General features: G+C 38.7%; 2 protein-coding genes and 2 long non-coding RNA genes across 7 annotated transcripts; 3 read left to right on the top strand and 1 right to left on the bottom strand.

Moving 5' to 3' along the window:
* Positions 1-12,515: 12,515 nt before the first annotated feature.
* Positions 12,516-140,899, bottom strand: RAB3C (RAB3C, member RAS oncogene family). 2 transcript variants are annotated; one of them, XM_066181182.1, is made up of 5 exons: positions 140,743-140,899; positions 130,614-130,841; positions 80,653-80,771; positions 31,834-31,958; positions 12,516-20,664 (listed from the first exon to the last, which is right to left on the bottom strand). In XM_066181182.1, the coding sequence occupies exons 1-5, from the start codon at positions 140,764-140,766 to the stop codon at positions 20,477-20,479; spliced, it is 684 nt and encodes a 227-aa protein (XP_066037279.1). In that variant the 5' UTR covers positions 140,767-140,899; the 3' UTR covers positions 12,516-20,476. The 2 variants fall into 2 exon arrangements, with proteins under 2 accessions (XP_066037279.1, XP_066037280.1); XM_066181183.1 differs by having other exon boundaries at positions 140,623-140,751.
* On the top strand, positions 22,842-25,638 carry LOC136288856 (uncharacterized). 2 transcript variants are annotated; one of them, XR_010720608.1, is made up of 3 exons: positions 22,842-22,924; positions 23,737-23,938; positions 24,998-25,638. It is a non-coding gene; the product is annotated as an uncharacterized lncRNA (long non-coding RNA). The 2 variants fall into 2 exon arrangements; XR_010720607.1 differs by lacking the exon at positions 22,842-22,924 and adding an exon at positions 23,238-23,412.
* Positions 140,900-193,922: 53,023 nt separating the features above from the next.
* PLK2 (polo like kinase 2) lies at positions 193,923-199,825 on the top strand. Its single transcript, XM_066181176.1, has 14 exons — positions 193,923-194,211; positions 194,630-194,737; positions 194,915-195,031; positions 195,222-195,351; positions 195,632-195,719; positions 195,993-196,088; positions 196,314-196,512; positions 196,604-196,751; positions 197,171-197,268; positions 197,899-198,022; positions 198,266-198,506; positions 198,609-198,738; positions 198,826-198,936; positions 199,059-199,825. Exons 1-14 carry the CDS (start codon positions 193,987-193,989, stop codon positions 199,248-199,250), a joined length of 2,007 nt encoding a protein of 668 aa, XP_066037273.1. The 5' UTR covers positions 193,923-193,986; the 3' UTR covers positions 199,251-199,825.
* Positions 199,826-206,343: 6,518 nt separating this feature from the next.
* On the top strand, positions 206,344-214,591 carry LOC136288855 (uncharacterized). Of its 2 annotated transcripts, XR_010720605.1 has the most exons (6): positions 206,344-206,423; positions 206,799-206,873; positions 210,011-210,109; positions 212,291-212,350; positions 213,129-213,180; positions 214,165-214,591. It is a non-coding gene; the product is annotated as an uncharacterized lncRNA (long non-coding RNA). The 2 variants fall into 2 exon arrangements; XR_010720606.1 differs by lacking the exon at positions 212,291-212,350.
* The last annotated feature ends 34,998 nt before the right edge of the window (positions 214,592-249,589 follow it).

Raw genomic sequence — 249,589 nt, 5'->3', positions numbered from 1 at the left:
CTGAATGTGGAGACATAAATTCTTTGTGGTTTGGTGTCATTAAGATAAGAAGAATCAAAATTCCCTGCTCCCCCCTCATTTACTTACATGTAGTTACTCAAAGCAATTTGACTAAGAATAGAAAATCTTCCAGTATTATATTCAAGTAGTTGGATACTTTCCTTTTAAGCTCTTATTCCAAACTGCTTTATATTTCTTTTGGAGAAGCTGCCTCTTCTGAAGGGAAATATTTCTCAAGAGGGCAATTTTCGTCAGAGCTGGACTGACAGGCTTCCCAGCTGCAATGTAATTCATTCTTTTACTAATCATAATCTTCAAAAGTGAAACTCACTTATATGCAGGAGCTCTGTCTGAGCTGGTAAGACAGGAAAGCCCCTGGGTGTCTGAGCAAGGGCACAAGGGTACTACTGAGGACAAGGAAGCCCCACCTCAAGTCTCTACATTAGATGTTGCCCAGGTTTCCACGCTGACTGAAGAATTAGTGCAGCTGTCACAGTGCCACTTAGCAGCCCATCAGAGCTGGATTTATTTGTATAAAGAGTATATAAGAATGGTCAACACCCCCCCCAAATCTGACAGAGCATTTCTGTGTGGGAAAGAGAGGGATCTTTGAGGACCTTAAACTAAGTAACTGCGCAGTGACTGTGGGCTCTTAGAAAGCCTTGTTGGAGTGCAGGAGGGTCACAACTAAGCATATACAGGTAATGCTTTGGTGTAAATGGTATTGGGGAAAGAAGTGGATGGTGTAGGTACCTGATCCTATGTTCTATGACATAGAGGAGAGCTGACACAGCAAACAAACCTTTGAAAAGTAATGCCAATGTGGTTGCTTATGGTTGACCAGAGATATGAGACCACCAATAGATAAATCTTTTTCTGAAATCATCATACGTGGACATCAGTCTCAGAAGCTGCTGACTTGACGCCACTGTCTTAGGCAACACAAGAGTAACTGAAGACTGAATAGCTACAGGAGTACAAAGTACACAAATTACTTCTTGCAGTCATTCCTTGCTATTATTGAAATCCTCCTCCTCTAAACCAAACTAAAGTGAACCTGGCTACATCAAATCCACCTGCAATTGTCTCTCTCTCTGTGGCCCTTTGGTTTTGCACTGCCTTGGCAGCACTTCTTCAGAGCTCAGCTTTTGATCTCCTCTCCTCTCCTCTCCTCTCCTCTCCTCTCCTCTCCTCTCCTCTCCTCTCCTCTCCTCTCCTCTCCTCTCCTCTGCTCTCCTCTCCTCTCCTCTCCTCTCCTCTCCTCTCCTCTCCTCTCCTCTCCTCTCCTCTCCTCTCCTCTCCTCTCCTCTCCTCTCCTCTCCTCTCCTCTCCTCTCCTCTCCTCTCCTCTCCTCTCCTCTCCTCTCCTCTCCTCTCCTCTCCTCTCCTCTCCTCTCCTCTCCTCTCCTCTCCTCTCCTCTCCTCTCCTCTCCTCTCCTCTCCTCTCCTCTCCTCTCCTCTCCTCTCCTCTCCTCTCCTCTCCTCTCCTCCTCTCTCTCCTCTCCTCCTCATAAATGAGTGAGAATTTAAATGAGTAAGGGTTTTGTGAGCCATTGTATCACTACCGTGTTCTGAAGCAAGTAACACACCTGCTGGCCTGCACACATTGGATTCATTCTACATGCAGCATCACTAAAATGCCCTTTTTGAAAATAACACATTGTGAACTGGTAACATTGCAGTAGATAATTCTGAAGTTTTATTGAGATACTCATATTTAACATTGTTTAAAAGGTGAATCAGGCTTCACACATTTACTAAGCACTCCTATGTGTGCTGTACTGTGTTAATTGTTGAACACATCTATTTATACACACTGATGCATTTCTCTCCTTTTTGTGTAAATTCTGACCTTTTTGCCGGAGCAAGGTAACTTTTGATAGCATGTTGTAACAGCAGACTTTAATTTCTGTTGCTCTGCTGATCCAAAACTATTTTAAAACCCAAAAATCAGCTGGAGAAAAAAAAATCATGTAGGAATGTGAAAAATTGGGAAGTGCTTGGTATTCAAAAAATATTTAATTAAATCATGTTAAATTATTAGATTATATTATAAATTGCTCTTTTGTTTTCAATGTGGCCCCATGAAAAGCTTTGATGGGCCAGATGAGCATAGCATAATAGAAGCTGACTCTTCTGGAAGGCTCTTCTGCATTTCTGAAGTGTGAAAATGTGGCACACTGTGAACTTGCTTCAGAGAGAGTCATCACAGTAACTTGACAGTGAAAACATGTTTTCACTGTAGAGTTACTCCTGTTTCAAAACTGAAAACAGTGACATTTTTGAGCCACTAAGTGGCCGTAATACAGGTAAAACTTTAATCTCCAAAAGCCTAAAATACAAATTGGAAAAGAGGCTTCAGCCTGGGTATTGAAGAATTAAAGAGACTGTAGGATATTTATAAGATTGCAAGCAGATACTTCAAATTCTTTTTATTTGGAGAGTCACAACCTTGTTTTCATTAGACAATTGTCACTTGGAATTCTATCTGCTGGAAGCGGGGTGGGGAAGGGGCAGGATGGAGGGGGAGGGTGGTCTTCCTGTGCATTTAGAAGGAGCTAGGAGGATCCAGCACAAGAATCAGCATTAGCTCTTCTATCTATGGAAATATTCATGGCCAGATTGGTGGGGTTTTGAGCACCCTGGTCTAGTGGAATGTGTCTCTGCCCTTGATGGGGCGGGGTTGACACCAGGTGATCTTTGAGGTCCCTTACAACTCAAACCATTCTGATTCTGCAATTCTATGTTCCCCATGGAAAGTCCAAGACATTTCTTTTTTCTCCATACATCAATGTCAGTGTGTGATTTAGTGTTAAGAGAATTTGGGAGAGCTAACAATAAAACCCACGAGTCCGGGGAAGAGATTTTCCACTAATATGACAAGAAATGTCTCTCATTCTTTAAGGCTCCTCTCCATTCAGGATTTTGCTGGGGGAGGACTGCTGACTGGAGGCTTTCTATGACTGTGTCAGTGCCCTCTGGCCATCATCAAATGCATTCCTGCAGAAGCAGATTATGCTCCCATTGCAGATGTGGTTACCAAATCCAGCATATTTTTATGGCTCTCCAAATTCTTCGGCTCACTGGACCATGTTGCAGTATTCTGTGCAGCCCCTAATGGGCCTCTACATTTCTGGCTTTGCACCAAAAGTAGTGTTCACCCAGCATTAGGGCAGGCAGCAGGGGAGCAACTGACCCCATAAGAGCACTGTTGCTGTCCCTGGGGCTGGTCTGCTGTAGGGACTACCAACAGGCTCACAGAGTCCCTCATCAAATACAGGTGCAGAAGGTGGATGTGAATGACTACAGATCACACAATGATTAGCTCTGATCATCCTGTCCTATCCATGCTACAAAGCTCTGCTTCCCCTTGAGAAGACCAGCAGGGCAGTATCTTATCTTGCTCATAAAGAAGCAACAGCAGAACTTCCTGGCAGGAAAGATAAGATGCTTTCATGGTCTGAAATTGCATCTGTGTTCTCCTTTTCAGTTTTTCTTACTGTTTTCACTTTTCACTCAGTATCTGCAAATTTTCACAATCTCTTCTGAAGCTGACACGTCCTAATTCTTTAATGTCATTTCCTCCATGGCTTTATTCCCTTCCAGATGTCTCAGTAAGGTCTAAATTTGGAACCTCTGCTATGCTGCCTTATAGAGTTGCACCTGTCGCTGTCTGACACTTGGGACCCTGCTCTGCTGTGGGACCTCCCCAGTCAGTTTAAACTGAGAAAGTGAGAGAGGGTGGAAACTGTCAGAGATGCAAGAACCAGTGGCTGTTGGGAGCAGGGATGAGTTCTCCCAGGCTGCTCTTGACCTGCTACAAAGTCATGATTTTTATAATACCACTCTCCCTCTCAGACACACTATTCAGAGACAAAGCCTTGTAGAGCAAGCAAATGACAGCCAAGACAAAGCAGGGGCATAAGAGACAGAATGTGGGCATGGCAAGTCCCTTGGCAGGTCACAGCAGCCCTCCACATGAAAAGCCAATGCAGAACCAACTCATGCCTCAAATGAGTTGCTCTGCCTCCATTTCTAGGTTTTTATTTTCCTTTTTTTAATCCTTCATGCTCTTGTGAGCAATGATTACTGCCATTGCTATATAAATTAGAGATGAAGTATTTCTCCTAATTGCTTTCTGCAGGCGTATTAAGGCAGAATACTGTGATCTGAGAACACAGACCCTGCACAGCAGAGCTCTCTGAGGGCTGTATGCTGCGCCAGGATGTCTCTCTTGGGACAAAAGGGATTATAGAAGAAGTTGTGTCTTTAAATGAGAAGTGATGGGAGATTGGGAGGGAGAAACCCATAGCTTTAGCAGGTTTTTCATGGAACATAAATTCTGCCCTCCACACCTGCTCCATAAGCAAATTTTTGGGTAGCAGTATTGGCAGTGGCCTTTCACTCAGCCATTGAGAGAGAGCAGCCAGCTCTGCTCTCTCTCAAAGCTGTAAACCTCTATTTAATGTACATGTCTGCCCAGGGCCTCCAAACCTGGTGTCCCCCATGTCTGGGGTTAATAAAAGGATGAGGTAGCCTGAGCTTTTTACAGTCTGTGCTCGATGAAGAATTGGGCCAGCCTGTTCCTAATTCCCATGCAGTGTACTGCCCAGGTGGAGGGGCACACATCAGGAGCAGGCCCTCTTCTCCTGGGCAATGAGTTAATTAGAAACAATTTTGGTGTTCCTGGTCTTTCACTAGTGGGTCTGTGTAGTAGCCTTTAAAATTGAGGTTTGGGAACTTACATGCATCATAAATGCTTGGAAAAATGTCAACATTCTTTTGAGCATTCTGAGTGGCTAGTGTTAGAGTCAGGGTTTTATAAGAAACTTCAGTAAGTATGAACTGGAATAACATCATGTGAACTAGCAGTTAAATACATCATTTTAATAGACTGTAGCCTCACGTGCCTCATGCCTACCATATGGCGAAGTGAAGGTAGTTCATAGTGTGCTAAACCTATACACTGAGTAGAATATCCTTGCTTTGCTATCTTTCTGAATCCTCTTCCCATGTAATGTCAGGATACTTTTTCCACTGAAAATGAGGTGCATTAAGTTGCAAGGAAGGGACAAAAGGTGTTTCCTGTTTCACCACTGAAACCAGCTCTGCCTTGTTCCTATCCTGGGATCAGAAGGTGGGGACAAAAAATGTTAGGGAGTGACGTGAAACCTTTACTCACACAAGCAGTGCAACGTGCATTATGGGACCCACATTGAAGCTGTGTGTTTCACCCTCTCTGCAGCTGCTGTGGGTGAGAAACTCTTTCTGCCTTCTAGCCCCCTGCCCAGGCCACAACAGTCTGTGTGTCCTGTGCAACAGCAGCTCCTGCTGCTGGCTGAATTGCAGGACTTAAACAGGAAAGCCTGTTAGGCTGGCCTTATGAACCCATCTGGAAGTGCTGGCAAACACACAATTAACCTTTGGCCTGAAAAAAAGAAAAAAGCAGAGTTTTGAGTAAGCCTCCAAGTTTGTCAATGCCAAGTTTTTTCTGGCAATGGAACTATAATTTCTTGCCTTAGAGCTGGTAAGAACCAACTAAAGAGTCTCCTGGCACTAATTCTCCAGGGAGTTTCTAGCCCTTGGTGCTTGCAGAAAGGCTGACAATGTGGGAGGTGTCATAAGCAGATACAGCACTGTGATGCTGAGCTGAAATGGGAAGATGCAGACCAGAGTGCCCACAAAGGATAGAAAGAGACCATCTTTGATCATTTTTCTGTAGAGGTTTTTTTTCGTTTGTTTGTTTGGGGTTTTTTTGTTGTTTTTTTTTTTTCCCTTTCACTTGAGAGGTAACAGCACGAAGTTTTTCTCCTTCTTGCTCTTTCTATACTTCACCTAAGCAACAACTAGTAACACACTGAACACACATCTCAGAGGCACTTGGAGTACAGACAAGAAACCCTGTGTACCAGACAATAGGAGGGATGAAGCCAATATATTATATGGTTTTTTAGGCGCCTATTTCACAGCTTTCCCGGAGTCAGACTCATGGTTTGGGAAATTACAAGAATGAAGTCTTAAATTAAATGCAGAATTGAAAAGTGTTAGCAGCTGCCACCAAAATGTGTGCTGCGGGGGTAGCAGGATGGGGTATGCGTGGGAAAAAATAAAATAAAACGAGAGGGCTGGAGTGGAGCAGAAAACTTTCCCATGCTTGGATCCGCGAAGGTTAATAGTAGCAGATTCGGATACATGCCAGGGATCCATCAGACGGCAACAAGCTAGGAAAAAGGCCTTGTCGCCACATCGTGGCCAAGCGAGGCCACTCATTTCTGGCGTCGGTAGCACAGCCCTCCTACCTCTCTTTCCGAGCAGGAAAAGGGGGAAAGCTAAGCACACATGTAAAGGCAGGCTGCAGGGAGCGACCCAAGGAGACCCTTGCAAAGTCCAGAAGGGGCACGGCAGCCCGAGCTCGGCGCCGCCAGGCCCGCGGGACCCAGGATGCGCAGCGCGGCTCCGGCGCTCCCTCTGCCGCCGCGCCCGCCGCCCGCGCAGCCCCGGCAGCTCCAGGCGGGAATTACCCATTCCGTCCTGCCGCGCTCGGAACGGGAGCCGGCGGGGCACGGTTTGGGCAAATGAGCATTGAGCAGTTATGACCCCTTTTGTTTGCAGAGCTGCGCTGTCCCTAGTGATGCTCGTCTGTGCAGCCTGTCCTCCGGCACACGGCTGTGGTGAAGTGTGGCACAGGAATCATTTGGAACAGTCGTAGCATCACTTAGGCTGGGAGAGATGCTTAAGATCAAGTACAATCCTTAACGCAGCACGGCCATGTCCACCACTAAACCATGTCCTCAAGTGCCATGTCTACACGTCTTTTGCTGACTTTTAGGGTTGGTGCTCCCACCGTTTCCCTGAGCAGCCTGTTCCAATGCCTAAGCACCCTTTTCAGAGAAGAAATCCTTCCTACTGCCCAATCCAAACCTTCCCAGCACAACCTGAGGCTACTTCTCCTTGTCTGGTTGCGTGTTACTTGTGAAAAGAGATTGATCCCCACCTTGCTAAAACCTCCTTTCGTGTACTTATAAAGAGCAATGGGGTCACCTCCTTTTCTCCAGGACAAACACCCCCAGCTCCCTCAGCTGCTCCTCACAGGACTGGTGTGCCAGACTCTTCCCCAGCTCCATTTCCCTTCTCTGGACTCACTCCAGCACCTCAGTGTCTTTCTTGCCGTGAGGGCCCAGAACTGGACACAGCACTCGAGGTGTGGCCTGACCAGTGCCCAACACTGGGGGACAATCCCTGCCCTGCTCCTGCTGGCCACACCATTGCTGATCCAGGCCAGGATGCCATTGGCCTTCTTGGCCCCCTGGGCACACCCTGGCTCATGTTCAGCTGCTGTCAACCAGGGGTCAGGAAGACAGTGAAAGTGACTGAACACAGTCACTTGTGCAGCAGTTTGCATTGCAAGCTCTCTGAGCCCTCACTTTACCTCCTGTCCTGATTTGGAGAGCGGCTTTTGCGGGATCAACCCCTCTTGTAGAATACTGTGTAGCATGTCTGCTTGCCTTGTGCTTAGCAGGGAATAAAGGGGGTAATGCAGAGCCAGAAAATGCAGCCAGCCTAAGTTCTTAAGCCTGACATTCAGCTACAGAGATAAAGGTAATGTTAAAAGTGGATTCATGAGATGGGGTAGCTCAATCTGTTTACCAGGTTGGCAGCAGCCTGAGGTTGAGTGAGTGGCTTAAAAACTGAAACTACTTCCCATGAAAGCTGAAGTTACAAAAGACTGCTCCCAAGGCCAAATGCTCTGCTGTGTGGCAGGTGACAGGTGACAGGACAGGCCAGGAGCACCTGCACTGCACAGCACGGTGTGGTTGCAGCACACACACATTAGAGAGGGCTATCAAATTCATGAGCTACACAGAGAGGCACCCAGCACTCCTTCCCAAGGGGCAGAGGCAAAAGGGACTGGAAGGCAGCTGTGGGGGAGATTTTAGCCTGTAGCATCTGTATGGGATGTTGGAATAACACAAAGGAAGGTTCTTGTTGTGAGGCCAGAAAAGATGGTGAGTTAAAAGATATCTCTGGCATTTGATTTTCATTTCAATGCAAAGACAAGGAAAAAGAAGAAAAGCAAGGTTTTTAGATGAGTCTGCCATTATCAGGCAGTTCAAAGTTATGCTGAAATAACACAGCTAGTTTGAAAACTGGCTATGGATCACAGTAGTGAGGCTCCATCATCAAGTTTTATTGACCACCCGCTGGGTTATTGGTACCTGGGTATGCAGATCTGTAGCACCCACAGAAAGATTTACAAAGTGCTTGTGATCTCTGATTAGCCAAAAACCCTTGGACTGCTAAAATGGACAAAAGGATTAGGTCACTGTTGATTCACTAACTTTATTCCTATTCTTGAAGAGTACTGTCTTACACCAAGACTTTGTGCAACTCCTGTAGACACATCCTCCTTTTTCCATTTGTCCATACCTTCTTTTAACACTGTAAGACCATTAGCTGTTGATTCCCCACTGTCGTACTGAAGCATCTTTGAGAAAATGCAGTACTCAGAACCTCATGCCTGTGTCATGAAGGGTGTCTGAAGGCAAACAGACAGCCAGAAGTGTGGCTGTTCACAAAATCATAGTTTCCACTCCTCATACTTGGAAGTAGCTTTGGGTGGTATCTGTGGTCTCCAAAACCATCCAGACCCAGATCCTTTTCCCTGTGGCTTGTCTGTAATGATCATCATGCATGTTTGCTGTGGCATATTATTTGAGTTTAACATGTAGCCTCAGCTCTCCTGGTACAATGAATTGTTTATGGGTCATTTGACCTCATTTAAAAAAAAAAATACTCACTTCCCAGAATCCCAGCACAAAAAGGTCAGTTTCTCTTTGGAATATAACTGGTGAATGGAGGAGAAAGAGTCTGTTTGCTTAGCACAGAGTCACTGAGGCTTCCTACTCAACCCACCCAATCTACCAATAAGCCCAGAGCAGGAGGGATGTCTGTTGCCAACACATCTCCAAAATGTAGTTCTGTGATTTCTTCCTTTTTCTTTGTTAGCGGTTGCCAGGCACCTGTCACTTCAAGTTAGTGATTTGTGCATTATGGGACTATGCAGACATGGATTATCTTTAGCCAAGATTGGTAAGGCAAGAGAGAAGGCTTAGCAGACTAATAAACTGTCTTTCTGGCTTCCTCTGAAATGTAATTACGATAATATAATCTGCTAAGGAAATAGGAAGAAATTCCTCTTCTTATGGTTTGGGAATCTCTATTATCACATTTCAGGAAAACAATTAGTAGAAGAAACCTAGGAGTCACATATAGAAGAGGAATTAGACAAGTTCCAGATAGGAATGCCCATCCCAGGAGCAGATACTTATGTCCCTTAATGGTACAGAAAGCACTCACATAATAAAAGCAGATAGGAACCAGACTATTGACCAAAGGCACAGGTCTCCTGAAATGAATGAATGGCTGTATCTGAAATCCTGTGTGTGCTCAAGGCTAAATGACCTCCTGTAGACTTGACATGGACACCAAGTACCTTCATCCTGGTAGATGGTCCCCATTCCCTGCAAGATACAAGGAAGCTATTTAACCAGCTTCTCAGTATTGTTAGTGAAGATATTTTTAACCTGCGAAGACACAAAGCAACATTTGTTCCATGTTGAGGGTTATCAAATAAAACCTTGGTGTTTTTCTGCTATGCCAGGTGGCATGTGGATGATTATGTTTCCTCATGCAGAAAAGACACCAGAAAACTCATCTCCCTATTGTTAATTACTGAAGAGAGAAACTTCAACTTGAAGTGGGCTTTATCTTCCACACAATTTATGGTGTTGTTCCCCAACAGAAATAAAAGAGATGGCCCAAAGGCAGGTTCCACCTGAGACACTGAGCAGATGCTGCCTGAGCTGATGGCTGCAGGGCACAGCTGGCTGGGCTGTGTGCATTGTGCTGCTGGCCTTCACCAGAGCTGGTGCTGCTGGGATCAGGGGCTGAGCCTTCTCCTGCTTGGATAAGTATTGAAGAAAACAGTAAAAAATGAAGCTATATCTCTTAGGGCAAATCTTCTTGAAAGAAAAGCAGGGCAGAGATTTCATTCCTAGAACCCTATCTAAACTTCAAAATCTCTAGGATCTGGTTAGAGGCAGATATTCTGTGTGACACCCCCAGATGTTCTACAGCTATTCATAAGTTTGTTTTCTAACCACAGGCATTGGTTTGAAACAAGACAGTGTGCACTTCCTGGGGCCTCAGAACACCCTGTAGGGGCCCCAGCGTGAGGATCTGCTGTAAGCATGCTGATTGTCTGCACCTGGCCAAGTTGTTTGGGGTTAGCTGCACTCCCTCAAGAGGGGTGATAATGTGGCAATCCAAGGTCACTCTTCACATGAGCTTATACATGAGGAAAGGGCTATATCGCCTCAGGAAACCAGGATGCTGCTTGTGGAGACTCAGCATAGCCTCCCCAGGGGCAGCTGTTGGGAAGAGTGTAATACCAGAGTCTCTAACTCCCCAAGATAATGTTTTTTGCCTTCCGAACAACTGGGAGTTTGGCTGTGCTGTGCACATTCCACACCATTTTTCCACAGGTAGAATGGTCTCTGGTCTCATTTTCCATCACTCTGCAGTGGGTTGCAGGACTGCCTGGATTCACTTTTGGGCTTAACCAGGGCTGGAGTATGTTTTCATCCTGCCGCTCCTTCAGAACCTCCAGTTTCTCCAACCCCAGTGGAGCATTAGGACCAGATCCAATGGAAGATCCTCTGGCCAGGATATAATGGAGAACAGGACCTCATACCAGCTTCCTACTGCCTGTGCCTGCCACTGATGACCTGTGTTCACCATGGTTTAGCGCACATCCCTTTCTTACGTGAGACAGTTAAGCTGTAAATCTTCTGTCTTAGAGTTAATTCTTGCATTAGTGCTAACAGACACACAGACGTGGAAAGACACTTCAGATTTTTGAAGGCACCTCTGTTTTTCACTTTGCAACTCAAGGGTTGCACAGATCTATAAAAAAAAAACCAACTAACCCTCAGTTTTCCACTACCTTGCTGAGTCCCCTCAGTCGGGGGACTAGAGTTTGTCTTTCTCCATTTTGGTGGATCACATTGCTAAGTCACCCACTCCTCACTGGGATATTTTGCCTGTTTGACCTTTTTATGCAAAGCTGGGAATCTTTTCTGTGTCATTTTACATTTAACCTTTCCAGCATCCTTTCCTATGTCTTTTTTTTTTTTTTTTTTTTTTTTTTTTTTTTTTTTTTTTTTTTGTCTTCAGTCTTCTGACTGTATATAAGATAAAAAATTGACTGGAGATAGGATAAAAATTGTTTTCCTTAAGCAAGAAATACTTACTGCTGAGAGACATTTTATCCTGATAGATCACTGTTCTCATCTACACATCTGTGATTTTCCCCAGTCTAGTTCTTTAAAAGTTTCAGCATGTACAAAATAAAATAAATTCAAAAAATCTCCCATTCTGAGGTATCCATCAGAAATTATCTGCTTTCCCTCTGCTATCCTTCCCCTCTTACACCTCATTTTCTTGTCTTCCACTCTCTCTAATACACAGAAAAAGTACATTAGGGCCAATCTCAGAGAACAGTGGAATGAGGGAAGTAGATAAAAAAGACACACTTGCCAATATGTGGAGGGAATGAAGGATTTTCATTCTCTGACATGATTTGATGACAAGCGTCCATGCGACAAAGAGATGCTCTATGAGTGAGGGCAGTGAGCTGCACAAGCAGACCCTTCAGCAAAAACCTATCTAGAGATATAGGATCACAAACAGTAAGCAAGGAAACACTCAGTGTTGAGAGAAAGTTAAGCAATTATCATGAGATGTTTTGCAGATGAGATGTAAATATACTAGAAAAAATAGGGGGGCTTGGTTGGAACAGAGTAGAACAGTGAGAAGGGGCACGTGCTACAGGAGTTTGTAGGTAGATACCCACTGGCAGGAGTTGGGGGGGACAGGGAATGGTGCAACCCGGTCAACAGATTGATTGAAGATTAGAATTTATGTGGAGGGAAAATAAATTCAGGAGTCACAGCAGGGTTCAAACTAGCACAAGTGTGTGTGTAAGTGTTGGAAAAAGCTGGACAGTCATATTAAAAATACATCATAATTTGTGTTAAATAACCACCCACCACAACTGAGACTGTGCATTTGAATTAAGATTACACAATCTACTAAAAACAGCATCCAAAAAGCATATATACTGTTTAGCAGTTTAGATAGTGAAAAATCAAAAGAAAAAAACTTTGCCCTATTTAAAAGGGTCAGCATAGAGGCAGCATGCTTTTGCTAGGGAAATGTCTAAAAAATCTTTCTCCTTCAGATTGTTAGGGCAAAGTCTCCAGTAAATTCTGTGGAATTCATACAGAGCTACAGTCACCAGTGCTACTGAGAGGATATTAGTGAAATGAAGTTTTGCAGATGTGGTATTTTTGTTGATCATTTAGTCAAAAATGAAGTTATTCTTTTCCAGTTTTGGTAAGTAAAAGGAAATAAATGAGAGGAGAGGAGTGGGGTATAAGACCATGTCACCACAACTGAGATATTCATGAATATAGTCTCTTGAATATTTATTGTAATTGCAAAAGGAAGAAAAGATAACTTTCAGCAAAAAAAATTAAACAAACAAAGTCCACTTGGTATACAGAAGTCACATACAAACAGAATATCCAATGGAATACACATGGTCGCTATGTCTGCACAGAATTAAAACTCTCCATGTGGATAGAACTTGTACTGAACATTCAGACAAGAGCTTCCATGGATTTATGGAGAAGATTCACAAATTTTATCACCCAGCAGCATTTTAGCTAACATATTTTTCAAAACCACAGTAGCTATATTGCAGTAAGAGTCGGGGGAGAAGGCACAGATTGAGTCTCACCCCCTCACAAAGGTATCCTAAACATGTACTTCAATTTTTCGTCACTAACAGTTCAGCAAACAAGTTGGTTTGAGAGAACCAGAACAGCTACATGTTATCAAGGTAAGCATTTATTTTTGTGCATGTAATCACATGCCTATGAGGAATTATAAAAAAGCTAGGTAGAATTATCTGCCAGCCCTTGAACTGTCAGGTCACTTAACAATAAAAAGTTTAGGGAGTCCTGTAACAGGCTGTGTATTTCCATTTTAGTGGTATCTCATATTCTGATTCTTACTTTGTTGCTCAGGAACGATGACAAAAATTTCCTTTTCGTATTAAGCAATCCAAAATTTCTATCTACATACATTTTTATTTCATTCTGGTCTATATAATTTTGCAGAGGTTTTAATGGCATTTGGTACAAAAAGAGTTCTTAAGGACTTTTCAGGTCATTGCAAGTACTGTCATGTGCTACTTAATGCAATTTGGCTACTTTGCTTTCTCAGAGAATGTGTTTGATGACATCAGAAAGGAAACCCATGATATCAGTTTCCAGTAGGCCTTAGAATTTCACACTTTTCCAGATCAAGAAAATTAAAAGAACCCAAAACAACACAACAAACAACCATAACTTATTCAGCTTCACACATTGTCACAAAAATTCATCAGATCAAACTAAAAATCTACTTATGTACCTTTTGGTGTGGTACTAACGAATATAGTTTTCTAGGAAAATTGTCTGGCAAAACCAATTCCCAAATTCCTCCCTACAGCCCAGACTCAGTGGCCTGTCTCTATTTAGTAAATTCTCCATGTGGATGACACATGCCTTTGAACCAGAGATTTAGCAAAAATTAACAGAATGAGCTTTTCTGCAGGCTCTGTGGGCAAGCTGGAAACCAATGGCAGATCAGTGATTCAGGGTTTAAGGTCACAAATGTACCCAAGGGTGCTGCTGAGTACTGACGGCCTTGCTCATGTTCTTAGAGAACCTTTAGGATTATGCAAGGAAGCAGGAATAAATAAATTATTGGATGTCTCCTTTTAATTTCATGGTTAGATTCTGGCCTGCATTTTGTTTCCATCTGTACCTCATCTTTACACCTAATCCTGGAATTGTTGAACTTTGAAGGCCAGGTAAAAATGGAGTGAAGAATGTGGGTCAGTATCTTTAAGGAGGTACCTTCCATCTTTAGTATCCGGAGAAGTTAAGAGACTTAATAGTCAAAAGTGACCAGTTAAGGTCACCTTCCACTCTGCTGTGCTTCTGACTGTGACATTGAAGCTGTTTGAAAACATGTTAAACCAGGGCACCAACAAGTCATGTGCAAGAATATTGGGTACCCTTATTTATTATTTCAGGTAAGCATGATGAGTTACCTGTATCAGGTTAAAGAAAACATGGCCACATGATATTATGCAATACAGGCAGAGCACGTAACTGACCCTTTAAGAATAAATAATTAACTCGCCATAAATTCTGAGCTCTAAGAGGTTCTTTTAATGCTTCTAGAGAACATGCTTTAAAAAATGTGGGCAGAGAGTTCATAAATGGTTTTAAGCATTTTCTGACAGAAGGCCTGTCTCACTGGTGTTGGTGTGACATGAAAATTCTCAAAAAAAGGACATTCAGAACCCTAAAAGTAAAATTGACATGCACTTGCATTAAACATACAAATATCTTTAACCATAGTCTTATATATGAAAAATAGTTCAAGTTACTTAAGAATATTCTTACACCACACTGGTAAAGTGTTTACTATAGAATATTTCTACAAGACGTGTACATTTACTAGAAATCTTAAGCCACACAGGCATCATCAACAGCTTATCACACACACATGATACTTCTCCCTTTCACACAAATTTATATACACTGAGTAAATAATTAAATATTGCACTTATTGGCCCATGATTCCTCAGTCTTGAGGTATTCAAAAATAGAAAAAATATCTATTTTTTAACAGTTTTTTCATGCAACATGTAAGACATTTGAAATACACAAACACTAGTATATAGGTTACACATTGTGACGGTCCAACTTAGTCACAGCACATCTGACATTACTGACAAAATACCAAACAGGAGTTACAGCACAAACATTTCATACATCACTAGTTGCAGGTACATGTCAGAATTACTCGAAGAAATTTATCATCAAAAGTGGTAAACAATCTCCATTTTACTTTCATTTTTGTGTGTTATTGGTGAATGTGAAGTTATGGGAAAATCAGGGGGTTTTCTTATCCCCCAGATCAGATACTAAGTACCCTATTGTACAAATGACAAGCCTTCCACCTCTGCTGGAACCACAGTTAATACACCCATGGTCTTCAAATGTAACACATTTGATTTCCAGCAGTAATGACAATTAAAGGATAAATTTGGGAAAGGTGGCACTGAATATAAGTAACAGTGGGAAATGAATGAGTAGCAAAGATGTACTATTGTATACATGTGCATATAATATGTGTGTAGTCACAAATTCTGCTTCACTGAAATCCCACAGATAAACAAAAAGAAACAAAAAAGAAAGCCTAATTTGCAAAGGTGCATTTACCCCTAAATGAAACTGGCAGAGTTCATTCAAATAATTGAAATGTGTTGGCTTTTAAAATGAGACTGGAAAAGTGACCAACCTTGGAGAATCTGGAATCAGAAAGTATGGATCAATGGTGTAAATTAACACAATTTATACCCCTGTTGGCACAGATGAAGTTATGCTCCTAAACCCCCTGAGGATGCATCTATGAGGCTTTAAACTCATGGTCTCACATTGCTAAATCTGTCATGATCAAGAAGAACTAGGCTCATACATTGTGAGTCTAGGCCAGACCTAGAAACAGGGCAAGGAGGAATGGGTCTGTCATCAGCACTGAAATTTAATTGATGCCTGTAAAAATGTGAATAATAAAACTTAGTTCTCAAAAAACAAATATAGAAAAGAGTAGCTTGGGAGAGGTGGAGTTTGTAAGGGGGTTTCTCTTAGAATGCAATTGCAACATTTGTCTGCTCCAAAGAAACAAATGCATAACTGCCAAATGTAGAATTTTTGGTTTTTTTCTTCCTAAAAATGGCAAATTTAAAGCATTCTCAAAGTTAGAATCAAACTCCAGGAAATTTTGTGCATCCTGAAATAGCATTTCATTTCTGAAATGAGGAAGATGCAGGTGTTACAGCTGAATATACAGAGCTGAGCAGACTGGGAAGAAAATTTAATCTTTCAGACTGGTGCTCTGGAAAAGGCCACATAGATATAGTTGCTCAGATAATTTCTCTAGGCATTGCATTAAGTATAAGCACAAAGGAACAAACAATTCCAGGTAACAGTTACTTACACAGCTGTTCAGAGAGAAAGAGTATTTTTTGACAGAAAATTAGGCTAGTTCATACTTATTTAAAACACCAAATGAACAAGTCTAAATAAACTAACCATCACCACTAAAAATAACAGACACATTATTAAGTCAGTTGCACTTGCAACTTGTGAACATAAACTCTCAAAAGAATCAAAAACATGCATCTAAATGTTCAACCCAGCAGGGCTGGCTAGCTGTTTGGCAGGAACTGGTCAATCCCCATGCTCCTGGGTGCTCCCAGGTATTTTCTGACCAGTAGCTTGAAGGTGCAGCAAGCAACACATTGTCAGAGCATGATAAGGCTGGTGCATTTCCCATGCACAGTATTAGCCTGCTGCTATAAGCTTTAGTCTAGATCATAACTCGGAAAAATGATTGTGTAGTATTAGTTCAGCTTCAGCTGGCACTATGGAGCTCAGGACTCTCTGCCCAAAGGCATATCATCTCTCAGAAATTTAACATACTCTGTGTATCAACTGTTGAATCTTACCAAGTGGGTAAATCTCAGCTGAAGGGTGTATCTATGGCTGCACCGATGACTTGCTGTGACATTCAGCCTTATTTCTATGTTGAAAGTGACAATCAATTAATGTAAGGTGTGCAAGAATTTTTTCACTAATAGTTGTGATGACACTGAAAGTAGGTTTTTTTCTGCTATCACAGTTTTCATCTGAGCCCTCACATCTTCCATCACAAAATATGGTCCTTTGTACCCTGGTACTTAAAGGAATTGTGCCACACTACTGGATAGGTCAGGGGTATAACCAGAACCTGCTTGTCTCCTCCAGGAACTCAAAATCAGTGACTACTGGATATTTGTGAAGAACAAGGCATTGATTGTTTAAATTTAGGCCCTTAATCAAGTTGTGACAAGTTCTTCAAAAATGATCAGTTACCTGAATTTAAGAAAACTGCAGTTGTACCATGTAAGTCAAGAGGAGCTGAACCAGATTGACACAGGCTGCTATTGGATATTCTATCCCATAGGAGGCCAAGGCATTACTTTAGTAGAATGAAAATTCTAACACTTTAGTCCCCTCAGAATTCTTGGAATATTTGGGGAAGGCATACTAAGTTAATTCTCAAAAACTTTTCGGTCTTTACTGTTCCCCCAAAAAAAAGCAAGTTCTAGTTGAGAGAGGTACTGAGATCACGATCTTCATGATCTAAATGTGGCCAACTTTTTAGCAGAAACTTCAATATTGCTGTGAAGCATGTGGCTGCAAAAGCCAACCTGTGATGGAAAATCAAGGCCTACTTTTCCAACAGTAGGTAACCCAGATTGAAAACAAAAAGCCTTCTTGAACTTCCACACATTTTCAATTTCAGAGAAAGTCATGACAGGATAATTTGGTTTGATGGGACCACAGCAGGTCATCCTTTCCAACCTTCTCTCAAAACAGTGTCAACTGAAAGGGCTGAGTGGTTTTCCCAAGGTTTTAGACAGTCTCAAAAAACTCCAAGTATTTCATTTGAACATTTTAAAAATTAATCTAACTCTGAACTCCATGACAATGTCTGAGAGTTAGTACAAAGTTTCAGGGAGATTTTAAATACTGACTCATTCTGCTGCTCTAATTCAGATGAGCTTTTTCCTTTTAACACATTTTTTAGCACTCTAAGGAAAAACACTGTTTCAACAGCTGCTTCCTCCAGCCACCCCATCTAATGCAGAAGGCTAAATATGTGTGGGCACCTAGCAGGTTTGTTGTCTCAGGAACCTGACGGAGGGGTTGTCCTTAGATTTTGCTGTTACTCTTCTGCCCAGACTCCTGATGCAAAATGAAAAGCAATTAATTAATCCCATTTATGTATAGAACTATTTATCTAGCACTCAATTTGTTTAAAAAGATATATGTATTTCTACCACTGGTTAGAGTCTAAATGGTCATTACCAGGTAGGGGGGGATCTTAAATTCATTGCAATGGAATACAAGCAAAGTGTGGCTGCAGCAAGGGACACCTTGAAGTTTTTCCTTATTGTACTGAGCACAGAAGATGACCATTTCAAATCAAACATCTCAGAGCAAAGCTGGAAGAATACTTGCACTTGCACAGCCAAGCTGCAGGATTCAGGACATGCCCCACACCCTTGACAACATGATAATGTCTCCCTCCTCCTTGCCTGAGATGGTTCAGACTAATAATACAACTAAGATTTGACTAAAGAACTTGTGAGCTGAAGCTGAATTCTGTGTCAAGGCTTTCCTGCTCCTTCTTTTCAAGCAGGAATCACTGTCACAATAAGAAAAGCATGAAAAACTGCCCAGCAGCCATCTCAAATGAAGCTTGCTCAACTTTGTATGCTTCTGTTTTTCCCAATCAGCTGGCACCTAGTGGATGAAAATGTACTAGTGAAAGTGTCTCAGCACACATAGCAACATGCTGTCTTAAATGAGGAAGGGAAAAAAAAAGCGCCCTGGAGAGAGGCAGGATCATGGTTTGGACAGCACATACCTCTTCCACCTGGGTGGTCCTCTGCTCTAAAAACGAGAGTGCTTTCTCTTCATGGAGGTAGATCAGTCTCCATGTGTACTAGGGGAAAAAGTGCTTAAATAGACTAGCTGACAGGACAGATGTTGTTTAAAAACCCAGACTGAAGACAGAACTCATTCAATTAAGTTAGGCAGCCCAGGTAGAACCCTCCAGGTATATCCATTTTACAGGTGTCTATATGCCTTGTTTGGAAGTAACTTTTACTTTGTCAAAGTCTATTTAGATTATTTTATCATTTTTTTAAAAGTTGTCATTTTCTCTTAGTGTATATCAAGATTTATATAAATTACCTTCAAAAAACATAAATTATAAAGGATTTCTTTGCAGTTGTGAGTCAGTCAGTGTACTAAATGTTACTGCTTTTTAATTTTTTTTTAGATTTTTCCCATTTCTGACAGTTTAAAAAATGTCATCCTTGTCTTAAATTTTGTCTAATTGGAAAAATAAAATAATCAGTGCTTCTTATGCTGTTTAGTTTAAAAAAGGTCATTGTGGTGCAAGTAAAGCAGTTGTTCAAAGTACTTCAGGACACAAATGTTAGAAACCTCCACCAATTACTAGAGGAGAAAAACTGTGAAATATAACTATTTTAACACTTTATCATAAATGAATTTGTGTACTTTATTCTGCTATCTTCACAGTCTTTTGCTAATCTTTTCAGTGGATTCAGCCTAAGATTAGAAATGGTGACAATTCCTAAAGTTTTAAAAATCCCAGTTCTCTTGCCAAAATAAATGGAAAAAATGGGGTCAAGCTTCAGTTCAATTACACCATCAGCATTTCTTCAATAGGTCTGAGTAAAATATAGACATTTGAAGCCACTGTGGTGGTAACTGTCTCAGTGACTGAATGGGAGATGAAGTTCCTGAAAACTGAAACATGCAGGTTTGACAGCAATGTGACAAGGCAGCTTTTGGCTACGAACAACCAAACACAATGGATTTGGCTCTGTCAGACATAATACAGGACTGTGTGGTTAATTTCTCATGCAGGCAGAAATAGAAAGAGCTAACTAGCCTTCTACTATGGGGTAGGTAGCACTGGGATCTTTATAATGGGGTGAGAAATAAAGCCCAGTTTCAGAAAATTATTAGATAGACATGCAACTCCTATGTAAAAGTAAATACACTAGCTATCCAAACAAGATGAAGTACCTAATATCTCTGAGAGTCTGGACTGAACATCCACATCCAGTTGGAAATTCACAGGGAATTTTTATGGCTTTGGACCCAAGATCAAACTTCCTTCTAATTTTTGCAGTTTTCAGTCAGCCAGGACATGTAACATAATGAGAGTAGATTTGCCAAGGCAAAAAGGAAGTGTCCCTCGTACAAGTGATCTGGACAGAATGAGGGATTGGCTCACTACAGGAATACTTCTAAATTCATTTTCAGTCAGGAAAATACATAAGTGGCATCAGGAAGCTAACTCAAAACTACCCTAATGATTCAACTATATAACTAGAAACTGATGAAGTGAGAGATAATGATGGGCAAACATGGTCTGAGGACATGGCACCAGCTGAAGTGTGACATAAAACAGTAAAAAGAGAAATTAATATACACCCTGCATGCAAAAGCCAGGTGCTAAAACATGGATCATCCTTTCAAATTAAAAACTGCTCCATCCCCATATACATATCCAAACAGCTGATGATGTAAAACAAGACTGTTCTCCCAAATAAATTAATTAAACAATATAAATAAAGGCATATAGACCATTATTAAATACTCTGTTGGCAACAGAACACACTGGGGCTGCCTTTACTGATGGTTGCATTAGCAGCTGCAGTTAGGCTGCTGTGGAGGAGGGGTGTCCTTTAGCTGTGTGTTCTGGTTGCTGGCAGCAATGGTGGGATTCGTCTCCAGACTTTCTGACATTTTGTCACAGATGATATCCACGAGTCGTTCAAACGTCTGCTTGACATTAATGTTTTCCTTGGCACTTGTTTCAAAAAATTCAAATCCTAAGAAAATAAACAACATGTTTATGTTCTAGGCATATTTCAGTATCTCCAATAAATATACAAACTTCTCTTGAGCTAGAGACACTCAGAAAAGAAACATGTGAGAGCACACATATGAAAGAAGATCAGTTAAAATTGTAACACAAGCAGAGTAAGTACACTAGTGCTATTGACTGGCTTTATACAATGCTGGATAAAGTCAGGATCACTCCAGATATAATCCCTTAGAAGAATTCTACTTTGACACAGTTTTATCTAAAAATTGATACCTGTTTCAGAGTACTATTTTAGGAATGCCCTATATGTACACAGCCATTGGGAACGAGTAATCTGCTGCTCCATCGCTAACTGTTACGTTCCTCTCAGCATTACTGTCGGAAACAGCCATTTCCATTGTGTATTTCAGGTGGTGCCAAAATCCAAAATAATGCATGGAAAAGTACAGGTAAAAAAAGCAAGCAGGACAAGAAAAGATTTCTGCAATTTGGTATTTATGAAAGTTAGATATGAATCCATGGGACCAAAGGGAGTCCCAACTTCTCAAATTGAACCAATAATAATAATAAAAAAATTAAAAACAAACAAACAAAAAACCCCAACCAAAAAAAAAAAAAAAAAAAAAAACCAACCAAAAAAACCAAAAAACCCAAAAAAAAACCAAAAAAAAAAACTGACCAGAAATGCACACAGGGATGATAACATCTTAACTAATTTATACAGAAGAACTTTTTATCTATTCATTTCCAGTGATTACCCCAAAAGCAAAAACTAGATCTATCCTTAGCTCTTAAGGGACACTGGAAGTTTTTATGGAGCAGAGACAGCTGTTCTAAGCTCTCCAGAGACAGTTTCCTTCAGTTCTCTTCTCTGCCCCCTTTTGTACCACATCTCACCTCCCACATGTGTCTCATTCACCTAGGCCAAGTTTGCAGCTTGGCAGCCAGCCTGCAACCTAGAGGGCTTCTGCCAGTGCTGGATATTCCCAAGTGCTTGTTTCCTTTGCAAAGCATTTGTGCCCTTTAATTTATTGTGTTCTAGGACTTTTCCTACATTTTTCCCTGGTTTTGACATTGCTCACCCATTTCCTGATAATTCACAATTTTCTTTAATTCCTGTCTTTCCACTACCTATGGGTTCAGTATTGAAACCGCTTACCAAACATCTGATTCACTGGTAGTTTTACAGAAGCCTTTGCAGTCTGGCTTAGCCTTTGCATAACTATTTTGATTCCTTCTGATTAAATCTGAATATTAATGTGCAATTACCACTGTCTTTAATTATGAGAAAACTCCCTGTCAGAAAATTTCAATTACTTGAAACTCCTGGCAGAAGAAAGAAAACAGATCTTTCTGGGTCTGGTAGTTTGGTTTGGGTTTTTTAATGTTTTGTTTTTTCTGTTTTGAAAGGCCACATAAAATTTAAATGCAAATACTTTGGTTACATTGGTATTATGTATTCAATATGCCATCTAAACAGAATGTAATCTACACATTCAGTCCTATTACAGTTTTCCAGGCAGCTTTTGCAATTTGAGTTCTACCCTAGAATTACTGCAGGTAATTACATTTAGCTTGGCATGATAACCCAGCAAGAAGTAATAAGCAAATTACAAATTCAACTGTGCTCTGATTTTTTTTCATATTCTTTATTTATTCAAGGTGCTGGACTGAAGTGTCACAAAGTACTAAAATGTTTAAATGTGTAGCAGCTAAGCACCGGGGAAAGCAATTGTTCATAGGGAGTTTAGATAACAAGATCTACAAATATTGTACAAGGATTTGTTTGGTCATACTGCTTCTGTTACTATCAGCAAGAAGTGTTAAGGGTAAACTCACCAGTAGGAGAATACACTGCCATAAAAAGCTTTTCATTCCACATTTCTATGCAAAGCAGGAAAACTGGGATGGATGTTTTGCATAAGAACATAATGAAAAACTTAAAAGGCATCCATTCTCTGGGTCAAACGGAGGGTTAGAGAGTCTCAAGCACAAAATAATTGAGTCAAATAAAATTCAGATGTGGTGATTTCTATCAATTATCTGTGGATATCTATATAAAAAGGAAATTGCAGTCATAGCAGTGGTGTATTTGGATATCAGCTATGATGGTATTTTATCACCTTAGACATTAATTGTCTGGACCTTCTAGGCTAGGCTTTGCTGCACAGATGAGACAAGGGACAGATCTGAGAGAAAATGTCCGCGCACTCAATTGCCTTCACAACAAAATGAAGATTTTATTCTTTACTGGAACTGTGCAGGTGGGAATTTGGGACAGTCTTGGAAATTAGCCCAGACAGCTCTTGCTGTGTACAGGCCTATGACAGGTGCTATTTATATGCTTGAATGTGCAAATAAACATCCATCTTCCCAAGAAGAGAGTGGGGCATACATATGAGTTCCTTCCAGGCAGTTCTTGCCATAAAACAGATGCAGCTGCACATAGGTAAGACACTTGTAGATGGTCTGTGAAAACTGTTCTCACAGCTGCAGAAATGGCAATGCAGAAGAGTCTCTTGAAGCCAATTAAAATAGTTAAGAAAAGCTTTGTGCAGTTTCTGGCGATCAGTGTCAAAGCATCGTGGTATGTTCTGAGCAAGTAGGACCACTGGATTACAAATATTCAACAGGAGTTCAGAATGTCATCTGATGTAACCAAAGACACCATTACCAGGACCCTGGCAAAAGAGGCTCCTGTTGCCACCCAAACAGCAACTGACTGTCCTGGGCAAGGAATTCAATTTCTCATGTGAGTGTTACCTTGTGCAAGATATCCCAAAAAATTAGATTGGTTCTTTTGGCTGGTTTATTTGTTTAACCAAAACCCTGCCTGTGGAACAGTTTCAAGGAACTATACAGATTTTTTCCTAGCAGAGTGTGCCTGGAATCAGCACTTGAATTCTGTTGTTTTCATTCTGTTATGGAATATTTTGAGGATCTTTTTTCCCCATGACACCTCCTTCTCTCCTGACTCATCTTGCAATTATTTTACTAATGGCTCTTAGACACCCTAAGTTTCATTAATCCCTGTGTATGACAACCTGAGTTATATGACTTTTAATACTTTCTTCAGGGTTTTTTTCCACTGCTCATTATTAATGGAGAGAAACTGTTTTCCATGAGGGTATAAGAGTGAAGTGAGGCAGCTATCTGGTGATGCCCAGGAAGCAGAGCTCAAGGAACACCATGTTCCCACCACCTGTGATGATCTGTACTGCTGGTGTGGATGAGGCCACGCAGAGGAGAATATTGCAAAGACAAGAGAAGCCCAAGAGGTGAGTGGGTAGGTAAAGCACAAGAGAGCAGAAACTCAGAACATCCAAAACATCAGAGTGTAGCCTGAACACATGTACAAAGTGTTTTGAACATGCAATACCATATTTTGAATGCTTATTTTGTGTTTAATTCTGTTTTCCTTTGCTGATTCTTTCCCTCTTTCACTACTACTGATTCAAAGAAAGCTGCCAAGCTTTTGTCAGCCCCTACAGAGCACTACAGCAGCAGAACTAGACAGGGCACCAGCACAGCGCTGTTGTCCACCTGGTGATTTACAATGCACACAGAGCAGTTAGATGGCTTATCTGAATCATCCAATCAGACAGAATTAGTGACTTTGTACCCTCTCTGCCACACATGTGTGCTGGCTCTGCAGAGGCTCCTTCCTAACTGCTCATTAACACTTGTTTATGTCTGCTTTCAAAACACTGGGAAGAAAAAAGCCCAGAAAGCAGAGTCATTTGCAAAGAGAACATTCTGCACCCTCTCATCTTCCTGAGAAAATGTGATATCAAGAGCACAGACTAGACAGCAAATTTTAAGTACATTTCCACAGCCAATACAGACAAGACCTATGGTGATGTTTCACCAGTTGATCAGGAAGGCATTTTTGGTTTCAGAGTGTTTGTCTACAACAAAGACAATTTAATTTATCACCCCTGATGTTATGTTTCACAGATGTCCACAAGGGTATGTTCCCTCAATAACTATCCTTCTAAACTTTGATGAAGACAAGCTTGAATTGTGGTTCTTAGTGCTGCTTTTGCCAGTGCTTTGTTCAATCCAGGCTTGTGAGGAGCACAGGGAGACAGCAGCATCAGAGCAAGAAATGGCTGCAGGAAGCTGCTCTCTTTTTAATAGTGGGATATAAAGGCAAGCTCCAGGAAGTCATGGGAATTAATAATTTAACAATATCGTTGTGTATAAAGGAGAGGAGTTAATAAGGCCTTATTTTCTTGGAATTGCATCCTGTGGGCAGTTCTGAGGGGGCACTGGCAGGCACTTGCCTTCTTGCCTGCTATGAATAGTATCTAATAAATTTTGCATTCACATTACAGGCTGTCAGTCAAGGCAACTGCTAGACCTTTCTCCGCTCCTCAGATGTCCACTTCCTCAGAACTGTCAATATATTTTAGTCAAAGAGAGAAAGGACACACATGGCATGATTGCAAAGGTCATCTCTCCTAGGAAAAATGGGCTGAAAGTAGCTGGAGACCACTACTGTTTTTCCAAGTATCTCCTACACCAGCAACTATCTGGTTATGGCAGCAGTTCTGTTTTGCTGGGCTTTGCTCTCTAGATCCTACTGTCCCAACAAGGCCAACTGCTGGACTATGATAAGAAAATTATTAAAACATCATTGAGCCTCAGAATAGGACTGTGCTATGATTATCTCAGAGAAGAGCTGTGTTTTATCCCCATTCAAAATAGAGAATTAAAAGGAAGATAAAGAATATTAACAAAAATGCTAATGTATTTATCTAGTCTTTAGGATGCCTGAGTTTATTTACAAAAACAAGCTAAAGGGGGACTCTCAGCTTTGGCAGAATGGACGGACCCAAGGGGCAGTTACTGGTCATGCTTCAGCTAACATCTCATTATCCATTCTTTCATAACAGAAGGGTTTATATAAATTCCATTTGTATTGATTCTGACTGTGGTTTTCAGATACCTTTTAAATGAGTTCATTTAGGCAATAAACTAGATTTCTGGCAAAGATATTTTTGTGTGTTTACAGGAGACATGGGTTGAGCAAACCCTTGCTCCTCATTGTTATTAAATAACTTCGCTGTAATGCAGCTCCCAGTATGTAAAAGCAATGGCAGGTTGGCTTTCTCCCCAGTAGAAGAACAACCTGGGGACAGGAGGCTGTAATTGCTCTGCCAATACCCTGTCTGTGTTGTAACTAAACAGAAGACTGGTATTTATCAGTGCTGTCAGTCTATCTCTGGAACTAACATTTGCCCATTAAAAAGAGATAGAAAACAGTGAAGGATGGAAGTTTGAACAGGAATATTGTGACACAACCCAATTATTTTCATTTTTAATGCAAAGTTAGATGCAGTCATATGTCTGTGCTCTCTAAGCTGTGGGTGACCCTGCCTTGTGCATCACAGCCTCCTGTCAGAGGCGAAACAGAACTTGCTGTTCTAGCAAACTGTGTGTTGATGTGTCAGTTCCCACTTGGTTCCTGATTTAAATGCCAAAATAACAGCACTAAAAACGCCTCTTCAGTTCATTACCTAAACTCACAGCTACCTAGTAGCCCCAGCATGCCCACAGATGCCTAATATATGCATTAGCCTCCAGGCCTCACCGCCAAAGTCAAGTGGAGGTGCACCGCAGCCCTGATGCTGGGGACCAGCCCTGGAAGGATTCAGAAATCAGTTGTGCTCCTCCTCCATCTCAGCAACAGGTCTGCTCTTGCAGGCTGGGTCAGACCACACACAACTGCACCCTCTGTAAGCCCTGACAACAACACTGACAAATGCCCCACTTTCAGGTATGCTAAATGGTTTAATTTGAAGAAATGCAAGCACGGCTCAGTCATGGCTCTGTTGTCTCCCTGGCAAAACCATTACCTACACAAATATACGAGCCAAGAACAAAATGAAGACCAAATAGCCAAGAAAGGATGGTTCTATTTGAAGCAAGATATTTTTTTCCTTCTTCTTATTGTTTTTGGTAGAAATTATTTACAAAGCAATGGTAGTCAAGAGAAAGAGAGAGAAAGAAAAACGGAAAAGGAAAAGGAAAAGGAAAAGGAAAAGGAAAAGGAAAAGGAAAAGGAAAAGGGGAATAGACAGAGAAAGAGAAAAAGAAAAAGAAAGAGAGAAAGAAAGAGAGAAATAGAAATAGAGAAAGAGAGAGCGAAAGAGAGAGAAAGAGAGAGTGAAAGAGAGAGCGAAAGAGAGAGAGAAAGAGAGCGAGAGAGAGAGCGAAAGAGAAAGAGAAAAAAGAGAAAGAGAGAAAGAGAGAGAAAGAAAGAGAGAGAGAAAGAGAGAAAGAGAGAAAGAAAGAGAGAAGGAAAGAGAGAAGGAAAGAGAGAAGGAAAGAGGGAAAGAGGGAAAGAAGGAAAGAAGGAAGGAAGGAAAGAAGGAAAGAAGGAAAGAAGGAAAGAAGGAAGGAAAGAAGGAAAGAAGGAAAGAAGGAAAGAAGGAAAGAAAGAAGGAAAGAAGGAAAGAAGGAAAGAAGGAAAGAAGGAAAGAAAGAAGGAAAGAAGGAAAGAAGGAAAGAAGGAAAGAAAGAAAGAAGGAAGGAAGGAAGGAAGGAAAGAAAGAAAGAAAGAAAGAAAGAAAGAAAGAAAGAAAGAAAGAAAGAAAGAAAGAAAGAAAGAAAGAAAGAAAGAAAGAAAGAAAGAAAGAAAGAAAGAAAGAAAGAAAGAAAGAAAGAAAGAAAGAAAGAAAGAAAGAAAGAAAGAAAGAAAGAAAGAAAGAAAGAAAGAAAGAAAGAAAGAAAGAAAGAAAGAAAGAAAGAAAGAAAGAAAGAAAGAGAAAGGGATAAGTGAAAGTAAAGACTTGAAGTTGTCTGGTCACTCAAATGAGAAGAGAAAATATGGAGATAAGGTACGTAATTACATCTGAGGGGTAAAATGCCTATCTCTCTGAGAGACAAGCTGTGGAGGTGTACTGAAGTCAGAGGCACTGCTGACTGTGACACACATAATATTCAGAGGCCTTTGCAGGTTCCCTGAATACAGCATGAGGGCTGTTTTCTGCTGCCTCTTGCAGAAGAGAGCGTGAGAGCTCATCCAGAAGGGGCCTGTTTCATTTTGTTTTCTGACATTGGGTGACGGCCTCCAGGAGAAATAGAATGCCAGTTTAAGTTTAGAAAACAGGCAAGTGCAACCTAGGACATGCTTAGACATGATGAATGCCCCCAGCCGTGGTTGATCCTAGATGGCAAAGCATAAGAAGAACCTGAGAAACCAAAGATCACATAAAAATTGATGTATCTAATTAGCAGGCATAGCAGAATGTCCCAAATAAGTGGGAAAACTATATGCCAAACTGCATATGCAAGTACCCATTTTCCTGTGCAGTTATTCACTCCATTCACAGGTCTGTGCACGCCTCTAGCTTAGCTGGAATATAGATAAAAATATCAATATGTCCTGCAGACTATGAATAAAAAACCAAGACATCAAGCTACCTGTGAGTCAGTCCTTTTATTTCTCTTCTGACAATTGACACCAAACTTTTATGAATGTGTGAGTTTTGCTGACAGGCACAAGAGCAATATCTCAGAAAACTGTGTGAGTAATACAGCTGGCAGGAGTGCATGCATTTTCTTGGCAAGAAGTCCCAACTGTATTTTACTAAAATGCTTTAAAGTATATAAGTGCTGACTATATTTCTATTCTCTCCATAGCCAGTCCAGGTAGTGCTCAGAACAAATATCCATGAAGACAAAAAATATCATAAGAATTATATTCCATACCCTTTTTTTGGGAATGATTAGTGAACAAACTTCTTTAAATGTGTTGGCTATGATTACTAAACAATACTAACCTTGCCTTAATTATTTCTCTCTATTGGCTGGTTTGTCGTATTTCCATGCGTTCTTGGAATTATATTTATATGAGGAAAGGTTATGTGACTTTATTTGATCATATCTATTTCCATTTCATTCTAACTTAGTCTTTTAATGATGCTATTGTGTTAAACAACCATGAACTGATTTCTTAAAAATACAGTCTAAAAAAGTACTGAATAGGATGATAAGGAATGACTAATGTATGTCTTTGTGTCTTTATGCCTGGAACAATTAAATATTCTTGGAATTGCCATATGGAGAAAAAAGAAATATGACAGGGCTCTCTGAAACCCAGAGAGGTACAGAGAGTAGGTGACAGCAAACAATTGTACACTGTAAGAATACAACAGTGCAGAAAAATAATTAAAAAAACCTATCAGAGGGCCAATTCAAAGAAGTAGATAACAGATAAACGACATATCTAAAGGGTGTTGTGGGTGGTATGATTCTATATGGCTTCAAAGACATCATTGTACAAATCCACAGAAAGAATTACGAAAGGCCTATTGAATATAAATGTATTGGATTTGGTTCATGAGACCCCAAGTATAATTTGCTATGGTCAGAAAAAGTATTTCTACATGTTTGCCATTTCACATCTTTCACAAAACACCTACTGCACTGCTTGCAGCTACGATCCATGGTGGTATTGTTAGTGTCATGTTATTGACAATAAATTTTAAAAAAATCTTCAAAGCAAACAAGACAGATTCTGACCTCATAAACATTCTGTAATTTTCCTTCAAGGTCAGGTCTGGATTCCTAACTATTCCTTCATTCTTTTGTGAATTTTGAGTAGTGCCATGAGAAAGGTATGCAGAGGTACCACAGCATACTTGACTAGTTCAGCAGATCTTCTCCAACAATAATAAGACCTATTGCTGGTTCATTTAAACTCCTTGAGAAACAAGCCAGCACCGAGATTTAAAGAAATGAATGTTTACACCTTGTTAATAAACTTTAAGGCCACACTTTTCAGAGAGGTCAGGACCCAAAAGGAGGTCCCTTTTCCCAATAATACTGTTCTCAACAGAACACCATGTTTCCCAGAGGGTTAAATGCTCAGTTCTCATTTTGACCTTTCGAATATTTACCCCAGAAGGTGCATGTGTTCATTTTCTCGGTAACTTCAAATAAGCAAACCAAGAAAATAAAATCACACTTAAGAACAGAGGTTGTCACAGTGCGGTTTTTGTACAGCATTCATGATTGTATTTGCTTGTGTCTGTCTGATCAACACTGAGTTCAAAGGGCCCACAGTTTTAAAATGTCTGGCTGGACAGAAAAATCTATATTGTTATTTTTAAAACTCCTCTGTAAGAGATGTTACCAACTTGCTGCCAGAGAAACAAAAGACAGTCCCAAGAGTATAACACAATGGGTGCCCTCCAAACCAGCCAGCAAGGCCAGTGCACTTACTGCAGTTAAGGGAAAGTCTTTCTTTCCCTTGGAGGTTTCTGAAACCATCTCACCCAGTCACTGGGCAGATTTAAGAAATTATTTGCAGCTGTACAGGAAACATGTAAATATTTGTGTGACAGTCTGACTACAGTAAATTACTGGATCAGAGACACAAGTTATCTAATTCAATAATCTGCCCTTGAGATAGCCACAGGATATATATCTGAGAAAAGAAACCCCCTGAGTAGATAAATAGAGGATAATCTTCTTCCATAAAGATTGAATTTTAAACCCCAGGAGTTAGAATTTGCTTCAAAGTCTGAAACATGAGTTTTGATATCTATCTCATTACCTTTTTTTTCTTTTTATCAAGCACTGGTTATTACATCTGAGGATTCTTGACTGTACAACGTTCAAGGATCCTTCTTGTCTTGATAAATTCATGACTTTGGGCATGCCTTGTCAATTCACTGCATTATTATTATTTTTTTAATAGGAATATGGCTCAAAGAATAAAAATTCTGATTTTTTATATGGCTGTAAAGAAATCTTCAAACTCTCTAGTGAAAATTTATGATTGCTGCTAAATGTCTCAGCACCTTGTCAAAATTTTTGGTAAAAGTATACAGTTAGATTTTTGGGATTTATTTTTCCAATGAATACACTTTCCTGTCTCGAGTACAATGAATAAATATTGGAAATGGGAAGAACAGAAATAGAAAAATATATATAAAAAAATACAACAGGTATTTGCAAAGATAAATATCCTCTGTTAACGATTTTGTTGCAAGCAGTTTGAGAAACTCAATTCTTCACAAATATTGGAAGGTTTTCTGGATACAACATCATGCTAAATACTTCCTGTAATCTTTCAAGGGCTAACTTATAGTAATCTTTAATGTATTCTTTCAAGGAGCTCTTTTATACATACGCAACACTTATTAAGACAGGTGCAGTAGGAAGGTATGTTTTTCTGATGAAACTGTTTACCAGAAAAAGAAATTGTACAAGCAGAAAAAAAAAGTATTTTTAAAAAATAAGATCATTGACCTATGAATATACATGACTTAAGAACCACCAGCATGAGATTAGATCCCCTCTTAAAACATCCTTTCATCTACCTATATAGGACTAGTGACAAGAAGATCTTGGTTATGTGTATTTTGACCAGACTGAGCTTTTACCACACATAATTTTAAAAATAATAACAAATTCATGGCCATAATTTATGATTGCCTATACATAAATTGACCTCTAACAATGCCAGAGTTTGATTTACACAACTGCTAGGCTTAGTCTCCAGAGATCAAGAAATTTGAAGGAAAAAAGGGGCTGGATAGTAGTATTACAATGATGCTCTGGAGATTTTCCATTAAAGCTTGGCCCGTGTCACTCTGAAAACATTTCATGGTATGAAAGGATAACACTGTTATCTAGAAGCAGAAACAACAAAGGTGCTCACAGCTTGGCAATTTTCTGTATCTACAGAATTTGCTTCCCAGAGGGAGACTTTACGAGACAAGTTCATACCTACAGTTCTGTGAATGTACAGTAGATCAGTGGAAGAAGTGTTAGCAGTGGGAGTTGAATTGGACAGCAGCGTATTTCTGGTTCGGATTTTTGATATTGCTAATCATAATCCAAATCTGCTCAAGGTGCAAAAAGGTCTAGTAAGCTTTTTTCTTTTTTCTGCAATTTCTAATTTCTCTTTTCCTTTTTCTTTTTTTTTTTTCTTTTTTTTTTTTTTTTTTGAGGGTACAGTGCTTGGGGTTTTTTTGATTTACCTGTTTCCTTCCTCCATATCAAAAAGGCTGTAGAAATAAAAATCAATGCAAGTGACTATTCCTTTGCAATGATTGTGTCATGAACATGTATTAGCAAGTATTGTAGCAATTAATGAAATTAGTTTGTGCATTCTCACAAGCAATCACAAAGCTTTTGTTGGGTCTTTTCTTACCAAGTTGCTCCGCTAGATGCTTTCCCCTCTCAGTGAAGATTACTCGTTCATCCTCCATGTCACATTTGTTGCCAACCAAAATAACCTGAGCATTGTCCCAAGAGTACGTTTTGATTTGAGTTGACCTTAGAAGAGAAAGGGAGAGAGAGGAGTCAAAGCAAAGCAAATTTCCCTCAAGTCAATTTCAAAACAGAGTTGCAAAAAGACAAAAGAGACAATACTGATTTTGACAACTAGGGTAACATGATTCTGTTTAATTACAGATTTCAAATGAACTAAGGATTTTCTGTCAGGCATTACTATTATGGAGATACTATCAGCACAGGTTTACTTTTGCTTGCTAAAAATAGTATTTTCTCCTGCTTTTAAAATCCTTCCTATATTTATAGAAAAAAGAGATGATACTTTCTTTCATTTTCACATTTTAAGACAAACCATAAAACCTAAAAAGAGAGCTCTGAAAGAAAATCAGCAATGTATTAATTTCTTATCTTTTACTTTTAAGATCAGGATGTAAATTTAGCAGCAAAACCTAAAAAATTTCAGAGTTTTTCTTCCTTCTGTTGTTTCTCTCTCGCACATTCTTCCGCAGGCCTCTGATCTACCAGAAGGTCAGCAACACTTTGCGCATTAAGCCATGGGGAGGGGCTGGGCTTGAACTCTGATTTATCTTCCATTTAAATTATACAAGCCTTAACCACAACTTCAGCTGAGTGGAAGAATCTGAGGCCTTGAAATACCCATAGGGACCATGAGTGCTGGTGGTGAAACATCTTACAGTGCTCTCTTTGAACATGAGCAGATAAAGGGTGACTTGGAACCATACTCATGGTACCACTCAGTTGTTTCCTGCCACCATTCAGCTGGTACCCAGATCTGCTCTGTAGAAGGAAAGCTCCAGAGCTGGCTCCAGGTTCAGCCAAGAGTGATGCTGCTGCTTACCATCTTCTGTCTGGGAGCAATACCTGCCCTTGAAGGTAACACAGGATGCAGGAAACTTACTCCAAGCACTTACACTTTGTCTTGGACTTGTGACTACGTCTGGCTCTAGGCTCTAAGTTTTTCATGGGATATGGATATCTCTTCTGCCTCCATAAATTCAATGGAGAGAGAAAAGACAGAGAGCATCCCTCTTTATGCCAGCCTGTCTTACACCATTTCCTCCCTCCCTCCTTCCTTGTGCAATAAATACAGGGTGCTCAGGAAAATGGCAATAGAATAAAAACTAACTTCTACAATTACACATTTATGTGAGGACACCCTGGAAAGGGATCCTGCGGCATATCATGGACCATGTCTCTCAAAGTCTCTTTGACAAAAGATGAAATAGCTTGAAAAATCTGTCACCTAAACGTCTTGGAAACTGGTCTGTATGGGTACTGCATGGGTACTTTCACCAGTGACCCCTTCTCATAACAGCCATCATATCTACATATTGAGACCCATCTGCACACTCGTAAATTCAGAAACAAGATCAAGATCTAGTCTGACAACTGATTCTAGTGAAAGACAGAAAATGGATCAAATCTCCCCAGCTGGCTTTGCTTACTGCAAAACCAGAGGGATGGCCAGGGGCAAAAGCTGCTATAGCTGTCATTGTGACCCTGGGTCCAATGCCATTGCCTACAGGTTCCCTGCATGAGTCAATGAACCTCTAGGCCATGTCTGATGGGTTTGCAGTGCCAGGCAGAGAAATGCAAAGGGAAGGATCACTGCCTCTAGGAATGTTTTACTTTATCACAATGATCAAAAAGAAGCTGAAGCAAGTCTCAGACATTTTGTGCTAGAAGATTGTTGCCTTGGGCCTGACCCGATCTTTTCATCAAGAAGTGGACACTGTGCTACTTAAATCTGCTTCAATAGTAATTTGAGTAGGTGTAAGGTACTGTGATCAAAGAGAAGTCAGACTTCCCCATACAATTATATTTTACTAAAGATACTATTTCTCAGAATAAAAGGACAACATGCATTCACTTTGGCAGAAATGTCCTTTTGGAATCATGCTGAGTGGTTAAGCAAAGTAGAATTATTATTGTGTTTTTTAACCAGAACTACATTTGTCACCACAGCAACTTTGCAAATACTAGTACTTCAAATGTCAGAGTATGTTAGTCCATTAAGTACTCTAAAAGAGCTTAGCTCTGAACAATTATTAGTTGTGAGCCAATTTATTCACTTTATGTCAGCAGGAAATCAAATACATTTCAAAAGCAAAATATACATTTAAGATATCAAGCTTTACAGAAAGAATTACTTACATAATCTGTAACATTGAAATAGAATAAACTGATGAAGAAATATAGCCTGAAGAAATATCATTACACAACTCTATAGAGTATTCATTCAGCCATGTTTTACAAACTGCCTGCAGAGCTTTACATGAGTTTCTTTCATTAAGAATGTAAGGTCCCTTCATTTTACTGCAATCAGATGTGATTTTTTTTATTCTACAACTACAAATCTTCAAATTCTTCTCATTACCAAAGCAACTTATTTTATTCATAGACATTTTTTAATCTGTCTTGCTTTTATCTCATCTTCTAGTTATATTTTTTTAAGTAATAAAAATAGATCTTGTCCTCGGAAACAAATCCAAAGGCTTACATTTTGAAAAAAGACTGTAGTGCAAAAAATACAACTGACTGTAAAAATTAGCCAAATGTATTCACACCCAACACCACACCCACAGAAGCTTGATTCAAAGGATACAATAGGCTTATCACTGTTATGTTTTCTTTTAGACATACAGTTCCACTATTGGCTTCTGTAGGTTTTGATTCCCACGACTGTCCACCAAAGCCAACACATAGGACACTTGAATAAAAAGAGGTTTTCCTGTTCCTTGCATATATAACCTTTCAAATGACCAAGACTTCTGATTAATCCAAAACATAAACAGCTGTCTTTGTAAAGAACTTTAGGCTCAGGAAGATTGAAGACATGAAAAGGCAAAGATGATGTTTCCAGTAAGCTGAAAAAGTTCTTGTTCACGCTCACCAGTGACCTGGTGTATGCCAATAGTAATTTACCCTGTAAAGCTTTCCCTTTCTAGTTTTATGGTAGAAAGGAAATCTGCATCGTGCTTGAATTTTTATAATGTATAGACTCCAGCGGGCCAGATTAATGGAGGAGTGCAATGACCCATTACTTTCCATGATCAGCTCAAAGTTTGTTCTCCCTATACTGCACTTCTACCAGCTCCTTGTCAAAAAAGAGCACTTGCTGAATGCGAATAAAACCAATGCTGTTGGCTTATCTTAAAACAGTGAGATCTTCAAATAACTGCATAGGTAACAATAGCAGGGAGCCTGTGTGTGCTCTTGGTCAGCTTGAAAGAAATGCTGCACAGTGTGGCAGAGTAGGGTTCAGGAACACGCTGCACCAGCTGGCTGAGGCAGCTGAGAGGCTGGAAGCCATGGTATATAGTACAGGGCAATACGGGGGAGCTGCTCTGATGGTACTGCTGTGGAAACCAGACTGTTCACGTTAGATTAGGTGATAAAAGCTTATCTGTAGATCCAAAAGAAGCACAGAGAGATTATGGCAGGAGAGAGAGCCCAAACAGTATCCTGGACCTAGCCGCTCTCAGGCCTATTGCAGGAAACATCAGGTTATCCAAAGTCTGTGTCCACTGGCCTGGTGGATCAGGGGTGTACTAAGGCAGGTTACCAAATTAAGACTCAGAAATAGACCTGGAAGCCACATTAGGTCCCTTCCAGGGTTGTTCCACGAAAGTCCCAGCCCCACTGTCCAGCATGAAACCCATCACTGCAAGTCAACACTGGAGGCTTATGCCCAGGTGCCAGAAACTGAGGACAGTGGGATCCAGGGGCAGCTACTGGGAAGATTGAGGTTATGAGCCCAGCTGATGGGGGAAGCCACAGTGTGTGTGTCTGCACAGATACACATTCCCAGGAGTGGACCTCGATGCTGCGCTGTTTCAGAAGGCAGCAGCGAGAGGATGATGATGTTCTTGGTGTTCATGGGAGCCCTCTGAGTGGTCCTGGGTGTTTTGGTCTGCAATGTGTGTGCATATGGTCATTTTTATATGCATATATATGTGTTGTACATTTGTTAGCTATGTACACATGATCTGCTAGGAATAGATCTTCAGCCTCACTACTGGTTGGACCCGGGGTTGGAGCTGCAGCAGCCTCTCCCTTGTTAGTCAGATCCAGCAAGATGTATTTTTCCCTGAGTTCAGGCTTAACTTGGCTGTGTCTGGGTAACACTGCATTTTGTCCTGGAGAAACTGCTACAGAAGGCAAATCTGCTGTTTGCTGTACTCAATATATTTCAGGTTGCACCCACTGCTGGCATACTTTGAGTTTACTCTGAATATTTCTTCAGATGATCACTTTTTACTAACTCATATGTGTCCAGGACAACTATTCATATAACCTGGAATAGTCTCTCATATTTTCACCCACAGACTGCATGGAAGGCAAGCAAATATATCCATTAAAACATAGAGTAAATATACCAGGAATATGAACTTTTAGACATAGTCTCAATCTATTCACCAAGTCCTCCAAGGATGCTTGCCTACCACAGAGAGGCTGGCTTCTACAGGCTTTTTAGATTAATTGTGTAGTAAATCACATGAACAAACAGCAAGAGAAACACTTTAACAAGAATGCTCCAGAGAGGGCTATGTATAATTTTTATTCCAGCAAATTCAGGAAACATGTTGTACTTCTAAAGTTTTGATTTATGAAAGGAGTACTCAATGAACTGGGGTGCATCATCTTGCCAGGAAAAAGAAATTCTAAGAAAACCCTCAGACCTAAGCAAAAAACTTTAAACCAAAACCAAATTAAAGAAACCACTACCAAACTGTTTTTTTTGTTGTTATTTGTTTTTGTTTTTTTTTCTTTAAGTGGTGCTTATGTGAAGTCCAGTGATTAATCCTTAAAATTCTCCCATCTTTGCCTACAGCATGGTGACTGCAAAGTTCATTAGTTGAATTATTAAATAGCACAGTGTAGTGGTGGGATCTGAGGTCGAGCCCAGGTTATCTATTCTATCTCAATTTATTTATTTGGTGGGAGGAAGTATCAGAGAAGCAACTATGAGTTTGGAGGCATTTCCAAAAGTGTTCAGTGTCCCCAGTTGAACCTCCTGCCTTTATTTGCTAAGAGTGTGCCAAGTGCCCATGCCTCTCTGAGCATGAAGGGTTGCCCTCCAGCTTTTTCAGGAGACATAATTTTCCTTCTGTAATTGAAGCAAGGATGGATCTCTTTTCCCCTTCCCCGAGTCTCTATCCTGTGATGTGGGAAGACACACACAGTGTAAGCCCTCTCCAGCCCCTTACACAGACAGGGATGGTAAGGGGAAACTCTGTCATTTATCTTTTCAGAAGATGGGATCATGCCACAAATCCTTTCCCACCTTCCTTGTCTGTGAGGAGCACTGACACACTTCCCACTCAAGCCAGCTTTTTCACAGAGTGAGTCTGAGGTCTCCTTCACACAACCAAGTGTTTTCTACACTTGTACACCATAGGCTTCATTCTTTATCCCCTGTCCTCTATGTCTCCTAAACTCTTATTATTCCCAGGAATGTTGGTAGGTTATGTACCTTAAGAATGCCCCAGCATCTTGGAGTTTAGCTATCTCTTCTCTCTCTCACAGTTATCTTTTGGATATGATGAAAATGAGGCATATGTAGGATTATTCTGTACAGGACATTAAATTACTGCAATGCTCAGTCTTTATGGCCATTTGGAATCTGCCTCTGTACCAGCTGCTCTGCACTGGGTGCTTAGACCTTCCTGCAGGCAGGGCAGGGAGACAGGTGGCCTCAGGCTTTTCATCTGTTCCTCCAGTAAATAATCTAGTATTAGTGGGAGACAAGCCATTCAAAATATATAAACCAACCAAACAAAACCCCAACTCAGTTCCCTAATTGGGATTTTGAAGAGAGTACTAAGGTAAAAAAATGGAAGCAGTCTTAACAAAAACAAGACAAAGAGTCCCGGTATTACTTGAACACTAGAGTTTTTTTTGCCAGTTATTGATATAGCATGAATATACTAGAAATTATTAATAAGAATGTCAGTAATAATAAAAAGAATATGCTAACATTTGTCAGATTTTAATTGAACTGATGAATCTAGATACCTGCAACTTTTGACATTTTTCTGCTTGTTTCATCTTTCTGGTGTGCTCTACCAGCAGGCCATAAGATCTCCATGATTGTGACTAATACAAATAGTTTTATCTTTTTCAATTACGAACCCCTTAATAATCATTGAATCCATTGCTGAAAACCATGGAAAGCAATGGATAAAGGAAATAATTATCAAAATAAAAAGCTGATGTAGATAAACATGTGACCAGAATGGGGAAATTGCACCTCAGTCATTCTCAAGGAGGGTTTAAAATCTAGTGGACATTCTAGAATCTTCACTTCTCTCCAGAATGATATATTGAATTTGTGATATTTATTTTCATTGATGGCACTGGCACCCACTGACTGCAAGTGCTTACAAATATATGATAGAGAATAGGCATAGACATCCCAGCAACACAGAAGTACCGAAATTAGATGGAGAAGAGCAATGAAAGGGGGACAAAAATGAGAAAAAATAAATTTACTCCATCTCTAGTGCCACAAAACAGCAGGAGGAAAAGGATCTGGGGAGAACAGATGTGCTAAGGATACATTTAGTGTGGGTAGCTCGGTAAGCAGGGCAGTTTGAGTTGCAGATCGTACTCTGGGTGGCAGAAGCTCCAGGAAAAGTAAACCTGAGCTACTCTTTGAACAACAAAAGGTCTGGGAACCTGTGGTGTCAGGCAGGTGACTGGACAATCAGACACAGTAGATGATCCCAGACTTTTGAGAGCTTAGACTCTTAGGGTGTAAAAGCCTAGCATGTCTTTATTAGAGGTCTCTCCTCGAAGGCTGCTCAAGCTGGTTATTTCTTACAGCACTGTGATTAAAGTATTTGAATGATACAGATGTCTGAGACTCTGCTGTGGATGTCTGAGGCTCTGTCATGGGAAGGGTAGGAGAGCCAAGGAGGAAACCTGGTCTGACTGTGAGGGAGTGGGGTTTGTAGGGAATCAAAGGGGGCACCTGCAGGGTCACTGGAGCCACCAGTGCAGAGTCTTTGGTCCCAGCCCAGGTGGCGCAGGTGTGGCTCCTGGATGGTTTGACAGGAAAGTTTCCTCTACACAAATAATAGCAAAAATGGGATACATCAACCCTCCCGTGCTTGCCACAGAGCAGGATATATGAATATTGCTCAAAACTGACTGTATTTGATATGTGAGTTGTTTATACAATACTGAGTTTTCTGTCTGGATTGAAGGTCAAATGAAGAAAAATGGCTTATGACTGTGAAAAAAACCGCTGATACTGGAGAAACCAGAACAACGCCAATTACTCACCACTTCTTCTGACAGGCTTTATCTTCCTTGTGCAGAGCCAAAGAGTGCACACTGTGCAAAGAAAGGCTACACATTTAACCTTTCCTTGGAGGAAGATACACTGATGATGCAGAAGATGCATGACAGGTGCGACTCTAAAAAAATTCTGGTTCATTATCAGCCAGAAAGCTAGTCAAAATGCACATTACGCAGAGCATCACATGTTGTTCCGGTAAGAATTGCCTCTACTTTAATGAAAACACCCTTCACTACAAGCTTCTGAGGCCATAACTTTATTTTAGAAAAGCAGTTACCTTTCAGTTTTGACAGGCTGTAAAGATATTCCAAATTAATCCAGTTCTTTAGAAGATAAAACTGAGCTGATCTTTAATATGTGCATTTTTATAACCTTAGGCAAGGAAATATGACATTTTGCAAAAAGTTTAGTTACCTAAAACCAAAAAAAGAACATAGAAAGCAGGGATAACAGCTAAAGACTGAAGAGCTGACATTCTTTGTGCATTTATTCCATTTATTCTTACTTATTCTCAGTGATATTCTCTTAACATAATTGTGATGAGGAAGTATATGCTTACCCAGTGATTCCCACTCAGGGTCTGCCTTTAGTAGAATGCAATAATAACTGACATAACATTAATAATTACACAATTCTGTGCGGTAATTTTGATGAGAGGTAAGGCATTATAGATGTTCACCAATCACAATTCTTTTTCTAGTCAAGCATTTCTAGCTGTCCCTACTCTGCCCATGGAAGTTCCTTCCCATACAGAAGTCTCTGTTGAGTAGTTTATTGAGCTACATTTCACCTTTCATGTATTATGCAAATAGGTTTTGGAAGAGTCCATGTATTAGCATTGATGCCTTTTCTGTACAGTGTTGTTTCAAATAAGAGCACCAAGTGTCTGTTATTGTCCGAAAATTATTTTCTGACATTAAAATGCAAATTCATTGGATAATGGTCTATGGTATCAAATTAATATCTTGTTGGCAAAAGACATTAAGTTTAAATTCTAATTTTTACATACACCTCCTTATTTGGAGTTTCAATGAAGGACCAGAAGCCTACAGGGCATACTCCGTTTGTGTTAGTCAGATCGTAGATGTCCTTAGTATCTGCATCTTTGGCACAGTCTTTGCAAAATGTGTTTTTGCACAGCTGTCAAATACAGCTTGAACTTGCTTTCCGATGCCAGTGTAACAAGAGCCCAGTATGAAATTACTGCATTAATAAAAATAAAAAAGACTGTGCTTTGAGTTAGTACTCTACTCTCTATCCCTCCTCCCCAGTACCTCCTGTGCTTGAGTTCTGATGGGCCTTTTTTAGAGAAAAAGCCCTCCAGGTGGGGTGTTTTCCAGCCAGCACATTTCAGCCCTAGGCAGAGTAAGGTCACCACACCCAGTACACCTGATATTGCACACACTGGAGACTGTTTTTCATGGAGACAGATAACAGAGAACTTGTGGATGAGTTCATGACCTAATCCAAGGCACAGTGGGCTTTGGCTGAATGTGTGCAGAATTCATAAAAGAGAATAAATTCCTTGTGAGTCAATAGCATTTCTTCCTTTACTGTGTAGTATATACTGGTTTTCCAGGCTTTATTGTTTAGAAAAGTAGAATGGATATTAACAAAAACAATGAAAATAGATAAAAATAGTGTGTTAGACACTAAGGGCAAAGAGATCTTCCAAGCAACTTCCTTGTATTTTCTGCTAAGATAAAACAAAATATATCTCAATATTTGATTCTTATTCACAGGAGTTCAAAATCCTCTCTTACAACAAGGTTTACTTATGGGCAGACCAACTAATATAGCACATTTTTCACAGTAGGACACATGTTAATGAAGAGTTTTTATGTCATCTATAGTACCACAAGCTGTGTCATATTGTGGGAAGTGATTTAACAACTCACCACACAGACAAAAGGCTGTACATTTTAATTTTCTCCCCACTGAGAAATCCACCATTAAATTATCATCCTTCAAAGCTGCTACCACACATGCACAGTGAAAACAATCCAAAAAAAACCACCAGGAGTTTGAAAAGAGATGGAAAAAAGTCTTTATAAGAAAATAACATTCATGGAAACAATAAAAGGCAAAATACAGACTGCACTTGCACATCTTTTGATTATCCCCTTGTTTTCAAGTTCCAGATGCTTCCACATAAATGATTCTGTTTATCACCAATTTATGCTGATTGCCCAGGCTGTCGCTGGAATTCCAAGTAATGACCCTAATCAATCCAGCTGATCCGAACTCTCATATTTGAAAAACAGAGCTATAAAACAAGGGAGTTATGAAGAAATTCACTAAAACAACTACAGGGTCTGCTTGAGTATATTGCACTTTCAAGTAAATGAGCAATTTTCAGTAACTTAAGTTTTTTTTGCGTGCCATTTTGTATTCTCATATAAAAGAATATACATAAGGAAACAGAGACAGACAGATATGTATGTGTCCTCATTTTCTGTTTTTCTTTCTTACAGTGATGGGCTTTTGATAATTTAAAAAATATATAGTTAAGCAAGAAATACTGATGCTGAATAAATTCTTTTGGTCCTAGGTTCTCATATGTTATATTTTCCTCCTCACAGCACCTACAACTGTTCCCTAAGCCTGGACTGCAGTGCCTACCAAAGAGGCTCTTGTACTGGGATTATGGACTAGCCTCTCATCTCCAGCCCCAAAGAGAATCTACCCAACAGTGGCATTTTGGGACTAGTAAAGTTCCTAAAGACATGGTCACATTCTTTTATTTTGTATTAATATTAGGCATTCTATAGCAATCATTGAGCTGAATCGCACAGGGTTTTGGGTTTTTTTCATCCTTTCTTTTAAATATCAAATCTAGATTCATAATTACAATATATATCACAAGTATCTACCAACAGGACATCCCTATTTTAAGGAACTTCTGAATAAAAAACTCTCAGGAACTCTGGGTTGACCCTGACTTTTTACTGTCAAATCTCTTTATAAAATGCATTGTACATTTGTTGCCCTTAATCCCTTTCTACCTATTTCATGAGGAATGACTTCCAAATTTCTCTCACTTATCAAATTCACTTCCTTGGATTTCATTTCCTCTATTGCTTTTGCTTTCAATTTTTTTTCAAGTTTAAACGAACTCTGCTATTACTTCTTTTGTGTCCAGTTGTCTTAGATTATTATGAGTTATATTTCTCATTTGGTATTTTGCATGATTTCTTTCATAAACAACTCTGTCTTATACACACATAAATTGATTCCTGAAATGCCTGTGTTTAAGTATTAGAGATGGAGTTGAAACAAATCATAGCCAATTGTAATCACTGAAAAGTTTTACCAGGTTATTGAAGCCACCTGTGATAAATTATCATGACATATCCTTGTTAAGGACTCATGAAGCCTGCAAGTATCAGAGCAATCATGTGAATTATTTTACTTCTTCTTGATGAGAGAGACAGCAATGATTTACTGAAACATCAAGGAAATGTTTCCTCTGTTAATATTATTTCACACAAAATTGATATAAATCCTAGCAGTATTTTGTCTTTAAGGTTGTTAAGCCTGTTATACTCTGGAAGGAGAGCAATGGAAATACTCAGAACTATATTGAGGCATTAAATTTTGATTCCCCCAATTCTGATTCTTTTGATTTTGTGTTCATGCAACCATACCTCTTTGGAAGTAATTTCCCTGTGTGGCAATACACTTGCAAACACACGGGATTTGAGATCCAAAATTTTGAAATGTGTCCTAGTTTCCAGTTGAACATGTGAGCTTCTGACTTTTGTCACAGATATCTGTAACTGGATTGGCAAAATATCAACTATTTAATCTCACTATTAACTGATGCTAACAAGTTAACTAGTCGAGTATGAGTTACACAATTGTACTGGTGTTTTGGGGGTGTTGGTAAGGTTTGGGGTTTTTTTTCCCTTCAAGGTCATCAGTGTTAATTTTTAATTTGTCTGACCACATTTTGCTTTTGGGGGACAGCCGATCAAAATTCATTCTGTGAGGGTTGCCACTGGCTAAAGACAACAGTAAAAACCATTTCCCTGCTACATCCTGTCTGGCACAGGGTGGCAGGATTGGCTTGCTGACTCACACTGCCAGCAAATAAATTGCAGGTTTATTCCTGCTGACTCACAGAAGATGCATTAGACTTCAGATTTTATTTCCAGGATTAAAAATAAAGTATGATTTTTTTTAAAGGGGGGGAAAAGGATTGTGTATTCATTCAGAATGTCAGTAGTGCTGCTAAGTGATTCACAAATTAAAAGACTGTATTCATAGATACATATGGGTATATATATATGTATCTCTTTGCCTCTCAAGCCCTAGCTAGTATATATTAGAATCTTCTTCTCCATCACAGTTCTGCAAAAAAAATTGTTGTGTTTTTCCCTGACCCCAGAAGTCAGATTTAAAAGCAAATCCTTAGTAATGCAGAAGTTAACAGCAACACACGCAGGCATAAATACAACATTCTAGTGAAACACAGAGATTAGATGTAAAACTTTTTAATACTCTTGAAAATTGAACACAATAGCATTTCAACAAGCTAGAGCCCTCTCCTAGGGCTCATGTTGAACTTTCAAAAATTAAAGTTTATCTTGTCTTGCCTGTGATGTCTTTAAAACATACTGTTTGAACCATGTTCATTAACATATTTCAAAGGTTACAGCCTCTTTCTGGTAAAAAAAAAAACCAAAACCAAAACCAAACCAAACCAAAACCAAAACCAAACCAAAAAAAAAAAAAAAAAAAAAAAAAAAAAAAAAAAAAAAAATTTAAAAAAAAAATCCCCCAACAGTTCAATGTTGTTTCATTGGGATTTTGTCACTGACTTCAGTGAGTAAACATCCCTCTCAGAGGACACAGCCATATTCATTAAACAGGTGTTTGGGTAGACAGTAAAGTTTCTTTGGGAAAATTATGAAGAAAGCATCAGAAAATCAAAATTTCATCCATAGAATTGCTCTGTATTGAGGAGCAGAGTGAAATAATGTACTGAAAGATCAAAATAATAAAATATTTTCTTTGCATGGTCAGAAATGGAAGTCTGCAATTTCAAACAAGTAACTGTGAATGAATGAGTTGGTCAGCAGGTTTTTATAAGGTGCGGAGAAGAAGAAAAATGAAAAATTGAGGGCTTGGTTTGTAGCAGATTCTGAGATCAGTTGAGTACACCTCTGTGTGCATGGCGGAACTGTGGAAGGCTTAGCACCTCCTGCCATCCAGCCTCCTTCCATCACTTGATCCCTTTGCCCAAAATGGTGCCTCAATCACAGTGAGTGTGTCTGGGGGAATAACCCTGTGTTTTTCTAAACTGACCAGCAGAGTTAAGAAAGATTGAAAGGGAAGAGCAACAAATCTAAAAAGCCTGATGGTATTAACCCCCAGGTCCCACAACAAAGAGAGGCTTTGGCTGACTTATTCTAGAAAAAACTCCTGTATTTCAATGAAGCTAAAATCTGCATAGCAACATTTGAAGGTGAGGTCTCTGTTATTCACAGATGAATGGGAGTTTACAGCAAACCTGGCTTCATTTATACATGCTTTTGTATGTATAAACTGCATCTGCTGGGACTAGAGTAAGAAATCATTTGGTATAAAATATTTATACCTCAGAAACTTTACCTAGCCTTCGCTGTCTTCTTAGCAATGTGTGCCACTCTGAGCTCATTTAACCCTGTAAACTTGGGGGGGTCACAGATCACAGACACTGATTGAAGTGGTTACTTCCTGGTCCTGCAAAATTTTACTGAGGTCTGAGGGTAGATTTCAAGATTTAATCAAGGCAGCTAAAAAGTCACCTCCAGATTGTCCCCTAAAATAAGGACTTAGTTCGTGGTTCTGCTCACAGACACAAGGTACCCTCCAAGAGTAGGCTTTTGTACAATGGATTGTGATTTACAGACTGGGGAATTGCCAGTGGGACACACCAAGGTGTGAAGAGAAGATCAGTGATGCACTTTTAACACACACACACACACAAAAAAAAAAAAAAAAAAAAATCAAGCAGGATGTATGGTCTCATCAAGGCTTGTGTTCAAAGACACAAATGATGACTATGTGTCCCAGACAGACTGTCCATATAAGTTAATTGATGCAATTCAAGGCCGACCTGAAGCACAGATGTGGGAGGTTTGGGAGGGGAAGCACAATGCAGCTGAATTACTACTTCAATTGCAATGCAATTGAGCTACTCTCTTTTCTTGAGAGCCACAGAGCCCCTGGGGGGACATGCAGAGTACATTCAGAGAGATAGAGCTGGTCTCATGGACCTAGTGCTTCTCATGGCAGCCCGCTGACCTCCAGGTGAGCCTTGATGGCTTCAGTCTCACAATTGGAAAAAGAGAAGATAATCTGAACAACAAGGTTTAAATTTGTATCCTCCTTTCCCATTTGTCACAGCAGTGCTGAATAGATCAGTTATTCCATAAACAAATTTTAACCTCTTCCTCTGGTCATCTGGCAGGGCAAGGACTTAGAAGGGGAGAGAGGATGTGACTGAGTTATCTGAAAGCCATTCAGTTGAGCAATAAAAAGGGGTATGCATGAAGAGATACTAAGTGATAATAAAGTACCTCTTCTAGCATTTGTGGTAGATAATCTCCGATGGCTCTGAAGCACCTCACTGCACTTAAACAATTTTGAATATGAAGGTAAACCACATTAAAAAAAAAAAATAAAGAGTACCGAAAGTGACACAAAAGGTCCTATTATTTTTTTAATTACACGTTACATATTTATGTATCGTGAATGAGTTTGAGAGAAAAAAAAAAATAGCCTTAATCTTACTACATCACAGAGCAAATATGCTGTATTTTTTCATAATATAATATGATTGCTATACTAGAAAATCTTTCCTCCCTCTCCTCAGTTTTTCTTAGAAGGTTTTTCTAAAATTTTTGCATAGCATTCAAAAATCCTCATTGCACTCTAAACAATGGCTGCTTAAAGGGAAATCTGATGAATTACCAGTATTATTACCAGTACAAAACATTACCAGTACAAAATGAAATATCTAAAGGTAGAAGACACCTAAAAATTACATAAATTCTTAATATAACCAAAACTCAGTTTGCTGATTCACTTCCCACTTAGTCACACAGTGCTAAGATAAATATTTAAAAGCAATATAAATTAAGAACATGCTCTCAGTCAGTGTGAAAAAAGAAGAAAAAAAGAAGCAACCTTGAATATTAACAACTCACCTGAAAAGAAGAGATATACAAGAAGGAGGTAGCTGCTACATTGCACACCAAAACGAATTGGGCCTATAGCATATATGTAAGCAATATGCACAAAGCCATCTTTGGCTGCTTGCAGAAGAGAGGCAGGGGTGCTGCAGGAAGATACCACAGAATCCTTATATGGAAAGAAGACAGTGTGGCACAGCATGCAAAACAGGATGAATTAAATGTGCTGATTAAATGAACAGCTTGCTTCTTTTACTTCACTGAAGTTCAAAGCTTTCTAGCCAACCACTTTAAGCATACCTAGCAATCAAATAAATGACTTATGTTAAAAAAACCTCATGCAGAGAAACAATAGGTAATGCACAATTGATCCCTACAGGCCTCTATTCCTCACCTTTGTTCAGGGTTTTAAAAAGAATATGTAATACTTTTTAATGCAGGTATAAAGGCGAAAAGGCTGAGAGAAGAGAGACTATCCACAACACCAGTGTAAAGTGAAACTGAGGACAATGCTCTGTCTCCTGATCCTGAAAATTGTACAAACGTCTTTTCTCCAAAATTATAACCTCATTTATGCTGCACACTCATTCCTTGTTGCAGACCTTTAGCTAAAATATTAATCGTAAAACAGTCAGTGTTGTTATGTTAAGTGTCAGTCTGCAAGCATCAGGATACCTGGGCTCTAATCCTGTACGTAACAGGGATTACTGCTTCCTTCAAATTCATGGCAGGGAGTACGGTGGCACAGGTAGTCCCTAGGCCGCTTTGTGAGGAGCAGAAGGTCTAACACCTTTGATCAGAGAAGTCAAAGAAAAAGCAGACACAACATAACTCTTGATTCTCAGACTTAGGATAAGAGGAAGAGAAATATTTTTGTTCTTCAAGTGTCTCAATATGGATTTACTGATCTATCTTTGGACTATCAATTAGAATATCATATAATGGTTAGAGCCATGCTCTGCTTGACCGCTCACAGATATATTAAATGGATTCAAACAGTAAATCATCCCTCCATTTACTCTTGTCCACAAGCCATGAGAAGAACTGCAAGCCTCTCATTTTCACGGCTTCCTGAGAGTCTTCGCATAGTGTGTAATATTTGGACACCAAACATCCACATGCTTGACTTTGAGGTGATCTTTATGTGATCTGGCTCAATCTTTATGTACAAAGAGAAAACAGATGGAAGAAAGATTTTGTTCTTTCTCTGAAATCCCAGATAACTGCTACTGGTTGGAATATTTCTGTGCAGAACACCTCACATTTCTCCACCAAACCTCACCTCTGACATGAGTCAGAAGCCTGGATTGGCAGCATGTTTCATTATTCTAATAGTAACCTCCACGCATTCTCCCAATCTGTCTTTTGTACAAAAGCAGCATTATATTATCCTCTATTAAACCTCTGCTGATAAATAACCTGCGTAGTCATGTCCCTCTTCATTGAATAGCCAATTGGCACGCTAAGACTGAATTTATAACACTAATTCTTACTGTTTCACTGGCATTCTGTGTTTTACTGTATGCTTGTGCTCATGCTTCACCCAGACTCTTTTAGGCAGGATTTTTTTTCAATTTTTTTTATACTAATGTGCAGTGATTAACATAATGGTGTGTCACATACTCCATCAGACTTGTCAATAACAAAGAGAGCTGCAAACACTGAAGAAAAGGCCAAGGACTAAGCCAGACTGCAGGTTAGAGCAAAGCACATGGGAATATAATATAGTATTGGTTTGTACCTGTTTCATTCTTAGGGGCAAATAGGAACAGGAGAGGTAACAGAACCAGATATAGATGCAGGAGGATGATGGGAGAATTTCATACACTGACGCACATGAAGAACTCTAGCTCTTGTTTGCTTCTATTGTGCTCATGGAAACAGGACACTTCATGAGTATTTATAAATACACCTGAATAGGGAACAAATCTCTGCATCATAGAGAAACAGCTGTGCTAAAGGCTGCATATAAGCTAAGAAGGGTGCTTACGCAGGCATCATACAATACACATACACATACACATACCAAACTCATAGCATTCTAAAGTACTGGTAATAAAAGAATGTAAATTCTTGATATTTATTGTAGTTTCATGGATGCTATGTCTGATTCTATAGGGTCAAATAGAATGAGATTTCTTTTGCACAAAAACCATGATGGAAAATTTATATGCAGTTTAAGAACTCTAAAGGAATTCATGAAGTTCAGTAATTGCTTTCTGATTAGTTGAGAACTACTTGGTTGACCCAATTTTGCTAAAATTTTGAAACTTTTAACAGAAGTTCAAGGATATGGACACCTGAAACCCCAACCATTTAGCTACTTTTACTGCTGGAGATTTAGTGTGAGAGACTAAACATAATATATTATTTTCTCAGATTTTTTTCACCCACAGCAATATATAAACTTAACTGAGGATGAACTATGGATCTGGGCTATGAGCTGGTTGAGTTGCTATGTTGTCCTGCTGAATTGTATAAATCAACAATATAAAGGAAGAGCAGCTAAAGATAGATGAGGCAGGAAAGGAACATCTCAGATATTTGTGCAGCAAACTCAAGTAAATCAGTACAGTGCAATTCCTAAAATGCCATTATTGAATAAGTCCTGGATAGGAAACACAAGATAAACAGAAAATCAACATATAATTTGGTGAAAAAAAAGAGCAGAAATGTCTCCTATTTTACTGTGAAAGAGTAAAATTAACATTGTGAAAAACTACATAAAATAAGAACACATGGAAAATCCCTGTTAGATAGTCAGAATGAAGAATGACTGAGACATTTCTGCATGAGTGAAGGAATCAAAATGAATGGACAGAGTCAGGGTTACTAAATGTAGTGTCTATAAATTTAAAACATGCAGATTAGAAGGGATAATCTGTACTCCTAATCTTCTCTAATGAAGTCTAAATGAACTAGAATAATTTAGGAAAAACCTAACGTGTCATTGCAAAGTTCTTAACAAAAAGCCAATATGCAGCAATAGTTAAATAACCAAACAAGATGCCGGCTGCATGCATCATACAGTTGAGAATACTAAAAAAATTCTATTGCCCAAGGTCATTAGTCAATTTCATGGTTTTTTTGGCAGTGTTCTTTTGGGTGTTTCTGTTGCTTTATTTATTTTATCATTTTTGTAGAAGAGTACCTCATGTGTCTTTAATGCAATTTCTTTACATATAAAACGTGTGCTCAAAACTGAAGCCACAATAGAAATTAAATAGGAATTTCTTTTTTTTAACAGTGCCCAAATGTCATAAATCCAACCTATTCCCAAAATAAATCCTTACACAAAGGACTCCTTGCATTTTCTTGGAGGTCAAATCTTCATATCTGCAGGTGGGGGAGTGTTTGTTTGGGCTGTTTCTCTGTCTTCTGTCTTTAAATACATAGAATAGGCTCCATCTTGCCTAAATTGAGATATTTACATTGTAAAAGTCCAGTAATTCCAATACATACACATTTCTGAAGAAGCTTACTCAGAACAAGATGCTCAGTTCCAGTCTCTCTGGCACAGAAAATTATAAATAAAATCACCCTTGAGATACAAACAAGACTTGGAAAAAAAGCACACTGTATGACATGGAAATTGGAATTTTTGTGTCCTGTGAACTCTTAATGTCCTACACCTATAACAAATGATAGCTACATCGGCATTTACTTTTGGTTAAAAGAAATGGTTTTATCAGTTTCACTGACAGAAGCATGCCATATTCATCCTGAAAAGTGTTCAGTTATGTTTCAAGTTTTCAAAATGTACCAAAAATTATTCTGTTGCTTTACAATGTAATGAATAACTGAGTAGAATGCAGCTGCCTGATACTTGGATGAAAGTACTGCTCTGGGGTTTCAGGTGTCCTAGCTGAAAGCCAGATTTATGTCCAGTTTAGAGCACATGAGCACAAGCCAAAAGCCTTAAATAAGCTTATTGTAACTGATGGATGGAAATAAAAAAAAAAAAATTAAATGTAGCAGATGGAAGCTAAAAAACAATAATTTTATCCAAGAAAAGCATATAAGATTTACAAATTTGTAGGCCTCAAAAAAAAAAGATTAAAATTTTTTTCCAGACTTCAGCATTTTACATGAAATTAATACTTTTATTTATGCTCAACATGTAATTTTCCCATTAAATCTGATACCAATTGCCATACAAAAAGTGGAGAAGTCTACTTGGGTACCTAATTAAGTGAATCAAGGTTTTCTGACAAATATAAATAATAGGAGTATTTTCAACCCTCCTATAGCCAAGTAGTTTTTACAAAAACCCAAAACACAGAAGGTACAATTTTGCAAATAACTGCAGATTAATAAAAAAGGATATTTAATAGTCTTTGATTCCATGCATGGCAGAGACATGATGCTCTCTGAAGATGTTAGGAAGGAGAGCTTGAACAACTCCTCAAGTTAGTCAGTGCCCTCTTTAGCCATTTCACCTAGGTAACTACAGGGTCAGAGAAACATAGCAAAATATATCCTGCAGGGGCTTGTTCAGTCCCAGAACACTATTAAGGTGCTTTACAGCAAAAACAAATATATAGTGGGAGGAGGTCCTTCTGATCTAATTGCTGTGTAAGCCGAAAAAGTATGTTTGGGGTCTTTCCAGCTCAACAAACCCTCCCTGTATAAATATTCATAACAATATCATGCATTTTAAACATACAAGTTTGTACCATACCTTACTGTCATTTGATTTCAGACTATTCAAGGCAATCCAAAGTATTCTTTTTTTTTTTTTTTTAAATACACTGACTCAATAAAATTAACACCTCAGCATATTGATGTCTCTCTACTTATGTCTTTAGGTCATCACAATTACAATACCACTTGTACCATCCCTTGTGCATGTTGGCAAGTCTGCTATTTGATTTTTGTACAAAAATGAAAGATTTGGTCAGATCTCAGCGTTTTTCAGTTTGGATAATACAAATTATTCCACTTACATAAAGAACTATGGTATCATAGACTCATTTGGGTTGGAAGGGGCCTTAAAAATATTTTAAAACAGTTCCAACTGCTCTGCCATGGGCAGGGACACTTTTCAGGTTGCTCAAAACGTGATCCAGCACTTCCAGGAATGGGACATCCACAATGTCCCTGAACAACCTGTTCCAATGTCTCACCATGTTCATGGTAAAGTATTTCCACCTAATATCTGAATCTTCCTTCTTTTATTCTAGATTCATATCCCTTGTCTAGTCACTATATGCCCATGTAAAAAGTTGCTCTCCTGTTTTTTTGTAAGCCCTCTTTATGGACTGGAAAGTTGCTGAAAGGTCTCGCTGGAGTCTTCTCTTCTTGAGGATCAACAAGCCCAGCTCTCAGCTATCCTCAGAGATGCTTCAGCCCCTGAACATCTTTGTGGTCCTCTCCTGGGCTGTTCCAACAGATCCATGGTTTTCTTATGTTGAGGGCTCCAGAGGTGGATTCAGCATTCAAAGTGGGGTCTGATCAGAGCAGAGCAGAGGGGCAGAATCCCCCCGCCTTGCCCTCATGGCCACACTGCTCCAGATGCAGCCCAGGATACAATTAGCTTCCCTGGCCACAGACAGATATTTCTGAGTCATGTTCAGCTTTTCAGCCACAAGAATCCCAACGTCTTTCTCAGGGCTGCTCTCAATCAGTTCTTCTCCACTATCCACTCATGTCTGGGATTGCACTCTGACCTGGGTGCAGGAACTTACACTTGGCCTTGTTGAATTTCATGAGGTCCTTGCGGGTCCACTTCTCCGGATGGCAACCTGTCCTTCTGTGTCATCTGCACTGTTCAGCATCTGTAACCTGCAAACTTGCTGAGGGTGCACTTGATCTCGCTGTCTGTGTCCTTGATAAAGACATAAAAGGGTCCTGGTCCCAAGACAGCCCTGAGGGATACCACTGTCCTGGGTTGAAGTATATTCAATCAGCATCTTCATGAACTGTTGAAACCAGGTGAGGCAGTGCTCCCTGCCTCCTCCACTCTAGCTTATCTTCTGTTAATGGGCCATCAGCACCTTTGCCACATGACTCACAGATAACCCCCTCCTGGACTATCTCCTGTTAATGGGCCCATCAGGCCTTATCACGTGACTCACCATCCCATCGTGAGATGCTCTGCCCAGAGGGAAGAACCAAGCATTCCAGCCTGGATATAAGCTGAGACTCTGAACACCAGAGCAGCGCTTACCTACTGGACTCCCAGAGGACAAGAGCTACTGCTGGATCTTCAGACCCATTATTTCTACAGAATCACTGCTTCAACAGAACCACTCTGCTTGAACTGCTACCACCATAGGGTGTCAGGTTGTATTCTGTCTTTGTCAGTGATCTTGTACTACTGCATTTATTTATTTCTTTTATTTTTTTTCCCTATAAAATTATAATTCTGACTTACGATCTCCCACTGATTTGATTTCAAACTAGTACACCACCCATCACTGGCCACCACCCAGACACAGAGCCAAAGACTGCAACTCTCTGGGTCTGTGAAATAAGTCACCCTTCAGATCCATATCTCTCCAGATGGAGATCAGGATGTTGTATGTGACTGTGTCAAAGGACTTATGGAAGGCTAGGTAGATGACATCTGTCAGCCTTCACTTGCTGATCATGCAGTCACTCCATCGTAGAAGGCCCCCAAATATGCCAGGCACAAATTTCCTTTACTGAAGTGGTATTGGCTGTCTCAGATCTCTGCATTGTTCTGTATGTTCCTTAACATTGCTTCCATGAGGATCTGCTTTATGATTTTCTCTGGCAGAGAGCTGAGGCTCACTGCTCTGTAATTCCCTGGATTTTCCATTCTTCATTTTCTATAAACTTTTTTCTCTCTTTTTCCAGTCCCCAGCAACATCCCTTGTGTGCTGTGACTTTTCAAGTATGAAGGAGAGTGGCTCTGCAACAGCAACAAGATCATCAGAGTTGCCTCAGAACTCTGGGATGTGGGGCCTGTGTCCTTGTAGTCATTCAGTTTTATCAACTGGAACCGAAGCAGTCTTTCGCTTAGAGTGAGAGGGACTTCACTCCCCCAGCTCAGGGACTTGAGAGACTGACTGCTTGTGAAGACTGAGGTGAAAAACTCACTGACTGTCTCAGCCTCTTCCATATGTATAACCAGTTCTCTTCTTGTTTATCAGCAGGAGTACAATCTCCTTGGCCTTTCTCTTCTGACTTATGTACTCATAAAATCCCTTCTTGTTATTCTCACATCCTTTGCCACGTTCTGTTCCAGTTGCAGCCCAGCTTTCCTTGTCCCCTCCCAAAACATCTAAACCATATCCCTGTACTCTGCCCTTGTCACCTGTCCCTGCTTCCACTGGCAGGTTCTTTCTTTCCTGTTCCTCAGTCTGAGGAGCAGGTTCTTGCTCAGCCATGACTGCTTCCTGCCTTCCCCACTTGATTAAGGGAACAGGCAAATGCATAAATAAAAGAGATAATCTGTAGGAGGACTAAGATAGCTTGAAATTAATATTTTGATATAACATTTGTAGACTTCTTCCAAAATTATTTTTAGGGTACTTCTGCTTTGGTTATAACATTGATAGACAGAGAAACTTGTGAAGACAAAACTGATAGTAGGATGATGAGAGATGCAGCACCAATTTCAAGTCTGTCATAACTGGTCAAATTATCTTTGTGAAATCATGAAGTTTTGCAGACACAAAGAGTATTGCTCAGAAAAGTGAGCAATATACACCAGTCCAGGCATTGTTGTCCTGCCCATACCCATCACATATCATTGTTTTACAATACCCCATAGCAAGACCTTTGAAATCAGTCATCTCAAAGGTTTAACATTGTGCCAAGAATTCATGTACAAAGTATGACCATTTTGTCCAGTGTCAGTCAAAATTCATTTTTATCAATACATTTAACCCATTCATATTTTTCTGTGAAGAGTATCTGCTAATAAAAAATACGTCTCTATAAATTGCATGGATTTGGGGAGCAGACTCTTACATGGATAAAAAATTGGCTGGATGATCTCATCCAGAGGGTCATGGTCAATGGACTTCAGTGACAAGTGGTGCCCTCAGGGGTCTGTATTGGGATCACAGTTACTGAATATCTTCATCAGTGGCATAGACAAAGGGATTGAGTGCACCCTCAAGCTGAGAGGTGCTGTTGACACACCTGAAGGATGGGATGCCATCCAAAGGGACCTGGACAAGCTGGAGAAGTGGGCCCATGTCTCGTTAAAACAAGACCAAACACAAAGTACTGCACCTGGATTGAGGCAAGCCCCACTATCAACACAGGCTGGGGATTGACAGACCCAGAGCAGCCCTGCCCAGAAGGACCTGGGGGTGCTGGTGGGTGAGAGGCTGGACATGACCCAGCCATGGGCACTGACAGCCCAGAGAGCCAAACGTGTCCCGGGCTGCATCCAGAGCAGTGTGGGCAGCAGGGCCAGGGAGAGGATTCTGACCCTCTGCTCTGCTCTGCTGAGACCCCACCTGCAGTGCTGCATCACCTCTGGGGTCCCAGCACAAGAAGGACATGGAAATACTGGAGCAAATCCAGGGGAGACCACTAAATTGATGTAGAGGGATGGATGACCTCTCTTTTGAGGAAGGACTGAGAGACATGATTTTGTACAGTTTGGAAAAGAGACAGGTTCAGGATGTCCAACAGCAGAAAGGAGCTTACAAGGAAGATGGAGAGGGACTTTTTATAAGAGCATGTAGTGACAGGACACAGGAGAATGCTTTCAAACTAAAAGAAAGAGGGTTTAGATAAGATATTAAGAAGAAATTCCTTACTGGAAGGGTGGTGAGGCACCCAGCGAAGTTGTGGATGTCCCATCCCTGGAAATGGACGGCTAGGGTGGACGGAGGTCTAAACAACTCTAGAATGCCTGATCTAGTGAAGGCATTCCTATCCACAGACAAAAGTGTGAACTAGATGATCTTGAAGGTTCCTTTCAACCCAAACAATCCTATGAGTCTCAGATTTAGTGTATAGGATCTTTTTACAGTAAAAATTGAATATTGTTTCACAAAACAGCAGATGAGACAATTCTCAGTCTCTCAGGAAAACAGTTGTTAGTTGGGAAATTAAATACAGCACAGAGTTGCCGTTTGTGTCTCTAAAGATATAAAATTATTCCTAATTTAGATAGTGCATCATGGGGATTCTGGTGTACCTATATAAAAGTGCCTAGCTCCACAATTTGTGTTCCAGAATAGCCAAAAAATAGGATATAACCACACAATAACTACTTTCAAGTGATTGGTGATAAGCAGATAAGCATGGTCTTTTCCATGGAATAAAGCTATGAGTAGCTTTGGGTGGGAAGGGGGGAAGTATTAAATATATATATATATATATATATATATATATATATGTATTAGAAATAAGCAGAAACTCATCTGTACTGATAGCCTGATGAAGTCCAAGTGTTCCATACTTGGTACTTGAGTAACAAGTACTCAAACTATTGAATATCAAAGTATCAAGCACTTGATACTTTATTTATTCTTTAAAATACAGACTAATTTTCATGCATAATACAAGATTAAATACAGACATATTTAAATCAACAGAGCATGATTCTTTTTAAGGCATTAAGGAACTTGTTGATGTGACCTCTAAATTACTAACTATTACATTTGAACACTCCTAGAGTAGACACCCAAGAATTTAAAAACAGGAATGCAGAGAAATCATGTTTAAAAAAAAAAATTAAAAGCAGAAGCTGAGGAATTACAGACAAATAATTCAATTTAATGCCCGGAAATATGAAACACCCGAAGAGTGCTACTGACATCGCTGTATCAATAACAAAGACTGTCCAAGCCAATTTTGTTGCCTTCACTGATAGCCTAAATAACCTGGCAGGTACAGAGGAGGAAATGACTGAGATTCCTCTCAATTTTAGTGAGATTAATATGTAAAATGATTTTTCTGCATAGGAGCAAAGTAAACACGCAGAGAAGATTCTGAAAAAAATTCTAAAATTTAAAAATTTGAATTAAATTTAAAATTTAAAACTTGCTCTCAGGTTAGCTAGAAATGATTCACTGAAGCTAGAAAGGCTCTCTGAACATGGAGCATCAATTCCATTTTTGTTGTATTAATGATCTGGATGACAAAATAGGAAATGCACTGATTAATTCTGTGGAGGCCATGCTGGAGGGAAGTACCTGCAAGAATTTCAGTGGACAGGATCAGAATTCTAAGGGACTTTGTTAGACTGTTGGAACAATCTGAAATCAATGAGATGGAGTTTAATACAAGTGAGTGCAAGGTGCTACCTTCTGGAAAAAGAGAGAAAATGCATCAATATAAGCTTTGAGAAAACTGACTAAATGGTGTTTCTAAAGAAAAGGAGACTGGGGTTGCAGTGACCAAAAACTAAGTGTGGGTTACGAAGTGACAAAATAAATCTGATGCCTGACAGAATTAAAGGTATTATAAAGAACAAAGATCAGTTGTTCTACTTAGCATTTTTTAGACTTCTGCTACATTTTAATGTCAAAGTTTGGAGACAAGTTAGGAGATTATAGAGGACAGAAACAAGATAGAATAAAGGATTAGAATCTTGGGAAAAATAATAAAGAATCATAATCTTAGATTATAATCTGAATTTAGAAATTATTGTAGATGAAGTAACAGTAGAGAATATTCTAAGACATTAAAAAAATGCCAATCAGATTTAAAAAAAAAATTAGTAGCCTCAGATGGATATTTTCATCCTGAATGTCTACAGTTTTCTAACATGGATCTGTAAGCAATCCTAAATCCTAAACAAAATATGGCAATGCCAGAATTCAGTACTTTTAACTTCAACATCTGAAAGCCTGGACATCCAATGTAATCCAGATGCTTTGAGTCCTTCCTCAGTCAAAGCAAAGACAGCAGTTAAATCCACTGTCTAATCACCATAAACACTCCCAGGTTCTTTTTCCTCTTATCTGATTATCCTAGAGACTTGGTGACAGGCTTGGACTAAAACCTAAATTAAGAGAGATTCAAAGTTAGGAGAGATTGATTCTATTATTAAAAAAACCAGCACATTATATTGCTTAATCATCTAAATTTACATAGATCTGAAGGGTCAAAGACAAATGAATGCTGACTAATACGCAACACTTACAGAAAGTAAATAGACTTTTAAGAGTTTGAAGATGCTAGATATGAGCAAAGAAAAAATTAACTTTGGACTAGAAATGTAAATAAAGATCAAAAGTGAGAAAAAAACCCAACCCATCCAGTAGTGACCTGAGTACTTACCAACAGAAATGCTTACTGGTAAGCAGCAAAACTTCTCTAAAAGAGAAATTTTCTGAACATAAAAAATGCATTTTTCTGTCTGACCAAGATAATAAGCAGTTTTTAAAATAACAAAATGTGTACTGTGGCCAAAATGTGTAAGGCTATTATATAAGACAGAAAGAGGCCTTGGCTATATGGGAATAACATCTTTAATTAAGTAATATTGCAAAATAAATAATTTTAAATAAATATACTAATTAAAAGTGGCGTATTTTTCATTCCAAATAATATAGGCAGTTGTGTTTCATGCTGATTGGTAAAAGACATTTTGGAGAAGAGGTAGAAAAATGTGATTTTTTATAAAATGAACATGAATTAACTTCACTGCTTCTCCATGAACTGCACACTTTGCAGTGAAACTGTGCTCTTCCATTACAGAGGTAAATGCTTCTGAAGGTCACCTTCATCAGAGTCACCCAGAGCAATATCAGGTCTTGATGTTTACTTATGACAGTGGCTTTCTGTTCCTAATTCTGTCAATAGAAAAGTAATCATAACTTCCTCCCTGCTGTGGTTTAGGTTCAGTGCCCTCAATGAGACTCTCCAAAACTACACACCCCTGTCTCCTGCACTCCTTCGCCTCCTGCTTTGTGTTGTGGTGGGATGGAGTCGGGAACTGGAGACACAAAAGGCAAAGGTTAAGGGGTGAGATAGGAGCAATTTACTGGAAATAGAAATGAGAAAATGAACAGGAACAACAATACTGATGGCAGAGGGTATAAGAAAAGAAACAAATTCCCTGGAAAAAAACCCAACCAATAATAAACAATACTGACTGGCTACCTCCACTGTTGACCAGAGGGAATCCCTTCTCCCCTGTAGAGACTCCCCCAGCAATGACCTGAGCTGGTACAGAATAAACTCCATGTCTCAGGTATGCCTCTCCTGGCTACTGCAAAAAAAAAGAAAAAGAAAATTACCCTTGTCCTGGCTGGAACCAGGACACTCAAACTGAAGCTTAAGATCATCCTTGGTGTTATAAAATAAATTCAAGGTGTGGAAGAACAGTGTATTCCCTCATGTAATTGTAGAATTGAATTCAGTGAATTGCCTGTTTCCTTCATTTGAGACACTCTGTCACAGGAAGTCTAGGCTTATTTATCTAGGTGATACAATTGGTCACATTTCAGATAACAAATTAAATTTCCAAAAGTTAACCAAAAGTGTGCATCACACTTCAGGGAAGTGTATTAGCAATAACTGAGGACAGATTTTCTGATTAATACTAGTATATGTTCTGATTAATAGATTAGTAGACCAACAATGTTCTACATCATTATTAAGTCCTTCATTAAAAATCAACTGTAGAGTTGATACATCTATTGATGACAGCAGAAGCAGTTTTCATCTTGCAGAAATTTGTTTTACTTTACTCTGTCATTAATTTAGAAAAGTCTAAACTGCCTGTGTGGTCAATATGTAAATAAATATGGCAAAAGAAAAATAAAGTTGAATATGCTTCTTTTAAGATAGTGGGAATGTTCTCAGTCAGGTATCATGTTCACAGTTTTTTCCAGATAAAAGAAGATATTTTTGCAGGAAGTTTTTCTGATGCCTGACACTTCCTTTCCTCTGTACTCTTCTATGTTCTACTGCCACGTATTTTGTGTGTCCAACCCTCTCAAAGACTTACTGTCTCAAAAGAAAACATAACTTTAAGACAAAAACATGATCTTTCTGAACTTTCACAGAAAATGTTTTCATGTGTGTAGATGCACTTGGAATGTGCAAAGAAAACTTGCTAAAATAAGTGTTCTGTCTTTACACGCAGATGTGTGGAGCAACTACCTAACACATGGCAGTTTATGCATTAAATGATATTACTGAATATAATTTGCCTCTTTTGACACATCCTCATTACTCTCCAAAGAATAGAGTATCCTTCCTAGCCTGTGTAGAGAGCAGAGAACAAAGGAGACAATAATGATCTGATGCCCAGGTACCCAGAAATTCATCCAAAATTAATCTGCCATTCCTGTAAAAGCTGTTTGCTCAAGGGCTGCTTGGCACCACTTAAAAAAGCTCTATGAATGTGCTATTGAGACACCTGCATTAACAGTTTAAATATCAACCAACTTCTGTTTACTTTTTTTGTCTCCTTCATCAGAGAGGAAACAAAGCAGCATGTGGTGTGGGCATACATGTGTGTGTTCAAGTTCAAGCTATACCTCCAGAAATGAAAAAGGCATTCAGCTTCATAAAACAGGTAGAAGCACAGCAGAGATTTGCAGAGGATGAGATTGGTTACCTTGGAAACAGGTTTGAATTCTTCCGTCAAAAAACAAGATGCTCACTGTTGACCTATTTCCAGCTGCTATTTAAGGTGGAACTATATATGCAAAATTTATAGAAAAAAATCTTCCTATCAACACTGAATCTTTATTTACTGATTAATACATTATTTGGTTTCCTCTATATCACTAAGCCTTTGAAATTAAAAAACAGTTGAGAACAGAAAAACAAAAGTGAATCATCATCTCCTTAACAGGAATTTGTTTCTAATGTATATATCAGTAAAAACATTGTGGTCAATATATTATCTTCTTTCAAATAACTACCTAATTAATACAGGTAAAAAATGTTTATGGAAATAGTCACTCCCCATCCCATTACGAAACTTTAAATTACAGAGAGATCCTGAGATAAGTGCAGATGTTTAGCTTTATTTTTTCTTCCACCATCTCAACTCCAATAGTTTGTTTTCTTTTTGTGAGAACTGACATTTTACAGGGCATTTTTTCATGAAGCCTAATACAGCAGGCAGTCATATCTGTGAAGACCTTGAATGCAGTGCATTAACAGCAGAAGGGTAACAGTAACTAAATCAATCTACCTTTCTCATCATATTCTATTAAATTTCATGATTTGGGAAAACGGATAAAGGATCATTAATTTAGGGTTGATAAACACACAAATACAGATGGAGAGCATTTGAACAGCATCATGTGTTACTAATTTAGGGAACCTCCTAGATAGTCTGGGTGTCTAAACAATACAATGCAATGCAGCATCACACAGGGACATGACACTGAATCCCAGAAGCAGACAGATTGCTTGCCTGGTGCGTACATAAATTGTCTGGTCCAAACTATTTTGGGTGTATTTATTCTATATTCCTTGGTATCACGGAAAGCCCAAGCTTTCCAAGCAAGGCAAGAAGGCAAAGCAAAAGAAATTGCCAATTTAAATTTAACTGGACCTGTTGAGTAATGGAAATAATTGCAAACTGCACAAAGTTACTTCATATCATCATATCTAATGACAACATAATCTTAAGAGTCATTGTTAAGGTCATTGTTTATATCATATTTTCTGAAGCCATACATCTTTTAGTGTCTTCGAGGGAGAAGAGATGGATTAGTTTATGATAGGGTATATTTCTTGCTAGGAAATAAGTTAAAGGTTATATTTTTGCACATTCTCTTTAAAAATATCATAAGCCTCAGCATTTCCTTCAAAATATTTGCTCTTGACATTGCAACATTTCATGCATTTTTTTAAAAAAGGGGATAATTTTGGCTGTAAAGGTAAGGGTCTGAAAATATTTAAAATGCAAAAAAAGGTATTTCTGAACTTCAGCCTATGGAAACAAAACAAAATGGAGTCCTTTGGAAGCCACACAATCCCTTTCACCAAAAAGTGTTTCCAGGTTTAATAGAGAACATGAATATTTAATTCATTCTGACATGTCACACCAACCCCTCTTCTCTCTTCCCTTCAGATCTTACTTAGGTAACAATATTCTTTTGGATGTATAAAAATTCTCAGACAGACTAATTTATTATTTTTCTCCAGTTTGACCACAGAATTATGATTTCCCCAGCCCAGTGATGTATCCAGCTGCTGGTCTAATAGGATATGTTTCCTATCTGTGTACAGGTCTTTAAAACACTGAGCACATATCTGGCAGAGCACAGCTTAAGGTTATTATCAAAGCATTTACTTCTTTGTCCTTCTTCAGTGTGAACTGGGTTCAGACCAGATAATTATTGACACTCTTACAAAAAGGTTTGAAAATCCATCATAAAAATCATTCATATGGAAAAAACTATCAACATTTAGGCTATAATCTCTTTGCAGTTCATAATGTCCCAAAGTTCAATTGTTTGCTTTTCCTTTTATATATTGACATATAAGCATTAAGTACTATATTTTAGAGCCCTCATTCTCATGTGCTTCTATTAGTCTAATTAAATCTGTCTCACTGAAGATTAATGCTTTCTTTCCTAGAACATCTGTCAATGGTGTATGCATTTTATGTAAAAAAGAATTTTTTTAATGTTTCTGAATCCATTCTTCTGTAGACTCTTTTCTTTTTTTTTTTTTCCCTCATAGCTCAGTACAGATCAGCACCATCAAAAATTATGTTGAAGGGAAAAGTGATACTGCACAGGCTGCACATCAAAAGCAGAGCTACTTAAGCTGAAGAGATGAAAACACATTATTTCTTCAGTTCTAGATAGTGAAAAATGGTGTTCCACTGCTAATTTTCCAAGTACGCCTTTAATAATCATACATATTTCAAAATAACAGTGAAGCACTCTGGATGCATTTCTTGTATCATTCACAACACACTCATTCACAACAGTGAGGTACAGCCAAAAAAATTGAACAGTACTGACGCTGATCTACAAACGACCTAAGTCTTAAACTTGTGGAAGGAATGTGGCCACGTCCTTTTGATTACCATGAACAGTAACATCCTGGCTGTAGTTTCTCTAGAAGCTTTAAAACCCAATGCCTCTCTCTTTAATGTGTGTAAGACATCAAACGTTTGGCTGTGTTTTGCACAACGCACTCTCTAGTGTGCTCCTAGCTTATACTTGCTAGCTGTTCACCAAGTTACAGACATCGAATTACAAATTGCAGCCAAAAAAATGAATATTCACTGCTGCTGCAATGAATTAATACATGAAACAAAGGAATAAATGTCTGGACAAAGAAACAGGCTCAGCTCCACTGTATTTTATCTTTCCTTTTCATCTCCACAGTTTTGTATCTGACTTTTTTTTTCTCTGAACATTACACACTACATTTTCCTTTATAATTTTTCTGGAATTCATTTACATCTTGATTTATTATTAAGCCTCATTTCATGTAGGTCTAAATTTCTAGTGGTGGCATCCAGGACACTGTCAGTCCAGGAGGCTTGGCCAGTCCTGACATTGCTCTGGCTGAGCAGAAAAACTCTTGTGGCATCTAAATACAACAGTTTGGTCTGGCGTAAAGTTGCCCCTGGCCTGCAGGCTGAGCAGCACTGTCCTTTTGCATCACGGTGAGAAAAAAGGTGCATAAATGGACAAAATGTGCACTGTTTGTCTGACATCCATGGGGACATGGGGGTTTCCCAAAGTGGGGAGTGTCTGGAAAGAGAACAGGCAGTGCTGCTGCCCTGATGAAAACACACTGGAACAACTTTATTTCTTAATTTTCTTTCTTCAAAAGAGTGATTCTTACTATGTTTTTCCTATCCTTCTCACTATTCTCACTCTTAATGCACATGCCACCTCCCACCCTCATTCTTTAGACATTTAATTTGGGCCTCTTATTTTGCAGTCAGGCTTTTTTCTTCTTTATTACATAGCCATCTTCCCAAAAGCCAGAGCCCAACCAAACAATCTCCATCCATCAAATATCCTGGTTTACACCCTTATGTGAATAGAAATTAGTCAGAGGAAAACCACAAGAAAATAGTCACCTGATACAACAGCAAAGATTCCATCTCAATTTTTTCATGTCTTTTGCTTCTCCTTACCCCACCCCCATTTCCCCCCTGCTTTACATGCTAAACAAAACTAGAGGACATTCCCAGTAGACTTCATTGCTTGGGCTCAGAAGCAGATGACATACTTCATGGTAAGGTATGTACACATTCTTTACAGAAATTCTCTCCTTTCATTTCCTTGGTTTCCTGAGGTTTTTTCATAAATTTGGAATTAAATTAAAAATAATAAATCATGAAATAGCAATCAAAGGAAATGGTAAAAATTCTGATTAATTATTAAATAAGTAATATTCCAAGCATTCATATTTTTCAGTTACTCAGTTAAGAAGGATTGGTTGATTCCATCATTGATGACCTTAGTTAGAGCTGAAAAAGTAAAAGCAAAAAATAATTAAGACCTGATTTTTAAGTGTGGAGGACTTCAGCCCTCTCTGCACCAGGTTTTTATGTGTATGGAACTGGCCATAACTGTGAAAAAGAAAAAATAATCAAAGCAGAGCAACCAATGTAATGAATCAATAGTTTTCAATTAAGTCAACCTCAGAATGGGCAACAATGCCTTCAGCATAAACAAAAGACTCCAAAAACCAATACATTAAAAAACGAAGGTTATGAAATCTGTATTTAATGATAAACTTAATAATGCTGAAAAGTGAATCTGAACATTTTTTTATTAAGTTCTTTCATTCCCAGAATTCTCATGCAGAATGTATTGAATTTTTTCTTCTGTTGAAATATTACCACATAGAAAAGCAGTGCCACTTTTCTGTGATTTTTTAGTTAATAATAATATGAGTAATCCATACTAAAAAAAACTTAGATATATTTAAATATCAAAATAGTTACGTTATCATGCCATTTCTTATGGCTTTTACTGCTAGCAAATTATTTGTTTTTTTGCAAAATTGAAATCAAGATTTTAGTCCAAGTCAGTCCAAGTCCAGAAGAGAACAGTGTTGACTCTGTTGGACTATTAAAAAGGTGAATAAGCATAGAAAATATAGAAGCATACTATACATGTGTATACATCACAGAATAAGGTAATCATCTGAGTATTCTACTAAACAAGAATCAGTCTATGTTTTAGTTCACCTTGACAGGTCTTGCAGCTTGCAAAGCTGAATTTTTATTAATTTTCACCAACACATTTATTAAATAAATCCATAAACTGGTTTCAATATACTGTGTATTGTTGAGAATGCTGCACACCAGAAGATTTTTTGCCTTTATAAAGGCAAAAATCACTTGTAGGAACTAAAGTTGTGACAGGGATCTGTGCAATCCATGGGGTGCTACAATAGCATCTTAATCCAACACGTGCATACAGTGCAACTTTACACTTCAAAACACTACCTCAGTTCTTTCTGTCTGACTGAGCTGCAAGAGAAGCTAGCAATCTCTGTCTGTGCCTATGGAATAAGGCAGCTCCAGAGAGGAAGCTTCAGTCTGAAAGCCATAAAAGCAAATTTAAACGTTTCCTCTATAAAGGACAATGGGCTAGAGAAGAGAGTGTCCAGCCATCCTCACTTTGCACACCACATGGAAATATAAACTGCACTAAGCTACACACCATTCAACACAAGCCTTTGTGTTCATCACCCTTTAGTAACTCATGGGATGAACACTAGTACTTGAAACTGTTCCTTCAGAGCAGAGTGGGTTATTATTGTCCAGGGAGAAGGGCTGCCCATACAAATGGGGATAGCAGGAATGTCTTTCCAAGCCACTCCTGCACTTCTAGGATAACACAGTTCTCTTTTGTTTGGAACTGACAGTGCCTTGAAAGTACCTACTAGCAGTCAGTGCTCAGGAAACAATTTTGTGGAGAAAGGACTGTCATCAGCTTTTGCTTTGTGGTATGAACATACCAGATCAATATTGAAATACTCTAGTTTGGTCTTTTGTTGCATTGTTTTCAAGAAAATCTTTGCAGTTAGAAAAGTAAACTTCAGCAATTTATTATTAAGAAAAAGCCCAGACTGAAATGCTAAAAAATCTGTGTCAGACACTTTCCAGCAATACATGTGTTCACGAGTGGGCTTTGGCAGACACTAAGTGAAACCAGAACTATTTCAAGACTTGTTTAAATATATTTTACAAATCTACTTCTACTTTATGGAGTAAGTGTTCAGAGTCTTCAGCATCCTTCTTCCCAGTAAAAGCCTTTTTCCTTCCTCCTTTGCCCCTTCCCACAAAGTCTTTCACCAGTTAAGTGAGGAATGGATAAACCCCATTTTTGGAAGATGCTTCTCAAGAAGATGTTGGTGTTCCAGACTCAGGTGAAAAACTAACAACAACAAAAACAGAGGATCTGGAAGATAGCCAGAAAACAGTGAAAAAATATTTTTAAATTGATGCAGTAGACACTAAGCAAGGAAATCTGCATGAGGGGATGTATTAATTAAATAAAGATCAATAACTGAAATACCAAGAAATTATATGCTTTCAGTAACTATTCCTCAGTGATTTTAGTGTGTGAGCCCACGTGCTCCATCCTAGTCACAGTGGGTGCTCAAACTGCCTCATTCCACAGCTCTCACTCAACTCTTTCTGATTAGTGGTAATTTCTGCTTCCCACAGGTCCCTGCAATATCTCCCACAGATCTGTGATCCCCATTCCACTGCAAGTACTGTGGCCCTCAGCAAGAGTTTCTGCCCTTTATCTGCTGCAGAACCTGACTTGAGGAAAGCTCAGAAGGATGTCTGATTGCATTCCAGTTCTTCTCTACAAAAAAACCTAAAAAACCAAAACCAAACCAACCAACCAACCAAACAAACAAAAGACACCAAAAAACTCACCAAAAAACCAAACAAAAAACCAAACCAAAACCCCAAACAAGCAAACACAAAACAAAACTAAACAAAAACAAATAACAAAAAACCAACCACACCCAAACCCCACACCTACTCTTTAACATAACTACTGCTCTAGACAAACATCCTTACTTCTCCTTGGTTGACTTAGAGGACCTATTTCTTTTTTCAGATCCCTTCTTTAAAAACTTCCTTTTGTTAATTTGAGATTTTTCCATCATTTCCAAAAAGGAGACAGGGCCTCAGACCATTCACTTTCTCTATGTGCACTCCCTGTTTGCTGAGTAGGTCAGCATCACTTTTTGGAATCTTAAAGAGAATCCCAGTTTTGTCACTCTTTTCCACAGTTCTCTTTTTCCTCCTGGGATACTTCAAATAAAGCTGACAGAACAGCTCTTGCAAGCTCTGAATAGATTTCCCTGTATGACTTTATTCAGAAAGAGAGAATAGAACTGGAATTAAACACAACTTTAGCTCAAAGCTTGCAGTTTAGATAGTCTCATAAAAAAGCTTGCAACATAACCCAAACTTCTTGAAAATATGAGTCCTGAGAGTTCTCTCTTTTGGGAAGGCAAATTGAAGAAACCTAATTAACTACTTAAAGTTTAAAACCTTAACTTAAATGTCAGAAAAAGATTAGGTTTTGGATTTTTAATAGCTCACTGGATTGGAAGACTGGTTTACTATGGTAGACAGCATGAAAAGCCCTTTAACAACCTCACATAAATGCAGACTTTCCCCCTAGACATCACACTTGCTTTTGTTTATATACCTAAACTGTGACTGCAGTAACTAACTTAGTAGAGTTTCCATGGAGACTGGAAAGTCATTTTAAACACCAGTGACTTTCAGAATATCTCTCTTAACAGATATTGTATGAGTTGCTAGAGGCAACAATTCCTAATAATTCTTAGTTACTTCTCTATATTTTGAAATCTACTCACTCAAATTTGCATAGACTACAAGACTCTAAGAAGATTATAAAAACTGAATCAGCATTTGTATTTTAGATGAACTACCAATACTGATTTTCCTTCATCTGTGAAGGAAATGTCTTTAAATCTACTTGGAATTATAACTTAAACTTCTATGGAAAAAACTGAGCATTTGTAGTTTAAAAGCTCAGAAAATATGTAGAATAAAAAGGATGTACTAAATAAGAAGAGAGTTTAAAATGGCTAATTTCAATTTATACATCTAAAAATACAATACAAAAGTTATATATTATATATATATATATAATAAGTTAAATATTTATTATTTCTCTCAACTTTACCACAGCTTACATAAACAATTTAATATATGTATTTCTTTTTTTTTTTTTTTCTTAATTGCAGGAGCAGGTTTCTTGTAATTGAGTTTTAATGGTGTGTTTGCTGATTCTCTCCAAGCAAAACCAAATGGACTGATACTAAATATTACATCAAAGGAAGGTTTGCACTGCTGTCCATTCTGGCTGGTTCATATTTTGTTCTCTCCCTTTCTCCCAGAGGCTGTAACACTCAGCTCTTTATACTGAAAGGACTAATGCTAAATATTACATCAATGGAAGGTTTGCATTCCCATCCATTCTGCCTGGCTCATATTTTGCTCCCTCCCTTTCTCCCAGAGGCTGTAACAGTCAGTTCTGCTACTTGCTTATAACAAGTGAGCCGTAATGCACAGGCTCCTCTCACTGACCAGCAAAAAAATTGCTAGAGTCTTGCTCTTTCTTGAGAATTGTTTTGAAGCAGAATTTACTTCATGCTTTTCCTTTATTTTTGCTTTCTTTAGTACACTTTGCCTCTTCTAATGTACACACATATCTAAGTAAGAATTCAATGTGTTCAATTAACATGGATTTGTCACAGAGTTTTTCTCCTCCAGGAACAACAGGAAAAAAAAACCCACTCATGACAGATGAGGTGGTGACAGATGCTCATTTTCTTGTTTAGTGTACATCTTCATACCTTAAGATTTTAGATTTTGTATTTTTCAAATGTACTGCATTAGTGTAGAACTCTGAATTCCATACAGAGTGTTAGTAATATCTCTTTGCATTTTGGACAGACAAAACAATACCTGTAAGCCTGAGAACAAAGGACACCCTCTGCCTTAGGCCCCAAAACTACAAACAAAAATGAATTGTGGAGGGGGAGGATGCAAACTGGGGATATATGACTTCATTACCTGAAGATATAATTGCAGAATTAATCCCTGGTATGCAAATAGACCAAACTTACATCTGTCTGAAAAACTCATAAACATTGTCCGTCTTGTAGCCCCTTGGGGAGGCTTTGTCTGCCCTTAATGTACCTGAAGGCCCTGCATTAAATATATCTGCTTTTATCTTTTTAACTTGTTTGGCCTCTGTCTCTAGGTAAGCCCAGTTCCAGGCACCATCTAAATGGCCCATTTTAAAAAACAAAACTGGGGATTTCATGCAGATACAGAAAAACTGAAGATGTCATGCAGATTTGTCTGCCAAACCGGGCCTGAAATCAGTTTTGTCAGTATTATGGTTTTCCAAGGGAGCTGTTCCATATGAATTGTTTTTTCATTGATAAAACATTTTCTTTTCACTTGCTGAGTACTAAGCACTGTAAATAGAGATGTATCATATAAGTGGGAAAGGCAAATGAAGATAAAACCCATTGATTCATTCTTCTCCTTGGAGTTCTTCATAATGTGAACTTATGGCAGAGCATGTTTGCTATAAGCAGAGGGAAGTGAAGAGCTTAGGAAACCCTTCCCTGCTCTGAGCATTGGACAGATACAACTTCTCTCATTTTCATATGGGAATCAACTTTTAGTTTGGGGGGTTTTTTTGGTGTTTTTTTTTCGTTGTTGTTGTTGTTGTTTGGTTTTTTGGTTTTTTTTTTTTTTTTGGTTTTTAAATCATAATGGTATCAAGAAAGAAGAAAGGATAAAGTCACTGCTCTCATTGGTAGAGTTAAAATTAATTTTCTGTGCAGCAGTATCTCCTTTTCCACATTTCCTTGCTGTCTCCCGGAGCTGTGCACAGACCATTGCCTTCTACTTCCCACTCCCCAATTTAAATAAAACCATATCCCCAACTCCAATAAAACTATAGCTGTCAATCTCCTGCTGAAGCAGTGCTGTAGAGATTAAATACTTCAAAAAAATTATCACTGAGCTGTCACTGCCTGACCCCTTGCAATGGTCAGTCCTAAATTGCTGAAGCAACACATGCTGGGTCTAATCTCAGGGGCAACTGCATAACTTCGCAAGAATAGTTTGTATGCAGAACTGAGCACTGCACCATGATATGCAAGTATGGGTGAGGAAATTTAATTTATGTATTGGAAACTGCTATCCCAGGCTCTCCCTGGGACATCTCAGCTTGGTCTCAGGTTTCTGCAGTGCTGCATTATTTGCTGAAGGCAACTGCAACATTTTCAGTGGTCCTCAGTTGCTTGGTGACAAGCAACATAGAAAAATTAAAGCAGAAAGACAGACCTTCCTCTGGTCCCTGTGGGGTGTTTTAACACCAGTTTGTGACCTCGAAGGTGAAGTTTTTACTGCCATTCTTCAAATATATCTCACAATATCTGGATAAATTCAGTGTTTTTAAAGTATGTTTTCTGCTAAAGCATATTTAATAAACATCCAAAACCTTGGCCCAAATAGCAGGCAGGTTTTTTTGTTCTACTTAAAGAGACTGTAATGTCTCTTGTATTGTGGAAAATACAAGCAAGGACCAGGTAGAGGTAGAAATTTAAATTTGGAATGAAAAGATTTTTTTCTTTCGTTTTCTTATTTTATAATGACTTTATAATTATAAATCTACCAAATCAGAACTGTTTATTTGTCTTTAACATGCTGTCACCTCACACTAAGAGGACAAGCAAGTTCTTTTAGGGATCCTTGATAGAATGATGATGGTACTAAACTGTAGTTTCAATTAAAGTTGCAAATTATAAAGATGTAAAATTGTAACTGTAGTTACAATTAAAAATTATTACAATAAATACAATTTATTTTCTTAATATTTTCTTAATTAAGAATTTTATGATTAGCATAACACAGCACAACAAATGAGATTAGGAAAAAAAATGCTTAAAAAGAAGGCTGAAAATCTTCGTTATTAGGTATTCACTACAAATGCCTTAGCTTACTGGTCAATGCCTTGCAATCTTCTGATGAAAGACAACCTAAATCACCTAACTAGCATTTGTATATGCTTTGAAAATAACCACTACCAGCAGGTTACATTGCTGTGTCACTTTGCAGTTTACATTTCAATAGAAGAACATTAATGGCACTTCTTGACCAGAGAGATCAATTTCAATAAAACTTGTTGTACTCCCCCACACATAGACTGTAACTCACATAGCTAATATACTTGCACAACTGCCAAGGCTTGACACTCGAAACAGGGCATCTTGAAATCACGTGCAGAGGAAAGGAGGGGAGTGGGGAGCAGAGGTGAGTGACTTCATGAGGGAGAAGGATTCAGTTAAACTTCATACTGCCCACAAAGTTGTACACTGTTTTACTACTGACTCACACAGTGTGGGTTTTTAGGGTTTGTTTTTGTGTTTTGTTTTTTTTTTTTTGGGGGGGGGGTTTGGGGTTTGTTTGTTTTTTAGATTTTGAACAAAAATCATCCACGTTGCATGAATTAGACTGCAGTCTTAATGCTACTGAGATATCTCAACCCACAGAAGAGATCTGCAAAATTGAAACATGAAAGGAACAGCTCCATCAGCAAATCTCAAGCTTTGGCTGTGGTACAAGGATCACAATATTCCTCTGAGGAGTAACAGACTCAGAGTATTAGAGTACTGAGAAAAGTGAATAATCTGCAGCTCCAGATGAGAGTGGAAACTGTTCAGGGACATTACAAAGTCACTGATTGGACTCGTGCTGTTGGCTGGCAGCAGAGTTTTCATTTGGGAATGCTGAGCAACTGTGTAACTCTGTCAACATACTCAACAACTCAACAAGAAGATAAGAGTGTATTAGCCACTGCTTAGCCAATAAAAACTATTATTGCCACAAGACTGTACGACTTTTATTACTAACAAAAATAAATATTTTCTGTTGATTAGAATATACAAAGGTTTGTTTCTTTTACTATTGGCAATGTGTAACTATAAAATGGACAGACTTGCTAAATATTAGACTCAGAAAATCATATACCTTCTTTAGCATACTGCTCTATTTTACCATCCCTAAGTTTGTTTACCTTTCTGATAAACTCAGCAGCTCACAACTAGCCTGTCAGAGGTATTTTTCACTTCAACTTTTTGAAAAATAAAAGCATTATCATAGGAAAACTGACAAAACTGAAAATCTCATTAAGAGTACCTTAGTATAATCTAATTAATGGATGGAAGTTCAGCAAAGTAGCATTCAGACACTTATCTGATCATCTGGTTTGCTTTTATCCACCTCAGTATAACCCTCAGTGATCATATCTGAAGAAGAACAGGATGTGGTATGGATTGGAAGACACCTCCTGTATTGAACAACAGTTCTCTGAATGGCTGAGTACTTACATTACCTCATGAACTGCACAATACATCTCCACTGTGAAATTTCCAGTCCAACCAAGCAAGTTTATGGGGACAGTTAAGCCAGAGCTCTCCTCTTGCCAGATGTAGGTAGGAGTGAGGCATAATGTGCTAGTTTGTCACATTTTCCCAGATAAAGGATTCTGGTCATTTCATATCAGACCGACTGCCACCTTTCTCTTACTGAGGAAAAGGGTTTTAGGAAAGGAGTGATGCAGCCATCCTTACCACAGCCCAGGTATAACAAGAGAAGAAATCAGAACTTCAGCCCTTATCTGCAGGGGTGGCAGCTGTAATGAAGGTGCAGCCACGCTTATGATGTAGCTGCCAGTCTGCAGCTGGTGCTAACAAGAAGGCTGCAATGTGGTGGTGATAGCTCATTTCTAGTTATGGCCAACAGCTGCCCTAATCAACTAGCAGGTCAGGTGATACATATAGATATATAAAAAGTTTTTTTAAGACAGTTAGGTCCAATGGAAGTCAAGAGTGACTTAATCCTGAAGCATGTAGCTGAGACAAGCTCCACTGAGGAGCTGCACTCACCAGCTGGTGACTGAGTAGGATCTGGGTGTTTGATTGCTGTTAGTGACTTACTGCCTTTACTGACTGAGTTAACATTAGTGGGAAAAGAAGGACATAGTACACCCTGAGTTAAGTCTGTCAGTATTTATTCCACTTTCTTATCAGACTTCCCACTGGCAGCTTTAGTAGGGTTTGATGCAGTTGAAGACAGCTGTATGGACATCCTGATACAGGGTGGCTACGTAGAATCTAAGAAAATGTCACATCTAGAGCGAAGGAGGTTCAAGGGAGCGGTGTAAAACCTTCTACAGCAGCTCTTAGTCCCACAACGAAAAGAATGAAAGGAGCAAGTGCAACTAAGAGCCAATAGGACCAAGGACTACATACAAAAAATTCCCATTCCACAAACATGTTTCGTTCTATGGTTTAAGGGCATAAAGATAGGAAAGAATGAAAAATGCCATGATATGTTAACATCTGTCTTTCTTGATTGACTGTTGGAATTCACGAATTAGTTTTTTTGACAGTAAACCTACAAAAAACGTTTTCTCATGCGGTTTGCACATTTAAGTCAAAGGTTTACTATTTTCAAGACACAAACCACTTTGATAAGGATTTGCAGAAATTCCAATTTGTAACATGCACATTTAAATTCAGTGTTTAGTAGAAAGAAAAATATAAGTATCTTCATCAAAGCGAGTAGTTCAGGCTAGAGTGATGCTTAATCCTAACATGAAATGTTATCAAGAAAAGCCTTTAGAAAAACAAGTATATGTTTGTCCTTTTACATGGAGATTTTTCCTACAGCCATGCATTGGCAGTGTCAGTGGTGAGAGGGTAATGTTTTATGGCATGTACAAAACTTTGAGCCAGCAGTGCCCTGGCAGCCAGGAAGGCAAAGCATGCCCCTGGGGGCATCAGGGACAGCATGGCCAGCCAGGCAAGGAAGGGGATTGTCCCCTCTGCTCTGGGCTGGGGTGGCCTCACCTCCAGTTCTGGGAGTCACAATATAAGACAGATATCAAGCTATTATTTGGAGAACATCCAAAGGTGGGACAAGAGGATGGTGTAAGTCTGGAAGTGAAGCTATATGAGGAGCAGCTGAGGTCACTTGGTCTGTTCAGCCTGGAGGAAAATGGGGGGTGACCTCGTTTTGGTCTTCAACATCTTCATGAGGGGATGCAGAGGGGCAGACACTGATCTGTTCACCACTGTCACCAGTAATAGGACCCGAGGAAACATCATGAAACTTAGTCAGGAGAAGTGTAGTTTATCAGGAACAGATTCTTCATGCAGACGGAAACTAGGCTTCGGAATGGGATCCCTGGGGAAGTGGTCACAACACCAAGTCTGACAGAATTTAGGTGTTTGTACAATGCTGACAGGCACAGGGTTTTATTCTTGGGGTGTCCTGCACAGGGCCAGGAGTTGGACTTGATGATTCCAAGGGGTCTCTACAAGCTCAACACAGTCTTTGATTCTATGACTTTATGACATACTTTGGATGACACAATGTTTTTTTGTTGGTCTATCATGAGTGATCTTCTGAAAATTATAGAATTATAAAAAACCCCCAAATTTGCAGGATTTTCTCTCCTTTCCACACTAAATATATGCTTCTTTTCTCTTTTAGGAAAATTCAGTTGCAGTATATGTTACCCCTCAAATATCCAGGGCTATGCCGTGTCCTTCAGTTTGAAATGTGAGGATATGATTTTTTGGACGTGTTGGGAGAAACATTGTGGAAGACATTGGAGTGGGTCTTAAAACTGGAAAGTATGTAGGCAGTTTGAGCTAGCATCAATTAAGCATTTGTGAAACAAAGTTTGATGACAGACTCTTGAGGGAAAAGATAAGATGTCACCTCAGAGAACTGTTTCATGTACACAATTTCCTACAACAGGAGTTCTGTAGCAAACAATGAATAAAAAATGGCTAAGCAAACTGATCTGGAAAACAGAGTCTTAAAACATATTTGTTCCACCAGGAATAGCTTTTTCACATTTTTTTAAAATAATATTTTTAAATTAGAAAATTTCTTTTTTAGAAAAAACTTCCAGTTTGCCACTGGTCTTTGTCCTTCTTATAGTACAAATGAAGATAAAAAGTGAAAAGAATTTTAGAGTTATTTTGTGCATAACAAAAGTAAATTTTTAATAGTAAACATGAAAAAAAGAAAATTGTAAATATCATGTAATTGTAATTGCCAGACTTCAAATTGCAAACTGCAAAATTTTTGTTTCTTATATTTAAGTCCACAAATAACACCATTTCATTTTCCCCTTACCCACTATGCAGATGAAAGACTTAGAAAGAAATGAAAGAATAATATCCAACCATGATAAATTTCACTCTTTTTTTTTTTCCACAGCACATAATTTGCGTGTCTTTTGTTTTAAGAATGACATGAAATTATCCACCAGCATGCAACTCCTTGCTCTTCAGTGGCTGAAAACCACTAATACGTCAAAAGAAAATGAAGGGGAATCTGCCTAAATATATGTTGATATCAAGCACAAGTTATTATATATATTTCTATATATATGTGTGTGTGCGTGTGTGTGCGCGTGTGTGTAAACACAATATAAGTAGTATATGCACTCAACACCAGTCTGCTCCATCCGAGTATTTTTCCAGCTGTGCCTCAGCTATGTGGCTGTGCTGAGGTCACTGCCAGCCCCATGGCAGACAATCAGCCTGTGTGTGGGTCACCAGTGGGCGCAGTGTCCGGGCGGTGTCCCCAGGGACAGGGCTCCCGAGGATACGTGTGACACGCACGTCATCTGTCTGCCCTCTGCGCCCCAGGATCCTATCAGCTGCTGCGTGGCAGGCCATGTGCTTTGGCAAAGAGAGGTGGAGGGTAAATTCGCCTGGAGGCACTTTCCAAATTTGTTCCCTGGTATACAGCAGATAAGGATTTTTCTTAAATGATGGAATCTGTATCAAGATGTAAAAGAAAAGGACCCATCTGTGTGTCAACCTTGTGCTAAGTATGAACATTAGACTAAAATTTTAGATGTGGAAGCAAGAAGGAATGAACATATACCTTTTAGAAATGTGTGCAGCACTGCTGACATTAACTTAATGGCTTAGTTTGCTTTGAGGACTTCTTACATTTGCCCATAACACGCTAACGTCCTTTCCAATTTCTTTTTTTCTTTTCCCTCAATGACTATTAAAAAAATGCCATCATATCTCTCATTACAAGACAGAATAAATAAACGCCCAGTTCCTAGTGCACTGTAGCTGTAGCTGGCAGCTTTTAGATCATTGAACTGTTGAATGGACAGAAAAAGTTCAAAGAAATGGAACAATTTTTTCCACTCTGTTGTTGCACAATGACAACTACTACTGACATATCTAGTAAATGCAGTAGCCAAATGCCATGAGAAAGTGAAAACTTTTGAATATTTCATCCCTTAATTCTCAGTGTTATCTTGAATTGATAGTAGCATAGACTCTTTTTAAGGTTCTACTATAAAACCATCTGAAATGATATCCTGAATAATTTAATCAGGATATGTATATCACAAGAACACCCAGCCCCCACGCCCCCCATATATTTCTAGTAATGGCTAATGTAATATTGCACAGCTTAGGATGTGCTCTGGTGTTACCTTATGGCATTCCTACAGCCTTTGCCTTGACCCACTTTCCAATAACTACCTCCCAAGTGTTATGGGCACAGATGAAGAACACTAAATCAGTATTTAATTCGGTTTATAATTTGAAATTAAATTTGTTTTCATGCTGTTCTGAGTATATTGGTTGGTACTAAATTCTGCAAATAATTTCTGTCTAAATATAGAAGTAAACAGTGTGATAAAGTTCTCAATATCACAAAATGTCTGCCGGAACTGAGGCCCTGTCACCTCATGAATAGTATCTTCTGACAGCTGATTTCTTCTCAAAGATCATGAGCTCGAGCAGTCTGCAGCAGAGGAGAAGGGGACAGTTAAAAGGACACCTTAGAAAAAGCAAAGAAGAAAAGTAAAGAGAAGCATCTTTCATGGAAGACCCTCTGAATTCTTTAAGATGTGTAACCATAATCTTTCCAACAGGAACATTAAAAAACATCCTCCATACAATTTTTCACAAATGCTATATTTTTTAAAGGGTGAGGGTAATCAAAGTGTTTCCTAGCATACTTTGCTCCCTGCCCCCCTAGACCTCAGCCAAAAATGCAGGAAAAACTCATTTTGTATGCCTTGACAAGTTTACAAAACACAGATCATCAATAGCTCAAAGCCCCTTAGACTCCCTCAGCCTTATGTGTTTCCTAAGGAAGCAACCCTGAATCTGAGATTCAGCAATGTGAAATTCTCAAATTTTGAATTAATGCACAAGGGAGCCCTCCACAGCAGTGTCTTCAGCAGTCACCAGATTGTGATAAAGATATTACTGGACAAACATTTGTAGTAGAGACAACATTTTCAGGTGTAGAGGAGCAACTTAGAGTGAGTGTAAAAAACCATATACCATGTGCTGTATCCCGATACCTCCTTCAGACCTAGAGAAGTTTCACATCTAGGATTACAACCTGGAACAGAAAACTTCAGCCTTTTAGATCATGTTTTAGACACCAGTAATTTCTGAGCTAGGTAAGATATTGCATTAGAAACATGATGAGTACAAGGATATTTCGATTTCTTCCAATTCAGTCATTAGATGTCTAGAAAAGTGTTTGTACAAACAGGTTTAACTGCAACTCAGAGACATTTATTTCCCTGGAACTTTTATAGAACTCAGCATATTGTGTTGGTACCAGCACAAAGCCTTCACTCTCTCCTTTCTACCAAAATGGACCACTTCCAAAAAGGCCACAACTTATATGGACTTAAACACAAAATGAAAAGGGTGATAATACCTCCTAGTGAAATTTATAGAGGGAAAAAGGCTAACAGATGTAGATGATACAGGTGGTAGCATAAAACAGTAAACAATGCAAGCACTGTGACATTACAGCTGAACTAAAAAATACTCACTGAGGTGGCATAGAGCAACTCTCAACATTCACCTATTTCCCTTTCAAATTAATTAGAAGGAATTTCTAAAGAAAATAGATCCCATTAGGCCACCTTCTTGAAACATGTGGATGCTGTCCTAAGAATTCAGCTAAAGGGGAAGTTTTGGTTAATTGGCTATATCCCTTTTCTACTTTAGAACTCAGGCAAGCAGAAAATGATGCCCCTTTAAACTCTCATTTAAAAGAAATACATCTATTCCCAAAATCCTCATCTTTTTAGGATGACATGACTAAAGCACATCAAGCTATTTCAAGGTGCACACCTTGCAGCATTAGCTGCGTTGCTGAAAGAAAAAGCCTCTTAGTAAAGGCAGCTTCAGATCCTGGTGAGAATTCCATAGGAGACCTGATGAGTCAAAGCATGTTTGATTTGCTATTTTTGCTATCAGACAAACTCTCAGCACAAATCCAATCTCCCTGAAACCTTGGCTACATATTACAAATATAGATGCTAATAGAGTTAAATAAAATTATAGATACTGATTTTTTTATTGTAAAATGTTAATAGTAACATTGGCTATAGAATTTTTCACAGCTGAATGCTGACTTAGATATGGCATCTAGAGGTACATCTATTTCTGTAGTTAAATAGGAGAAATGTCAGTCATATTTCAGGCTGCAAAAATTATCTTTTAATATAAAAAATCATCCCAACACACATTTTAAACCAAAGTCCTTTATCCAAACCTAAAAGGTACCTGTAGATTCATTTTCCTGACTGCAGTGCAATTTCTAGATCAAGTCTTGAAGCTGATGTGATGTGATTTGAACTTGGATTTGACCTGTCATGCATGTATATGAAAAGGCACTACTGCTTAGAGAGGCAAAATTATCACAGAGAAAAGCACTTTCAGCCCCAAAAGGACTTAAAAGCTCCTGCTCTCTCCTCCCATAACTTTCAGAAAGACACAGATACCTGCACATAGCCATTCTTGCTTTTCTGCAGCATTGGTAATTGCCAGTTTTCTCTAACTTTTCTCACATTCAGAAGCAATCTGTCCAATTACTATCAAAATTGAAGCCAGGGCTGATCAAAATTAATTATGAGCTGTGAGATGGGAGTAATGAAAAAAAAAGGAAGAACAGCAGAACAGCAACTGGGCTTATGACATTAAAAATACAAATAACAGGCAAATCTTCGTCTCATCCTGACAAGTGAGGCACTCAGCATATCTGTCGTTCCTTTCATCATGCAGATGACTTCTCAGTAGCTCTCAACACACAATACTGCAATCCCTAATTTCCACTAAACTTCTATAAGAGCTGTCAACTTTTTGTAAAACTCCTAGATAAAAATGATTGAAAAATCCTGTTTCATAATGAATCTATAAGAACTCCATAGCTTTTAAATATTTTCTTACTTAATTTTAAGTAATTTTTTCCTTTTTAATTAGCATGGAGCCTGGTTATTTTTTACCAGGAGAGAGAGTGCCAAACATAACAGGTCTAGGAGACTGGAAAACAAACAGGTGGGAAAATTAATAATAAGTACTCATATTTACACTTGCTATAAAAGAAGACTTTGTGTTAGAGGAAGAGAGATAATACATGGCATGCCATCTGGTTTGCCTGGAGATGAGACAATGAAATTTTCAGATCACAGCTGGTCCTAAACAAGACATTATCAACCCAGCGTTAGAATAAAATCAGCCCATGGACAATGAAAACCAGGCCAAAGCAAGAAAGTGCTTCATGTGGCAGGGCCAGGAAGTAGTGCCATTGGCAATCACATCTGCAGGTTCACCCGGGAGATTTGTGGATTCCTTTATTCCCTGGTTTTGTTAACCTTTTTCAGCAGCATCTATGAATTAATACTTTCAGCTACATCCTGTTAGGTAGGAGATTCTATCTCATGGTGTTGAACGGAGCAGTACTCACAAATGTGTAACAGCAAGTACTAACACGATGTTTCCAGCTTGTACAACAAGGGCAAAACATCCCTTTCATAACAACTCACAGGGAGCTAGGGCTCCCTCCTCTTGGAGTGTGAAACAGAGACTATACTCAGATATATTCAATTGTCCAAAGATAGTTATTCAATCTATACTACCCATGCAAACTTATAGATTCTCTCAAAAATGGAAGGAGTGACTCATTAGAGCAATTTGGTGTAGAGGCATATAGATAATTTGATGGAGAAAAGATGGGATACAGTCTGGAGTTGCCCCTTTCCCCAGGAGTACTGAGAATTGACTGCATCCCTGGTGCTTATGCTTGAAATGTTAAGCAACCCAAGATCCCATTTCACTGCAGCCGAGCCAAACTAATGTTTTCAATTATTTTCAGAGTGATAAATGGCCAATCTCAGACATATCGAGCAAAGTTCCAGGTGTTGAGAGGAAAAGTGCTCAATGGGTCCTGTGACACCTTCTACCACAGCAATAAGTAGAAGAGAAAAAATTTTTTCTTGGATGGTTTAATGCCTTGTAACAATTTCTGTTAGAAACAGGCATCACAACATCACTACTTTTTAAGTTTGAAGAATGCTTCTGACCTTGTCTGTCCTGAAATAACTACACAATGGAACATATCTTGAAATTAATTTTAAAAAGCAGAGAAATGTACGAAACAAATCACACAAACTCCGAACAAGTCCTCTTTCAAAGACAGTTGTCCCCTAGGAACTACATGCAAGAGAGCATGTGGAGCACATATGACAAATGTTATTCCTCTCACTCAGAAAACTGCTGGAGGCCACTTGGATATTAAAATAACTCTTAAAGGGGAAAAATAAAATCTCTGAGGGAAACTCTGGCTTTCCTTTTATATTAGCTTTACTTAAAAAAGCTTTAGATGACCTGGATGCTGACTGACCCATGTGTGATTAAAATATCTCTGCTTTTATGGAGACATCTGGCCTGACACATAACACCAGGTAATACAAATTCCAGCCATTCTAGGGGTTCTGCAATTCTGATAAAGTTTGCTCATTTTAACACTTGATTCATAGGACTGACAGAACAATTTATATCCAGCTATAGATAAAAAATTGAAATTAAAAAATAACCCTCAAACATGGTATCTCATTTTTTTCCATAAAGTATGGGAACACTTTCTGGTATCTTAGCTGTTGGTCTCCACATTAGCACATTTCTGGTTTTAGTAGTATGAATTACTTACATGGACCAAAATTACAGAAAACACAATGGTTACAATTAATTATATGTAAAACATTTTAAAATATTCATTGTCTTTCTGACTAAAACAAAACCACCACCATATATTCAAGTATAGGAATGCTTGAGCATGTTATTTGGATTTCATTTTAAGTTTTCCAAAACAATTTACACTGTCACAGGAGATAAGTGATATCACACATACTCTCTGATTATTTATTTAATATAAATTCCAATTTTTACTTACCAATCCTGCACGGCATTGAAAGAGTCTTCATTTGTGATGTCATACATTAAAATGAAGCCCATTGCACCCCGGTAGTAAGCTGTGGTAATTGTTCTGTACCTCTCCTGGCCTGCTGTGTCCTGAAGCAATAACAAACAAAATTTTTACATTGCACATAAATTGACAACTTTTTTTTCTTTTCTCTTTTATAGAAAAAAAATCTCTGAAAAGAGTTATTGTATATTGTACAGCTTTGCAATCCTGAGAACAAGTAGAAATAGGAGAACTCTGCACTGGATCATAATAGAAGGGACATATCAATTCTGTGAAGAGGGGAGAATGCAGAAGGACAGAAAGGCATGGCCCCCCTGTCAGCCCATGTATTCTGGGTCATTAGTGATTCATTTTTTCACTCTGAGAGTTGGGTAAGAGCTTTCTCTTCTGCTCCTGCCTTGTACTTTCCCAGTGTGACAGAAGTAAAACCTGGGTAAAACGCTGGAACAATATCCTCATTAGGCCCTTCATTACAAGAACAAGATGGTTCCTGAAGCCAGGAAACATCTTGATCAAAAAGGCAATGCCTAATTGTTCTGTTCTTGTCATTTCAATCCACCAACAGAGTTTTTTTGCTGACAAAAAAAACCCCCAAAAAAACAACCAACCAACCAAAAAAACCCCAAAAAATCCCTGTATGGCAGTGCTCTTAAAACAAGGATATCTGGCAAAAAAAGAAGAAATTTGCTATCAGTCCCTTACCTCAACCCAGTTTTCTTCCTCATCTTAATCAACTGTATTTAAAGCAAGATACGTAGAAGACTTATCTCCTACTTATCTCCTACTCCTTGCTTTCCTTATTTCCATAAAAAACTTTTTAGGGCAGCAACTAACTTTTAATATATTTAATGCAATTTATAGCATAGTGCTTAGTATAGAGAAAAAAAAGGCTGGCAGCAGATCTCATTAATGCTTTTGTAAAAATAAATACTTCATGGCAGGTGCCAAGAGGATGGTACCAGACTCTTTTTGGTGGTGCTCAGTGACAGGACAATGAACAATGGCCATAAACTAAAACACAAAAAGTTCCACCCCAGCTTGAGGAAGAACTTCTTTACATTGAGGGTGGTACTAAAGCAGGTCTCCCTATCTGGACACCCTCGACACCCACCAGGAAGCGTTCCTGTGTCACCTGCTCTGGGTGAACCCGCACTGGCAGGCATTTGGATGACATGATTTCCAGGGGTCATTTCCAACACTAAGGATTCTCTGATTCTGTGCTACAATCACCTATGTCTGCATTAAAATTTTGACACAACAGCAATAACTGAAATACAGGAAATGCATAACTATTTCATGTTCCAGCACACCTGCTTAATATTTTTAAGCCATTAATATTAAAAGCATTACAGGAGACATATGTCAGTACAATCCTGTAGTTAACAGATCATCTGTGCATATTTAATTTTAAAAAACTCTGAAAATTAATATAATTATTTCCAATTTTTTTAATAGCTAGGAAATAGATTACTTTACTAAACAGATAAATCTATATCATTTACCTTCCTACAAAGACTAACCAGTAACAAATATATTTAGTATGTTTTCTGAAAAAAATTCTAGGCTAGAAGTACTCCCTTGTAAACAAAATAAAAATAGATTAGGTGGGCCTCCATTTCTGCATACATCTCATTCATTTAATAAACTAATAAAATAAGAAAACAAGATTCTACATGCAACAGAAAACACTTTTAGATTAAAAAAAAACCCAAGGTCATCACTGAAACTAACAACCTCAGATAGAATATATGATTCCTATTCATCCTGAATTACAGTATCTTCTGCTTTGATATCATTTCAGTGATTCAAGATGGAAAGTAATAAAGTAATAGAGTAATAGTTAGACTTTAGCAGGTTTCACATGAAGTTAGGTTACATCTCTGTGGGAAAGGCCAGACTGAGCTAAACTTTTTCTGCTTATGCTGTCAGCTGGCTGAGCCACCAGCAGCTGTGGTCTGGAGCTTGGATAGCTGCTCCCAGATTTTCTGGTGTTTCTGAATATTAAGGTAAAAAGATGTACACTAAGCCTGTGCATATTTCATTTATGAAAAAAGCTTTACTTTCACTTTTTTTGTTTGTCAGTTTGGTATTTGGGTTTGTGCGGGTTTTTGTTGGTGGTGGTTTCATATTTTTGATTTGTTATTAGACAAAGACATCTGGGAGGGACAGAAGCAAAATATGGCCCTCAGCAAGCATTCAACCTGTACAGAAGAGAGAGGATTTTCAAAAAAAATTTATCAGTGTCTATCTGCTGTTTTTTAGTTAGAGATATGTCTGATTAGCATATATGATAGCATGATAAGCAGGAGGCCACTCTTACTGAAGACAATCTTATTTTGCTCTGGGTGGTTTCCACTGAAGCCCACCTGCAGATAAGAATGAAAAGCCCTAGAAATAAAGCCATTAGTCAATGATGCTTTCTGTCCAAGACACCAACTGTTTTCTGTGTAGTGTTAAGCCAGGTAGGGTGGGCTTCGGAAATTTTGATTATAAAAATAAATAATGAAAATAAAATGAGCTTAAAGGACAAAAAATCAAGCTGAAAGTTCTTAAATGATTTTACACAAAGGGGCAAGAAGCCGCAGATATAGATCAAAACACTGACTGACTTTGGGACAGAAGATGTTTGTCTAGACCCAAGAAATGGACTTGTGTCAGTCTGGGAAGGAACCAGATATTTGGAGTTGTTCTTAAATTCTGATTCATGATTCTAAACTCACAACTACTGCTATGTTAATAGGATGACAAAAAAGATTTTCTAAAGTGATACTTCAGTATACATAACATAGATGGATAACCATTAATAAAGGGGAGTACATTATTTCCAAATATAGATAATCACATTCCTCTTGATATTATTTTATATTCACTTGCTATGAGGAAGCAATTAAATTTTTAATAGGCTGAATGCATAACTTATGCAGTAAAGTGTTTATGATCATGTAAGAAATGAACCCAAATATAAATAATCAATGTGTCAAAACTTTTGTGTTCCACACATTCATAAGCATGTTGCTTGTATTCAGACAAGAATATCTTCAGAAGTGCCCTAAGGATAGGTCCTTTCATATGATCATTAAGGAACTTAAATACCATTTGACAGGGGAGAAAACCTACTAGAAAAATCATATACTTTAATATTATATTTTATTACACTCATTTTTTTTATTTGAAGCAGATAATACAACTATGTACATGGTCTTTCTGTTTATTAGCTTCTATTCTTATAGAAAAACTATGCAAAAAAGAACTGATTTACATATTTCATCATATTTATAGTTATACATCACTATGACTGTATCTTCAGATACTGTTATATACCTGTACTTGAAGAAAACTTTCTCCAGTTCAGGTAGGGCTACTGTCTGCGTCTATGTTATCTTAGTATATTTGGCAAGACCACAGAATTAATCTGATGACTGTCTTCTTAGATTTAAATCCTAAAATATAATATCTGTATTTGCACTGACTGAGGTTTATTCTAAGCAAACTAAATAAAATAAGCCTGAGGAAGAATAAAAATTGGGCTATTATTTACTGGCATTTTAAGCAAGGCAGTTCATTTCTATCTTTGATGAGCAGAAAACAAGACACATAGATCATGTTGGGGATTTAGTCATTCATGTAGTTAATGTCTGGTAAGAACAGATGATTGTTCATTAAATGAGTGGAAAGGCAGAGGGGAATGAATGAGGGTGAGGGAAAACTTTATGAAAACTACCACACACAAAAGACAAAAAGAGGTATTTTACAAATCTTAGAAAAAAACCACACACACACAAACACACACAAATCTCTGCAGCTACCAGAAGTATTTTCAAATAGTGCATTCACTTTCATAAATTCAATTTTTATTATAGCTGCACTATTCTATTAGCTTCTGGTTAGCTGATCCTATCTTTGTGAATGTTGTTTAGTAAGCACCAGATTTTAATTGTTAAATCACATTATTATAAGGTTTAGTGGTCACAGTACTTTAGAAATTGTCCATTTCCTGAGCACCGTTTTTGCACACAAGCTAATAGTCCAGAGTCTTGAGTATTTGGAAGACTAATACTTGCACAGATTTCTTTTCCATGTTTTGATGCCTCTAGTATGCTTTGTTGGCCTTCTTTTCTTAACTGATTTTTTCCTATATAATAGAAATGAGTCATCTGCAAATATTTTCATGCTCCAGATCCTGATATGTATTATTTCATATTTGAAAAACTCATCGCTTTGCAAGTGCTCCAATAGCTAAAAGGACCAATAAAGCTTTTCTATCAGTAAAGGTCTTGAAGAGGGCATATACATCTGTAGACAGGGAAAGGGCAGAGGTATAGATTGAATGCAGAATATCTGGTTCTACCTCTTGACGAAGATAGCAATCTGGTATGCTTTTGGCCAACTCTCATTCTTCCTGATCATACATGTACCAAATAGTAGGTACACAAATAATTCTATATTACCTTGGTTCTTCATTTCAGTTACACTTGTAACTGTGAAATTTGACATACAATAATTAATAAGCAAAGGTATGTTAGTTGTTTGTATAGTAACTGCATGAATCAGTGTTTGTCCTGTGTTCCTCTCTTTAATAATGTTATGGAAAACTTCCTACAGATTCTAATTGTTACTGTGGAACTTCTATATCATTGGAGGCTTTAGTGTATGGGGAATGCACCAGCTGCTGACAACGATGTTCCCAGAGGAATGGAGAAATATCATGTAATAGCCATCTGTGAAAGCAGAAACACTTGAGGACAGGAAGCCAGCTGACTCAAGAGGAATCGTGTGTTTCACATGAAGTTAAGAGTTTAGTGGGCTGGAAAGTCTCAAAATACAAATCAAGGTTCTGATATATTAATCCTGGAGATACTATTTAGTATCTTACCTGTAAAGTACAGTTATCTAACTCAAGAGAAGTAAACCCCTCCTACTGTCGAGTCCTGCTAAGCTAGACTTAATCAAGAACTTGCCATACCAGCTTAAACTACACCAGTGTTTTTGCAATGGGTTAAATCAGACACTTGAATTCATTTGCTGTGTGCCCTCCCTCTCACCCTTGCCTAGCACTGCACCACTGACAGGAACAATACTTTATAGAAATAACTTGCAAGTGGAGTTGCTCATTGTTAACAGACTGTTCTGAAGGTGAAAACAAACAGCATTTGGCAGCAAGAACTTTTAATGAGCCTGTCATGAGAGTTCAGCCCGCAAAACGTAAATTTATATTTTAGCACGCTTGAGAGACTCTGGGCCTCTGCATTTCTGTTCTGTATGCCAAACATACAAATATCTTTTTTAGATCCACCTCCTCACTACAAGTTTTACTCATATTATAATACAGCTTGTTCTATGTACCATAAACCTGGCAAGAGTAGAGGAGGATTTCTGGGATGGTGTTTGTACCTCTGCTTCATATCCACACCATTTGGAGGCAAGGCAAATAGAAAGATAAAATTAGAAATGTGAGTTGGGTAAATCCTCACTTTGCAGGCCAAAATTTCTGTTAAGGTAAACAAAACTGGCAAAGCAATCAAGACCCTCAGCTCCCTAATGAGTTTCATTTTTCTTTCTTGCTGTTGCTACCCAAAGCACGCACACACACACACACAAAAAAAACAAAAAAAAAACAAAAAAAAAAAAACACCACAAAACCCAAAAAATCCCCACCAAAAACCCCAAAACCAACCAAACAAAAAAAAAGACAAAAACACACCCAAAAAACCCCAAAGCAAAACAAAACCCAAAAAACCCACACACAAAAAAACTCCCCAAAATACCACCAATACAAACAAACAAACAAACAAAACCCCAACAATAACAACAACCAAAAAAAACCCCAAAAAAGTTATTGGGGGGGGAGGGGAAGAGATGACCTTTGCAAAAATCCTCTTGAGGTGAGGAGAAAACCTTCCTGAAGCCTACTGCTAATCAGCCAGGAAGAGCAGCTGTGGATTTAAATCAGAAGCAACTGGGCAGGGCACAGAGAAGGAGGACGGGGAAAAGCTGTTGGAGCAGGAGGAGCTGATTATCCAAGGAGCACTGTTTCTCAACAAACAGCACTTTCAACAGAAAGTGTTAGGTACATAGAAGCACTGACATATGAGCACTAACAACAAGGAAAGGAAAACCAGTTCAAAACACTTATTTTAGCTAATGTATGCACAAAAGATGTAACACTGTATTTCAAATTCAGTCTTTGCTTATGTACCTATTTCCTGTCAGCAGATCTTTTCAAATTTCCCTGGAAGGGTCTTTTATATTAATTCACATATATAAATAAATGTATGTATATTTTATGTGTATAAATATATGAGTGTATCTGTGAATGCACACATGTGTTTGTATAAATAAAAATATATAAAATATATGTTCATATACATATATATATATATATAGGCATTTGGAGCTTGAAAAGCCAGCTACTGAGCTTGCCAATGCATACCTGCTAATGTTATGTGCTAGTCTTTAGAACTCACCTCAAAATCAGAGTGAATGATTCCATCCTCAAACAGGAGGAATGCAGGAACATGGTAGGGCTAGCTGGAAATATCTGGGGTCAGAGCACTGGGGAGAGGCATTATTCCAAAAGTGGCCAGCAAAAAGGGGCCTGTGGGGGGCTGTCCTCGCAGTACAAAGGTACACCCAAGCCTGCACTGCGAGACTGGCTCCTAGAAAGTTCCACGCTGGCCCTGGAAAAGTGTATTATTGCCAGATTAACTTTCTCTCACTCCATCTATGGAGCTGCTCATTGTACCTGAAATCAATATAATTTTAAATTTTCTGCTTTTCTCCAGTCCTGTTTTTTCTTCTCTCTCGTTTATTTTTAAGACTCACATAATATATCCATTCTCTGCAGTTCAACTATCATGCCTTCCTAAAGCACAAAATTTAGGAAAGCAGTGTAGCACTGTCTCCTTTCTAGTCCAGTGGAACTTGACCTCAGTTGCCATCAGTTCTGGCCTCAATTTTTGAGCCCTGCTGCTATTTCAGTGCATGCCTCCCTCGTTTCCCTCCACAAGCTGTAGCTTTCTCCTGGTGCTATCTTCATTTTAACTGTCATCTGTCCTGATTTTCTAGATGTGAGGGTCAATTCCTTTTGTCCTCCTTCCCCACCTTTGGACTTGCGTTGGATCAGTAGAACTTGGCATTATCCTCAAAAGCAAAATAAATTAAAGTACTCCTTTATATTTTAACCAAACTTCATGTAAAGTCTTAAGAAGAATTTCTTTCTGGAAAGGCCCAGGTTTTGATTTCAAGATTTTTTTTTCCTATTTTATGAAACGTGTTACAAAATCAAGGGTTAAATGCTGTTACTAAAACCTCAAAGTGGAAATAATGAATTTATAATATTTAATTTTCACTTTGTGTAGTATTGCAAGTATATTTTAGGAGTCACATTAAAAAATAAATAAATATTGGAGTTCAGCTTGTCACTACATCTACAGAATAAATGAGATAATAACTTTCTATTTGTATTACTTTGAAATACTTGTAAATAAGACTGTAAAAATTTCCTCACATTTTTCAGAAAAATAGTGAAGCAACAGAGACCCATTCTGAAAAAAACAGTTCTATACAATAAAAACCAGCAAAGCTGTGACAAGTATCTTTATTTTACAGGCAGTTATTACTATATGGGAAGCAGCGCATGGGAAAAAAAGTGGTATTCTTAGTTTTGTTATTTGTTGTTTGTCAAAGCTCCTGCTCCCAGTCCTGAGACAAAAAGAGCAATGGGCTTTTTCTTCTTTTTAATTTTTATATTCAGAGACCACAATGTGTCTTGTGGCACAATAGGATAAAAAACAAAACAAAACAAAAACCCCCCACCTTTTAACATAAACTGAAATTAATGTATTATCAATACATTTTTAACTAAACCCAAAATCATTTCAGAATGCTAAAATTGGGCACTGAATTCTTGAAAATCTTCAGAGGATCAGAACAACCTGCATTTCAATGAAAACAGGAAGAAATATAAGATCTATGATAACATTACAAGGAATAGTAATCTCAGAAACCTCAAACTCACTACAGACAACCCTCAGACTTGAGTGACAGTCACCTTAAGCTCCAGGAGTGCACTTGGTAATTTGGACACTGAACTGTGGCCATCACACTTCCAATGGGATAGGTACAGTTTTGAAAGGTCATTCCCAATGCCATGAGATCTATGCCTATTCCTGTTAGGAAAAGAAGTAGAGCTGTTTCATCCACAGATGAAACATACAGAGGCAGAGATGCCTTTCATTTAGCAGAGAGTGAAGAAAAAACACTGATCTTATTAGAAGTTAACAGAGAGTCAAGCTGACTACTATCATATAAAGAAAGCACAATGCTGAGGGATATTGGAATTCCAGAGTACACTCCTCCTTCCCATTTCTGTACTTTGATTATATACCTCTAAATCTTTTTGATTAAATGCTTCTGTCTAGAATGTTTTACTCACAAAATAATAACCTTTTATCTTTCTCTTCCCCTTTTTATTCAGTCCTATTCTGCATCTCTAACAGCTTTCTCTATTAATATTCATTACTCATATTTAATTAACTTACCCTTATTATTCAGGATGAATTGAGATCCATGGGTAGAAAAAAGTTTGACCAGACATTTTGATAAAAGTTCTATGCTAGTGGCTCATTGCACTGAAAAAAATTGCATAATAGTGTCATCATATTACAATATTATGCAAATCTTTGTCCAGTGATTAGTTAACAGTTCCTCTTGGCTACTGAGAGCTATGAAAATAACTCTTTCGTCATGACAATGATGAGCTTAGCACATTTTGTTCTGGGTCGTTTTTAGAAGCACAGAATTACAACACTCCAACTCTAAGAGAAAAATGATCTCATAGTAAAAAGAACATTTTAAAACCATAAACCAAGCACTCTTGCCAGAAATTCTCTCCCACCTCTACTTTTTATTGTGATAAACCTCTGTTTAAATCCGCAGAAAAGTTTCTCTCATTTGGAACAAATTACAGAAACATTTCTATTAAATATTAATAACCTTCCAAACCTACCCAGGAGTAAATGAATGCACTTCTAGTCAGAATATTAAGTTTAAAAAACATGTTTAAAAGCTCACTGGAATTACTATGAACTTGTACTTTTCCCATATTTTTTTAAAATTTAAAATCTATAAAAAAGAAAGAAGACAACTTGCAACACAGAACTAGACATATTTTACCTACTTTAAGTAAGAAACTATGAATGGAATATTGCTGGAAGGGTTCAGGCATGGCAGAAGCCCAATCGCACCCAGAACTTGTATGAGGACTAGTAAAAGGCAGAGCTTTGTGCTTTAGAATACCTGCTGAAAAAAAGTACTGGGCAACAGTGTGGTCAGTACTACAACAGTTTCTTTCTACCTTGGCAAAAATATGCTGCTTTAGAGCTGTCTGGAAGATTTCTTGTAGGAGGATCTATAGGTAACTTCTGTATGCTCTCTCTATGTCTTGTGGCACCGTTGTTTCCTGGGGCAGGCATAAAGAAACTCTGGAAGTTCTTTGTTTATCACACCTTAGGCAGGTATTTTATATTCTCAGGCTCAGCTAAAAAGGAATTGGTATTTTCTGAAGAACTTCACCAGTGATGTATCGAAAGCACAGAATGTACCATTCTCTCTCGTCCAGCATCACAGTTCCTTCATGTATTTCCTGGGACTGCTCCCTCCACTGACTCAGAACTATTGAGAGGTGTGTTTTCAGGACACTCTCCACCCATCTCTCTCTCCCACTTTTAACTCCTTTGCTTTCCAACAGTTTGTTATCCATTTTTTACTGCACAAGAGTCCATCACAGCTTTCAGACAGTTATTGGCAGAAAGGTGATTCAAAAAAGACCAGGAATCTGGCTCCAAGTCCTTTAGACTTAGAATGACTACACTAGTTCTCTCAAAGCCAATCTTTAATTACCAAATCCTGCAAGATGCGGGGAACATTTTTCCTTACCCTTAATTATTTTAGTTTCCTTGTGGAAGAATTATGAAGACACATTCTCTATAATAAAAAGATACTTTTGTTATCAATATGCTTCTAGAATTATCTACACGTAAGATTTATCTATTAATTTGGGGAAACTCTAAATTGGATTGAAGTCACCAAAATCAAAGCAAGATGGAATTCTTAGCTACATTATAAGCACTCCTAAAATCTCTTCACTAAAGAAAGAAAGTTTTAAGATGCCAAATAGAATCAACATGATGTGAGAGTGGGGTTTTGTCCAAGAAAATATTATTTTCATCCAAAACAAAAGGATATTTTTTTCTCTGACTAATCAATAAATACCTCTGAACTATGGCTACGTAGTGAAAGCTCATGCTTAGAACATTTCTCTGTTGTCCAGATATTAGATGAGAGATACATAATTGAAGGGAGGACAGGTTATTCTAACAAGAAAATAGTTATTTAGCATGAAAACACGCCAGCAGCTGACAGTTTAATGCACACCCACTAATCATCTCTGTTATTTTGTTATGGTTTAACATCCAAAATTAATGAAGAGCAAGTTGTAAGAAGAAGTTAAATATGTCAGGTGTGATTAGTCTATGAATCTTGCATTATTTCAAGTACAGTGCCTTATATTTGCATTCTCTTCATAGGGAATTCTGGCATAAAGTGGCATAATTAAGTCAGATATCCTCTAAACTGCTGTTTAATTTGGCCCTTGGCCTCTCTTTTTCTTTTAGATTTTCTTTTTCTTTTTCTTCCAGATTTTTTTTGAGAGCTGTGTGCCTAGCATATGCATAAGCATATTTAGAAATTTAATGACGTTGTAACAATAAAATCAAACTCTTGAGAAAAAACACAGTCTTATGAGAAAGCATAACTGCCAAACCCAGGAATGGAAGGAATAGAAAAGGAAAGGGGAAAGAAAAAGGAAAGGGTGAAAGCAAAGGCAAGGAAAAGGAAAAGGAAAAGGAAAAGGAAAAGGAAAAGGAAAAGGAAAAGGAAAAGGAAAAGGAAAAGGAAAAGGAAAAGGAAAAGGAAAAGGAAAAGGAAAAGGAAAAGGAAAAGGAAAAGGAAAAGGAAAAGGAAAAGGAAAAGGAAAAGGAAAAGGAAAAGGAGATTTCATTTGTAAGGGACTGTTCCATGAAAATTTCATTTGGAAGAGACTGTCCAACTGTCTGACCACTTCAGGGCTGACCAAAATCTACAGCATGCTCTTCTGAGCATTGTCCAAATGACTCTTAAACACTGTTAGGTTTGAAGGTATGGACCTCATCTCTGGGAGAGAAAAAAAATATTATTTAAGAGTTTCTTCAATAAAGATAATAATAAGTGAAGCAAAGAACAGATATCAAAGGTGAAGGTTATTAACTAGGAAATTTTCCTCCTCTATTTATATTTCAAAAAGCACCAGGCAAACAAAACAGCAGCAAGACTTCTACACTTCAAAGAATAATAGCCTTCGAAGTTTGAGAAGTGTCCAGGAAACCTGGTAAGACAATATAGACTGATTCTTAACAAAAAAAGTATATCATAAACTTTATAAATGCATAGGTAGGCTGATGCTCTTTTATAAAGAGACATTTCCAGAAATCTTGATGATGAGAAGTAATTTTTATAAGGAATTCAACCTTCAGATGCTTTGCTGGATGATGACTAGAACAATAATTACATTTTGGAATCATATATTAGATGAGCAAACATTACTCCTTGGACTTCTAAGAAAATCTAATTTTTTAGACATTGGTAAAGAAACAGAGGTGAGGGTTAACAAAATTTGTAAAACTAACATTTTTCATTTAGAACTTCAGAAAAAATGTGAAGCTGCTAATTCTGTATCATTTATAAATTATTATCATTTTCACCTTTTATTCATGAATAACACTTTGCTGTGACTCACAGACAGTAAATAATAAGACCCTGTAGAAAGATCATATAAAAAAAGTTCATTATTTTACTGCTAAATTAACTGAAGAATTAATAATAGCACTTGAGATTTTTGATGCAAGGTTATTTCACTGGAAAATGCTGGACTACTCAAATCAACTTTTGCTAAAATTTATGTTTGGGTGAAAAAATTCATTACAGCAGGTAATTGGATCAAAGTGCATCAAGGAAGTACCGTCCAAAACCTTACAATAACTCCCTCTAGAAGTAGGTTGCAGGCTGTAGACATCCAGGGAGTAACAGAATAATAAAAACATTTCCTGAAAGACATTGTTGGATATAGAAAACATGGCTATCCCAGTCTGGTTTTGGGTTCACATTCACACGCTTACAAAGCACAATATCCACAAAGGCCTGAGATGCTCCATCATTTTACACCTGAGAATTTATGCAACTATTTTGATGACTCACCTCTAATGTGTCACCCAAGAATGACAGATCCTTTTAGAATCCAAGCAGATAAATCTTTCAGTTTTCTGAGGAAGTCAGTGTTTTTAATTTCACAGTGCTAATTTTATCTTCCTTTGCCTTATCTTTTAAGCAAGTGAAACAGTTAATAATGGGATCAATTTGCCTAAAAATTTCAAGTAGAACACAATCAGAGAAAAGTCTCCTTGCTTTTGTAGATAGAAAGTTACATCACATCCATTCTTAATTTTATTTTTGGTAACAAAATGTATAAGACAGAAAAACTGGATCCTTACTAGCAAATTAATTAATCTTTTAGAAAAATCCAAACCTATTTATTCTGATATAAGTAAAGGGGTAGAATCCTATTCATCCTGAAACTGCAATGTCATTGCAAGAGTTCAAATCAAATACCAAATCAAAACAATAAAGAGATTTAGACCTGTCAGGGTAGAAAGCATGAGTGAAATGCAAAATTCCTTCCTAAATATTCTATAATTCTCATATTTATTATCAAGCAGAATGATTGCCATAGTTTACTTGAAGTTTTGAATGCAAATATTTCAATAAAATAAAATGTGCTGGTATAAATAATTTCTAGAGGTAGGATTTAGATCATATACGATGAACTATAATTAGTGTTATTCTTCAGCTGTGATTCTTGAACGACAGGTGTTCTTTCAGAAATCAGAATTATTCTGACTTAATGCATCATAAAGGAATAGGAAATTACTGTCTAATGGAAGTAGAAAAATGACCAGCTGTGAAATCTGTATCAAGTATAATTATAATCAGAGCTACATTAAAGCACTAGCTACTTCAAAACCAGACATTGGGCTTATATACAGTCAAAGAACAGTCTAAAAGCAAATTGACTGTAAATAACTTTCAAAGGGCTTTGCTGCCTGCAGTGCACCACTGACTACATTTCAGTAGTGGATGTCTGATAACGAGAATTCTGCTTTAATTTATACACTGTGATATTTGTTCTATAATTTAAAAAATCAGTAAAATTAAGAGCTTCCTGAAGGCCACCATATTCTACTACATCTCTATCCCATTCCCTACCAGAAATAACTCTTATAACTCTCACATAATAGTGGTTTTAGAACAGCAGCAGCAGCAGCAGCAGCAGTAGTAGTAGTAGTAGTAGTAGTAGTAGTAGCAGTAGTAGTAGTAGTAGTAGTAGTAGTAGTAGGGTTTCTTAATTTGTTAACAATATAGTCCCAAAGGTGAGTGTTCCTGTGTACATACAACATATAAGTATATATGTATATAATATGATCATATGTATATAGCACAAATCATACATACCCCAGTGTTCCTGTTGTGATATAAAAAGGTGGGGTTTTTTGTAAACTTGCCCTATGAATTATGCTTTCATGTTTGGGAAGAAGAAAGCAATTTTTTCGCATTGCAAATTTGTGCCTATAGTCCCAGAATTCTTACTGACCTCCTCAAAGCATGAGAAGAAGGAAATATACTTCCCCATAATTGTTCCTTTATACATTTGCATTTCATTTTTTAAAACCAAAGAGAGGAGTTACCTAACAGGTTAGCTAAATTCAGGAGTGTGAATCATCAGATCTGCAAGCATACTAAGACATTGGAATTATTTTGCATTCATTTACTATTTACCAATGAAAATCAAATATAAAGTTAAATGTAAATAATAGCAAATTAAATTAATCTTTTTCAAATACAGATTAGACCAAATTATTCGAAAAGCCATGTCAATAAATCCATTGATAGAGAAGCTTTTAAGTACATAGCAGAGAACATAGTCCAGGTTTCTTTAACACTGTCTCTCCAGGCTTCTTTCACTGCAAAAGACACCTCTTTGGGTGGCGTCTTGTATTTTTTCTGGTATTTTTTCTTCCAATGCAAACTCAGTCTTTGCCACAACCTGAATGGAAAGCCCAGAAATCTGTTCACTGAATATAGCACTGACCAGCATATTAACTGGAAATTGCATTATTAAACACTAAACCACGTGTTCTTTGATCCTAGGTAAAAACTGGAGTTTTTTTCTACCTTGATTTGATTAAATTGCGGGACATGTTATTTCATTGTGCAGACATAACTGAATTATAATCCATGAGCTGACAAAATGCTTCTGTGACTGAAAAGGCCGACTGACAGCCAAAGGGGAGACTTGAATAAAGATCAAAGTGAGAACTGATCCCAGAAAGGAGGGTTGGGGCTTTTTCCTAATACATAGTTTCTACTATACTGTGACAGGAAAAAAGAGCCTGCTCATTTCACATGTAAGCATGCTCGGAGATTGCTCCTTTGAAGATAATTTGTCAGGGTTATTTATTAGGGGGCTCTATATAGGCTGCCAGGGGTCTGTGTTTCAGCCCACAGCACACAGCTCAAACAGAAGTTATTAATTTTCCTAAAACTAACTGCTTTGGATTTCACAGTCACATTTACTAATGAGTAGGGGCAACAAATGAATATGAAGAGTACATGATTTTTTTTCCATTTTTTCCCCTTTAATCTTCAATGTGATGAAAATGTGATCTTTGTGACACATAATTTTGTCTAAGATGGACACACCATGATCTTTTGGTTTCATATTACATTTTCTTTAATGGCAGGTACCATCAAAGTTACTGGATGCTGCAGGAAGTATATGTTCTCCAAAATTCTGAAACCAAGCTTCCCTAGTGTACAGTTAGTGTAGCTTCTCTACACTAACTGCTCTAGTGTACAGCATTCCTGAGTACTTTAGGTACTTAGTTCTCAAAACTGTGAATGAGAACAGCTCAGCAAGTCATCATTAGGCATTCAAGAAGATTGAACAAGTTCAAGTGGTTCTAGCATGGGTGTTTCAGAACAAAGTAAAACATGAATTTTGTTAGGTAATATATAGAAATAGTAGATTCAATCAATAACTAATTAATATTTTAAATCACAAATTCAAACAAAACACACTCAATTTAGTCACTTCATATACCCAAGAAGGATCTTAACTTCACAGAACAATTTAACTAAACTTGGAGCAAAATTACCAACCGCAAAAATTAATCTCTGCCCTCAAATCTTTTATTAGACTTGCCACATGCATATCTAAAATAGAATAACTGGAACATCAGTCACCCTGTATTCTACCAGAACATCTCATTAATTAATAAGTCTTTGGAAGCACTGCTGAAAATAACCCATCAAATCCATTTCAATAATGTGTACCACAAAAGTGTTTAGTAACAAATCTCTTATATGTAATTATACATTACACATAAACCCTCCTTAAAAAACCCAAACATATACAGATTCAAGCATAAAAATGACAATTTCATTTTTTATAGGATAATTTAGACTAAATCTTTCCAATGAAAGCATATAGGGCAGAAATACAGTGTTTAAGATGAGTGATGTACTTTCAACCCATGACACCCAAACAGGTCTCTCTCCCCTCTGCTGAGCATCACCCCAGGATCCAGGCAGCATGATTAAGGCCAGAGAAGCCTGAACTGACTGAAGCATGGCAGGAAGTGTGAGCAAGATCATGATGCACTGGTGACAATAAATGAACTTGGGTCGTGACTGATGACCTAAGGTCATTCGTACTCCTTTGTGCTTTCTTATTAAAACCTCAGTTAATTCAGAAAGTTCAGAGCTGTCTGGAGGTTGGTTTGTTTGTTTATATTTTAATTCTCTAATATGTATAACAGAATGCTGAAGATTAAAGCTAGAAAAATCTCTTAAGGCTGCATTTTTTTTTCTTTCTCAGGGCTCAATACAATTCCTATACTTTGCATTTTAAACATGATGTGTTTTCTCCTGTCTTCTCTTTGACTCTTAAAGCTCCTTTGTGCATTTATAACCTGTTCATCTGTACAGAACAAAGAAATAGGCAAACTGCATACCTCCCAGGTGGAGTGTTTAAAACACAGAATATCTTGAATGAAATCCCCATGTAGAGTGACACAGAATATTAAATCCAAGACTTCTTATAACTGTGCCAGTTTTTCTCTTCCCTTCCAATTTTCTTTCTGAGAAGTGACTGCATCTTTAGTATAGCACTCATTTGCCCCTAAAACAGTAAAATCTGCTCTATAGCACCATTCCGTGCCTTTGCTCATAAAGAAAGCAATTGCAACAAAATGCTTGACTGCAGAAAATAAAAAAAAATACAATGCCTCACACTATTATATTACTTACAATAATTCTCAGAGATGTGTAATGGGTATTTCATTAGTAGACAAAAAAAAATCTAGTATAATTAAAAACTAATTGACATAGGGCTAAGGAATATATTTTATGAAATATACAGTTAAAAGTGTTTACTTCTGTAAATATAGATAACTTTTTCTAATAAGTATCTTGTGTTGCCCCGTGTTTTTTTATATGCTACATACCATACAGAATAAACTTATATATTGGATCTTAGGACACAACATCATAGATAATGTCCTCTGACATTTAGCCTATAAAAATGCACTCTTACCAATCCAATCTATAACTTCACCAAAAATTTAGATCAAGATTAGATTATATTACATTTCCATGTTTTTAAGAATTAATCATGATTGATTAAATCATGACCATCTTTTCCAATTAAAAACCTATCACATTCAAATAGCTCTTAAGCAGGGACAAGGATCATAAATGCTGCAAATTTTTAGGGAGATTCTCATGTGGTTCAATGAAAATCAAAAGAACCATTTACCAAAGTTGCTGAAAATTCAAAATTTTGCAGGAAAATTTGTATTTTCAGAAAGTAATTGCCAGTAATGAGGATGTGTTGCAAAGTGAGTTCAAGACCTATTGGCAGAAGAGGAATCTGTAACCATCTTGCTGTTGATGCTTTCTGTTTCAGGTGCAGAGCAGCATCTTAGGCCTTCAGGTCTGCTGGAAGTTATCATCTTCATTTTCAGTGCCTATTGTCCCAGCTGGCAGTTACTGCTCAGATGTGACATTTGTCAGTTTGCGAATGGCCAGCTGGATGCTCTGCTCTGGCTTTTCACCATGCATCACTGCACTGAGAGGGAAGAGCTGTGCATTGCACATCTCCAGACCACAACCAGCCTCCGTTTACCAGCCACGGCACTTCATCCACTCCCTCATGAGCACTGCTCTATTTTCATCTCCTTTTCTGTGTCTGATTGTGCTGTGTATGAGGCAGCTTCCTTAGCTCTGCCTTTAGCCCTATCCCACCTCAGTTTTTTGCTATACCCTTCTGCTATACTGCTCATGGTTAGCCATTGACCTCCCATAATCACCTGCTGTGAAGTGCCTGCCCCTTTACTACCTCTAGTCAGTACCACACTGAATCGCTTAGAGCCAGAGCTGGGCACTCCCCTGAAAAACAGGAAGCAACAGGATGGCAACTACTGCAAACAAAAAGCAATTCCATAATTGTGATTCACATTTTCTGTGCAAAGGTGCACAACATGAGTCATATGAAGCTGTGCTCTGGAAGTGATCTAATTGTGAGCTGTATGCTCTTTCCAACCCCTGCTGAATGCTGCCAGAAGCAATCTGTAAATTACATTAATGTAAGTAAGGTCATTTGAACTACACAATGTGTAGCTGAACACAAAAAAGATGGCCTTATTTGAAGAAATTCCCCACATTTAATAAGCACTGTTGATCTCTTTGGATATTCAAATACATGTTCACGTGTTTTGTGGTAATTTATTTGTTAATACTCAGTATTTGCTATTACCCTTTTTGTTTTTTAGATGCATCACATAAATACGTGGTTGTGACCTCTCTCCTAAAACCCAGGAACTATCAACTACCTCTTCAGTTTTGCTACTGTTGTGTGGACATGTATGATAGAGAATTCAAATGTCATGTATACAATCCACGCCTTTCTTGCCTGGCTAACAACATATGTGCCCACTTTACCATTTTCAGTAGCTCTTTCAATGATGTAATTACACCTCTGTAAAACCTACCACTACTGTTTAAGTCAAGCATCCCTCTCATTATTGTAAATACATTTGGAAATTGCAAACTAGCAACGCAGGTAATTAAACCCCAAGGAGTTTCCCTTAACAGCTTTTTGTGCTGACTGTATTGAGTTCAGCACAAAGCACTACAGCTACTGCCCCTTCTGTCATGGAATCTTCACTTCTGTGGTGGTTATGGTGTCAGTCACCATTTTTATATGGTAACCTCACAGATATACCTCTGATCTAGGCAGGACACAAAAGAGATCAAAGCCTGGACAGTCCAACAGCTGAAGACTGTTCCCACCTTTCAGGAAAGTGTTCTTATATCTTGACCCTCCTCCCCTAGTGAATGTCCTCCCTTGACTCTGGCCTTAGGAATGCAGACAGACATTGAAGGAGACTTGTGTCTTCTACGGATAAACACAAGGCTTATGTCCAGAGCCTACAGGTTGGACTTCTTGCAGGAAGAAGAAAACAGTGGCTCTGACTCCTGGCAGCAGTGAGCACTGAATTTGACTCCCACAGATTAGGAATAAGCTGATTACTCAACATACAGATAAAGAACATAGAAGCTACTTAAATCTAGCAATGTTTTAATACATTTTACTGAGTTAGAGGAATGGATTTCTGAGCTAGACTTTGCTGACACCTGCTTTCTAAAAAATCTGTTGCCAATACTAATACTATTTTATATATCCTACAGAGAATTCTGGGAATCTAGGGAAAAATTAAAAACAATCACTATAATGAAATTCCTTTGCATTTCCAATCCCTCAATTTATTTTTAACAAATTAATACTTTTTTATACCAAATCTAGGCTCTCCTTTCCATGCAAGGTTGGACCAGATGACCCTTCGAGGGTTTTATGTTTCTATGCTATGACTTGTGCAATAAATTAATATAAATACAAACACTAAATAAAATAGTGATAAAGCTCTCTGCTCCAGATTAACAGCAAAACCCCAACAACATATTCCATAATCTATATGCTGTGAATAGCCACTGAGCTTTGCACAGAGTTCTTTCATAATCACTTTATGAATTCGTAATGTTTTCCCCACAGCTGACATGAGCTACTGTACCATGATTATTTAAATTTAGAATAAAAGCAGAAGGAGCAGTCCCTAATTTAATCAGGAAAAAAAAAAAAAAAAGCAGAGTAGATCTTGAGTATTTGATAGTGCCACTAGCTCACAAAAAAAAACCCAAAACAAAACAACAACAAAACAACAACAACAACAAAAAAACCAAAAAAACACCAAAAAAACCCCCAACCCAAACAAACAAACAAAAACCCCAACATTTTAACTGTTTACAAGGATACTAGTTACCTGGAACTTCTGGGTTGTAATATTTGAGCTTCCGGTTCTGGATAGCATTGAAATTCACAATTTATTTTTTAAATAAAGTAACTTCTGAGCTGAATGCCTTTGTAAATTAGAGAAATATGAGTAGCTCATAAAATAACTATTTGATTTTTAACACTAGGGATAAAAAAACCCCCAAAACCTATAGAGAAGATAAATTTAAATCAGTCCTTTTTCTCATTATTTTGAGTTCTATTTGTATTGTTTTCTTACCTGTGGTCATTTACTTCCCTAACACACTATGTATTGCATTGCAAGTTTAGCCTGAGCTAAAGAGGTCGGTAAGTCACTATATTTTAGTGCCTAGTAAATGAACTAAAATGAAGAAGGTTACTTTTTCCTACATATATGTAAACTATCATAAGACAATTATTACCATTCATTTGATTGATAGCTTTCTTTCTAAACAACTACAAATGTGATTGACAGCATTCTTTCTGAACTACTACTACCACAAGGCACTACACACTGTGCCTTGAGGAAGAGAACTGTGTGAAAAATAAATGTAGTAACATATTTAATTTACGTGATTTTAATTCCACACTTTACATAGGAATTGCACTTCAAACCCACAGACTGAGTAAATGTTTCTAACCAGAGCTAAGCAGCTAACATTAGCTTCGTTCTTGGTTTTGTTCATGACCCTCAAGACTGATATTCCGTATTCTTGGCATGAAGGTTTTGATCACTTACATTAAGCAGGTATTTTGTTTCTTGTCTGTATAGCTCTTTTAACAGTTACTAAGAGATTTCTTTCCCATTTAGTAAAAAGTGAAAATTCTGTGATTTAAACCACACAGCCAACATATGTCTAAGAAGCACAGACCAAGTCTGCTACAACTGACAGGACAGGATTAAGAAAGAATACTTACCTCTGTTTTTTAAGTTGAGAGTCCACTATTTTTCTCTTTGGGAGACCCTAGGCAGTCAGAGGGGGAAATTTAATTATTTATGCTTATAAACATGGCACAGGCAGACTATCTTATTTAAAATTCTCTCTCTCTACATTTTTAATTTTCTTCTTTTCATGAGTTATTGCAAGGTTTTATATTTATATGGATTTATAGCAAGATTCTCCTCAAGACTGCTGCAACAGATGGATAACTTTTTAAGGGCTGTAGAATTAGGCTTACAGTACCTCCAGAATAATTTTAATGATGACAAACTGAAGCAACACCAACTCCTCTGCATCTTTTATTCTTTTAGTATATTTTAATTCCTCAAAGAACAGATCAAATTAATGTGAATTCTAGCAGAAATGCACACATTTATTTTAATTCTTTACTTTCCTAATGAATCTTTGTAAAGGGGGAGCTGCATAACATTTGCATTAACATTTGCATTTCCAAGGTCGAACTGCATATTTTTAATTGCCGAGTATCACTTATTTACTGTCTGTTGTATAAATCACTAATGAAATTATCTTAACACTGGACATTTAAAGAAAGAGCCTTTCATATCCATTGAACTAGCCATACATTATAGGACAGACATCTGAGAAATTACAACTATTTGCAACCAATATTTGTACATTATCTATCTTGAGAAATTCATCTGACAAGAAAAACAGAAAGCATCTTTCCAGGAAGAAATTAACATCTCTGCATGCTGAACTCATAGCGTGAGCAGAGACAAGGACTGATTTCTTCATGCTGCAAGGTATCTACTCATAGCCTCCTGCTAAGGGAAAGGAAAAGATTTAGACAGTCTCCTTTAAATATGGGTGATTTACTCCAATTCAGCACTTCCTCAAAAGCTCATAGGTAAAAATCTGAAAACTGTTTCAATTTCATGAAAAACACATCAACACAATTCTCAGTTTTAATTTTATGGCTATTTAACTGAAATATCAAAGTTCGATATTTCCTTTTGTTAATGAAACCTTTATCTAAGAAATACTAAGATAATACTAATATGCATAATAATAAGCTTTTTTTTTTTTTTTGCTTTGAGGGTTTTGGGGTTTTTTGTTTATTTGTTTGTTTTGTTTATGGGGGTGCTTGTTGTTGTTTTTGTTTTAGACAAAACCCCGGAAGGTGATAAACAATTCGCATTATACCTCAGTATGGAAAATGATCATCTTCTCTGCATCTGTCGATGTCTCAAGGACAGTAACAAGTTATTACATTTCCACTGCTTTCTGTAATAAACTTAAATGCTAAAAAGGTAGTCTTCTGGTGTATTATAGCTTGATGTTTAAATAAAATATGTTTAATCAAGACTTGTGAAAAATACGTGAAGTTATCAGAGGAACTGGATTCTGGTAGAAATTTTATCTTTTTTGGCTATATTTTAGGAACTTCTGAGTTATTTGCTAATGACATTTATGCTTCAACAAATATAAGAGAATACATAGAAGTATAAAATTGACCCAGACCCAGAACAGGCACATTGGCAAATTTTTACTCAATTACCCGGAATGTACCTTTATAGAAATTAATTTGACATCATGAATGTACATAACTTGCAGAATGACAGATATTAGTGATTTAATTTAAGATTAGAGTAACCTGGGTAAATATGATATAAAGGTGTTGCATACAATGGGATCTCAAACATTTACCGAGCAAATTTGATGCTGCGAAAGTTTATACAAGATCAGGGCTTCCTATATGCAGTGGTTTGGTCATGACTGTGATTCAATACTCAGTGCTGTACACAGAGTATTGTATTCTCAGAAATCCGTAGTGCCTGAAGCATTTTCCCAATGCAACAGAATTAGATGTTCCATTTGCAGTTGGTCTAAAATAAGCTCTGAAGTGCACTGAAAATGCTGAAGAGCTCATCTATATTAAAAGACTGTCTTGCACAGGTCCTGCTGGGCCTGAAAAAAAAAGCTGTAGAAGAAATGTTAAGAACATTTATGAGCTTGCAGCCATGAGAATATAAAGGCCTGAAGGAAATCTCATGAATATCTAGTCAATTCATAGATGCATGAATGTAAACACTCCTTCTTCACACAAATTTGATAAACTTCTTGTTTTACCCCTTAAACATTGACATCCTCTGATTTTCATCAGTTACCTGGATTTGATTTGGGACTTGGAGGCTAGCTGAAAACACAAATTAAGCTAACACTTGAGGATGTGAAATTTTGAGTGTCATTTTCCTCCAACTAGAACAGAGGCTATAGGAAGAAGAACCAGGAGTAAAAGTGTAGCCAGATCAGAAAGAAAATCTAGAAGGTCAAGCAAAAGAGTTATGAAAGGTCGGGCTAGATGCACAAGGAGAAGTAAACACATGCTCCTAGGCAAGATACAATTTGAAGACAGGTAAAACAAGAGGAATGCCAACCACATAATACAAGAGGTTCCCCAGCTTGAAGCAGGAGTGACAAAAGAAAGGCTATGAAGTCAGCCAGAAAACACACTGCAGAAGCCAATATATAGATCAGGAGAGAGCCAAAGACAGGGCCAATAAAATAAAATCTGAAAAGACTATCAACTGACTGAATAACAACAGAAAACAGCTCAGATTCTCTTATACGGTAGCAGGGAAACAAAGTCAGTGGTACAGACCAGGGATTTGCTAGACTGTCAGCTGCTTAGGATGCCAACTGAACATATATCTGAAAGGTTGACAGCTGAGTTAAAGCCTGATGGACAGTCTTTAAATGGCACACAGCTTTCATGTTCCACAAAGTGGAACAAAGAGCTTCTTTTTATTACTGTAAGAAAACAAGGATGCTCTGTAAAGAGAACATCATATCCTATTATTACAGTCACTTCAAAGAACGATGCTGTTTCCTCTTAAGGTCCACACACTGGCTTCCTTATGGGAAAAGAATGCCCCATATTAACTAGTCATTCAAAAGAACCTCTGGACTACCATATGCAAAAGATTAAGGGCAAGGAAGCTCCTGGTTCATTGGGACAGCTGGCAGCAGGAAGTCTGCAGAGAAGTTTGGTCCACAGAAATGAAGGCAAAATTTTCACTGACTTTAAAGTTTAAGCATATGCCTTGCTGATAAACTCATCTATGCAGCAAGAGTTGCACATCATGATGGCTTTGCAGAATTGGTGGACAGAAAATGTTCCGATAGTATTGTACAAAATGGGTTCACAGTAGGTTAAAGCCATGGCAGTCAGGGAGTAGCATAGAGAAGAAATACTTCAGTCCATAATATGTAAAACAGCTAAGTTAGTGAAGAGTTCATTATGGAGAAAAGTAAGGAAAAACTGTCACGACTCTCATGTGATTTCTCCCAGGTAAAAAATTCTGTTACATGCCTTAAATCATCAGCTATTAAATACAGTTAATTGTGAGAAATACACTCCTTAGTTATGATCTTGTTGTTTTATGTACCACTTAGGAGTTGCAACATTAAAATTCCAAAATTATAGAAGTATACACATAAAAAGTGGTTTAGAAATCTAACTTCTCATTGTTCCTGTCCTGTAGGATTGTAAGAAGTGAAGAAATCTAATAAATACTGCATTGCTAAAATGCAGGCTTTTTAAAAATTATCAATATGCTCTAAAGAAGAGAAAACTAAATTTAACGTAAGGATGAAAGTATCTACTGGAGGGTTCTTTAGTATGACAAAGAATTTTCCACCTAGGACTCAAGGGAACACATGACAGACTAAACAGAATATGGAAATTCTGATAAAAATACGTCAATAGGAACCTATGATTCATTAAAACTCAGTAGTTACTCTGTGGTTTGAATCAGATTTGCTGCCTCAGAGGAATAGTGATGCTATTTCCCCTGAAATATTTTCCTTCTTAATCTTCTAGCTATAACCCAGCTGATAGGTGATCCTCGTCCTGCTGCATCCTGCAGGAAGCCATGACTATGAGAGAAAACCCTTCCTTCTCTCTGCTGCCCAGGAAGGAGGTCTTGGCACTTCTGTCAGTAGAGCCAAATCCACCAGTATGAGACCTGTTGGACTCTACACCAAGTTAGGAAATCCAAACTTGGGCTCTTGTTCACTTTGTGGGTCTTCAATGTAAGGCAAACAAAAACATCAATTGATCTTTTGAGACTTTCAGTCTGGGTATCAGAAGTATTGTCAGGATCTGCTGCTTCCTGTTCATCTCAACCACTCACAGGACATGAATAATTAGTTTTACCTTCCTCTATGCCAGAAAGATAACTATTGTAATCTCACTGTCCACAGAGACATTTATATTCTGGTGGAGTTATTCTCTCTTTTTCCATTTAAACTAAAGCGTAGCAGTTCACAGTGGAGATGATCATCTGCACATGCAGAGTTAGTATTCAATTCTGTAATATATTCATCTATTAATTAAAAGATTAGGAACTTCCTCAGTTTTTAATTACTGATGAGCAGATCTGGAACAATAGTGAAAATAGTTCCTCATAAACAAGTTATATTTAATCTGGTTGGAATGCAATTGTTCCTGTTCTCCTTTTCTCGCTTCTTTCGCATATGCCCTTGAACTATTTTTTAGGGGAAAGAAATGTCATTGCTACGAAAAAAATGCAGTATCATTGTGTGATATGTGTGGGGAAAGATTGCTTTTATATGGAGAATGGCATTGTTCTCATAGCTAAAAAACCACAAAGCAAAACAAAAACCCAAACCACCAAAGCAAAACCAAAAACAAGACAACAAAACAAAACAAAATTCCCCCCAAAAGCCCCCAAACCAAAACAAAACCAAAGTAAAACAAAAAAACCCCCCGAAACCAACCAAATAAAAATCAAACAAATAAAAACCCCTCCCCAAAAAAAACAAAACACAAAAAATACCAAACCAAAACAAACACACCACAAAAAATCCCACCAAGAAAATTCCAAAATATAGGGAAAAAAATAACAAGCTCAGAAAGAGAAGAAGCACAAGATCACTAATTTCATGCACTGATCTGGATAAGCTGGATCGATGGGCTGAGGCCAATGGTGTGAGGTTCAACAAGGCCCAGGGCTGGGTCCTGCCCTTGGGTCACAACAGCCCCAGGCAGGGCCACAGGCTGGGACAGAGTAGCTGGAAAGGACCTGGGGGTGCTGGTGACAGCAGCAGAACATGAGCCAGGGTGTGCCCAGGGGGCCAAGAAGGCCAATGGCATCCTGGCCTGGATCAGCAATGGTGTGGCCAGCAGGAGCAGGGCAGGGATTGTCCCCCTGTGCTGGGCACTGGTGAGGCCACACCTCGAGTGCTGTGTCCAGTTCTGGACCCTCACTGCAAGAAAGACACTGAGGTGCTGGAGTGAGTCCAGAGAAGGGGAATGGGGCTGGGGAAGGGTCTGGAGCAGCAGTCCTGTGAGGAGCAGCTGAGGGAGCTGGGGGTGAAAAGGAGAAAAGGAGGCTCAGGGGAGACCTTATCACTCTCCACAACCGCCTGAAAGAAGGTGGTAGGCAGGTGGGGGTCACTCTCCTAGGTTAACTAGTTACAGAAGAGGAAATGGCCTTAAGTTGTGCTGTGGAGGTTTAGATTGGATAATAGGAAAAAATTCTTCATGGAAAGGGTTGTCAAACATTGGAACAGGTTGCCCATTAGGGAGATGAAATTCACACCTCTGAGGATATTAAAGGACATACAGATGTGGCCCTCGGGGTTAAGTGGTGGACTTGGCAGTGCCGGGTTAGTTGTTTCAATGATCTTTTCCAACCTAAGTGATTTCACGACTCTGTGACTCTAAGAGCAGGGGCCAAGATTACACTGACAGTTATCTAAGAATTCAAATCAATTTTTGAGTTATTTTTTTCAGCAGCGGTGTCTCATGGAATACTGCTTGCCAATCAGAGAGTGGAGGTCACTAAGAACATACCAGAACTGTTTGAAAAGCAGATAGCGTCAGTCAAGGAATTAGATTTAATGTAGTCTACAGCATATTCCTGCTCTTAATGAATTAGGAACATAAATTTCACTAAGTATCCAAAATGCATTCTACCTATTTATGAACTGACCTTGTGCCGAATATGCTTCTGGATCAAAAAAATATATACAAATTGTACCTTTTGAAAGATATCACTAGTCTGTATTTTTAGTGTTCTTGGGAATGTTTGGTCTCTGAACCAACACAATAAAATGTGGGATTTGCCTTCTGTCCCCGAAAGACCTTTTTTGCAGCATTATCATCAGTAAATGCCTCTGCCTCAAAATTGACTCGCATAGATGAATCAGCATGAATAATGCTGCCTTGATGAAAAGTGCTTTTTGCATCCACTAGCAAAGGGGAAACATTTTAAAATTTTCATAAAAAGAAAAAAAATAGTTTTCCACCAATATAAAGATAATAGAAAAAACATCTAGAAAAAGAAAAAGTGAGGTAAGAAAACTGAATCCTTTTAATTTAAATGATCTCTTGTACAGTAGAAAGAAAGGGAAGACAAAGCCTATTTTTTACCTGCTTTCAAATCATCTAAAAATTATTCAGGTAATGTGAAGAAAAAAAATAGGCCTTTTAATCAGAATGACTTTTTTTTTTTTTTTTTTTTTTTTTTGAGAATTAAAGTGTTCCTTATTCTGGGCTGATGCAATCAGAGATCTAGAATATAATTTTCACTGATTGCAAGAACTGCTCCTTGCTCTATACATGCTACATCAGAAAAGTCTTTTTGACATGCTGGGAGAGGTTTGGAAATACTTTACATGAAAGAATACTTTTAGTTGTAAATATTAAATAATGGCATTTTCATCTACATAAGCCACTATAAAAGACAACATGAATGCCTTTAAAAATACCCTAACCTGAAATAAGTCTACAGATAATCCATGTTAAATAAGGAGTCAAGAAAGGAAAGTAAATAGAATCTTACCAGAGAAGTGGGTCCTCAGGGACCTCAGCCAGGGCAGGTGGTTTAAACTTTCTCTCCTATTGCCTGCATTTACAACTCTTGTGTTGAATGCCTGACTTCTGAAGTATTTGGATATTCTTATGTTCCTCTCACCAGATCCCCTTTTCTTAAACACATGACCAACATAAGTAATTTAAAAAGGGATTAGATTTTTAAATAAAAATCATGATTGCTGTAGTTGCACAAGCACCTTTCCAAAAATCTATTTGAAATGTGTGAAATAGATTCAACTTCTTAATTTAAATGAAGATGAGAAGAGAAAAATTCTTCCAATTTTCATGTTCCTGTCAGGTGATGGAAGAAGCAACATCAGGACAACTGCTAGACAAATGCAGGGGACAGTTTCACAGACTTTGTGGAACTGCCATTGACTTCACTCTATATGCAATATGCATATATGCACTCCATATGCAATACAAATGCTATAAATAGCACATGATTAAATTTGGAGGTATGTGCCAAACATGTTAGAAAGCTTTCCATCTCACATTACAGAAATGTTGAATTTAGAAAGGAACTTACAGACAGAAACTAGGTGAAAATAAAAAACACTTCTACTTCAAATTTTGATGAAATGGACCAATATATCACCCAGTTGATATTTTCTTAATTCTTTAGCTCCTTTACAAAACAACATTAACAGAATTATAAAATATCATCCATATTTCACTTTGAGTAGAGAATGAAGTTTTGCTGTCCTCCACTAGGATTCTTCCAAGTATTAAACCCTAAATCCAAACACGATTAATTAAGATACAACAAAATATTTCCTTCTGGAAAGAGGTCTTGTCTACTCTGTAAGGACAAGCCAGTCCAAAAGCCAAAAGTTTTGGTTAAAAGACCTACCTACTGCATCAAGCAGACAGTTGGAAGATCATTGCTAAAGAAAGTCTTACACACAGGACAAACAAGTAGGTGGACAGTTGCTTCTCAAAAGGAAGTGACAAAGCTGGACACAGAACCAGGCTTTCTGACCTGCCAGCTAACGAGCCTTATCTGACAGATCCTTGTGTCTAGGCTTGTGTCTTTCTATTATTTTATTCCAATATTGTTTACCAACACAATTAACTTGAAGTGTCTCAGCCTGAGTGACATAGTGATCTGAGAAGGTATTTAGATATTCATCTACTTTTCAAACAAATAAGACCGAGTTGCTTGCTAAGAGGAGTTGAGTGCCTCTGACAAACATCATATAGAACATACATTTGAATCTTACAAATTTGGGCAATAAATTTTGGCTCCCACAACTCTTTCCACTCTTCTGCTTTATCTGTTTTCCTATCACAAGCTGCATTTTACCCTTCTATCTGCTGGCAGAGTGCCACATGCTCCCCACTCAGAGGTTATTATTCCATCCTCTTCAAACCCCGAAAGTGCTTCCTGGGTCCTCCTTTCATCTCATAAGGAAAAGAAAGGAGTGAGGCAAGAACTGCTGGTGGAGTCAAGCTCTTCAGTACTGCAGCACAGAGCAGAGGCTTTCTCAGAACAACCTGTAACTAAGTGAGCTGACTCTCTAGATGCTGCAGTATCCATACAGGCAGCTTGGCAACGAATCTGTGATCTACACTTGAGAACCTCAGACACTGGGGTGAGTATATAGAAGAATTCCTGCAGTAGTGTTGAGTCACAGTTCAAACAGTAGCTAGCAATTCTGTACTGTTATGGCCAAATTTCAGTTTTTAGTCTGCTGAATTTGCTAAATTCAGGGAACGTTTTGCTGAACACTTTGCACCCACATTTTTCTGAACACGCTCTTGTTTTTTATATAATTAAGCACACCACTGTTATTACTGCTCCCTGTACACATAACCATGACAGCTGAAAATTAGAGTACTACTTTTTAATATGCAGCAAAGAAATGGAAGTGGGACTAATGTCTTGTTAGTGTAAATCATCAGACGGAGCTTACATTGACAATATTAGGTTTATTTTATCAATTTTATTTTGTTAGCTTTATGTAATCTTTTGAAAAACTACTGTTCTACTGCAGTGTAAAATCAATTGATGAAGCCTCTGTTGATAATATTGATTTTGTTTCACAGTACAGTTGGTTAGAGGTGTAGTATCTCAGTTACAAAACCCCAGAAGATTCATAAGGCTCATGTCTAGTCTACTTATTCCACAGATGTCAGAAGTATATGCAGGAGTATAGCCACAGAAAGCAAAATTTAATCTCTCTTTGTGTATCATGTCACTGCAAACCTAATTGGACCCATCAGACAGTAAAAGAAATAGAGCTTTCTCCTCTCTGCATACTGATTTTGATCTGATTAGCAGAGCAAAAATACCATTAATTCACAGGACTTGGTTAATAAGAAACCAAGAGACTGATCTTCTGGCATACCTGTACTTTATCCACAAGAAAACTCTCTGTATAGCATAGCTAGAACCAAGACAAAGGTACTTCTTGGGACATTGTTATTACCTAGCAGCATGATCATACATAATTAATTTCTTCCTCAATCAACAGAACTATACAAAGTAGTTCTTATAAATCTTTAGTCAAGCGTAAAGAAGATACTACCTGTAATTACCCTTCCAATTTTACACAAATTCATTACAAAATTCTAAGCACCACAAGAATTTAAACTCCTAGTGCAGCAAATATTTTGCAGTAAAACACAGCTGCAGACTGATCAATTATTCAGTTCTTTTCTGTGGTTAATTCTAGGGCCATAAACTATTTCAGATTGGAAGTTTCCTTGGAAGAGCATCTTATCCAGCCTTCACCTCTATGCAGGGTCATCTCTAAGAACAAATCAGGTTGCTTAGAGCTGTATTCCATTGGATATCGAAAAACCTCAAAAAATAAGATTGCACAAGCTCTCACGGCAATCTCTTTCACGACTTTACTGTTGCTATTGTGGACCTTTGCTAATACAGAGAGATATATTTCCTCCTGGTGGAATGTCGACGGCTTGACTTAATGATGGCAAGGGTCTTTTCCAACCTTAACAATTCTATGATTCTGTGACATGCAGCCTGAAACCTCCTTACAGGTATGGGAAGGATGCTCTGAGGTCCTTCTGAAACCCACCACGCTCCAGCTAGCTCAGATTACTCAATTTCTATTTACAATGCAAGAGCTCCAGCTTCCTGGCAGTCTGGAGATCCTCTGCCGAACTTGTTACAATACGTCATCCACAGGGAAGATGGGAGGGCAGGGAAAACACAGTATCATGTGTGCAGTTTAATGAAGAGGGCTGTGCTCCTGCTGAGAGTCCCCAGTGCTACAGAATTCTATAATCCAGCAGCATCAAGGGTGAATATAGTATGCATATTATTAAAGATCATACAACACGTATGCATATACATGTGCTTTATATAGAGTAATTTAAGTTAACCATCAGATACAATTAATTTTAGCTGTTAAAAAGATATAATGAATTGAAGAGAGCTAAGGAATCCAGTTCCACTTGAACCTAAAGGACTTTCGTAACCACTGAAAGGCAACCCATACCAGATGAGGCTCATCCAGCACCATACTCAGCAGATCCCTTGATTTTGCTATTTCAGATGATAAAAGCAACTATTTCCCAGCTGTCAGCAGCCTTGCACTAATCTCTGTACATTGCTGTCCCAAGATCAACAGTGCCATGAAATGTCCTGGGGCACCAGTACCACCAAAGCATCTGCACACCAGGTTTGTTCCAGTTGCTGCCTCCATGAAAACAGGGAATACAAAAATGTATCTGTGTCATTCACAGTTCACACAAACCATCATTCCATACCCCAATGACAGAGAAGCTTCATAGAAAAACCAAAGAAAGCTGTACTTAAAAATTATAGTAATTTTAAAATGACTAGCTGTGACCTTTTTTTCTGTGCCATTTCCTATTTAAGATCCAGTCACTGCAAATGCAGAGATCCAATGAATATCAGAACAATGACAGGAGGAGGAATGTAATTAGCTAATTACTGAAAATGAAGCAGACTAAATCAGCAACTCCTAGTATCCATCCAAGGGGGATGATTAGTGCTGTTAGTTCCAGTTAATTCCTGCCACTGTGGAATTTGGCCTTTAAGAAGGAAAAACATAAGGCACAACAATCATGCTTAGCTTACAGTGAAGTGCCAAACTAAATTGAATCACACACTCACACTAAGAAGTCTTGAAAGCCAGAAAGGAAAGAAAAAAATGAAAACAAAGCAAAACACAAGAATGCAAAATTACTGTTTTCTAGGAAGAATGAGATTTTCCAGTTTACTAGCTGCCCTTTTCACAGGTACTGGCAGACACTTTTTTTTTTTCTTTTTCTTTTTTTTTTCCTTTTTTTTTTTCTTTTTTTTTTTCTTTTTTTTTTTTTTAAAGCATGGAAACAGTTAAGTGACTTTTATTCTATGGGAAATCTTTGGGAATTTTGCTGGAAATTCATTGCTATTTAAATAGTCCCTTAATATGCTGTGATATCAAGGCATCATTTTAAGATACAAGAATGATATTTATTCCTATGCAACAAGCTAGCACAAAACCTACACACTGTTTTGCTACTCCTAACTTCTACAAAACCCAGTTTTACTGTTAGGATTGTCATTTAGCATTTCTCTACAGCAAAGATCTGGGGAGAAACACTACTTAAAAAACCGAAAAAAGTTACCCAACTTTTTTGTTAAGCTAAGTATAACCTGCCCACTGAATTCCCTAATTTAAAATAACATTAAAATAACACTGCAAAGTTGTTAAGTTATGCAATATTGCAATTAAAAGCCCAGTGTAAAGAAAGGCAAAAATCAGATACAACTGTAATTTTGTGCTGCAGCTTTTAATAAACTTATTTGCAAGCATATGTTGTTTTTTCACAGATGTTCTGAGAGTTTAGGGTAAGAAACAAGAAACCTCAAGAAGCAAGAGGAAAGCTGAAGAATCACAGTTTTGTTCTATAACCCTGGTGCAAGTTGTGGACACTCTTCTCTTGTTTGTCAGTGCTGTGGGGAAGACAACACTATTCACTTACTTGCCAAAAGCACATTCCCAGGAACCACAAGGATGATCTCTCCTTATCCATTGTAACATGAAGTTACATTCATAGAAAGGAATAGTAAAAAGAGGGGAGACACTTCAATATTTAAGGCTATTTTAAGAGGGGAAAAAATTTATAATAAGCTCCTACCCTGGTTTTTTTTCTCTCTTATGTAATCCTACCCTAGCTGCTATTCCAACTTTATTTACCTCTTTTTGTGAAAAAGGCCTCACCTCGGCCTACACTGCAAGAATAGGTGATATGTGTACAAACAAGATTAACTAGTCCTGAAGACATGACATACTGCTGCAAAAAGCAGGAGGTTTCTTAAGCCTGCAAGTGCATCCTCCACCTAATGTTATTCCTCCTCCTTCCTTCCTCAAAAACTCTCTAGGGAACCCAAAGAACGTTAATGTTCCTCACAAATATTATATTATATTTTTATGACAAGGTTATTTTTATAACAAGAAGAAAGGGACATATGCACTCATCTAACACCAGTGTTTCAGATATTCCACCACAAATTAGACATTACTGAAATATCAAAATGATTTTTTTCTCCTATTTTTGAAGAGCTTTAGGCAATATTCTCCTTATCAGAGTCAAATGTAGATGCTTCCTTTCTACATGTTAATTCTCATGATTTTTTCTCTATGCGGACTCAACAGTTCACAGATGATGTTCAGTGTCCAATGTAACCAAGCACAGGTAGCCCTGCACACAATTAATGAGGGTTTCTGAGTGGTTGGACTCTAATAACATTTCCAAGTCCTTTGTCATAATTAACTACATGTGTTACAGGCACATGGGTACAAAATGTGATTTGAGAACAGGCAGCTGCCACTAGTAATTAGTTGCTACTAGAGAGAGATATTTTTAGCCATGAGATAAACTGATGGTAGCATTTGAAGCTGAATGATTTTAAATGTGGACCCCTCTTTAGGGGGTAAATAATATAGTCCTGTCTTTCAGTCTTTATTTTTCCAAGTTAACTATTTTGCAATAGTCCTATTTGTGTGTGCAGGAATCACTCTCATAGAAGATGCAGAACTGAGATCTTAAGCTGAAAATTAAGATTTTCACTTGCAAGTGATTTCAGTTCTGGAAGCTCCTGACAACTGCAAGGAGCATAAATACAAAGAACTGAGTTTCTTCTGAACACATTCTTGCACATGGTAAAAGCAAGCATGCTATTTTCATGCACATAAGCAGCATACTGGCATGGAAGCCAAATCACAAAAATTACTTATGACTCCCCTCTTTGAAGAACACAGAAATAATTTTGAAAGGACATGGAAAAGTACAGATTTGTGCCAAAGCCTGTTAAGAGAATGAAAGAGACAAAACCAAAATGATTAGTATCACATGCAGCTCATTTACTTCAGTCATATGCTGCAAAATCTTGGCTTGGGTTCAAGGGAAATGCCTGGCTTTTAGAAAATAAACTATTTAAGATTTCTAATGCAGAACACTACAAAGGACAATTAAATTACAGTCCAGATAATTAACAGTAGGAGGAATGGCAGCAAGCATTACACAGTGTTCTCTGACAAATATAAACAAATGAGAAAATGGATTAGTGAGCAGAACTCGCTACTGAGAAAACTAATTACGTGTCTTTTTCCTAAGCTATGGTTATGAAGCACAGATTCCCGCCCCCATAAATAACAGGATAAAACAAAGAAATTCTTGCCAGTCTGTTCTAAAGATTTTTCCTGATCTAATGTATTGCCCCAGGAGACCTTTTGCTGCCTGGCACATTGGGGTCTATGTTGTGCTTTTTCAAACATGAAAACATACATATTTGTACAATATTTTGAGAAAAGAAGACAACTTTTAAAAGCACTATAAGAAATGAACAATCAAATATTGTCAGAGATTTAAAAAATCATACAAACGCCTCAGCAAGTTGTTTATAAGGTACTGTGTCACTGATTATAAAATAGCTTTTGCTTATGAAAAATTATGCCCAGAAATGCTTATAAAATATCAAATTTAAAGAAGTACAGCCTCTTTCTCCATAGGAAGGATTAATCACCAACAAGACATGGTGGCATGGGCGCTAGGATCAAGTGGACCCTCTACAGACAGCACCAAGCTGAGTGGTGCTTTTGACACACCTGAAGTATGGGATACCATCCAGTTGCACCTGGACAGGCTTGGCAGGAGGTTCTAAGGGAATCTCATGAAGTTCAATAAGGTGTCCTGGACATGGAACAGGGAAATTCCAATAAATACAGGCTGGGCAGTGAATGGATTGAGAGCAGCCTTGCCAAGAAGGACTTGGGGGTGCTGGTGGGTGAGAGGCTGGACATGATCCAGCCATGGGCACCCACAGCCCAGAGAGCCAAACATGTCCTGGGCTGCATCCAGAGAAGTGTGGCCAGCAGGTCCCATCTGGGGCCACCAGTGAGGATTTGGATCTGTTGAAGCAAGTATAGATGAGGGAAAATTATCAGGGCTCTCGAGCACCTGTTCATGAGGAAAGGCTGAGAGAACTGGGGTTGTTCAGCCTGGAGAAAAGAAAGCTCTGGGGTGATCTTTTTGCACCTTCCAGGACTGAAAGGGGAGTCTACAAGAAGGCTGGAAAGGAAGTGTTTACAAGGTCATGTAGTGATAGGACAAGGGAGAATAGCTTTAAATTGAAAAATGGAAGTTTTAGGTTAGATATATGAAGCAAATTCTTTACTTTGGAAAGAGGATGGTGAGGTACTGGAACAGGTTGCCCAGAAAAGCTGTGGATGTACCATCCCTGAAAGTGTTCAAAACAAAACCAGGCTGGATGAAGCTTTGAGCAACCTTGCCTTGTTGATGGTATCCCTCTCCATGGCAGAGATGTTGAAAGTGGATGATCTTTAAGGTCTCTTCCCAAACTCTCAACCCAAAACATTCCATGATTCTATAAACATCTTTGGAAGCTATACGTCATCTACAGAAGATTTTAAACCTATCACTCTGAAACAGGCATTACCGACCTTCAAAGGACTGGAAAATATAACCTCACGCCGAGCCAAATTGGTATGTATTTGTAAAAATATAGCATCAGCACCATTTCCTGGACAAGTATAGATTTCCTAGAATATTCTGGATTCTGCTGCAAAGGTTTTCCAAAAAACATCCATGATTAAAAAAAATTCAGACATTCATTTTGTCTCCATAAAGATATCAGATCAAATAAGCAACATACCTCTATTTTATTCCCCTAAAATGGATGCAAGCATCTATATATACACAGAGTGATTAGGATTTATTGTTTCATTTGAAATTTCTGCCTTGATGGCTATGATTTTCCTCAAACAATTTCTGAAAAATTAACAAAGCTAACAAAAGTAATATATTCACCCCTTTGAGCTCTAAACTTTCCTGATAGATAATTATTACCATCCATCCTAGTATTACTTCTGAAAAAAACTTTCTTTTCATCATACAGGGAAACTCAGAATGTAAACAAAGGCACCTGGTTCTAATTTTTTTAAAAAGTGCCCTAATATTAACTACTGGCATCATCTCAGCAATGGCATCCAGCTAAAGGAGGCTTCTACATGCATAACAATGATTCATTGGTTCATGTATGTCTCCTTAATATCATTTGTGTTATTCATAATCTGCCCAAAGTGGTCTGGTGGTCATCAATTCACAGCACACTGGTTCTTACAAAAATTCTGAAAAGCAATTACTAAACTGAAATTAATCTCACATCCATTGGCTGTTCTTGTTGTCAAAGACCTCCTTTTTTTTTTCAGCTGATAAAGTGTGATTCAGACATCAAAAGTATAAGCATCAATTTTACCAAATATATGTCCATTTCTTTCTCTGTTTAATAGAACATATATTTCCATAGTGGAAAATTTTAGATGGAACTTTTGTTTTAGAGATGCATTTTAGTACAGAATAAAGCATCTTCTGAAGATAGATATTTCTGGCTACCAGTCATGGAGCCATGGTAGACTACTAACTTCAGACAGATGCCTAAATTTTAGCTTATTGAGACCTTAAGTTTCTGATTCCACTTCTACATTACCCCCCTTTCCCCCAGTTTCTAATCTTACACCTGTATCTCCGTCTAACAAAACTTGTTTGTAAACTTGGCTGTTTTCACTTTGGGGGAACACTGAGAGCCAACTGTGAAAATCTGTCCCTTTGTGTAACAGTTACTTACAACTTCAGCACAGATTAGATGAGAAATTGCTACTCTATACTTTTCTCAAGGCTCTTTTGGTTGAATCACTCAAAAGTGAACATCATCAGGTTTGGAAGTTCTGTCTATAAATTTACTAGATTTAGAAATTTGAGTGAAATCTCATCATGGGTCCAGGAAACAATTCAGTTGTGTAAGAGAAAATTCTTCTGATGTAATAGTTAGAAGTCAACTTTGATATAAGGTGGCTGTTGACTTAATCATAATAGTGACAGCACTAATGGATACGTTGGATTTCCAGGTGATTTGGTTCTAGATGAAGTACAGTCAATAACTCGAATTAAGACTTCCAAGGACATTAAAAGCTATTAAATGTATTTTGTTTCTCCCTAACCTACTCAAAAGCCAACTATAAAATCTCTTTCAGAAACAGAAAACAGAGCCTATTAATCTCCTAAATGCTAAAAGTCTGGCAGCCCTTGAGATACAATTTGGGTTACCAAGGGGATAAATCACAGTGATCATACATTAGTTCTCTCAGTCTTGGAAATGATTGCCATAGAGGAAGATTTTATCTATTATTAAAAGCTATATGTGAGCAAAAACTATTAAAGAGACAACTACATTTAAAACCTTTGTACTGAAAAAATCCATAAGATATTCACAAAACACCCCCCTGTATTACTTAGGTTTGTAGTCGTAGTCACTGACACAAAACAATTGAAAATATACCAATGGATGTTTTATGTGGATAAAAATTTTTAAAATAAAAGAAACTTCCAGCACTTAAAATTCCATTCTAAACAGGCCATGTTTGTAACTACACTAAAGAAGATATTCCAATATCACTGGATTTAACTGCATGCTTCCAAGAAAAATATCATAGTAGAAGGTGAGTACCACTTTTGAAAACTTGAGTTCTCAATTTTGGTCTGTTGAAAGTTACATTTGGGCAACTCACTAACTCAGTCTTTCTTCTACATGATCAGAAAAAAAATCTGTAAGGAAATGAGTTCTCTTGGAATACAGGATCCCATTTTCTAAGACTTTATGTACACAAGGGGAAAAAAAATTACTTTTTCATTCAGCAATTTTTCTGCATTGGTCTGTAAATTAGGGGAAACCACTGAGTACTCTGCATGTTCTCACTTTATTACATAGAAGTAAATCAGGTAAAAAACCAAAGGTCAAATAAAAAACTCCCCAAACTTAAAAATGCAAGGACTGTCATGCTGTACCCCTGTGCCACTTCTTCATGTCTGAGACCCATGGTGTGGTAGCATACTGTGTGCTGACAACTCTGCTTTGCACAGTGATTGAACTGAGACAAAATTGTTTAAAATGAATGTATGAAGGTTCATCATTGTCAACACGGACAGCCCCTAGCATCTTACCAGAATATATTTAAAACACAACCGTCTCCTAATCCACACTTAACTCAGTCTTTCCTGAATATCTTCCACTCTAAAAGAAGATGTATAAATTCATTTCTTATTTTATACCCAGAGAAGGAAAGTCATGCAATATTATTTCATTTCCTAACTGGCAACACAAAATAAAAAGTATCACAGGACTAGGTCCCAAGGGCTGTGTAATGGTCAGAGTGAACCCCACAGTTTATACAAAGGAAGAAGAAAAAAAGACACGAAGAGCTCAAGAGAGAACCGTCATTGAAAGTCAGGTGGGAGACAGCAGTGCTCCTATTTTTGCACAGGGAAAAAAGGGCTTTCTAAGTCAAGGGTACTCAACTTATTTGTCCAAGATGCCCCACAAGAGTTTTTATTTCTAGACAAATACACTAGGCTAGTGTATTAGTGTATTTGTGTACTAGTTGGGCTAATCATGTAAACTACTACTTTTCCCTCATTTTCCTTCCTTACTTCCTTCTGTGAGAATGTATTTTATATCTGTGTTCCTTCCACAGACCCTGTCTGATTGTCCTACAGGACACCACTAGCCCAAACAGGAATGACTAAGAACCCCTGCATTGGAGCCACGAATTTCTAAAGGAATTCAGATAGAAATAGTCTTTGATATCTGACACTTCAAAAGAAGAAAAAAATTTTATAATTTAGCAAAAGAAACCTAGTATGTTATCTATCAGACAGTACAGAATAAAAAATCTACCTCAGCAATATTTAAAAATGGGAATCAAAGTGCAAGTATTACCAGAAGATTTCCTGGAATCCATCCAGGTCCTAATTTCACCACAGTGAAACAAGAAGACTGCAGTCCTGCCCTGCCTTACCTTCAACCTCTGCTGTGATCACTTGAGAACTAATATCACACAGCTCTTAAAAATCCTTGTTGTAAGAGACAGGCAGGCAAATTTCCCAGGACCCCATTGTTTTCAAAGGATTAAGATTGATTTGTATATAACAGGCCTGAGCACTAAAATGGCCACGACTGAATAAGTTTGCACTTGTCCAGCTAGGAAATACAGCTTCATAAAAAGCAGGGAAGCTTTTCCTGGGAGAAGACAAAGAACTGATTGTTTTTGTAGATAATACACCTTTATGTATGGCCAGTCTTGCTGGGTCAAATGAAAAACATTATAGCTAGTTGGTATCCTCTCTAATAGTGTTTATTAAATATTTAGGGAAAACTGCAACAAGCTGGACACATATGATAGATACTTTTTAATATGCCTCCTATCTCCAACCGCACACAGCTCTCAAGTTTCCTGAGCCAGAAGTAGTTTCTGTTACTATAAATACTCTCAGTGAGTATCTCTTAACATAAGTTTGCCCATACTTCTCTTAATTCATGCAAACTTTTACCAAGAACTTCCATTGCTTATCTATATGCATGGGACTGACAAAATTTATGAAGAATTCCAGGTTTTCTTCTTTCTATCCATTTAAAACTACAGGCTCATTCTTCTCATGCAGACTGGATATTATGATGGCTGGTTAAAACAGCATATTTCTTAAGAGTGCCTTAGCCTTCCAACTAGAGCAAGAAAAAAAAAAATCTAGCTCTAAATATATGTAAATTTAATCTCCAGAGCTGAAGCCTAATTAAGACTTATGTACAAATGACTTCTATCATTGCTTCTTCCACTTAGCTTTAAGGTTGCTGTTTCTGCACAATCATAATGGCATTTATAATCTTCAGCACAGAGGCATTTGTCCTGGACTATCTGACTCTTCTGTAAGATCTTTTCATCCTTCACTCTGCTAATTACAATCTTGCTTCAGGTTTGACATTCATTTTTACAAGAATCCCCATATGTGCTTCCATCACATCTTTCTTTTGGTTTTCTCTCCTTCTCTAATTAGCACAATACTATCACTGCTATCCCAGCTATGCTGGCTATTCCAGCATTTCCATTTCCCAGCCAAAGCCATTAACCCCCTCTGCCATTATGTGATCTTTTTAATGACTTTCTGCCTTGATAGGTTCCATACTACCTGCATCAGAAAAAAGAAATGTTTACACTCAGCAGCTGTTTAGTGAGCTTCTTTGTCTACCAGATACATCATGTCCAAAGACCAAACTGGTTTCCTACTAATCACTTTTGCTTCTTTTGTGATTCTGCTACATGCCACCAGCTCTACCTTATGGGATGCAGCTAGCTACTGACACTATTTTGAGCCCCTCGATAAATTAAACTGCCATAACCAGAGTGCTATGAAAAGAAAGCATTATTAGTATCTGAGAGATGGACAATCTGAAAGGGAGTTAGTCTAAATAAGAGCAGAAAAAATGTTGTCTCATGAAGCAAGAGAAGCAAGACAAATACCTGAATCCTTTAGGTACTCTATACAAGACTACCACCATATTCAAAGTATCGTACAAGCATAGCGTTGGGGAAGTAGCAATTGTTAGCATTCAGAAAGGTCCAAGTGCCACTTATCTGCCCAATTCCACAGAAGCTTTCTAAGTCAAACCATGAATGATGATGAGTGTGTATCCTGTTCTCTTGTTACAGGTTTCGTTAGCACATTTACATCTCATAAATAATGGGCCTGCTTACACATTTTTTTCTCATGTAAAATGTTTCTCAATGGAAGATTGTGCATTTTGGACAAAATTAATTGTGTTTGTGGAAAAAACCCAAAGCTTTATGAAAAACTAAAGTACTAGTCTTGCCTTTGTTTTCTGGAGTAAAAACTTACATTATTTGTCGTCTTCTATTTCCTTTAGTTCCTCTATGTAGTATAATAGGATTATTTCTTTACCTGTTGTCAGTTTGAACTTCTTTCTCCATATGAAGTATCTCCAGTGCAGTAAATAATGAAATAGTCCCATTTCCCTTGGAAATACTTCTCTAGGCATATGCAAAAGCTGTATAAACTGTTTTTCCTTGGATGGTTAGTAGGAATCCCTTTGTTTCCTCATATACCCAGATCATGCCTTTTTTCAGTGGTTGTTAACTAAATAACTTATACTTTTTAAAGTACTTTCTTATTCTTATTCTTGTTCTTGAAGTGTCCAGTTTCATATCATTAATTTAAATTCCAATTCTTTAACCTGACACTTGAAAGCTAGTAGGGCTTTTTTTTTTTTTAATGCATGATATACAGATCCTCTTCTACACTGGTAACATGTTCCAACTTCCCATCATTTGCAATCATTATTAGCATATACCTACTATGTATTAAGTTTACTAACTTTACACAATGCATTTTAATTCTGATGCCCTCTCCTGTCAAAACAACTTGTCATTAGTTCCTGACCCACTCTTCTTTCCAGTATTGAAGTCAGTGGTCGCCAGGAAATTACCTTGATTCATTTTGTTCATACAGTAGAAGAATCTTACATTTATACCCAGCCAGCTGAGATGCTCTCACACTCTAGCTCTCACCTTTTTTTTTTTTCTCAGTATATTAGATATAGCATCACTTTTAGCATACATGTTGCTGTATCATGTGTGATCGTATCCACTGAAATCTAGAAATCCTAATCACAGAATTCTCTGAAGAAATTGCACCTGAAGTAAATTGAACTAATGGCTGTTAAGAAGTCTTGTAGGATGACTAGAATTTGAATAACTTTTGGAGAAGAGGTCAGAAATAAGCAGTTCCAAAGTATTTCAGGACATTGCAGAAAGTACATGTCCTAATTTTAGGTGAACATAGAATTCTGAGACATTACATTTCCAGATGTTTTTTTATTTAGCTCAGCTCATTCTGGAATGCTTCATTAAGATCAACAAATACAGGCCTTGGTAGTCAGGGTCACAAACCGAACCATCTGTAAAGGAAAACCAGAAACCCCTATGAGAGTTTACTTCATATTTGTTTTTGCAGAGTGGGCTTTATTTCCAAATAAAATAAAACAAAGTCAATAGTATCTAATCTATATGGGGCAACAATGCCCACTGAGTATCATTCTTGCTGTCACAAGAGAAAAAGTGATTTCCTGTGGCAGACCTAAATTCCTTTTTCATTTTGTAAATACACATAAATAATAAGCTGATGTCCAGAAAAGTAAGAACTTTATACATATATATATAGCTACCATCATAGATAGAGAGATACCATAATAATTTTAGAGTAAACAAGTCAGCAAATTACACCATTGACAATTTCCATCTAAGTTGACTGAATTCATTGAGGTAAAATGCTCTGTATTTTCAAACTGCAATTATTGAATAAATGAAGTCATAACGGGTAAAAACTGGAGAAGGAATTTGTTTATGAAGAGCAAGTAATAAAACAATCTGGGTTAAACCAGAAAATACAAAGACGATTGCAAAAGAACAATATGCTTATTCAGGAAAGATTGAAGAAGATTACCCTTCAACTACACTGAAAAGAAGTTGAAAAAGCAGTTTCTCTAAAAGAAAAATGCAACCAATAAACCAACTGCTTTTACTTATCTGACCAAGAAACAGCAATGTAAATACAGAGCTAAATTCTCCAGACATGCTGTTTTGTTTGATACCGTAATTTGACATGTAAAATCTGCATGCATTGCCCATTAAATATGTAAGCTACTACAAACATCCCCATGTGACACAGAGACCCTGATGGCTCTGTGCTCTTACAAAATGCACCTAAGCTTACTCCCTGAACAAAATGCAAATTGACTAGCATTAAACAAAAATTAGTTCCTTTTGTGTGACCCCCATATCCTCTCTCAGTCACTCGTGTCCCTTTCCCCCAGGATAATTTCAGAACGACTTCAAGATGTTCTAACATAGCACAGGGAAACAGCTTGCACTGAGCAGCAGGAGAGGGCAAAAGTGAGCTTTAAATATTATCTCTACACTGCCATTTTCGTGGTATTTACACCATGGCACCTGTCCAAGGCTCTGGTCCTGTGATTTCAAAGCAACAACTGCACAGCAAGAGTACAACATTTTGCTCTAATCTACAACATGAACCTTATTAAAATTCAGCAAAGAAACTGTATCAGTTTCTTTTTTTTTTTCTTTTAGATTCACTACAACTTTATAGCTGCTATAAATTTGCTGCTAAAGTGGTTCATGGGACCTCGCAGCACGTTGATTTCACTTTTAGGAATACTGTCAACATTAATTTGATTTTAGAAATAGTCTTAGTTTTGCTTATTAAAAGGATAACTTAATAAGTTACATTGACAGTTTAAAGTATACTGTCAGATTTCTCTGAACTCTGTTGAGCTTGTAAAATTAAAATAGCTGGTTTTTCAAATTTAGTCCAATGCTTCTGATCCAAATCCCTGTCACAGCAAAATAATTCCTTTCATTATTTCTTTCCCACCCTGAATCCTCTCTTGAAAAAAAATAAAACAAAAAATCTTGATATTCAGATACACATGTATGAAACACTCTCCTATCTTCTCTTTCCTTTTCTCATCACCAACTTTTAGGGAGCCTACGTAACATTTATATGATATTTGCATGTGTGCAAGTGCTGGTCCATGAAAGTTCTTCCACTGGTATATGCTTCATGACAGTCACAACTGGTGAATTGCAGATCACTATGTGGAAGGCAAAGGCAGCTGAAAAAATGGTATACCAGAAGACAGTCTGGTCACAGGTTAGGGGGACCTGCAATTACTCAAAGTGTGGCAGTTTGATGACTTGTTGGCCTAAAACATGGCAGGATGCATTTCCCTGGAGTCCAATGAAGAAAACTGCCTAAGACACACTATATAAAAGTGTTCAGTGCAGGATCTTACACTAGCTAAGTTTCTGTTAAAAAATTCTCACATAAGCTTCAACCTAAACAGTGGGATAAGCCTTATTTGGAATCTCAATTATGCTAAATGACAACTTTTCTTTCCAAATAATATATGCCTTTGAATACAGATGTATCATTTTGCAAATAACGAGTGTTTTTCAAGGAATATTTAAAGTCCAGCAATGTGAAGTAAACATTGGAGGGTTCTGTAAGGCACAGGACTTCAAAAAAGAGTGAAATCCTTGACCCAAGACTCTACAGAAGACCTTCAAAAACTGTTGGAATATTGAGAAAAATAGTGGAACTTAATGCTGGTTAGAGTTGCAGAACTGACATTTAACTCACATTTCCTCTCCAAACTATTTGAAGCTAAGAAATTTGCAATCACTTCGGTGTGCATCTTAGAGCAAGCATGCTGGCCCAGGACATGGGGCGGCCTAGACAGGGTGCTGAACTTAAGAGTCATCATCCTTTTTTGAGTTGCATTTAAAGACAGTGATTAAGACTCACAAGATGGGCACTTTTTAATAGTAATAAAATTGTAATATCTCATAAATATTTGAATAGCCAGTGCTGCATTTTAAATAAATAGCTTATGAATTTTAAAAATACAATCACTGGCCAACGAGACACTGGCCTGTCTGACAAAGTGTACAGCAAGTGCTCTTTGCACTGAAATTTGAACTGAGTTGCTTTTTACATTGTCAAGGTCTTTGGCACTGAAGATTGAACCCTGGCTCCATACAGGAATTGCAGTTAGTTTTACAAGATGTGTGTGTATTGTTTATAATGGATGCATCTATATTTTTACACATCAAATACTGTCCAAGGCGGCATTTCACACAAAAAAATACAATGAGTGAAGTTCTGGGTTTTCCAGGACTGTAGTGTCACACCTTTTAGAACTTCCATAGTGTGTTTTGTAGTGTGCAAAGAAATAATACCAATCCTCACATGTAGTATCTCATTTTTCTCACTGTCTTTGGTGCCCTAACTCATAAACTCTTGGTCCCATTTTCACCCAGATTCTTGGTGCTTTCTCTTACATCCTGCCTCACAGTATGAGCACGGGCAGTCAAACTTCAAATAGCACCACATATTTTATCTTTCCAACCTCTGCTTGTATTTTCCTTTACTCTGATGCCTTTAACATTTAAGCTATAGTAGTTATCTGCATTTTCTTGTATTATATAGATTAATTAAATTATCAGTATATACTAAAGTTCAGAGAAAAGACAAACTGTCTTGTCTCCTTTTAGGTAAGCAGTATCTCCCCTTCCTACTGTTCATTACCACTTGAATGGCTGAAAGTGAATTATTCAACAATTTCTTTCTTGGCTACCTACCTAAGATGATGGAAAACTGTAACTGAATTGGATCCCTGGGTGTGACTTTAACATAAACAGAAAAAAAGTACAGGAAACAGAATACAGAATAAACAGGGTAAGGTAAAGAGAGGACTAATAATCCCCAAATTCAGGAAATATACAATTTCTGAAATTAACTAAGACTCCTTTAAAGCCAAACTGAGATTAAAAACTACTGGTGGTTCTCTGGTAGATCAGGATACAATAGTTCTCTCTGTACTATAATAAGCTCGCCTTTGACTGTATAAATTTTCAATATCTGTTGTTGACAACTCCAGATGCTATGAAAATAAGGGTAAAAAACAATTAAGCAAAAATAATTATTAATAAATTTCACAAGTATTTCTGGGAAATAAAGTATACCAAATATGACTTGCACATAAGTGGAAGTACTCTCAATGAATATTTAAGAAGGACCATATGAAATAATACTGCAGTATGAAAATAGGATCCTGCCCCAAAACTTTCAGGCTCTTCAATGATTTATATTGTGTAGAAATAAGCAAAAGAGGGGAAACAAAATAGTTCAGGCAAACCATATCCAACTACAACTGGATAACATTTACCTTTTGAAGGGCATCTTAAAATGGAACAAAAGATTCCCAGAATTTCCCCTTGTTTCAGCTAACAGGAAAAGTTCAGAAACAGATTGCATTCAGAAAGTGGTAATGTGCTACCACTAACAAATATAGCACTTGAACTATGAACTTCTTTCAATTCCAGTGGTAAACACTGTGGAAAGATGTTTGGCTCAGAAGGAAAAGAAGCAAATGTTACAGTGCTCCTAGCAAGCTCTTTCTGGCCATTTGAAAATGATGTTATAGCAAGGACTTAGATGAAGCCCCATCCTCCCTGACTTGAAAAATGTAAGAAGACAGTTCAAGAATAAGACACTATTGCCTCCAAGCAAGAAAAAAACTCAAATAAAGAAAAGACTTGCAGGGCATCCCAGTATGTAAACAGCACCTACCTCAATCTGATCATCCTTCCTAGTTCATCTGTGATAAAGACACTGTGAATTTTATTATTAAATAATGACTCTGCTTCCTTGAGCGCCCATGCTGACTTTAAACCAACTTGTAATCTTCACTGGTAAGCATATGAGAATCCTATTCTGACAGAATCTGCAAGATCCAACAGGCTTCAAGTTGAAGACAAAGTATCTTGAAAGCACTATTAAACAGGAAAATTAACCTAGAAGAATATGTACAAAATTGTAACAGGAAAAATTTGATTGGATTGATTGTGTGTCTAGATAGGGAATTTCAGTGAGTTAACATCATTACTATTTACATACTTCTGCATTTTATTGTCAATCAAGAATAGCAGAGCAGCATCATTCCATGTATTTCTTCATATAAGTGATTGGCAAAGTAATTCAGTTCTTATTTTTGTCATTCAAAACACATTTTAAAGTTGCATTTCCAGTCTTCTAAGTTTTCAAAACTGTGAGGTTTTCAATAATATTTTATTTCATGTATGCTGAACATCAGCTATCACATGATGCCACCAAATAGTTTGTCACTGCTTTTGAGGGAAGTGTTATAACTTCATGCAAGTATTATAACCTCATATTTCTACTCAGATTTAACATCAAATCACACTCGCTATGATTAATTTGATTTTATATTCTATCCTACATAAATTGCCTTTCATAAATTAATAAATGAATAAATGAAATGGAAATGGATATTGCAAGTGCACTATTCATTTTAGAAAGTTATTTGCATAATCAATAAAAAGAACATGTAGAATATAATATTGACACAAGTTACATATATAGACAATGCCTATTAAGAACAATTCTGCTGTGGATATAACTTAGGAGACAGGGCAATGGTGCTCTATTTCCAATTGTGGGCATAAGAATAGCTTTCTGAGATCCCTTACTGATTTTATTGAAGGTCTCAGAGGTGCAAAACTCAAAGGATTTACTAGCAAGCTTAACTGCAAAACAATGCTCCAACACAGAACACTCAATCTAAAAAGCACAGACAGCTGTAAGTGAGTTGTTGCAATTTGAGTTAATTTGGCATTGATAAGGCCTTTTGAGAACTGGCATTAGAAACTTAGTGAAAACAACAAACATACAAACAAACAAAAACCAAACCAAACCAAAACAAACAAACAAACAAAAAACAACCAACCACCAACACAAATAAAAATGCAGTGCTGGTTGGGATAAAACCCATTTCTATAAAAACGTAATCTGAAGTCTTGTCTCTAACCCTACATCCTAGCACATGACTCTTCACAAAACAGGAAGGTGTCTTCCATGCCCTGAGCCTATGTTTCCTCTTCCCTAAGGAACATAGAGATCTTGGGGTTTTTTTCAATCATTTGGGTTGCAAGATTTTTCAGGCAAGAACTTTCAAATCCTGTTTGGACTCTGATGTCAATGCCATGCAAAGAACAACAAGCAAAATACATTTTGCTAGGACTGGGAAGAATACAGCTACTACATCCCATTTGTGCCAGTGATGAACACATCTAGATCAGTGGACAACTTTGAGCTAAGCACATATTTGTGACATGGAGAGGCAAAAAATATACTGGTGTCAAACTAATCACTTGAGAAATCTGCTGTAATGGTTACTTGGTGATTAAAAGAAGAACTGTACTTATTACACTAAAAACTGTAATATGAACACAATTTTATTGTTCCATTATAAAAAATTAGGTTATGTCAATGCAATCTCCAGCATTAAGTTACTAAAATGAAGCCAGCATATTATTGAAGTTATATATATATATACATATATATATAAATCACATTATATTCATGTGATATATAGTTACTTAGTATTTACCACTGTTATACTAATAACAATAGTAAGAACCTAAGCTTAAAAAGCTTAAGAGGCAAAAAGTCTATGTTCTAGTTGCTAGGGGGACAGAACATCAAATTGAGATACAAGGGCTGAAGCCTAATGAGATAGAGTGTAGAGAACCCTGGGAAATTCTCCATTTTACCCTATTAAGAAAATTATCAATTTATTTTCTGTTTAAATCATGTTAGATGAACAGTTCAGAAATGAACAAAGATTTTCTGAGACTTAAAGCTTCCCATCATTAAACAAATTTTAAATTACTTGTATTCATGAAAAAAAGACAAACAAAAACCCTGGAGTTTAAGGCTCTTACAAATGTCTCACAAAGGAAACACTGCTCAAAGTCCTCATGCACTCCATGAAGACCTTAAGCTTCAGCTCCACATTACTAAGGGTCTTGCTGTTCTTCCCTCTCCTTTCAGTATCACCCTATCATCCAAGAATGAGAGGATGTAAGCATTAGTGAATCTATCCTAAATCCAGCCATGTCCTAGGGTTCATGGGCACAGGAAGAGAACTGCAAGGGAAGGGATTGTCCTGCTCTGCTCTCCATTCCCCTGGCCTACAGGAATTTTGGCTTTGGGGGTAATGATGCCTTAGTATTTTAGCCTCATATTTTTCCAATTCCGTACTGCTTTAGTGTATAACTCTAAAACTACATAGAGGGCTAGCTACTGTCTTCACATTTTGTTCAGACAAGACAATACCCCTAGGCCTGAAGCTCAAGGACACCTTACTGTCTCAGGGTTCAAAAGTATAAACAAAAGTGAGTTGGGGATGGGGAGCAACCTTAATGACTTCATTACCTGCAGCTGTAATTGGAGGATTAACCCTGATATGTAAATGGACCAAACTTATGTCTGTCTGAAAACATCATGACCATTGTCTAGCTTGGGTGTAGCCTCTCTGAGGTTTCTGTCTGCCCAAGGTGTACCTATTGAAGGCCTTTAATAAATGCTCACTTTTACTCTCCTAACCTTGTCTAACCTCTGTTCTAGGTAGCCACTCCAAGGCATCATGCACTGGGCAGCTTCATCTCAAGTCCTGTGTGTGGTTTTGGGCACCATAATGCAAAAAGGACACAAAGGTAATATATAAAGCATCCAAAGAAAGGACACAAGGGTAGCGAGAGGCCTTGAAGGGAAGCGTATGAGGAGCAGCAGAGGTCATTTGGCCTGTTCAGCCTGGAGGAGACTGAGGGGAGACCTCACTGCAGTTACAACTTCTCTGAGAGTGGAAGAGGAGGGGCAGTCACTGATCTCTTCTCTGAGTGACCAGTGACAGGGCCTGAGGGAATGACATGAAGCTCTGTCAGGGGACGTTTAGGTTGAATATTAGGAAAAGGTTTTTCACCCAGACGGTGGTTGGATGTTGGAAAAGGCTCCCCAGAGAGGTGGTCACAGCACCAAGTCTGCCAGAATTCAAGTTTTTGATAGGACTCTCATGCACATGGAGTGATTGTTGTGTCGCTCCTGTGCAGGGCCAGGAGTGGGGTCCCTCCCAACTCAGGATATGTTATGATTCTATGGAATAAGTTTTGGCTATCATTTATTTTTGATGAGCGCTTGTGGAAAAGGAAACCTATTCCCTGGCACCTCATTTTTCTCCACTGGGCATCTTTCTACTGTCTCTAAGGTATAGGCAAGGAATGAGGGGATTTGTATGCCTGGGTAACACTATCTCTTTGCACCAGTTTCCTTCCACAGGAGATGATGGAAGATGTTTCAGGTTATCAGGATGACAGAGTAAAAAATTATGCCATCTGTTATGCATCCACTATTATAGCTCCTACATGAATTCATAATTTTTTAAGGGCAGACACCAGATCCTAAAACTGGTATTTCAAGGTACTTTGAAATAACATCTATCACTTTCAACAGTCTACATATTATACAGACATTTATAGCTCACTGCACAGATATTAATAGGTGTCAATCTGTATTATTTCCAAAAGGAATTTAATTAATGATAAAGAACTGTACTTCAATACCTTAAAAATACCGTTTGCACTCTAATATTCAAGACAGAAAAACTGTGCAAAAAAAAATTAACTACTATTTCATTCCTATGCTCTCTCTCTAAATATATGAGTTATGACACTCAATGCAAATCTGAAGTTGTGTAAGTAAATGCCATCAAAACTACTACAATTTGCTTAGTTCATGGAAATATTTTTCAGCTTACCCAAATCTGTAGCTTAATTCTTTTTTCATTTTTGAAAACCGTTTTTACTTTGAAATCGATCCCAACCGTGCTTACAAATGCAGATGTAAAGGAATCATCAGCATATCGGAACAAAAAGGAGGTTTTCCCAACACTGCTGTTGCCGATAATGAGCAGTTTGAACATGTAATCAAAGTTCTGGTCAGATGTATCTTTCTGGCCATATCTGGAATCTTGAACGGATGCCATCTGTAATTCAAAATAAAAAAAGAAATATCTTATTGTCTCTTTTATCATAAAAAATGCAATAATTTAGATTTTATTGGAGTTTTTCATACCAGGTATCAATGAAGATCAAGAAGAATATCTTCTTGAAAGATTAGTCATGTGTATGCTTCAATGTGAACTTTAAGAAATTCACAGAGTTCTAATTATTTTTTGTGATTCTTGTATCTAGTAGTAGTTCTGGTAGCAATAGAGGATGTAAAAATGACTGGTGACTGGTACCAAAACAAAAAATAATAATTCTAAAACTCCAGTTCTTGAGTATATCATTTAAAAAAATTGTTTTCAGAAACTGTTTGGAGAAAATGCAATGACACTTCATTTGTATAAGAGAGAAATAAGAGCTCAATGCTTCATTTTGACACAGTAGGTATATTTCCAAACAGAAGCTTAGAAGGTTTTACATCTAATAAAATTCTTGATCCATTTATTTTTACTGTAAATAAGATTCCATCTTTTGCCATGCTTATAAACTTACTCAAGGCATTTTTCCTTTACCAGGTTTTAGTTCTTGTACCATTAAATAGTGATATATGCACCTCTGAAATAAAGTCTTGATATTTTTTTCCCAGTATTAGTATTTTCTGTAGTTTTTAGAATTTGCAATCTTAATGCAACATCATCATAAGTGGCAGTTAGAGTAATAGAGTATTGAGCTTCAGAAGTGATGTTAAAGATCATCTAGTCCCAATCCTGCTGCCAGGGACACCTCCCACTAGACCAGGTTGCTCACGGCCTTATCTAACTTGGTTTTGAAGACCACCAAGACTGGGGCATCCACAGCTTCTCTGGGCAGCCTCTACCAGTGTCTCACTGCTCTAACAGTAAATAACTTTTCCTAATATCTAATCTAAATTTCCCCTCTTTCAGTGTGTACCCATTCCTCCTTGCCCTGTCACTCCAGCTTCCCTGCAGGCCCCTTCAGATACTGGAAGGTGTCTATGAGGTCCCCACACAACCTTCTCTTCTCCAGGCTGCACAGCCCCAACTTGCTCAGCCCATCCTCACAGGGGTGCTGCTCCAGACCTCTCAGCAACCTCCTGGTCCTCCTCTGCATTTGCTCTGACAACTCCTTGTCATCATGCTGGGGACCCCAGAGCTGGATGCAGTGCTCCAGCTGGGGTCTCAGCAGAACAGAAGAGTAGAACCCCTCTCTCAGTCTGCTGACCAGTGCTGCTTTGGATGCAGCCCAGGATTTCCATGGCTTTCTGCGCTGTGAGCACTCACAGCTCATGGTGAGTTTTTCATCAGCCATCACCCCCAAGTCCTTCCCCACAGGGCTGCTCTCAGTCCCTTCTCTGCCCAGCCTGTGTGTGGGTCTGGGATTGCCCCAGTGCAGGTGTAGGACCTTGTACTTGGCCTTGCTAAGGTTTGCAGTTGCCCACCTCCCAACTGTGTCAAGTTTCTGCTGGATGACATCAACATTTTTCAATTTGAGTCCTTAAAATACAGTTTTTAATCCATATAAAACACCTGAATAAGCACAGATTACTGAATACTGTTAAAGAGCAATGTATTATGCTCTAGGGACTTCAAAGATCATGGATTCATTCCATTTATAAGAAGTACTCCTTAGGATTTCATGAAAATTGCAGAGCTTAGCGTGAAAACCTGACCAAAGTTCTACCTAGGTTGCTCAAAAAAAAAAAAAAAAAAAAAAACAAAAAAAAAAAACAAAAAAAAAAAAAAAAAAAAAAAAACAAAAAAAAAAAACAAAAAAAAAAAACCACTTAGAGTATTTCAGCTGAGTTTTTGAGAAAAATTATCAAGTATTTTGAAAGCCTATGAAAGCTTTTTTGAATATGATTATTCTAAGAACAACACTTTTGCATGCTGATTTGAGACAGAAAGACAGACACCATAACAACATAAAAGCTTACAGAAAAGAAGCTCATGTAAAAATTTTCTAATTTAGGCGTCTCAGAACGCATTTGGGCAATCAAAAAGGACAACTGGAACCAGGGTGACAGCAGTGCACTAACCCACACTCTCAGACAAAATTTTAGTTACTGTATAATTGTTTTAGATAATTCTGCTATCTCATATCATCAAAAACATCATGCCAGCTTCCTTGGGTTACTGTAGAGGCATATAGGAGTGGGGACAAAAAGAAGACATTGGAAGTAGCAAGTTTTTAACAGAAAATTCACAGTCAGATTTATATTTCATAAATTATAGAGTAATTTATATTAGAGTGTTTGATTTCAGAATTCAATTTCAGAATTACCTTCTTCATTAAATGTAGTATTGGGTACTGACACACTTGCAACCTGAGTGTTTGCATTTGCCTTAATATTTAGCCGCTTCTTCCACAGGTATGCAACAAAGAAGCTTTAGAATAAAATCTGAATATTGTCAAGCATACACATTACAAATCTTTCAGCTTGATTATTTCTACAGAAAAGACCAAAACTTCCATTACTGTCCCGTATTGTATAACTATTTTGGGATATTTTGCTTAGAACACAAGAAAAAGGAAATCAAGTATTGATTAAAGGAGTCTACTGACAAGTCCCTACAAAGCAGTATAATACAGGGCATGCTGATGTTGTGTAGAGTTTGCAACAAGAAGTCAATGAGGTCTATCAGACCAAAGACTGCAGCGCCTGTGGGTGCCAGATGTGTGACCACTATGTGTTGCTACAGCAGCCTGTTCCACTGCCCTTCGGGCTCCCCTCTGTTGTGCTGCAGCTGAAAGCAGTAGTTACCCCTTGTAACAAGGAGGAATAGCATATTCTTTCCTGATTTTATCTCCTAGGAAGCCTTTCACTTAGCTTCTTCAACCTGCTTAAGATTTACAAAAAGGAGTTTAAGCTTTCATCCATTTGCCCCCTGAGTCCTATGAAGCTTCCAACTGATCCCCATGTACTTTAATGCCTAACACTTCAGAAACAGTATGATTCAGTGAGCAGAGAAATCAGGAGACCTGGATTCTAATAATAGTTCTGCTAAACCATGTACATTGTGTAGCCTTCCTGAGTAATAATGTGTTTCCTGTAGATAGTTTTAAATACAGACTTTACCCACAGAAATTTCAGTGTTCCTTTAAATTTGTGTGGTTATATGCATTAGTCGTGCAGCAGTTTCCTAAACATTTCTGAAAAAAAAAATTAAAACCCCAACACCTTCACTGTGCCATAAACTTATGGAGTCATTACTTGCAGTATCATAGGCAGAATTACAGGCATGTTGAATACAGAATTTAAGCTTTTTTTATTTCAGGGGAAGGAGTTTGTCTGCTTATTACAGGATGCAAAAGGCATAGGAAAGGCATAGGATAGGCATAATTTCTCCAAGAGAATTAGTGAGGTAATAATTGAAACTGTTAGGAGAAAGTAACTTTATCCTAGCAAGCCAGTCTCCCTAGATTACTGATAGTGGTCCTCTCTCCCATCCAAAACCCAAATGAGCCTGCACTAGTGTAAAGGAATATCAAATTCCATGCAGTTGCTAAGACTTTGCCATTACTTCCCAAACTCACTCCTGTACTAAGCAAACAGACAAATTTTTGCAAGCACAATCCACATTATGCTCACAATCTAAAATTTACCCTAAAGGAATATCTGTATTTCTGCCAACTGTAAAGGAAATATCAATGCTTGGTCCTCTTGAAATTTTAGAATAAGTCTGTAGAGCTTATCTTCCCTAAATGCAAACTCCTGACTTAAAAATTAAGTATGGAATGCACTGTAATCCACTTCCCAAGGTATTAATATGGCAGTTCACTCTTGACAATACTTCCCCCTACTATTGGAGGCATTGTAAAATATGAAGAAGATTGTGATGATGCTATGTTCCACCTTTGGAAATTATGCTGGAAGCAATCACTAGGAATTGCTGCTTTCCCACCTGTAATCAAACACTACATACATGGATAAGGACCAAATAAATTTCTCTAATACTATGATATTCTCTTTCCAATAAAGTAAAATGCATATCTTTATTTTGACAAAGCTTTTTCTCAAAGGTTAAATAGATATATTAAATGAGCCTCACTTTCAACAAAACACACTGAGCTTTCTCAGTACAATTTTGCCCTTATTTAGCAGAACTGAAGAGAAAATGCACAGGGTTATTTTCAATAGCACCAAAAGGAGTCTCAAGCCATTTCCTAGAGGACTTAGGACAGACTTGAGAGTCGACTGAGAAGTCTAAGCTCAAGACAATGACAGAAAATCTATAGACAGGAGATCTCACCTGCTTGCTCCTTATCAAAGCCAGGAGAAGTTATGTCGCCAGTTTGAATATTGTGCAATGACAAATAAAGGATAGCTTTTTATGCTTCCCTGCTTACAGCACATGTCTAAACTCCTTAAACATGGATTATTTAAGGCCATAGGCAAGTTTAATCATTAAGCAGAATTTTCTGTTCATAAGCAGGTGCTTTCCAAGTCTCACGTTTAGCTGTCTCCTTGATTCCAGAAGAAGAGGTGAAAACAGAGCAGGGTTGAGAACAAATGCCAGAAAAAATGTGTTTACCTGCCTCTTTCATGATTATAACAAAACATTTGGCTCTGTGACTCTTTATGCCTTGGCAGGCCTCATTCTTTGGCAGAATCAATTTGCACATCTTTCTTACTTCAGCAGCACAGGATGCTGTGACCTCCCTGGCCTGAACACAGCTTTAGTTTGCACTCATATATGCACCCCACTCTGCATGCATAGTAGGATAATTTGCCCGTAGAAAATATGGTGAAAAAGTCAAGAGAACTTGACATTGAAAAGACTGAGATTCATTCCTTCCCACCTTTAGCAAGTAAGGTTTTTTCTTTAAAAACTCTAATAACAGTCACATCCTAAAGGAAAAGATCAACAGTAAGTCCAGAGAAAATGTCTTACTTCGATGTACAGTAAGGATAGATACTGATTAGCGAACTTAAAGTTCTTTCAAAGTGCAACACTTTCTTTCTGTTTAGTGTTGTTACAGCCTGACCCTGAAAGCAGGGTAACAGAGGTCCTTTTTAATAGATCACTTTGGTCAGATCAGAGTGAAAGAGCATTGACTGATCAGTGTTTGTACACGCATAATTGCAGTGGAAAGAAAAACGGTTCTTTCCTGTATACAGGGTGGAAATATATACACTGCTATTTCTTTCTATACAGCAGCTGACTTCAGTTGATATTTTAGTAAAAACAGAGTTTCCTGCATATGCAGCCTTTTGCGAGGTCATCTTTCTATCTTTGGTAAAATATAATTAGTCAAACATAATTAGTGGATATTGAAACAATGGAATACAATGGAAAAATTCAATTACCTTAATTTATCAAACTGTATGTAGGATGTGCAAGTGAGTAACACTCCCTGCACATAGTTGTCTTTCATGTGTAGATCAACTGACATCATCATTGTAGTAAAAATGTTACCAAAATCCTTATGTATAAGAACACTGTGACAAATAACCAAGTCATGAAGAAATTAATTACTTTTGAGGTGAAATATCAGACTAATCTAGGGACTGGATTTTAATCTTAACTCTTTCAGAGGCATCCTATGACTTTTATTTCCTTCTTTTCTACATCTTGGGCAGGCTGCTTCCTCTCTTGCATTTTTGGTGTGATCTCAACAAACACATTGATATCCACAGATGCAGACCACAGTCAAATCTCATAAATCTTTATAATTTCTTTTTTAACCAATTAATAAGAATTAACAGGGTTCAGTAGACAATGCACTGGCCACTTATTTGGAATTTACTGATTGCCAGCCATCTGCAGAGCACAGCTTGTAAACTAATGTACTTGGCAGCTTTAGGAAAAGCTTATCTGCTTCAAGGTATTATAAGGTCAGAATCAAGTATAAGTGTAAATGTATCACAGCCCAATTAAAAACATGTAGTTAGAAATACAAAGGGTTTTTTAAGCAGAACACTGAAAGGTGAAGTTGGGGAACACCTAACTGAGATGTTAGGTCTAAAACACTTCAGAGAAGCTCTACTTGCTTCATATCAGCAAAACTACCATGAATATGGCCACACTGCCAGGAGCTTCCCAGGACAGGAGGATGTAAAGTGAGTGAAAAATGGTTTTGGCAAGGCTCTAATGCCTGGATTCTTGTGGTGAGCTAGCAAGTTAACCTTCATTTCTCTTTCTTTAATCTAAATTTACTTTGTCTATGAAAAAGGTAGCTTAGGAAGTATATTTCTAGTTCCCACTCTAGGTGGCTTGTAAAAAACCCTCCTTCAAATAGTGGCAAAACCAGAGATACAGTCCTAGGTGAGCTAGTATAACACAGAATCTTAAGAGGCCACCAAAATAGTGCAGCTATGAAAAATAGAAAAAAAAAAAAAAAAAAAAAAAAAAAAAAAAAAAAAAAAAAAAAAGCTGTACCAGCCCAGGTACTCCAGAAGAAGTAAATTTAGATTTATCAGGAAATATGAAAGAATGAAAATGAGATGGCTAAAGCCTTCTGCTATTTACTCGATTTAGTACAGCACTCAGGGTCATGAGACTAGGAGAGACTGTGTACTTTTTTGTTTGCCAAAGAAGCTTCATCAGGCTAAGAGACCAAGTGAAATACTAATGCCACTGTCTAGGGCACTGTGAGACAGCATTAGTGACAATTCTGATCAAGCATCTCTGTGAAAGCCAAGTTCAAATGGGAAAACGACCAGAAAGGTTAACAAGGAGATTAGAAGAAAGAAGAGCTTATCTTATGGTAGAAATAAAAATGAAACCAAACCAAAGAAAAAAACGGCAAACAAAACATGAGCTTGTTTCTCTGGATAACAATAACCCTGAGTGCTAGTTTATACTGTTGATATATTGAGATAAGTAAGTATCTAACCAGCAATGGAACAAGCTTCCACAGTACATTTCCAAAAAGGGGGAGAGTTTGAAGTATGAGTACAGACTCCAGATGCAGCTAGACCAGTCAATTAAAAGGTTTATATATAAAAGTTTCTCCATGGACTTACTGGTTTGGCAGGCTCTTGTACTCCAGTGTTCTACTACGAACAAACACGGACATATCTAATAATTTTGCTACATGATAGGAGCTGCATTTTTCATGCAAAATCCTATCTCTAATAGCTTTGATTGGCCTTTTTTCATCATAATTTTATAATAACTTCTTAAATCTGTAAGCAGCATTTTGTCTTGCCATTGCCCTTCTCCATTGTGTTTGGCAGTGTCTGCGATAAACGGTCCTTGTCTAGACATACCTATTGCCAGTGACAACAGGATATGAAAAACTAAGGAAAATTGTTTTCATTTCTTTCTTTGGCAAAGGAGATAATTTACAGATTACCTCCCACTTCCTAATTTTTCTCCCTTCAGCCACCTTTGAAATGATCAGATGTCTTGGCAAGTTGAAGAGAGTGTCTCTAGAGATCTAGCATTTTCTACTATCTGCCACCATTAATGTCCATATGCTCTAATAAACACTACAACCAGGTTATCCAAACTGCAGTTCTTTTAGTATTTTGGCAAACTGCAGGTATGTAGAAGATCTGCATGCTACAATCAGACAAGGAGTGAAACTAGAAGCGAGTGAACTGGTGCATGAATCCCTGAGAATTTCCCACTGAAGCTGCACTTTTGAAAGTGTCATGAAAGCATTAGGGACATTACTGAGAAAGATATATATATATCTCTCAAGTAATTCAGACCAATTCTTAATAGAATATGCAGAAACCATACAGAATTCAATGTTTCACATAAACGAAAGTTCATTGCTTTTGAACTAAAAACCCTCTCCATGACCATACGCACTCCTAAGACTTAAATCTGTTCTTTGGAAGCATGGCTAAAAAATGAAAAATAGTCACAAAGTGTAATCCAGATTCAGTTACATGCAGCAGATGACAGCAGCAAACTTTTACACTAGGCAACTCTTTCCTGGAAGGACTATTTTTTCTGGTAATTGTTGGTTCTTCCTGTCTTCAGAGAAATAACATAAGCTTGAGATTGAAACAAAGAACTCACAAACATAGAAAGATGGCACCGGTGCTCAGGCCTTTTTTTTCCATCCTGCCAAACTATTTTAACATTTTAGTTTTCTTTTTAATTATTGTTTGGTAGAAATGTAAAAAAAGAAAATGATTACACTCTCCTCTGAGTTGTTTTTGATGTGATCAAAAGATATATGCTTGATCACTCTTTCTCTAGCTCTACAATTCAGAGATGGTAGCTCTGCAACACTGTTACAAATTGTTATGCGCAAAGAAGCAACTACATTTGTTTCATGTAATAGAAAATCACATAGCTAAAAAAAATAAATATAGCAATTAGTTCAGCCAGTCTAAACCCTGTTTGAACAAGGTTCAACCGTATAAGCCTTATGTTGGAAAACAAAGGATTCTGCGGAAGAAGAATCCACAACAGAAAAACTGTTTTACTGGAATCAGTAATAGGAATAATATATTGGGTATGCTGGGAATAATGTAAGTAGAAGGAGAAAAAAAAAAAAAAAACCTGCAGAAACTACAACTGAAAATCAAACTCTGTGTGCCAGACTGCATTTTCATATTTTGAAAAACTCCTCATGTGTATGATTATAATTTTGAATGTGATATGCTTAAAAATAGACACTGTTTGACCATGTCAACAGACTTGAAAAAATGGAATTTATTGGGGGTTTATAGCTTTCTGCTCTCTCTCTTGATTCTGAGGCTGGGTTTCTGCTGACTTTTACTAAATTATGTTCAACAATAATTCCATTTGTTCTGACAATCTGGATAAAAACCAAGAAGCTGTTCTGTGGTTGTCGCGTAAAATTTTCTTTTTTTCTAATATCTGAACTGTCTTTTGATTCTGTTTTAATGTTTTACTATTATTTTGTTTCCACAACTACTTAAGAACTTTGGCGAATTTAACAACCTGTCAAAAAATGTCAAATACAGTAGAGACCAATCTATAGTTGTCACCTTTTACTACCAAAATTTCCTTCAAGGAAATGTTCTCCAAAGCCAAGACAAACTAAATATGTCTTCAGTAGATCAATAAACATGTGAATAAATGGGAAATACCACATAAACATTTCTGACACATACATGTAGCAGGCAAAAGGTTGCAGATCTTCCCTTAGCCTGAAATTTATTACTGCCAGAGTAGATATCCAGCATGAAAAACATTAGCTAACAGGGCTGCAATTCGTAACTTAAATCAGAACAGACTGCAAAAGTGCTCTTTGCACTTGATCATAAAATGATTGTTACCAATCCACATTTCTACTGGAAAAGAGTCATATATTCAAATGTATAGTCTGGGGGCTCCAGAGCTCCTGTGTGGGATTACAAAACAGGCCACAATTAATAACTGAATACAGTTCACCAGCAAAAAATGTTTTGAGGCAACAACCCAGAAACTGCTAAAAACTCTGCATAACAGAACTCGTATCTGTCTAGCATCTGCTGATCCAGCGCCAAGGGGTTTCTTTCCGTACATAAGAACTGCAGAAAAGTGGCCCCACTTCGCCACCCCCAGCTCCAGCCGCCTCTCCCCGCTGTCGGTGGGCAACTGCTCCGTGGCCCCACAGGTAAAGGGAGGCGTCGTGCCAGCCTCCTGCGCGCCTCGGCAGGACCGACCTCGGCACGGCTCACCACCCAGCCCCTGACAGCCGGCCGCTCACCCGCAGGAGGGCTGCCGCCGTCCCTCGAGGGGCAGCATCGCAAAAACACCGCTCGATGTGCCCAAGTGCGCCTCGAAACCCGCCCGCGGCCCGGCTGCCCCGAGACGGGGCCTCCCTCCCAGGGACACGACCCCTCGCACACGCCCCGGGCCCCCTACACACAAGGGGTGTCCTCACCCTCTGCCGCAGCAGCAGAGCCGGCCTGGCGGCCCGGGCGGAGGAGCTCCTGCCCCGTCCCGGCTCTCAGCTGCACCGCGCCCGCCGCACCCCTAGCTCGGCTCCGGCCCGAGGACCGACCTGCATGGGCGCTTCGTGCCTCATCGCCGGGCGCGGCCCCGCCGTCTGCCCGCAGCCGCTCGCTCCCGCACGCCAACAGCCGCCGCCCGCCCGCTCGGGCTCTGCCGGCAAACCCGCGTCGAGATCAGCACCGGAGCTGTCCGCGCTCCGCCCCCCGGCCGCCCCGCCCTCGCTCCCGTGCGCTCCCGGGAGTCGTAGTCCTGGTGCCCGGGTCCCCCACCCTCGGCCCTGGGAGAAGGGACTACAGCTCCCGGGGTGCTCGGCGCCAGGCCGCGAGGGGGCGGGGTCGGAGAGGCAGCGTGGCGAACGCGGAGCTTGGCGATCCCGTCTCGGGGCCGCAGAGGGCGGCGGGGCCGGGGAGAGGGGGCGCCGTGGTGGGGCGGGGGCGCGGCGCGCTGTGCCCGTGCTGAGGCGGTAAGCCGAGACGGAGCAGGCACCACCGCGCAGGGGGAGCCGCGCCGGCCGGGGGAGCGCGGGCGACGCTCGGGGGGCTGCGGGAGCCGCTCGGTGGAGCGGAGCGGGCGCACCCGGGCCCGAGCGCGGCGCTGCACAGCGCCCTCTGCGGGCAGGGGAAGGGCGCGCCGCTAAGTTAACGCTCCCGCCCCGTTAGCCCGCTCCCGTCCTGTTAGCCCGCTCCTGTCCTGTTGTCCCGCTCCCTCCCCGTTATCGCGCCCCGTTATCCCGCTCCTGTCCTGTTATCCCGCTGCCTCCTCGTTATCCCGCTCCCGCCCCGTTATCCCGCTCCAGTATTCGGGCTGCTCCCGTTCTCACGGCCGCGCCCCGCGGCCCACAGCCACCGCTGGGGCTGGGCGGCCGAGCGCCCTTCAGCTTGAGGACTGCTGGTCAGTGTCCTTGCTGTACACAGTAACAGTCCCTGGGCTGTTTCCTTTTCGCATCCCTCTGTCCTGCTTTCTTTTCCCTTGTTTGGCTTTTGTCCGATCGCTCACAAACAGGGTCGGGCAGCTCCGTATTGTGCTGCTGTGCCATGGCCATAACCCCGCGTGGACAAGGGAACATCGCTTCTGGATGGTGGCAGCCTTTTTGATGTCCATACTGATGTCATTATGAGGTGATGCTTAATCATCCTGGAAGTTTTAAATATCTATCCCAGCACTTTTTGCATAACCCCATTCTCTAATGCAGAGTGCATATTTTCCTTGGGCCCAAATGGGCAGGTCCAAGAGGGTAGAAAAATGTATAAAGCGTGTTGGAGCCAGATTTAAGATTTGGCAAGCTCTGCTCTACTTAAAGGGTGAAGATGAGCTATGGGTGACTCTGGGGATGTCTGCCCAAGGTTTGAGAGTTAGACACATCCCAAGCAGAGGAAAGGGCAGAAGAAGGCAGCAGTGGTGGCTGAGGCAGCATGGAAACAGCAGTTTGCCCTGTAGGTTATCCGTTTTACATATGTGGTATACATTGCATGAAGTGAAGCACCCATAGGAGCTGTGACATGAACAAATTGTGTCATAGAGACATGAATAAGGATTAGTGTATGCCAGAAGAAATTTTATTCTAGCTTTGCAAGTTTTTAATTTCATTTGCAGCTGTTTACACCTACTCCACTATAATACAAAGAAAGGAAGTAAGTATTTTTCAAAGACGTGCATGTTTTGGAGTGCACCCTTCTTTCCTGCATGAAACACAGAATGTTATCTTTCTGCCATTGTAGAATTTTGTTACTCTTTCTGCCATATTTTGTATTTGCTCAGCATTTTAGATCCACCTGCATGGGTGCTAAGAGTCACTTTTGGGTTTTCTTAATGCATGCAGTTAATCTTACTATTGATTTTAGGTGAGTACCTACCAAAAATCATGAGTAACAACCCATTTCCCTCTGAAAACAGGGCATATTGTATGTGTTATCAGTTGCAGTTAGGGAAAAATCTGAGAGCTTTTTTCTCCTATGAAAGCTTTGTTTCATGGGGTTTTGGGTTCAGAAAGTATTATATATATAGCGCATAACCCTGAATATATATTAAATTATAGTTTTTCATAAAACATTTCTCATTCTGAAATGTCACTTTAAATCCTAGCTGAAAAGGCATTTGAAACAGTAGATTCAAGTATTCAGAAAAGTTTTTGATTATGAAATTTAGAAAATAGATACTCTGGCTTTACTATTTTATTAAACTTTTAAAATAAATTTACAGCAGATACATTAGTAATTTAAGACTTAAATGATGCAGGTTCCCAAATTAATCCCAAGACAAAGATCCTCCACAGCTTTCAAATTTATTTGCATTTATCTTAGCATTGAAATATTGAAGCAGTCTCTCACCCAAAACTCCATACAATTAATAGAACAACAATTAATAGGCAACAATTAATAGAACATAAATCTATGTTACTTCTTCATTATCATATATCCTTTTTTAAAGCATGGGGTTTATTTTATTCTAGTGCAAATGTTAAAGTAAACAGATATATGCATAAACAATACTTTTCTTTTACTTTCTTTAATTTTCAAATGCATAAAAATGACCAAATAACACTAATTTTGTAGAATCATAGAGTGGTTTGTGTTGGAAGGGGTCATCTGGTTCTAACTCCCCTGCATTGAGCAGGAACTCTGCCCACTAGACCACGTTGCTTAGAGCTCCATCCAGCCTGGCCTTGTCATTTTGCATTGTGTGTTGGTTGAACAGATGATACTGGGGTAATTTTTTATTAGTCCATTTTTGTCTCTTTGTTGTCTGGCAGAAACTTCCATCTTTTTCTTTCTGTCTTTGTAAGAGGCTTTGGAAGACAGGCATAAATGGACCAGAATGAAATAGTATAGTGCTGAACACAAGACAGCTTTTGTACCACAAGCCTGGTAGTCCAGTGGCCTGCTGTGGTGGTACTCCTGAATACTCTTGTCCACAGAGCACTGTGCTCATGGGTCAACAGTTTCTGTGGATTAGTAATCACTGGGTCACAATATACTAATGTTTTTGAAGCACGGTGTACTTGAAGCTCCCTTTTAAATATAATTTCTGTGTACTAGGTATTTTCACCAGGTGTTACCATACAGGGGATCCAGTTTAGTAAAATACCTTATTCTTTTAACCAGGCATAGTAGAAACACCATAGGAGCAGTAATGAATATCAATTCAGATTTTCAGGTGTATTGACTACAATACCTCCTTTTTATTTGTGTTTTCTACACTCACGGGAATGATATTTTTCCCCACACCAGATGGGATTCACAGAACAAGTTGCTTATTATTTGCTAACTGAAAGTAAAGAAAGTAAGAGAAGTATTAGTTTTCCATAGATTATGGCAAAAATTCATTCAAAGAACATGAGTAATCACAAAAGCTAACACAGAAGGAACATGCTGCATGTAAGATAGTTCATAAAGTCAATCTGACCTATGTAGATGTAGAACAGTGTGATTTTAGGACACATTTTAATCTTTGTAACACAGTTTGGTTTTTGCCCAAAACACTATTCTGCAGCACATAGAAAATAAACAATAATTTTCAGAGCTGCATATGAAATGTAGGAAAACTTGTAATAATAAAGGCACCAGGAAGCAGATGGTTTGTAACCAAGTGAGTTGTTTTGAATGCATGAACTCTGAAATGTTGGAGACATTAACAAAGCTGTTTCTCCATTTTGCACTAGAGATCTACATGAGTAAAGGTAACACAGATGCAAAGTAACTTCACTAGTTCAATGTTTATATAGGGAGAAAATATTCTCTGTGCTTTCAAAACCTTCAAAGTGTTGGCCATGCTGCAATATTAGCAAGTAAGATTCAGAAGTAGAAGAAATCTGAATTAATATGTAGTTAATCTGATATTAGTATGAATTAATAATTATTATTAATTAATTAATAATAAGGCAAAGACAGTTAACTAATGATCATAGTTCCTTTCTTGTAATTCTTAGATCAACATACAAATCCTTTCAGATTTTCATTTAAGAAAATAAAGGTTTTTACTAGGTTCATACTTCTAGCCATTATGACTTCTAGCCACCTGACAATGTCTTCTGTCATGTTCTCTTCCATAAGGTCAAATAGCTTTCTTTTTTTTCCTCTGACCTTTTAGAAAACTATTTCTTTTACTCATCCATGCCGTTTGACTTATCCTAGGATTGGACTTTGGACGCAGAGAAAACAAAAAAAGGGAGTCACGAGTATTTCACAAAGCCATAAAGGTCGTTCACCCTCACTCAGTCTGTCATGTTTTCAAATCTGGCTTATGACTGTAAAAAATTAATGTTGAGGTATGTCTTCCTTAGATATTTCTTTTTTAAAAAAGTATGAAATCTTTTGACTAGGTAAACAGGAAACGTAGAGAGCAAGATGATGATTAGAGGTCTCAGGAATGTTTCTTTCCAGTTTTAAACATTATTTCATCAAGAAGGCAAGCATAAACTAAAAAAATGCAGTTCTGAAATTAAGCTAGAAATTGAGAGTGCATTTGGCACTGAGACAAGGTCTGTCTCAAGCACAGATCTCCAATACATAGCCATTAAAAAAAATCTGCGGGGAGCTCTTGTCAGGCTAGAAGACAGACAAAATACATAGAATGTTGTCATGGGGTAAACCATGTCGTGTTTTCAACAGATGAAGATTCTTCACTGCTGTATAGATACTTGGGTTTGTGACCTTGGCAGATACTGCAAATCCTTAAAATCCCAACAGACTGGACTCACATGTCAGGCCACATGACAGCACGCTGCTGATGCATGAACTGGAGATGCTGCAGTAGGGAATGAGAAAGCAGTTGCTGAAAGAACAAGTCTGATGTTCATCACATGAGACTTGACAGGCCTACATTACAATGAAAGACAAGCAAACAGTTCTGTCAGGGATTTGGTTTTTTCCTTCTGTTTCTCAGAACAGAAGATACTGTTGGTCTATTCACTATTAAACTTTGCAACCACTAGAACTGTAACATAGAACTGAAATGCAGCTTTTCATCTTGTGGATAAAGGACCAGCATAAATCACCACAGTTCTGCTGTTGATGGAAAAGGGCATTGGGTAAATCTGTCATTGAACTGTTGTTGCCATGGCTACTGGGTCACAGCACCACATACACCATCACTTTCATGCATCGACATAGTCTACATGCAATGGTTTCATTGCTGGGTAGAAAAGGGAGAACTTGTGATTTTCACGCAATTGCAGAGCACCATAGTCTTGTCTGCAGTAAGGTCACTCAGGTCTGTAGACATAAAACAGACATTTCACACTCTTCCCTTTGAAGGCAACTCCCTATGCTGTATGTCCCAGGACACAGAAGAACAGAAGACAGAAGAACAGAAACATCTAACTCTTGACTCACCACCACCTAATGTGAGTCCTCACACCACTATGCATCTGCATGTCCAGTGTCCAGGCAAGGGAGAAAATTCCATCTGGAGAGAAAAGTGGCAGTAACATGTCTTCTGGCACAGATTTTGGTACCAACTCAAACTTCAAAAATCTTAAAAATATCTGCTCAGCTGTTTCATGAAAAAGGGACTTAACACTGTGAGTTCCTCTTTGAAATCATTCAAGAGGACTTCAAAGTGATGTATATTCATCATGACTGTGATTATAGAAATTACGGAACTAAAGTCCATGCTTGGAATTGTACATATACCTCTAGAGATATTTACTAGCAGTGCATGCATAGTCAAATTAAAAAATGCATTTAAATTACATGCCAAATGCATTGCTTATGTAATGCTTTTGCAACAGAACTTCTATTCATGGTGAAATGTCATCAACATAAACTTTCTCTATGTCAGAATAATGGTTCTTGTACTGTGCAAACATTTCTATACCATTATTCACAAGATCAGGCCTAGACAAGAAGAAGCTCTGACAGCAGAAAAAAACATTCAACCATTTCTATAAAGCAGAGAAATTCTTAAACATGGCCAACAAAATAGTTTTGTCAGGTCTGTGATATGCCAGATCACCAATCTGAATTATCACTGGATGGCATTGATGGCTCAGTGCTGACAACAGCTTTGATTAATCAGCTGACCTAAAGAGAGGGGTTCTGGGACTGCTGCTCTTGTAGGAATTTTCACACAGTTTGTCCTGTCAGATAATTTCTGCATGGCCAAAAGTGTTGTTAAAACAGCATAGTAGCAAATGCTGTGTAATGAATTAATATGTTTAAGGTTTTGCAGAATGGTCAAGGGAAGTAGCAGCCATAATCAATGGGGTTTAGCCTCTCAAACCAAGCAGCCTTATTTTTTTTTTTCTACTCTTTATGAGAGGTTTATTGGTTAAAGAAAGAATATGACCAGTTTTATCCAATATACACAGAGTCAGTGAGATGTGTGTATGCTGTGTTCATTTATTTTGCATCTGACTTGTCTGTCTTTCCTCAGTATGATGTCAGCATGAAGCTCCCAGTAATTAATGAAAATTACAGAAATACCTACCATTCATGAATTCTACAGTTCACTAGATTTTATTTTGAAAGTTTCTGCTATAGTTACTACAGACTGAAGTAAAAAAAAAGGTGAAAAGAAAAAAGAGTTGAAAGAACCACATATAGACATCTTGCATAATTTTCAGCCAGAAGTATAAAAATTAATTAGGAAACAATATCTTTGCATCTTGCTCTAATATAATTTAATTTTTCTAGCTTTTACTCCTCTGATAAGCATTTCAAGACAGAAACACAGTTGCTGCTAATGATATCATGGTGATTTTATCAAGTACTTCCCATGAATACTCTGCAGCTGTGTTAGAAGAGGCTGTTGTGGCAGGAAACAACCTAATAGCTATTTTTGGGTCCCTTAGCTATGCATGACTCAACAAGAAAAAGAATCATTGCTTGATTTTCTATTCTGCATAGGTACTTAAAACACCAATCATCAGACCTACTCAGACATCAGTTCTCTTTCATCAGGAATATTAAGAGTAAGCCTCTGAAGGCCAAATGTGAGGATGTAATTCTGTGAGATGCTGATCCCCTGTAGATCTCATTAGCTTTCAGTTAGAGGCATCCACCTTCTCTCAGATCCGATAACTTAGGCTGAAAATCAAAACCCAGGAAGGAACTCCAACTCAGCCTTTAATGTCAGATCAACTTCATAACCATTTGGAGTCTTTAAAAGCAAGTAGTAATTTGTTCACCAGAGTAGAGATGTTGAGTGGTTGGCAGACTCCATACATGATTAATGACATATTGTCTATTTGCATTTTACTCCTTACTTCCAAGTTAAATGCTTCCACAGTTCAGTGTCTTTCTTGTTATACAAGCAGTACATTATCATGCTAGGGAGCTGGCAGTAGCCTCTAGCATTAGGTCACCATTATTTCCATTAAAGGCAGGGAGCATTTCTATTGTTTCAGAGAAATCATCACATCCTTTCTCAAATATCTGCAACCGCCTCTTAATCTATTTGGTGTGTTCATATTTTGGATATCTGTTTCCTTCGCTTGCTTTTACTTATGGCAGAATTGTACGCACCTCAACAAAATGACAACTGAACATGAACATCTGTACCTAAGGGAAAGTTCAGCGATAGTATTTTGGTTTAGCTCACCACGCCTGGCACTTCTATGGGCATGCTCATTTGGTATGCAGAGCTGAGGGTGTGGAGGAATTAATCAGGAAGGGGATTAATCAGTCTGTTTGCATAGTCTGTCCCAAGTGCTCTGGAACTTGCAAATTATGCAGAAAATGAGAGCATAGAGGCAGGTAGATAAATACAGGATATGTTGGATTGATGTTTGCAAATTAATCCAGTTCTGTCATCATGACTTCTGCATAAGGTACTGAGAAAAATTCTGGCAGCTGGCCATAGAGTGCAGTTAGATATTCACTGCAAAAACCATTGTGTCATTCTCAGACATTTCACAGAGCAGGCCAGTTTTCAACCAGAGTCAATGATGGGTCACAAGTAATTTCATTAGCTGCTCCTCTGCAGTAGCGTTTTCTAGCCAGGAGGAGTAACAGACAATCCTCAGGGAAGGATCCCTTAACCTGCCACAATGCAGAGAAACTCTCACTATAGTCAGCTTCCATGTTTCTCATTTTTAACCTGCCTAATTGAAGCCTAATCTGCATAAATTCTCACAAGTGCAATCAAAATGCCAAGCTGCTTGTTATGGAAGCGTAAATGTGGTCAGAAATTTGCTTGAAAGGAGGTTTGGATTCTGCCTTTCCCACTGACTCGTTGGCTTAAGTCCCTTGATTCCTGTTTCTTTTCTCGTAAAATAAGACAGTATTGTTATCTCACCATAGTTGCTTCTCTGATAGGAATGTTCAGGAGAAAAAAAAAAAAAAAAAGAAAGGAAGAAAAAAATCCAACAGAATTAATTAGATTGTATTCTTTGAAAATTGTGCATATTATGATCCATCAAGTGAGATACGTACAAAAAGAACAGAAAAATAAGTGGACAATTACTCCTAAAGAAGCATATGTCTATATATGATGAAGAAGAAAAATTAATTATTCATTTGGAACTCTATTCTCTGAGAAGCTTTTGCTCATATTTCTGGTAACTGTCACGAAATGCAGAGAAATGACAATTAATGCTGAGCTGGCAATAAATTTTAATCTTGCTTTGGATTCTCTAGCATTCACTGGTATAGCTTTGCAGACAGCATTTTGCCTATTCAAGTAACCACAAGTATTCAAGAAAATTCAAAGTTCTAGAGAATATTATATTTTTTTTATATTGATCAAAGTCCAGCTACTTGCTCTGCATAGCAGAAGGAAAAACAAACGGCTCTATGACTGTTTTACACTGTTCAAAAATTTTCACAGAGATATTCTGGTTAGCTTTTAGCAGGGCCTGATCATTTATGTTTACAATTTCTTTTAACTTAAGAACCACTCTTTATGTTCTTGGTTTAGGTACACTCAGAAGGAAGGATTTACTTTTGGTGGTACCTGCTTCCTCAGATTTTAGTACACTATATTCTCCTCTGGTTAGAAACACAAAACAAGGTCATATGGCTCTAGTTTCAAGAATATCAAATGCAGGTTTGTGCATGATAATCTAATTTGCCACTAGGACTGCCTTCATAATTACTCACCCATCAACCTTGTAAAGCGAAAACCTAAGGAATATTGTAATGTCAACTTTTTTGTATTCATCCAGTGTACCACATCATTCCAGCCCTATGACAACCACTTAAATATATGACAAGTCCAGTTAACCAACAGTAGCAACCAGTAGTCTGGTTATGGACACACGGAGAAAGCACTACATCAAGAGCTCTACTATTCAAATATGTACTTTTAGGGTGGTTAGAGTGCAGCATCAGACATCAGTAAAGAGGAAGGAAAAATGCATTCATGGGACTAACTCATGCTTTCATGCACTAGTCTTTTGGCGCCATTCCTCTGAGCTCCAATAGCATGCAAGAAGGCAGTGCAAGGACTTCCTCTGAACAGAGTTGGAGAAACAAGTCCTCTATTTGACCCAGATGGCCTTTATTTTTTTACCAAAAGAAATATGACAAAAAAGCCATATATTTTATATTTTATTTTAAAAGTCTAGTATCAAAAAGCTTGGAGTGTTACTAAGCAGAAAACTTGTTTTCCCTGTATTTTTAAATTCTTTGATTCCCTTTCTACTGGAAATAATGAAAAGGCTGAACCAATTATTCTGCCTGAGACCTACATCTATGTAAATTCTGTCATGGGTACTTAATGACTTTTGCAGTATGTGCTTCTCAAATGGGAATAGTTTCACTGCATGAACAGTAGGTTTTACACTGAGAATAAACATAATGTTGCTTTCTAAAAGCCATGCATCAGGAAGTGAAGATTAGAGCCAACAGGAGCTCCTATTATACAGAGGAAAATCAGATGTATCCGTCAAAACATTGCATATATGTAGCAGCTCTTGAGTCAGCCATGCCAAAAAACATTCAATAAGCTGGCTTTTCTGGTTTTAGAGTCAAGATTTATCACAGAGATGGTACATGCTCCTATCCTTCAGTAGAGAGTTGCTATATAGTCTATTTGATTTGCAGCAACAAAATTTACCAAAAGAGGGTGTGGTCATAGGGAAGAATTTCAATAAACCTCTCTGAGCTGCCTCCATAGCTCAGGAAAGTACCCTGGTGCACTGCCCAGACTCTGAATAACGACGACACTGAGAAACACATACTTCAATATCATCAGCAACAGAGGCACTGAAAGGTCATGTAAAAGTGGACAATCAGGGGAAACTGATCTTCTGCAATGACTTCAGGCAGAAGTTGATTGTGTTAGCCTTTGTGTATGCAGATGAAAGGTGGGGCAATAAGGAAAAAAAGGAAAGAAACTTTCCTTCCCAGAGACTGGTGAGCACTTTACACATATTTCCAGGAGAGAGAAAAGCTCTTAAAATTTTTCATGACTGCATAATTATTCCTTAGAAGAGTCTTTAATGCTTTCTGGGACAAAAAAAAATACCAGCTGAAGCTGACAAAAAACAGTTTTTGTCAGCTTCTTGTCATAGTAAGTACTGCACATCATAAGTAAAACCATTTCAGGTTCAAATCCAAATACTTACACTAGTGCCCCATGCTTCATAACACTTTCCCATAAGAGAACAAATCTAGTTAGCCAGCATATGCTTTTCTTTGCTCCTGCAAAGCTACTTTAGACTACATCAGCTACCTGAAGTAGTCCAGTTTCCCAGAGTCCATGGCTCTGCACTCCAAGGTTTTAACAAGCAGTCTATACCAATATTTCAGGCCCTAGGCAGTGCAGGCAATCTTGTTGAGTGTGTTTAGCAATAAAACTTATTTAGTACTGGAGCACAGTTGCCAAAGGAAGAATGAGTGACTACTTTCCTTCAGCAGCTTTGGCGTATATGGTAAAGTCCAGCTTTGGTCTCTAGGCTTTCCTCAATAATCTTCCAGGTCATCTCTCCCTGATAATCACCTTGGTAAAAGCCTTGAGTACAGTCACAATTAAGCTCCAAAGGCATGTTCAATATTATTTTTCTCTGTGCTAACCAGAATTGCATGTAGACCACATATATGTTGTTTTGAACAGACAAAGTAGAGGTTTTAATTTATATTTCATATCTGATTACTGCAGTTATTAGTTTAAGCGACAGAAGTCAGAGTTGGCAGCTCTGTATTATACAGTACTAGTAGTTGTGCTGTCTATGCTGCAGAAGGCTGTAGTATCTGCTAAATTCAGTAGAAAAGAGGATTCATAACATTTAGTTGTTTATAGTTTATTTTCCTGTGTGATTATAATATAGGTGTATTGTATATTTATTATAATCTCACCTGCTTGAAGACAGGAAGATTAAACTATAGAGAATATTATAAAACCTTCCTTGCACACACAAGAAAAAAAAACATAAAAGAAGTCTGTTTAAAGGCAATAAATTAATGCTTATGCTATGTTAGTAAAATATTGATTACTATTAAAATGAAGCCAGGAATATCTTTTAAAATATATATATAGGCATCACACAGGTTTTTTTCTAAAATTTGTGGTAAAACAAAGACAATACAATTAACTATGTATCACTTAAACTGACTTCACTTAAAGATGGGACAACTGGGTACACAAAAAGGTGTTTCCTTTCTTCTAGAATTACTTTGGCTAAGATTATAATTGTAGGTGACTAAGGAAAAGACGTGCTCATTTTGGGTCAGAACCAAGCCTTTACTGAGTGGTATCAGTATATTTTGGTTACATAAAACCTAGTTGTTTTGAGGAAAGAGATTGGAAGTTATTTAAGCCTCATGGAGCAACTGCAGGAAGAGCTAGTTTCTTTAGGATACTTTAAAACACAATCAGTATCCTCCACATTTCCTTCCTGCCTGCTCTTCCCAGAACTCTTGTAAAGGCCAGTGTCACATCTGAGCTGGCTAATATCATGATACAGCTCTTTCAGGTTGCTCACAGACTCTTCTTACTCCTTTTTCTCTACCATCTCTTTCTGCATTTATTAACAGAAAACATTTGTGTATGCTTTCAAATGGATGCTGGAAAAGTTGGCAAGTCCCTTCTCAATGACCTTCTCTGAGCAAACACTGTAAACATCATATCTCATGTATTAAAAAATGGAATTAAACAGTGCTGGATCATGTGTGCTGCTTCTTTAAATGTTGTCACCCAGCAGGAAATGAAAACACAGTTTAGTATTAGTACTCTTGAACACTATGAAATATTTTTCTTTATATTCATTACCTTAATTCTCAGTAAATTAAGAAACAAGGTCATTAATATATCCACCTATCATTCACCCCATGCAATCAGAACTGACTTATTTATTATCTTATCTATTTATCTGTTGTGTACCTTGTATGACTGGAACTCAGCCTCTAATGCTGTATCTCCTTTAGCAGACTCTCTTATAACTGCCAAAGGGAAATTAGTTGGAGCAGTGAACAAGAAAATATTAAGCAGATAAGCAAGCTCTTGGCTTGTGTTAAGAAATATAATTTATGGCACTACAAAATATTCTCTGCTGAAGATTTTTCCTTCAGAAACTGAGATAACTGGGGGGAGGGGGGGGGAAATTCATGAGTATTTTAATCTTATTATCCTTCAATTATGACCTTCTCTAATTTTTTCTTTCTAGGATCCTGAACTTGATGTTCAAATGTTGTATAACACTAATTTTCAGAACCCACTTTGATAGTTCGCTTTGTTTACACATTTTCACCCAAAGAATCTTGCCTGTATAAGCTGAGTGAATGCTTATTGACTTGGCTATCTAGTGATGGAACACTGGAACAGGTTGCCCAGAGAGCTGGTGGATGTCTCCTAAAATCACAGAATAACAGAATATGCTGAGTTGAAAGGGGCCCACAAGGATCATCAATTCTTACTTCTGGCTCTGCACAGGACACCCCAGAGTCACACCTGTGCCTGAGACCATTGTCCAAACACTTCTTGAACTCTTGTCAGGCTGCTGCTGTGACCACTTCCCTGGGGAGCCTGTGCCAGTGCCCAGCCACCCTCTGGGTGAAGAACCTTTTGCTGATATCCAACCTAAGCCTCCCATGACACAACTTTAGGCCATTCCCTCAGTCCTGTCACTGGTCACTTGTCACCACACAGATCAGTGTCTGCCTCTCCTTTGGACATTCTCTAATAGTTTAATGTCTTTCTCATACTGTGTTATCCAAAATTTTCCCCAATACTCCAGGTGAGGCCATCCCAATGAAGAGCAGAACAGGACACTGTGAGAGACAGTATTGAAAGCTTTACTGAAATGCAGAAAGATCACATAAACTGGCTTCCCTTCATCAACTAAGTGGATTACCTTGTCAGAAAAGGAAATAAGATTTGATGAGCAGGATTTCCCTCTCATGAAGCCATACTGGCTGTGACCAATGGCTTCTTTCTCTTTCAATACCCCCCAGGATGATTTTTTTCTGTGATTTTACAGGGCACTGAACTGAGATTGACAGAACTGTGGTTTCCAGGATCCTCTTTCTTGCCATTCTTGAAAATCAGGACAAGCTCACATTGCAAGCTTTCAGTCAGCTGGGACCTCTCTAGATTACCAAAACCACACAAAACCCATCAAAAGTGGTTTAGCAATGACATCAGCTAAGTCTTCAAGGATTCATGAATTAATCCCATCAGACCCCACAAACTTGTAAGGATCCAGCCAGAGCAGCAGATCTTGCACAATTTTAGGATCTGCTGGGAGCTGATCATTCTCACAGTCATGATCCTCCAGCTTAGGGCACTGACACCACATTGCTCCTTCATCCGTGTTGAAGAAATTGGTAAAGAATGTGTCAAACACCTCTGCCATGTCCATGCCCCTATTTGGGAAGCAACCATCCTCATCCTATAATGATTTTTACACTGCCTTTTACCATTTAACTCCAGCTGAGCTTTGGCTGCATGAATTTTCTCCCTACAGTGGTGAGCAGCATCTCTGTATTATTTCCACGTCACCTGACCTTGCTTCCACTGGGCAGACACCTTCCTTTATTGCCTCATTTCCCGGAGAATATCCCTGCTCAGCCAAAGTGGCCTTCTGCCTCACCTGCTTGACTTCTGATATTTGGGAATTTCCTGCTCCTGTGCACTGAGGAGGTGATGTTTAAAAAGTGAGCAGACCTGACAGACCTCTGCACCAGCAGAAACTTCTTCCCAGGAGGACTTGACTTATTAATTCCCTGAGCAGCCTGAAGTCAGCTCTCATCATGTCCAGAGCTGAGGTTTTGCTGGCACTTTTCCTCATGTCAACAGAGATTTTAATCTCTTTGTGGTCAAGATGGTCCCTATCTCCACTTTGTTCGCAAATCCACCCTGTTGACAAGCAGCAGATCAAGGACAGCATCTTTCTGAGTCAGCTCCCTAGAACTTGTTCCATAAATAAAGTTATCATCTAGTTCTTTTGGAACTTTTTGACTCAGGTTGTACCAGCTGCGTGACACTCCTAGTTGATTTCTGGCAAGTTGAATTCCCCCAAAAGGACAAGGGCCTTTTACATGGAAGCATCTCTTATTTCCTCAAAGAATAATTCATCAGTGCCATTGTCCTGGCCAGGAGGTCTATAGTAGACTCCTCCAATGACATCCAGACTATTTGTTTGCACCTTGATTCCTACACAGAGGTTCTCACTGTGCCATTGCCAGCTCCACACATTCTACCCTATCTGTTACATACAGGGCCACCTCTCTGCCTCTTCTGCCCTCCCTGTCCCTCCTGAAGAGCCTGTAATCATCCAACAGGGCACTCCAGTCACAGGACTCATCCCAGCAGGTTTCACTTATGTCAGATCTCTGGGAGTGGGCCAAAGCCTCAAACTCCTCTTCTTTGTTCCTCTCTTACATTCATTAGTGTAGAAATATTTCCACATGTGGTACTTTGTAGCAAAAACACGGTGAAGCAAGTTGAGGGTTCCCATTAGTGCTCATTTCCTCAAGATTTGGCACACCATCCCACTGGGTTTGTCCCTTTCCCCCTTCCAAGCTAGTTCAGAGCTCTGTCAATGAGCCCCACTAGCTCCTGAGCTAGTGTCACATACTTAAATGAAGCAATGAATTTCCAATTTTCAACTAAGCTTTTTTGGACATTAAAAAATAATTTGCACTGCTTCCTCATGCCACTTGATCCTTCTTTGGTCAGAGACTCTTGAAGGCTAGAAATACTTTTTGGACAAGATTTGTCAGAATCTTAATAATCAGCATCAATGACTCTGTAGAGAAGATGCTTTTGGCATAATTGGTCCCTCTACTTCTCATATGCCTCAGTTCCCTTGGTTTGCTTGTTATGCAGAGATTATTCTCTTAACAAGGAGAGTTAAAAATCACATGGCATTCTGCTTTTGATCTAGTTCAAGAATTGCTTCAGATAGGAGGCTGAATTAACTTCAGCCCCATAAAAGTCAGTAGTTTTTCCACTAGTTTCCACGAGCTCTGCATGTTTTTGCTACCGAGCAACACCTTTTCAAATGGACTCAGGGCTTCTTTTCTTTTACTTCTAATCAGCGCTGCAGAATAATTTTACAGAATACATGTGGTTCATATTGTTTTCTCTTTGAAACCACAGAGGTCTCTCTCACAAGGGATTCATATCTAACTCATTTTGTGGCTTTATATCAGTTAGCTTCTACATAGAAATCCCCAAATGCACAGAAAGAAAAATAAACACTTACCACAGCCTCCCATTATATTTGACTCAATCTCAACATCCAACTTGTTTACATTGGATCAAATTAGACACTTGCTAAACCAAAGCCTGATCTCCAACACAGGAGGTTTTTAGGTCTCTGCTAGCATTCACTGCATTTTAGCTACATAACAAATGTTTTGATCTTGAAAATATACCTTCAAAATACTCAAGTCTCATGGCAATTAAGATCATAATGTTATTTACACCCTTCTGTTGCCATATATTACTTTCAAATACTCATGTTGCTCTCTTCTTCAGAATATTCGCCAGTATTTACTTTAGAATATCATCCTATTTCTTATTCAGAGTTCTTTGGTATGAGTTTATGAAAAGATCAGTATAAGTACTGTGACACCACATCACATTTTAAATACACAATGAGGCAGTTTTCAAACTTTCCTTTCCTACTACAACTTTTTTCCAACTATGGTGATGGAAAGTAGGAACCCTTCCTCCATCCCACACTAAGCATCCAGGTGGAAATCAAAGGGAGTGGACATCTGTGCCTCTTGCATCTTTGAACTCTTTGACTTATTAACATTTCACCTGAAATTCTTATATGTAGATGTTTCACATCATCATATTTTCTCAAGAGTCAAAAGTTCTTCGGTTTTTGTGCATGTCTATGCCCTGTGACTAATTTGGGAGTGTTTATCAGCTCTCCTTTCCAATAGCTATGTTGCTGTAGCTAAGTGGGATCAAGAAAGGAATCTCAACACAGAAATTTGATGGTCATGGAAAATCAATGGCATTAAACTCCAAACTGGGAAAATACATTAACATATCATCCAAGGCTATATTGGCTGGGTTTCAGCTTTTCTTTATATGTTTCAACTGACTAGTTTAGCAGCAATCTAATACCTAAGCACCTTTCTTCTATTTCTTCTTGCAGTTAATATGGTGTCTCATTTCTCTTTCATGAGTAATTACTGTTTTACTGAATCTTAGTTAGGAAATTGATTTTTCTCATATACATTAGAAAGTGTTTTCTGGGTTTATAAATTTCTTACTAAATGCGCACAGGGAGTTCTGCCAGTACAATACTTGTTAAAAGATTACTCCATCTCCTGGATTAATCACTAACAAAGAACTGAAGCTTGGCTTGGCATAACAGTCTTTTGGAAGAGAATGTTTTTCACACACCCACATATTCACATACCCTCTTATCCCAGCAGCTCCCCCTCCCATCACCATCATTTCTTCACAGGCATGAAGATGATTTCTTTTCATTTAACATGGCTCTTTTCTGAGGTGTTTTAATTAAGTTTTCTGTTAGGTTTTTGTAAAGCACTGAATTAAATCACTAGTTCAATCCAGCTTGCACTGACTGTGCAAGGACTCCAGCAGGACTGTCAATCCTTTCATTTCTCATGGTTGATCACATTCATCCAGTATCTTCATATGTTCTTTATACACTTATTCTTCATACACTGATGCCAGTTATTTTTTTTTTAATTCTGTTAACTTTGACAAACTTGTCTTCCTACTATCTTTTTTGCCTTAGGGGGAGGCAAGTACACCTTTTATTAAACTTTTTTCATCCTAATTTCTCATCACAATTAATTTAATAACTTTAAAAATGTTATCTTGCCTAATCAATGCTATCTTTATTCTTTTTCAGTTATTGATTTATTATCTTAATTTAAACACTGATTCTTGCCCTTGAAGCTTGACCTTCTATGCAGACAGTTCTCTGATCTCCATATTTATTACTTTCTTTCCTTGACTCTCCTCTGACCACAGACCCTGACAGAACTTCAGTTCCCTCCTGGCTGAGCTTCAGATCTGAGTCTTTGATTCTGCCTCTCCTTTGTGCCCTTTGTAAGCCCCCCAGGCTTCCGTGCCTGTGCCCGAATTAGCCACAGTATCCAAAGGTGTGTAACACAGTAAAACTTCTGAATCATTTCTCACTGCATGAAAACCCAGGAAGTCAATTACAGAGGCACAGGCAAAATAGTATGCACACGATTTTCTCGGAAACACTCAGCCAAAATAGTTCAATACAACCATTAGGCGACAGGACATAAATCACTTTCTAGCTCAAAATATACTTACCAGGAAAACACTTAGTGCGTGTTTTCCAACCTGAAGTGTATCTCAACAATTCTTGGAAAAGACAGCCTCTTTTAAAAAGCTTAATTAACAGCAGATTTTAACTCCCTGTAAGGCAGCTTGACCTTCCCTTAAACAATGCTGAAGTGGTCTGAAATATTAAAAAAAAAAAAAAGAAAGGTAAAGATGATCAGCTCTTTTCTGTATGGGTAATCCCTTTTTCTTTTTCCTTACGCTGATCAATAATTTTTTTAATTTAGGACAAGGAATTTGTTTACAATGGAAAACCATGAACACTTCAGAATCTATATTTTTAGCAAGCCAAAACACTTAAACAATTAAAAGATAGGCTAAAAAGATTCTGATATTCATTTGATCGCAAAGAATTAAGCCCAACTAATTTCCTACAATTTTTCAGAGCACTGCCTGGTTTTGTTTCCCAGCTTGCATCCTGGCAACAAGAAACACACCTTCATTTACTTAACAGCTATTGTTGATCATTAGGGACTTTGCACAATGGTTTGGGGTTTGGTAGGTTTTTTTAACTGTTCATTAAATATGTTGCTTAAAAGACTGTTTGATTAAATGATAGCTTTATCAACAAAGAGTAGACATAATATTGTTACTGAATGCAAGAATACAGTTGTGTATGCAACCATTCTCAGTAATTGTTAATTTATGTAAATTTTAGCCCCTGGGGAAAGAATATAAGGGGAAATTGCTTTTAAAAGAAATATCTTTAAGTTCAGATGTCAACGTAACTTGAAGAGTCTGACATGAGTTATCAAAGTTCAGTTCTAGCAGTGGCAGTAATTTGAAGAGCTAAAGACTAGGAGCTTGTAAATAAAAACCTTTCTATTCTTTCCTTCCTAACAATGATGGATTTTACAACAGGCAGTAAGTTTTTTAAAGCATGACTTCCAGAAAGGGTCTAGCAAGACTATGATAAAAGAGTGATCAATTTTTTGATCACACTCTTGATTTTTTTCTCCTTGTCCAGTATTCATTTTACTTACAATAGTCATTAAAACAAAATAAAATAAAATAAAATAAAATAAAATAAAATAAAATAAAATAAAATAAAATAAAAATTTTTAAAAATGAGGGGAAGTTAATCTACCCTCATTGCTTCACAGCAAGTTCTGCACTTGCAGGAAATGGGACTGACAGCTTACTCTGACACTGCCAGACACCCACATTTTAGGACAGTTTTCAGCACCTTCTAATTTTTGCGAAATTCTACTAAATTTTTCAGTTTCTGTGGGCAGACAATATCTCAAAATAATGTTACACTTTCCAGTTGAAATGTATCAAAAATCTGGTGTCCCCCCAGTAACATTGTGATGTTGTCAAAATTGAATGTTATCTAATCACAGAGTTACCTGTTAAGTTCATGAATACAGAATCTGCTCAGCAGCAGCACTGACTAAAGGAAACCATCTAGGCCACAAGAATTGAACAGTGCTACTTTCTTTTTACAGAAGGTTACATATAAAGTTACATAGAAGAGATCTGAGATGAGATTAGTCATACAAAAAAACCAAACCAAAACAAAAACCGAAACAAAACAAAAGAAAGTGTGTGTTCTCTTATGCAAGTCTTTGTCCTACCAGCTATAAAGTGGGAATGGAATGACTAAATTCTGCCAGCTTTTTTTTTTTTTTTTTTTTTTTTTTTTTTTTTTTTTTGAGTTTCTCAGGTTCATGTAATTTGACAAGAACTATTGGATAGCAAGGAGAAAATTCATTATATTGTCTTCAGGGTCGACCAACTTGTGGGCTATAAATACTACTTGGAAGGTCATTAACTGAGGGCTGCCTACACCAATCCTGCGCAAAAATGTGGAAAATACACACGCAGTCTGAAACAGAGAAGACTATCATAAATACTGCTACACAAAGAGATTGAATGATATTGTACAGACAGCCTTAATTTTGCCATTTTGGCGTACATGACACGTATTGTTAATAATGTTTTTTGGTACTCATTCCATGCAATTTGGTATTGCAAATATTCCTTTTAGTATTGCAAATATTCTTAAATATATACATTTGCACAAACTGATTTGAAAAAATAAAATCCATTAATATACTGGATCCCCAAATAGATTTTATTTACAGAGGGTGAATCTTGATCCTTTTTTCTTGTCCACAATGATGACCATGTAACAATTATTTTGTGCAAGTGTTATATGAGATACTGTCACCTCTCTTCTAGGAGATCTTGTCAGGCCAAGACCTGTATTTTTTCTTGCTCTTCTTCCCAACATTCACATGCCTCACCTCAACTTGTGTTGAAAAAGAGTGCAAAGGGAAAAAGAAAATTTTCCCAAGACTTTAAACATCCTTAATCCTGCGCTCATTCTTCCAAAGGTTGGACTTACACAGAAACACTCAGGGCAGGGGTAAGGACCTAGATGGAAAAGGATGGAGCAAATTATCTCAGGCTTGCTTTCACAGCACCATGTCTGCCTGCAGTGGAAAATCACAGCAGAGGCAAGACACGGATGGATTTTATAATGAAAGAATGAATAGTCCACTCCATCACCTAGGGGCCTGAATTTTCATCAGGCCACATCGACTTGATTTTTCCAGGAAAATGTCCCACAGACAGTCACAGCCTGATAAAGCAAAGAAAAAACCCCACAGTTTCCCCCGCCTTCATTGAGGTATGAACCTCAGGAACTCACTGGGGATCTGCTGACTCCCCTCCAGGCATCAACACTTCTCAGGTCACAACAAGTTTCACACACAAGTTTGCCAGATCTGATCATGAAAACTGATGTAACACAGTTCCTCCACTGAGTAGCCAACGGCTCTGTGCTGACCAGCAAGGCTGAGGCAAGGGGGGCTGGTAGTCCTTCAACTCTTTCATGCCCTCCCTCCAAATCTCCCTGCCATGGTAATCTGGGAGAAAAACTGGAGAGCAGCCCAAATATTCCACAAATGTTTTCCCTCCCTGTTTGCAAATTTATATATGCAAAGAGAAGCATAATAAAGGAAAAGGAAAAGAAAGAATAGGGTAGAACTCCACTGCATAAATGTTCATTGCAGTGAAATCAAAACACCAATAGATATCCTCCACCATGGTTTTTTCTTGTGCAGTTAGTTAGTTTTAAAGTATCAAAAGCCTCTTCTCTGCTTTTCTTTTCTCCCGACAGTTATGCATTCTCACTGATATTCTTCTTTCTGTTTAGTCAGTGGGTATGTCTCGGCAGGTCATAGTCCATTTGGTAGCTGCAAAAGCAGTAAACATTTTTTCTTCCTTTCTAATCAGCCAGCATCTGGTGCATCACATTACTAAGCAAATATAAGAAATGCACTCTTTTAAAAAGTGTTGAAAAGGAATATAGACTAATGAAAAACACAGAGCTGGGCACATCCTGATCACAGAACAGTTTGTTTGTTACAAAGCTCTAAAGCTGGTAATCTCTAAGAGGCTCTCCATATTAATCACTCTGTTTACAGCTCACAGTCTGTACACCCTAGACTGGATCCTTGATTCATTACAACTTCTTAGAGTGTTACTGAATAATGTGTTCCTTGTCCTTCTGAAACTTAGTGTCCTCCTTTCACACAGACCTCCTTTCCTTTGTGGTGGTGTTAACACAGTGAGAACTGACTTTATCCTTCATACATTACAACATTCCAAATAACACACAGCTCTTCTGCTCCTTATTGTTCGTCTGAGGAGCTCAAGAACTCTTCTGATCTTACCAGCCTTTCAAAGTATTGCTAGGCCATTTCAAAAGGTTATTTTGATCCTGAGCAAAGTGTGGGTTGTTTGAAAGAACTCCTTTCTCACATAACTACAACTTTGAAATGTAATTAATTCTCCAATTGATATCCTATTATTTTAATTTTTATGTGACTATTATAACAACAAAGACTACAGCAGTTATAAATAATTGCCATAGAGACAAACACATTCAAAAAAACCCTGCAGATGACAGCATGAGGTTTTCGTAATTGTCCTGTGTGGTGATGTGAAAGAGGCAATGGGCCAGGCATCACTATTGACCTTCAGGAAGCAGATCTGCAGAATATATTAGATTTTTTACAATGCAAAGGATCATTTTTTCTTCTGGCAACCCTTTTTCTCAACATATCAGTATATCCCAAGCCCAGCTCCCTAGAGCTGAGAGCAGCACCAGTGTCATATGCTGATAATATGACTTATTATTTGAAAAGCATCAAGCACAAAAAAAAAAAAAAAAAAAAAAAAAATTAAAAAAAATCCAACTGGAGCTCTGGCAAAGTAGTAACATAAATAATTGTAAATTGTAAATCACTGTGAACCCTCTTCCCGGGAACACATCAGAAAGAGCCATGAAATTACTGTTATGCTTCCATCTAAGCACTAATAAATATTTGCAGTTCTGAGTCCTCTTTTGTGGCAGATCTAACCTAATTTACTTTGTCTGTTTGGACTGGGGAGACACATACATACAACAATGTGGCCTATGTGCCCTGTTGATGCTTTTGCCACCTGGGTCCCAGGGTTCCCTTCTGCTTTTTAGACAAGGTGCCTTCAGAACTAACACCAGAAGCAGTGTAAAAGATCAGTTCCTGTATTTCAATTTCAGCAACTGAGTAAATTAGATGAAGAGAAGGGAATGAAAAATGTATATGCCTGAGTGAAAGGACTTTAATTTCAAGGGTGTTTTTTGAGTAACACACCAGCTGAGAACAGACCAAATCCTCTCAGAGATACCTAATACTGACAGTCTGTATGTTCCTTCTCAACTGGCTGATTTATAATTTCTCCCCTAGGTGCACTAAATCTAACCAGAGGGATACTTTATGGTTTCTTGACCCAGCCAGTCTCCTAGACATGAAGGGCCTCTAGTGGCTGATGCTCTCCTTATATTAAAACTAACTCACAACTCAGGCTTTTAAGGTATTTTAAGATCAGGCATTTTAACATTATGCTTTGTCTATCATCTTTTATGCAGTCTTAATAAATAAAGGTAAAAGGATACTGAACCACAGGATGCTGATGCTATTCCACATATGACAGAGCACTATGGAAGGTCAGAGATTGAGTCTTGCCATTTAAGGTCACCACAGTATTTTATACATATGCGTCTCCCTTATATAGTCTTCCTGTGTCCTTAGCATCCCTCAATCAAACAGAGTTAGAAGACTTTTCTTTTCAGAAAGGTCAAAAAAAATGAGCCTTTTTCTTTTAACAGTTGACAGATTCCTAATTGAGTTAGCTTGTGAGAAACAGGGTAAGAATGCTTTACTTGCACTCTGCAGACATTGCTAAAAGACAGCTGATAGTAGCACTTTATTTCAGTATAGCAGAGACAGGCAAGATGTAACAAGTTTGAAGCTGAAGTCAGCAAGGTTTCCAGAAAGAATAACAATGCAAGATTAACAGAAAGAACAATTAAACATTTAAGGAGATAACAGGATACAGAGAATTCCAAGTGGTGGAAGACAAGCATCAACACTGGTTGACTTTTGACATTAAACCCAGCAGGTCAAGCAGGAGTTAATTAGGGCTAAATGTATCCTGACTTGGTGGAATTCTCTGGTCCATATTTCTAGGACAGAAGAGACTAGATGACTTCCTCTGGACTAAAAAATCATAAGAAAATGGCCAGTATTGTTTGAGATATGAGATCAGTAGCAGGAAGAGAAGACGAAAATGAAAATACAGGGGATACAAAACAGACAAAACATCTGTCTGAGAAAGGCTTCAGGATGTCATTACTAGGTGGAAGACACTGCCATATGAAGTGAGGGCATTTATTTCACTTTGAGACAGCCCATAGGACTCATCATTCCAAGATACAGAAGTCAACAAATCTGATGTAAATGTCTTGTAGGTCAAAGTGTAGAAATAGAACTGATGTCTTGCCATTACTATTGACAAGGGAGATAAGGGATAAGGGATATACCTCAACCTTTCACACATGATGATCTTACTTGACAGCTGCTCTGAGGCAGCCTTTGAACAAGTTACCCAAAAAGTGTATGAAGAAACTATAAGCACAAGTAAACAGCAACTGGCTCTGTTAGCCTTGTTTTAAATGCCCCCTCGTCTTTTTAGTTTAATGATGTATTGGGTTTGTATGTTGAGGATTTGGTTAGGGGGGCGCTACAGGGGTGGCTTGCTTGAGAAGCTTCCTCCATTTCCCCCTGATTCAAAGCCAGCTGGCTCCAGGAGAGATGTGCCACTGGGCCCATCAGAAATGGTGGTAATGCCCTCTGTGATGACATATTTAAGAATTTAAAAAAAAAAATGTTATTGCGCAGATGTTACTGTGGCCAGAGAGGAGCACAATATGTCAGAGGAACAGCCCTTCAGGCACCCAGGTCAGGGGAGAAGAAGGGACAGGAGATGCTCCAGGCACCAGAGCTGAGGTTCCCCTGCAGCCCGTGGTGCAGCCCATGGTGAGGCAGTTGTGCCCCTGCAGCCCATTGAGGTCCCTGGGGATGCAGAGATCCACCTGCAGCTCCTGGAGGAGACCCAGGCCAGAGGAGGTGGATGCCTGAGAGGGGGATGTGACCCTGTGGCAGACCTGTGCTGAAATAGAATCCTGCCTGACCCATGGAGTAGGAACTGGGTACTTTGTGACCCCAGGGGACCCACACCAGAGCAGATTGTGCCTGAAGGTCTGCACCCTGTGAAAGAATGATCCACATTGCTTGGGGAGAATTGTTGTCCATGGGAAGGATTCACACTGAAGAAGTTCATGGAGAACAGTCTCCCGTGGGAGGGACCCCATGTTGCAGCAGGGGAAGGAATCCTTTCCCTGAGCAGAGGCAGGGACGATGTGTGATGAACTGACCACAACCCCCATTCCTTGTCTCCCTGCAGCACTGGGTGAGTAGAGCTGGAAGGGAGGGAAGGGTGGGAGGGAAGTGTTTTTAAGGTCTTACTTTATTCTAATTACCCTGGTCCAATTTTGTTGGTAATAAATTCAGTCAATATCTCTAATTCTAGCCTGTTTTGCCTGTGACAGTATTTGGTGAGTGATCTCTCCCTGACCTTACATCAAATGATGAACCCTTTGTTATATCTTCTCTATCCTGTTCAGCTGCAGAGGGGAGTGATAGGCTTTGGTGGGTGCCTGGCACCCAGCCAGGGTCAACCCACTACAAAAGGACAAGTGAATTTTAACCATTATTACTTGTTTCTGATCAAATGTTTTGGTCATCCCAGGCTAAAACTCTTCTTGAAAAGAGACAAAATCCTGTTGAACGCAGTACCTGATAAAAACCAGTATGCTTTACAGATGAATAAGGTATTATGGTAACCATGATGTTAAATCCTGAAGGTTTCAGTTCTCTTATTCATAAATACCATTTCTTTCCAAAAAGCATAATCAAAATGATGTGATGGATGTACATGTATATACATATTTAAATAGATTCTCATTTTCTAATCTGGTAGCTGTTTGTTGTGGCACTTTTGTCATTTCAGCATGGACATTTTTCTGTCCGTTTTTTTGGCACATCTGCTGAATTAGCAGTGTCCTTTATAGAAACTTTATAGAAACTAAATTACTAGCATGGCTCTTAGTAAGAACAATGGTAATTGGCAGACTATAGGGGATATAATAATCCTGTACCTATTTCTGGGATTTTAAATGGCTAATGGTTGCTAAGTGCACTGTTACAGCAAGTCACTCTGGGTTTTCCTAGCAAATGCAAGGAAAATCATGTCCTGTTAGAGTCTGGTTCCAGGGAAATTGATGTTACATCTTTAAATTGATCCAGAGGGGTCCAGAGAGCAAATACTGGCAGGGGTATAGAAACTTTGAGGAAAAAAAAAATTACATTCATTTAACCAAGAAGACAGTGGAAGACAATAAAACATTCTTAAAATAGTTGAAAAGCATTAAAATTAGAAGTACTTCTCTATATTCACCAGAAATGGGGTTGGGAATGATGGGTTCATAGTGCAGCAAACTTCTGACCATAAGAAAAGCACTAATGGAAAGGCTAATGAAGCATTAGCAATACCTGTCTATGAATAGGATGGACAGTAACATGCAAAGAATAGTCTTGGTGTCAGTGATTGTCTTCCCAATTGCAGCAGATTCTAGTTCAGTGTTACCAATTACAGCTCTCCCATAAAGCACAAGTTTGAAATTGCCCTACAGATGGCACCCTGGACACACTCACATTAAAAACATGCCACTACTTCTTTCAACCTTATTTTCACACTTAGGAGATACAGTATTCCACACCTTAGACCATGGAAAAAGGTGTCTCTGTTCCTCCAAAGGGTGACTCACCAGTTGAGCCCTCACGGTGCAGTGTTCAACCAGGATTGCTCTTGTCATTAACTGAAAGATGCTGTGAAAGATAAGGAGTAATGGGCCATCCTTTCACTCCCTGATCTTTAGCCTAAAATCCTATTTTTTGTGATTTCCATGCTACAGGTACTTTTTCGGGAATCAGAAAATGAAGTTATAGTGGATGCCTATTTAATTTGTCTCAGTATATAAGGGTGGAAAAAATACAAATTTATATTTGCTTTTGCTAGTCAGACAGGGTTTTTTTTAAAATTTCCTTCCTAACCCCATTTTACCCTGTTATTTTAATTTTTAGCATTATAACCTCCCACTAAAATGAGATGTTTGCCTCCATACTCTTTGCCTGTGATCAGAAAGCTTGGAAAACTCTGTTTATTAAAGTGGGTCTTCATCACTGTCAAGATTTTTGAAGCTTTAAAAACTCACTCCATTTTTCCCTTACCTTAAAGGAAGGCACACACAAAAGGAACAATTGGAGCCAAACATGATCCAAGATAGAGGTCAAACTATATATCACATTTTGACACAGACTATGAGCAGATCTGTCCCTGTCATAATTTTAAATCTGAGTAACTTTATAACCTTATTAAAAACAGAAAAACAAAGTTGTGACTGTCTTCAAATGCTCTACTGAAATTACTATCCAACAAAAGCAACTAATAGTCTTTTGTCCAATATTTCCACAAGAGGAGGAGATTAAAATCTAATTTATGTTTTTCAGCAGCAAACAAACATGTACTACCTGTAGATGTAAATGTAGGGAAATCTGGGGAATATGCAATATTTAATTCAGGGTGAATAATGGAAGCCCATTTTAATATCTCTGGCTCTTCTCCATATGCTAAGCAAAACCAAAGAATGTAATTGACAAAGCTGTCCTGTCCACTATTCATAAAAGTGCTCCTGCAAGGGGTTGGAATTTTTCTAAACATCTAGAATCAGGGCAAAAGGCTCATGATCTGCACCGAACAGTTGTAGTTGTTATTCCAGCTCTCAGGCAACAAAAGCAAATATAAATCTGATGAGGAATCTGGGTCATTGCTGGGTTTAGTTAAAAAGGAAAAATTCCCAATGCAAATAAAAGACCTGAATATTTCATATACTCTAATTGTGTTTCATAGTTGCCAATGACTTCAAAGTAATTAGAGACTTGGAAGCTGCTCGTGAATAAACTTAGCCACTGCAAGCCACAGAGCTCTGCATTAGGAGTCCATCTTGTTTCACCAAATCCACCAATCCTTCTGGGCTGTTTCCCCTGCAGGGAGCTTTTCCTTTCAAATCAAGCTCAGACATAAATATTTGCAACATTTCTCAAATTTCTTTAAGGAGAAAGTAAGAAACTTTCTTCTTGAGAGCTGCAGATCAGCCTGCTAAGAATATAGCCCAAGTGTGCCAGAAAGCAGATCTGCTGTTTGCACCCAGGGTATTTTAGGAGGAAGGGCAGGCTAAACAGCAAATTCCTGCCATTAGAAAAGGACTAACAATAGATACACCACTGATGATTGCATCTGTATGATGTGAGGAGGTAACTGATTCACCACGAACTGTAAAAGAAGATCTAGCTTTCTTTTTTAAGTTTGGCACTGTGAAAATGCTTGTGAAGGGCTGGTACTTGGCAAGGCTAGGGTGCTGAGGAATGCTAGAAACAGGAATTGGGAGGGAGCCAAGGCTCAGGAAAGGCTATGGTGTTCTTAAGAGATCTGTTGCTATTGAAGGGCTTCTCAAGTACCAAGTGTTGCAATTCTTAAAAAAGGGGCATGTGGAAGAATTGTAGCATTTGAAAGGGTTACAGAAGCATATGTATTCTACTCCTTAATTTTCCAATTAACACCGTATTTCGAAATAGATTAGAGACTTCAGAATCTTCTAGCAACTCTTTCCTGATGATAAGTTATTTCTTTAACTAATACAAGGTGAAGTAAGGCACTTACTAATTCTGCTAAATGAAACAATGCATGACTAACATACACTTCATCTTCTGTAATAATCAGACGATAAAGCCTTCATTTCCTACCTAATTAAGATCATCCATGTAGCCTGGTTTTCCCAACCAAAGATTTCTGTGTTGGGATACCTTCTGTTCCATGTGCAGCAGGGGAGGTGGAGGCATTATGGACACAAGCTTTCAACCTTTTGATCTGGGACCTCTATTTTTATGCACTGTAGACGTCTGGAAAAATACTGAACTAGGTAACAATATAATGGCATCATAGTGAAAGCTAAGTTTCCAGATTCACTTATTGGTTCTTTCTTCATTCCTTTGATTTATTTATTGCATGCAGACAGCATGCTTTACTACGTACAAAGTTTGTTTAGACAATCCCTTTTTCCTTCCTTCAGGCTCAGATACACTTTTTTTGAAGTAAGCATTGGCCTACCTCACACAATTTGACCCTAAGAGCCCCAAATTTTGTGAGTTTCACCTGTACAGGGTGAAAATACCAAATCATGATGTAGATATGGATCCCATGTAAAACAGTGGGTTATTTATTTTTATTTTATTTATTTTTCAGAGGTCAGCTGGAAATAGGATATCTGGCAAATGCTGCCAGGTATGAAAGCTGCAACTCAAGCCACTTCTATCAAGATTAAGTAACTGTCTGAAATGCCACGAAGACCCTTCTTACAACTAGTTTCTTCAGGAGAGCCATGAAATGGAGGTATGAGAATGCTGGCCAGATGTGGCACAGAGCCTGTCACGGTCAAGTGGGTGACACCCACCTTCTGTCACTGGATCCTTGATGGTCTCTCTGCATATCCAATCTCTCCTCTTGGTAAAATAGTCACTATTTCACAACCTTCCTTTTCACTCTCAAACCTGCCCAAGTGGTCCTCAGTCACACAACTGTTGTTTTTGTGAGGAAGTCCTCAGAACAGCAAAAATCAATGCCAAACACTCTTCTATAACACTGTAGGAGTGTAAACTCACATCCACAGGACCCTGAATGCTCACAAGCTGTAAAATCCTATTGAGAGAATTCATTGTATTATGACAACAAAAGAAAAGAAATCCTACATAACTGAGTGTTACAAGTGTTATTTTTTTAGACACTGACCTTTGATTACATTTCTTCTGCTCTGTAATGCAGCTTCAAAACCTCCCTTTTCCTTGTGCTCGCCTGCTAACTGCTGCTTCAGGTGTTTACCACTTTCAGCAAGTGATCTGCGAGGCAAGTACTCCCCTCTTGGCCTCCTTCATCTGGTAGCTTTTGTACTAAAAATCAGCATTCTCTGAAATCTCACCACAGCATTTACTTTCTGCATCCCTGTGCACCATGTGGAATACAAACAAGGCACCATACCCTACCTGAATGGCACATCTGGTTGTACACCAAATGTTCAGCTGTCCAAAGGAGAGAGTTTGGAGCAGTTCTGAATAAGATTTCCAGCTAGTGAAGACACTTTAAGGTTGCCTGTGGTGGGTCTTCTCCCAGCTTGTGATCAATACATTCAAAACATTTAAGGCTTTCTGAAAAAAACCAACCAGCTGTAGGTTATGTGCTGCTTCCATGCCTTGTGAAGACAACACAAGTATCACAGTGTAAGACTGGCACAATAACAGTGATGTCTGACATTCCAGTTATGCCTGAAGTATTGTATATTACATAATTCGATAGAAGAAATTGCTCGATTTGGAGACTGGTTTCACTAAGTATACTTAAAATAAGAGTCAGTTGCTCAAGGAGTATTTGTATCAGAAAATCAGGAAAAGATTTTGAATTTATCCATGTCTTTCTTGTCTAGCTTCAACTACAATATAAATTCATAAAATACATTGTTCTGTTAATTATTCAAAATGGAAGTTGTCTAATTCACAGGAGAAGCAATAGAAAGACAAAGTGGCACTTGTGAGACACAGATTTATGCTCTTGTTTTGGTACGCACTTCCTCTCTACAGTTTGATAAGTTACATTCAGCCTTGACTTTGCATCAAAAAGAAAAAATAATTACCATAATATCTTTATCTTTGGTGTTAATTTTTGGGTTTTGTGGATTGAGTTTGAGGTTTTTTAATATTAAAATACCACAAAATGCACAAACTGCTCAGAACAGCAGAATATGCAGTTCAAAACATAAATTTAGTGTTTGTAGCCTAGAAGTATCAATATTCATGCTTTGATCAATTGTTCATATAGGAGAAATACGATTTTCCTCTGTTACTATGCTATGAGAGCACTGAAAATTCACACTGTGACTACCATCTTAGAGAAACAACCTGCAACAACAGAGTGAAGGAGTGAGCCCTGAACAGGGTAAGAAGCAGGAAAGTGAGCAGTTCAGCTGAAACAGAAACCTCAGTGTAACGCTGTTTCTTCCCTGGAAAGATGAGCTAGCACAAAGGCAGTGAATCGATGTCTGTAGAATGGAGATACCTTCTGAAGCACTGTGCAAACCAACACCCCTCACAGGAGTGAAAGCTGTCTTAAACAGTCATTTGTGTTAACTTAGCTGTTCCTGCCATCCAGAGAGACATGAGCAAGCTTGAGAAGTATACCCATGTGAACTAATTTACATTGAGAAAGGTCAAGTGCAAGGTGCTGTACCAGGGTCAGGGCAACGCCTGGTATCAATACAGACTGGGGGGAGAAGGGACTGAGAGCAGCCCTGCAAAGAAGGACTTGAAGGACACTGGTAGATGAAAACCGGGATATGACCCAGCAATGTGTGCTCACAGCACAGAAAGTCAACTGTATCTTGGATTGCATCCGAAGCACCATGGCCAGCAGGAAGAGGGAGGGGATTCTTCCCCTCTGTTCTGCTCTGGTGAGACCCTTCCTGCATTCAGCTCTGGGGTCCCAGCACAGGTAGGACATGGACCTGTTGGAGCAAGTCCAGAGAAGGCCATAAAGATGATCAGAGGGAAGAACCATCTCTCCCTAGGAGGAAATGCTGAGAGTGCTGGGATTGTTCAGCCTGAAAAAGAGAAGGCTTGAGGGAAACCCTTTTAAAGTCTCTCATTACTTACAGGAGGCTGCTAAGAAAGATGAAGACTCACTTTTTAGTAAAGTCTGTTGTGATAGGACAGAGTGCAATAGTGTTGAACTAAAGACAGTAGATTTAGACTAGGATATTAGGAAGACTATTTTTCATTATGAGGGTGATGAAACACCCTCAATGGTACATTGCCCAGAAAGGTGTTAGATGCCTGGCAGTGTTAAGGCCAGGATTGGCTAGGCTCTGAGCAACCACGATGTGTTAAGGATCAAGATGGACAAGGCTCTGATCTATTTGAAAATATTCCTGCTCATTCCAGGGGGGTTGGACTAGGCAACCTTTAAAGGTCTCTTCCAACACAAATTGCTTTATGATTCTATACCAAATTACTACCCTGCCACAATACATCTTTTAAAAACTACTCTTTGATTCAACATCATGATGCAGAGACAATAAATCATGATACTGCACAGTGTGAAAAAGAAACGCTGTTTTTGCAACTCCCAGCTAGTCTGAGAAAACTCTCTGAATGCTATTGCCACGTTAAGGAAACTTTCCTGTCTGACCACCCAGGAGCCACATAAGCTCCCTACACACCCTGCTCTCACACAATCAGACAAAGTTTTGTTACTCAATCCCAGTTTTCCCATAATAGAGTCTCATATGTCCGGATCTTTAAAGTAATTTAACCATGGTGCAACAACAACATGACATCCCAAGCTGGTATTTCCAAGGAGGAGCCCTGAACAAAGGGCTTAGGAGACCCTAAGCTTTTACACCCTCACAGTCAAAGTGTTTTACATTCTGGGGTCATAGGCTCCTGCTGTGCCTCTGAGTGTCCAGTCACCTGGCTGGTCCCCATGCCCTTTGTTCTGCAAAGGGTCAGTGCCAGTCCACTACCTCTTGCCTCAGGCTCCTGCCACCCAGAGCTCAATCTGCAGCCCACCCTGCAGCTGCACACCGAGCTACCTGCACTAGACATATTCTTCAACAGCCAACATGGCAATATTGATGCAAGAATAAAACCAGCATTGTGTAAGCTCAAAGCTAGATTTGTATTTCCCTCACAGCAAAATTCATCGATTTCAAACCTCTAGGCTCATTCTTGAGAACAGAGCGCTATTGGTTATGAGTACCATTCAGACTGCTACTAAGTTTTTGCTTCTGGCAACTAGGCTTTGCAAGAAGGCAACAGATAAACCAGTTTTGATACATATAACCCTCCTGCTAGGTGCTGCTGGTAGTTAAAAAAGTCTGCTTCCCACTTTCCACAATCTTATTTAGATGCTAGAAAGTCTTATACCCAGAAATATGGTAATACAATGTCATTGTATCTTTGATTTTTCTTAGTATTATCAACATAATCAACTTATGTACTTGGGCTACAACAGTAAAAATAGTCAAGCTATTCTGGAACAGCCACTGATACAGCATGTATCTTTCTCTCTGTGCTTCCCTCATTACACATAGTCTATACAGAAGACAAACAGAAAGCTTATTTTACCATGTTTATTCCCATGCAGGGTACACACTAATGCTGTGAACACAAGCATCATCTCATCTTCAAGATTATGAGTCAGTTCTGCGTCAAAAGAAAAAAAAAACAACAAACCATGTATTAGCACATTCTGAGAAACAAAGCACTTTAGAAATTGTTAGACTAGGATTTAGATGTAACAAGAAGTATTTTTCTTTTTTTCTCAAAGGTTCACTTGCCTGAGGAAAATATTACAATCCTTTTCTTCTTCAAAGTGTTTATCATAGCTGTAACCCAATCTACCTGAGTGCACACAGTACATTACTAAAAAAAAATCCCTCCCCCCCCCAAAAAAAACCCCCACCCTCTTTCTACAGCTGACACCACTTTCCAACTTATCTGCCCACCAGCCCTCTTTCTCTATGTACCTATTTTGCATATAATAGTTATTAAGTTGCTAATTAAAAATCATTGATTGTGCTAATTGACAAACATATAAAATGCTCATAAGAGGCACCATATAGAATTATTATACTGGAGGCATGCTGGTGGGTCAGTTTATGTTATCGCTAAATATTATATCAGCTCTATATTTAATCAAAGCTATTTATCCCTTACTAAATAAACTTATTTTATTAAAAGCTGCAGCTGCAAAAGACAGGTCTGTATGTTTGAGCAGGTAATCAGTAGAAAAACATAGGTGTGCTTCACAAGCCCAGGAACAGAACCTACATGAGCTGCCTCCTAAGGCCTCCAGTGTCATGTGGCAACTGATCAAGCATGCGTGCATTTAAATCTTTAATGCCTGCACAGAGAATTCCTTGAGTTAAATTATGCACTGCACTTAAAAGACTAAAAAGGGCAGGAGGCTTGCATGGATGAAAAGGGAGCTCCTGTCAAATTTCAGACATAAGCATGGGATGCATGTGAAGGGGAAGCAGGGACAGACCACCTGGGATAAATATAGGGATATGGTCAGAGTATGCAGAAAACACAATGAAGAAGACCAAGACCCACCTGGAATTAAATCTAGTGAAGAATATCAAGGAACACAAGTAGGGTTTCTTCAAATAGAGCCATGGAGTGATTTGGGTTAGAAGGGACCTTAAAGAACATCTAATTCCAACCCTCCTGCTATGAGCAGAGATACCTTCCACTAGATGGATGGTCAAAGTCCCATCCATTCTTGTCTGAACACTTCCAAGGATGGGACATCTACAGCTTCCATCAGCAAACTGTTCCAGTCCATCACCACCTTTACAGTAAAAAATAATTTTCTAATTAATATCCAATCTAAGCTGACCTCTTCCAGTTTGAAGCCATTCCCCCTTGTCCTGTCACTAAATGCCCTTGTAAAACACCACTCTCCATCTTCATTACAGGTTCCCTTCAAGTAGTGGAATGTTACAACTGGATTATACTGAAGCTTTCTGTTTTCCAAGCAGCTACAAGCCTTGCTCATAGAAGAGTTGTTCCATCCCTCTGATTTTCTTTCAGGCCCTCCTCTGGACTTGCTCCAATAGGTCCATGTCCCTCCTGTGCTGGGGACCCCAGAACTGGATGCAGCAGTGGTGGGGTCTCACCAGAACAGAGGGACAGAATTTCCTTCTTCGCCCTGCTGGCCACCCTGCTTTTGATGGAACCCCTTTAAATGCAGGTACAATGTTAGACCATTTCTGTGAAGGCCTGTAAGCCTACTAGGAGACTTCCTGGGACTATGCCTTGGAAGAACGTCCCCTAGACTTTAACCTCTCATCTGTTTAACTGACAGGTTGTCAATCACACTGAGTGCCACACCCCCCTATTGGCGCATTGGTCTTTACACCCTGGTTGACCTTATGTGGTTAGGTTTCTAGCAGTTTCTCTGTTCTTTGTAATCCCATTGGGTTGTACCCCTGTCCATTTACCTTCCTTTCTCCCTATTGGTCAGTGTACTCCTTTTTCCCACCCACACCTCTTGGTAATTGGTTGCTACTGTTGGCTCCACCCCCTTGTGCCCATATATTAGCCTGGACCCTCTAACTGTGATTGTCTTTGCCTCCAGACCTTTTCAGTGTGTGGCTGCAATAAACCCCACTGGAATTCTACACAAAGACCGTTCCCATCCTCCATCGTCAGCAAGTGACCTGTGGTGTGCGTGTACATGTATGAGTGATTGCTGTCTGCCCAAACACCTTCCTCTGGGAGATGCTTTCAGAAGGTTGCAGTGAGTCACCACTGGCCTGCACTGCCACACTTATCCAGTCTCCTGGGACTTCACCATTGGACTGTCAGGAATTTTCAGATATGGAGAGTGTCTTGGTACCTGCATCAGTCATTTCCCTCAGGGCTTTGGATCCATCTCACCGGATCCCGTTGACTTTTGTACATTCAGGTTCTTCGGGTGATCCTGTATCTGATCTTTACTTACAGTGGGAGGGACACTGCTCCTTCAGACCCCATCCTACTGCGCGTCCTCTTGAGAAGTGTGGGAAAAGAGGCTATCACTGAAGCCCAAAGCAAAAATATTGATGAGTACCTTGGCCTTTTCCTCATCCTTGTTACCAGTTTTACAGCCTTGTTCAACAGGGGCCATTACTCCTTCTTTGACTTTCTTTCCCTTGTTAACATACCCATACGAGCCCCTCTTGGTATTCTTTGCCTTCCTTGCCAAGTTCTGCTCCAGCTTTGCCTTGGTCTTTCTGACCCTGTCCCTACACAACTCTACTTCATGTCTATACTTTTCCCAGAACATGTGTCCTAGCTTCAACTGCCTGTGCATTTCCATCTTTCCTTTTAGTTTCTCCAGCAGGTTCCCACTCAGCCATGGTGGTCTCTTTCCTTCCTTGCCCAGTTTGCTCCTGGGGATTGTTAGCTCTTGCAATCCGTGGAAGATTTCCTTAAAGGTCTGCCAATTCTGTTCCACTCCCTTGTATCTGAGGGCAATCTCCCAGGAGATTCCACTGACTATCTCCCTGAAAAGCTGGAAGCCTGCTTTCCTAAGGTTCAGGGACCTAATTTTACACTTTACCTGACCCATATCCCTCAGGACTGCAGACTCCACCAGTGCATGATCACTGCAGCCCAGGCTGCCTCCAACTCTTGATGTCCCCAGTTGGCTCGCTGGCACTGGTGACCATCAGGTCTAGAAATGCAACCTCTCCATTAGAACTGTCCATTACCTGGGTCAACAAGTTGTGCTCCATGCATACCAGCAGTCCCCTGGATTGTCTGCAGCTCCCATTGCTTCTTTTCCAGCAGATGTTGGAGTAGTTGAAGTCCCCCAGCAGGACAAGAGCCTGTGAACACGAAGCCTCCTGTCACTGAAGCAGGAAGGCTTCATCCATAGGCTCCCCTTGGTCAGGCAGCCCGTAGTAGAGGCTGACCACAAGGTTCCATTTTTCAATTTGTCTCTGATTCTTCTGATTCTTACTACAGGCTTTGAATCTGCTCAAGGCTGTTCTACAGACACAACTTTCCACACTCAATCCCACTCTACTTGTAGAGAGCAACCCTTCTGCCTGCCTGTCAGGATCTGGTTATTAAAGTTCTTAGAAATGCCTCTGCCTCAGTTAAGGTGCAAATGAGACCACACGGCAGTGACAATAGTATGGGGTTTATTTGGTAGTAAATACGAGAGAGAGAGAGAAAAAAGAAAGAAATAGAAAATGGGGGGGGGAGGGGGGCACGAGAGAAAGGGGTTGACAGAGACAGAATAAGGAAAATATCACTACTCCAAGAATCCCAATAATACTCCATTAATCCTCTCCACCTGGTCTTCTTGGTGGTGAAGGTCCCCCCCCCAAAAGCATAGAATTTGATGGGTTAATATATGCTCAGGCCAGGTAAGAATATCCAGGCACCTCCCTGGGGGATGAAGGAGTTTGCCATTATCTCTTACAGCAGACGCTGGGTGTGTTGCATCACATATAGTCCTGTGATGGAAGGCCTTGGGAATGACTCTGAGGGAACTTCGGGGGGCCATGGATGGATTAAGGCACCTCCTCAGCTGCCTCTCAGTGAACGTCCCGTGGACGTGGCATTCCCAGGGTTGGGGGTTCCATAGCCAGTTTGTGTGAAGGGAGGATGGGTTCACTGCCTCTGAGCAGAGGTTACTACACACTCAAACTTCTTCTCTGACCCCGGTTTGGGAGGGGGGGGGGGGGGGGGAATCTGTGCAAGCCTGCTCCCAGCAAATGCATCTGTGGACTATGGCCTCCCCCATCCCAAAGCAAGCCAAAGATTCTTAGCTGTCTTGTGTGGCTCTGTGTTTGGCTCCTATTCTTTTCCTTGTTTACTTGTTTGATTCAGGTGATTGAAGACTGAGTTTTCCTTTTATCTTATCTCAGCATCTTGACTTTTCATCCAAAGTCCCAGACAGATATTTTCAGGGAGGCTTCTTTGGTTATAGCTTCTTTATACAGTTTTTGTTATAGTGAGCAAAACCTTATATTTTTGAGGCATGAACTATTTCAGTTTCTGAAACTCTCCTTCCACTCCTATTTCTTTTGAACAGTCTATACTCATTGGTAGTCACATCCCAGTCACGGGACACATCCCACCAAGTTGCAGTAATGGCAAGAAGATCATAGCTTTCTAGCAACATGATGTCTTCCAGCTCGCATTGGCAACTGCACCTCAGCTGAGCTTCTCAACCTCAGCTGGACTGACAACTGTGTCGCCTTCCTGGAGGAACATCTTTTAATCCCTTTGATATGTTTCCCTGATCTTTCCCTGTTGGCTTCTGTTACCTTGGGAGTCCTTGGCTCGTCTCTGTAAGTGTGTTCCTGTGTAGCCAGCACATTTCTTAGTCACTGACAGAGGAACATCACTAGCACCCTGTCTCTCTAACCTTTGCATACCATCCCATAGATTGCCAGGATCAAGTCTGATATTGTCCCCCTCACCCATCACACCTAGTTTAAAGCTCTGCCAGTGAGCCCTACTAGTTCCTGAGCAAAGACTCTCCTCTCTTAGTGAGGAAAGTGTGTTCAGTCTGAAAAGCAGCATGAATGGTCCTGCATAGCCCAAACTATTATTGAAAAACCCATTTTTTTTCCATTGACACCAGCCCCGGAACCATTTATTAATAGATTCAGCCCATCTGTTTCTTTCTGTGTAGCTGTCTTCAAATGGAAATTCAGGAGAGTATAACTGGTGTTCCAGAATCCCTTACTAACCCAAAATGACAGAAGGAATACCAGGGAAAATGTGGACTGGAAATTCAATGGAACATGGTCCCTCTCAACCGAGGTTACAGAGAAGGTTGAGATACTGAATACATCCCTTCTTTTTGTCTTCATTGCCAAGGCCAGGCCTTGGCAATCCATGCCTCAGAAGACCAGGGAGACAGTTTGGAGCAAGAGGAGGAAACCTCGTTTGGTTGATGAGAAGAGGGTTAGACAACATCTAGTCTTGACATTGACAAGTCCACGAGCCCTAATGGAATGCATTCAGGGGTGTCATTGCTAGACCTTCTATCATCATTTAAAGGTCATAGCAGTCAGGAGAGGTGCCTGAAGACTACAAGAAAGAAAATGTCACCCTAGTCTTAAAAAACAGCAAGATGGAGGACCCAAGGTACTACTGGCCAGTCAGTCTAACCTCAGTCTCTGGAAAGTGATGGAATGCATCCTAGCAGCCATCTCTAATACAGGGGAGACAATAAGGTGGTCAATAGACAATAAGGAATAGTCCACCTGAACTTGAGGGAGCCCTTCTTTACTTGTGAGGGTGACTGAGCACTGGGACAGATTGCCCCAAGAGGCTGTGGAGTCTCCTTCCCCGTTGATATTCAAAAGCCATCTGACACTGTTGTACACTACAATGACACAAAGATTCTGACTTTAGAAGGCTGAAAATGACTTCTTCATTTTTGGAATGTGTCTTCTTTATACGCTATTCTGCACAGACTAATTTGATTGGTGAAACAAAGACCAACCTCTTCAATCCCATTGGTCAGACAAGAGGGACGTCAAGAAGAAGTCCCTCCTAGGGAAATAATGTAAACAAATTTGCAGTTACAAGAAGATGTCTCTTGTTTACAGAAAATTCCCTGGGAAAAGAACTTCAGAAATCAAAAACATCTCAGGCACGAACCAGAGCTACAGCCATCTGGAACACATTTCTGAGCCATGTTCTCTAGGGGACCCCATTTGAGAAGGGAGGCTGGACCAGATCTCCTGCAGTAGTCCCTTACAACCTTGCCCCTTCTGTGAGTCTGTACAGAGAGAACAGAGATTAGCTCTGTTGCACATACTGTATTTGTGGAGCATCATCTAAACTGCCTTTTCTTACTGCAAATTACACCAGAAAGGTATGTATATTCCTTCTTTCTTAAAAAAGCAAACTATAGCCTTCAGTGATAAGACATTGATAATGTTTGAGCCTGCTTTATTTCTTATTTCTGTGGAGCAGCAATCTGCTGGACATCACTAACAGTCATGCAATACAGGGGGAATGTTGTTACCAGGATGGTGGTTGACAACTGGAAAGTGTTCTTTGGGCTGTTGGGATTTTATCACTTCCAATTGTAATTGATAACTTGTTAAATTGGGAAGGAAAGAGATGAATAAACAAGCTGGAAAATGTTATTTTAAAATGCAGATGCTAAACATGTGAAGCCTGATAAGCATCATTGTCCTATGAATATTGGCAAATATCTCCTAACAACAGGTTCTTATGTCAGTGTCCAAATGTTTGCCTGCTAAAAATAGTCTCTCTTCTGCCTTAGCTTTCTTGTAACAAAAAGGATGTTTACTGTAGCTTTACTTTCCCCTCCTGGCACTGACGTAGAAGAGAATTTCCTTCACAGCTATGCCATCTTGACTGCCTCTATGCTGGCTCCTTCAAGGAGGGAAAGATAGGGGTGGCAGTTCCCAGAAGGTCCTAGCAAATGGGAATCACTGAGCTCATCCTCCCAGGGAAGAGGTACTTCTTAGTGGGTCTGTCATGCTGCGATAAATAGAATTTTCTCTAAAATGACATAGTTTTTTCTGCTAAGTTTTTGATCAAAACACAAAGAAACAACAACAAAAAAAGTACATCAAGGTACTGGAGCTTTGATTAATGTTTGTATGAATGCAAAACATTGCATTCAACATCTCACCAAAACTGGACACGTAAAAGCAGATGGTTATGCTCCAGTCCTCATTCTCATTTATAATCCAGCTCAATAAACAGGACTGCACACATCAAATTGTGATTATCTTCTCAAATAACACCTGTTTAATAACATGCATTAAAACTGCTCATTTTGACAAACAAGGGATGTTGCATGAATATTGCAAGTTTATGTTAGTCAATGTTTTCCAAAGTGCTTGAGAGCACAGGTGAAAAAAAGCTGTTAAGGTCATTACATGTAGGAATTGTTGTTGTGATTGCTGTGATTGTTTTGGGCCCAGATTAAAAGGTAATCCATTTTAATGCCACCTACTCCGGTTTCACATGGAGACTTAAGACACGGGGTCCCTTAATCCACTGTCCCTCTCCATCTGTTCAATGTCTTTCTGATGCCAATATTCAAATATGGTGTCAGGTCCTCTAAATCTTGCATGTATTTTTTTCTCCTGGTATATCTTAAACCATATGAGAGATCTGTTGAAGCACCAAATATGTTCAGACAGATCGATGTTCAAAACAGGACTAGAACTTAGCCGTGCCACTATATTTTATATATTAAGAAACATAAGTGGGGTCAGTTATGAGCTGAAAGTACAGCTGTAACACCAAACTACACCTTTTAATACTGATGATTGTAAAAACCTTAAGCATTCCCTCATCCACATAATAATTACTAAGAAAAGACAGTAAAATATTATGTTGCTTTGGCAATAATCAGTTGCAGTTTACATAATTCATGTAAAGAGATGGATAACATCATAACTCTCTAGAGGCACTACAATTAGAGACATGTCTGACCCATGGGCACTAGAACTATTAATTACATGAGAATGAACCATTTGTTGAAAGCAGAAATATACCTTCATCCCTCAGACCTGCCAACCAAGTAGCTGTAAGGGAACTACCTGCTTTAGGAGGGAGCACAACATGTTCTGCCTCTCAGTGCAATGTTTGACTCGAATGTACAGAGCTAGAACTGAGAAAAAGTTAGAATAAAAGGTATTTATTTATGCCTTGAAATGGATCTGAATTCAAGGAGTTAAAGATGAAAGTTTGACTACTGTTAGTCATGAATGAATGATCTAGGTAGCTTGAAGAATCACTGGCAAAGTGTCACCAAAGGGAGGTTTAATAAAGTTTTAAGAACTACAACAAAGTTCTATGGAAAGATTCACTGTATTACTTCACAAATGAAGAGCACAAGAGAAACTATGAATAGAATCAGTTTAGAACAATTTTCACAGAGACCAGGGATGCAAAGGCTGAGGGTGAACTAGGGATTTAGCAGCACTTAATCATTGACTAATTTAACATTTATGAAAAGATTCAACAGGATTTACTATAAGCATAACAATAATGATAATTGTAGATGATGATAATCATACTAGACTTACCATCTGACATTTAAATCAATTCTTAGATGCATGCACACAGAGACAGAGAGATAGTATGTATGTATCTACACTTACAAAGATACCTGTCAAAATCCAATTTTTAGTGAAATACCTAAAAAGCCTGTGCATTTCTCAGTGGGCAAGGGTTGAGCATTGAGGACTGGGGAGGTGTCAGACCAGGCCTCATCATCACCTTTTGGCAACAGTCTTCTGAGTATCACAACACTGAGAGCTGGTAAGCTCTGAGAGGCATCCCAGAAAGACAAGATTGCTGGCTACAGTCCTCTGTGGCCCAAGAGAGTTTGAGGTGCCTCAGCCAGGACCACTGCCTAGAAGGTTGTGAGATTATTGGCTTTAGTCATCAGTCAATCTGTACCCTGGCTGTGATCCAAGACAAAAAATTTACTCAGAAGACAAGTAACAGTAACATTGTCCGACTTAGGCTAACATTCAGAAAAAAAATAACATTCCAAGGCTATCTGTTGGAAAACAGGAGCTCATTAGGCAACAGAAGTTCCTGGGAATGGATAGCTTCTGATAAGCTCAAGGGGAGCTACCTGTCCAGGAGCTATTAATCAGGGAAGGCCTCACAAGCAGTCCTGAGGTCACAGAGTAGCCTGGGGGAGAAGACGCACCACCACACTATAATATGAATATTTTTTCAATTTGAGGATGCCATAAGGCCTTCCTCCAGTCCTGGACTGACAGTTGTTCATGTATCTGTACTTCGCAGCACAGAGAAACATGGGACTCCATTTTGGAAATAGGCATCTGAAAGTACTAAATCTTTGCTTAAGCTGCCTACCTTCCTTTACTATTTCTTGGAGTCAGAGAGGGAGAATGAAGTCTGGCTCTCTTGCTCAGAGGAAAGTGCTGAGAAAGAAATTTCTAATGTTCTCACTTAGAAAGTACCTATGCTTTCTGATGAGTTGCAGAAGGGGAGGGCAGGCTAACAGAGGTACTCAACATCTCTTTGGAATTAATAACGGCAGGACAGTTTTTAGAAAATTACTGGTAGCTCAGTCCTGTGCACTTACTCCCAGGAAAAAAAAAATACAGTAGTATATTTATCACATTGGCGGGAGAGGAAATGTTGGCTTACATTTGCAGTTACGGCTTTCAAAAGAATTTGTATGTTCTTTGGAACTCAGCACAGATTGAATTCTTGTGCCCGGATGAGCTTATGCAGATGTAGAGTTTTGTGGCATGCTTTAACAGCTTTTTAGTTACATGTTAAGGGTAATGTTAGTGCTGAGCTTTTAAATGGTAGCTGGATGTATTTATGATGAATGTACGGCTTCTTGGGAATTAGAATTTCTTAAGCTTCATACACATAGAGATGGGGGTGAACTGTCATACATTACTCTTAGGAAAAATTTAAAAGACATAGCATATCAACTGATTTTAAAGCCATTAAACCCAACATGGGAGATTATTGTTAGGAGGGAACCTGCAGAAACATCAGTATGAACCACTCTCCTGGGGAGTAGGAATTAATCTTTTGGAGATTTTCATACCCTGAAAGGGCGGGAGTAAAAACTACAAACTATTACCTTTAGATGAAAACCAGAAGCAGAATGTTTTATTATTCTTCTCTTTCCCTTTGCATTACATGTTTCTTATATTTTTCTGCAAACTCATTTTCTCCTGTGCTTTAAGCAGGCTCTTAGGAGTTGCTGGCCACAGCATGTTGAACAATGAGGGAATGACGCTGTGAGGAACCAGCTGAATGGTGCCAGTGTACATCAGTTCAGTTGCAGGAAGAGGATGGGGGTGGATCTGGAAGAAGCAATGCCTGAAGGAAAAACCAGAAGTTTACCTGGTCTGGAGCTCAACACAGCTATGGAAAGAGCATATATCATTAGTTATTCCTGACTCATACTGTTTGAAACAGGGTCCTATCTAATGGCAAAAAAAGAATATTTTCCACCCAGCAAGAAGATCTGTCCTATCCCTCCACTTCTCAGCAAAGGAACTCAGACAAAGTTAACTCCAAACAGTGAGAAGTTCCGTGATTAATACTTTCATACCCTCCATGTCTGGGGAGCTGTGCCCCAGTTACACTCCACATACTCTCTGGCCCTGGTGCAACGTAACTCAGACATCCTGAGCAGAGTGGTAGGCACAACTCTGAAGGTGCAAAGATTTCTCAATAGTTTGAGAGGAAAACACTGGTTTAAGTCACAAAGCATGCATACAAGAAAATGAAACTATAGATAAGCACCTTAGAACTTTCATTTATGAAAGGAACTGTCTTTTGCCGTCCCTAAGAAAGGACCTGCTCATAATTTCTTTTAGGATCATAAAGCAGGCAACAGATTTTATTAGCCCTGTAACTAATTTGAACATTAAAAAATCAAAAATGTTGAGAGAAAAAGCAGCTGGTGAGCATTGTCATAACTGTTATCTGGACAGTCTCAGCTCCCTCACAGGCACTGCTTTGCTCTCTTGATGAAATGGCTCCCCATTAATGCAAATAGATTGGGGTATTTGCACTTCCTGGACAGAGAAACTTGTTAAGTAGTTTACCTGCTTTGTTTCTTTCTGTGTAAAGGCATGCTTGGGGACTAGTCTTATTGAAAACAGGATAACTCTGAATCGAGTCATCAGTGTTGGAAGAGACATTCAAGATCATTCAGTCCAACTGTCAACCCAGCACTACTGCTGGTAATCTCTAAACTACTAAACTTCACTCACCACCAGATCCAGATGCCTCTTGAACACCTCCGGGGAGAGTGGTTCCACCACCTCCCTGGGCAACCTGTTCCAGTGCCTGTCCAATCTAACAGTGAAAAACATGTTTCTAATATCTAACCTAAATATCCTGTCTCAGCTTAAGGCCATTTCCTCTTGTCCTCTCACTGCAGGCATAGTTGAAGATACTGGACCCCACCTTACTGACAAGCTCCTTTCAGGCAGTTGTAGAGGGCAATGAGGACTCCCCTGAGCCTCCACTTCTCCAGGATAAACACCCCCAGCTCCCTCAGGTGTTGCTCAAAAGACAGGATCTCTAGATGCTTCATGAGCCTTGTTGTCCTTCTCTGGACATAGTTCAGCACTTTTTGAGGCCCAGAACTGGACACAGCACTCGAGGTGTGGCCTCACCAGTGCCCAGCACAGGGGGACAATCCCTGCCCTGCTCCTGCTGGCCACACCATTGCTGATCCAGGCCAGGATGCCATTGGCCTTCTTGGCCACCTGGGCACACCCTGGCTCATGTTCAGTCACTGTCACCAGCACCCCCAGGTCCCTTGCTGCTGAGCTCTCAAGCCACTCCTCCTCCAACCTGTAGGGCTGCATGGGGTTTGAAAATGTTTGTTCCAACCACAAATGCACTTTTTAAAACACTTTAAGAAACTTAAAAAATAACACTTACCACATTGTTTTCCACTTGGATGACCTTCTTCTGTTTTCTTACAAAGAATATACAAGTGTGAAATGAAAGAATAGGCACCAGAGTTTCTCATAACTGCTCACTCTCTGCCTCTCTAAACCAGGACTGCTCTTCTAGAAGCAGCCATGTTTCCTTAACTACCATGATTCTCACCAGAAGCACCATCACCAAAGAGCCCAAGGGGAGTAAAAAAAAATTCTGATTTTTCAAAACTAGATATATTTTATACAAGTGTATTGGATGAATTGCCTCACACATCTCAATTATCAACTGGGTATTATTTGGAATGCTGATCATGACTCTCTGTCACTACTTGACAAATGAGTGAAAACTGTCAATGTCCCTTTAGGTCAGGAGTTGATTGATTCTATGAGTCTTAAATCTGTTGTCTAATGTTAACAGTAATGAGATAACTAAGGAAAATCAGGAAGCTTCTGGTGGTAGAATCTCTGCCACAAGAATCTAAATATATAAACCAGACAGAGGGGATGCAATATTTTTCATAAACTTGAGTTGACATATCTAAAAAGAGAGATAGTTCTTTTAGCACACCAGCCCTTCTGAAAGTCAAAAATAGAAGCAGAAACTTTTGAAGTTAAATGCAGGCTTCGATAGGAGAAACCTCACAGTTCACTGTGAAGGTCACTGCTATACATTCACGGAAGGAAGTGATCTGCTTTACTTGAAATGAGAGTTAAAATTAGCTCAGACCCATCTCAAAAATCCAATAATCCATGTTGTAGGCTGAGCTATCACATCCTGTTTCTAAACTTGTATTTGCAATGTTTTACTTCCTTTCCAAAGGCTCAGCCTTTTCCAGATGCCAAAGCTTCTCTTTGCATTGCAGAGCTGCAATAACTACTTGTATTCTTGTTTGCACCTTGTTGTAAGTTCTGCTGAATGTTATCTTTGTGCATTATTTTGCATTTGCTCTGGGGCATTAGTATGCACTTCATACATGAAACTGTGGTGGATGTGTTACACAATAAATCTGCTATGGTTGGTCTGTGCCAATAATAACTGCTTTCAAAACTGAGAAACTGCCCCATGTCAAGTAATCCAGAACATTAAAGGCTGACTAAGAACCCACAACCAACATCGGCATAAAAAGTCAATTTGAAATAGAACCAAAGATCTGATAAAAATAAAGTATTCCCCAAATGTCCCCTGAGTTGGACAAAATGGTTGTGTCAGTCTACAGCTGTGGAACTGAATTTTTGTGTTCTCTTTGGGCAGTCTTAACTGCCTCCTCTCAGCACGGATGTGCAGAAAAGCATCTGCTGCGGTCCTGGGAGGCATACAGATTTTTTATTCCCCAGAGTGTCTTGTCTGTCAGGACAATGACAACACCCAAACAGATACCCCATGCTCAGAGGGCAATATTTGCCCTTCTGGCTAATGTATTTATCATTTTGCAAGCAGGTTCTTTCTCACAGTTCTGGCTTTGTTTGCATTTGTCAAATCCGATGGCCTGTAGGGGTTTTTTTCCACTGATGAGGAGCTTTATTCAAGGTACTGTCTTCCCTAGTTTAAAAAGATGTCCAGTAACTGCGTGAGGTCTCTGGTCATCGGTGGACCATACAGCTAAAGTCAGGAAAAGGAAAATATGGCACTGGCCTACCTACCTCCCCTGGGTGGCTGATGTTAACAATAGCTTCAATCAGAAAAGCATGCTGGAATGAAAGGATCAAAGTGAGTTGCTGAAAAAATCTAGTAGGGATTTTCACTTTCACACCTAGCTATTTAGGGCATCCTTTTTGTCCATCTTTTCTTTTATCCATTCTGTCTTAAACATCACCTGCTCTCATTTCTAAAAGAGGCCAGCAGACCAGATTTTGCATGTCTCTGTTTCCTAGATGTCTTAACTTTGCTTAGAGGCCATTGATCAGTGTGTGACCTATTTTCATTTGGTACACTGACTTTACTAATGACATGCTTCAACTCTTCAGATCAGCAGCCCAGACAAGTGTAACTCCAATAAACTAAGTTTAGTGCCAGCCACTTTTAAATATTTACATAATTGTAGAACATATTTTACCTGGAAAAAACTGGAGATATCAATATACAACACAAGGTAAGAAACACACAAAAGCTTCTGATACAAGACAGAAAAGAGCTTATTGAAAAGTGTGGTTCTCAGCTTTCCACAGAATCTCTGAATAAATGCCTCTGTCATGTCAAAAACTTTGATTGTAACATATGGTGTTAAGTCTCCGTACTACATGTTTTTTAATCTTATTGTTTTTATCTTAGAACAGTGTATAGAAAAAATCTATGAAAGATAATAATTGTTAATTTAGTTTACTAAAATCCCGATGAGAAAGAGAGGACAGGATGTCCTTCTTTCACACATGAGTTGGTTGCTTCCCTTGCCTCTGACAAGGGCAGCTTTCAGCCCACTTTTTCTTCCTGAGCAGACTCTATTCTGCTCTGTTCAGGATTGCTTTTGGCATGTCTTGCTTTGGTAGCAATGAGCTCCTCTCATATCTACAGTGCTGATAGGGAGGGCTGGCTTATATCCAATTATGCAGTAACTCATTTTTCTGTAGACCCTCAACTCTCCTCCTACCTTCAACTCTAATTTCCCTGAGTTTCTCTATATCCAAGCATTATGAAGACATGCATCACTGTCTTGCTCTATTTGAACATTAGCTCCAACTGTTGAGAATTAGGAATAATGACTGGTACTCCTGTTTGCCAGAAGATTTGATTCTTTGTATCTGTTTTGTTCTACAATCCTAGTTAATTACAGAAAATAAGACAACAGAAGTTTACAATCTCAGAACTGTTCTCCTCTCTTGTGCTTCATGTTTATAATACATAGTAAAAAGTGGCCTGTACATGTCTAGTTACTGGCAGCACATGGATAAAAACCAGGTATGGTTGTTCTGGATAGAAGAGAGTGTCATAAGACAGACAACCTATAACATAGACTCTTGCATTATACATCTCATAACCCTGTTCCTGTGTTGTCTGTGTTCTCTGAGCTCTAGTAACACTGACTTCTGCCCTTAGGATTCAGGAAGCTGCTATTCTATCCATAGAAAGAAAATAAACACTAAGCCTAACTGGTAAGTAACTCTCCTATACTGTATCCTGCAGTACTTGAAGACTGAAATTGGAAAGGGGAAGGGAGATCAGGAAGGGAAACATACTGACTGAAGTACTGACCTCTTTGTTCTGTTCAGAGGATTTTGACTACCCTTTGGCATTATTTCCTTTAACAAGGAGGTTTTATGTGTAAGATATTTGTGCATTGAGAAGGACTAAATTAAAAAAAAAAAAAAAAAAAAAAAAAAAAAAGCCAACACAAAAGATTCTAGACAGTTCTTTTAGGGCACAAAACACTGCTCCAATTGTTCCTCGTGTTTGAAGCTTTGTGTCTTTAATATTGGGCATGAAGCTTTAGCGTCACACACATCTTTGTTCCTTCTGCATGATCAATGCAGTTGCATAATGGGCCTAGCAGTCATTTATAAAGTAGGCCGGCTAATTCCCCATAACAATCCCATCACCAGTATGCAGTGTCTCAAGTCTTGGACTCACAAAGTTTCAAACACCTTAAATGGGACCAAAAATCAGCAGAAACTGGGGCAGCTTCTGAAAAGAGATTCTGATAGCAGACCAAGTGGCCACAGTGCCAGGATGTCTCCCTAAATGTCTGGACAGATATTCTATAACTAAGTAAGCACTTAAGAGCATTCATATTGCAGAAAAAGCCAGAATGACTGTGATTCCTACAGGACGCTACATGAAATATTTGCATGTATTTGTGGTCATTAGGTTTTACAGTTTCTTATGGACGGTTAATACAGTTTGCACTCGTTTCCCCTCACTGCATTTAAAGGTGGCAAATAGTGGCCACAGAGAATTACATTGAAGGAAATTATGTATCTGACTGTTTCTCTTTTAAAACCTTTAAAGGCTACAGCTTTAGAGTCTTTACTTTTGCAGCACTCAACTTTGAGGTTAGTATAATCTTTGTTTCGTCTGGCATTTTCAAGAAAAACAAGTCAAGCTGTGAAAAAAACAAAATGAGAAAAATAACACCCTGCGCAAACCTGTGGTCTGACTTCACTTTTAGATGCAGATGCTGTATTAAGGTGTTACTGCACTTTCTGAGGGCAGGGGCTAGTGCCTGAAATAAAGCTGCGTGACATTCAACTCAGGCAGCACAGGGGAAGAATGAGAGAGTAGTGAGGGTTAAGAGAAGATGAGTCTCTTTGACATTGTTTTCACTTGACACTGAAACTTGGGTGGAGCTATATTGTTTTCATACTCTGTCATATATACTGGGGGAACACCTTCCAGAGCTATCTATCAATCTTGACCATGTAAGTATGCATTAAATTCAAAGAAATAGAGTTTTGTGTCTTTGGGGACCAAATACAGGATCCTATAACTACCACAACTGCAAGCCTGTCTTCCTGCCAGTCCCAGGGAACTTACATTGAGCAGGCAGGGAGGGAACAGACCTTGGCACCACCCTAGAAGGAACTAAAAGCTAGCACAGCCTGCGTGACTGCTTCCCTAAACACCCTCCTCTTTTCTTGGGAGATCTTTCTGGGAAAACATAAGATTGCCTGAAGCTCTTGGTAGTCTGCCTGATTTTTAATTAGTAGATCACTTCGAACAAAACTGCAGAAGAATTCAGGTCTTTGGAAACACTGCCAAGCTTCAAACAAAGAAAATTAAAATACATGAATTATAGCAGAAACAAGCGGTTTGCACCACCTCTGCAATGATTTAAGGAGAGCAAATGGTATCATTTCCTGTGTATAAGAACAATCTATGACAATAAAATCCTGCAAGGGAAGTGACACACTGAAACTGCATGGCAGCATCAGTGCAAATGTTTAATTCTATACCTAGGCCAGCTTTTGTGTGTTTTATAATTTATTTGTTAAGGATGCCTATACGTGAAAATTAATTAATAGAAATTACTTTACTGGAAACACAAAAACTAGTGCCTTGGAGAACAGGGGAAGTGTGGAACACAAAAACTGAGAACATATAGAACAGAGAACATATGGATGGGGTGGTGAGGGAAAGACTGGTGTAGAACTGAAAATTAAGAGGGTAAGTTAGGTAATTGTCCTAAGGTGACTTTAAGATGCTTGTATCCCCAACTGTCTGTTCTGTTTATGCTGGATATTAAGTTCTGCACCTTTAAGACAGGTTCCAAGGGTGAAGGGGGGAAAAGACGCATGGGGTTTGTTTGCAGACCCTACACTTTCTCCCCTGCGTTCTCTCTCACAGACTGTGCTGTCTGCAGCACGGACAGCAGGAGAGAGCTCTCCTTGACTTTTAGTTAGTTTTCAGCTAGCTAAGGCAGAGAAGTTCCCCAAACTGTGGTTTTTCATTTCCTTGGAGCTGTTCAGCCCTGCTCTGGACTGAAAACCCAGAAAAACACCGGGAGCTCAGACGTGTGGCCCACCAGGGCCAGGACATGGCATTTTCCAGCGCAGGAGGCACTGATGAGAGATTGAGCTGAGTTACACCCCACGACAAGGTCTATCTGAATTTGCCATCTCTTCAGAACAATAAAAAATTCCATTGTTTAATATTATTTTTTTTTCATGTTTGTAAGTACTTTACTTGTTAAATAAACAGGTTTTTTCCACTTTTCTCCAAATAAATCTTTCCCAAACTGGTAGAAGGGAGGGGCCACTTGAATTTGCTTTCCAAAAATAAACCCATTTGGAAGTTCCCTCCCAGATTTGCCCTAAGCCAAGACAGTAATAAACCAAGAAGCTAAACGAGACTTAGTCAATCCATAAAGACTAAAGTGAAGTAAGGTTACCAGTAGACTCGAGACAAGTCACAAACATCATGATGAACTTTGTGTAAAAGCCCCAATTTTAATAACCCATTTTCTATAGGGTGATGTTCTAGAAGTAAGCTGTTTGTATATGTTGATACATAGTCCAGTGCAAAAGCTATTCATGGAACTCATTCGTTTGTCACATCTCTAAGTAGAATACACTTCTTTTTAGGACAGACTGCCATAACCTGACTTCAACAGCTGAGGGCACTCCACGACCAGCTAAATGAAAAACATGGTTCTACCAAAAGCTAACCTGAGGCAGGAGAGCTATCAGTTAACCCTAATAGCTGAAATCAGAGGACGAGGCCAGCCAGGTAAAAGGTCAGGGCTGCCTGCCAAACCAGTGTGGGCTGCCACCTGAGTCCAGTATGAATGGTGTGTTTACCTGTAGGAGCACACTGAATTGCCTTAGATTGGCATACCAGGTATGGAAAATCATATTAGTGGCACCAAATAATCAGAAAGTTCAGTTGAGAGAGAGTCAGTCTGGAAGCCATGTATATGGTGTTGTTCCTGATTTCATATAAAGCTTTGGTTTCCCTGGCAAAATCACGGTCATGAACACAGTGACAAAGCTCCATAATATTCATGAAGTTAAACATCCAAGATACAATGTACTTCTTTTTGGAAATTTAAGTCTCTGAACACCTCATTTTCATAAGGTTAAGGTAAGAATAAGCAGTTCCTAGCAAGACCTTCTTCCCACAAGCCTGTAATCAGACAGCTTCTGAATTCGTCAAATTCCCATTCCTCATCTGAACCAGGGATTTATGCACACCCAGTCTTCCCAGACCCTCAGTTATATGGGTTTTATGAACAGCTGTATATTTGTGTCAAAAGGGAGCTGTAGGAATAAGTGACTGCTTTTTCTTCTAGAGACAGAAGGAATGCCTGAGGCCTAATTTTGGGCTAGGTTTGCCCTGTTTCTTGGCAGGGAAATTAATGCTGTATACTGATTTGGCTACAGAGCTGCAGCTATCTTAGCCAACTTGCAAATAAGCTTCTTCTTGTGCAGGCTTCAGGTATATTTGAGTATTTTGCTAGTGTAATTTGGAAGAAAAAGTTGGAGATTACAGAGCAAAAGCTAGGATGGCTTTTCTTTGCAAGACATAAAAAAGGTAGGTTTCAAACATTTACTGTAATGTTATTTTATCCAAGAGATCACCTTTACAAGAAATCAAGTTTGTAAACCTTACAAAAAATAGTATGGTAAACTTGGCACCTTGAGATAAGTATTAGGTAAATGCTCCCTGTTCAAAAGTGAGAGAATCAGTCTTAGAGTAACTGCAGCATGGGAAAGCCTAGCAGCCTCGTGGCCTTTTGTAACTCAGAGAGAACACAGCTTAAATACTTCTTTTCACTAAAGTAGGTGAGAACAAATAGTGCCAAGTCCTGCTAACCAGAATACTTAGTGTATTTAGCTTTAACCATGTGCTTGTGCCCTCTTAAAGTCAAGTTTAACAATCTGCCCTAAACCTTTACCAGACAAAGCTCGTTTTTCTTACGTTTGCTTTTTACCACGTGCAGTACCACTTCTTTCCAGAGGAGGGGAAACGTGTACTTCTATTCTGCGTATTTCCCCTTTCCCCAAAAGCCTTTCAGGGCAGCTGACCAGAGCAATGTACAGACATTAAACAAAGCATAGAGAAATCACGGTTATTATACGTAAGTTTTTTTGAAAAAACGGGAAATCTGGAGAAAGGTAAGGGTATAGGTTATATACTAGGGTAAAAATATTTGTCTAGGAAGTCAATGCCTGTAAGACAAAGGGCCGAGGGGGCACAGGACTGAACAGTGTCTGTGTATCCCAATTTTTTCTTCATTTTTACCTCTGCCTCTATGGTTAATGATTAATAATACTAATGTGACTTGACTAGGTTTTGCAGAGTGAGTTAGGAAGGCACCTTAATGCAGCAGCATATGTCCATTAAAAAACTGAAGATGGGCAGAAGAAGGGTGTACACAATCCAGTATATTTAACACTTGAGCACTGCTACCTTCATAAAGCAATACCTACGGAGAGAAGCAAATAAATATTATTGTTCTACACTTTTTCTGGTTTTGACTGGAGGGCTTTAGTGTATTCTGTTAAGGCATGCATCCTGCTGTTGACACTGTAAAATAAGTATATTCTGTTATTTTAAGATGTGAAATGAGGTATTTTTAGGGATTGACACTGAAATAACTCACACGGTTACATGCTCTGGGAGTCGTTCCAACTAAATCAACTAGCCTTTCATTATTACCAGCAATGAAAGCAGAAGTATTTTGTCTGCCGACAAGAAAATACTACTTCAGAAATGTGTAACACACTAAGAAAATGATGAATTTCGGCATTTTTGCATTTTCAGAATGGAGAAATGCAGAACTGTTTCACATTTCAGTATTTTTCTCCCAGACCATGCTTCACTTTTTAGGAATTGTCTCTACAGAGGCCCTATACTACAATTGCCTTCAGGTGCCTTCCAGCTTGATCTATTTGCTGCTTACGAAGAGATTTTTGAGCTGACTGCAGTCAGACAGCTATGGGGGGTGTCCCTAGGCAAGGGCTCTCCTTGCAAAGGGAGGGACATGGCAGGAGCGGGAACGTCCCCCTTGGCAGTGGGGCATTCACACCAGTGATTTGCACCACCTGAGCAAGCCCATGGGTCTCAGCTCCCTGCTGGCCCCGTCTCTCTGCTGTGGCGGAGCTGCTTTGGTACAGGCGGGACAAACTCCTTCCCTTCCTCACGTGCAACAACAGGCAGACACGCGTTACGGGGCTGCTCCTACAGGCCACAGCTCGGATCGCCCGTCACCACCCCCCGCTGCCCCGCACGCAGCAATCCTCGAGCCAGGAAAACACATTTTATGCTCCAGCTCTCTTTGTCGAGCTCCCATACGGGACGGTAGCGGCCAGAGCAGCCTATGCCACTGCAGGGGGACAAGAGGGTGGTTCACCCCCGTCCGCCCCGCCGTTCCGCTCTCCTCCCCCCACACAGCGTAGCACGGGAAGACAGAACAGTACACCCCGGTGCTGCCCAGCTCAGCGCGGGCCCTCCCGTGCGGGCCGAGCCGGGAGGGCGGAGCAGATTCCGGGAGAGCCGCCCCCCAGCGTTGGGGCGGAGCCGCCTCCCGCTTTATAAACGGCGAGCCGGGGCGCTGTTCGGCGTTGCGAGCGGAGCGGGTGGGAGGGCTAGGGTAGGTAAAGCTGGGCTGAGGAGGGCAGGCAGGACGGAGACGGCGGGGCGCGGTGATGGAGCTGCTACGGACTATCGCCCACCCACCGGGCGGCGGTGGTGCCAAGTGCTGCGAGGCGGCGGCGGGCAGAGCGGCTGGCGGCGAGTCGCGCAGGAAGAAGGCGGAGGAGCCGCCGCACCAGCAGCCGCACCAGCACGGCCACCCCGCAGCCGAGGTCTCCCGGATTATTACCGATCCCACGACGGGGAAGCGCTACTGCCGCGGCAAGGTGCTCGGAAAGGTAATGGCCGCGGCGACGGCCGGTGTGCCCAGCTCGCCGCCCCTCTCGGCGGAGCGCGGCGCGGCCGCCGGGCGCTGCCCCCGCGGGGCTGAGTTCCCCCGGGGAGCGGAGTGCGCCGCGCTGCCGCCCACGACCTGCCCAGCGCCGCCCGGGCCAGGTGCGGCAGGTCCGAGCGCCCTTACTGCCCCGAAATCGTGCCTTCGGCTCGGGCGAGCCCGCGGGAATGACTTAGACATTGCATGCGGGGAATGGGGAGCGCGAGCTTTCCGACAGACGGTGAACCCAGGACCTGTCCTTAGAAAATTGCCCTTTGCCAAGGAAGTTGCGCTTCTTGACTAATACGTGAGCTGGTGAATGACTAAGTGCGGGGCTGCATTTATACCTGCTCTAATTGCCTTTTTCTCCTATGTCTCTCTAGGGTGGATTTGCCAAGTGTTACGAGATGACAGATTTGACAACAAATAAAGTTTATGCTGCGAAAATCATTCCTCACAGCAGAGTGGCAAAACCTCATCAAAGGGAGAAGGTATGCATGCGTGATTTTTTTTTTTTTTTTTAATTTTTTTTCCTCCCTTCTCGAACTCTTTGTGTGCTGGGTTGCCTATTCCTTTCCTTGAAATGGTTCTGGTAGAGCTGTCTGCTCAGCCTTGTGGAAGTAAGGCTAACAACACCTTTTTTCTTTCCCACTATCTTGATTTTTCAGATTGATAAAGAGATTGAGCTGCATAGAATGCTTAATCACAGACATATTGTGCAGTTTTACCACTACTTTGAAGACAGAGAGAATATTTACATTCTTCTGGAATACTGCAGTAGAAGGGTGAGCATCAACGTGGAAAAATCCAGTATTTACTTACCTGCAATCTGCAACTAATTTGTATGTGTGATGCGTAAAAGTTATTTTTTGTGGCTTTAGTTGTTTTTTCTCTACATACTCATTTACTTTTGCTTAAGGTGAATCTTTTGCATGAATTTCCAGTGACATTTCTGCATTTGTTTTTCCTCTGCAGTCAATGGCTCACATCTTAAAAGCAAGGAAGGTATTGACAGAACCAGAAGTACGATACTACCTCAGGCAAATTGTGTCAGGGCTAAAGTATCTTCATGAACAGGAAATCTTACACAGGGATCTTAAACTAGGTAAGTTTTCTGGATTACCAGCTTCAAAACACACTCCTCCAGCCCTGTCAGCACTGTACTACTTCATCCTTGTATGGTTATAGTTTGTTTAGTAGAATCAGCTTAGTTTGTCTTTACAGTGGAGACTCATAGTGCTTAAGGGATGACATTAAGCATTCCTAATTTAAAAAAAAAAATCTTGTCGAGCTTCTGGCTCTGAACAAAGTATGACTCAGCACCTGTGGTAAATGCATTCCTACCTTGCCAGAGATGGACTTACTGGAATTTCTTTGTCTGCCAGGTAACTTCTTCATCAATGAGAACATGGAACTCAAGCTGGGTGACTTTGGCTTGGCAGCTAGGCTGGAACCACTGGAGCACAGGAGGAGGTAGGAGCATCAAAAATTCATAGTCCAGTAGTAATTGAAACTCAATTAATATGAAAATGAGAAGTCGTGTTCCATAGCAAATGCTAGTTACTGCTCCTCCAGTATCATGAAGACAAAATGAAAAAACATCTGTGCTATCAAAGGCTCCTATGGCTCCTCTTTGGATGTCTCAAATTCTTGTCTGAACTTGAGAGGGAAACCTGCTCTATTAAAAATAGCTCCTTCTTTCTTTTTGAAATACTAACCAGTTCTGTGGTGTCTTTGATTTTTCAGAACAATATGTGGCACACCAAATTACCTCTCTCCAGAAGTTCTCAACAAACAAGGGCATGGCTGTGAATCTGATATATGGGCCTTAGGCTGTGTAATGTAAGTACTTCCCTGCCTTTGTAATGTAATATATCTATCAGTGGCTTGGGCTTTGGAGAGTTCAAAGGGGATGCAGTACTGTGTCCATTTACAGCCTTTTGTACACGCTGTAGCTCAAATGCAGAAATTCTTTATGTTCAGCAATAGACAGAGTCTTTTTTGTAGTTGTAGGCACAAGTACAGTGAGTGTGTAAAATAAAATAATTTTATTTTGCCTTTAAACAGGTACACAATGCTGTTGGGAAGACCCCCGTTTGAGACTACAAATCTTAAAGAAACATACAGATGTATAAGGGAAGCAAGATACAGCCTGCCTTCATCTCTTGTGGCACCTGCAAAACACTTAATAGCTAGCATGTTGTCAAAAAACCCTGAAGACCGGCCCAGTTTAGATGAAATAATTCGACATGAGTTCTTCTTACAGGTTTGTACTGTCTGCTATCAGTATTGTAAAAAGAAATCCAGACAAAAATGCACTTGGTGGTCTAAAAGTTTTTTTTGTTGCATTTCCACAGGGCTTTACACCTGACAGACTTTCTGCAAGCTGTTGTCACACTGTCCCTGATTTCCATTTGTCAAGTCCTGCTAAAAATTTCTTCAAGAAGGCAGCTGCTGCTCTCTTCGGGGGTAAAAAGGATAAGGCCAGATACTTCGACACACATAGTAAGTTCAAGTGTAGTTACAGTCCATTTGTCTCTATTACATCAGTTTCATATTAGTGTACAGCTGTGAGATAGCAACAGAACACTTATATCTGTGTCTCAGAGCTTTCCTGGGTTGGTTTTGACTTCTTTTCTTGATAAATATAGATGGTAGCCTGCCCACCTGTGCCAGGTTATATATGTGAATGCTTCTTACAGCATCCATATCCATATTGGTTATCTGTTAGTTTGTAATGTCTATTGAAATTTAGTCTCTTAAGTGATTTGTGTATAATGGCATCATTTCTTTGGGAGACTGTGGCAGGCTTAGAAGAAGCTGCTGGAGGGAGACAATGTGTTTTCTGCAGCTAACTTGTTTTGCTTTCTGTAATTCAATAGTACTTCCAGATTCAGAGTTCAATATTTTTTTCTGTATTGCAGACAGGCTAGCTAAAGAAGATGAAGAAATCTACAAGCTCAGACATGATTTGAAGAAGACATCGATAACCCAGCAGGCCCCCAAACACAAGACAGATGAGGTACATGCAAGTGCAGTTCAATTCAAATCCAGTAACAGTTGGGTGGAGTAGCTATAATTAAATTCTGTTTGACTTGGATATCAGCACTGAGGCTGTACACAGCATAATCAAGCTTAAATGATTAGCAGAGTTGCTTTAAGAGGGCTTAAACAAGCATCACAAAGGTATGGTAGCGTTTGTAGAGAGACTATAAATTTTGGCTTTTGAGTAATTATAGTATCTACCTAGACTCCATTGTTGCCTGTGCGTTAACTTGTCTGCCAGGTGCTATTTCTCAATATTCCAAATACAAGGCTTCAATCCATGATTAACTAGAGCTTCTTCAAATAATTTGCTGAAATCTATCTTATACTATTCGGTGTTCAGACCTGCACGCAGCTGCTCCCTTGCTAGGGTAGGAAAGCAGAGAACTGATTAATAGCCTGTGAGATGAAAATTGAAGATCTAAAGAATAGAAAGATGTGGTGTGCTGCTCTAAGTTCCGCTCTTTGTACTTCGTAATCTTTGTACATAAATACTAGTTTCCCTAGAATTTATCATTTGGTGAGAAACAGGAGAGCCTTGCAAAACTTGTATATAAGCCTTGGCTTGTGTTTTGTTTGATGTTTACATGTCTGACATCTCTTCTAGGAGATTCAGCCTCTTATCACGACAGTCGTGAAGCCGGGACCATTGCCAGAAACTAAGCAGATTGGAGACTCCATTCGGATGATAGTCAGAGGAACTTTGGGAAGCTGCAGCAGTAGTAGTGAATGTAAGTACACCAAAATGTGATCTCTAAGTCTGAATCTCATTATTTTTCTCATATCTTAAAAGCTTGAAACAGGCATCTGCTTTTATCCTCTTATTTTTGATGTGGTAAAAGCCAACATTTTTGAAGAATTTAAATTAAAAAGTCATTAAGGCTAGATTTCTTAAAATCGAGGTAACTGAAAGGTTTAGAGTGAAAATCTTCTCTTTATGTGCTGTTGTCAGTCTAATAATCCTTCCTCTTCAGGTTTGGAAGACAGTACCATGGGAAGTGTTGCCGATACAGTTGCAAGAGTATTGAGAGGATGTCTGGAGAACATGCCAGAAGCAGACAGCAATCCCAAAGAACAGCTGACAGCATCCTTCCAGTGGGTTACAAAATGGGTGGACTACTCCAACAAGTATGGCTTTGGGTACCAACTGTCAGATCACACTGTTGGTGTCCTCTTCAACAATGGGGCCCATATGAGTCTTCTGCCAGACAAAAAGTAAGAATCATTACAAAGCCAACAACTCGTTAAGGCAATTATAAACATGAAATACTTGTTTCTCATCAGTAACCTTCTTATTTTCTTTTTTTCTCTTTTCAGGACAGTGCACTACTATGCTGAGCTAGGCCAGTGCTCTGTCTTCTCAGCCACAGAGGCTCCTGAACAGTTCATTAGCCAAGTAACTGTACTGAAGTATTTCTCTCACTATATGGAGGAGAACCTCATGGATGTAAGTTCAGCACCTTCAGGGTCTTGAGCTGTTAAAATACACTAAATGTGAACTGAGTGCTTTAACATAGTCTTTTTCCTTTCCTAGGGAGGAGACTTGCCCAGTCTAACAGATGTACGCAGGCCCAGGCTTTACCTCTTACAGTGGCTCAAATCTGATAAAGCATTAATGATGCTCTTCAATGATGGCACGTTTCAAGTAAGTGTGGTATAGCATCACCAGAGAAAATGTCTTAAAATAATTTGTTGCAATAAAACTTGCTAAGTCTCAAAAACTGAGAGGAGAAAGTAGACAAACAGCAATTGACTTCTCTTTTACAGGTGAACTTCTACCATGATCACACAAAAGTCATAATTTGCAATCAGAGTGAGGAATATCTCCTTACCTACATAAATGAAGACAGGATATCCACAACGTTTCGTCTGACAACTCTTCTGGTTTCTGGATGTTCATTGGAGCTAAAACACAGAATGGAATATGCTCTGAACATGCTGCTGCAGCGATGTAACTGAAGGAACTGATTCTGTTAAATCAAATGGACTCTCTTGTTCACTGTGAATCTGCAGTGGAGATGGTGGAGCAACTAGTATGTTGATGATGGATGTGTGGTGGTACGAAAACTGGACTGTCCAAGTGTGCTGGGCACACATCTATTAGAAGCCTAAACCTACTTGCTGGACTAAAATGTTGTGACAAGGAGTTCTTCGGATCATAGTTTTCCTTGCTTCATGTGTGTTAAAGATATATTTGACTTGAACTCGGAGCAGAATGTGTCTGTTTGCTCTGTAAGAGAGCATCTCTGGTGGAGTTAAACTGTGAATACACATCTGGAAAGGGAGGGAAGGGAGAGCTCCGTTGTTGGGGATAATTGTAACAAGCAGCTTCTGGTTGCTTAACTGTGAACTATGGCCATACTGTTTTTTTCCTTATTTTTCAAAAATACCCACACTTGTGGCTGGCAAAGTGCATTCCTTGTTAATTTTTTTTTTAATTTATTACAGCCTAAAGTGAAGTATTTATTACTTTTTTTTTTGGACCTTGGCATTTTAAATATAAATCTGTTGGCAATAAAGAATGGAAGTCTGAAGTATCATTCTCTGCTCTTTCTCCAGTACAACTGAGCATGATTTACTTTGCATTACGAAAAATCTTGCAGATTTGCTTTCTATATACTATTTTTAAACAGTCTGCAACAGGTCTGGATATGAGGGGTAGGCAGGTTTGTCTGAGTCTATGCCCAACTGCAGTCACAAACACCAACACCATTATTGTTAACTATAGCTGCAATCCTAAAACAACTGCTGATGGAGCCTACAGACTTAGGAAGTAAGTCTTACCACTAATTATTGTCCTAAGGGCTTTAACATCTGACTCCGTTTGAGATACTACATCCCAAAACCAGTGTTTTACACCGACTAAAAAGAACTCTTCTGGATGGTATGTAGGAGACTGAAGGATAAGGAGCTGTGTAAGTTCTCTGTTTGCTGTGAAAGCATTGCTCTTATCAAGGGTCTGAGTATCCTGATACCTCGACAGCAGAATTAATTGACTATGCCTATCCCTTCCCATCTACTGCACTTTGTTACTTTCTACCCTTGGTTAAATGTTTACCCCAGTAAAGTAAAATCAAAAGAGTAAAAAAATTAAGGCTGACCTAGTGTCAACTCTTGGTTTACCCAGCTGATAACTTTAAACAACCACCAGTGTTACTACAACAAATTATGATTTAGGGCATGCACTTAGTTTTTTGCAAAGCAATTCAAAACAGCTGAGACTAACATAGGGATGACCTGCTGCTTTCTACAATCCTGCTGCTTCTAAACATCCACTTATGTGAGGAATGGCTTTCCAAAATGAAGGCAGTACCATTTGTCAGTTAAAACCATACAAATAAATGCGATTATGGAGAAATCATGGACTCCAGGCAGGGGAAAATTGTCTCACTTGTGGACTAGGCTTGTTCTCTTAGATACTGCATAGCCCTGGACCTGTATAAACACATAGCTGTCTTCAAATAACTGTAACGATGCAACAGCAAGCAGTTCAATTGCTTACTTTGCCTATTGTTCCTATAACAGAATGAAGCCTTTTCTGAAAGCCATCAATTGCTGCCAGTGTATCAATCACAGCAGCTGTATGTAAGGAACTGGCAGAGTAATAAAACACAGACTAAACAAAGTACAAATGTCAATCTGAAATAGTGAGCAGAGTACTTATCGCTGGCTTGCTTCATCTTGCAGTGTGTATGAGTGTGATTGGGTTTGCTGTATTGAATACCATGCATTAGGTAATATTTATTTACTTCTCAAGTCTAGACAGGAAGACCCAATTGAGTTCTTCAGATGGATTCATTAATGTAATCCTAGGCAGTTCAATGAAGTTAAATATATGCTTGCTATAGTGAGCAGAATTCAGCTTCCCAGCTGTCTACTTTCTTCAAGGGATAATGGCTGATTTTATTCCTCAGAGACCATGACTTGCCTGACTCTGCTGCACAGCTACTGTTGTGTTCTTTTCCCTAACAAAGTAAAATCTCCCCTTTTGTTTATGATACCAGTAAACATATAGTTAGTGTGAATTTCAAACACAAAATTTACTAGAGCTATAGTACTTCACATGGAAAAACCACTTTTGGTTCAACTGTGTGCTAGAAAAAGTGCAAACCTTTATTCAGTTGCTATGACTTCTTTGGGTACCAATATCATGCTTGTATGGCTGTAATTCAGGCTTGTGTAAGCAAATAAACCAGCTTTTAAAAGTGTATGTAAAGGCTCCAGGATGCTAGTTGTTCGTGGATGGTTGAAATACACCTCGCTAAAATAAGTTAAGTGAATCAACTATTTGTATCCAGTGTTTATGTCCAGTGGTTGCTAGATCCTTATGCATACTCCTGCTTAGGGCAGCTTCTGCTCTGTATCCTTACCTCACTTTTTTATTTTCATATTTCAAAACAAGAGGGATGTTTAGATCAGGTGAAGGAGAAAAATGCTTTTCAAGGTACCTTTCTCCTAGTCTGTGAGCCCAAGGAGGGAAAGCCATTTTTAAATTTATGGTATAAGAACTTGCATCAGGAACAAAGGTTCTGAAATTCTTTCGCAGGGTGGATCCTGTCTTAAATAAGATACTGTAGTATCTTGGCTTGCTTTACTTAAACACCCAACTCTCTCTTGTAATTCTACAAATAGGAAGATAAATATTAGAAAGGCACTTGGCCATATCTTCTGTATAACAAGTGTCATACCTTCTCTTGAAAGATGTGGTCGGCATTTTATGCTGGTCTCTGTTCTATTCTCTATATTAAAACTTCTCTATTCTCTATTTCTGTATATTAAAACCAAGAAAATAGAGCATAAAATCTAGTTTGTGTATATGTACTTAAAAGGAAATGAGAGGATGAAAAGATTAGGTGAAGGCACAAAGGTTTGTCAGGTATGAATGCTAGGCACAATGAAATAACATTGACAAGAAAAGAAAATCTGTTTACTCTTATCAAAATATCTTTATGAAGTTTGAAAATTTATTTTTGCAAGTATACATACATACTTGTATGGCTGAGTGCACTAATATGATGGTAGAAAACGAGTCAAGAAAGTGATTCAAACAGGTCATGCTTCAGCATTAACAAAATGCATTACCCACTGATGTCAGTAGTAACTCAAGTCTTCTAGGGCATTCTGTAATCCTTTCCAGGGGTCTGAATTTTTTCCATTCAATTAAGTTGCTACATAAAACACATATGAGAAAACAGAAAACAGTTTGGGTATTTGCTACTTTGCAATATTGAATAAAGTCCCCAACATTCTGCAGGTTACTTAGGAAACTAGAAAAATATTTTGTTACTTTAAAGCTATTACTTCTGAAAATAATCATATCAGAGAATGATCCCTTCAGCTGCCCATCAACAGCAGGTACTTTTGTGCCTGATTACATGGATTCTAAATGTAAATTTGAATTTTTTAAAATTAAAGGTTTTTATAGGTAATTATGAACTCCCAAGTAAATACATACCCAAGGAATCAATCAGAATAATGCACGGCATAGGCCATCGCTTTTTTTGGTTTGGTCTGGTTTTAAAATCTTTATGCCTTATGAACATAAGTAGTGGCAGAATTATTTTTGATTGAACTGCCATAATGTTAGACTAGGACATACAAATTAAGAGGTTAAACTCCATTTAAATATATATAAATTTATAAACAAATATATATATATATATATTTGGAAACAAATATAATGGATCGTCATGGTGTTTGGAAATTAGCATAATAGAAAGTAAAGATTTAGCCTCTGGGATTTATCCATATAAATTAGCTTAGGTATGGGAACACAATTGATTTGAAAGATTCTGTTTCACTGGCTACACTTGAAACCATTGCACTTATTTTTCTCTTCTGTGAAACCATGGGTAAAAAAAAAATATTTTCTGTTGTCCAAAACAAATAGATGTGATCTGAAGAGGAGTAAGCTATTATCCTGATTGACATCTTTGATGCCCTTTCCTGCTTACTATTGGAAGAAAAGCCTTAATCTTCATTATAAAAACACAAAAGGGTTAATGAAATCGACATGAGGCATTATTAGTACCAAACTGGCCCAGGTAAAGAGTTACTATACACTTCTTCAGAGTTAAAAATAAAGCTATAAGGTATTTTACAGTTAGCCCCACTAAGGATTCTGAGTAGAAGACCTGAAGGAACTCACTCAGCACTTTGCTGTAGGCTGATGTCTTTTGTGGCAGGCCAGAAATGAAGACTAATCCATGCTCTGCCTTCCTTACATATATTGAATGATCATGAAAATGACTGCCCATTTTCTGCTGATGGTTTCAGAAGTTACATAAAGGAAAAGGTGAATCAAGCATTATCCACAAGTGACTGGGTGGGTGCATGGGTGTCTCTCCATACACTGAGAATCTTAGGCAGAGATGGACTTTTGTTTTGTCTTAATCCCCACCCTGCTCATTTAAATTCCTTATCTGGATTTGAGACTTTTGAGGCTGATAACCTATCACACAACTAGGTCTTTCTAGACAAAGTGCTCCAAAGTGCTAAAGTAACACTATTACACTTCAGAACCTGGTAATCTAGAATGCCATTCTTGTGAATCTTCATTCTGAAGGATTCAGTTCCCAGCATTTCACATCAAATGACCACAACAGCAATGGCATGAACACTATGAATAAAAGAAGCTTTGAAGTCACCTTTTCAATCTTCCTGCCAACTCCAGAAGACCTCACCTGCTCCTTGTCATGCTTCACTGGTTTCAGGCACAAGCATTAGAATCAAATTAATAGTAAATGCTGACAACTCATGAAAATTCTACACATGTGACATTTTATGCTCATAAAGCAGCCTCTTGATTCATAGCTTATAAGATTTTTTTCCTTATTCATTAAAATCAATAAATTTTAATGTAGTTTTATTGTTTTGGAATAGCATTCACTGGAGGAATGAAAGTAACAAGGCTTTTGTAGTGGGATTCTGGATCCAGGGGATTAAGGCTGCTGGTTCTGATGGTAGAAATGGGAAGCATAATGCATTATAAAGTAGACTGTGGCAGAGGAGGAAAGTCAATGAAAACAGAAGAAAGGAAGCAAGGTTATGCCATCAAAGCAAGTTTAATCTTCTATAGAAAGAAAAAAAAAAAAGCAATTTGTGTATCATCCTCAAGGCCAGCTTCTCATTCCTGCCATTGCATTGTCATGGATAGCTGCAGCAAAAGATGCATAAGAGGTGCAATAAGTGGGCAGAACAGGAAAGGCTGCACTTTTTAGAGCAGGAAAATCCCAGGCAGCTGAGACAAGCTCATGGTTATTTAAAGGCCTTGTAGTATATATTAGCACAGGCTACAACAGTTATGTTTGATGTTTCTTTACACAGAAAATTTTAAAAGCTAGCCTGATTTTCAGATACCCTTACCTCTGTTAATAATGAGCACTGTGAAAATTAAAGTGGATGGCCTCCGCTTCCAGTCAAAGTTAGATATCTCATAAAAGGACACAGAGCACAATAGTGTCAGGCAGTGGTTGTGGAAAGAGGAATACACAGAATGATTATAGGATTATTCAGTAGAAAATGATGCTGTTTCTGTCTCTCTAAGCATTTGCACTGAACTAATCCTCACATCTGATCATCTCCATTTAATGTCAGTTCCTTTTTGTTATTGTTAATTACAAATAATTAGAAGGTTAGCTAGGGAGGGTGAGTCATGGCACAAGGGTATGTGGGAATATGGGTTTACGGTGGGGTTCTGGAAAAAGTGAGGGAGCTCATAACACCAGGAGGAAGGGAAGGTGCTGGAGAGCTGTGACGCAGGAGAGGGAGACCTGGGATGGAAACACGAGGGCAGTTGGCGGAGAGGATATTCTGGGAGGCAGAGGCCCCATTTTGAACTCTCCCCGGAGCAAACATGTTGTGGAGGAAGCGGTGGCAGTGAGGCAGAAGGCAGCCGGACGGGTGCCGGGTCAGCAGCCAGCAGGGCTGAGACAGGGCCGGGAGCTGCCCCAGGGCGGCTCCTGCTGCGGGAGCCGGCCCGGGCGGGGCCAGGTCAGGCCCCAGGTGCCCTCGCAGCAGGACCTGCAGTGGGGAATATCCCTTTCCCTCGTCTTGACCACATGGATGAGGTCTGTGGGGAGGGGAAGGGAATGGTCTTTGAGATAGAAAATAATAGCAATTAGAAGCCAGACAGAGGATTCCTGTTCCATGATAATTGATCCATTATCAGCCAATAAAAGAGGACTAAGTGGGAGCTCATATTTTTGGAGCAGGGCAATACGCTCCAGTGTTGTCTCATGAGTTACTTCAAAGAAAGGTGTTTGAGGGGGTGTGAGATGACAGAGAAGGTGGCCGGTATGCTCTGCTATTGTTTGGATCAGAGGTGAAATACTGAGTGTTGTGACCAGAGAAAAACCAATAACAGGAATCAAGACACATAAAAGAAAAGAGTCATGTGCAGAAATTCAAAATCACAGAAGCAATAAAATCTGGCCATATTACAATGGAGCTGAGAAGAAAAGGGAGGAGGTTCAAGGACACTTGAACTCACGTATCAGCAGCCTTTCGACATCTGTTGCCAGGGGAGCCAAGAGGGCAGTGCCAAATTGGGTCAAATGGAGGATTAGCAGTGTGAAAGTGAAGGCAGGTGAAGCAGGCATCATACTCACAGGAGTGGAGCTGGACAGGTGAAAACAAAAGGCTTGCTGAGAGAGTGAATTCCCCTCCAAGTAATTCAGAAGAGGTGCTCTGTCAGGAGGCAGCACACATTACACACAACAGGCATCTCTGAGGAAATCAAATGTGAAGTAAGTGGTTAGATAATTTTCACATTCTCAGTAAAACAAAGGATTAACAATGATCTGATCCAGTTAGATTAGTGGTGCCAGCACTGGGGACCAGTATTGCAAGACAATGCATTACTCTTCTGAGTCACTGGTTTCGTTCTCACATGGGCCTTTATTAACTGCAAATCTTTACCTCCTGATGGTTGCCTCATGTGAAATGAGTTGGTGGCTCATTCCTGTTCATCCTGAGAAGGTATCCACATTACAAAAATCATCACTGTTAATTACAAGCCATTTGCATTAATTGGTATCTTTGCTGGAAGTCTTCACAGGGAAGAAGTCTAATGACTAAACAGTAGGCATGGCCTGCTAAAACACCCTGTTTCCATGAAGTTGCTCCTGTCTGGTCAGAGATTTTGTGGGGTATTTGGGATGGGTGTCCAGGGCTATGCCAGTTGTTGCATGAGATGTGTGATATATGGGTGGCATTTTTAGAACCAACAACTGATTTTCAGACCTAAACATTCTACAGTGGCAGTGATTTGTGACTTTTGTATGATGTACGTCTTCTGGACTACTGCTTGCAATGGAAGGAGGTTCCCATGTCCTAGTACTTTACTATGGTTTATTTTCTGCCTTCTTGGTCATTACTGTTTTCATTTGATTGCTTATCATCTGCATAATGACAAAGTAAACATCTATTTTCTGATTTGCCCACAAGTGAAATTAGTGTCTTCTTAATAGATTACTTCTTTTCTCTCAGGTTTACCTTTTCATATAGTTTCAGATGTTGAAGTGCAGCAGAAAGTTCCATTCTTCAATGAGACAAACTATAAGGAAGAAGGAAACAGTGCAGGTACTGTACTAGCTCAGATAATACTAAACCTTTGAACAGACAAGCAGCTGCTGATAGAATCACTTTTCAGGGAGGTGTGTGGACATTGGAAATACAGTTATCTGAAAAGCAGTAACTTCTTAACTACATGAAAAAGGGATCTTGCCCAAAATTAGAGCCTATAGCATCATTGTCTCTGTGGTTTGCAGTCTGGTTCCCCCTCTTAAATGTTGTAGCCATCCAATTCATGCCTGGCATACTGTAGATCCCAATGGGGAATCTCTTTTGTATTTAGGTGTTCTTCTGCAGGGTTTTCCACTTCAAATTATTCCTGGATACTAACACATTGTATGTTATGTGAAATATGGCTGTCAGATAAACAGCATTAGTTTAGATAAACATCCAGATGTCAGATAAACATTCATTCTACAAAAGTAAGGCAGCACACAGAGGGAATCTGTTTATCAGCTTGAGATCCCTTTCTGCAGTGTTTCTCAAACATTCAGAGTTTTTAACGGTGCCAATTCCTTCTCCTCAGGAAGAATGCTCAGCATTTTTCCAGGTCAGGTCTTGGGGTCTCAAAGTAGGAACTTGGGGAGGAGAGAACTTGCAGCTAGTGATGACCTTGCTTTTGGGCAAGGAAAAAGAAAAGAGCTACCAAAGCCATGGAATTCACAGACATGGCATTTTCTCCTTAACACTGGGTCTTTCCACAAACAATGCATTTATGCTGTGGACTTATTGAAACCAGAGACTTGGAAAAATAAAGAGTGATCCTGTAATTGTGTATCTAGTTTATGGTGTAAAAATAATCTTTGGACAATACTCTTGGGGCACATGGTGTGACTTTTGGGGATGGTGCTGTGCAGGGCCTGGACTTGAACTCAATGGTCCTTGTAGGTCCTTTCCCACTCAGCATATCTTGTTATTCTCTGATTTCCTATGGTTGAGTACTAAACATTTGCAATTCTAGTTATGTTCAGTAGTAGAGGTTTTTAAATGTTGTTTTTAGCTAATTTGGACTCTTTAAAACTAGAATATAGAGGACTATGTAATCAGTGCATTGTCTCTTAAAAGATCTTTAGATTTTTTAAATTAATGCTGTCTTTTATAGCCTTAAAAATACCATTTTCATGTTTGTAATTTCAATAAGGCTTATAAAAAGCTTTCTGAATTCACTGGAGAGAAGGGATCAACTATCCAATGTTTTCTGCTAATGAACAGATGTAAAACAACTGTAAAAACTCTAAGTCCTTTAAATCTCATGCTTTCAGGAATGCCTACAAAGTAAGATTATAGCAGGTTCACAGAACAGGTGGAATAACTACCTTATATTTTCTTGGGGTGACTGAATCCCTAACACGAGTATAAGTTAAATTTAGAAAAAATCTTATTATATTCAGATATTGCACAGCAAATTGCAGTACCAAATTTGCTTCTTTTCTGAATGAAGCCATAAACAAATGTAGAAATGTGGAAATGTATATATACATATATATATATATATATATATACACATATATACATATATATATATACACACACACACACACACATATATATATATATAGACATATATATAATTGTGGCTGAAGTTAACTAACTGGTCTCATTTTAAGAAGGAATCTCTGTCTATGATGAATGCTTCTCAAAAATAAAGGGATGTGAAGTCATTATTTAATATATATGAAATAGACACACCATATTACATTAGGTGCTTATTATAGGTGAATATGTTCACCTTAGTTACCTTTAACGGTTCCATTGATAACCAGGAGAAGTGCACTAAGAAAGCAGAGATGTGTTTGTTGTCAGAGATATCGTTATGTAAGGGCCTGAGATAGCAGGAATACAGCTAGCAATGATGATTTCTGGGATAGAAAAGTGTCTTTCTGAAGAGAAAGGACATAATCCCCTCTCCTGAGGAGGTCTCCAAACATTTGCCACCAGTGGCTCCTGTCCCCTGTAAAACTCTTCTGATTTCAGGAAATGTTCAGACAGGCCCAAGGTGGTGATTTAGCATCTCTTGTTGCAGCAGTGTGAACTAATTATAGACACAGAATAATTGCTGGGTAGTAAGGAGGTGAGGAATGACAGGAGGAGCAACAATAAGATTATGTGGTCACTTGCCAAGGGATGGTGTTTGGTATAATGCAGTTAAGAGGGCTTGTTTGTTTGTTGTTTTATTCTAATTAGGGCGTATGTTCTATTTGCTAGTATTATTAGTGCATTGTGAAAGAAGTATTTCTTGGGAATGGACTTAAGAGAATTCAGGACAGTGAACTTGCAGAACGACTGAGGACAGGCATTCTGTGCAAGATATGGAGAAAACAGAGATTGTTGTTGGACTGAGATACAGAGGCTGCTGGCATTAGCAGAGAAAGGAGCATAGGCCACCAAGCCACACACCTGGGAAACAAGACACAGAAAAGGGGTGATACAGCCTGATCTGACACCAATAAAATCAGTGAACCATTAACAGAAATAAAAAGGATGACCAAGTCCAGAGATACCACACATGAGAAAATGTCTTCACAAGGCAGAAGCAGATGGGCTGAGCTCCTTTTGCTCCAAGCCTGTCAAAAGGAAGCATGTGTGGCCCTTGTAGCTGTCGTCTCAAGTACACACTGAAAAAGACAACTTAGTTATGGCATAGCTATTTGACTTCTGGATGGATCTGCCTTGCATGTAGGCTGCTTGGAATGGGCAATGGTGATCACACCTAGAGTGCTCATCTGTGTAAAATTACTGGCTCTGCCACTAACTCACAAATCTTCAGTTCCAGATCTAGAGTTTTTTCATACAGTGTTTAAATTTGCAACAAATGGAAAATTCTAAACATGTCCTCTGAAATGCAAATTTCCATTCATGCATACCACCTGGGAGCACACTTCAAAGAATGTTCTTCCTCACTCCCATGCCAATAGCATAGCTTGAATATGCTGTGGGTGAGTTATAGAGCAAAGATTCAAAGCCTGGCTTTTGAAAATCTGAAAGATCTAGTATAAAACTTGCCATCTCCTGTGAGGCATGACACTTGCCATTTTTGAGCTATGGAAAGTGATGATAGCTGCTTGTACTTAAGCTGTTTCATGAATGCTCCTAGTTTTTACTAGTCCTCCTAATTTTTGACTCTACTTCCTTTTGTTTTTCCCCAGGATGAAAAAGTGATGTAGAGAACTTCTGAACTCACATGGACAATAGTTGTCTAAATTCCCAGTGTGAAGTTTTGTCTGATAATACAAATTCTCACTCAGGTGCAAATTTCTGATAAATCTTGTTTCCTTTCTGTGCTAGGTCTTCTGACTCTCTCTTCAAAGCCCCCTGGGATATTTTGGTCTTTCTGATACCAAAACACAAGTTAAATGGAAGTTAGTCTATTTGAACTTGGTTCCATTTCTATTTTTTTTCTGCTAAAGGAATGTTATTTTATTCAGACAATTTGAAAAATCTTGTTTAAAATTTTCTTTTTATATCAGAGCTGCATAGTATTTGCAGATGTTCAAGTGTGAGTCCACTAAGAACAAACATACAATACTATAACCTGACTCTAATTTATTATACAGAAAATAGAATTAACTCTCTATCTCTCAGTATCAATTAGGTAGATGTGGGTAATAAACACTGGGGAAAAATAGGCAGTTACTGTGACACAGGAGAAATCCCTCTGTGGTTTTTGGTCTTTGTTGTGTGAGGATTTTTTTGTTTTGTTTTTGTTTTTTGGGTTTTTTGTTATTATTATTCTAAGAAGAACATGGTCTTTTAATACAGGATGACCTGTTACTGTGTAGAATGACCTAAGAAGCTGTCACCCCACCTCTTCTGTGTTTCTTTATCTGGTGTTTTCTTGTCATTTCAACTGATTCTTACTGTGGCATTCTATTCTTTAGTTTTTGTGGCTTACCAACAAAGAGATCACACATCTCTGATCTGAATGCACATGCCTTTGGCTTCTCCTTTATCTGAACTTGCTGGGGTTCCTCAGAAATCACTGGGTTTGTTTGCCCACCACACAGTCTTATTTGCTTCTCTGATTTACTAATATTTGAAGTAGAATACTTCAAAGAAGAATTGGATCAGTGCAGATCCAGACCACGAGTTAAACAATTTTTCCCTGCTAAATCAGGCATTTAAATGCTAAGCACAGCATTATTCCATGCTGAATTGTGAAAGCATTTATGAGAGACCTGCATAGGCATTCCTGGATGCTGGCCATCATGGTTTCTTTATCTTTCTTCCAATCAGATAATATAACATGCATGTTATCCCTTCACAGACTGGAAATAGTCTTCTCTATTCTCTGTAATACCTTGTCAAACTTCTCTAGTTATGGTCTGCTCCAGAGTTATTAGGTGTGGAGAATTATACACAATCCATGTTAGTGGACCATGCTCCACTGAGCTACAAATTATCATTAAGTGTTTCTGCTTATCCAATCCATACTAGTACTTGACAGTCCTTTCTGCAAGAGGACAAAATTGTTCTTAGAAGAAGGAGGAAAGTCCATCCTCAGTCGGTACAAAGTCAGCATCTGAAGCCAGTAGAGAAACTTGTGGTAGATAAAACTTTGATATATATCTGGTGATTTCATATCCAAGTCTGGCTTTTCTTGGTTCGCTGAGTTGCTGGCACAGAGAGGGAAGCTAATGGCAGAGTTTTGGGCGAAAAGCTGCTGTAGGCAACTACCTTGAAGTGAAGTTTCAGATCTCTTCATCTTCAAGAAACCAGAAACACTTGTTTGCAGACTGGGGAAGGTTATCCAAGTCTTTTTGGAGTACAAAGTTTAACACCTGTCCTTCCCAATATTTCATGTTGGCAAGTTTGACAAGTTTCTATGCCTGACTGGAACAGGTTTTCAGAGGTGCCTTGTCCTTCTCCTTGCTGTGGGACTGTGGCCACAATTGTGGTAAACAACTAAGGGTTGAAGACTGCTCAGTATTTTAACATTCCAATCTCTTTCAAAGTTTTCTCCTCAGACTATTTTGGACCTTTTTTGCTGATTTGAATATTTGAAGCAATTTAAGAAATTGTGTCTAATTTTTATATTTTAGTGGCTCAAGCTTGAAATAAACATTCACTACGTGATCAGAATATTAATAAATTTGCCGGCGTGCCACTGACTTTAACTTCCTGCTATGGCAAACCAGCTGATATTTATTTTACTTGATACTTAGAAATAATAGAATGAGGATTTTCAAGGACTTTTAATAAACATTTCTGTGAGTTTTGTCATGTTCTGTCCAGTATATGCATCTGGTTTTTAATAGGCTGGATCTTTTGGAATTACCCTGATGTACAAATTAATATTCTCCAATAGTAGAATATGGGAATATGTTAATAATTTTATTCCTAAAAACTTAATTTTTTTTTTTAATACTAAAATACAGCTATTCATTAAGTAAAAGTAAGCCACTTCATATTTTGTCTTTGCTTTTTAGGTCAGATTTCCACATTTGACAGTTTCCCTGTGCCAAACTGACATCGACATGAATAATGAAGTGTGTCACAGTAAAGTAATTCTTTACAGCAGCAACACCAATACAGTACTTTTCCACCTTCCCTGACCCATTTACCACTGTCTTCTGATGCACCTTTCTGTAGAAATAGTTGTGAACTAAATTAATTTTGTATGTTATGAAATGCAAGGCTGTTTGTAATTTCCTGTAATTTATAGACATTATATTTGTTACAATTTATAGAGATAACCCAACCAATCTTCTGACATACGTAAGTGGTGCAAACTGAGCAAAAGAAACCTAATTTTCTATCTGTCGTACTTGATACTTACCTGATTGTTTCAGGACTAGGATTTCTTCTTCAACATTCTTTATCGACATTGGCTGAAATTTTGAAAAAATCCAAGATTTTAGTCAATCTTTCTCTAGCCAAACTCCTAGTGATGAACACAGCAGATTCAAAGAGTATGCTGCTTCTAGTAGGTATGAACTGTAGAGTTTCAATGTGAATTTAGCACAGTAAGGGGTATTTAGTAAGGAAACTTCTTGTTTTTGTGTAAGTAGGGGGTTGAAACTGTCTGTTGCACTTGTTATTCAGGCTGCTGTGACAACTCAAACCAAAAGAAAACTGAACTCACCTGTATTTAAGTTGTAAGCATCCCGTCTACCAATGAGGCTATATACATAATAAATTATAATAACATAGATTTGACAAATAAATCAGCAGCCTGTTTTGCTGATACATAGTGCTAGTCTCAGACAAGATTTAGTTTCTAAATACAATACATTAATTTTTTTTTTTTTGTTCCTCTTAACACAGGGCTTCACACATGAGTACACAGAAGAAACATGACTCCTTGAGTCAACCTATGGTAATCTGAGTAGATTATAAATCACAAAATGGAAAAACTAATGATTTTATTAAATAGCTAAGTCTTTAAGTAGCTGGTACTGAAAGTAAATTGTTAGCAAAAACTGTAAAGAGCTGGACTGGAAAAAGTATGTAGCCTATGTATATCATCTGACCTGTAGGGATGAAAACGTGGCAGTAGGAGCAAAAGGGGAAGTAAATACTAACTGCTCTGCAAATATAATTATTATTTTGCAGAGGCAATGGAAAACCATCAATTTACATGTACATTTAATCTCAACAGAATACTGTGGCAAAAGGTTTTGGTTGAAGTGGTAAAGGTCTGCATTTGAGAATTGCCTGTGAGAATTAATTTCAGTGACATTCTTCTATGCATGTTTAATGAATATTTGATCTTATTCAAAGTATAATGATAAATGTTTTTTGTTCTCCCCAAAAGTAATTTACCATCTTATTGCTGTGTTCTGGGCTAACACAATGTGAATGTCTAATGCAGGAGTGCATACATTCTTTTATTTAAACAACAGTCTGGACACTGATTATTTGGACTGAAACCAGATCCTTGATCTTTCTAGTGCTGCATTAGGCACAGTTCTTGTCTAGCTACGTTGGAATGTCAGTTCCTTTACAGCACAAAACAGTATACGAAAAAACTCTGTAAAAGGGTATAGAGGCCATTGGACATTTGAGGCCGCTCTGAGCCAACTCATCTATGAGCTGGTAGCAAAAGAACATCTTGCAGGCAGAGTTGTAATCTAGGCTGTAATCTTGAGCTGGGAGCTGTGACGCTCCAGTTCTATGCTGCCACTTCCAGTCTGTTGGATGCTGTGGCATGAGACCACAAAGCAAGTTGGGAGCTGCTTTCCTTAATGTTGCTGATTGAGCTGACTTCTGATTACTTCCCAGGATGCAGGAAAATCAGCAACAGCAAAAGGTTAATCTCTCTGTTTTAAAATTTGGGAATAATTTAGGCTTCTAATTTCAGATAATTTCAGAATATTTCCAAAGGGGGAGGAAAAACAAAGTCCAATGTCTGTGGCCAAGGCTGGAAGATCATTTCACGTTGCTGCTTTACCAGTTCCTCAGGATTAGCAGTCCCTAGTCTATTCTTCAGATTTCTTCGTTCTGTTACTACAGCAATGACAAAATTTTGAGATAGTAAATTTCTCTGTCTTATATGTCTGAAGTTGAAATGGCTTCTCTAGATGAAGAGTTGGGCAATTAAATAGTTGATTTAATGTTGTATGTTGTATTTTTTAAATTGACATTTAACAATTATCTTTGAAAAATTGCTTTTGTAAGAAACACTTCAATTCATATGGGATGAATAAAACACATGGTGTCTCTGGGATAGATTTCAAGTACCATATGGGAATGAACATATTTTCTTTAACTTTTATTCAACAATACATAGTGACTTCTTTCCTTGTTTTATTGACCTGTCTAAAAATATATTGCTGTATTTTTTTTTTCCCTGATTGCATTATTCTCTTAGCACTGCATTTCTCAGCTGTCTGATTGACAGTTTGGGAAAAGGGTAGAAATATCGACTGAAACTAACAAGCTCATGTTATTTCACCAGATTTTACTCTCTGTAGAACAATACGAAAAGGATGACCCATTTTCTCCTCTTGCCAGGATTAAAAGCCAATACATCAAGAGTCTTGAAACTATCAGTAATTTGCAGTGATTTTTATAGGCTAGAAATGCTTCTGTTTATAATTTGCATTCTTTGCAGTCTGCTACCTCTTTATCAAAGACTTCCCTACTTTGCTATAAAATGAATTATTGACAAAGATGGGAAAGCCTGATTCAAAGCAAACAAAGAAGTAGTCATTTGTAGAAAAAAACAAGTTATAAACATGGTAATTTTTTTTTCAGTGGTCCACACACAGATACACCCTTTAGCTGACAAGGTCAAGGCTTCTTCAACACTACTTGGTGCAGCTCACTATCTCCCACATGTGTGCAGTTCCTCTTACCCTCCCATTCACGTGTAATTTGGATAAAATCAAACACTGTGTTTCCATCAATGCTTGTGTGCCTCTCAGAAGTTTTGGAGGATGTGCTCAGTACTCTGTAGCACTGCACATGTTTTCCACGTGAATTTTGATGAAAATGTTGCCTAGTAGACTATAGAAAATGTTGATGGTTGTCATCTTAACAATTTGACAATTAGTCTGGAAAACTGATAATGTTTGTTGTGGCCTTTCTTGTAACTGTAAACAAAGTAGTGTAAACTGCCTGATATGATATCAGTAGCACAGACCCCAGCAAGACTGCTAGATCCGGCTGGGTGCTTGTAAATTTCAGTGATTAGTCAGTTTGAGCTCAGTACTTCTGGAACCTAGTAAGCAAAAGTACTGCTGCTACCCTTCAATAGGAGAGAGTGTGTGAAGTTTGTAAAGAAAATGACACTGGCCTTGCCCTTTTCTTGATCTAGCACTTGACGCAGAGGGTGGAAGCTGTGACCTTTGTACTGCTCTGAGGTCTGTAGAACTTTTCAGAAATATGTAATAATATGGAATGAAATTTTACCAATCCCTACACATATATGGCATGTTGATTCAATTTGACCTCAGGTCCATGCATATTCTGCATGCCAAAGCATTGCAGAGAGAAATAGCTAAAGGAAGGGAAAACCAGTGGCCGTTAATTTAGCAATGTAAATACTTATTTTAAAACAAACATGGTGTCATGGGTCGTATAATCTCCTAACATTCTCAATCTCTATAATAAACTTCCCAAAATTTTAGATTTCAAATCAGGACTTCATCTGTGCTTAAACAATAAAAAATACCAAAACTCTTTTAAATATAGAAAATTACAATTCTGTGAAAATGTCTAGTTCCTTCCATTTTGATGTATTTTTATCACCATGAAATTTTCACTGGTGGTTTGGACTTTTCTGTATTTTCTGCCTGCAAAAACATGAATGAAATATGACAGAAAGTTGGGGGCTTTTTTGCCTGCATTTAAAGGGATGCTAGGTCCACTTCAGCAGCAGCATTAGGACAGCACATTTATCTTTGCCATGTTGCCCTCTCTCCCACTTTGTCATAGACACATGGGGCTTTTGTCCTCGAAGGTATCCTTCCTTGTTGTTTGAGGCATAATGCTTTCAGTTTGACATATGACACTTTAGACAATTACTGCAGGCCTACAGCTATAAGGCTGTAGGATTGTCCAAGAGGTTCTTACTACCTCCCAGGGGCCTCCTCTCCTTTGTCATTGCTCTCTGCGAAGGAGTCACATACATATTTCCAGCCCTTTATAAACAACATTCACTGAAGACCAGATTCTGATCCTCATAAATGCCTTATTTTAAAAACCAGTCTACTGTAGAGAAACTATGCTGTGCTCTGAAAAGGATCTGAAGTTGAGCTTCTCAGAAACCAGATTAGATCCAGAAAATAAATTTAGCCTATCATGCTAACTTCCCTTGTAGTATGCTGTCTGAACAGTATTGGTAATTTCATGGACTCTTATGCTGTTATACTCTTAAGGCTGAAAGATAAAAGGAAATAAAATTACATTTAAAAACTTCTCTACATGGAGAAATAGTACAAAAATAGCCATTCAAAGAGACACTTGTAAGAATAGAACAGTACAAAATTCCTCTTGTGGAGGAGCTGTTTGAGGTTATTTCTCTGTGTCAGCAAATCCTTCAAAGGTTATAAGCAGGCAGGGATTGCAGACTTTGCTGTTGTCACCAGTCCTGCAGAGAAGAAAATAAAAGAGCAAGGCTAATGTCCTGGGGTGTTTTTTTTGTTGTTGTTTTTTTTTTTGTTTTTGTTTTTGTTTTTGTTTTTGTTTTTGTTTTTTTTTTTTTTCCTTGGGCAGAATGTATAATTATTATTTTTTGAAAATGATTCTCTTTATTTTCCATTTCAGATTGACATTCAAAGATCAACATTGTGTAATATATTCATGTGGACAGAGGCAACATTCTTTTATGACTGATCTTTGATAATTTCTCTTCAATTTATTTTGAATGTTAATTATTGCTATTTCTTCCAATTGTTGTTGAGCAGACAACAAAAATAAGACCCCAAAACAGATCTCTTTGAACCTCAATGCAAGATTCCTCATTATATACAAAAAAAGAAAACCCTAAATCGCTGGCTTAAAATCTCAAATTCTTTCTAAATTACTACAAATCTAGAGACATCCACACAGATGGTGCTTATTTTCAAATTTTCTTGATGTAGAGCTACAGGGAGTATGTGACATATCCTAAAAAGTATGTGTTATTGAAATATCTTCCTTTTAGAGCTTGGAAAATATCATCAATTCTTAGACAAGAAAACAATACTAGGGAGATGGTACAGATAGGAATAGCTGAGTGAAAGTAAACTGTGTGGTCCTATTTCCTAATCAAGGAACTTGCCATGGGGGAGAAATTCAGTGATACTGAAATTGCAGCATAAATTAGAAAGGGAAAAGATATTCAGCCTGGGAAACTATTTGCCAAAAGATGTAGTGAGGCCAAGACTTGGAGAAAATTCAAAAGCCGCTTGGCTGTTATACAAACATAATAATCCACAATGGTACGTTTTTTAGGGTAGATATAAAGATTTTTCCTTTAGAATGTGAGTCGACTGATAATTGCCTGAGTGGAATGAAATTTCCTATTTGAGAAGTTTGTAGCACTGTCTGTCTGTCTGAAACCTGAAACAAGGTTTCTCAGACCCTGTCTGTCTGAAACCTGAAACAAGGTTTCTCAGACCTCTTTGTTCCAGTGTCTGGTGCTGGCCATGGTCTATGACAGGGCACAGTCTGCATAACTTAATAACCCATGCTTATTACTAATATTTTGGCCAAAGAGAGCTCTGGGATGATTACTGAAGTATTTATACAAACACTGTTGTATGGCAGTCTTGCAAAAAACCTCTTAGGTAGTTCATCCAAGTGCCCGTGATGCTAACTATGCACCGCTGTGTAACAAAGTACAGCTATTTGAAGTGTTTAACAACCTCCACAGGACTGCTCTGTTGCTGTGCTACCCTTGTATGATTGTAGAATACATAAGTGACTAAACCTCTGCAGAGAGCTTGATCTTGTCTGGAATCAAGGATACTTAACATAATCTGCTACAGAAGGACTTCCAGTGTCTTTCCTGTCAGGTAAAACAGCGTAACACTTGGCACTTTACATTTAAGAGAAGGTTGTGGGTACAGATTGCAGGATTTCATGGGGCCACTCATGCCACAGTATCTTTGCTGTTTCCTTTCTGGTAGTGTAGACTGCTTGCAACAAGACAAGGGCATATCTTATCTACACAACAGAAAGTTAGAGTGCTTTTAAGAAGCAACTGGTTAGCAGTTCTGTGGCTGCATCACAGAGCTCAGTTCAGACTGCTCAGCCGTGCTAGACAAATATACCTGTCCAGAAGTTTGTGTTCACACTAGTAGATTGTTGGACCTCTCTATAGAGTTAACTTAAAAAAAGATAAACAGCAGTCCTAGGCCCTGAAGCTCCATTGTTCCTACTGTCAGATAACTAGATTTGGGCACACCTTTAACCTAGACCAGTTATCTCTGTACCAAACAATTCCTGAGCATGGAAAGGGAATTAGTCAGCTGGGATGTGACTACTACATTTGGAGCACTGAGAGACATTAGAAGTGTGCTAATTTCAGCTGGAGAATTTCAGCCAGTTACCTTCAAGTCTCAGTGCTGGGAATGACCCAAGGTGTTAAAAAAGTTAACAGAGTAGCTGCTTTAGACTTAGCTTGCTTAATGGTAGCTTGAGTATACATATCTGTTCAAGGGAGACTTACCTAGCATTTTACTAAAACTCTAAATAAAGTGAGAAACACAAAGCGAGAAGAAAATAATTGCTCTGGAGGTTTTACTACAGAAAAATAATCCACAGGGAAGCAGTTGTCTCCACAGTCTGACCTTCTTTAGGGGAAAATCTTTCATATGTGATGCTCAGGATGTAAAATTCTATGTTTAAAAAGCCCACACAAAAGACTTAACCCAAAAGACTTCTGGTAGCTGAGATGAAAGTTGGGACTTTTGGGGTTTTTCATTTGGGTTTTCTGTTCTGGTTTTTTTGTAGGGCATTCTTTATGTTTTAGCTTGGTATGGGTTATGCTGCCTGGAATATTGGCAGAGGATTGATTAGAGGTGATGTTAATGTTCACTTGGTGTCTTTTTGGAAGGACAATGTGTAAAAAGACCAAAAAGGATATCGTATAAATTTCATGAAGATGTGAAGAGGCATCTTTTTCTGCCTTCTTTTACTTTTGCTATTAGAGGAGTATTGCTGAACGTTTGTGGAAGCAATGTTTAGAAGGGTATGAAAGCAGTAATCTGTTTAATGTTTAGGTCTTTTCAAAATCCCTGTTTCAGTGATAAAAAGCTCTGATAAAGAAAGGAAAAAGATCATATAATATTAGAACTTAAGCATATGGTAAGAACTATGATGAATTAAAACTTAAGAATAGGACAGTGCAGAATACACTAGTGTTCCCTAGAAATAATTTCTCTGGGTGTTCACCTTCCAGCTCAGCAAGAGCCAGAGGTTTCTAAGCTAACTCCAAAACTAGATGCAGAATTGCTATGTCTGCACAGCACTACACCCAAATTAATCAGCAGAGAGGAGTTAGGTAAATTATCTCCAGCAGCACTGCTCTAGTGCAACTTTGTGTCTTCTCAGCCATATGTTATCTGAGCTGCGTTGGATCAAGTAAATGTTCTGACTTGTTCAGTACCCATAACCTCATCCTAGACTGCATCGTGTAAAATGTCTTTTGAGTGTCTGACCAGTATCTTTGGACAAATAGCCTAGGTTTGCAAAAAAACTTAGAAAATAATAAAGTAAAAGACTTTGAAAAGAGCAATCTTTTAAATACAAAACAGTAAATATTTATAGTTTCTGAAATGAAATTCAGTGAATTTTTTGCATCAGAGATTTGCATTTACTTGTGAATAAATGATTCTGCATTTATTCTGTAGGGTTTCTACAGCACATAACCCCATTCAATTCAGTTAAAATCCACAACAAAACAAGAGTTCTTCATCTGACCAGACTGCACTGACTGTGGCCAAAGAAAGCACTTTTTGTCTTTTGTGAAAAAATAGACCCTGCTGACATAGACCATATTACGTATTAAGGAAATTCAGAATAAGAAATTAGGGAAATTTAAGACCTGGCTGAAATATAGAAGCTTTTCAGTGTCTAGTGGGAGAAAAAAAAAAATCGATGAACCTATTGAAACACTTCACAACAGCTTTACTTTTAATCCAGAGGGTGGTTGGGCACTGGCACATGCTTCCTAAGAAAGTGGTCACAGTACCAACTCTGAAAGAGTTCAACAAGTTTTTGGACCACATTCTTAAGTACATGGTGTTATTCTTGGGGATGTTCTGACAGGGCAGGAGTTAGACTTTGGTGATTCTTATGGGTCCTTTGCAACTCAGCATATTCAATGGCTCAGTCCAGTAAAACATAAAACCCACCAGACTGAGGTTCAAATATTCAGTTCTTCATAGATGAGATATCCTGAGACGCACTAGGCCAAACTGTATCCTTGTTTTTTGATCACATTATGCACTGGCATATTTGGGAGATACATGGATATACTATGCATGAGTTTACATCACAGAAGACGGATGCCTTTGGTGCTCATTAGAACGTGGTGGTTGTGAGTTAGTGCACTGAATTATTTTCAATCTTTCAAGCAGCAATTAAAATCTTTCTTACATGCTTTTTCTTCTTTCTTGTGTTCTGTTTCTTGTCTATGGATATATGTTCAAAATATCTAGCCATATGAAAAAATTACAAAGATATTATGGTGTTCTAGTCTGAACTCTAAAAGGAGTGGAGCTTATGTAGCCTGCTTCTACCAACAATTTTGAATGTTTTGGCCAACATTTTTTGCTTTTAATAGTGATGTAGAGTATTTAGAGAGACAAAAGTCTCCCTTCCCTTATGAGGTAGTGGCTCAAGTACATGTTCAGAGACAATCCTGTTCTCCCTCTGGCAGAAGTGCTAGGGTGTTATCATTTCCCATTTTTGTTAGCTGAAAATCAAATGAGCAACAAGTATTTTGAAAGCAGGAAAAGCAACAGTGAGATCTTGCTTTTTCTTGGGAATAATTTATCCATATTATGGGAAGTCATGGGCAGCCTACCACTTTTTTTTTCATTCCCTTACTTACAGAACCTGTTTTATAGACCCAAATATATTCAGTGCAGAACTATGACTTAACCCCTTTTCCTGGGATACGTGTGTGTCCATTCCAGTTTGCATGTGATGCCTCTTGTCCTCACATTGTAGGGACTAGTGCTGTGGCAAGATATATGTTGTTTTGACACTAAAGTGCAGCTAGGGAAGATGCCTTAAAGTAGGGCTCCTTTGAGTATTTGGCACAACTCAGCACTGTGACTTCTCTCTTGCTTTCTGTCCACATGCAAATAATTTGAGAGTCACCCTGATCTGCAGACAATCTGCTTCTGTCACAAGGGCTCATGGAGAGAGAAAGAAGCCATAGCACTGTGCTGCATAAATGCAGAAGGTACAGTCTTCACTGTGCACATGTCAATTCTTCGGAATGTTTAACAATGGATTGTCTCTGTCCTGCAGTTCTGGACAGGCAGGCAACACCAACACAGTCCTAAGGGTAAATCCCAAGTCAATTAGTAATAGAAAGGCATTGGGAGAAAAAAAATGATCCTCAAAACAAAAATTTGCGTAATAATAAGGTCCCTTTTGTTTTCCTTTGAGCTTCTTGATAGTGATTCTGGCATCTCCAGAAACAAAACAGGATATAACATGAACTACTGGAATAGGGAGATGTAGGAGTCATTAGCAAAATCTTGCCCTGTACAGGGTTAACACAGCCTGCTCTTGGTGGCCTCAGTTATACAGCTCTCCTCACATATTGCCACTTAGATCTATTCCCCATGACATTGTCACAACATATTAAAGCCCCCATCCTGCAAACAATTCACGCATGTGGGTAGTCAGAGTTAATCACATGCATGACTGTTTGCAGGACAGCAGCCTGAGAGATTAAAATCTAGAAAAGCAACTATATAAAATGACCTATTTTGAGCAGGAGGAGAAAAGGACTCAACAGAAGTTCTTTGTACCTTAATTAGGTATAACGTTGTAAGATCTGTTATGTCTTACATTTTTACAAAACATCTTTCTTTCCTGTACCTCCATATCTAAAAACACAGCAGCAAAAGCTGAAATGTGAAACTGGCACTTTGCCAACACTTTAAATCTGTTGATGTGGCCTTGACAGGGAAACCCAGACACAGGAACAGCTGTCTGGCATGGGAGTATCCTCAACTTGTTCATTAACTGAATTCCCAACCAACATTTGTCACAAGTTCTGATGATTAGGAGTTCTGATTCTGGAATAGTAACGTGATGAAAAATAAAACAAAGGTAGAAAAACAAAGAGAGATGCTTTTAGTTGCTAATTGTCATGCGCTCAGCTGCTTCAACAGCCCAACAGCCTACTTAGCACCTGCCTCTTTAACAGGTTTTAGCAAGAAGGCTGGGACCAGACCCTATTTTGTTGCAGCAGTTAGTTCAGTTAGTTTGCAAATCAGCCCAACTGCATTAAAAAAAAAAAAAAAAAAAAAAAAAAACAAAACAAAAAAAACCCCAAAACCAAAAACAAACAACAAAACAAACGAAAAACCCTTCTCTAAATTACTTATTTTTCTTTAGATATATTTAAATGTTTAACTAAAAACCAAAGTACTTTGTGGCCTGCCACTGCATTTCCTACACCTTTCTGAATATGTTACATTTTGTTGCCAGACAAAGCACAATGTTGCAGGAATGAAATCTGGGGTCTTTTTCCAAGCAATTGCCAAACTACTCCTAATTTCCCTTCTATATCATGCCTTTCTGAGCCGGGCTTCCTTTTTCATGCCTTAGACTAATTCTATCTGATGTCTTTAAATCTCGTCACTTGACGCTGATGTGGAGATGGAAATGTAACACACATTATGAAAGTTAATTATGATGGCTGATATAAATTCTTCTAGCCTCATTTTTCTGTCCTCTTTTCACAACAAAGGCACAATATCAGAGTAATCCACTATTTGATGCAGGACTGTGAGGAGACAGAAATTACATTGTTGTCTCAATGTATGTGCATTAAAACAAACCACAAATACTTTGTTCAATCTGTGCAAGTGATTGGCGTCTGTGGATCCAAAGCACTACAGCCCATTATGTTTTAACTTAGAAATAACTTCTCATGTTTAGGAACAAAGATAAATTTAACTTCTTTGTATGGATATTCAAGTACTAATAACCATTGGGCTTCAGATAACGACTAATCTCTCAAATCTTTGGGTTGCTAGAAACTTCCTTAGGATGCTGTAACTTGTAACTCATTTTAACTCTTAGGAGCACAATCTATTTTTCTATGAGTTACATCAGAAACAAACTGCAAGAGCAACATTTTTGCCTTTGTCTCATTTTTCGTCTTGTAGTTGCAGATGGGGAAAAGAGAAGAACAAATATATAAAGTATGCTTAGGAAACAAGGATAATGAATAGTCTAACCAACAGTCCAAAGCTTCAGCAATTTATATATATATATATATATATATATATATATATATATATATATATATATTTTTTTTTTTTTTTTTTTTTTTTTTTTTTTTTTTTTTTTTTTTTTTTGCGGTATCAATTTTACAACTTGGTTAAAAGCTATGAATGCAATTGCCACTGCAGGAATTCCACTGTGGTTAACTTCCATGGGAGTCAGTGTTGAAATTTGAATGTGGCACCCGGAGTATCTGTTGTAACTTGCCTTAAAAGAAAAAGCCATTGAGAAAAATCTCTTTTCCATACACTATGGCTCTTAATGCCTCCATGATTGCATGCAAAATCTCCATAATGAAACCTAGGGGATTTCTCATTGTGTAAATTGTAGTCTGGACTTGATGCAATCATTTTATGTTATTCCTCCTCATAGCTTCCACACCTAGAGAGAAATGTGGGTGAAGCATTGTTAATTTGGGGTCATTTTTGATGAAAAACAGCATCTGACATCTCTAGGGAGACACTAGTGAGATGCAGTGAAGATTTATCTTGCCTTAATGGTGAGGAAATGGGTACAGTTTCTTAATGTTAGATTTTTTTCTCAAGCCCTCTTGGGCTAAATTTTCTGACCTGTGTCTCCTAAGTTGGGCAGTAAAAAGTACACATTTCTATCATTCAGCCATAAAGATGTACTGATAGAAATATGTGAACATGGCAGAAATTGTGCTACAAGGAGAAATCAGACATAAGCAAACGAATGTGTTTTCTATGATAATGATAACTAAAAAAAAAAAAAAAAAAGAAAAAAAAAGAAGCAGCTCTTTTGGACAAAAAAAAACAAAAAAACCCAAAACACCCTGTATTAATATACCAAATACAAGGGTTTTATTGTGCCAACAGTATCCTTCTAAAAGTTCCAATTATTTGATTTATTATTGCACAATATTACAAGTGCAGACTTTCCTAGACAGAGGTGTGTTGGATTTTTTCATGCCACAAGGATAATTCTAATTCATGCAAATTTGAGTTACCTCTAGACATCAAAAATAAAGCCTGTTTTCAAATGGTCATTGACATTTAATTTTTCTAGGTACCTCTTTTGCATCAGTAAGCCTTTCTCTGTAAGAATCTATATTTTTTTCACTTGGATGACCTAATTATAATTTCAGGTGTTGAAAATACAGTTAGGCTTTCAATCTTTATAATGTGTTGAGTATGCTGAAAGAGCTCTGATGCCTTTTATTTTGTGTCCTGGATGGATACTAAAGATAGGCACACTAACTAAAAAGTCTAACAGAGGCTACTGCTGTTATCTCTGAAAACGGTGTAGTCAAATATGTATCTATTCAAAAGTAAAGATTTGTGGCATAATCACTCTGTATTTGCAGCAAAAGTACAAAAAACCCTTAAGTGTCAGTAACATCTTATTTTACTAGAGGTAACTTACAAGTCTTTAGTTGCCATGTAAAAATATTGCTTGGATAGCTCTAGGGAAATTTCTTTACAATCTTGCTGCACTACACACATTTTAATTACAATTCTATTTATTTTAAAAAGTAGTGCGTAAATTAAGTAACAATTTTTCCAAACATTCATGCATGTGTTAACTGAGTTGTTATCCTCATAGACTCAGGTCTACTGTGCACATTACACTGCACAGATATGGAAGACTTATCTGAAAAGCCATAGATGTGATGGAGAGAAACATATTCCAAATGTCCCGCAGAAAGATGAGGCACAAAACCTGAAGCTTTGTAGCTTAAGGTTAAAGCTCAAGAATTTTTTCTATGTCTAGAATAGAATATTTTGCTCTCAACCCTTTATTTTTACAGCGTGACCAGCCTGGTTGTTATGTTGTCGTTTGTTCCTGTGTTTTGACTCTGTTTGACTAGGGATGTGTCATTAGGAAGTGCCTAAGGATGCTATGGTGGGGATTGTTTTTGAGATGAAACCGAAGAATGTTCTTTCCATGTGTATTGTATTGCATGCAGGAATCCTGGACTGTATGTGTTTGCAGTAGAATAATAGGATGAGGGAAGTCTGTCCTCTTCCATGTCCTTGCCACGCTGGTACTGCAACAGAAATAGACTCTACACAGCTAGGACATGTGTGGTGGGGTCCTTTCTGAGGATAGTGCCAGCATAGCCACCTCTCTTGGTTTGGGAGGTTTGGGAAGATAGGTATCTGCCAGGTAATAAAAAAAGAAAAACAACTGGAGTTTCCTTTGGAATGGAGAGTGTACCCCCCTTCTTTTTTTTTTTTTTTCTTTTTCAATTATAAATTTACAATCAGAGGCTCTTAGGCAAAGATTTGGGAAATAGGAATAGCAGTTCTTTACTAGTATGTATTACAAAGCAAACAAACACAAAAAAACCCCCCACCAAACAACTACAGCATTAATAACAAACGACAACAGTACCAAGAACCTTGAGGGCTTTGTTTCACAAAACCCAGGGCAGTTTGGTTTCGGTGTCCCTGCAGGATCCTCAGAGCACCAAGCTGAAACAGTGGAAAAGTCCCGGGCTGGTAGCTGGGATGGCAGGGTGTCCCGGCAGGCAGGGGCAGGATGTCCCGGCAGCACAGGGGGTGCAGGGTCACACTGTAGCAAGAGGAGCAGCGCCGAAGAAGCCGAAGGCGAGGCAGGGCCAGCCCAGCTCCCGCGGGTGGCAGAGAAAACTCAGGATTCAGGCCGACCCGGTGATAGTAGATTTCCCAAGACCGGATCCCTTTGGCCAAAGTGAAACTCTTCCAGCCAGCAACAGCCGTTCTCTCTCTCCCTGAGCGCCGAAAAAAAGAAGAGCCCGCAGCTGCCTTAAGCTCTGTCTTTTACCTGCGTTATCTCCCCCTTCCAACTTTGTCCACCTCTTTGTTTCGGTTAAGTACTCTCAAGTGTCCAACACTTGGTCTCATTGGTAACTTATGGGGAAAAAATTCTTTAGAGAAAGAAGGAACAAACCTAACCCCCAACACCACCACCTCTGCCTTTCTCTGCAGGTTCTAGCACAGGCTGTGAGAAGAGAATCACACAGAAATGACGTTTCGAGACACATAATTCAGGGGAAATATTATTAGTAAATGTAGGTTATAGCCATTTTTCTGCTACACTTTTCCAAACTTCGGGAAAACTTCAGCCTATCAGTTGACTTGGTTGTAGATCTGTGTAAGAACTAAGATTTACTAAATCTACTTTATTGTTAGGTCTAGTAAAATGAGTGGTAAATACGTGCATTTAGCAAGCAGTGCGGGGAGTCTGAGCTGCAAAGATCAGATTCTCACAGGCACAGATGGAGAATCAAAGCCCAACCCAGTCTCTGTTTTAGCTTTAGTGCATGTGTACACAATGAGACAGTATTTGCACAGGAAGATGGTCTGCTGTAAGAAATTATTTCAATGCCTGAGTGCTGGATGTGGCGTTCAATATCTAACCTGACCTTCTGTGTGAATCCTACACTTCCTTTCTGAATTCAGTGCAGCACTTTAATATGTTTGTGGTCTTTTCTTTTCGTTTTGAGTTGTTTTAATATCTAGTTTAAATACGAAGGTGAGACCTGTGCTCAGGTGGAGACTTTCCCAGCTGTTACACAACTGTGAATTTTTCAAGCTGACCTATGAGGCATAAAAATAAAGATTTTTAGGAGAAGCCTAACACACTGTTAACAAAAGCAGAGCTGGAGAACTCTTACACATTAGAAACACATCCATATTGATGTGTATTTCTGTAAAGTACCAAAACAGCTTTGCCCTGCATGTTCCTTCCCACCTCCTGGAAGAACCAAGGCTCTGCAGTGCGAAAAAGGAATTCTCAGTATTTTACAAATTGTTCAGACATGTTCTGGACCTTCTGTTAGGAAATCTTACAATCAAGTGCTTACTAATACAGATGACTAACTCTCCATTGAGCTAACAGTGACACAGGCTTTGTGTCAAAGCTTTCACTGTGCAAGCATGACCTATCATTGTTACAGTTGCCTGCTGTGAAATTTTCCCTATCACTGATGTTGCTTAATTATTTTCAACCATTTAAGTAGAGTAGTTTCCCTTTCTGATATGAATACTTTTTTTAAGAGCATAATTATTCCATGCACTGACTGACCCCAGTAGAGTTGAGTGTCTTCTAAATGGATAACACTAAAATAAAGAACCAAGAGGGTTGCAGAAGAGCTGCTGTTGTCCTGATACTGTCCTTGACAGCAAAAGCACTCATATTTCAAAACGATCCCTGGATAAGAAAGCTGTAGTGGTTAATATGGTGTTAGTTGTTTTTTGAAGTCTTGCAGTTTCAAAGTTTTGCTGTCTCATTACTTCTTGGTAGATGCAGCTTTGGATTTGTCCTGTTTTTAACTGAAACCTAACTGCAAACTATTTTGCAAGCCTGTGGGTGTGTCATTTTGAGAACTTAATCTTTTACAGATTTGGGTATCAAAATTCAAGTCTTCCCAAACATTCTATTGGTCACAAGGTAAAGATACGCACAGTTTCAGAGATATTTATTACCATACAAAATCTTTTGTCTATTCAGACACCATTATCTCTTAATGAACCTTCTGTTTTGTGGTCATAGACACATTAATTTTAAAAAGTGACTGACGTTGACCTCCTTTTCAGCATTGCAGAACTTTTCATTCACGCCTGATGGTACAGGGGAATCCAAAGCCTCACATGCAGTATCAATACTGTTTGATGGAGCTCTAAACTCCTAGTGATGATATTCTGCTCTGGGTAGAGGTGCAAAAGATCCCTGGAGTACTGTCATGTGAACCAAGATAACAAAAGTATGTCTTAAATCCCATGAGTCACCAAGGGGTTTTAATCTTCATTACTGATCTCTGGCATTCTTCCATCCTCCAAGAATCAGAACCAGATAGCCTGATAGATAATCAGAACCTGATAGAGCAGGGTATTTAACCTGATCTTCCGAGCCTGTTGCTTCAGGAATGCAGCATCATGTTCCAGTCTGTACATAGGGCAGGGAGTCTAAATCGTGGGACCCAGGACTTTTCTCAGGACAGACTGATGATGAACAATCACTGAAAAAAGTGCAGCAATTACTTTGAGCTTTCAAGGAAAGCACAGTTCACATCTGCCAGGGACAGCAATAGTGTCTTCTTACACAGGAGTGTTGGTTTGTTTTCTTGTCCAATGAACCTTTATTCCCTCTGAAGTAGAAGAGCTTCAGTTGGAGTGGGGAGTATCCTTTTCCCACAGAATACTTGCAGTTTGTTGTAGTGGGACTTACTTATTTTTGAAATTAATTTCATATACTTCTGAACAGTGAACACCCTAACTGCTTACTCTCCTCCCCACGTAAAACTTGTCTCCTCAATGTTGATAGCACTCCTCAGTATGGGCTCAAACACCAGAATTCTAGTCTTCTTGTGATAATTCTGTAACTACAGATAGAACTTTCCAATAAAATTCTTAAAAGGTAGTTCTATGACTATCCCACATCAGATGGCATATTATTAAAAGTCTGGGATCAGTAAAAATAAGAGAATTAAAACCACCCTGGTTTGATTTTGATATTAATTTTCACATTTACTTCAATAAAACCTTAATACTTTGTAGCTCTTCTAGAGCAACCATGAGATTGCCAACCTCAACGACTGAAGAGTGTCAAGGAAATAAATCATAGAATCATAGGACTGCAGAATTGTCGAATGGCCTAGTTCAGAAGAGTCTTAAGGGATCATCTAGTTTTAACCCCTCTGCTATGGACAGGTATACCTTGCATTAGACCAGGTTGCTCAGAGCTCCATCCAACCATTTCTAGGGATGAAGCATCTAAAACTTCTCTGGGCAGCTACTTCCAGTGCCTCACCACCCTCACAGTAAAGAACTTCTTTCTAATGTCTAATCTAAATTTACTCTCTTTCAGTCTGAATACTTGTCCTTTCATTACATGTCCTTGTAAAAAGTCCCTCTCCGTCTCTATTGTAGGCTCCCTTTAGGTACTCAAAGGCTGCAATTACATAACACTGAAGCCTTCTCTTTTCCCGGCTGAACAAACCCACTTCTCTCAGCCTTTGTTCATTGGACAGGTGCTTCTTCCCTCTAGTCTAGACCTCTGTCAAGGTGGTCTTCTCTGAACTTTCTCCAGTTGTTCCACATTCTTACTGTTCTGGGACCCCAGAGCTGGATGCAGTGCTCCAGGTAGGTCTCAGCAGAGCAGAGCAGAGCAGAGCAGAGGGGCAGAATCCCCTCCCTGGCCCTGCTGCCCACACTGCTCTGGATGCAGCCCAGGACACATTTGGCTCTCTGGGCTGTCAGTGCCCATGGCTGGGGCATGTCCATCCTCTCACCCACCAACACCTTGAAGTTCTTTGCTCTTCCAGTAGAAACACACAAGATTTCTGAGGGAACTGAGACAACTTAAACACAAGGGAGTGAATGCCATATTTCAAGATGTCTGAACAAATATAAACTCATACTTTTCAAACATGTTTCTAAGAAGAAGCCATGTTATTAGGTCATTGCAAGTTTTTTCTCTTCTCATTTGAATCACCTTCTTGAGGGATTGAACAACTGATACTCATCATTGTTCAAAGCTCTAGTTCACCCATTGATTTGCTGTTTGGTCCTGCTGACACATGTCTTTATGTGTCCTTTGCTGATAAATAATTAGATTAGTTTAAAATCTCACTCAGTAATTCTGTATTCTAACCAATTGTGAAATGTCAAACAACCATATAAAAAACAGATCACTGGACTAAAGAGATTACAGTAATAATTATGTTTGTCATACCCTCCCATATATGATTTCCACCAAAGTAAAATATTGGGAAATTTTTTTGAGTAAAAGGGCAGATTTTTTTATATGCTTTGCAGCTGAGAATTCAGATTTTTAAGATATGTCTAAGTGTTATGATTAGGAGTTGGTAGACTTGTGGTTAAAATGAGTAATTACCTAGTGAAGAGCTGTTGGAAGAGTGCTGATATGTCCTGAACTTAGAGAGACATTTTAGTTCCAAATGCCCTTGAGAACTCTTCAGGTTGTCTGGCAGGCCTGTGAGACCCAGTGATCAGTGAGCTATAATGGCACCATGAGCCATTGTGGCCTTGTCACAAACTCAGGGAAATTATTAGGCGTTTAACTTTATCCTTAAGGGTGAATTTTACAAGAACAGGTGATTACTTTATGGATATGATTATATTTCTATTCATAATATTCACCCATTTCCTTTAAAGTGAATCTCTATCTCCACCAGCACATGTACTGTTTTGCAGACTTTCTTCAACCTGAGTTTACACAAATGCTGAATATTTTTTGTTTGTATGTTTCTCATGATGTGCACACTCCACATACTGATATGGGAGTCCTATTTTAAAGAGTTTTGAAACAAATTGAGTAAACTCTGTTAAAGAAAAAAGCCCCATATACCCCAAAACCCTACCACGAAATATCTTCAGTCTGTCAGAGTTGCTAAAACTGGCAGTTTCACTGCTTTGTTGCTATGTATGAAACATTAAAGTCCTCTGAAGACTTTTTCCTTTCATGAACTTGCAAATATCAAAGTCTAAACATACCATGCTCAACATACTTTGTAGGAAGCACAAAGAAAACTTTACGTGCACAAATGTAACATTGCATCATGCTCTGACACAGGTACATCTCACTGGTCCTGTCATGTATGAGCACACTACTTGACAGAAATAGCTGGAAGACCTGCTATTAATAGCACACAATTTCTTAGACATCATGGAGGTTAGAAATGGGGTGAAAGGACTTGCCATTCCTATCCGTCTGGCAGGTACCAGTAATCCTATGGTAAAGCTTGGAGTATCAGACGTTCTGCTGATTACAAGCATGTTTGTTGAGAACATGTTTTTTGGCAAAGTGGAAATACTCTAACCAAGAAGGCTGTTTAGCCTGCATTCTTCCTGTACAATAACAGGAATTGTTCTGTACAGGGCAGGGCACCATATCTTTCTGAGACTCTGGCACAAGCTAGATTGACATGATATGATGTGAAGTTATCCATGCTTAGCGGGGTTCAGAGTCTTGGTGTGAGCTTGGCTTCTGTCAGAGGCTTGTCTCTGATCCTTGAGCAACACTGCAATACAAGTCTCTTTGTAAAGGAGGCTGAAAAAAGGACTATGAAGGAAAGAGTAGAAGGAAAGGACACGGGTCACACAGCTGTACAGAGAGCCATGTCCTGCTGTGCTCTACATGAGGCCCAAAACTAGCTTGACATCCCCTGTCAAATTCATATGTGCCAAGAGTGATTCATTGCTTATAAAGTAACAGGTAGGGTGCATGCTTTAGGAACTTTGTGACTTTTTATGGGCTATGTGAAAGGTGAATCAACTTTGTCCATTTTCCTTCTGTCAGAGGTGTGGGAAAATATCCTCTAGTAGAGATTTCTCTCCTGGCTGGATTTGTTGGCTTGCATGTCCCATTGGTGCTGTGGGAGAACATGTCGTCAAACTGTCAGCTGTTCTGTTTTCTGTGTGTCCATTCATTCCTGAAGTCCTTCTGTCCTAATCACATGAGAGGCACGCACAACAGCCAGGTTTGCTGTCTGGTGCTCATCTCCCTTCTATGCTTCATCGATGAATGAAGCAGAGTATGTTGCACTGATACCTTGCCAGCATATTGATTTCCCTCATGCCATGTTACCATTTAGTCAGGATTTAATTGTAACCTTTGACAAAAGGAGGACTGAAGAACACAGCATCTAAAGTCACACACCTGTAAGTAAGGACAGGTTCTGATTTAACTGAATTAATCATTCACTGCAAAGATCCAGGCCTTCATTTAACAATTTGAGAACCAAAACATCACCGCAGACCTGATTTTTATGTCCATATTTGAATGCTGAAAATGTAGGGAAACTTTGGTTTTCAAATACACATGGCTGAGAGTCATTCCCTTATTTCTAGCCAGCTGCAATTTGGAAAATTCGTACATTAACCTGGCACTTATCACAGCCATGAATTTGTTCTTATGTTTTTGATGAAGTTTAGATCACACTTATTTATGAGACTTTTACTCCTGTATTTTCCTATAAAATCCTGTGACTCATTTGTTGTGAAAGCAAAAGTAGCTTTTTCTGGCAAGAGTTACAACATAACATGAGGTATCAACAGGACTTCTTCCACTGTAAATGCTGAATGAGCTTTTTTTTGTTATTCTGCAGAGTGTTTTCTGTACCTCTACAATCAAACTGAGGACCTATAGCTGTATCATTGGATTTGTTTGCACTGGTCTTTCCAAGAAAAAAATGTTTTTCAGTTACATAAGTCAAACTATCAAAATAAGGATTTGGCTCAACTGCTACATGATGGTAGGTTTTTTAACTCAAAGACAGACTGGTGTCTTCAAGATATGTCCTCAAACGTGACCCAGAAAATTATTTAAATGTTTCATGTTTCTCTCTGTCCCTATTTCGATCAGCCAGTCTGTCACTGAGACACATCTTACATTCAATAGTACACAAAAGATGAATGATCTGAAAAGGAATTAATCTCTACCAAAGAAAAGGATTCAGTCTCATTGGTATCACGTTGTCAGCAGCAATTCAGGGGTTTTCTTGTGCTTACCCACACTGTCTGTGTTACTTACTTATGTATTTATTTAAGGACTTGTAGAATTTCTGACATCAACATGTATATCCATATTCCCCCCACAGCTTTTTGTCATGCTGTCAACATAGGACTTCTGGAAAATAAACAATATTATTTTCAAGCGTGTTTAACTGTAAAGTTCATTAGTCCCACATGAAAAAATTATCTCTTACGGACAGAAATTGACAAGGGAGAAATTAGTAGCCTTTAAAGTTTAGCAAAGCATATATACTGAAAAGGCTTTATAACTTGTTCTGAAAACATAAAATAATGGTGAATACTTGTCTCCGCTGGACCTCTATTCAATAACTAATTTCTACCTTTGTCAGGAAATGGAGTCTTTCCCAGTTTTCTGATTATTTTTCTGACTCTCCTCTTTATTTTTTCTAGTATTTTAGAGCTTACACGAAACAGCTAACAACACTGGTGTACTCTAGTAATATGTTATTAATGTTCTACATAAGGTAAGATTGTGTAGGTTCTATTTTCAGTCAAGTTCCTACTTAGGTGCTTCTGATTTTTTTCTTAGCTCCTACTTTCTCACCTTTTTTTTTTTTTTTTTTTTTTTTTAATCAAAGGGTAATATTAGTAGCTAGTTCACTGATTTTGGCATTCAAGTGAGGTTTTATTGCTTTTCCACCAGGATCATCACTGCAACACTTTCATAAGTAACTTTCCAAGATGCAGTCACTCATCCTATGCATGTAGTTTGTATCCATTGTTCCTAGGAACTGTAAGGAATTTTACTTTCACCTATATATAATGTATTTTAATGAATCAGCTTAATTAGCTTTCAAGAGTACTCTGTGGCACTGTCTCACATAAAAGGACATTTGAAGACATTCTAAACTAAATCAATATAATGAACACTAATTACTTAAGGCAGATGGTATTCTCTGTAGAGTTCTAAAAGAACTCACTTGTAAAATTGCTGAACTGCCAACTGTGATATTTAAATAATCCTTACACCGAATGCTCTGTTACCAGTGATTTAGAAGATGGCTCACACGCCACTAATTTTAAAAACATTTAGGAGCGGTGGAAAGAACTACAGACCCTATTAACTAAACAAAAAAAAAATAATATCAAAGCCTAAGATAATTTAACACATTTATTTCTATGATATGATGGCAGATAACAACTACTTCTTTTGTGTAGGAAATCATGTTTAATAATTATATCAGAATTCTTTGAAGAAACTGAGGATGATGTGAATTGGTTGGCAAAAATAATATTTATTTGGATTTAAAACAATGCTTTTGGCACAGTTCCTCTCCAAAATCTTTTAAGGAAACCATAGTGTTATGGAAAGAGATCTTCTTGTGGACCTATGATATATTAAATTAAGGAGTTAAAAGACAGGAAGACACTGTGATTTTTCCATTTGGATGCACTTGCTCACTAGAGTTCACAAAAAGCTAGATGACTCTTGTGCCATTTTAACAGTCAAGAATATTTTGAGAGCAGGGTGAATAGGATGATATGTAGTGATCCAAAGAGTTACAGTAAAGTTCCATAATGAGTGGCTGTACTGTAAAGTGGCAAATGAAACTAGTACTGATAAATGGAATGGAATGTGTTAAAAGAAAATGTCTTGAGAAGCTAAATATAATGAAAATCTCTGTGTTAACTAATGTCATTTACAAAAAAAAAGTATTTTGAGGACATTGTCGACAGGTTACTGAGAACTTCACCTCAGTATTTGATAGCTATCAAAAGCAAAGAAAAAGATTATATAAATAGAAATGTTAAAAAAATAATCAAGCGCACACTAAACATCTCTTGTAGAAATCCATGATGCACATATTCTTTGAAAACTGCCTATAGATCCCGTTACCTGTCCCACTGTCCCCAAAATGGTAAAGAGAAATGAAAATACAGAAAACAGCAGGAAAGTAAGCAAGAAATTCTATACATATATTGTCTAGCATTATTTAACCTGGAAATAAGACATTTGAAGGAAGATATATGTGTTGTAAAACCATGACTGTCGGCAATATGGCAAAAAAACCCTGTCAGATGGAACTTTCTAAACAAGAAAAGGACATAGTTGTCCATATAACATGTAGTTAATTTGTAAAGTTTGGTGCTGTAAGACACTCATATTGTTGAAAAATTTTATGCTTTCAGAAACCAATGAGAGAAAACATAGAGAAAAGTCCATCAGAAGCTATTAATCATGAGGACAAACAACTGTGGATCAGCAGTCCCTTAAACTGGAACTGAGGAGCACAGTGTGAACTGTCACAGTACATTTACCATGTTCTAAGGTCTGGTAGGCATTCACCCTCGGTCACTGCATGAAAAAGGATATGAGATTAGACTGACATTTGTCTTACCCAAGGCAGTTGTTCTTTTACTACACTTTAAATTAAAGCTTTCTGTATAATTCTGTATTTTAAATACTCAGTTCAAATACGTAGAGTGCTTTTTGGGTGTTAAAGTCAGTCTTACATATCCCTCCCCATGCAGTGTGTTTCTGGCATTATGAGTAGGAGCCCAGCTGTGCCATTAACACTGAAAAATTAAAATTCTTGATCTGTTATTTCAATTAAGTATTTCTGAATAATAATTGAAAGGAGTTGGATACCTTTTAAGCTTACATGGGCACATGCTTTATTTAGAAAGTTACTGTGTTACATTTCTAGTGGTTCCATACATTGTGAGACTTCGAAACAATCCCCCTGAAGCTGATCAGAACACTCTTATAGTGCCTAGGGAATTTAATTGTCTTTCTTTCCATTTGTAAGTGCTACTGCAGCTATTTCCCAGACACTGTCAGCTAAGTGCATGGACGCTGGTTCTTATGTCTTCCATCTTTTCCAGCTCCAGGAGACCCTCTAGATACTGTTTTCACTTTTCTTCTACACTCACCTCTACGGCATTATGATGTTGCTTTATGATGTTGAGACTGTGGGTATCTGAAACTGCAAACCAAAGTTTAATACTGCTTGTTTTTAAAAAACTTAAATTAAAAAAAAAAATTAATAAGATGTGTAGACAGGTCTAGTGCTTAATTACAACATTAAACCAGACCAGGGTGTGTGCAAGCCTGAGGCATCTCTGTATACTTTTGGGTGTGTTATAAGACAAAAGACTGATCTGGCCAAATTTTCTTTGTAATTCAGATTCTATGGGATGATCGTAACAGTTTTCAATTAGTACTAAAATAGGAAGACAGATCCTTCCTCCTAAAAGGAGGTTTTTAAAATGGAATTTCTGAATATGTGTTTGAAGTGATCCCACATTGGAGCAAGGCAAGTTGCTTCTATCGTATGGCTGCATTAGAAGCAAAGAAATGAAAAATCTCTTTTACAAACTTGCAGCGCTCGTTTTATGTGGGAATTTGCAAATTTCTTCATACACTAGCTCAGAGGTCAGTGTGTTTCCCAGTCACTGCAGTGACTGAAGCTAAGGTGAGGGATCCATTTAAAAAAAGATCTTCCTGTGTGAAGAATCTCACATTCTTCTGAAGATCTCACTTTGGTATCTAAAAATATTCACAACCTGCTCAGGTGTCAGTCACTCTATGATGTACTTCTATTTGTCAAGACCAAGGATTGAGACTGGGATATTTAATAGATTAATATTCCCATCATTTTCTATTTAGAAGAGTTCTGGCAGAAAAATATACATATTTTCTTGCAAATCTTTTATCTACACCCTGAATTTCATCTTTTTCCAGAAGCAGCATGTATGCTCTGTGATTGTATTTCCTATGACCGTGCTAGAAAAATACTGTGATTCCATTTATACAGGACTTAATATGGAGGAGTGACCAAATTAGAAATTAAAAAAAAAAAACAAAAAAAAAACAAAAACCCAAAAAATGTTATATGCAAGGCCATAACCTGAGTGTGTGACAAGTGTACACATATTGCGAGGGAACAAACTCATGTCTCAAGTTCATACACGGCTTTGGGTTAAATGACTAGAATCTAAAAGGCTCCTAAAAGGAGCTTCTGTCTTCAATTTTGTCACTGATCTCTGATATTGGGAACACTTTCAGGATTTTGGGGACAGAAAAATATGCTGGGCTGCAGAAAAGAAGAGTAGAGCAACTGTCTTTAATTGAGGGAGTGGAGAATGGAAGGATGTTTGGTTAGAAATTTAATTACCAAGACTGTGTCTGTATTCCAAGACAGATAATCACCTGTCCATGCTCAGAAGGATTTTCCCATAGAACATAAATGTATGAAAGGTTAGAGGCAGGTTTATGCAGGCTGAACCTGTAGGATCTTGTTTTCTGACTTTCTTTTAGGGCAACAGGATTTGCATTGTTATTCTAGCTTAAAGAACATTTCAGCATTTGGAGACTTATTTTTCTATTTCAAGAAACCTAACCGGGGAGGGTTGGGGGGGGGGAGGGGGCATGGGGGGCAGTGTTAAGCTCCTCATCTTCATGAAATTCTATTCTTATGGGTGGGAAACAGCAAAACAAGGCCACCATTTACTGGGCTTCATCAAAATCTTCATGACCAGCAGCTTAAGGGAGGCGATTTCCCCTCATACTCTATTCCTGTAATGCCCCCACCTGTAATGCTACATCCAGCTCTGGGGTGTACAACACAAGAAGGATATGGAGTAAGTCCTAAGGAGGGCCATTAAGATGACCAGTGGGTTAGAAACCTCTCCTATGAAAAAAAGGGTGAGAGACAGCTTGGGAAAGAGAAGGCTCCAAGGAGAAATTACGGCACATTCCTCTCCCCAAAGGGGGCCTGCAACAAAGCCAGAGAGAGACTTTTTACAGGGATGTGTAGAGATAGGACAAGGGGCTATGGACTTAAACTGAAGGAGTGTAGATTTAGATTAGACTTTAGGAAGAAGTTCTTTACTGTGAGTGTGGTGAGGCATTGGAACTGGTTGTCCAGAGAAGTTGTGAATGGCCCCTCCTTGGAAGTGTTCAGTGCCAGATTGATTGGGATTTTGAGCAACCTGGTCTCATGGAAGGTATCCCTGCACATACAGGGCAGTTGGAAAGAGATAGTAAGGTCCCTTCCAACATAGGCCACTCTATGGTTCTATGATGTCAGTAGGAGGGAAATTGCACACACAGTTGCAGCAGGGCACCATATTCAGGTCCTAAAATTCTGACTTAGATTCTCTAACTTAAATATTTGCTCCCCTTCAAACTCTACAGGCCTGTTTTGTAACAGTTTTCAGGTAGACTTTCTACTAGGATGCTCATCAATTAATCAAAGGTGTAATTGTGTTTTATGAGATCTTAAATGAAGAGTTGTCTGTCTTGTATAAGAACTTGCTTGTGATAATACACATGGCAAAAAATCAGGGTCCTTAATATATGTTCATGAGAACTACATCATAATTTCACCCTCTGCTGATTTATAACCTTCAGAACACAAGTTAATGCAATTCCCACCCTGCACTTTCCTAGAGCGAAGAGCATGGGCAGAAAACAACAGCGTTTTTACTTCCTGATTTTGATTCCATTTAATACATTCCTTGGAGATATTCCCTTCAGCCAGTTTAACTGCACATACACACACAGTTCCAGCTTAGGTAAAAAGGTGATAAAACCCAAATAATTCCCAAAATATAAATTTGAGCACTCAGTAACATGACCATCAGTTTTTCTAAAAATAGTTTTCTAGATTTTTTCTTTTTAAAAAAGACTACTTTTTTTAAATTGGAAAAGCTTTAAGGGTGTTTTCAACATTTTTTTCCCCCAGAATATTTCTATTTCTCAAAGACCCTTGACCAGTGATGAAAATATATTACTAGGTAGTGGTGTGTTGGAGTTTTTTTTCTTCAGCTTTCTCTAATTTAAAATACAATTAAAGATAGTCTCTTTGCTGAAACCCTGAAGCAAAATGACATCTCTGGGGAAAAACTAGCCTAGGGCAATTACACCCAAACTATTTCAGGAAGCAACAAGTAATTCAAGATACATTTTTTTAATGGAAAAGCTGGCTCAGTCTTTGGCTTGTTCTGCTTTTAAATCTGATATCCTAACTGACACAGCAGAAATCCTCATCAGGCTCAGATACCATCATTAAAGAAAATTTCCTTTTGCCATCAACATTTTTCATTCAGGAAATTAGTTATTTATTCCAGGAAGTAGACTGTCCTGCCCATAGAATAATGTATACCAGGCAAGACCACCAATGTGATTGTATTGCGGGACAAGTTGGCATAAAATATTTTAAGAGAGAGTTTAGAAGAGATATGAGAAGCACATGTGTGTAGTACCTCATACCCAAAGCTGCTTTACAGTAAACCTTGAAGACTAATGGAGGAAAAATATTTGCCTTGTGTTCTCCCCTCTCCTTTTTCTCTTTATTCATCTTACAAGCTGATGATTATGCCACAGAACAGCCTAGTAAGATCTTGATGTGACAATTTTGGACTAAACTATAAAGTGTAGTGTCCTTTCATCATGACATAATTTATGATAACTGCTATCGGAACAAGAGTTCTTCACAGTTGAATGGTTCACAGTCGTTCAACTGGTTGGATGAGTCCTATTCGAACCTTCTCCAAACAAGAACATTTATGAATGTACATTTAAACAGAAAGCACATATTGGACATTGCGTCTTTTCCTTTTATATCACCTAAGAAATAGGTCTCTGTCTTGGCATTTGTTCTTCAGGTCTTTGATTATACCATTTATGGGAAAATTTTGTATTATTAAAATGTCTTCTGCTTCCCAGTCTGAAAAAGGAATAAAAACCTTATTTATCAGACAGATAAAGGTAGTGCCCTTGGAGCTATTATAGAATTTGGAGCACAGAATTTGACCATGGGAAGAGTTTACAATAATGTCCTTAGCTTTTAGAAAAAAAGATTAAACAGCAGATTCTGCTTTCCTCTCCAAGTTAATGCTAAGGCAGAGCTACACCACTACTAATTGTGCACAATTAGGGCAGCCAACTTGTTTTCTGTAATGAGTTCTTGCAGCTATATTAATTTGCAACTGCTTTTGTTGGCTAGTAAACTTGCAAGAATTAACAAGCCCAGTTGTACTAGCAAAACAGGAGAGTGCAGACAGCTTTACTTTATTTTCATTTTCCTAATAAGTGCACAGTCATGCATTTTCTAACATTTAATGTTTCACCTAAATAGATGTAATTTCTACATATATTCATGGTTTGAACCTTCATATTTGAAAACTCCTCTATTGGAGGTCTCAGCACCAGTACAAGCAAAGATGGGCACAAACATAGGGACTACTTGCCAGGAAGACTGTAGGCCTGTGTTTAGGTATGAAGTCAGGTATAGGTGTGGGGCAGGGCTTACTCCATGGTAGACCCCTCTACAACTCTAATTGTGAAACGTGGGAACAGAAGTTGACAAAACTTTTGTTTTGTTAGAACAGATGATAATCAATACATGCTTGTGCAGGTCTTCTCAGGCTGCAATGAGAAAACCAGAGCAGAACAATGTTTCTACACAGAAATTTTCTTATTTCTTTTAGAAATACCAACAATAAAAAAATAATCATAGTTGTTGTGTTAGTCTCAGACATAATAATATTTTTAAAACACGTTCACTTAAAATCTGATGATGTGTTTCATCATGATTTATAAAAAGCATTTATGAATGTCATAAACATAAGGCTTGTCATAGACTATAATCTCCACATTGAAAAGTTGAACTTATTCCTTTGTATGGAGTGCAGTGAGCACTCTGGCACGAAGTAACTTTCATCTTTGGCAGAGAAGTCGTTAGATACTGAACTTGGCTTAAAGCAGCTCTTCAACCTGTGCCCTGATAACACAATGACCTTGTTGCCTAAGTACCCGAAGACAGTTCTCTAGCCTCAAAGATACAGGTGTCACATGGGTCACATATATAGGCTTAAAACGCCTTAGGCTTCAAAATAAGGTTGCTATATTCAAATTGTCTTTGGAGAACAAAAAGATGTGGTTCTCATCTCTTGGAAAATCTCATCTCTTGGTTCTCATCTTTTTGAAAAATTGCTGTTTGGCATGGGTCAAAATCATTCCAGAAACTGTCCCGCTAAAATACAGATATGGGTACACCTGTGTGAGTACTCCCACTGTGGTCTTTTTCATGGACAGTGACAAGGCCAAAAAGACAACAACTGTGGAAAACAGTGAGGTGGAATTCATTTGCCAAAAATCAGACATATATAAGAAAGAAATGTACAGCACCGTTAGTTTTTGTAAGACTAAAGCCAGTGAAAAGAAACAGACATTTTCAATGCATGATTCAGTTTTACCTAAAGTATGTGTGTAAAATAGATCAGATGAATTGTTCCTTAAAATGTTAAAATGCATCCCCCTCCAGTCACTGCAAGGAAAGTCTGCTCACTTGGAGAAGGATCTCTACACTGTTGACACCAAAAGTTAGGGAAGTACAGAGGTACGAAATTTTCAAGGGTGCTGTTAACATATGTTTCTCTTGAGGCCTGATCTACACAAATATATAACACCAGGAGAATTTGGTAGCTTTAATATGCATAGTAAATAAATATATGATAACATATATATAACTATATGTAATAAATACCCAGTAAATTTCATAGAATGACTACAGCTTTGCTAAATAAAAGACATGAGCTCTTTATATTAAGATAATTGCATATATCCTTAGCTGGTTGTATTCTTAAGCTAACCTTACCTAGCTGAAGGATTACAATTCTTCAAAGTGGAGAAGGGAACACTGATTTCCTCACAGAGCTTGCACACCATTTCAGTATCTTAACTACAGTTAAATACATTGTCAAAAACATTTACAATTAATAAACTTCAGAAGCACTTCAAAACATTGCATTAGAATTAAATAAAAATATATTATAGCACAAACTGCTGTGTACAAAGGACTCAGTCATAGTAATGGATGGAAGTGATTCACTTCATCTTCAGAAATCTACAGCGTCGTTGTCTTTGAGATCTGACAGCTCTTCTAGCAAATGAAGAAAAATAAATGCATGCAGAGAGTGATTAATCTCATTCTAAAAGAGATGTCTAAAATAAGCAAGAGTGCATTTTACAAGTCACTGTTTCTTTCCTCCCACTGCACAGGGAGCCCAGATGACTAGCTCTTATGTAGGTGGCTACAGTGTAGACATTTATAGTTGGGGGAAATTAATCCTGTTCCTAATTTCTTGAAGGCGTGGCCAAAAACAGGTGTTCAGATAAGGAATAGGAAGCTGCCACAGCTATTCCACGTATAATCATGGTCTGTTTCCAAACTAACAAACATTTTCCTTTTGTTGTCACAAATAAGAAAACAGGTTTTGAAAAACGGTCAGGCCAGGTTTGTTATTTGATAGTCCCCAGGGCTAAACAGAGGACAAGACTCAATTAGTTTTAAATTAAACAGTTCATTAATATTGTATATGTATATTATGTAAGAGGGGGTGTTTATGTGTCAGAGAGAATGGTTAAAGATCTGGCTTTCCCACACTGATGGGTGAGAAGAGAACTGTGTAACAGCTATTCCACTCAGCTCTCTGTGCATTAAAAAAAACTATGTCTTTTTTCTTTTCTCTGTCTCTTGGAGAGAAGCTTGTCAAGAGCTGTCAGAACTGCTCTTTACTGCTAAAAACTTCAGCTGCAGTAAAAGAGGGCATGTATTAAGAAAGCGTCTGGTGGCTCTAGTCTTTCTCCACTGCTACCGAGAAATGTTGTGTGGCTTAGAGAAGGTCCTAAATTATTGCAGCAACCTTAACCCAAAACTGACTAAGAGGGAGGGTGTTTAAAAAAGAGTCAGACTTACGAACATTTTTAAAAAATCTATTAATAATTGTGCTTTCCTCAGCAACATCACAAAAGAGAAATGACACTGTATGTCAACTTACGTTATCTTTCACTCCTGAGTCCACAGGTACCCTTCCTAAATAACCACAATTTCTAACTGCTACAGAACTTCATTTGGAAAGAGAAATTCTGATACATGAAAAGAAGAATAAACCTGTTTAAATTCTACCCTATATAACACCCTGAACTGATGATATGCCTCTCTTAGAGATATACTATTTACTAATATTAATACTAATTTAGTAAAAAATGTAATTTAGTAAATAGTAGAGATTTAATATTTAGTATAGTTCAAGGATTTGGAAGTAGCAGAGGTTTGTGTTGTAGGGATGGTGGTAGTTCAAGATACTGCTTTCTCTTCCCCATTACACAATCCAGAGTACACAACAGGCAATGCTGCAACCGTACACAGCAGACCTCCCCCAAAAGAAATCCACCAGTTCAGGAAAAAGGTAACAGAGAAATAATGATTGCCTGGAGCAAAACTATTAAACCATATTTGATCATTCTAAATTTATATCAATAATACAGAAAACCATTATGTTTCCCTTCCTGGACCTTCCCTTCCCTTTTTTTTTTCTCCTCTCCTCTCCTCTCCTCTCCTCTCCTCTCCTCTCCTCTCCTCTCCTCTCCTCTCCTCTCCTCTCCTCTCCTCTCCTCTCCTCTCCTCTCCTCTCCTCTCCTCTCCTCTCCTCTCCTCTCCTCTCCTCTCCTCTCCTCTCCTCTCCTCTCCTCTCCTCTCCTCTCCTCTCCTCTCCTCTCCTCTCCTCTCCTCTCCTCTCCTCTCCTCTCCTCTCCTCTCCTCTCCTCTCCTCTCCTCTCCTCTCCTCTCCTCTCCTCTCCTCTCCTCTCCCCCCATCCCCCTCCCCCTCCCCCTCCCCCTCCCCCTCCCCTCCCCTCCCCTCCGTTGTCGTGGGTCTACTGATGTATGTGTCCTTAGAACCAAGTTGCCCTGGTTTGTCTAAGAAGTGATTTGTGATGATACCATGAAGAATGAAGAAATGAGTGAGCCATAAAGGATAAAACTACTGTCAGATAGCAAATCTGGATGACTATATACAGAGTTAAGTTTGTTATTTGTGCAGGTTTTGTCTGGGGTAGAGTTAGTTTTCTTCCCAGTGGCTGGCTTGGGACTGTGTTTTAGATTTGTGCTGAACACAGGATTGGTAATATAGAGATTTTTTTGTTATTGCTGAGCAGAGCTCACACAGAGGCAAGGCCTGTTCTGCTTCTCCTTCTGCCACACTGGTGAGGGGGTTGGGGGTCCCTGGAGGAGGCACAGCCAGGACAGGTGACCCCAACTGACCACAGGGATATTCCATATCATGTGACATCACACTCAGCACATAAAGTGGGAGAAGAAGGATGAAGGTGGAATATTTGGACATTTGGAGAGATGGTGTTTGTTTTCCCAAGTCACCGTTACATGATAGATGACTTGTGACAGGGCCTTGCTCTCCTGGAAATGGCTGAACACCTGCCTGTCCATGGGAAGAAGTGGATTCATTCCTTGTTCTGTTTTGTTTGTGTGTGGGGTTTTTGGTTTTCCCTGTTAAATTGTCTGTACCTCAAGTCACAATTTTTTCAGCTTCTACCCTCCCTCTCTGGTCCTACTGGTGGGGGAGTGAGGGAGCAGCTTCCGGGTCTTGACTGATGTCTGGGGTGAAATCACAACATAATACTTTAAAAAAGCTGGCTTCTGAATGCTACATTCTATAAAATGTGGCTCTTTCTTAAGCACACCCAGACAGTTTGATGGCACCTGGATTGTGGCCCCATGCCTTCCTTTTTCTTTTCTCCCTGTTTTCCTTCCTAGCTCTAAAATAGCAATCCTGGTTTTTGTGCTTAGCATTTCAGATAGCTGGGTAATGCACTAAGCATCCTCCAAATATACTCACCTAAGAGGCAATCAGAGTCAGGGGTTATAAGCCTCAGGAGATAATTACAGATACTTGTTTTTACCATTAAACTTCCCAGTTTATCACTCCCACTACCTAATTTCTCAAAACACACAGATAGTTGAAGCCATTGCATTGTTCTAGGTGGGTTTTTTTGTTGCTTGGGGTTTTTTTTTCTGCCAGAAGAGCTTTTCTAAAATATATTAATGTGTTGATGGATTTTTAAACCAGTTTCAACCTTAGTTTCACATGTCATTATAACTAGAAGAAAATGTTACCTGGTTTTCTGGTCCAGTTAGATGTTAAAATTGTCTTTATTCTTATCCTGTTTGTTGTTGGTTTGGTTTGGTTTGGTTTGGTTTGGTTTGGTTTGGTTTGGTTTGGTTTGGTGGGAATCATTTTAAGTTTTGCAGAACTGAGAAAACTATTTTGAAACGCAATTCAAAAGGATCCACTCAGTTTATAAAGAGAGGAATTACATTTTTGATTCTGGTATTGGCCAAGATAAATCCCTGATGTCTCTGTGAAAATACCAGTAGATCACATTGCTCCAAACTACCATTCCTTTACCACAAGAAATAGTTTGGTCCTACATTTGCTGTGAATTGCTAATGATAAATTCAAGAGAGTGAAGTCTCATTGGTTCCCATCTGTATCCAAAGTAGAGATATATAACAATACAAAGTTATTACAATTGCAATTATAATAATTTACGATTTTTCCTTTGGAAATGCATATTTTAAAAATATTTCTTAAGTTCCATTTTTTTCTTGTAACACATATAGGTGGAACTGGCCACTTGTATTACAAAATTTTCCTACTTCTGGGCTGAAACCTCTGTTAATCTTTGTCCCCATGAGCACTTTCAGGATATCAATTTCTTGCATAAAGTTTCTTCGGGATATCATTTTCTGACATGTGTTTTCCAAATGTTCTTTATCACTTCATGTCTCTGAAATTTGTTTGAGATCCAGATTTCCTCTATTTTCTGCTGTGTGCAGATTTGCATACCATATTACTTTGCTCCTGGCCTGAAATTTAAAGGGAGGATTAGTTCCGGACTTTTGTAGCAGGTCTTAAACTTTCTTCTCTGCATCTGCTCATGATGAGAGGCTGAAATCTGAAAGACAAAAGGATCAGGCCTCAGGAAAAGGCTGTTAAGACTTGGTTTCATTTTATGCCAACTAATTTAGTTCAGGGACCAGAACAACAACTTTCACTTCTTTCCTACCCTTCCCCTCCTATCATTTTCCTCATTTGTATGGGAAACTAAATTATTCCTTAGAAAAGCAAAGGATGTTGTCTGGATCAAGGTTATATATAAACAGAAATAACAAGGATCTTGGAAAATCTGGAAGTTCTTGTCATGTCAGTACATTACACCACTTATGTTGTTTTTAACAACAATTCTTGAAATAGATTCATACAGTGGTAAACTGAATCAAAACTTTTAGGCATATATTTCCTTGTTGTTCATGCTCTCCCAGCATGTAAATCCTTCTAAACAAAACTTTCTCTGCTGGCATAATGCTGGAAAATGCCTTGTTTTGGAAGTAAATAAAGCTTCTAACATCTCCTCTCTGAGTACATGCCAAGAGAGTTGGGGTAGTTTAGCCTGGAGAAGAGAAGGCTCAGGGAGTCCTTAGAACACCTTCCAGTACCTAAAGGGTGTCTACAGGAAAGATGGGGAATGATTGTTTATCATCGAGTGCAGTAACAGAATGAAGGGTAATGTATTTAGTTGGAAAGAGGATAGATTCAGATTAGATATAAGGAATATATTCTTTGGTGTGAAGGTGGTGAGACAGTGGGACAGCTTGCCCAGAGAGGTGATGAAAGCCCCCTCTCTGGAAATGTTGAAGGCCAGGTTGCATGGAATTTTGAGCAGCCTAATGGAAGGTATGTGGCACGTGACAGGGGTCTTGAAAAGACATGATTTTTAAGGTCACTTCCAACGCAAACTATTCTATGGCTCTGTGCTTCTAGATGAAAAGTTTTCAGCTCCATTAGTACTTCAGAAAGCATCAGCTTTAGTTTTATTTTCAAGGTAATTCCTTTACTTTAGCAAAACTAGGTAATATTAGTGTAATTCTTTCTTCCTGTTTGTGTAACAGTGTGACTCTTTGTTGTAACTGCTTAATCAGTGAATGAGACCTGCTGTGTCAGTTGAGGAAGGTTTTTTGAGACATTGACTATAATACGGAAGCTAAAATAAAACCCTGAAGAGACAGAAATACTAAAAGAAAAAAAAAATGCACAGCAGCTAAGAGGGCTTCAGAAGGTGATGAAAAAATATTAAATATAGTTAGAATTAGGTTCTAGTACTATGAGGTAATTTTTTTCCTATTCTCCTTTTTAACTGGCAGCCAATCACAAGTGTTGGTACTCAGAAGGAAATGTTGGAGACAATACTATTGATAACCTTCATAACCAAGAGATAATAAATCTAGTATTGAGACTGAGGAAAACCTCTTTTGAGTTTGTAGGTATAAAAAGAAATTGGGGAAAAATTGATATATGGGAGAGCAAGGATGCTCTTTCGGGAAACATATGCAGATGAAGTGTTTTGAAAAGAACTTCAGAAAGTTCCACAGAAATAAATTCCTGCACGTGGGTAGAATAATTACATGTGTCAGTATCAGCCAGGGGCTGACTGTCTGTGTAGCAGCTCTGTGGAAGGGAGCAGGTGGTTCTGGTACAGAAGCTGAAGGTGGGTCAGCAGTCAAGGCCAACCATGTACTGTGATGCATAAGCAAGAGTGTAGGCACCAGGTTGGTTAAAAACCAACCTCTCTAAACTGGACACGTAAGTCTCCCACTGAAATATTGGGCCTCTGGTACTGAACATGCAGGCAAATGGAAAAATTCTGTCGAGGGACCAGCAGGATGGTTAGGAGGCTCCTTCATGTGACATGGGAACAGGCTGAAAGGACTGGAGTTGTTTAGTCTGGAGAAGGGAAAGGACATCGAGCACCAATCTTCCACAACCTAAAGAAAGAGGAGAAGTGAGGCAGAGCTCTTCTCAGAGTTGCACAGCAAAAGAACATGAGGCAATAGTTACAATTTATATGGAGAGAAATTCATGCTGGATATAAAGGGAAAATAATTATTGCAAATTAGAGCAATTAGACACTAGAATATTGTCTGATCCTGCTGAAGTCCTTACTTAAGAGACCTTTGGACTAGCTGATCTCCAGAGACTCATGCCAACTTAAATTTTTTACTCAATCAGTGTTTTCCATGGTGGCACATAAGTACTACCCTCTCTCTCATGTCACAAAGTAAGGTTGTTTTCCTAGAGTAGAAGTTATCAGTATGGCTTAGATCTCAGTCTGGGGAAATTCACTTCCTCTCACTGCTTGGCTTCCATCTTCCTGTGCTCCCCTCAGCCTTGTACTCCCTGAGATTCCGTTTGCTTGAAGAATAATTCTGTGCTGGTTCCTCTTGATCTCACTTACCTTACCCATTGAATTCTACTTTTGCCTTTTGCCTCTTGTCTTTCACCAATTCCATGTCTTTCTGGTTAAGTCATGGTTATCTGAACCATTTCACAAGCAATGCAAAAGCAGTTCCTGGCAGTATCTTCTCGATGGCAAAGAGGGATAATTCATGTTCCTTATTGATCCAGGCCCTTCTGCCTGCAGAGTCTATATCTTGTGTCTTTGACTTCTTGCTCAGATGAAGGCTGGTATCTACTGACCTGTGCTACCTCAAGAAATAGAGCCAAACATGTTTGAGTAGGGCTCAGAAACAGAGAGGTCTCTGAAGAAAGGGTCCTGTGTGTGGTGCTTTGTTAAAAGTCAGGAGTTATCTGTAGTCTGTTTTGGATTCATAGCTCAACTTTAATGTATGTTTTCATCTCATTCCCTTTTTTATCTTCCTTATGCAATAGAATATTAACTATGTTCCTGTGTATTACATTTCCTTCAATAACAAAAGACATTTTATATGCCCAGATTAATTTTTAATAATTCAATAATTAAAGAAACTCTTCTAATAATTCTTAAAGATATAAAGCCCAAATTTCTTCCTGTCCTCAGTCTCTAGATTTTCATGTTAAAGTGCATGATTGAGATTTTTATTATATTGACTTTTAAATGCTGGGTTATAAAAAAATTCTTTTCAGTCTTTTTACAACTCAACATGAGTACTTCAGGTTAGTGTGAGCATGAGCTGAAATACAGAAGATCTCGCAACAACATGCCACATTCAGAGCTACCGAAGTATATCTGCACCCGCATGCCTTATCTAATTGCTGCATGACTTAGAAATCATTCCTTCTAAGGCATGTTCAGACAAAAAATGGAAATGTTTAGTCTGTGCCAACTTTGCCAAGTACTTGTTCCACAAAAAAACTTTGCTGTGCTGTGTTGTAAAGTCCTTCTAAGGCCTGCTGTTTGCAGAATTCTTATACTGTGTTGTAGGAATTCTTCTGTGCAGTAAATATTGTTGGTGCTAATGTAGAAAAATCATTTCCACCGCTCACTTCTGGGGTAAAGATGTTCATGTCAGATAAAATGTTGTTCAGTACATAAGGAGTGGAATATCTTTAACATTTTTTAGCATTAGATTATTCAGATTTCTTCCACAGCAGTCTATACCATAGGAGTCCAGTGATGTCTTTAATGACATAGGGATATTTTTAGGAACCTGCACAGGCCTGGCAGATACA

Source organism: Chamaea fasciata, unplaced genomic scaffold, assembly GCF_029207755.1.
Source record: "Chamaea fasciata isolate MVZ Bird 193981 ecotype frontalis unplaced genomic scaffold, bChaFas1.0.hap1 SCAF_4, whole genome shotgun sequence".
Taxonomy (NCBI): Eukaryota; Metazoa; Chordata; class Aves; order Passeriformes; family Sylviidae; genus Chamaea; species Chamaea fasciata.
The sequence above is the reverse complement of the archived record's forward strand: the minus strand, read 5'-3'. Positions and strand labels throughout refer to the sequence as shown.

What these genes read in the sequence shown, in the direction of transcription:
- PLK2 (XM_066181176.1), top strand. Translation starts at nt 193,987, where the DNA reads ATGGAGCTGCTACGGACTATCGCCCACCCACCGGGCGGCGGTGGTGCC. An exon ending in CCACTGGAGCACAGGAGGAG is followed by an intron (nt 195,720 to 195,992) that starts GTAGGAGCATCA and finishes TTGATTTTTCAG; the next exon opens with AACAATATGTGGCACACCAA. An exon ending in TGGAGGAGAACCTCATGGAT is followed by an intron (nt 198,739 to 198,825) that starts GTAAGTTCAGCA and finishes TTCCTTTCCTAG; the next exon opens with GGAGGAGACTTGCCCAGTCT.
- RAB3C (XM_066181182.1), bottom strand. Translation starts at nt 140,766, where the DNA reads ATGAGGCACGAAGCGCCCATGCAG. An exon ending in GAATTAAGCTACAGATTTGG is followed by an intron (nt 80,772 to 130,613) that starts GTAAGCTGAAAA and finishes TTATTGCTTCAG; the next exon opens with GACACAGCAGGCCAGGAGAG. An exon ending in TTCAATGCCGTGCAGGATTG is followed by an intron (nt 31,959 to 80,652) that starts GTAAGTAAAAAT and finishes TTCTCTTCTAAG; the next exon opens with GTCAACTCAAATCAAAACGT.